Source organism: Rana temporaria, chromosome 13, assembly GCF_905171775.1.
Source record: "Rana temporaria chromosome 13, aRanTem1.1, whole genome shotgun sequence".
Classification (NCBI taxonomy): domain Eukaryota; kingdom Metazoa; phylum Chordata; class Amphibia; order Anura; family Ranidae; genus Rana; species Rana temporaria.
The window spans coordinates 77,269,245-77,495,529 of NC_053501.1; the positions used below are offsets into that span (position 1 = coordinate 77,269,245).

A 226,285-nucleotide genomic window follows, 5' to 3' on the forward strand; every position below is an offset into this window, starting at 1 on the left:
GCAGATAGCACATGTTGACATTTGGCATGGGATCAGAATATAAATACCCATTTTGTCACACAAACTGTGTGCATCTTCAAATTTTGGCTTGTTCAGGGGTGACATCACCCCATGTCATGTGTTTCTAAGGTTGAACTTTGTAAGTTCATTGTTTTAAGATATTTGCTTGTTTAAACCATGCCTGGTTAGGCAAACCAAAAAAAAAAAAAAAGGTTCTATTTTTATAAATAAAAAAAAAAATCTTCAAACGCACAAGTTGTGGACAGAATAAAAAAAAAATTCTACTCAATGTGTGGCTTCTACTTTCTATGCTGAATACCAGTTTGTACATTTAAAAGTGCGTGTTTATTTGTGGTTATTTACAAACAGAGAAATCCATTTGGCACTACAAAGTGCACTATAGGAGAACCAGGGAGACAGATAAAAGAAACACAAGCAATAATGACAAAAAAAAAAAAATGGTTTTTAAAAGAGCACATTTTTGGTTTATTTTTTTTTCGGAATGAATTACATTTTGTCTGGCATAGCGATGGCCCCCCTACCCGTGAAGTACTCCACGTAATTAACTCGTACTTCACGGGCACTTTGGGGGGCCAAGCCAGTACGGCCAGTGTCCAGGACAGTGAATGTTTGTGAAAGTCCGGCCTCAGGCCCAACATTAGTTAAAATATGATGATGAATGTCTGCGCAGAAAGTTGTGCAGGATGCAGCAGAAGACAATGTTATTAAATTTGTATTCCGCCATGTGGATGGCTGTCAGGAACAGGCAGAACCGGCTGGCCATTATCCCAAAGGCATTCTCTACAACCCTCCGGGCTCTGGCCAGCAGGTAATAAAAAACCCTCCTCTCCAGGGTGAGGGTCCTCCGGGGAAATGGCTGCATCAGGTGTGATCCCAGTCCGAAAGCTTCATCCGCAACAAAAACAAACGGAAGTGCCTCTATGTTGTCCTCATCTGGTGGCAGTGCCAGGCCACCAGTCTGGAGACATTGGGCAATTTCCGTCTGTGTGAAGACTCCGCCATCTGACATCCGGCCATTCTTCCCCATGTACACATACATAAACTCGTACTGTGCCGACACCACCGCCATTAACACAATACTATTAAAACCTTTATAATTATAATAGTACGACCCCGAACGGGGTGGTGGCACTATGCGGACGCGTTTCCCATCAATTGCCCCTCCGCAGTTAGGAAAGTCCCACCGCTCAGCAAAATGGGATGCCACAGTCTGCCATTCCTGTGGTGTTGTGGAGTCAAAAAAAAAATTATTTCTTTTGCACATAAACATTGCAATCAGATTACAAAAATACATTCTTGTCCAACATCAGTATAACATTTATTTGAATGAGTATTTAAAGCCAAAACTATAAAAAGACCCACTTATCAGATTCCTCACCCCTCTGATGGTGATATAGGGGGACAGCTAATCCAACAGACTGAAAAAAGGGGTCTGTCATACGGAGAAAATTCCTGAAGTCATCAGGGTTATTCTTCTCATGGATTTCCCGCAGCAGAGGCATGTGAGAGAATTGGTCCCGCTGGAGCAACCAATTCTTGGCCCATGAACTCCTCCTCGCCCTGTTCACGGCCTGAGCTCGGGTTACAATATGAACTTCAGAAACAAGCCCATACGCAGCATGAACTCGAGAATGAGAACGTACTTCCAACATGGCTTAGAACCGGTCGGCTGGTCAGAACGAACTTTAAACAGAACGCACCGAGGAACAGCATGGCCTATAAAAAAACGACCTGAAAACCAGAAAACAAGCGGACAGGAACGCACTGCAAAACAGATACGAGCCCACAAGCACCAACTGAACACCAGAAAACGATCTGAAAAGCACGGAGACTGAAAAGCGCGAATCGGCTCTCACCAAACTTTTACTAACACGCGGTAACACTAAATCAGCAAAAGCAGCCCAAAGGGTGGCGCCGTTGGATTTCACCTTCCCCTTTATAGTGCCGTCGTACTTGGTGTACGTCACTGCGTTCTGACACGAACGGATTTTTGAATGATGGTGTGTAGGCAAGACTGATGAAAGTCGGCTTCATCGGATATCTGATGAAAAAAAACATCGGATTAGATTCCATCAGATATCCGATCGTGTGTACAGGGCATAACTGGTGTGGATGATTATTTATGACACCATTTAAATTATTGCAAACAACACTCAGATTTCAGGCATTCTGGGTTACAGCATACACTTTCATTTAGTAACATTACCATTGTAATAAAATACAAACAATAGTTATTTTTGACAACCCAACATAAGCATGAAAAATCTCCTTTCCTCCTGTGAATTCTGCCTGTCACCTCTTTCCACAACTTACTAGGGGTGATATTAGGGCTGCAACTAACAAATATTTTCAGTCGATTAGTTGGCCGATTATCGTTTCAATTAATAACTTTGCAATTTGCATTTTTTAAGGCCCCGTACACACACGACCGGATCTGTCCGCTGGGATTTATCCGCGGATCAGTTCCAGCAGACAAATCCGGTCATGTGTACGGCCTAGCGGACATTTTTCGGCAGACATTTGTCCAGCCGACCGTTTTCAAGCGGATAAAAATTTCTTAGCATGCTAAGAAATCTATCTGCTGGAAACCTGTCCGTCAGACTTATCCGGTCGTCTGTACAGACTCACCGGATAAGTCCGACCGATCCCCATCCCTCGCATGCGTCAAAGTGATTCGACGCATGCTTGGAAGTATTTACCTTCCAGGGTCGCGCACGTCGCCGCGTCACGGCGACGTCACCGCGTATGTTTTCCGCAGGGATTTTGATCTGATGGTGTGTACAGCCATCAGATCAAAATCCGGAGCAGAAATGTCCGATGGAAACGGTTTGGCGGACCGTTTTCATCGGATATCCGCTCGTGTGTACAGGGCCTAATTGTTTTTGCCCAATTTGTTGTTGGGTAGATCAAAAAACACAAATTGCCGCAAAAACGCATTATATGCTTTTCTGCAGCTTCTCCATTGAAGTATATTGAACCAAAAAAAACGAAATGGCACCGTTTTGCCCAAATATGCAGCAGCTGAAAAAAAGCATAGATGTGAATGTGTCCCATAGGAAACCATGTAAATGAACTGTAGTGTGTTTCTGCAAAAAGCAACAAAAAAGGTGTGACCTAAGTCCGAGATGTTTAGTAAAAAGCAAATAATTGCTACTGTAAGGGGTTCATTTTTTACTGTGGGACCATGAAAGTAATATTTACAGTAGCAATTTGCTCTTTTTGTTTTATTTTTTAACACCACTTACTGGCCGATTAATCGATTATGAAAATGGTAAGCGATTAATTTCATAATCGATTAGTTGTCAATCGATTAGTTGTTTCGGCCCTAGGTGATATGCATGCATAGATGGAAAAATGAAAAAAAAAAAAAAAAAATGACTGATTCCTACTGTATTAAATTGTATTTGTACAAGTTGTAAAGCGATGCGTGAACGTTTGGCTCTATATAAATCCTGTATAATAATAAAAAGAAAACATTTATAATTAATAATAATAATACAAATTATAATATTTTTTATTATTATTATTAATACATTGCAGCTTCTCCTCTGCAGTTTACTTTTTATTTCCAAGGACTAAATACCCCACGGTACCCTGCTGCCAGAAAACAGTCATTCCAATTCCTCCTCTCAGCATATCTGTCGTTCAGAAGGTAGGCTCTGTGAAATGTATAGCAAAGCAATGCCTACTCACTGCTCACAGTGAATGTGTCACAAAATTCAAGGAAATAAATGCGGCAACTTCACAAAGTAAGTTTACAAATTTCAAGATAGAGGACAATTGAGGAAGAGGAAGTATTCACGTTTGCAATAGGTAATAGTAGCAAACAGACTTACCTATGATCTCCTCCCAAAGTTACACAAGTGTAACCAGCTTCTACTACTCTACTAACTTCATCAGCCAACACCTGACATGCAAGGCCAACTGTACGTGGGTATTTAACAGTGTTGTTGTACAGTTTGTCATTAGGAACTTGGGCAAAGTGTAGATCTCCAACATCATATACATCACATCCTGAAAAACAAAATCATTTTCAGTTGTTAGTTCAATATTTTTGGGGCCTTCAGGAAATCTTATGCCACCTACTGTGGTGCCCTTACGGCCCGACGGTTCCCAACACATGCCAATCCCCCGTCTTCTCTAGTTATTTTATGTTACCTTCAACTTAATAGATAACATTCTCCATTACATCTCCCTAACCCTACCCATCAGCCTCCTGCCAGATTTTAAATTTATTAAAACACAATCTGACTGACTGTTGGTGTCAACTACAGTGATAAAAATAAGTATTTGAACACCCTGCTATTTTGCAAGTTCTCCCACTTGGAAATAATGGAGGGGTCTGAAATTGTTATCGTAGGTGCATGTCCACTGTGAGAGACATAATCAAAAAAAAAAAAAAAAAAATCCAGAAATCACAATGTATGATTTTTTAAAACTATTTATTTGTATGATACAGCTGCAAATAAGTATTTGAACACCTGAGAAAATCAATGTTAATATTTGGTACAGTAGCCTTTGTTTGCAATTACAGAGGTCAAACGTTTCTTGTAGTTTTTCACCAGGTTTGCACACACTGGAGGAGGGATTTTGGCCCACTCCTCCACACAGATCTTCTCTAGATCAGTCAGGTTTCTGGGCTGTCGCTGAGAAACACGGAGTTTGAGCTCCCTCCAAAGATTCTCTATTGGGTTTAGGTCTGGAGACTGGCTAGGCCACGCCAGAACCTTGATATGCTTATAACAGAGCCACTCCTTGGTTATCCTGGCTGTGTGCTTCGGGTCATTGTCATGTTGGAAGACCCAGCCTCGACCCATCTTCAAAGCTCTAACTGAGGGAAGGAGGTTGTTGCCCAAAATCTCGCAATACATGGCCCCCGGTCATCCTCTCCTTAATACAGTGCAATCGCCCTGTCCCATGTGCAGAAAAACACCCCCAAAGCATGCTACCACCCCCATGCTTCACAGTAGGGGTGGTGTTCTTGGGATGGTACTCATCATTCTTCTTCCTCCAAACACGGTTAGTGGAATTATGACCAAAAAGTTATATTTTGGTCTCATCTGACCACATGACTTTCTCCCATGACTCCTCTGGATCATCCAAATGGTCATTGGCAAACTTAAGACGGGCCTTGACATGTGCTGGTTTAAGCAGGGGAACCTTCCGTGCAATGCATGATTTCAAACCATGACGTCTTAGTGTATTACCAACAGTAACCTTGGAAACGGTGGTCCCAGCTCTTTTTAGGTCATTGACCAGCTCCTCCCGTGTAGTCCTGGGCTGATTTCTCACCTTTCTTAGGATCATTGAGACCCCACGAGGTGAGATTTTGCATGGAGCCCCAGTCCGAGGGAGATTGACAGTCATGTTTAGCTTCTTCCATTTTCTAATGATTGCTCCAACAGTGGACCTTTTTTCACCAAGCTGCTTGGCAATTTCCCCGTAGCCCTTTCCAGCCTTGTGGAGGTGTACAATTTTGTCTCTAGTGTCTTTGGACAGCTCTTTGGTCTTGGCCATGTTAGTAGTTCGATTCTTACTGATTGTATGGGGTGGACAGGTGTCTTTATGCAGCTAATGACCTCAAACAGGTGCATCTACTGTAATTTAGGATAATAAATGGAGTGGAGGTGGACATTTTAAAGGCAGACTAACAGGTCTTTGAGGGTCAGAATTCTAGCTGATAGACAGGTGTTCAAATACTTATTTGCAGCTGTATCATACAAATAAATAGTTAAAAAATCAAATTGTGATTTCTGGAAAAAAAAAAAATTCATTATGTCTCTCACAGTGGACATGCACCTACGATGACAATTTCAGACCCCTCCATGATTTCCAAGTGGGAGAACTTGCAAAATAGCAGGGTGTTCAAATACTTATTTTCCTCACTGTATATCCCGAAAGCACAAACTATATGTATTACTCCCACCCCTATAACTGTTTCCAGCATTGACCACATCCTAGCACAGCACACCTCCTTTTCCACCGCTTTCTGCAACCATTATACTCCCAGCTACCTGGTCTGATCATGAAGCAGTATCCCCAGTACAAAGTCATCTTGTGACGAAACCCGTAGGGAGGAGCGACGTGCTGACGTCACCCAGTTTGCACAGGTCCCAGGAAGGACAGCTGCTACATTCAAGCATGTTTTTATCATTTTTTTTAAACATTATGTTGAAGATTTTACACTATGGAAGCCTTATGTTTTTTAGGGTCATTATATGCTTGGGTTCTTCCTTGAGTGTCGAGTGCTCTACAACTTGATCCCCTGGAAGAACAGAGGCCTTGGCTGGGTATAAAAGCCACAAGCGGGATAAACCTTCTGTAATAAGAGGTCATAAAGAGCTGGTAAGCTGGCAATTTATAAGGTGGAGCTTTTTCTTTGGCGATCACACACTATTCTGGTGATCAGTAGTGCATTGTGAGATTACATAGTATTACATAGTTAGTCAGGTTGAAAAAAGACACAAGTCCATCCAGTCCAACCACAAAAAAATAAAATAAACAAACAAACAAAATAAAAAAACACAGTACAATCCCATACACCCAACTCCATACCCACAGATGATCCAGAGGAAGGCAAAAAAAAAAACAGCAGTGCATGACCAAATTTGCAACAGCAGGGAAAAAAATTACTTCCTGATCCCCCGAGAGGCAATCGGATTTACCCTGGATCAACTTTACTTACAAATCTTGGTACTCAGTTATATTCTGTATATTTAGGAAAGTATCCAGACTTTTCTTAAAGCAATCTACTGAGCTGGCCAGAACCACCTCTGTGCCACATTTTCACAGCTCTTACTGTGAAGAAACCTTTCCGTATTTGGAGATGAAATCTCTTTTCCTCTAGACGTAAAGAGTGCCCCCTTGTCCTCAGTGTTGACCGTAAAGTGAATAACTCAACACCAAGTTCACTATATAGACCCCTTATATATTTGTACATGTTGATCATATCCCCCCTTATTCTCCTCTATTCAAGAGTGAATACATTTAGTTCTTCTAATCTTTCCTCATAGCTGAGCTGAAATTAATTTCTTCATCACTGTTTGGACTCCTTTAGGTAGATTCACGTACGGCGGCTTAACTTTGTGCGGGCGTAACGTATGTTATTTACGTTACGCCGCTGCAATTTAGAGAGACAAGTGCAGTTTTCACAAAGCACTTGCTCCGTAAGTTGCGGCGGCGTAGCGCAAATTGGCCGGCGTAAGCCCGCCTAATTCAAATGTGGAAGAGGTGGGCGTGTTTTATGGAAATTATTCGTGACCTCACGTAAATGACGCTTTGAACGAATGGCGCATGCGCCGTCCGTGGACGTATCCCAGTGCGCATGCTCCAAATCACGTTGCAAATAGTCAATGCTTTCGACGTGAACGTAACCTACGTCCAGCCCTATTCTAAAACGACTTACGCAAACGACGTAAAACGTGAAAAATACGACTCTGTTCCGACGTCCATACTTAACATTGGCTGCGCCATTTTTTTGGTGGTTTATCTTTACGCCTGAAACCGCCTTACGTAAACGGCGCATCTTTACTGCGACGGGCGTGCGTACGTTCGTGAATAGGCGTATCTTGCTGATTTACATATTCTAGGCGTAAATCAGCGTACATGCCCCTAGCAGCCATCGTAAATATGCAGCCAAGATACGACGGCGTAGGAGACTTACGCCAGTCGTATCTTAGCAACATTTAAGTGTATCTCAGTTCGAGCATACGCTTAAATGTACGACGGCGCGGATTCGGAGTTACGACGGCGTATCTACTGATGCGCCGTCGTAACTGTACATGAATCCAGCTACTTGTTTGCAGCGTGTTTGCGGTTGTTATTGTCTTACTCTTTTTCACAACTTTAGTGCAACTTTATTGCATGAGTTCAGGCCGAACATTGGCTGTCGCCCATTCTTTGGGACACACGAATTACTGGAGCATTCGAACATTTGTTCGGCCTGCCCAACAACCACAATGCACTGCTCCACTGTACAGTGCGCATTGGAAGCCCTGATTGGCTGAAACAATGAAAGCTTTGTCCAATCAGGGCACATAGTACCGTCATAGCCATGTTTGGACACTGTCATGACGCTATCCAATCATGGCTCATTGCTCTTAGTCCCACCCCATGGTGGCCATTTGCAGTGTGATATTGGCATGGAGATAGATAGAACAGGGCTCGGTTCAGTGCTACTAGCGAGTTACTGTGCTATAGTGGGCTATTGTGATTGTAAAGTATCAGTTTAGTGTTAATCTAATGATAGTACAGTGTGACGGTTTTATTTTTACTTTAGTGTCGTTTTATTTGGACAGGACAGGTTTCCTGCTAAATATTTCAGTGCAGTTTGTTAGTGCACATTTAACACAGTATATTTCAGCGTATTGGCGCACGTTTACCGCAGTATATTAAATAACAAACTTAGAAAAAAAAAAATAATAGCTCAACCAGCCCTCAAAATTTCCACTCGCCTGCTATCATTTGGCGAGTGGATTTAAGCTGGGGGCGAGTGATAACAGTTCTGCATGACCAACAGTCCAATCTGTGCCTACACTTAGAGCCACGCTGCGATTGGCGGCCGAAGAGGAAAGGTGCGTGCCCAGGAAAAGTAGTCGGGTGAGCCGCACACATGCAGAGCAGTACACAGGTGCTCTCCTTACAATTCTCGTTAAGCCATGGGACCTGATAGTATGACCTCTCTGAGCCTGACTTCCCAACCTGACCAATGTAGCTGGAGAGCAAGGAGCAGGAAGGAACAAGTGAGCTGGAGGACTGCGATTATCACCACTCTGGGTGTCCCAGGTAGGCAGTGCAGCACAGCGCTCACCAAGAGTTGCCCTGGCAAGAGAGCGGCAGTATGCTGTGCGGTGTCAGTGTGCGCTGTGTTGTGGTGTCAATGGCTATGCTGGTGTGTGAATCTTGGTGCTGGATTGTACTCCCTCCCGCTGTGCTGCAGCTCCTCTCCTCACTGCCCAGCAATGGAAGGGGGAAGTGGGGACATGCAAGTGTGGAGCCGCACACAGGGGCTCCTGATTATGAGAGTGGGTAGAATAGGAGAGGGAGAGAGAGAGAGGAGGATGGATGGGGGTTGCAGAGGAGACAGCAAGAGAATGGGGGAAAAGACCTGGTTCTAGAGAGAAGGCAGAGGAGGAGGAGGGAGTCTTGTACATAAGAAGAGGGAGAGCAATATTTGCAGAAGTAAAAAAGTCCATGTCCCTCTGGTTTGCCCAGTGCCATGTCCCTCTGGTTTGACCCAGTGCCATGTCCCTCTGGTTTGACCCAGTGCCATGTCCCTCTGGTTTGACCCAGTGCCATGTCCCTCTGGTTTGACCCAGTGCCATGTCCCTCTGGTCTGCCTCAGTGCCCTGTCCCATTTTGTTAAAGTTGTTGTTGGTAATATTTAATTGTGTAACTTGATTCGGCATAAAACATTTGACAGTGTCATTCCAAGAGATAATCTACAAGGGCGTTTTTAGGGGCGCAACTGGTGGCGAGTAACACTTGAGGCCTGGCTAGAAGCTCAGGGCTTGAAATTTTGAGCCCTGAGCTCAACCATTCCTAAGGTAGTGCATAACTATGGAATGTCACTCACCATAAGAGCATGATTAGCAAAACAAATGTATTGATGTCAAAGATAAGAAAAGGATAATAAAGGAATGAGTAGTTCTCCCAATCTGCATTGGGAAACTGTGGACTAGTGGATGATTGTATGTTGAATTAGAAAATGACTGATGAAAGGAGGGGGACCTTGCTGGGTAACAGTGGTCAAGAGGAGGTATACAAGTGGGATGGTGTATGTGTTAGAATGTCCAATACGGTCATGTGTGGCTCGCTGGAACCATAAACAGGTGAACACAGTCTTCTTTAACATCCCTCTCACTGTACCAGAGTCCTTATTGAGACTCACTCTCAAATAAGACAGCCATATGAAGAGGTAGATATGTCGAAGTGGTAGATATGTCAAAAAGGTGATAGTCCTTTCCAAAAAAAAATAATAAATGAGAGGTATAGTCCAGAGATCCAAAGTCCCAGTGTGTGTTCCTCCCTTATCTTTGAAAACAACAGCCTTGTAAAGTATATAATACCATAGATGGGTCAAAAGCATTTAGTCCAGGGATGGGCCGTGTTGGCCTCACCAGTTTTCAATTTGGAAACCACATTGACCGGTTGAAAATGCAGTCCCTTTACCACATTGAACATCCAGGCTTTAAATTGATGCAAAACATGTATCTGTGTGCGTCATTTCCGCTTCAGATTGCGTGTCACACCCCTCCGCATACATCATGACGTCAAGGCTCCAATGTACTAGACAGTCTCTTCTCCCCACATCATGAAAGGGGAGGGGGGTTGAGCGCGTAAGGTGTGGAACAATACACTGCGGATACTTCCTTGATGAATTCATGAATAGCTGCGAAATTCCATTTTATGCAGGGACAGTTTTAAACATGGGAAACATGCGCTACTTTACAGGCATACTATAGACAGCCCCCAGGTATGAAGTTTAAAGGAATATTTCACTTTTATTGTTTCACTTTAAGAATTATTAAAATCACTGCTCCCAAAAAAACAGCCATTTTCAAAACTTTTTTTGCATTGATACATGTCCCCTGGGGCAAGACCCAGGTCCCCAAACACTATGACAATAACTTGCATATTAACCTTTAAAATGAGCACTTGAGTTTTCATGTTCGTGTCCCATAGACTTGAACAGTTTTCAAACATATTTTTTGCCTGTTCGCATGTTCTGTTACAACAATATATATTGGTGCACGTTCACTGCAGTATATTGCAGTGCGTTGGTGCATGTTTAACGCAGTATATTTCAGTGTGTCATTGCAGGTTTACCGTAGTATATTGCAGGGTATGAGTGCACGTTTAACGCACTATATTTCAGTGGATTGGTGCACATTTACCGCAGTATATTTCAGTGCACTGGTGCGTGTTTAATGCAATATATTTCAGTGCGCTATTGCATATTTACCGCAGTATATTGCAGTGTGTTACTGCATATTTAACAGAGTATATTTCAGTGCGTTATTGCAGGTTTATTGCAGCGTGTTGGTGCACATTTAAACCGCCCCCGGATGACCACGTGTGATCACGAGCATGACAGCCAGAATAGGGACGTGTGTGTAAATAAACAAATCCCTGCAAGCCCATCGCGATGGCGCGCACGTGAGGACACGCGCGCTCGTAGGTGGGAGGAGAGGACAGCAATGAGATTGCTTGGTTGCGAGGATGGACCGCGCCGATGAATGAGAGGAGGAGGAGGCACCTTTCACCCCAACACGTCACACGCCGAGTACCGCTGTGTATGGCTCTACAAGCACCATCATACGCTGCTAACCTGAGCCACGCTGCCTACACTAAGGGCGGATTAAACAGCCGGTGAGGAGCGGGGATAGACGAACGGAAGCAACGCAGGTATCAAAGTAAGGAGAGGGACATGCAGCGTGAGGACCGAGGCTGCCGACCACACAGATGGACACCCTAAACCACCAATAATAAGGTCAGATCTCAGCTACCTTTTACTCAAAGGGCAGGAAGGATGATGGAAGTGTAGAGGTAAGGCAGGGGAAATCCCCTTTTTGGAGAAGCAAAAGGAGGGTCTGGAAGAAAATATTAAGGCCAAGTTACTAAGGAAGATTGGAGAAGGTCTGCTATTAACTAATCACTGGTACATGCTAAGTAAATGTGTATGTGGTGTTCTTAAAGGTGGATGAAAATTGAGTACAAGAACTGTCTGATAAACTTTAAACTATCTTAATTGAGTATGACTGTGCAAGACAAAGTTTATAACATGAAACACTGTATTATATTGTAAGTGGAACAGAGGTGAGAGGTGAGAAGTTCTGGAGTGCGGTCTGGGGATAAAAAGGGGGTAAAAAGTGACCAATAATTAAATAATAATAAGTATTAAAAAACGGAACACCCCCCCCCCCCCGCCCCCCAACGTATAACACAGACAGTGCATTAAAAGCGGCCCTTTTTACTTGCATCTATATGATGTGCCTTCGGGGCTGAGTGTATAAAAGTGAAAAGTGTGTCTCCAGGAATATTGATATGGGTCAAGTGGAGCTATATTTGTAGGATATGATCTATGCAATTTAAAAACCCTGGACATTGGAATCAATAGTGGGAGCTAACAATGACAAATGATGATTGAATGATAACCAGCTGAGTGTGTTTCTCTCTTGTTCCGGAAGCTTGCTTAAAAAAAACGAAAAAGAAGGGGGACTATTTGTAATCAGTATTCACAGCTTATGGCTAAAATCTCACTTTAAGACTGGGGGGAGAAACGGACCCACCTACACCCACTACGAAACAATTTAAATAGTTCTAACTGACACATATTGTCATGGATCTGCCACTTAAGGGTTAACGGTGCAGACTGATTTCAGCAGGCTGCCCTATTTAAACACTTCAGCAGCACAGTGTCTTCGCTGCCTGATCTGCAGTTCTGACGTGGATACTATCTGAGACCTGTTTGCTATCTGAAACCTGATTTGAACACTGAACCCGGCTTGTTTGACCACTCTACCTGAAACCTGATTTGAACACCGAACCCGGCGTGTCTGACTCCTCTCATCTCTCCTATCCTGACCCGGCTCCGTTTGACCATCCGCCTGCTTGACTTCACTGCTGCCAGATCCACCTGCTTGTTTACCGACTATTCTTCAGCCATCTTTCTGCACGATCACCTGTTATGACCCGGCTTGTCTGACCCTGCTTTCCCGGTATACCTGAACTGTACTAAACTTGTGCCGCTGTAGTCGCAGCTTCTATGCGGGTCGCTGACCCTTCCTCCGCTGAGCGTTCAGCATCTTCTTGCCAGAGGAATTCGCCCACCTGCTTCTACACTTCACCACCCGGCACTCCTACCCCTCTGTGCTCCGAGCCCGCTGTCTCATATGCAGTGGCTCGCGAACCAGAGTCGTAAGAGAGGCTACCCTGCATCAGACTCTACAAGACCAGGTACGTGACACATATGCTCATGACATAGAATCCCCATTGCAGCATACTGGGTGAAAGACGGACCCCCCCGCTGCTCACTATTTTTCTTTCTTTATTGAGGAGTCCAATTACTTGGGGATCCCCCTTGCTCCCTTGTACTCCGAAAAGGGGTTACGGCTACGCTCATCCTGAGAGTATTCTTACTCCCTGGCCCTAAATAACCAGATAATCAGACTATTTGAAGGCCTGAATGTCTGAATACCTTCCCTGGATTAAAGGAGAAAGGAGTGGGGGATAAAGAGGAGAAAGAACTGTGAGGAGATCTGAAGTTCAAAAATGTTCTCTTTCTCTCTTTTTTTTTTTTTCCCCCACAAACCCCAGAAACAAATATCTAGAAGGGGAATTTCTTTCACCTCTCTTTTCCAGTCCTTGGTGCACATAAATATTTGGTATATTGGTATATCGGTATACTGATATGTGCGGCTCAAACTATCAGAACCTCTGAAAACCGAGATAATATTGGTAGGTTAGGAGCCAAGAGAGGGGTAGAAGGGGGGAAAACAAAATTAAAGGAGCAAATAGTAAATCCCTACAAAGTAAACATCCAGCCCAACCCAGTCCGGCACTTCATACCGGGTTTTTCCCTGACACTGGATTCTTTATTAATTCGCTGGGAATAAGAGGCCAAGCTGGGGAAGAGAATTAGAAGGAAGGAGACTAACATGAGCAGAATGACGAGTAGATCAACAAAAGGGGGACCCCCAACTACTCCAAGCAATACAACAGCAACAAGTTCAATAAGGCCATTCGTGACAAGAGGGGAAAGCCCGCGCGCCCCTGGGGTCCAGGGGGTAACAAAGCAACAACAAGTGAACAAAGTTAAAAAGGCTGAAAATAAGAAACCCCAGAGTGATATCTCCAGAGAAACATCTATAGAATCAAGAGAGGAAGGGCCTACAGGAAGTAGACTGGAAAGCAGCAGGATGGATGAACGAAGCGCAGACACTCAGTCCCCCTCAAAAGGAGAAATGGCAGAGATGCTGTTAAAGCGGATGTGCCACTAAAAATATATATTAAAAGCCAGCAGTTACAAATACTGCAGCTGCTGACTTTTAATATAAGGACACTTACCTGTCCTGGAGTCCAGCGCCGATCGCAGCAGATGACGAGCCGATCGCTCGTCACCCTGCTGCTCCCCCCTCCATCCACGGTGAGGGAACCAGGAAGTGAAGCGCTCCGGCTTCACTGCCCGGTTCCCTACGGCGGATGCGCGAGTCGCGCTGCGCCCGCCGATTGGCTCCCGCTGTGTGCTGGGAGCCGAGTGTTCCCAGCATACAACGGGGGATGGACGGGAAGCAAGGGAAAAACCCGTCTTTTGCCCGCATCGTAGGGCCGGAAGTGAGTGCAGATACCTGTCTGTAGACAGGTATCTGCACCCCCCTCCCCCCTGAAAGGTGTCAAATGTGACACCGGAGGGGGGAGGGTGCCGATCAGCGGGACTCCACTTTAGAGTGGAGATCCGCTTTAAGGCTGGAAAACGTGATAAAAAGTGAAATACTGAATTTACGGACCGATTTTGCCCACATGCTCTCTAGAATAGAAACAGCAGAGGAACAAATAGAGAAACAGGAACAGGAATCAAACACACTAAAAGCCCAGATAGATCAGATTCAATTACAACAGAGGCATATTCTCTACAAATTGGAGGACCAGGAAAATAGAAGCCGGAGACAAAACTTAAGGATAATATCTATACCAGAGAAGAGGGACGAGGACCTCAGGTCAATAGCGCAGAGGATATTTAATCCACTACTGGAAAGAACAATAGACAACCCAATTGGAATTGAAAGGGTTCATCGAGTAGGAAATTCGAAAAGAGCGACCCCCGAGCGAACAAGAGATGTCATAATAAGGTTCCGATTCTATGAAGATAAAGAAGCAATTTGGAAGAAGCTGAGGGGACAATCCCCGATAGTGTTTGAAGGGACGGAGCTGCAGATATTTACTGATGTGGCCCCAGAAACCCTGGCAAGGAGATGGTTGTTAAAACCGCTCTTAAAACAGATGATAGACCTGAACATTAAGTATAACTGGGGGTTCCCTGCTTGTCTAATTGGAACAAAAGAAGGGAGATCTGCGACACTAAGATTTCCCGAGGACTTAAAAGAATTTTGTAGGAAATTGGATATCCAGGTCCCTGACCTACCAGGTTGGGGGTAGGGGGGAGGCGGAGATGAGAGGGAGAGGAGGGGAGAATGGAAACTCCCCCCCCTCTTCCTGGCTTTCTCTAGTTGCACTTTTTTTTTCTGGGTTTCGTAGGATGCCCCCGGCTTTCCTCCTTTTTTTTTTTTCCCCCTTTGCTCTCTTTTGTCCTTTGCTTGGTCTTTCCTCTGACTTCTGGTTGGGGTCTTGTCCCCTCCCCCCCCCCTTTCCGGGTGGACAACCGGGAGGGGGGGAGGCAATCTCAGACCCCCACCCAGAGTGATTGAACCATCTTCCATGCCTTGGTTCAGGAGGCCTTTAATAGGCCAAATAGGGGGGGAGGGAGGGAAGGGGGAGGAGATGGGAAGGAGGGAGGGATGGGTTGGAGGGGGAGGGGACGGGAGGGCGGGAGGGGAGAGATGGGATGGAGGGAGGGAAGAAACCCTATCTCACCAAAACAATCAGAAGAGACCATAATTCGAAGAAAGGAAAACAAGGATGCCAGTGATTAAATGTCTGTCCTATAACGTAAAAGGCCTTAATAGTCCAACTAAGAGACATAAGATATTAAAGGAGTTGAAAAGGTATAGGACAGACATTGCCTTTTTACAAGAAACCCATCTTACATTGGGGTCAAACACAAAGATATACTCCCCCCACTTTCCCAGATGGTATTATGGAGATACCATTTCCAAAAGAGCTAGAGGGATAGCAATTGGAATAGCGAAGGGGACTCGGTTTGTTCTAACAGATAGAATGACAGACCCGGAAGGGAGATTCCTCTTTTTAAGGGGAAAACTGGAGGAGGAATACACTCTTGTAAATATATATGCCCCGAATACCTCCCCGATGAAATACCTGTTGGGAATACTAGGGAAATTAAAGGATTTTAGGAGGGGAAAGTTAATATTGGGAGGTGACCTAAACTTTTGCATGGACCCGAAAGTAGATAAAACTCACCAGACATCAGAAACCCAAGACATACAACTAAGAAAGGTTAAGGAAAGCTTATATAGAAATCAATTAGTGGATACATGGAGGATCTTTAACCCAAGCCAACAAGATTACACGTTTTATTCCCCGGTCCATGGGAGCTATTCTCGGATCGACCACATACTGGTAGACCATAGAATGCTGGAAATGGTGGTCGAGACAAGAATAGAAACCATGACGATTTCGGATCACACCCTCATTAGCATATCCATAAATATCTCAGGGAATCAAAAGCCCTATCAAAACTGGAGACTAACGAGGAGCTAATAATTAAAGAGAAAAGTTTCCTGAGGGTTAAAAAAGAATTAGAAGAGTATTTTAAAACAAATGAGATAGATGGAATCTCTAAAGCAACACTATGGGACGCCCATAAGGCGGTGATAAGAGGGGTCTTGATCTCTGAAGGAGCAAGGAGGAAGAAAGAAGAGTAGTAAAAGGGAAAAACTTATAGGGGAGATTTTTAATCTTGAACAAAAACATAAGAAAATGGGAAAGCAACAAGACTTATATCTAAACTTAGTAAACAAGCGAAATGAGCTTAAAGAACTCTTAGATCAGGATACAAAAAGGGAATTTAACTTAATAGCAAGGGAAAGATACAGGTGGGGAAATAAAACAAGCAAACACCTTGCTCGGATGGTACAAAAAAAGAAATCAAGGAATTACATAGACAAAATTAAAAACGGAAAAGGCAAGGTCTTACATACAACAAAAGATATTGCAGAAACATTCAGAATATACTATGAAAAACTATATTCGGTAGAACAAAAGAACTGGCAAAAAGGGGAGAAAGAAAACAAGATTACAACATTTTTAAAAGAAGCAGGAATATCAAAAATTGATCAAATGGAGGCAGAAGGGATGGATAGGCCTATCACAGAAAATTAAATTAAACTAGCATTAACAAGTTCAGATGCAGGAAAAAGCCCGGGCCCAGACGGCTTCACAGTGATGTATTACAAAAAATACAAGGAGATCCTTCTCCCAAAATTATGCCAGTATTTTAATGGCCTTGGAAGAGAGTATAAATTAAGTAAAGAAGCATCAGAGGCAACCATCACCGTTATTCCAAAGGAAGGTAAAGACATAGGAAGCTGCTCAGGGTACCGGCCGATATCTCTGCTGAACACAGATATAAAATTGTACGCAAAGGTATTGGCCGGAAGAGTTAGACAGGAAATGACAAAACTGGTACACCTGGACCAAACAGGCTTTGTTCAGGGTAGAGAGGGTAGAGACAATGGAGTAAAAACACTCTTGTTACTTCAGAGAATGAAGGCAGTAGGGTCCCCAGGTTTACTTCTGTCGATCGACGCAGAAAAAGCATTCGACAGAGTAGACTGGGGACTTATGCTGCTGACTCTGAGGGGCATGGGGTTTAGACAGAGAATGATAGACTGGATTGCAGCCCTTTATTTGTCTCCCAAGGCCAAAATAAAGATAAATGGCAGTCTATCTCAAACTTTCTCAATGAAAAACGGTACAAGGCAGGGGTGCCCTTTGTCGCCACTCCTGTTTGTGCTCTCTTTGGAGCCTCTGCTGGCCAGGATCCGTAACTGCAAAGAAATAAAAGGGGTTAAAATAGGAGAGGAGGAATACAAACTTTCTGCCTTTGCAGACGACGTCCTCTTCTATTTGGACAAACCCAAAACATCAATTCCAAACCTATTAAATCTATGTAGAGACTACGGGGAAATTTCGAACTTTAAAATAAACCTCACCAAAATGGAGATTATGAGTATAAATATAAGTAAATTGGAAGAGCAATTCTTGAAAGTGAAGTACCTTTTTGCCTGGGTTAAAGAACTCAAATATCTAGGGATACTGTTAGCAAATTCTACAAAAAAAATGTATAAGATCAATTTCATTCCCCTATTAAATGAAATTAAGACAGAAACAAAAAGAGTGGAAAATAGAGCAATATCATGGATAGGACGAATCAATTATTGCAAAATGGTTATCTTACCTAAAATATTATATAAATTTTAGATGATTCCCATAGCCCTCCCGAGAACACTATTTTCCAGGGCTGTGGAGTCGGTAGATAAATGTTCCGACTCCTCAGTTTTATGTACTTCCGACTCCGACTCCTCTGTATTAATATGCAAATGTATTTTATACATTCCTTGAGGGAAAGAAACGCAACCTACCACAGGACTACTGGCTGGGAAGCCAACAGTCTACTGTATTGCACAGTTTAAGCAAAAGACAAACACAATGAAAACATTCAAGTGGCTGGATAGTAGCAGCAGGCATAAACATCAGGAACAGGACCTTTACCAGTTCAAAAATACAAACCACATTATTTGGTTGTTTTAGAACAAAAACAAAGCTTATCTATAATGAACCAAAAACAAAATCTGTAAAACCTAGAAATGGTTTATATCAATCTTGAAATGTAGTTATAGGCTTAGCAAATGCAAATCAATTCAATGTAGAGTTCTAAGGAAGAGAATTGCCTCTGCCAGATCCTCTTTCATAGAGGCTCTTAAGTCAGACTTTATTATTTTTAGGGCTGAAAATAATCTTTCGACACTGACTTGGGTGGGTGGCATTGCAGTAACTATTCTGGCCACATCACTAACGATCTCTGGATAAACAAGGATGGCTTCTTCAACAGTAAGTTTTGATGAGCGATCATACTTTTCAACTTCTTTTAGTGCTTTATAAAACTCCTGTTGGAATTTTTTTATTTGGACACTTACTGGTTCTCTAACATGCGTTCCCTGTAAAAGCAGAACACAACACTATGGAAAGTAGAAGTATTGCAGCTCCTAATTGTGCGTTGTGTGCCATATAGTGAAGCACATGAAAAGCATGCTTCTTCACGGTCACTTAACGTGTTCGTTTTGCGGTTACGTGTGGCACTGCATGCATTGGTCTTTATTCTTACAGTAGAGAAGTCATTAATTATAACTTTTTGTGAATTGGGACATTTAAACTTGCCTTTTTTTTTTTAATTCCAATCTAAATTTAGTCGGAGTCGGAGTCGGTGCATTGTTTGCCGACTCCGACTCCAGGTACCCAAAATTTCCCCCGACTCCGACTCCTCGACTCCGACTGCACAGCCCTGCTATTTTCCGCACTAAAAAAATTAATTATGAATTATATATGGAGAAATAAGAAACATAGGATATCACTCCAGACCCTAAAACAACCAAAAAAAAAGGGGGGCTTAGCGGTACCGGATGTTAAAGGATACCATGACGCAGTGGTAATGACAAGGGTGGTGGAGTGGGCCAGAGCCAACAAAGAAAAAAGGTGGGTTAGTCTAGAAAATGAGTTAGCACAGACGAGGTTGGACAAGATAATATGGAACCCTCCCCAATTTAGAACACTAGATAAAAACGCACATGAAATAACAAAAAATGCACTTAAAATATGGGATAATGTCTATAAAAAAAAAATTGAGAAGGAATATAATTCACCTTTCATAGCACTAAAAAAATAATGATTATTTTGCACCAGGTAAAACACAAGTCGGGGGGAATTGGATCAAACAGGACACTGCACAATTAAGGGATATAATGAAGGAGGGCCACATAATAACACTACAGGAGTTAAAAGTTAAAAAGAATTTAATGGAAATTAATGAATGGAGGTACCAGCAGCTTAAACATTTTATCCAGGATCTACCAGGCCCACTGAGAGCGGGAGACCAGTTAACAGATTTAGAAAAAAATATGGTTCACGGAAAGATCTAAAGGAACTACTTCAAAGCTATATAGGATTCTATTGAAGATGGATGAGCAGAACATACCTCCATTCATTAAAAAATGGGAAAGGGAACTGGGAACACAACGGGATAGGGGCACAATAGATAAAATGTTGGCTCTGACACACTCCTCTGCGGTAGACAGCCGTACGGCGGAGATGTGCTTTAAATGCATATCCGGATGGTACATGACCCCGGATAAGCTAAAAAAATTCAAAGAAGAACAGACAGGAGAGTGCTGGAGGGGATGTAGATCACCAGGAAATATGGCACACCTTTGGTGGGGATGCACCAAGGTTAAGAGGTATTGGGAAAAAAATTTGGCCTGTGTGGAAGAGATCACGGGGAAAATGATCAAGATGGACCCATGGGTCATACTATTCCATGGGGGGGGAGGAAGGTACAAAAAGCTACAGGAAAACGCTTGTACCGCATCTACTCAACGCCGCTAAGAGACTTATTCCAAGGAGGTGGCAAGAAGTGGAGTGCCCCTTAATTTGGGAGTGGATAGATGCGGTTGAAGAAACTTACAAAATGGAAGAATTGAAAGAGGGCATAGAGGGTAATAACATCTTACAAATCACGAAATGGGATAAATGAAGGACTTTCAAGAAATCGTGGAGTTACGCAGAAAAATTAAGGGTAGATACTTAAAAGATACACTAGAAGAAAATTAGAGAGAACTAGAGATATAGGAGATTGTTTAAGGTGAGATAGGGGGGATGGGGGGGGGGGGAGGATAAGGGGGGGATAAAATGAAATTGTAATCCTTTTGTGCCTCTGAAGCATGAGGAGTGACATTTAATAAATAACTATAATATATATTCATATATAAAAAAAAATAAAAAAAAATAATAATAAACAAATCCCTGTTCTGTGTGGAGAGGAGAGGGTAGGGTGTGTTTCTACTAGCTAGGAACAACGATTTGTCATATCCTCTAGTCAGTCCCATCCCCCTACAGTTAGAACACACACACTGGAACACAGTTAACCCCTTGATTGCCCCCTAGTGTTAACCCCTTCGCGAACAGTGACATTTACACAGTAATCAGTGCATTTTTATAGCACTGATCGCTGTATAAATGTCAATGGTCCAAAAATGTGTCAAAAGTGTCCGATCTGTCCGCCATAATGTCGCAGTCACGAAAAAAAAACAAAAAACACCATTACTACTTAAAAATATAATAATAAATAAATTGCCCACCGAGTGTTGGGAATCAGAACCGCCCACCAATTCGGCGATATTGTGGGGCTCCTTACAGCTGAGGGGGTGAGTAATAAAAAAAAACAAAAAAAACAATACATGCAGGAGGCATGTATATCATTATAGATATTAAATATGCTAATATCTTGTAAATGATGGTAGTGGGTTTACATCCACTTTAAGGATCGTATCTGTCTGAACTGCAAGACTGGAAGCGACTACCTACTATATGCTGTTCATGATCCCCTGTCATAAGGGATCATGGCGATTTGGTAAGGAGCCAATCTATAGTTTGGTGGAGGATACATCACTTTTCTTTGGACACGTTTTCAACTGATTTTGGAATTTGGCAGAGCACGGGCGTTTGGCATTTCATGTGTTAAACATTTATGGACTTTATTAATACAATATTTGTTTTATTTATATGTCTATATATATTTTTATTTTTGAGTTAACACCATCATACACCACATAGTTTATGATTTATATCAATATATATCACATAGCTGTATGTTTTGGGATTCAAATATTTGTTTCACACGGTTTAGAGGTAGCGCGATTTATATTTTTTCAGTTTGTTTTTTGTATCCATTGTTTACATGGTAATCTCAGCTCTCGGATTGAATAGACTGATTTCATTGCAGTTTTTCTTTTTTTCTTTCTTTCTTGTTTGTCTAGTATTTAGCGCAGTTTCTTTCCAATTTTCCAAATACCATCTCTAAGCTGACACTCAAATCTATTTCTCTGCCACTCAACTAGCCCCTTCATTCTCCTCACGTACCACTAATTTACTATCAGATATATCAGTTTGGATGTCACACCACTTCCTCAAACTCAATCTATCCAAAACCGAACTTATTTTTCCTCCCCCACGTGCCTCTTCCCCTGATCTCTGTCAAAATTGATGGCACAACCATAGGCCCATCACCACATGCCAAGGTCCAAGGAGTAGTCCTGGACTCTGAACTGTCCTTCAAGCCCCACGTCCCAATCACTGTCCAAATCTTGCCACCTCAACCTCCACAACATCTCCAAAATACACCCCTTTCTAACCAATGACACAACTAAGCTCTTAATTCACTCCCTGGTCATTTCTCACCTCGATTACTGCAACTCCCTCCTCATTGGCTTACACCTGCATACTCTAGCCCCCCCTTCAGTCCATCATGAATGCTACTGCCAGACTCATCCACCTTACCAATCGCTCTGTCTCTGCTGCCCCTCTTTGTCAATCCCTCCCATGGCTTCCGCTCGCCCAACAAATTAAATTCAAAGTACTAACTACTACCTACAAAGCCATCCACAACTCTGCCCCCAGCTACATCACTGACCTAGTCTCTAAATGCCAACCTAATCGTTCTCTTCCTTCTTCTCAAGACCTCCTGCTCTCTAGCTCTCTCTCATCACCTCCTCCCATGCTCATCTCTAGGACTTTTCCAGAGCCTCTCCAAGCCTATGGAACTCCTTATCCCAATCTGTCCGTCCATCTCCTCTATTAGCTTTTAGAGGATCCCTGAAAACCCTCCTCTTCAGAGAAGTCTATCTTACCCACACCTAACAACTGTATTTTAATTTTGTCCATCTGATCACCCCCCACATCTACTACCCTTTGTTCCACTAATAATAAGATTGACCTATTCTTGCCTCTGAAACTTTGGCATTCTCCCACCTTAATATGGTAAACAAGGGGCGTCAAAATGCTGCAAGATATTGTCTCGGGGGGGATCCCTGTTGTCCTTTCAGGATTTGTCGAGGCGCTATGGCCTGCCGCCCTGGATGCTATTCCGCTACTTTCAGCTGCGGCATGCCTTCAGGGCACAATTCCCCACCCCGCCTGTGCTTCAGGCGGACGTTGTGGAGGACCTGCTGGCTCAGAGCTCTTTAACAAAGACCCTATCCTCCTTGTACCTGACACTTCTTGCTAAAGACTCCCCTAAGATGGATTCCCTGTGGAGGAAGTGGGTGGGGATGTCCCATCCCTGGACAGGGAGACATGGGATGATTGCTTTGAGGATAGTTATAAATTGGTGATCTCTTCTAGAGATAAGTTGATACAAACTAAGGGCCAAATCCACAAAAAGCGGCGCAAATTTCGTTCTTCAAAACGTATGTCATTTAAGTTACGGCGTCCTAATTTGGTATCGTAAGTGCCGTATCCACAGCGCATTTGCGCCCAAATTTGCGCCAGCGTAACTTAAATTCCGAGGCGTAAGGCGGGGTTATTGCAAGTGGGAAGGAAGTGGGCGTGCTTCATTGTAATGAGCCGTGACCCCATGCAAATGAGGCGCCAGCCGTACTGCGCATGCGCGCACGAATCTGGACCTCACTGGGCATGTGCGGAACTTGGCTCAGCGCAATCAGTGAGATAGGTAAAAGGCCAAGCATACTTAGTTTGAGGATCGCCCTGTGTATAACAAGCCCCAGTCAAACACACTTCCCTTGCAAAAGTATATCCCAGTGTTTCCCTTCCTAGAGCAAGTTGCTTCTGCTCTGAACGTTTGTTGGTAAGTTGTTTTTGTGAGAAAAGTTTGTGAGGAGTTGGAGAGTATAGTTGGTGTTTGTTTTTGAGAAGTGTATATTTGTTTTTTGTTTGTGATTGTATTTTCTGATTGTTTTTTTGTGATTGTATTTTTGTATTTGTTTTTGCGTGTTTGTTTTTGAATTTATAGTAGCTGTCTGCTTGTGTGTTTAGATTTTTGTTTGTTTTTTCAGTGAGTATTTTTGTTTGTTTGTTTGTTGTGTGTGTATTGTTGATTGTTTGGTGTGTGTGTATTGTTGATTGCTTTTTGGGTGAGTTTCTTGTTGCTGGGTGGTGTCTGTGATGGCCCCCAAGCGCAGGAAGCTGAATTTTACCCTGGGAGAGAAGCAAATTCTTGCTCGGGGCATCGTCCGATATGGGCGTTATCTGCATGGCCCTGAGAGCCAGAACACCCCCCCGGCCAGGAGGAAGGAGATACTTAAAAAGATCACGAATCAGATCAATGCGGCGGGGGGGGGGGAGATTGTTTTGTGTCCTCCACAGATGGCCAGGAGGTTACAGGCCCATCAGCCCAGGAGGTTGCAGGCCCATCAGCCCAGGCTGCTGCACCACCCCCAAGACAGGCTGATGATGAGTCCCAAGAAGGGCAGGATTCCCCAGGGGAGGGGAGTGGCCAAACCTCCCCTCATGAGGAGGTTGAGGGGGAGGAGGTTGAGGGGTAGGAGGAAGAAGATCTGCAGCTTGGCAGGGAAATCCTGTTGGCCTCTGATATGATGACCTTTGAGGCTTCCCCTGAGGCTACCCCAGAGGCTGGCAGCAGTCAGGCCACCATCAGGGGTAGCCCTTCCCACTCCTCCCCCAACAGGCCGCAACCCACAAGGGTCACTCTCTCCCCTCCTCCAGGGCCACAAACCTCAGGGGCAGGCAGGATGGCGACCCAGGACACCAGGGGGGTGGCCGAGCGTCTGCCGGTCAGTCTGCTGAGGGACAATGCCCGGCAGACCCGCACTCTGGCTCAAATGAAACAAAAAATGACCCAGATGGAGCACAGCCTGGATGTAATGAAGGAGGCACTCGGTGATGTGGCCACCAACTCAGTGGCGGTCATCACATGCTTGAATGACCTGCAGACCGCCACAACAGGCGTGGCCCAGGAGGTGAGTGCCCTGACCCAGGCTGTGCAGGACAATACCAGGTTTGGCCAGGCCAATGCGGCTGCCCTCACAATGTGTCTCACAAGGATAGCAGTGGCCTTGGAGGGCAGGCCAGCAGGAGGACAGTCACCAGGGGAGGCTCCTCCTTCCCCTGCTCACCCACCCCCCCATGAAGATACTCCCTCCCCTGCTCACACCCCCCCCCCCAATGAAGATCCTCTGGGTTGGCCGTGCCCGTGCCCTTGCCTGTGGCCAGCCCAGGCGTAGCACTCGCCGCTGCAACTAACTTAGCAGGGATACTTTTGTTTTTTTTGTTTTTATGATTTTATTTTTTATTTTTATTATTTATTTTGGTATACTGCATTTATGATTTGATTTATGTGGGTAAATGATGTGTGAATGTGGGGGGGGGGGTGGCATTCCTGATAAAATAAGGGTGTCACCCTCAGTTTTGGTGGAGAAGGGATCCCCAGGACCAGGGAGAAGTGATCCCAGGTTCCTGAATGGTGTATGAATGCACAGTGACATAATTGGAGCCGTGGCATGGCGTTACTGCTCCCAAGTACCAAAGGGGGGGGGTACTTGGATCTAATCCAATTCGATGTGCATGTGATATGTCTGTGCTAGGGACCACAGTGGTGTGCATTTATGCATTCTCATTGTGACATTATTAATGTGCGTTTACTGTGAAAAAATGCCTTCTGCGAGGCGTCTCCTGGCTGCTGTGCCCTCAGCAGACCGGGTATAGTTGGTTAGGGGGGGGATTGCCTGGGTGGGGGGTCAGGTCACCACGTATGTCAATCTGCAGGCCCCTTCTCACTGCAAAGTTGTGCAGAATACAACATGCACCGATGATCTGGCACACAAAGTCTGGGGAATACAACAGTGTACCCCCAGACTTATCCAGGCATCTGAAGCGGGACTTCAGGAGCCCAAATGTGCGTTCCACCACTGCACGGGTACGTATGTGAGCCTCATTATAACGTTGCTTTCCTGGGGTTTGGGGGTTCCGGAATGGGGTCATCATATGGGGTCCCAGTGCATATGCAGAGTCACCTGTAAGGGAAAAGACAGAAGGATGTTAGTCATGCATGTGCCCCTTGTGATGTCTGCATCATAGGGTATGACATACCTGACACCCATGTAACTCACCAACCAGCTGTCTCCATACACGTTCAACTGCAAATCTCTGGAGATGTTGGTCTGCTGGAATATATAGCTGTCATGGCAGGATCCAGGGAATTTTGCACAGACGTGCCAGATGAGGGATTGTGCATCCACTATTACCTGGACATTTATGGAATGCCAGTGCTTCCTATTACGGAACATGTGCTCTGTCTCATTGGGGGGCTGTAGTGCCACATGGGTACAATCAATGGCCCTGATGGTCCGTGGGAATCGGGCAATGTGGTAAAAGTCCGTCATGGTTTTCAATCGCTGGACCTCCTGGGTGGGTTTTTGGAATTAATTGCCCATGCGTCTCAGTATTGCAGGGACTACTTGGTGCACACACCTGCTCATGGAGGATTGTGCCATCCCAGCCAGACCTCCACTTGTGCGTTGGAAAGAGCCAGTGGCAAGGAAATGGAGTGTTGCCATTACTTTGATCAGAGGCGGCAGGGCATGGGATCGTTGTGTTGGGGTGGTGAGATCATCCTGCAGGATTCTGGTTAATTCCAGGATGGCTTCACGGTTGAAACGAAAGTTGCCATAGACCTCAAAAGCAGTCATGCCAAAGAGATCTCGGCGTGGGCGGTATACCCTCTCCTGTGCCCTCCTCCTCCTCTGTGCCCTCCTCCTTCTTTGCACCTCTAAAGTACTGAGTGCAGTTAGGATCATGGATGGCCCTGGCATGTTGGCAGACAGATTGTAGTCCAGCAAATATGTGTGCTCAGCTCTTCCTCAATGCTGTTGCTTCAGCAGACCTTTACACGGCAGGTGTAAAATTAGGGCTGCTTTTATAAAGTATAACTTCCCTCCGGGAAACTAACAGGTGCGCACAGGGCGTAATCTACGGCGCACACACTTAATTTTGTGGATCGCCCTATCTCCCTCATTTGCATCTTTGCCTATCAAAAACAACGGCGTTTCTAGCGTAATTTGCGCACAGAAAAGCGCCGGCGTAATTATTTTAGGTAGGACGGAAAAACAAGATTTTAAGGCGTATCTCGTTTTGAGGATCAGGTGCAAAGATACGCGCCGTGTAAATTTAGAAATCTCGAGTTAAGTCGGCGCATCTGCTTTGTAGATTTGGCCCTAAGTTCTTGCACAGGGTATACTTTACATCTCAGAGACTGCATGGGTTTTATCCACAACGCTCCCCGAACTGCCCAAGATGTTGTACCTCCGAGGGTACCTATATTCATATGTTCTGGTCCTGACCCAAACTGACAGACTTTTGGTCTGCGGTTTTTGAGACTGTTAATGTCCGCCTCCATCTTAGTCTTCCGGTCTCCCCGGAGCTGGATCTGCTGGGGGTGCAGGATGATGAGCAGAGACCTAGGTTCACCAAGCTGCTGATGTCGCTACCGTTTTTCTACGTCAAGAAGGCAATTTTGGTTAAATGGACGTCTAGGGCTCCCCCCCACTCTGGGAATGTGGATGGATGCGGTTAATGCTGCCCTCCCATAAAATGACGTATTTGAGCAGGGGCTGTCCTTTGAAGTTTGAACGAGTGTGGGGACCATGGACCATGGACTGATCCTCTATGATAGGCTTGGCACCGTATTCAACGCTGGTGGTGGGTTCCCCGGCCTCTTCCTGCTCCCTCCCTCTTCCTCTCCCCTCCCCCCTCTGCTCCTTCTCTCCCCCTTCCCCCTCCTTCTCTTCCCCCTCCCCACTCCCCCTTCCCCTCCCCCCTCTCTATCTGCAGTAAGTCCTGAAGATGTGTGGTTTCCATCCGGTCTGATATTTAATCTCTGTGGGTCTTAATATGATTTGTGATGTTTTTCCTATGTGCTTCATCCGTCCTGCCATGCATGCACTGTACTTTGATACCTTGTATATGTCTTTTTATTTTAAATCAATAAAGACCAACCTTGTTGTTAATATGGTAAACAACATGACCACATTTTTACTAAAATGTAACGCAAAGAGACTGCGGCTAATACGCTCCTAGAGGCCTCCAGTCACCAACCCCGTTCCCTCATTCAGGGAATACCCGTGGGTCAGTTTCTACGGATTAGGAGAAACTGCTCACAGGAGAACGATTACTGCATCGAGGCTACAGAAATGTATAGTAGGTTCAAGGAAAGGGGGTACTCACATAAAAGCATCAGGAGAGCCAAAAAGAGCCAGAAAAACTGATAGACGAGAACTTATCAGTACTACTAAACAAACTAAGCAGGTTAGGGGTATACTTAACCATCACTGGCACATACTTTCCAAGTCGCTGATTTTGGGTGAAATTGTAGGAGAAAGACCTATACTAACAGGACATAGATCACCTAACTCTGGAGATAGCCTGACACATTCTGAATATCAGAGATCATATAAAAAAAATTTGTTAACTGACCTCCCTCCTTTGAAAGGAATGCATCCCTATGGGAAATGTACAATGCGTAAATACATGGATAAAATTAATGTGTTTATGAGCACTGATGGTCAAAAAACCTTAAAAATTCAGAATTTTATCAACTGTTCAACCACACGTGTTATTTACATGCTAACTTGCTGATGTGGAAAAATGAATGTGGGTAAAACAAAAACAGCTGAAAATAAGAATAAGGCCCCGTTTTAACGGAGTTCATTATGTATTTTTCAGTTTGTCTGTGCTTCTTGAAAATTGTTTGTCTAAATAAGTAATTGGCTGTATAAAACCACTCTTTATAATTAACATGATTTATTAAGAAACAATGTCAATATAAATCTGTATGTATATGTGATTACCCCAAGTCGGTGTGTTTTGGTTTGTCAGAAGAAAGTGGGTGTGTGATTGATGAGATCGGGATAGATCAATAAAGTATAATTAAATTTGCAATATAAGGAGACTATTTGAACTATATGAATCTCAAATGAAACGCGTCAGGACACCACCACACTGTGTTTAGTGATGACACAGCTATTCTAACATTAACTCTCCTCTCGGTGACACTCTCAGATGTTTAGCGGGATGTGGTAGATGGACAAAATGAAAGTAACTCTCTGAGTGGAGGCTGCAGAGGGAGATGCCAGTTATCAGATACCGAACGCCAACATTGCTCACAGAACAGGTGTTTATACGCTCCATTCTTTTCTACACAAACAAGATTTCGAGGACAGTTCAATTGCCTGCAATCTGGAGAGCAGCGAACAAGATAAGTTTTGCTTGTTTTATTTTGATATCTGATTGAGACTTTAACTCTCATTGTCTGTCTCCCTTCCTCCACTTACGTTGTTTTGCAAGTGGACGGTGATACACAGTGTAACGGTCAGGGGTTAACGCCGTTTACGATAGTCGATTCCACCAACCCACGACAGCTTATCGACACTCCACAATCCAACAGACGGACATGACCCATAGGATTCCCCAGAAACGAGACACACAGCTCTGTCTCTGGTTCAAACGGTATAGATACTTTAATGGTAAACTCAAGCTCTTTATATACAGTCCGCAACCAAATATGAAAAATGACTCAACTCCACCCACAACATTATACAATTCTTCCTAACGAGCCTCCAATACACATCTTGGGTAGAATTTCTGTCGCCAGGTCTACCACAATCCACATGAGCTATTTAGCTACAGCTGACAAGTCAGACATCATGACTCCAACACCGGCTCCGGCTCTTTAGAAGCCAGACTAAGGTTAGTTTACATGACAGTAGCATACTTAATTACCACCTTAACAGTCTGTGTTCCCACATGAATGAATAACTCTATTGATCGGTTGGGTTTAGAATCAACAACCTGTAATATTTCAAGATATCCTGCAATACATTGTGAATTATCGTTACTGTCCCATCTCATGTAAACCGAGATATCATTTCTCAGTCACCCTATGCCCCTAGTAGACATAGGATGACCCTAGACACATGAGTCATTGGTGAAGCTGAAACAGGAGTACCCCACACCCTTTAAGAGCCTCTGGGTCCTACGGGCCATTCCGTTACATACGGAAATCGGATTCACTACCTTACCTGTGATTTACATGCTGGCTGTTTATCCGATTTATAATCATAGCATCACTGTGGATTCCTATTCCTACCTTCCCCACTTGAATTTTCTATCATTAGGACTGTGCAATGTCCATAAACCTGGGATTATCCAGGTGATTGAAATTTACATCCGAGATAGTCCAGAAGTTAAGTATACTGGGCCAGATTCACAAAGGAGATACGACGGAGTATCTCAGATACTCCGTCGTATCTATGCGACTGATTTATAGAATCAGTTACGCATAGTTAACCCTAAGATCCGACAGGTGTAATTGTTTTACACTGTCGGATCTTAGGATGCAGTACCCCGGCCGCCGCTGGGGGGAGTTCGCGTCGTAAACCAGCGGCGGGTATGTAAACCAGCGTCGGGTATGCAAATTAGGAGTTACCGCGATCCACGACGGTTTTTCGCGTTCACTACGTCGCTGCTAGTCTAGTTTCCCGTCGCAAAGTTAGTCGTCGTTTTGGGTACCCCAACTTTACACAGCACACTTATGTGCTGTATAAAGTATGGCCGTCGTTCCCGCGTCGAAATTTAAAAATTCACGTCGTTTGCGTAAGACATCCGGGAATACGGAAGTACGCTACGCACGTCGCCGTTCGAAAAAATGACGTCAGTTCGCGCAAAGCACGGCGGGAATTTCGAAACGGAGCATGTGAAGTAGGTCCGGCGCGGGAGCGCGCCCAATTTAAATGCCACACGCCACTTTAAATTACGCGGGCTTACGCCGGAGGCCGCCAGCGTAGGTTTTCATTGCAAGTGCTTTGTGAATCAGGCACTTGCGATGAAAACTTGCAGCGGTGTAATGCCGCTAGTCTACGTGAATCTGGCCCATTGTCTGTGTAGTTTCCGATCACAGCTGCAACTTATTATATCATGCCAGTGGACTGCCTATACTGGGTTACTCGGCAATCAGCCTATTCAGTGTTGCTATAATAATTTTCATCTAGTTGAATATCTTAGCCGGCCTAATTAATCCATTATATCAGACAGTATGAGAGTTGAATTGTCAGATTTTAACTCTTTAAAGTGGTGGAGGATACAATTTATGTTTTATGTGGATTATTCTTTAAAATAAAATGTACTATTTTTTGATATATACCATGTTCCTTATTGAAGAATCTATTTGGATGCTATTCCTTTTTGTTTATATGCAGTTATTGATTCAAAGGAACACACCTCCATTTATTATGTGTTGGTATCTTGTAACCAGGTAAAGACACGGGGCCAGATTCACAAAAGGGATACAACGGCGTTTCTCCTGATACGCCGTCGTATCCCTGTTTCTATCTATGCGACTGATTCATAGAATCAGTTACGCATAGATATCCCTAAGATCCGACAGGTGTAATAGTTTTACACTGTCGGATCTTAAGATGCAATACCGCGGCCGCCGTTGGGGGGAGTTTGCGTCGTAAACCAGCGTCGGGTATGCAAATTAGGAGTTACGGCGATCCACAAAGCTTTTTCCCGTCGTTACGTCGTCGCGAGTGTTAGATTTCCATCGCAAAGATAGGGCACCTTTAACATGGTGTAAAATTACTCCGCCATATTAAAGTATGCCTGTCTTTCCCGCGTCGCTTTTGAAATTTTTTTAAATCTTTTATTTTTCCCGGCGTAAATCTTTTTTCACGTCGCGATTCACAAAACGTCGGCGCGTCGTAATTTCGCGCAAAGCACGTCGGGAAATTTGCGACGGGAGCATGCGCAGTACGTCCGGCGCGGGAACGTGCCTAATTTAAATGATACCCGCCCCATTTGAATTGGACCGCCTTGCGCCGGACCTGTTTACGATACACTGCCGCAAATTTCCAGGTAAGTGCTTTGTGGATCGGGCACTAAATCGGAAAAATTGCGGCGGTGTAACGTAAACCGGTTACGTAAACTTGCGCCCGCTGTACGTGAATCTGGCCCTTGGTTCCTAAAAAAAAAAAAAAAAAAAAAAAAGACCCTCCTCCCGAAACCTTACTTATTTTGGGTGAGGCTCTAGTGACAGTTTTCTTCTTTTTTGCTTCAAGTGTAGACTTTAAGCTTCTCACGTAGTCCCCTGTAAAGATCCTGTAGCTCATGTGGTGACTGCTGAACAGTCCAATGGCTCCCAGGGTGACTCAGCTAAACCTAGCTGAAGGGGTGTGAGGCTTCCTCCACTGTTCTCTCTCACTCTTAGCACTCTTCATCTCTGGCCCTTCTGCCTTCATGCTGCCCCCCCAGCACAAAGGTCCCCTCCCAGCCCACAGGACCCTGGCTCTCGCATGGCCAAGCATTCTCATCTCTTCCTTTCCACCCTCTAAAGTTCTAAAACTCTCCAGAAGCTTCTAGAAGACAGAGGGGGGTGACAGGAGACTCAGTCCTTAGAGCAGTGTTTCTCAACTCCAGTCCTCGGGGCGCACCAACAGGTCATGTTTTCAGGATTTCCCTCAGATCAAACTGCTATGGTAATTACTAAGGCAGTGAAACTGATAAAATCACCTGTGCACAATAATGGAAAGCCTGAAAACAAGACCTGTTGGTGCGCCCCGAGGACTGGAGTTGAGAAACACTGCCTTAGAGCACTGCCAACCTAACAACAAATTAACCCTGGGTCCCCTGGCTAAAGCAGGAGCCCAACTAAATGTACCTACTGTACACAAGGGGTGCTACACATGAATGGGACTGCTTGTACGTGGATGCATGGAACACTTGTGCATACTGTGTGGGCAAAGAGGGGTATGTATAGTTACACCCCTGTGAATGAGGTCAAAGTAACTAACTAAAAACTAACCTGGACAGGAATGAGGTTTAAACTGCCAGTTTTCAAGTGGTTAAACAAAGAAACAAAGAAAATCTCACATATTCATAGTTTCAAGGTCTTACCTATGCCGGAGAGTCTTTCAATAAGTTTGGCATTTCTGATTGCAGCTGGTCCATGCTCTACACCTCGCCATTTCTGCAATACATTAAAGCACATATAAACCAGCAACAGTAGATGCGCGTAAAGATTTTCAAATATAATACACTAGTACCAGATTAAAAAAAAAAATGTATGTATGTATGTATGTATGTATATCAGTTTTAAAATAAATAATACCATACGCTATTGAGCATAAACTATATATATATTTTATATTCATTAGGTATTCCCGCGCTACTTAACAGATTGACCCTTTAACTGCCGCAAAGCACTGAAGGGTTAATCCATAACCACAAATAGGAATAAATATACAATGGGTAGTGCTGCACTGTTAGCTAATTTGAAATATATATATAAATCAGTTTTAAAATAAATAATACTACGCTTATGAGCATAGACTATAATCCATAAGTGGTAAATAACTAGATACAAAAGTGACTATGTGCTACATAATTCATCATGGTGAAGGAAAACATACAATAAAGTGCCAAGTGCAAATCACATACATAAATTAAATGAATAGTCTTGTTGGGGTGATGGACCTAAGTGTTGAATCCCCTCCACAGTGCGATATATACAATGGGCTAGATTCACATAGATTAGCGGATCTTTAGATCCTCGTAATCTATGTGATTTACGATCCGCCGGCGCACATTTGCGAGGCTAGTGCAGTATTCACAAAGCACTTACCTCCAAACTTGATAAACTCGATATTTCCCAGTGCGCATGCTCCAAATGACGTCGATAGGACGTCATTGTTTTCGGCGAGAAAAGTAAATTCCGGCCATCCGTATTCCCGACCGACTTGCGCAAGCGACGTAAAAATTTGAAACTCGGCGCGGGAACGACGGCCATACTTAACATTAGCTACCCCTCATATAGCAGGGGTAACTATCCGCCGGAAAAAGCCGAACGCAAACGACGTAAAAAAAAAAAAAAGCGACGGGTGGGCGTTCGTTTCTGAATCGGCGGAAATCGGAATTTGCATATTCCTCGCGTAAAAAACCGAAGCGACACCTAGCGGCCGGCGGGATATTGCAGCCTAATGCCCCGTACACACCATCACTTTATGTGATGAAAAAAAATGACGTTTTTAAAAACGTCACTTTAATTGACCGTGTGTGGGGAAAAACGTCGTTTTATGTCTTGTAAAAAACGACCAATAAAAATTGAAGCATGCTTCAATTTTATGTGTCGTTTTTCAAAAGTGCACTTTTTACTTCACAGAAATTGACCGTGTGTAGCAAAAAACGTCGTTTTCTAAGACGTTTTTTCATCCACGCATGCCCAGAAGCTAGCTTCAATGGTAAAACGTGGTGGAACGTAACCTCACTTTGCAAGAACATTGTGAGAAAAACGATGGTGTGTAGGCAACTTCGTCTTTGAAAATTGAAGTTTCAAAAACGTCATTTTTTACTTCACAGAAAGTGTCGTTTTTTTTCATCACATAAAGTGATGGTGTGTATGCGGCATAAGATCCAACGGTGTAAGTCACTTACACCAGTCGGATCTAAGGGAGATCTATGTGTAACTGATTCTTATGAATCAGTCGCATAGATCCGACCGTCGCATCTCAGAGATACGACGGCATATCAGGAGATACGCCGTCGTATCTCTTTGTGAATCTGGCCCAGTGACTTTTCCTTCTTTTTGTGCTAAAAAAAAAATAAAAAAAACGCAGTGTGCAAGGTGACTTTTCTTCTGTGCAAAGAAATTATATTTCTTTTGTATCTAGTTATTTACCACTTATGGATTATATTTTATACTCCATAGCGTAGTATTATTTATTTAAAAATAATGGGCCAGATTCAGAGAGAACTTACGCCAACGTATCTGTTGATACGCAGCGCCGTCGTATCTATGCGCCTAATTCACAGTACAAGATACGCCTGAATTTTGGCTGCCTACAACCAAAGTAAGTCTCCTACGCCATCGTATCTTGGGTGCATATTTATGCTGGCCGCTAGGGGCGCTTCCATTGATTTACGCGTCAAATATGTAAAGGAGCAAGATATGCCAATTCACGAACGTACTTACGCCCGTCGCAGTAATCTACGCCATTTACGCAAGGCGTACGTCCAGCGTAAGTTTACCCCTCATAAAGCAGGGGTAAGTCATGTTAAGGTATGGACGTCGGAACAGCCGTCGTATTTTACGTCGTTTACGCAAGTCGTACGTGAATGGGGCTGGGCGTAAGTTACATTCACGTCGTACGCATTGAGCCGTCGTATCTTAGGGAGTATATGCGACTTGATTCTGAGCATGCGCGCGCATGCGCTGTTCGATCGACCATTCATTTACATGGGGTCACCGTTAATTTCAATACATCACGCCCACTACCTGCCTACTTTGAATTAGGCAGGCTTACGCCGGCCCATTTACGTTACGCCGGCGCAACTATGGGAGCGAGTGCTTTCTGAATACTCAACTTGCCTCTCAATGTTACGTCGGCGTAGCGCATATGAGATGCGCTACGCCGGCACAAAGATACGCCAATGTACCTGAATCTGGATAGAATATATATATATATATATATATATATATATATATATATATATATATATATATATATATATATATATATATATATATATATATATATATATATACACACATATACATATATTATATACATATATATATACACACACACACACACACATACACACACAATATATAACAGCGCAGCACTACCTATTGTATATTTAGTACCAGATTACAGTTTCAAATGTAGTGCATATGTTTTAAGGGTGCAATTACGCCAGCCGAAAGAGTCAACTGGCAACAACCTGGACACCGCCGCCCATTCTGGGCCAAAGCATCACCCCTAGCTCCAAAGTCAAAAAAGTCTAGGAGTCATTTTTGACACCTTCATGACAATGGACGCACAAATAGGGTCAGTAGTCAGCGGATCGCACCATTTGTTGCGCCTACTACGCAGACTTATTCCATTTATCCCCAAAGAAGACGTAGCAGTCGTGGTGGGAACAATCGTGAATTCCAGACTGGACTATGCAAATGCCCTTTACCTCGGGCTCCCAAAGTACCAAATCGCTCGTCTGCAAGTCGTACAGAATACGGCCGCCAGACTGGTGACCGGGAAAAGGACATGGGAATCAATCTCACCTTCGCTGGTTGCCAGTAAAAGACAGAATTGTATTTAAAGCACTCTGCCTGACACATAAGTGCATCCATGAGAAGGCGCCGCAATATCTTTGCGACAAGATAGAACCTCACAATTCTAATCGCGTTCTGCGATCCACTGACCAAAATCTGGTCAAGGTGCCAAAAACCAAATACAAGTCCAAAGGAGAAAGAAGGTTTGCTTTTCAAGGTCCGAGACTATGGAACGCTTTACCAACCAGCGTTCGGTTGGAGGAAAACCACCTGACTTTCAGAAGACAGATTAAAACTCTGCTCTTTTGATGTCATGAGACACAAAACATCAAGCGCCCAGAGGCGATTCAGTTCGCATATAAGTTTTTCATTCATTTTTTCATTCATTCATTCATTCAATTAGGTTTGTTACAGAGCAACATAGGCTGGTTTCACTAGACACAGCAACAGTTAAACAACATTTAAGATAATCACAATGGTTTGCCAAGAATACATGTCAAACCATACAGCACATGGAACAGCCTTGAAAGACCAATCGAAAAGGTACTTTCGAACTTGGACACCGTGGTTCCTTTTTAAACACCCATGTCTCCACCCCAGGGCCGATCCTGGGCGAGTGCGCGGGGTGCACCGCACCCGGACGCCACAGGGGGGTGCTGAAGTGTCAGAGTGCTCCCCTCCCTCCTTCTCTCCTGGTGTGCAGTGGTGTTGGCGTCGCTGTGGGGAGGGGGGGTGCAGTCCGCCAGTGAACACAAGCAGCCACGCTGTGACAAGGGAGAGGCAAGCTGCAGGATGTCAGCGTTTTTCCCCCGCTCGCCCCCCCTCCTCCCGTCAGCAGTGGAGTCGAGAGTGTGTCTCATCTTGTTCGCCACCCAGCTTGGTGCCCAGTTTGCTTCCCTCCTCATTGGCCACACTGGAAGGCCAATAAGTAGAGGCTAGGGGAGCACCAGAGAGCCACGCTGTACCCGCACCACCAGAGAGCCATGCTGCTGCCCAGCGCCCCCAGAGAAAGAGCATCGCTGCTGCCCAGCACCACCAGAGAAAGAGCCACGCTGCTGCCCAGCACCACCAGAGAAAGAGCCACGCTGCTGCCCAGCACCACCAGAGAAAGAGCCACGCTGCGGCCCAGCACCACCAGAGAGGGAGCCACGCTGCTGCCCAGCACCACCAGAGAGGGAGCCACGCTGCTGCCCAGCACCAGAGAGAAAGAGAGAGAGAGAGAGAAAGACTGAGCCACTGCCAGAGTACAGACACGCTACACTACTGAACAAAGTCACCCTGGGTAACCCAGAGTGAGTGAACGTCCAGCTGGAGGAATCACTACTGCAGTTTCGCTGGGTCTGGTTAGAGGGCCTGTTGGCCATTATCCATTACTGCCCCTAGGAACTGGGCAATTAGAAAGTTCCTAGCCTGCCATCCTCTAGGCCTTAAAGACTGCCACAACACGCACCAATGAGCTTCAATGCTGGGCTGCTGGCCCAAAAATAGGATGGGGGGGGGGGGTGACACCAACCTTACTGACACCACACACCGCACAAGCTTTGGCCTGAAATGCCTGACGGCGCCTCCTCTGAGATAGACAGAACACTGATCCAATGCAGTGAAATTGAATCCGTGTGACGTGCATCAGGGAAGCTGCAAGCTAGTCTAAGAGGACTTTGTTACAGTGGCCACCTGGGAGATTCAAACCCAAGCCCCGTGACAGCAAGAAATCATCGCCACTCTGCGATTTAGGGGCACTGACAAGCTGCACTTGGTGGGCACCGATAAGGCTGCACTTGGTGTATTGATCTCTTCTACCGTGTCTGCAATCTGACCAGCCCCTGCACCGTGTCTGCAGTCTCTGACCAGTCCCTGCACTATGTCTGCAGTCTCTGACCAGCCCCTGCACTACTATGTCTGCATTATGTCTGGGGGCTCCAACACACTATCTAACAGAAGACCTTTCTGTGTCCATTAGAGAGACCCCCCTCCAGGTCCCATTAGTGTACCATCTTCCTGTAATTTGTTTATTGTTAAGAGATCATGGGAGGATCCCAAGGTAACGGAGACACCTTAGGGGAGCATCTGTTTGAGGCGTTGCCATAGAAAAATGTGTAAAGGGGAGTTAGTAAGATGACCACACCCATGTGGGGGCACCAGAAATATTTCTGCACCCAGGCGTCTGTGACCCTAGAATCGCCCATGCTCTACCCTATATAGGAGACTCATTCTCTGCCCCCTTTTCCCTTTACCATAACCAACACCCGGTTTCTCAATCAAGGTTCTGCTAGAGGTCGCCATGGGTTTCTTTCCCCCCCCCCCCCCCCCCCGATCGGAGATACCACACTACTTCCCTGGATTTGAGGCTTACACACTGTGGGCCCACACCACGGCACCACGTAGATCGTCTCGGCCGGGAGTACAAATGGCACCCCCCGGCATCACTGGCTGGATCTGACTCCCTGACAGGCTTCCCTGACCATCTGACATCTCCTCTACCAGCTGATGCGGGACCGCCAGCACCTCTGCCTACTACGATGGGAGATCCGGATCTCAGAGCTCTCCTTCAGGCCCTGCCGATGTGATCAGATTTGGAGGTGCTGGTCTTCCACCTGGAGGAGGCACACCGCAGAGACCTTCATTCAGTCAGAGCGGACGTGCAGCTGCTCTGACTGGGTCCCCACGGGCGAAACATCCCCATCATTCCTCGAGCGCCGTGTGTCGCAATTGGAGCAGACACAGGCCTCACAGGTCACCACGCTGCAGCTCCATATAGAGGAGCTTGAGGACTGAAGCCGCTGCAACAATCTAAGGTTGTTCTGCATCCCGGAAGCCACAGGCCAGGAGTCACTACAATCTACGGTCCAGGAGATATGTTGGCGTCTGGCTACCTCGCTTACCCACCAGGACATAGAATTTGACAGGGTGCACAATGAATAAATTAAAAAACATTTAAAATGTAGCCCAACCCCCTCACAGTTAGAATAACTCCCTAGGAAACACTTAACCCCTTCCTCGCCCACTAGTGATTAACCCCTTCCCTGCCAGTGTCATTTGCACAGTAATCAGTGCATTTTTATAGCACTGATCGCTGCATAAATGACAATGGTCCCAAAATAGTGTCCGATGTGTCCACCGCAATATCGCAGTCACGATAAAAAAATCGCAGATCTCCGCCATTACTAGTAAAAAATAATAATAATAATAATAATAATAATAATAATGCCATAAAACTAGCCCCCATTTTGTAGACGCTATAACTTTTGCATAAACCAATCAATATGCGTTACTGTGATTTTTTTTACCAAAAATATGAAGAATACATATTGGCCTAAACTGAGGAAAATCATTATATTATATATATAAAAAAATTATTTTATTTTTTTTGGGGGGATATTATAGCAAAAAAAGTAAAAAAAAAAAAAAACACATAGGTTATCAAATACCACCAAAAGAAAGCTCTATTTGTGAAAAAAATAAAATAAAGGGCGGCAATTTTGTTTGGGTGCAATGTCGCGCGACCTCGCAATTGTCAGTTAAAGTGACGCAGTGCTGAATTGCAAAAAATGGCCCGGTCATTGGGCAGCCAATTCTTCCGGGGCTGAAGTGGTTAAGGTAAAATGAATGCCTAGATCATAAAAAATGTTCGACAGAGTTTGAGAGGAAAAGATAAAGATCAAGACGTGCTTTATGGAATTGTGATTTTGTAGTGGGACTAGGATTCTATTGAAAGAGCGCATGGGAAGAATAACATTTTGTCTCCAGTTTTTGCTGCAGCAGATGTTTTTCTTTTTTTAAGAAAAGAGGATTGTTGAATACATGCTCCACGGAGCACAAGTTTATGAGCCTCCCATAGTGTTAAAGGAGAAATATCAGGAGTCGAGTTATAGGCCAAAAAAGTATTTTAAAGCTTTTTCCAAATCTTGCGGAAATGAGATGGGTGGGATAGAATGGAGTTATTAATCTGCCATGTGGATCCTATCTATGGTAATTAATATGTGATCAATTCGAGAGAATGAGTTTTGAAGATAAGAATAGAAGGTGAATTAACGTTTTGTAGGATTCGTTTCACGCCAAGTGTCTAATAGAGAATGTTGCTGGAGTAATTGCTGGAATGCATGTTTCCGGGGAATTTAGGCCATCCAAATTGGGAATTTGTCTAGAAATGGAGAAAGGACTTGATTCGAATCTCCACAAATTAATAAAGTACCCATTTTATGGGTTTCAATCACCTGTAATAAATGGGAAAGGAAAGATATTGGAGTTTTGTTTGGAGCACAATAGGATACTACTGTGATTGGCGAGTCATATAGCAGGGTTTGACAAATTTGCTTGGAATCTAGGAGCCAGCTAAAAAAGTTAGGAGCCAGAAAATGCACTCCGTCGTGACGAGCTTGCGCGCAGAAGCGATCACATACGTGAGCAGCGCCCACATATGTAAACAGTGTTCATACCACACATGTGAGGAATCGCCGCGATTGGTAGAGCGAGAGCAATAATTCTAGCCCTAGACCTCCTCTGTAACTCAAAACATGCAACCTGTAGAATTTTTTAAACGTCGCCTATGAAGATTTTAAAGGGTAAAAGTTTGTCAGCATTCCACGAGCGGACGCAATTTTGAAGCGTGACATGTTGGGTATGAATTTACTTGGCGTAACATTTTCTTTCATAATATTAAAAAAAATGGGGATAACTTTACTGTTGTCTTATTTTTTAATTAAAAAAAGTGTAATTTTTTTCCCAAAAAAGTGCGTTTGTAAGACCGCTGCGCAAATACGGCGTGACAGAAAGTATTGCAACGATCGCCATTTTATTCTCTAGGGTGTTAGGATAAAAAATATATATAATGTTTGGGGGTTCTAATTAGAGGGAAGAAGATGGCAGTGAAAATAGTGAAAAATTACATTAGAATTGCTGTTTAACTTGTAATGCTTAACTTGTAATACCAACGGCCACCGCCAGATGGCACCAGCTCAAAAGAACAATATAGAAAAGATTGTAGAAGGAAGAACAGGAATAAGAGTTATATGAACAGTAAATAGTAAGTCAATTATGTAAGTAACAAATAAAAATACGGTGTACTGGGTGTGTAGGAAATACAGACCCAGAAGCCAAAAATCCATCCAAGGAAGTCCTCCTAGAAAACAAATAGGAGGAATACCTGAGGACAGAGTAAAGGGGAGAGCATTGACAAGCTTCCAGGACCACAACAGCCAAAATTCTAAACATCTAAAAAATGAAAAATGTGCCAACACCCACGGTTGTCAGGAAGAGGCCCTTGTCCCCATCAACATGGGGACAAGGTGCTTTGGGGTGGGGGGCACAGAGCCCCTCCCTCACCCCAAAGCACCCACCACCCATGTTGAGGGCATGTGGCCTGGTATGGTTCCAGGAGGGGAGGTTTGCAATGGCCTGTGCGGTCAGTTCCAGTGCATTCCAGTTCCAGAAAAAAAAGTAGAACATGCTGCATTTTTTCTGCACTAAACTGTACTGGAACATAATACGCATCAAAAATGCCCGGAACGCATGTGCTCTGGTGCATTTTTGATGCATTGTTTATTCTTTACCTTAAATAAGGACATGTGTCGTTAATTAAGGTAAAGAAAAAAGGAGGAGGAAAAATGCACCGGAATGCATCAAAAAGGTGCCAGAGCACATAAAACATGCATTCAGAAACGCATCCAGACTGTGTTTCTATGATGTGAACTGGCCCTAAAAAGGCTGGGTTCCCACTATTGCAAATTGAATGCGTTTTTCTCCTCCAATTCGCATAGCAGGAGATTGTGATGGGCTCTCTATGGAGACAGTTCACACATCACTGGAGCGGCTCCGGTGCAAATTGCACAGCAGTTCTGTGCGTCTTGGTTTCAGGTCCGAATTCGGCCAACAATTCAGGCTGAAATCAGACCTGAACCGGTGAATGTGAACCCAGCCTAAGGCCGGATTCACACTTGTGCGGTGCGAATTTCAGCACTCTTATCTCTGCAGAGAAATAAGAGAACTGTTCAGCAGATCAGCTCCGTTTTAGCTGCGAATTTGGAGACCTGGGAGAGGGGAGGGGGAGGGGGGAAGTGTATTGAGGTGAATGAGAGAAATCCTGAAGAGAAATGAACACATCTGTGAATTAAATGCGTGCCCATAGAAGATAATAGGCCTGAATTCGCACCCGAGCCGCACCACAATGCCTAGAAAACGCACACGTTTTTTCGGCAATGCGCAGTGCGAATGCATCGCACATATGTGAACCAGCCTCATTGAAATCAATGTATTTTATAATGTTATGCAAATTGAATGCGGTTAAAGCCGCAACCAATTCATATAGGTGTGAACCCGGCCTAAAGGTTATCAAGTAATCCAACCTGATTTTCTAGAATATATAATTTTTTTTGTAGTCAGAGTCTTCACTTGGAAATGCAATAATCCTAACTACTAGCTGTGAACAAGGCTTGCTGCCGAAACGCGTCTGCTTGTCCTTTTTAACTTGATATGATAAAATAAAGATAACAGATGTTATACCCAGAAGTGCCGTCTCTTCCTTTGGATTTTCTCAAGTTTGCTATTTTGGATGTTTGAAGGACATCCTCAGCCTCAGAACACCTGGATTTTGGGAATGCCGAGGGCTTTCACATTGGAGTGTGAGGAGCGGCTATTTCAGACACTATTTTTAGCGTTATATCGCTTGCAAAGCGCATCAGTGTGAAAGAGGTCTAAGAGAGGGCATACCCTGAATAAATATATATAAAATGTGTGTGAGATGTGAATGAAATAATTACGTGTGGGGGGAAACGAGAGAGTGGGAACCAGGAATACGAGCCGACAAGGGACCTGACAGAGGAGGAAGGAGTATACCTCTTCAGACGACTCCTACAAATCCAGTGGTGACCCGTCCATAGAGGGTGCACAGGTATCGCCTCCCATATCCATGCGTCCGGCACCCTGATCTACATACAGGATGCCGGACCCATGGACTCCAATGGGGGGTGTTTTTTGAAGACTGGGATTATAGGCTTCAAAAAAAAAAAAAAAAAACTGCGCTCCGAGCCCACCCAATTGTGTGACGATATGTTCAACACTAAATCTCCTCTCCGCCAATCGGGCCTGAGACCTTTTTGACCATTGGCCAAATCGTCAGGCGAGGAGAGGACACGCACAGCGGAAGCAGTGGAGAAAAGGACAATGGAACCTCTGCGCCCAGCCCACTGCCAGCCACCCACTGCGCTGAGAACACCAAAGCCAATGCTGCCAGCCACCCGCCGCGCTACCTAGACGGGGTAAGGGCCAGGCCGACCGGCAGACGAGGGGGCAGTGTTGTGCCGCCGGCCACCTGGGGGAGGGGGGGGGTTGGTTGTTTGCAGCCACACAAAGAAAAACTCAACAGCTCAATAGAATAGAGATATATATACACATACACACACACACACACACACACACACACACACACACACAACAACCTTTATACTTTGTAGCAAAAATATAGTCATGTGCATTAGTTTTCGTCCGAATGCATTTTCATCCGAATTTGGGGTATTTTCGTTATAATTTTAACAAACGATAACGAACGCGCAGAATCCAAAAACCAAAAGATCCGACATAAACAAATGCTTTAGTTTCGTTTTCGTTGCGACAACGAATATAGATAGGAGATTCGACATGATGCTGACAATAGCAATCTGTGTCTATCGAACCTGCGGTCGAATGTGCCCAACCTTAAATTGGAGTTCCACCCAAAAATTTAACTTCCGCTTTTTGGATCCCTCCTCCCCTCCGGTGTCACATTTGGCACCTTTCAGGGGGGAGGGGGGTGCAAATACCTGTCTAAGACTAAGACAGGTATTTGCACCCACTTCTGGGAATACTCTTGTGCGGAAGCCCCACCCCTACCCGCACAGCCCGCTGTCTTCTGTGAAACACACATGCCGCGCTACTCGTGCATGTGCAGTAGGGAACCGGGTAGCGAAGCCGCAACGCTTCACTTCCCGATTCCCTTACCGGCGATGGCGGCGGGTGCAGCCGAGGGACAAGCGATTGCTCGTCCCTCGGCTGCCAACATTGCAGGCACGCTGGACAGGTAAGTGTCCATATTTAAAAAATCAGCAGCTGCAGTATTTTCAGCTGCTGGCTTTTAAAAAAAAAAATTGCCAGAACCTCCGCTTTAACTCTATTAGTCCAAGACCATTCTACATAGAGAGAAAAGATTCGACATTATAGAGACAGTAGCAAAAAAGGTCGAATGTGTCTAACCTAACTTTATTAGTCCAAGATTATTCAACATAGAGAGAAAAGATTCCACGTGAAGATTCGACGAAGCAGTCGCCACGAGCAGACATTTATGATCAAATGCTCGGCCCATAGGCTATAGAAGAATTCTAATGTTGGTGGACTAGTAATAATAATAATAATAATTAATAAATATAATTGTTACTATTCATACAACATTAGAACATTCGACCGGAAATGTACGATTGCGGCGTCGTACAGTTTAGCTGCTCCTTCGAATTTTCTGAGAACATTCGACAGACACCATAAGGCTCCAATGACAGATTCAATCTTAAGGGCCCTTTCACACGGAGCGGATCCGTATTGATCCGCCACGTGTGTCTGTCTGCTCAGCGGGGATCATCCGTAAATCCCTGCTGAGCTGTCTGCGGACAGGGCGGTCCCCGCACACTGTGCAGAGACCGCCCTGTCTTTCCTCCGCTCTCCCCTATGGAGGATCGGATGAATACGGACCGTGTGTCTGTATTCATCCGATCCGTTCCGCCAGAGGGAAGAAAAATAGGGGTTTCTTCCGTCTGAAAAAGTGGATCTTTGCGGAGGTGGATATTTGCGGACGTTAGCGGATGCTCAATCCGCTAACGTCTGCAATTCCATAGGGATACATTACAAGTCCGTAAACGGACTTGTAAAAAACGGTCCGTTCGTCCGCCCGTGTGAAAGGGCCCTTAAGCAGAGGTTCACCCTAAAAATTATCTATATACCATTAGATCCAGCAAACTGCTGACATCTACAGTATGCTGGTATTTTATTTTTTTTTCGCTGTACTTACCGTCTTATAGTTCTTTTCACCCGGCTCCGAGTTCTCACTCCCGCAGGGAATAGGCATTCCTATGAAGAGGCGTAGATGATTGACGTGCGGGTAAGGCGCGTCACGCGTTCGGAAAATAGACGAACTAGGACCCGGCGCTATACGTCTATTTTCAGAACGCATGACGCGCCTTACCCGCACGTCAATCATCTATTATCTTTATAGGAACGCCTACGCCCCGGGGCAGTGAGAACCCGGAAGCCGGGTGAAAAGAACTATAAGAAGGTACGTAAAAAAATAAAAAAAAACACACCAGCATACTGTAGATGTCAGCAGTATGCTGGATGTAACGGTATATAATTGTTTTAGGGTGAACCTCCGCTTTAAAGTGGAGTTCCACCCTCAAAAAAAAATTTGGACCAAAAATCTTAATAGAAATTTGAAAAAGAAAAAGGTTTTTAATTACCAGAAATAGCAGTCTATGCGGAAGTCTGTAATCTGCCTCTTCATAGTCCGCGGCAGGTCTTCTTCCTCCGTCCTACTCGTGGTGTCTTCTGGTGAATGGGGCGCGCTGCCTTCTGGGAACTGTGTGTATCCCAGAGAGCAACTGCCCATCCATAAAGCGCCGCACGGCTGGCGCATGCGCAGTAAGAAAACAGGCAGTGAAGCCACACAGCTTCGTTGTCCGGCTTCCCTTACGGAGGATGGTGGCACCGGGAGCTGCCAGGATTAAGGGATCGGCTTCGGGGGGGCTGACATCGCGGGCGCCTAGGACAGGTAAGTTTTCTTATTAAAAGTCAGCAGCTACAGTGTTTGTAGCTGCTGACTTTAAAATATATATATATATATATATATATATATATAAAAATTTGCAGGTGGAATCCCTCTTTAATTATTTCGGATTTTCGGACGAATGTATTTTGTAACAAAACAAAATACCGTATTTAATCGGAGTATACCACGCACTTTTTTGCCCTAAAAATCAGGGCAAAATCGTGGGTGCGGTCACGTCCTGTGCATCCTTTACGCGAGAGCCTGCCCGACTATACCCGAGTGGGCGCGTTATAGCAAGATAAATACGGTAAATAAAAACAAATCAATTAACTAAATAAATGTATTTTTTGGACAAAAACAAAATATTTCAGTGTGCACGTCTAAAATATAATGGTGACTGTAATACTATACTAGTTCTAGAAACTTTACATTAGGTTTTTATTTATGAATTTATGTATTTCCACATTATTACTGACAATATATTTCTTACTTAAAGCGGGAGTTCACCCAGAATTTTTTTTTTAACATTAGATTGATGCTCATTTTGTGAAGGGGAATCGGGTGTTTTTTTTAAAATCGATGCAGTACTTACCGTTTTAGCGATAGATCTTCTCCGCCGCTTCCGGGTATGGTCTTCGGGACTGGGCATTCCTATTTGATTGACAGGCTTCCGACGGTCGCATACATCGCGTCACGAGTAGCCGAAAGAAGCCGAACGTCGGTGCGGCTCTATACGGCGCCTGCACACCGACGTTCGGCTACTTTCGGAAAACCGTGACGCGATGTATGCGACCGTCGGAAGCCTGTCAATCAAATAGGAACGCCCAGTCCTGCAGCCCATACCCGGAAGCGGCGGAGAAGATCGCTCTCTAAAACAGTAAGTACTGCTTCGATTGTAAAAAAAAAACACCCAATTCCCCTTGACACAACGAGCCTAAATCTAATGTTAAAAAAAAAAGGTTTTCGGGTGAACCTCCACTTTAATTTCAAGCGATTCAAAGGCAATGCTCAGCATTTCATATATAATGCCTTTACACTAAATGTAATATAGTCATATACTGCTATGCAATGTACAATGCAAAGCTTATTTAAAAATCCGTGTAATTGAAGCATTTGTTTGCACTTGCCTACCTGGCCCTTGTAGAACGGAGCCCCAATAACAGCCACAGAGCGAGTGCATTTCTTCCGCAGAGAAATCCGACCAACATTCTTTTTTACCAACAACGTAAAACAAGACCTAAAAGACATTTCTATGCGGCAGATTAGTACTGCCAGTGGCCGGCGATGGTGCGGTGCTGCTGGATCTCTTTGTTATCTGCTTAACCTTGTTTGATCTGTTCCCAGCAGCATCCCGTATCCAGCTAAATGACATGCTAGACCCGCCCACAACAACAACGTCAGGACAGAAGCTCCCAGATTACCAATCAGGAGAGCCCGATCCGGAGGTGTGTCAGGCACTGCCCGCTCACTCCCTCGAAGCATACTTTTGGCATAACATTAGATGCTGAGGGTTCGATATGCTGTTTGTAGGGATATTTTTAGAATATTTTTCTAAAAATTGCAGCATGATTTTGTTTATTTCTTCTACTGACAGCTCATCATTGACATTGTGTAACCCTGGTGGCCAGGCTATTTCTTGTTGTTTTCTGGTGACACAATTCAAAGTCTTGACGTTTGCACATTTTAAAATGTTCTTCTAAATCGTCTAAAACTGTATATTGTTTAACCGCTTCAATACCAGGCATTTTCACCCCCTTCCTGCCCAGACCAATTTGTATTTTCAGCGCTGTTGCACTTTGAATGACAATTGCGCGGTCCTGCGACACTGTACCCAAATGAAATTATTTTTCCCCACAAATAGAGCTTTCGTTTGGTGGTATTCGATCACCTCTGCGTTTTTTATTTTTTGCGCTATAAACAAAAGAAGAGCAACAATATTTTCTACTTTTTGATTTAACTCTGTGGGCCAGATTCACATAGAAATACGTTACGCTGCGGCGGCGTAACGTATCCCATTTACGTTACACCGCCGCAAGTTTACAGCGTAAGTGCTTGATTCACAAAGCACTTACCTGTAAACTTGCAGCGGCGTAGCGTAAATCCGCCCGGCGCAAGCCCGCCTAATTCAAATGGGGCGGGGACCATTTAAATTAGGCGCGTTCCCGCGCCGAACGTACTGCGCATGCTCCGTCCCTAAAATTTACTGACGTGCATTGCGCTAAATGACGTCGCAAGGACGTCATTGGTTTCGACCTTAACGTAAATGGCGTCCAGCGCCATTCACGGACGACTTACACAAACAACGTGAAATTAAAAAATTCGACGCGGGAACGACGGCCATACTTAACATTGGTTAGGCCACCTAGAGGGCATGCTTAGTTTTACGCGACGTATCTCTACGGAAACAATGTAAATTTAGAGTGACGGGCAAAGCGGACGTTCGTGAATCAGCATAACTAGTCATTTGCATATTCTACGCCGACCGCAATGGAATCGCCACCTAGCGGCCGGCCTAGAATTGCAGCCTAAGATCCGACGGTGTAAGTCACTTACACCTGTCGAGTCTTAGGGCTATCTATGCGTAACTGATTCTATGAATCAGGCGCATAGGTACGACAATCGTATATCAGAGATACAACGGCGTATCAGGAGATACGCCGTCGTATCTCTTTTGTGAATCTGGCCCAGTGTTTACAAGTTTTTGCTAGAAAATTACTTAGAACCCCCAAACATTATATATATCTTTTCGAACACCCTAGAGAATAAAATGCAACACTTTGTCATTGCAACACTTTTTGCCACACCGTATTTGCGCAGCGGTCTTACAAGTGCACTTTTTTGGGGGGAAAAATCACTTTTTTGAATTAAAAAATAAGACAACAGTAAAGTTACCCCCCTTTTTTTATTATTGTGAAAGATAATGTTACGCAGAGTAATACAATTCTATAGGTTGCATCTTTTGAGTTACAGAGGCGGGCTAGAATTATTTCTCTCGCTCTAACGATCGCGGCGATACCTCACTTGTGCGGTTTGAACATCGTTTTCATATGCGGGCGCTACGTATGTGTTCGCTTCTGTGCGCGAGCTCGGTGGGACGGGGCGCTTTAAAAAAAATTGATTTATTTTACTTGATTTTATTTATTTTTACACTGTTTTAAAAAAAAAAGAAAACGGTCACTTTTATTTCCATTAGAAGGAATGTAAACATGTAATAGAAAAAAGCATATTTAGACTAAAATGCAATAAAAAATGCAAAATGCAATAAAAATAAAAAAATTGTCATTTGAAAAAATTTCAACAAAAAAAATCTGCCTTTAAGACGCATTTGACGTTTTGATGTTGCTTCTGCCCTGCTATGCTATGGAGACGGGTGGGAGCCATTTTGCCCTCACTCGTATCCATGGCAAGCAGTGAGAAGGACTCGATCGCCTCCACCGCTACCGACGGCTCTGGTAATAGGCGGAGAGCGGCGGGAGCAGCGGGATGAGGGGCCCCTCTCCCACCGTTGATAACGGTGATCTCGCAGCGAATCCGCCGCAAAGACCACCATTATCGTTTACAGGACCGGCCACGGTAAAGATGGATATCTCGGTTGTGGCAGCAGCTGCTGCCCGTTACCGAGATATTCATCTTTAAAGTGCCGACATATATGTATGTACGTGAGCCGGTCCTTAAAGTGGAGTTCCACCCATTTTTTTATGTTTGTCTGTGCTGCATGCCCTAATCTCATAGTGTTCAGAATGGACAATTTTTATTTATTTTGTTGCTTGTAAATACCTTTATTTTGTAGTCCTTCATTACTTCCTCCTCCTTATTAGCCTAGGCTATTAAGTCACAAGGCTATTCGCAAGGGTTTCTGGGATAGGCATCATGTATCCCAGTAGTCCTTGCAAATAGCCTATTTGCATAGAGAAGGGGCGGCAACTTCCTCTGACACTCCCGTTGCTATGGAAACCTGACTGAAACCTATTACATCGCTTGTGCAGCACTGAGCATGTGCGAGATCTGCAAGGCTGAAATCCAGGAAGTCATACAGTCTGGCTTCATGATGCCCACACTTAAGATGGCCACGGTCTATTTCTAGATTATAAACTACTGTAACTAAATGCTCTAACAACCTAACAAAACGGACCTTAGTTTACAGACTAACTTTACTAGACTACGTTAAGCTTGTGTATTACAGGGGTATTTATATTTAAAAAGTGAAATTGTGGGTGGAACTCCCCTTTAAGTCGTTAATAAATATCACAGTTAAAAAAAAAAATGTCCTCAGTTTAGGTCGATACGTATTCTTCTACATATTTTTGGTAAAAAAAAAAACAATAAGCGTTTATTGATTGGTTTGCGCAAAAGTTATAGCGTCTACAAAATAAGGGATAGATTTATGGCATTTTAATTTATTTTAATTTTTTTACTAGTAATAGCGGCGATCTGCAATTTTTATTGTGACATTGCGACGGACATATCGGACACTTTTGACACGTTATTGGGACCATTCACATTTATACAGCGATTAGTGTTATAAAACTGCACTGATTACTGTGTAAATGTGACTGGCGGGGAAGGGGTTAACACTCGATGGTGATCAAGGGGTTAATATGTTCCCTAGTGAGTGATTCTAACTGACGGGGGAGGGGACTCACAAGGGGAGTAGACCGGTGTGTGTTCCTCTGTACTTTCTTTCCTTTATTTTCACCAGGTGATCCAACCAGCATGTTTGCTCTTTTTCAACAGAACAAGCTATCCCTCAGATGTATCAGTTAGAGGGTTGAGAGAAACCATTTATCACTGTAAGGGGTGCTAATGATGATCAAATGTGAAAACAGTAAAATCTCCTGTGCTTAGTTGTGGTGCTGCTGAGGACATATGACACTTTTTTGCTTGCCCAACTGGTAGGTGCCAAAGGTCCTGCTGCCCTCACAGGATTGTGGGTGTCTTTGCGGGCACTGGAAACAACAAAAGAAAGGGTGCAGCAACCTAGTGCATTACCAACATAATAAAACAGTGCAGAAAATCTGTGCTAGGTAAGTAAAACTCAAAAAGCAGCTTGCTAAAAAAAAAATGTGATACCAATTCTTGTAAAATATGTGTGTCAAAGCAGCGCTATAGCTCAGGGGTCTCCAAACTTTCTAAACAAAGGGCCAGTTTACTGTCCTCCAGACTTTAGGAGGGCCGGACTGTGGCCATCGGAAGTACAAAATGTCAGAGCATCAGTGGTAGTGAACAATCCACCATTATTGGGAGGAACTGTGTCCCATCTTCGGTGTCATTAGGCCCCATTGTCAAAGTCATTGGGAGGAACTGTGCCCTATCATTGATATCATTTATTGAAAATTGTGCCCCACTGTTGGTGTCATTGGGTGAAATTGTGCCCTTCATTGATGTCCTTGAAAAAAATAGTGCCCCGAGGGCCATTTGAAAGCAAGCAAAGGGCCGCATCTGGCCCCCGGGCCATAGTTTGGAGACCACTGCTATAGATCAAACAAATAATGTGCAAATAATTGCAATATGAAACAGCAAATAAAGTGCAATATGGAACAGAAAACTATAAGTGCACTATAAGAAAGCAAATATTTAAACATGCATGTTCCAATAAAAAACAGTAGATAAAATGCTAGAGATTGCAATATGGAACAGCATTCAGTAAATTGCAGATATATATCCAACACTTAACTGTGCATAAAAATAACAACAAATGTGCAAACAAACACTGTGCGTATATAAATGTCCTTGTGTCATAATATAAAGACAATTGTGAGAACAAAGACCATTAGCATGTGTTGTGAAGTTTTAGGATGGGGGGCTCCAGACCCCGCCCTTCCTTAATGACCCCTCCTACATGAAAAATGGGTGTGGTTTCAGTGAAATAGTGGGACGTGACTTAAAGGGTGTGGCTCTAAGGGGTGTGGATAGCATCTAAGATGAACAAGGGGTGGAGGGAGAGAGATGAAGGGACAGCAGGCCCAGATCCTACACAACAATAGAAATATGTGTATTCCAGAAAGATTAACAATCAGCAGATGAAGATACTCCAAACACCTGTTAGCGCTTCAACCATCATGGCACCATGGTTGGTATGGTGTCAGGATTAGTGTTGCTCACGAATATTCGCATTGCGAATATTCGACTCGAATATAGCATATTCGAGAAATCGCGCTATATTTTGAATTTCGCGGTGAATATTCGCAATTCCGAATATTCACATTTTTTCAATTTGATTTTTAAAACAGATCACATCCTATCGACGTCTAAAAGCATTGCTGGTATGATTAGAGACCCTGGGCCGAGTAGCTAAGCTGAGGCGATCCTTTTATGTTGCCAAATTGAAAAAAAAAAAAATTGCGATTTTTCGCTATTGCGAATGCGAAAATGATTGCGAATTTTCGATAACTGTGGTAGGAGAACTCTGATTGTCTCTGATGCAAAAGGGGGGGGGCTTTGTGTATGTGTATGTTATGAATATTTGTATGTTTGATATTAGTTTTTTTTGTAAGAAGGAAAAAATTGCGCATACCTTAAAAAAGGGGAGAATACAGCAGCAACTCAAAAATGTTATACAACATAAATTAATACAAGACAGAAAATGGAGTCGCTCTACAAGAATAAAAAATATGTCTAGTGACAAGACATGTGGGCAAATTATAAAATAAGCAAGCGCAAATAACTTGTGAAATACACAGTGAAACAAATATATAAAGAAATATAGTCCCAATAATAGAAAAATAATCTTTCATAAAAATGTCTTTGATATGTGAAGTGAAAAAAAGTCCAAAGCATGCAGCATGAACGTGTTCAATCTTCAAGGTGTTTGATTGACAAATGGCTGTGACAGATGGATAGAGTAAAGAATCACCACCAATGCAAAACACTTTTTATTTTGTATTGTAAAATATCAAGAATATTCTGAGCCAATCAGAGTGCTCCTTCCGCATTTGCCGAATATTCGCAATTATTTTGTATTGTAAAATATCAAGAATATTCTGAGCCAATCAGAGTGCTCCTTCCGCATTTTCCGAATATTCGCAATTATTTTGTATTGTAAAATATCAAGAATATTCTGAGCCAATCAGAGTGCTCCTTCCGCATTTGCCGAATATTCGCAATTATTTTGTATTGTAAAATATCAAGAATATTCTGAGCCAATCAGAGTGCTCCTTCCGCATTTGCCGAATATTCGCAATTATTTTGTATTGTAAAATATCACGAATATTCTGAGCCAATCAGAGTGCTCCTACAGCATTTGTCGAAATTGCGCAATAAATATCGCATTCGCATGTTGCGATATTTCGATAAAATATCACGAATATTCTGAGCCAATCAGAGCGCTCCTCCAGCATTTCTCGAAATTGCGCAATAAATATCGCATTCGCATGTTGCGATATTTCGATAAAATATCACAAATATTCTGAGCCAATCAGAGTGCTCCTACCGCAGTTATCAAAAAATCGCAATTATTTTCGCATTCGCAATAGCGAAAAATCGCAATCATTTAATTTCGATAAAATATCACGAATATTCGAATTTAGCGAATATATCTCGAATATTCGAATATATATTCGAGATATATCGCGAAATCGAATATGGCATATTCTGCTCAACACTAGTCAGGATGATTGAAGCGCATTATTTCTATTATTACATTGTAATATAAAATGAAAAAATTCATCTCATCATACGGCAGAATCAGTGCCCCCAGCGGAGTCCGTCCTTACATCAGGTGCCCCCAGCAGAGTCTGTCCTTACATTGGGTGCTCCCAGAGGAGTCCCTCCTTAAATCAGTGTCCCCATCAGCAGAGTCCACCTTACATCAGTGTCCCCATCAGCGGAGTCCCTCCTTACATCAGTGTCCCCATCAGCAGCATAGTCCTTTTCACATGTGTCCCCTATGTTACATTCCTCTTGTTACATCTCCTTCGTGCCTCATCTGTCTCTGTCCCCTTCAGCCGCAGCTAGTTCCTGGCTTTCTCCGTGTGTTCAGTGGAGAGGGGCCTCCCCTCTCCACTGAACACAAGGGGATTAGTCCTCACGGCGGCCATCTTTTTGTAGCCCATCTGAAGATCTTTCACACTGAGAGAGCAAAGGGACAGATTCAGGTAGAAGTGCGGCGGCGTAACGTATCGTAGATACGTTACACCGCCGCAAGTTTTCATCGCAAGTGCCTGATTCACAAAGCACTTGCGATGAAAACTACGCCGGCGGCCTCCGGCGTAAGCCCGCGTAATTTAAATGGGCGTGTGCCATTTAAATTAGGCACGCTCCCGCGCCGGACCTACTGCGCATGCTCCTTTTCGAAATTCCCACCGTGCTTTGCGCGCAGAGACGTCATTTTTTCGAACGGCGACGCGCGTAGCGTAATTCCGTATTCCTGGACGGCTTACGCAAACTACGTGAATTTTTAAATTTCAACGCGGGAACGACGGCCATACTTTATACAGCAATACGATTGCTGTGTAAAGTTAAGGCACCAAAAACGACGACTAACTTTGCGACGGGAAACTAGACTAGGGGCGACGTAGCGAACGCGAAAATCCGTCGTGGATCGCCGTAACTCCTAATTTGCATACCTGGTTTACGACGCGAACGCCCCCCAGCGGCGGCCGCGGTACTGCATCCTAAGATCCGACAGTGTAAAACAATTACACCTGTCGGATCTTAGGGATATCTATGCGTAACTGATTCTATGAATCAGTCGCATAGATACTCTGAGAGATACGACGGAGTATCTAAGATACTCCGTCGTATCTCCTTTGTGAATCTGGCCCAAAGTACCTGGCCATAGTGATACAGTACGGGGCGCAGGGTGGAAGCTGTGTGGCACGATGGACTGCCTCACAAAGCAGCTCCAAACCCCACAAATTAAGAGCCTTGTCTGCAATCTCGTGATTGCATAGACGTGGCGCTTCCCATAAAGCACTGTGTCCGGCTCCTGAACACAGTGCACTTAAAGACCTTTTTTTTCTTATTTTTCATTTTTTTAAAGGGCCATGTAAAAAAAAATGTATTTATTTTGTGACTGCCTGGGGAGGGGCGGCGCCTGGGCGCTCCCTATTAACGGGTTGCTACTGACCACCGGCTAGGAATAATCATCACGCCTCTTACCAGAAAAGATGGGCCAAAGGTTATAATAGCCAAAATCGCATACGATTTTAACACAGCATGGGTGGTCAGCAAGGAAAATGATGGTCATCACTTCACAGTCAATCCCAATGGAATGCCAGGAAAGAAAAACAAATCTCCATCCTGAAATCCATAATAAATTTCAAAGTTTATTGAAAGCTTACAGGGTTTCACTGACAAGCTTCAGAGCAGGGAGGATCAGCAGGCTGATAGTATAGAGCAAGGAGCACTAGATGGTGCTTGATGGCTAATGCAGATGGACGCTGAGAGTAGTCAAACTCCTACATGCTATGTGTCATTGTTCTCACTATGGACGTCACAATTTCCTTTATATTATGACATAAGGACATTTATAGTTGCACCATTTTTGTTTGCACATTTTTTGTTATTTTTATGCACATTTTTTGTTATTTTTATGCATGGTTAAGTGTTTGATGTATTTCTTCAATTTATTAAGGCCCCTTTCACACTGGGGCGGTGGGGGTGTCGACGGCAAAGCGCCGCTATTTTTAGCGACACTTTACTGTAATTTTCGCTGTGCTATTCGGCCGCTAGCGGGGCGCTTTTAACCCCCACTAGCGGCCGAAAAAGGGTTAAAACCACCCGCAAAGCATCGCTGCAGCGGCGCTTTTCCGGTGGTTTGACCGTGCTGCCCATTCATTTCAATGGGCAAGTGCAGTGGAGGAGCGGTGTACACACCACTCCTTCACCGCTCCAAAGATGCTGCTTGCAGGACATTTTTTAACATCCTGCCAGTGCACTGCACCAGTGTGAAAGCCCTCGGGCTAAAAATAGCAGGGCTAAAAATAGTGACGCTTTACCGCCGATGCCCCCACCACCCCAGTGTGAAAGGGGTCTTAATAACCTGCAGAAATACAAGCCCTCTGGCTTTCACACTGGAGTGAAAGGAGCCGCTCTTTCAGGGCGCTTTGCTGGCGATATTTTTAGTGTTATAGCGCCTGCAAAGTGCCTCATTTTGCACTCTCTGGCATTTTATCTTCTGTTTCTTATTGGAACGTGCATGTTTAAATATATGCTGTCTCATATTGCACTAATAGTTTGCTGTTCCATATTGCACTTTTTGCACTTTATTTGCTGTCTATATTGCAATTAACAACATACTGTATTTATTGGCGTATAACACTCACTTTTTTACCCTGAAAATAGAGGGTAAACTTTGCCTGCGTGTTATACGCAGGGGGCTGTGGAACGTTTTTTTTTTTTCCTGAAACGTCCTTCTTAAAGTTAGGGTGCGTGTTATACGCCGATAAATACGGTAATGTTATTTTGAAACATGAAAGTTATTCCTTTTATGTTTCAACCTGAAGAGGGTTCGATTCTCAAAATGTGTAAGCCTTTGGACGCTACGAGGGCTTCTCACACACTGGGTAAGTGCTGTGGACCTGGAGGCATTCCTTTACTTGCCTGTGCTTGTCATGCATTTGTACAAAGAACGCCTTTAATGATTCAAAATAAAATTATGTTGGCAATGCACTAGGATGGGGCGCCCTTTCTTTTGTTAATTTTATTGCTAACAATGATCACCTTTTATTTATTTATGTAAAACCTTTATCCCAAAGCTGTTGCTGTAACAGGGTCGTGGGTGGTGGGTAAGCTGGGTTGGACCTATGATATTATGGACTTGAGTGGGGTAGGGTTGGACGGGTGAGAGTGGTGGCAACCTGTTAGAATGGAGAGGTGGAAAGGGAATCGACTCTGAGCACTGTTGGAGTGTAGTGAGTTTGGATGGCTAGGAGGAGTGCGAAGTGATAGAGCCTGTGAGTAAGCATGGGCTTGTATTGAAGGGGGTGGCTGTGGAGTCTGCGGGGGAAGAGAAATAACAGACTGTAATGGACAGCGGGTGTTAACTACTTGCCGACCAGCCACCATCATTACACTGCGGCAGGTCGGCTCGTTCCCACGAAACACTGTAGCTGTATGGCGGCCCTTTAAACAGCTGTAGCAGGTGCACATGATGGGAGCTGACCCACAATCGTCCCACAAAGAGGCAGAATAGGTCAAAGTAAACAAACAGGTCTCCATTCTGTCAGAGGAGTAGAGAGTGATCGTTTGTCCCTAGTGATTAGGAACAGCGATCTCTCTCCTCCTCTAGTCAGTACACTGCCCCTACAGTTAGAAACACCTCTCAGGGAACACATTTAACCCCTTGATCGCCACTAGTGTTAGCCCCTTCCCTGCCAGTGACATTTATACAATAATCAGTGCATTTTTTATAGCACTGATCGCTGTATATATGTCAGTGGTCCCAAAAAAAGTGTCAAAAGTGTCCGACTCGAATTACGAACGTTATGGGCCGTTTGCGCCAAATTCGAGTGGCGCGTCATGGCCCATAATTCACTGCAGCATCGCAGTGCATTGCTGGCTGATGATTGGCCAAGCATGCACTATGACCCGCATGCTTTGGCCAATCAGACACGCAAAAAACAGAGAGCCAAATTTGGCCATTTATGTCTCAGCGGGTTTAGTACACGCCTCTGTGGCGGCCTTTTGTGTAGTGTGTTGGGGTGGTTAAAGACAGACAGAGAGAAAGAGATAGTCTCATTTATTTTGAGTTAGATAGAGCAGGCAGGCAGGTGAGTCAGTTACAGTTACAGTGTGTAGAGCAGTATTTCCCAACACTTTCCCAAATTTCCCAACTTGTGGGGACCCCTAACAATAAAGTTTTTTTCGTAGCGTGGGTTGTCGGCAAGACAAGTAATTTGGGCCCCTAACCCACAGACATTTAGTGCTCCCCGAGTCTCTTCCACTCCTACAGTATTAAAACCCATAATGGTATATTTTGGGATGTACCACTTTCGTTCTTTGTTCTCCTTTTATCACTCTCTATTCTAATTTCCTGTTTTTTTCCCCCATCCCTCTCTCTAGCCATCTTTCTTGTTCTTTCTCTTAATCTTTCTCTCCCTTTTTCTTTGTTCCTCCCCCCTCTTTTCCTCTCCCTTCCATGTATGCTCTATTTTTATTTCTTACTCCTCGGTGGGGAGATGGGATGAGTGGCAGTGCTGGCGGAAGGCTGGGAGAGTGGTGTGGGCTTCAGGAACAGCCCAGGACTCAGGGACCCCTGGCAAATCATCATTTGACCCCCAGGTTGAGAACCACTGGTGTAGAGGATATATATGCATCCCAGGTGTTGTATATATATTTATACACTGTATTGAGTTTAGCTAGATCCGTTCCTGTATGCTCTTCCTAATATACTGACAGGCAGGCAGGTGATTGTGCTAGCTGCAGTATTTTCACTTGGTGTACTGTGTCCTTTGCACAATGTGCACCTAAAGCTACGTGAATACAATTGCTGGTGTTTTCATATTAATACCACAGGCAGTGATCAGCAAGTATTTTCACTTGGTGTAGTGTCTCATCTGCACAGTGTGCACCTAAAGCTACGTGAATACAATTGCTGGTGTTCTCATATTAATAACACAGGCATTGATCAGCAAGTGGAAGGGACTCGGGGAATAACTTGGAATAACGCAGAGAGACTGCAGCGCCCTGCACATGCAGAGCTCTGCGTTGTGATGCAGTCAGTGTGCTGCCCTTAACCTGGCCCTGTGTGCACCTAAAGCTATGTGAATACAATTGCTGGTGTTCTCATATTAATACCACAGGCAGTGATCAGCAAGTATTTTCACTTGGTGTAGTGTCTCATCTGCACAGTGTGCACTCCTAAAGCTATGTGAATACAATTGCTGGTGTTCTCATATTAATACCACAGGCAGTGATCAGCAAGTATTTTCACTTGGTGTAGTGTCTCATCTGCACAGTGTGCACCTAAAGCTACGTGAATACAATTGCTGGTGTTCTCATATTAATATCACAGGCAGTGATCAGCAAGTATTGTCAGTATTTGTGCAGGTAAATCTCCCTGCAGGCCATTAGTATGTCTGGAAGGACAACAAGGAGAGACAGAGAGTCACAAGCCGATAAAAGAGGGCAATCAGGCTCTGCGTCTAGAGGCAACAGTGCTGGTCGTGGACACGGTGCATCCTCATCAGCACGTGGCCGTGGGACACGCTCATCCTTTTTTTCGACAGCTGGCCATGTTGAGCCGCAACATGCCGAAGACATGGTGCAGAGTGGATAACCAAGCCATCCTCATCCTCCTCATCCTCTCTCACCAGGCTCAGGGTACTTTGTCTGGCAAAGCAGCTGCCAATGCAGCCTCTTCCCTCTGCTCATTGGCATCAGTCACTCCTTCCCTAGCCCCACCATGTCCTCCTGAGGAGTCCCCCAAACTGTTTGACCATAGTGTTGGGTACATGCTGCAGGAGGATGCACAGCGTTTTAAAGGCTCCGATGATGATACCCAGCTAGAGGAAGGCAGTAAGGTGAGCCCAGAGAGAGGGGGTGCCCAAGAAGGACAGCAATCTGGCAGTCATGTTCCCCCAGCTGCAGAATACTGCCAGGTTTGCTACAGTGATGAGGAGGGAGGGGATGATGAGGTCACTGACTCCACATGGTGCCTGATAGAAGAGAGGAGGAGGAGGCACATCTCCAACAAGGCAGGTTGCGCTCCAGGGGCCAGGTTAAGGGCAGCACACTGACTGCATCACAACGCAGAGCTGCGCATGTGCAGGGCGCTGCTGTCTCTCCGCGTTATTCCAAAAGTTTTTGGTATGGGCCTTTTTTGAGACGAGTGCATCAAATCGCACCGCTACTATTTGCAACATGTCGCAAGCGTATCTCGCGTGGCCAAAACATCACCCGCTTGGGCACCACATGCTTGACCAGACATATGTCGACCTGCCATGCAGTTCGTTGGCAAGCGTACCTCAAAGACCCACACCAAAGAACAAAGCGGACCTCCCGCTTGCCCCTCATCAGCTGGGATCTCCAACCCCACTATACCCTCAGTCCTCCCTGAAGCCTGCACTGATAGGACCGAAGGTGTAGAATTAGGTGTGTCACAGCCTAGTACATGCGGGCAATCTACTATCGGTACACCAATGGCAGATTGTACCAGGCAAATTTCCCTGCCCCAGCTGCTGCAGCGCCGAAAGAAGTTCTCTCCCAGCCATCGACATGCCCAGCGGTCGAATGCTAGCTTAGCTAAATTGCTAGCACTTCAACTGCTGCCTTTTCAGTTGGTAGATTCTGCCCCTCTTCCGTGAGTTTGTGGAATGTGCGGTACCTCAGTGGCAAGTTCCCAAACGCCACTTTTTCTCACGGAAGGCGATTCTGGCTCTCTACCGCCATGTGGAAGGCAATGTCCATGCCTCGCTGGACAGGGCGGTGAGTGGGAAGGTGCATATTACCACTGACTCATGGTCCAGCAGGCATGGACAGGGATGTTACCTATCTTTCACGGCGCATTGGGTGACTCGGCTGGCAGCTGGGAAGGACGCAGGACAAGGTACAGTAGTGTTGGAGGTTGTTCCGCCACCACGCCTCCAAAATGCTACTACTGGTTGTGACACACCTCTCTCCTCCACCCCCTCCTCTTCTTCTTCCTCTGTGGCCTCTTCCTGTGCTGATGTGTCCTCGGAACCAGCGGTGCTCCATAGGCGTTCAAGGGGCTACGCAGGTACGCAGGCAAAGAGATGCCATGCAGTGCTTGAGCTGGTATGCTTGGGAGACAGGAGCCACACTGGGGCAGAGGTTTTGTCAGCTCTGCAGGGGCAGGTTTAGAGGTGGTTGGCGCCACGCCAGCTTAAGCCAGGAATGGTGGTTTGCGACAATGGCACCAACCTCCTCTCCGCCCTGCGACAGGGACAACTGACCCTTGTGCCCTGTTTTGCTCATGTCCTTAACTTGGTGGTGCAGCGGTTCTTGGGCAGGTACCCAGGCTTACAGGATGTCCTGAAGCAGGCCAGGAAAGTCTTTGTGCATTTCCGACGGTCATATAATGCCAGTGCTCGACTGTCAGACCTCCAAAGGGAATACAACCTGCCCAAGAACCGCCTAATCTGTGACATGCCCACCAGGTGGAACTCTACGTTGGCCATGCTGCAGCGGCTGCACACGAAGCAGAGGGCCATCAATGAGTATCTGTGCCATAATGGCAGCAGAACTGGGTCAGGGGAGCTTGTTTTTTTCCCCGCGCCAGTGGGCCATGATCAGGGATGCATGCGCTGTCCTGTCACCATTTGAGGAGGCCACGAGGATGGTGAGCAGTGACAGTGCATGCATCAGTGACACTCTCCCTCTTATTCACATGTTGGAGCACACGCTGCGTGAAATAATGGACAGGGCCCTTGAGGCAGAACAGAGGGAGGAAGAGGAGGACTTCTTTACTTCTCAAGGCCCCTTTTATCCAGACAGTGTTCCTGCTTGCCTGCCTATCACACAGGAAGAGGACGAGGAGGTGGAGAATTGTGTCAGCATGGAGGTGGAGCCTAACACTCAGCATCAGCAGCAGTCTTCAAGGGATCAATTACCGTCCCAAGGAACCCATGGACTTGTACGTGGCTGGGATGAGGTGGCTGCGGATCATGTCGTCCTCAGTGACCCAGAGGACTCTGCACCGAATGCCTCAGCAAACCTACGTTGTATGGCCTCCCTGATCCTGCAAAACCTGCGGAAGGATCCTTGTATTCGTGCTATCAAGGAGAGGGATCATTACTGGCTGGCAACTCTCCTTGATCCACGTTACAAGAATAAGGTTGCGGACCTTATCTTGCCGGTGCAGAGGGAGCAGAAAATGAAACATCTTCGGGAGGCCTTGCAGAAAGGTCTGTGCAATGCGTTCCCAGAGACTGGGGGGTTACAAAATCCTGGTCCTGGACAACATGTTGCTGAGGCTTCGGTCAGTCACAGAAGGAGCGGTGGAGAAGGTGGCCGTCTGACTGATGCGTTCAGACAATTTTGCTGTCCCAAGGTATGACCGGTTCCAGCAACCATCGCCAACGTCTGTTTTACATGGTGCGGGAATACCTAGGGGCAAGATCAGACTTGGACACATTTCCCACCGAAAATCCTCTGGCTTACTGGGTCTTGAGGATGGATCACTGGCCAGAGCTTGCACAGTATGCAATTGAGCTACTGGCTTGTCCTGCATCCAGCGTTCTTTCAGAACGCACATTCAGTGATGCTGGAGGCTTTGTAACGGATCACAGGGTGCGCCTCTCCACCGGCTCGGTTGATCTACTGACCTTCATAAAAATGAATCAGGCTTGGATCACCACCAGCTACCAAGCACCTGATGCTGATGTAACTGAATAATTTTTTTTTAAATCTCAGATCCCTTCAAGACTGCCTATGCTGATGTTGAGTAGCTATACTATTATGCTGAGTGACTATCCTTTACCTCCGAAAATGATCATGCTGATAGCTTGTAAGAACATTTTTGGTTCTGGGCACCGCCATCAGTGGCTAAGGCCCAATTTTTCTGCCCTTGTTTAACAGGGGCGTGTAATTAAAATTTTTGATGCAATACTTTGCAGCGGGCTCATTCCTGCGCTCCAACTAGAGTATCTGTGAGGGGTTGCAGTGTTGTGGCACCAGCACCAGTGCCTAAGGCCCAATTTTTCTTCCCCTGTTTAACAGGGGCGTGTAATTACAATTTTTGATGCAATACCTTGCAGAGGGCTCATTCCTGCACTCCAACTAGAGTATCTGTGAGGGGTTGCAGTGTTGTGGCACCAGCACCACCACCAACAAGGGCCCAATTTTTCTGCCCCTGTTTAACAGGGGCATGTAATTACAATTCTTGATCTAATATTTCACAGCAGGGCCCATTCCTGTGCCCACCAAGAGGAACTGTGAGGGCTTACAGAGTTGTGGCACCAGCACCACCACCACAGGCCCAATTTTTCTGCCCCTGTTCAACAGGGGCATGTAATTACAATTCTTGATCTAATATTTCACAGCAGGGCCCATTCCTGTACCCACCAAGAGTAACTGTGAGGGCTTACAGGGTTGTGGCAACAGCGCCAGCACCAAAGGCCCAATTTTTCTACCACTGTTCAACAATGGCATGTAATTACAATTCTTGATATAGTGGTTCACACAGCAGGGCGTTCCAGCGCTCACCAAGACTAACTGTGAGAGCCTACAGAGTTGTGGCACCAGCACCACCATCACCACCAACAAAGGCCCAATTTTTCTGCCCCTGTTCAACAGGGGCATGTAATTACAATTCTTGATCTAATATTTCACAGCAGGGCCCATTCCTGTGCCCACCAAGAGTAACTGTGAGGGCTTACAGAGTTGTGGCACCAGCGCCAGCACCAAAGGCCCAATTTTTCTACCATTGTTCAACAATGGCATGTAATTACAATTATTGATATACTGTAATAGTTCACACAGCGGGGCGTTCCAGCGCTCCCACCAAGACTAACTGTGAGGGCTTACAGTGTTGTGGCAACACCTAGGGCCCAAATTTATGCAGAGTATATACGACAGGCCCCTACTTTCAAACATCCAACTTACAAACGACTCCTTCTTGCAAAAAGAAGGAGGCAACAGGAAGTGAGAGGAAATCTACCCCATGAAAGGTAAATTCTCTTCTGTAAGAGGTGTCTCCTGTCCACTGATGCTTTATCACCAATCCGTGTTTCACTAAAAAACCCAAATTTTCAAAACATCATTTGTCATTGGGACAGAAAGTGAATTGCAATTTTCTGAACAGATGCACACAGACAGCAAAACAAATGTTTACAGGGGTGATAACCCTTCTCTATGTTTTCAGAAAAGCTTAAAAATTGATTTTTATGGCTGGAGCTACACTTTAAAAAAGTACCAGTTCGAAATTACAAACAGATTCTACTTAACAACAAACCTACAGTGCCTGTCTTGTTTGCACCGCCTGTATAATGCTGTCTAAAGTATATAGGGCCAAAGGGGCTTGTAATGACCTGGGTAGTGGGGGGAAACCCATGCTATTTTTCTCAATGATTTTCATCCATATTGCAGGGACCAAACATTACAATGAAGCCGCAAGCAGTTTTAAATTACTTTTTTCTTATAGTAATCTCATTTTGTGCAGGGACAGTTCTAAACACGTGCCACTTCACAGGCATACTATAGACATCCAGCAAGTACGATATTTAAAGGAATTTTACTTTTTTTTTTTCACTTTAAGCATTATTAAAATCACTGCTCCCGAAAAAACGACTGTTTTTAAAACTTTTTTTCCATTGATAGATGTTCCCCGGGGGAAACCCCGAGGTTCTCAAACCCGTTTTCCGAAAATAACTTGCATATTAGGCTTTAAAATGAGCACTTTTGAATTTGAACGTTCAAGTTCCATTGACGTCAATGGGGTTCTAAATGTTCACGCGAACGTTCGAAGGTTCTGGTGCGAACCGAACTGGGGGTGTTCGGCTTATCCCTATTCATAAAGTGCCGAACCCTCCCTCCCTCCGGGCGGACGTCATATGACGTCTTTTTTTACTGGCATTGTTCACAGAGCAGGGACGTGGATCTGTGTGAGTAAACACGAAGATCCACGTCCTGTCAGGGGAGACGAGAACTGATTGTATGGTCCTTGTGTATAGGAACAACAATCGGACACCTCCTCTCATCAGTCCCCTCCCCCTACAGTTAGAATCACCCCCTAGGACACACAATTAACCCCTTGATCGACCCCTAGTGTTAACCAATTCCCTGCCAGTCACATTTATACAGTAATTGGTGCATTTTTATACCACTGATCGCTGCATAAATGTGAATGGTCCCAAAATAGTGTCAAAAGTGTCCACCGCAATGTCACAGTCATGATAAAAATTGCAGATCATCGCCATTAGTAGTAAAAAAAAAATTATAATAAAAATGCCATAAATCTATCCTCTATTTTGTAGATGATATAACTTTTGCACAAACCAATCAATATAGGCTTATTGCGATTTTTTTTTTACCAAAAATATGTAGAAGAATACATATCAGCCTAAACTGAGGAAAACAATATATTTTTTTTTTTTTCAAAATGGATTTTTATTATAGCAAAAAGTAAACAATATTGTGTTTTTTTTTTCAAAATGTTCACATTTTTTTTGTTTATAGTGCAAAAAATAAAAAACACAGAGGTGGTCAATTACCACCAAAAGAAAGCTCCATTTGTGGGGAAAAACTATCAAAATGTATTTGGGTACAACGTCGCATGACTGCACAACTGTCATTCAAAGTGTGACAGCGCTGAAAGCTGAAAATTGGCCTGGGTAGGAAGGGGATGAAAATGCCATATATTGAAGTGGTTAAATATATGTGCAAAAAACGGCTCTTGCAAAAGGATTAAAGCAAGAGAAACCTGGCAAATAGTATTTTTTTAAGAAACTCAGCAATGTAAAATTCCATATTTATCTTAATAAAAAAAAAACATTAAAATCACACATAAACAAATAATTAAAAAAACACGTTTTTTCAAGTGTTTGCCTGGGAGGGAAACTCGAGTTTCTGTGAATTTGGAATAGCTGTAAGGCAATAAATACAGCACACAGAAAACCTTACTTCACCAAATCTTATGCCTAAAGTGACATAATACACTGCTAGTGAATGCTAAGAGGGATCTCCAATGTTTATAAAACGAAATCCTGGTTAAGACAGCAATATATTTGATGCACACCTTTTAGAAAATAAGAACACATTTGTAGTTGAGGAAGGAAAATGTACTATTACTTATCATGTAAACACAATCAACAGTCGCTTTTTCCAGAAACAAAGATGGCTGCTAGGGACCTGAACACGAGACTTTACTATAGTTACAACGGCTATTTCCGGTGTGCGTTTGACATTTCAGCTCGTCGCCTAGAAACGGTGGTCAGCAGCTGCCTTTCAAACTGCAGAAGTGAAGGGAAATGAAGAGGGACTGTAATATCAAACATGCTTTATGCGCCTTGTGTCGGGTTTTGTCTTTTTGCGGGTGTGTGTCGGATCCGGAGACTTTTAGAAAAGCAAAGTTTAACCGCCCAGAAGCAGTAAGTGCTCAAGTTTGTGATATGGTTGTATTTGGTGATTCTTTGCCAACAGTGGTCTGTGGTATTAGTTTTATCATTTTATGTTTACTGTCCTGGACATCAGTAATGCAACTATAAGAGCCTGGAATCCATCTCCAGTGCCTATTTTGTTAACCTCTTAACCCTTTCATGACTAAGCCTATTTAAGACATTTGGTGTTTTCTAGCAAAAAATATGTAAATTATGTAATATATACATAATAATAAATTTTTATATATATATATTAAAAAAATGATGATTGTTGCAATATTTTATTTTATTTCACACGGTATTTGTGCAGCAGTGTTTTAAATGCAACTTTTATGGGGAAAAATGTACTTTCATGAATAAAAAAAAAAAAAAAAAAAGTAAAGTTAGCCCAGTTTTTTTGTATAATATGATAGATACCAAAAATATCAAGCTTTAAAAATTGCACGCACTCGTGAAATGGTGACAAACTACAGTACTTAAAAATCCCCATAGTGCTAGAATTATTGCTCTCACTCTGACGATCGCGGCGATACCTCACATGTGTGATTTGAACACAGTTTACATACGCAGGCGTGATTTCCGTCTGCGTTTTTCTTTGTTGAGTGAGCTCACGGGGGCGATTTACATTTTTCATTCTTATTTATTTTTATAATATTATATTGTGTGTGTTGTGTGTGTTTTTTTTTTTTTTTTTTTTTTATCACTTTTTATTGCTGTCACAAGGAATGTAAACATCCCTTGTGACAGGTACTCTTTATGGGGGGGATCAGGGATCTAAAAGACCCCAAATCCCTCCTTTGCACTTCAAAGTATTCAGTTCGCCGAAAACGGCAATTCTGAATACTGTATAGTTTTTTTTAAAACCAGTGCCATTGGCAGCCAAGTAATCCGTGTTTACATTGAGGAGACTGCATCATAGCTGTTTACGTCTTCGTTCCAGTCTGGGGCTGGGCGCTGGAGGCGGCGGATCGTAGATCGGGGTCTCTCGTTGGGACGGGAGGGCCGGTCAGAGCCGCGGGAGGGGGGGGGGGAGGGAATGTCCCCTTCCGCTCCTCCGGTGTAACAACTGATCGGCTTCTAGCCACATGCAGCTGCGGGTATCATCCCGGTATAACCCACGAAAGCCGAGGACGCATGTATGGGTTAAAATAACTTGGAACCCAAAAACATTATATATTTTCTAAAAAGCAGCCCCGGAGAATGAAATGGTGGTGGTTGCAACTTTTTTATGTCACAAAGTATTTGCACAGTTAACTATCAAACGCATATGTTCATAAAAAATAAATTACTTTTAGGGCAGATACGCACACAATATGATACCCACATTTTTGGTCAAATTTAAAAGACAAGGTTGTGTTGAGTAAATAGATACTAAACATGTCAAGTCTTAATATTGTGTGTGCCTGTCATACCGTGAAAAACGATGGTACCCAAAAATATCCATACCTTTTTTAAAAAGCTTAACTGCTTGCCGACTGTCTCACGTAGATATACGTTGGCAGAATGACACGGGCAGGCAAAGCAACGTGCGGTCCCGCAATCGGGTCACTGAACGGGGGGATGCCTTTGTATACAAGGCATCTCCCTGTTCTGCTTGGTGACATGTCACTGATTGTCTGCTTCCTCTCATCTGAAGCAGCGATCAGTGATGTGTCACAGTAAGCCACGCCCCCTAACAGAATCACACCCTAGAACACACTTAACCACTTCCTGCCCCCCCTAGTGGTTAACCCCTTCACTGCCAGTCACATTTATACAGTAATCAGTGCATTTTTATAGCACTGTTCGCTGTATATATGTGAATGGTTCCAAAATAACATCAAAAGTGTCCGATGTGTCCTCCATAATGTCGCAGTCACCAAAAAAATTGCAGATCGCCGCCATAATAAGTAAAAATAAATAATAATAATAATAAAAATGCCATGACACTACCCTCTATTTTGTGGACGCTATAACTTTTGCACAAACCAATCAATATACACTTATTGCGATATTATTTTTTTCCCCAAAAATATGTAGAAGAATAAACTAAACTGAGAACATTTTTTATTATAGCAAAAAGTACAAAATATTGCATCCAAAAAAAGTCCTGCAAGCAACTTCTTTTAGACTCTTCAGGAGCGGTGTAAAGCGCCCCTGCCTATTTAAATCAATGGGCAGCGCCTGCAAAGCGGGGCTTTGTGGGCTCTAGCAGTGGTTAAAAGGGTTAAAAGGTCCCCACTGAAAAGTGCGGCTAAAACTACAGTAAAGCGTTGCTAAAACTAGCAGCGTTTTACCACCGACGCCCCTGCGCTTTCAGTGTGAAAGGGACTCTTAGGGCCAGTTCACACCACATGCAGTCCAGTGCGTTTTTTTTTTTTTTTTTTTTTCCAGAATCAAAAATGGCATAGTTCACACCAATGCTTGCAGTTCCAGTTCTATAAAAAAAAGTAGAACATGCTGCATTTTACCTGCGCTGTACTGGAACACTGTAAAAGTCATCAAAAACGCACCTAAATGCACCAAAAACACACTGGAACACACTTGTCCTTATCTAAGGTTAATAAAAAAGAGGTATGAAAAAAACCACTGGACTGCATTAAAAACGTGCATGCAATAAAAGCACCTGGAACGCATCCGGATTGCTTTTCTATGGTGTGAACTGTCCCTTTTTTTTTTTTTTTTTTTTTTGAGCTTTGGCGTCTATTATCAGAATTTTTTTTTTTTTGTAGCAGTAACCCTGCTAAACGCACCTAAATGCCACTAATATAATTTTTTGAGCTTTTTTTTTTTTCCCTTTACTGCAAAAAAACACTACCTAAATGCTCTTAAACGCTATTACAAAAGGCTATTATCAGCATTTTTTTTTTATCCAGCTTTTTTAACTTAAAAAAAAAAAAAAAAAAAAGCTAGAGCGCATGGAGCCTTATGCCGTGTACACATAGCTGTTTTTTGTGATGAAAAAAACAACATTTTTAAAAATGTCATTTAAAATGAACGTGTGTGGGGATAACGTGGTTTTATGTCTTCTGAAAAAAAAAATTCGAACATGCTTCAATTTTTTTTATGTCGTTTTTTTTTTTGTCATAAAAAATGATCGTGTGTGTGTGGGCTAAAACGACGTTTAAAACAAAGTTTTTAAACCCGCGCATGCTCAGAAGCTTATGACGCGAGCTTGAATGGAACAGAGTGCCGCCGTACGTGCTGAACGTAACCGCGGTTTGCTAGAGCATTTTGAAAAAAACGATGGCGTGTAGGCAACGTCGTTTTTTAAAATGAAGTTTGAAAAACGTCGTCTTTTTTTTTTTTTCATGAGAAAAAACAACGTTTTTTTACAAGACAAAAAACGACCGTGTGTACGTGGCATTAAAGTGATACTAAAACAAACACTGTTTAATTTACATTGTCCCTTCTATTTCAGTATATGGATGATGGCACTACATTTTTTAAATTATTTTAATAAAAAGTACCTTTTTCCTAATCAATATACAGCTGTCACACAATCCAGATCTTTTCCAAGGTTGTCTGCAGGGAAACCCAAGCATAAGTGTCCTCTGCTGCTGGTCACGTGTTCAAAAAATAAAATAAAAATGATCTTAGTTATGGACTGTTCTCCTTTTTGGAAGTTTTCCCCTGGGGCATAACCCGGGCAGATGTCCTCCAAAAAAATAAATAAAAAATTCTTAAACTGCCACTCCACTCAGCAGTATAGTTGGTGTTCTGTGGCACTTCAAATGGAGTAATTCTTAGGGGTGTAGTCTGTGGCTGTAATAGCTGGATGGTAATGTATCCATAAGTTGGGTGGTTGGAAAAGAAAGGGATATTAAGGCTGCATTCACACCTGAATGCAGTGTATTGTCCCGCCATTTGCCGCGACAAAACGCGTCGTTTTTAGCCTACAATACGCCGGAGGGGTGATTGAAACATTGGCGGCTATGCCGAACGCCGAAAGCCGCCTGGAAAAAAAGGGTCCGTGACTTGTTTTGAGCTTCAGGCGTAAGGCGTTTCTGCGTTTGGCGTGGAGATGTGAACCACACAGGTATTGCAGGCTGCAATAGCGTCGGGCGTAAAAACGCCTAGGTGTGAATGGAGCCTAAGGGGTTAAAAAGGAAGGCCATCCTTCAGAGTGTGTCCAGAACTGCAAGACCTGTAAGGAAAAATCAGGGAGGTCATCGCCTCCCCCTCCCTGTTTTTTCGCCACTCCACTCATGTTGCCACCACCCCTTTCCATGTGGCCGGACCCCACATTAATTGGGAAGCTCCAAGCCTTGTTGGCTGAATTGAACATGGAGCCTAGAGAGAGTTCGCTGGTGACAGAGGCAGCTTCTTTGCCTCCAGACAGTACACCCGTAATCCTAGCGGCAATTGTTGCAGCGCACAGTTCAGGTCCTCGTTGCCGAATCGAATAATGCTGAAAACAGACTAAGGCGCAATAATATCAGAGTACTGAGTCTGCCTGAGGGGAAGGAGCGAGACCGTCCGGCAGAAGAGTTCTTAAAAACCTCTTGGGCCTCACAGGCGTTTCTTTTACCTAATGTGGTGGAAAGAGCCCACAGGCCGGCAATAATACACAACCTTTCCTGGTCTGCTTCCTTAATTTTCATTATGGGGACAGAATTCTTTCTGAGGCCCGCCAGCGCCCCACACTCAAATACGGTAATGCCTCTGCTCTTTTTTTCCCTGACTTTTTGGCTGAATTGTAGAGAGGAGAAAACCTTCAATGATGTCCGTAAATGGCTCAGAGACAAAAACATTAAATACATCATTATGCTTTACCCCAGCCTCCTTCCAGTCCAGCATGGAGGCACGGTGGGTTTCTTTGACACCTCGGCAGATGCTGACGATTGGCTGACCAGTTGTTCTTTTGAAATTTTCCACACCCTGGCTTGCTTTATCCTACTAACTATATTACAACTACCGGAGCGACCTTATAATTTTTCAGCGCGTGACGCGTACTTATCCCCCAAAGTTTATTTTTTAAAGTGACCAACTGCCGTGGTCGAATTGCTATTTTCCACCTACCTGGAATAATTTCAAAAAGGTTTAATTTTAAGTTTGGATTTAGGGCAGTGATGGCAAACCTTGGCACTCCGGATGTTTTGGAACTACATTTCCCATGATGCTCCACTACACTGCATGAGCATCATGGGAAATTTAGTTCCAAAACATCTGGGCTGCCATGGTTCACCATCACTGGTTTAGGGTATAAAACTGACTGGACTTGTTGTTGGGGTTATTTCAGATCGCTGCTGGTTACAGTGTGGTAAACCAAGTGAACTCCACCTGTGGTCAGCAGGGTGCTTGTAGCTCTTTAAGCCCTGGTTCACACTGGAGCGTTTTGACATGTCAAATCGGCGCCAGTTGCCATCAATGGCACCGTCCTAATCGGTTCGACACCGCATCTGCACTGATTTCAAAAACGAGTTTCTGTGCTACTGTTTGTGATTTACACAGAAACCTGCACAGATGTCTCTGAAATCGGGGCCGAAATCGGGACTGACATGCGGGAGTAAAATCGTGCGGGTTCAGCTGGACTTGCACGGCTTCATTCCCACAGCTCAGTGTGAACCTGGGCTAAGTGTAGTTTTGTTTTGCAATTTGCTATGTTGGATATATGGCTAGATAAGTATGGTCTAGTGTTCATTGCCTCCTCTGATATTCTGCTCTACGCCCCCCCCCCCCCCCCCCATTCTAGCCAGCCGTGATGGATCTGAGACTTGTATCTTGGAAAGTCGGGGGTTTAAATAAGATAAAGAAGGCGTTTAATGTTTAAATCTCTGAGTCGCCACAAGACGCATATATTGTTTTTACAGGTTTTTTACAGCATGTTATGGGCAACAAGATCCTTGCTTTAAAGTGGAGGTTCACCCAAAAACTCAATTTTTAACATTAGATTGAGGCTCATTTTGGGCAGCAGAATCGGGTGTTTTTTTAAAAAACTAAGCAGTACTTACCGTTTTAGAGAGTGATGTTCTCCGCCGCTTCCGGGTATGGGCTGCGGGACTGGGCGTTCCTATTTGATTGACAGGCTTCCAACGGTCGCATACAGCGCGTCACGATTTTCCGAAAGTAGCCGAACGTCGGTGCGCAGGCGCCGTATAGAGCTGCACCGACGTTCGGCTTCTTTCGGCTACTCGTGACGCGATGTATGCGACCGTCGAAAGCCTGTCAATCAAATAGGAACGCCCAGTCCCGAAGACCATACCCGGAAGCGGCGGAGAAGATCTATCTCTAAAACGGTAAGTACTGCTTTGTTTTAAAAAAAAAAACACCCGATTCCCCTTCACAAAATGAGCCTCAATCTAATGTTAAAACATTTTTTTCGGGTGAACTCCCGCTTTAAGCAGACCCTGGATACAGCAGTCCTTTCATGCAACATATTCCTGTTACCCAAGGGGTGTGGCTATTTTACTGAGTAAATCTCTTCTTTATAAGGTTCTATAGGTTTTGTACACCCTCTATTAAAATTAGCCACACTTTAATTCTCTGGACTCTATATAGCCGGAGACTTCAATGCCATACTGGATCCATCTCTGGATGCTTCCAATCCCAACAGAGTTTAAACCCTTGATTTATCTCAATGGCCACACACCTAATTATACGGAAATTTGGAGATGGAAGCATTAACAAGGGCTTTTTCCTTCTATTCCTAAATCGGGATCCAGGATTGACCTGGTCTTTGGCAATACTGGCGCTCTGACGGCAGCGCGGGAGATCTCGCATTTGCTGCATGCTTTCTTGTTGATTGGCTTGTGTTCAGAATCACACAGATGCGTACAAATGGTAACGCAAGTGTGCTGCGCTTTGTGTTGGCGTGCATTCAGAAAAGCACAGATGCAATCGAATAATAAAGCATGCGTGTTGCCACATGATTTTGTGTGTGTGTGTTCAGATGTAAATGAATGGTAACAAGTGCATTGCTGTGTGTTCCCCCAAAAAGCAAGGCATGCGTTTTCATGTGGATTGCCATGCATTCGGAAATGCACAAATGCAAACCCAACCGCGATGCGCATTTTCTGTGCTGGTTGCTGTGCATTTGTAAATGTGCAAATGCGAACAAATGGTAACACAAGCATGTTGCGCTTTATCAAAATGCATGGAAAATTGTGTGTTTTCTTGTGGACTACTGTGCGTTTGGAAACACGCAGTTGCGAATGGTGATGCAAGAGTGTTGTGCATTTTTCCAAACGCATGGCAAAGCATGCTTCTTTTTTTTTTTTTGTGAGGGTTGCCAAGCATTTAGAAATGCACAGATGCAAACGAATGGTAATGCAAGCGTGTCGCGCATTTTTGAAATGCACGGCATGCGTTTGGAGATTGCCGTGCATTTGGAAACGCGAAGATGCGAGTGAGTGGTAATGCAAGCGTGATTCGCTTTTTCGAAATGCACAGCAAAGCACGTTTTTTATTTTCTACGTGCTGCACGTTCAGAAGCGCATTAATGAGAATGCAGCCTTAATGGTAACACAAACGTGACACACATCGCTGCACATTTTTGAAATGCACGGCTGCCATTTTTTTGCACTGCAGTTTGCCGTGTGTTCAGAAAAACACACAGATGCAAATGAATGGTAATGCAAGTTGTGCTTTTTCGAACCATTCGCCAAAGTATGTGTCTTCTTGCGAGCTGCAGTGCGTTAGAAAATGTGCAGATGTGAACTAATGGTAACGCAAGTGTGTTTCTCGTTGCAATGCAATTTGTGCAGGTTACCGCACGTTTAAAACGTGCAGATGCAAACTAATGTTAACGCACGTGCGCTGCCACGTGTTTTCAATGTGCGTGTATTCTGTGCTGGTTGCACAGAAATAAAAATACAGTCTAAATGGTAATGTAAGCGCGACACACATTGCTGTGCATTTTTAAAACACACGGCAATGCGTGCACTTTTTACTGCGGGTTGCCGTGCATTTTTGAAATGACAGTTATAAAGTAACACAAACGTGACGCACATTGCCATGTGTTTTCGAAACGCATGTCAAAGTGTGCATTTTCTGTGTGGGTTGCCATGCATTCAGAATAACGCAGATGCGAACCCAGCCCAAATGGCACTGAGTAACATGCGTTTGGGCATTGCCATGCGTTTCCTGTGCGGGTTGCGTGAGCAAGCATTCATAGAACAGAACTCGGCACTGGGAGAAGAGGAGGGTCGCAACTTTTCTGTGCAAAACCATTCCAAAGATCAAGTAGTTATAACATGTTCTTTCTAAAAGCAATTTTTTTATTTATTTATTCACTTCCACTTCCTGCTTATACCCTATTTACTGCAGAGAGGAATGAAGTGTGGGTACACCATACCATTCCATTCCATTCCTTCCCTTTCACCACCCACAAGGCCACAAAAACACCCACAGCAGTGGTGGCTGGTGGTCAAAATTATTGGGGGGGACGGCAAACAGACTGGCCCCCCTCACTCAGGGATCCCCCCCCCTTCGATCAGCGATTTTCTTGCACCAAAGCCACCCCCCACATGATCAGTGACCTTGCCTTCTACTGCGGTAGAGGTGTGGGGAGGAGGACGAGGTGGCGGTGCACTGCTGAATCCAGAGTAGGCTGCTGACGGGCCGAAGCTTCTCCTTCTGCCTGGCCGAGCAGGGGGCGGGTCCTGAGACCCCTTCTAAGACTCCCAGCCAATAGGGTCTCAGGCGCTGCTTCCTGATTGGCCAGGAGGAGAAGCAAGAAGATATTGGCGCATGTTAATTTGCTAATGTCACACAAGTGGGTGGGCTTTGAGCCCACCCCCCTTTTTTTTAAGCCAATTCCAGCCTCTGGCTCTAATCGCAGGCTTTTATAAAAAAAAACACACACATTGAAATCCATGCGTTAGGGGCCGGTTGCAGGGATTGAAGGGGGCGCTCCTAATGGACGGGCTGCTGCTGGCCCACAGTAACCCTTAGACCCACCCACATCAGCTGGTACACCCACATAACCCACCCTGAAACTACAGAGGTTCAGAGGATCAAGGGAGATGTAGTATCAGGACTGGCAAAGAAAGAAAGAAAACGGGTAGTCAGAACTTAGAAATTTAGGTCAGGAGGGCGGGTGACATCGCAGACACAGAAACCTGGTGTATACAGCTAAAGGAGGCAAGTTTCACACCAATGGACAGTGTAGCTTTGATTCATTCACATACACAATGTAACTTATTTTTGGGGAGGATGCTGACGCGGCTCTTTAACCATGTGATCGTGTATGGCGAGGAGAGCCGATCAGCGGCATCTTCTTGCAGGGGAGAACAGGGCACTGATCATCAGGCTTCATTTGTACTCCCGACTGTAGGAAGTCTAAAGTCTTGCTTATGCTATATTTACAAAGGATGCCAACCCTTGTTTCCACAACAGGAAACATAGGCCTTCCAAACTCTATAGTAGATCGTGCTGGAAGCTAGCTACATTGCTATAATTGGAGAGCCTGAATGTCCCTTTAGAACGAGGGTCTCAACAGCCAACCGTCAAATTCAGCATTTGTAAAGTGGGTACTGGCCCTCGTGACAGCAGATCTTGGCGTAAAGATAGAGGCCAAGGATCTGCCACTGCCATCTACATACCAGGATCTCCTGGGCCATGCCGGGGAAACTAGGATCACCAATTTCTGTTCCCCTCTGATCCTGTGTAACAGGCCCGGAGCAACTGAACTGGAGAGAACGCATAAATCAGAGAAGGCTGATCCCAAGGCATCTGTCCCGCAAGTGAGCGGGTCCCTTGTTCTGGACACAAATTTATCCAATTTCATGTTGAACCTGGACGCAAAAAGATTTATGGTCCGGTGTACCCCATCTCTGGCAATGGCCAGAAAGACATCTGGATGTAGGGACCACTCCCCTTGGAGCAATGGCTGGCGGCTTAAGAAGTCTGCCTGACAGTTTTCTACCCCTGGGATAAATACCGCAAATGGGCAAGGAACATGCTCTTCTGCCCAAACCAGAAAATGGCTTGCCTCTTTCAGGGCTGCCCGACTCTTGGTGCCACCCTGGTGATCGATATAGGCCACTGCCGTGGCATTGTCGGACTGGATCCTGACAGGGTATCTTCGCAGTCTGCCTGTCCAGGCCCTTAGGGCCAGGCGCACTGCCTGAATTTCTAAAATGTTGATGGGCAAGGTCTTCTCGGATTCTGACCATTCCCCCATGAACAACATTCTCTAGTATGGCTCACCAGCCTAAAAGGCTGGCATTGGTCGTCGCTATCTTCCAAGTGATTGGAACTAAGGTTTTCCCCTTCTGCATATTTTCGTTTAGCAACCACCACTTAAGACTTTGGCATACGCTTGGAGTCAATCGTGTTGGACAATCCAAATCCTGGCTTCTTCTTCTCCAGGCAGACAAGATACTGTTGTGCAACAGTCTTGAATGGAACTGAGCATAGGGAACTGCTTCGAATGGAGCTACCATCTCCCCTAACAATCTAATACAGAGACATACGGGAGACTCTTCCCTTGTCCTGATCGTGTGAACCAGATCTCTTGTTGTGCAGACTTTTGCCTGGGGTAAAACATATCTTCTTGAGGGCTGTCTACTACCAGACCCAAGTACTACAGTCTTTTACTGGCTGCAAGGGGGATTTTTCTAGGTTGATAGTTCAACCCAGATGCTCCAGATACCTGACCGTGCAGGCTATACTCCGATCCAGTCCTTTTATGGACTGATCGATCAGTAATAGGGCGTCTAGTTATGGCCTTACCGCTATATACCCTGGGCTCTTAGTCCTGCTAACAGCGGAGCCAGGACCTTTTGTAAACACTCGTGCAGTGGCCAACCCGAAGGGCAAGGCCACAAACTGAAAGTGTCGCTGCTCTTCCGTGAATCGCAGAATCTTCTGGTGACCAGGGAAAATTGGAACACGGAGATATGCATCCTTGATGTCTATTGACGCTAAGAACTCTTCTCCCCGAAGGGAGGACACCACTGACCGAATTGATTCCATGTAAAAAGAGCGGATGTTTAGAAATTGGTTCAGGCCCTGAACTGAGCTGTTTTGTCAGTAGGCCTTTTATGGTCATTCCCAATCAAGATGAGGATAACAACGGGTGGCTGGGGTTCTCACTAGATAGGAAAATGACACAGGGAAGCTGGTCTTTAGTTATAGTTTATCTGGTTGAAAGAAGACACAAGTCCATCCAGTTCAACCCAAAGCACACCTCGATTAATACACTGTCCTATGCCCATAATTTATCCAGAGGAAGAAGGAAAAACTTCAGCCTGGGATGGATGTTCTCTACTATAACTGAAAAGGTGTGGGGAGAAGCCTCCATTTTAAAGATTTGATGAAGAGTTTCCTGTCTGGTTGGAGGAACTACGATCTCCCAGGCGCTGTCCTGAAAAACTACTGGAAATCTAGTTACCAGTAAGCCTTAAATAACAATTTTACAAGCAGTAAAGCATACAACGTAGGTATAGGAAGGCATAGAAGGAAGTGTTTTTAAGACGGAGGTCCGGCCAAAAAATAAATAAAAAAAATTAACAGCCAGCAGCTACACATACTGCAGCCGCTGGCTTATAATAGCGGAACACTTGCTTGTCCTGGAGTCCAGCGATGTCGGCAACGCAGCTGATGTTTCATCAGCTGTTGGGTGCTGCCGCTGCCATTGCGGGTAAGGGAACCCAGCGGTGTAGCCTTACGGCTTCACGCTGGAAACCCTACTGCGCATGCGCGAGGCCCTGCTTCTCTCTCCTACTGGCCCGGTGACGGGGATGGAGGGGGGAGCCCCCACGAGGATGTCATGGGCCACGGCGCGAATCCCGGAAATGGGGACAGGATACCTGTCAAAGATATCCTGTCCCACCCCCCCCCCCCTTCCACCCAAAAGGTACCAATTGTGGCACCGGAGGGGGAGAGAAGACAAATGAGCGGAAGTTCCACTTTTGGATGGAACTCTGCTTTTAAGCAGACTTGTATTTTTTTTTTTTTCACAAGAAAAAGCAGACTTCTATTTATTTAGCCGAGACTTCCACTTTTTAATGCTTTTGATCAGCAAGTTTAAATTCATGTATGTAATCACTTTGAGCTAAATATTTTTCCATATCTTAACTTTTCACTTCTGTCTTATTTGGCAGGCTTCGGAGTTCTGGAAACTTTTGCACTGCTTATTAATACAAACCTACTCAAGAAGGGACCATTCATCAGTTTCAAGGAACGGAAAAGAAACTAAAGGTGTCTTTTTATTTTCATTATTCAACATATATTGTTAATTAATTTTGTGCAATGTTACTGTCAAGAACTATTGCAAAGTGTTTTGCTTTCTTATGTTTTGTTTGCTATAGAATAAGCATTTGAGATTTCCACATTACGTAGTATTAAAAACTCATTGAAAATTCAACTCCCTTTCCTCACCATGTCTTAGCCATAGTTAACTGGGTGGAAAGAAGGTACAGTATATGTAAGAAAATGTATTGTACATCACATACAGAGGTTTGGGAAGGTAGCAAAGAAAGTAGCCATTTAAAAATTAGAACCAGTCTATAGATGCAGTAAAAAAAAAGTGTAGGTCTTCTCCCCTTTTTTATTTTTTATTATATACACACAGGGTATGTAGAAGAAGAGAGATGGAATGGTTTTTAAGAATAGTTGGCGTTCAACTTGTTTGGGGTCCACCTGTGGTAAATTCAGTTGATTGGATATGATTTGAAAAGACACACACCTGTCTATATAAGGTCTCAAAGTTAACCGTGCATGTCAGAGCACAAACCAAGCCATGACGTATCTGCTCCAAAGCGCTCTAAACCTTAGACTGGGGCGAAGAAAAGAACCTAAGCACACAGCCAAGATAACAAAGAAGTGGCTTCGGGAAAACTCTGTGAATGTCTGAGTGACACAGCCAGGTCCCAGACTTGAACCTGATTGAACATCTCTGGAGAGAAATGGCTGTGCACTGACCCTCCAACCTGATAGAGCTTGAGAGGTCCTGCAAAGAAGAATGGGAGAAACTGCCCAAAAAATAGGTGCGCCAAAGTTGAAGCATCATACGCAAAAAGACTCCAGGTTGCTTCAACAAAGCATTGAGCAAAGGCTGTGAATAGTTTGTGTGTGTGTTTTTTCTTTAAATACATTTGCAAAGATTTAAAATAAACTTATTTTCATGTTTCCATTATGGGGTATTGTTTGTAGAATTTTGAAGAAAATAATGAATTTAATCCATTTTGGAATAAGGTTGTAACTTCACAAAATGTGGGAAAAGTGAAGCGCTGTGAATACTTTCTGGATTGTGTGTGTGTGTTGTGTGTGTTTTTTTTTTTCTCCTCTCTCCCCTTCCTGGATTATTTTTGTAGAATAAGGATATCGTTTAGATTGGCTTTAAGTATCTTAATGGCCTTTCGGTTTCTTTTTGCTTGTCTTTCTCAACACACTGAATTTATCCTACCTCAAGAGAAGAATGTTGCACACACCACCACCAGAACAGGAAGGACTTTCTGCCAAAGTAATACCTGACACTGTGCATGCCAATGATCCAAATCAAAACCCTTGCGATTCTGCAATGCTCCATACACCAACTCAACATAAGACATGGACAGAAAATAAATATTCAGAACCCTCCCCACCTCCTTATAGACTTCTACATTGAAAGGGCACTGATGCAAGAAGTGATCTGTGGTTTCCATTATACCCTGACACTCTGCTCTTGGACAACCACGGTTGTCCAAAGAGCAGTACTTCATGTTTCCCCTCATGTAGAGCCTACCGTGAAAAGTGAGCCAGTCCTGGTCCCTAAACTTCAAGGGAATTCGTTCAGAAATTTTATTAAATGCAAGCCCTCCCTCATGTAAAGCAAGGTGAATTTGCGCTTCTCCTTAATAATATCAAATATAAAAATAAATGAATTAGTGATGGCAGGTAACCTATTGATAAGTGATACTAAAGGGTTAAGTCCAAATTAGGACACTTCAGGACTCTAATTGGATTCAGTGTGTGGAAAAAGAGAGTTTGGGCTCTTTCACACATCGGCTCAGTTTTTTAGATCAGTTTTTTTTTCATCAGTTGATCCGTTTTTCCATCAGTTTTTCCATCCGTTTTTTTTTTTTGGGGGGGGGCTTTTTACATATTTTGATGAAAAACGGATGTTAGCGGATCGGAATGTAAACGGGTCATCCGCTAACGTCCGTTTCGTTTTTTTGACGGAAGAAAAATAGGGTCTTCTTCCGTCCAAAAAAACGGAGCTTAACGCAGACGGATGCTAACGGACGTTAGCGGATGCTCATCCGCTAACGGACGTTAACCCATAGGGAAGCATTGCGGTCCGTTAACGGACGTCCAAAAAATGGACGAACGGAACGGACGTGTGAAAGAGCCCTTTGAGATGAAAAAAACTTTCAATATGGTGCTGCAAAAATAAGGTTTGCTGGAATATTCAGCAAGCAAAAGTATATTGGTAAAGTGATAGTGCGCAACCCACAAACTTATAAGTAAAAAAAAAAAAAAATATATATATATATATATATATATATATATATATATATATATATATATATATATATATATATATGGAAAAAATAACATATGATAAAATAAACCAGAATAGAATCTGTAATGCAAATTCCTGTGTGAAAAGTTAATTCAAAGCACATGAACTGGTAATGAGTGCAAAGAATCAGTCATAGTCCATAAACCGACATTCCTAGTTTCTGACACCATTGATCCACTTGCTTGAATATAGAAATATTGATACATCCATGCAGTGCAGATAACACAGTGAATAATGTAGATAAATGAGCCTCTTACCAGAGAGACGATTTCATGGGCATATCATCCCAGACCTGGGAGCTGTAGTTCCTGCAGGTAGAAAGGATCTGGCGTTTCTGAGCTTCTCAGGTGCAACAGCGCTTGTAATCCACTCCTCAGCAGTAGAACAGTCAGCATACACAGCTCTCCCGGATATTTTAAAAATCAAGTAGCAACAAAGTAGAAAAAAGAAGAGGACTTCATAGTGTAATACTTTCCAGCAGAAAAACACTTCTTTAATAAAAGAGTTTCTGAATACAAACAATATTGATACTTATGCAGTAGCAATTTGAACAGAAACAAATAAAACAAAAAGAAGCGGTATAATAAATCCAGATAGCCTCGGTAGCAACCAGCAGGCTAAAAAATATATATTGGCAACGTCTTTGAAAAATATACTCCAACCTACGCGGCGTTTCGCCCTTCTAACAGGCTTCCACTGGGAAAGGAGGCAGTCTGCAGTCTGCCTCCTTTCCCAGTGGAAGCCTGTTAGAAGGGCGAAACGCCGCGTAGGTTGGAGTATATTTTTCAAAGACGTTGCCAATATATATTTTTTAGCCTGCTGGTTGCTACCGAGGCTATCTGGATTTATTATACCGCTTCTTTTTGTTTTATTTGTTTCTGTTCAAATTGCTACTGCATAAGTATCAATATTGTTTGTATTCAGAAACTCTTTTATTAAAGAAGTGTTTTTCTGCTGGAAAGTATTACACTATGAAGTCCTCTTCTTTTTTCTACTTTGTTGCTACTTGATTTTTAAAATATCCGGGAGAGCTGTGTATGCTGACTGTTCTACTGCTGAGGAGTGGATTACAAGCGCTGTTGCACCTGAGAAGCTCAGAAACGCCAGATCATTTCTACCTGCAGGAACTACAGCTCCCAGGTCTGGGATGATATGCCCATGAAATCGTCTCTCTGGTAAGAGGCTCATTTATCTACATTATTCACTGTGTTATCTGCACTGCATGGATGTATCAATATTTCTATATTCAAGCAAGTGGATCAATGGTGTCAGAAACTAGGAATGTCGGTTTATGGACTATGACTGATTCTTTGCACTCATTACCAGTTCATGTGCTTTGGACTACCAGTTTTTATGTGCTTTGAATTAACTTTTCACACAGGAATTTGCATTACAGATTCTATTCTGGTTTATTTTATCATATGTTATTTTTTCCATATATATATATATATATATATATATATATATATATATATATATATATATTTTTTTTTTACTTATAAGTTTGTGGGTTGCGCACTATCACTTTACCAATAAGCCCTCCCTCATACTATGACCTGGGCAATCTCTTGAGGCCAGTGTCCCATGAACGACCGTACCCACAATCCTCACACCCAGTAATCTCCTAGGGAGGGATCTGATATCTTCTGCTGTCACATTTCATCGCCTGAACATTTTCAGGCACAGGGGCAACATAAGCTGGGAGCCTACAGTGCTTGACCCTCAGGCTTTTCACTGGCCTGCCATTCTCCCAACCGTTCAGAAAAGGCCTAGACCAAATCTTGAAAATACCTACCCATGCAGGCGAACTCTCTGCTAGCATATTACCAAAAATATGTTTTAAAAGCCTCAGAAGAAAACTGGGTGGACCATCCCTAGGCCACCCTTCCACCTGCATAGGTAAGTTACATTCCGCTTCACAAGGTTCAGCCTGTTTCCCCGTAACTAAAAGAAACAACTATAAATCCGGGTATAGCGAGGTATGGAGGTCAAGATGCAAACAAAACTATATAAGACATGCAGAAAGGAGGGTATCGGGTAGGTCTTGATCAAGTGAACCCTTTCCCTCAAGGAGAGCTGCCATCCCTTCCAGCACTTCACCTTGACGTCGGCATCATTAAGCCCGGCTTCCCAATTTGACTTGCTGTAATCGCTGGGGCCGAATTCAATGCCTAACACTTTCTCTCTGCTGAGGCCTCTGGAAGATGTCTGGAAGATCAAAGCTCCCGCCTCCCTCCCTCATCCAGAAGACTTTAGTTCTATCATGATTGACCTTAGAGCCTGATGCCTCAGAATACTGCTCTACCACCAAGACCACATTCCTGTGCCTCCCCCTGGCCCAGAGATAATGACAGAATCGTCATCAGCATAGGCAACAACCCTCAAGGGTGTAGGGTGTGTATGAATCCATGCAAAGGAGAAAAATACCAGCAGGGGAAAAAATATATAAGATAATATGGTAAATCAAAAGAACTGCTGCCTCTATAGATTACTACCACCTAGGTGGAGTAAATGAATGAAGGAGAAAAATAAGTAGGTGTGGTGCTGTTTAATGGATTATAATTGACTCTCAATGTGGTGGTGATGTAATGTGGGTGTGAATATAACACCAGTAAATGTGCAAAATTATGACAAATAAATTATAAGTAAACATGTGCATGTAAATAAGCAATAAAATGAATACAAATTTAAAAAGTTAAAATCCTATTGAGCATTCAAATAAGTCCTAATTAGATATTCAAAAAAGTGCTTGTGGTGGTGAAAAGTGATCTCTAATGTAAATGATTTCTGGATGAAATAAATTCAATAAATAGAGCATTCAAAACCGTTCAAGAAAGTGCTTGTGCTGGTGAAAAGTAATCACTGTCCGTTTTCCCTCTTTACAAAGTGATCACAGCAAGTGTGGCTTATCCGTGCTCCTAATGTGCACACACACTCACCGGAATTTTCCTCCCCGCTTGGGGTATGTAGCATTCACAGTATATTCTACTGTGTAGCAGCCTATGAGGTATCCTGTGCTGGAGGTCTTGGTGGTACTCCAATTGATTACCATGTAAAGGAGAGATGGACCCCAAAAGTGTAATACTGATGGACTATTAAATAAAAACATGTGGAAACATACTCACATTTTGCAAAACTTGAAAAATGTGCCTGCTTCACCTTCCTATGTTCCTATGTAGTGCTTTGTGACCCCCCCCCCCATGTTTATTGCGGCGGCCATTTTGGATGAAATATTAAAGACCAAATAGCAGTATATGAGGACGCGGCGGCCATTTTTGGTAAGGTTCTTTAGACCAAAGTCTTCAATAGCTTGTGTTGGTGGCCGCAACGCCATATTTGATGGGATAATGAAGACCGGAGACTGTGGTTTATTGCCGCAGTTTTATGTTCTCAAGGTCATATTTGCATAATTCAAACAAATGAAAGGACAGTTTCTGCCCCTCATATACCACAAAATATGCTGGCATAAATACCTCATAATAGAATAATACACACACACACACACTTAAAAATACAGAAATACACAAGATATAAAAAAAAACGTTTGCAGCATACAACAAATTAGACACTACCTAAAGATGGTGCCATCGTTATGAATATGTGTATGTAAGCATTTTGTGTGCTAATCTAAAGTGTCTTAGGATTTTGGAGAATAAGAGAATTGCAATTGTAGATTAAAAAATGGAATTGTTTTTAAATTATTACCGTATTTGCCGGTGTATAAGGCGACCGGGCGTATAAGACGACCCCCTAATTTTACATTTTTTTTAAGATTTTTTTTGCCTGTACTCACCGTATATGACGACCCCCCTTCCGATGCTTCCGACGCTTCATATTTTTTCCCTCTGGAGTCATATTCTTCTTCCTTCTTGCTGGAGCCAATCATGGCGAGCGATGTATTCTATTAATGAATACAAAGCCTGCTTGAAATGGCAGAGGCTGTAACATCATCAGCCCATGCCTCTCTGACTCTCAAAGCCAATCCGTGCAGGCTACTATATGTAGCCTGCTCGGATTTGCAGAGGTTGTTACTCCAATCTGAGCAAGCTGTGTATTCATTTGAATACATCGCTCACCGGGATTGGCTAAGCGGTATATACTGTATGTAGCCAAAGCTGACCCGGCGTATAAGACGACCCCTGCTTTTTGGCCAGTTTTTTTAAGTGTAAAAGGTAGTCTTATACGCCAGCAAATACAGTAAATAATTTAGAAAATTATAAAAAAATTGAGAATACAGGATAATTTATTTATATATATATATATACACATACACATACACATACACATACACATACACATACACATACACACACCGATACACACCGATACATATGTATAGTAAGGAATGGGAATTGGTGATCTCTGAGTAAATGATTGGAAGAATCTAAAAAGATAATACATCCCAAATGGGGATAATCAGTCCTGTGGGCTGGAGAGTATCTAATTGGAAGATCTATTTGGTTTCATTCTGGGAAATTGTTATTCTCTTATTGTCCCCTCTACAGTGGCCTTTGATTTTTGTCTATGGTGTAGAAAATCATACATGTAGGGTCTCTAGTGTGATGGTCTCTAAAATGCCTTGAAACGCTGTGTTTGTTTAACTTGTTTTTAATATTGTTTGTGTTCTCTAATTCTCAAATGTACAGTGCCTTGTGAAAGTATTCGGCTCCCTTGAACTTTGCGACCTTTTGCCACATTTCAGGCTTCAAACATAAAGATAAAAAAATATATATTTTTTTTTTGAAGAATCAATAACAAGTGGGACACAATCATGAAGTGGAACGAAATTTATTGGATGTTTTAAACTTTTTTAACAAATAAAAAAACTGAAAAATTGGGCGTGCAAAATTATTCAGCCCCCTTAAGTTAATACTTTTGTAGCGCCACCTTTTGCTGCGATTACAGCTGTAAGTCGCTTGGGGTATGTCTCTCAGTTTTGCACGTTGAGTGACTGAAATTTTTGCCCATTCCTCCTTGCAAAACAGCTCGAACTCAGTGAGGTTGGATGGAGAGCGTTTGGGAACAGCAGTTTTCAGTTCTTTCCACAGATTCTCGATTGGATTCAGGTCTGGACTTTGACTTGCCATTCTAACACCTGGATATGTTTATTTGTGAACCATTCCATTGTAGATTTTGCTTTATGTTTTGGATCATTGTCTTGTTGGAAGACAAATCTCTGTCCCAGTCTCAGGTCTTTTGCAGACTCCATCAGGTTTTCTTCCAGAATGGTCCTGTATTTGGCTCTATCCATCTTCCAATCAATTTTAACCATCTTCCCTGTCCCTGCTGAAGAAAAGCAGGCCCAAACCATGATGCTGCCACCACCATGTTTGACAGTGGGGATGGTGTGTTCAGGGTGAAGAGCTGTGTTGCTTTTACGCCAAACATAACGTTTTTCATTGTTGCCAAAAAGTTCAATTTTGGTTTCATCTGACCAGAGCACCTTCTTCCACATGTTTGGTGTGTCTCCCAGGTGGCTTGTGGCAAACTTTAAACGACACTTTTTATGGATATCTTTAAGAAATGGCTTACTTCTTGCCACTCTTCCATAAAGGCCAGATTTGAGCAGTATACGACTGATTGTTGTCCTATGGACAGAGTCTCCCACCTCAGCTGTAGATCTCTGCAGTTCATCCAGAGTGATCATGGGCCTCTTGGCTGCATCTCTGATCAGTCTTCTCCTTGTATGAGCTGAAAGTTTAGAGGGACGTCTGCGTGCCTCTTTGCCCTACGCTGAGGAAGTCCCGCCCCTCGTAGATTTGCAGTGGTCTGATACTCCTTCCATTTCAATATTATCGCTTGCACAGTGCTCCTTGGGATGTTTAAAGCTTGAGAAATCTTTTTGTATCCAAATCCGGCTTTAAACTTCTCCACAACAGTATCTTGGACCTGCCTGGTGTGTTCCTTGTTCTTCATGATGCTCTCTGCGCTTTAAACGAACATCTGAGACTATCACAGTGCAGGTGCATTTATACAGAGACTTGATTACACACCGGTGGATTCTATTTATCATTAGTCATTTAGGTCAACATTGGATCATTCAGAGATCCTCACTGAACTTCTGGAGAGAGTTTGCTGAATAATTTTGCACGCCCAATTTTTCAGTTTTTTTATTTGTTAAAGTTTGAAATATCCAATAAATTTTGTTCCACTTCATGATTGTGTCCCACTTGTTGTTGGTTCTTCAAAAAAAAAATACAGTTTTATATCTTTATGTTTGAAGCTTGAAATGTGGCAAAAAAGGTCGCAAAGTTCAAGGGGGCCGAATACTTTCGCAAGGCACTGTAAGTCTCTCGTGGTTCTGCCCCCATATTGTTTGTAACATGGGCACTCTAACACATACGTTACGTGAGTGCTATGGTATGTTATCCGTTCTGATGTAATTCTCTCGTGGTTCTGCCCACAGCGAAAACACTGGTTATTTATTATGTCCCCAAAAGCCAAACAAACCCGCCAGGGAGACCAATAATAAGCGGGATAGACTCACTCTTTACGCAATTTAGGATCATATATCGATGGATATTTACAACCATTGGTAAAAGAGGGGAAGTCTTATTTGAAAGACAGCAGGCAGTTGATTGATGAATTAAGGATCTTTGAGATAGAAGAAAACGACATTCTAGTTTACAATAGATGTCAATTCATTGTACACTAATATAGTACAAGAGGACGGAAGAAGAAGCGTAGAATAGGCATTACACAAACAAACCAATATGACTGAGGTACAAACGGATAGTTTAATATTTGCCATGAGCCATAACTATTTCTGGCATAAAGGGGAATATTTCACTCGGACAAAGGGGGTAGCTATGGGGGCCAAGTATGCCCCCAGCGTAGACAATTTATTTCTAAATGATTGGGAAGAGGAACAAATATATGATGTACAGAGGCAAAATCTCAAGATGTACCGGAGATGCATAGATGATATCATGATTATCTGGAAAGGAACAGAATGTGAACTACAAGCCTTCTTCAATTAAATCAATCAAAATATCTATGGCATCACTTTTTCTGGCACCTGGAGTAAACAAACCATAGATTATTTGTATCTACAACTCTATAAGAATAGTGGATATATTAACACCAGAACATTTTTTTTTAAATCGACGGACAGAAACTGATATATTCCGACCAACAGTTGCCACCACCGGCAATGGATTGGCAACATACCGAAAGGCCAACTATTGAGGCTATATATAGAAATTGCAGTAAAATAGAAGATTATGAAGTCCAAGCAGATACCATTTATAGAGCGGTTTGTAGAAAAAGGGTATAAGAAAAGATAACTAGTGATGCTAAAAGATAAAGTGAAACAGATAGAAGTCTGATGATAGAAGGCTAACCAGATAATAATAGGAAAAATAAACATACTGATATGGCTTTCCTCACGGGATTCAACATGCAACACAAAGCCCTAGGATCGGTCATAAAAAAACATTGGCCAATTCTACATTCCTGAAAACCATCATACCTCCAAGACCCAGCTTTATCTACAGGAAAGCGTCAAACCTCATATATATAGATATAAAATATAGCAGAGTGACCGTTAAATCTTTTTAAAAATCTTTTTAAATTAAGCACCTTAAGACCGGGAGTTCTATTATGAGGTATTTTAGGGCAGCATATTTTGTGGTATATGCGGGGCAGAAACTGTTTCATTTGTTTTAAATTATGCAAATATGACATTGAGAACATAAAACTGCGGCAATAGACCACGGTCTCCAGTCTTCACAATGCCATCAAATATGGCGTTGCGGACACAAGCTATTGAAGACTTCGGTCTGAAGAACCTTACCAAAAATGGCTGCTGCGTCTGTGGTCTATTTGGTCTTTAATATTCCATCCAAAATGGCCGCCGTAATACAGGGGTCACAAAGCACTATATAAGGAGGTGAAGCCGGCACATACGTACGCGCCAGATGATGTCAGTGACGAAACGCGTAGGGCGGAGTCATCGTGCGCCCTTGCATCACTTCCGGGCAGCGGCATTAGTGTCGACAATACATGCTTTTGCAAAATGTGAGTACGTTTCCACATGTTTTTATTTAATAAATAGTCTATCAGTATTACACTATTGGGGGTCCAACTCTCCTTTTACATGGTAATCAATTGGAGTACCCCCAAGACATCCAGAACGGGATACCTCATAGGCCGCATTTACTGTAAATACTACATACCCCAAGCGGGGAGGAAAATTCCGGTGAGTGTGTGTGCACATTAGGAGCATGGATAATATATAGTGAAACAGTGCGGCGCAAACATTTAAGTTTTACAGAACAGAAAAAAGTCCATAAGTGAAAGTGTAGAGGAGAAATCCATGTAAATTTTAATTCAGTGGTGCGGGTTCAAAACAGGTGACCAAAAATAAATCCTCCACCAAGAAGTAAAGATGGCCTCTCGCCTCAAAAATTCGACCTTCAAGAGGTCACAAAGCATGATAATCAATCTCAGGTTCTAATGGGAACGATCAGAGGGTCGCTTGACAACTCCAAGATGACAATGGAACGCCTATAGGTAGCAGCAATGTGATGTATATGGATTAAAGGAAGAGAGATCTAATGCTCTCAATAGCAACAAAACGGCATTTATTTAAAACAATAGCAGTACACTCACATGTAACAGCACTCTCAGCCGAGTGCGGGCTCAGTCGGATAATACTGTCGGATGTATGCAGCGGCGATCGCGGGTGACGTCACACCTAGCTCCTCCCCCTCATCAGCCGAGTGCGGGCTCACAGTCGGATAATACTGTCAGATGTGTGCAGCATGCAGCATACAGCGGCAATCGCGGGTGACGTCACACGTAACTCCTCACCCTCGTACGTTACGTCCCGTGGGCGGGACTTCCTCAGCGTAGGGCAAAGAGGCACGCAGACGTCCCGCTGCTTGAAAGATATATAGCAGGGATGGTGTCATGACAACCGCCCATCCAATCAGGCCATCCGACACACGCAGCCCATAATGGCTCACATCTCATATCGGAGCTGCACTCAACAATGGCAGCGAACAGGCACTGATACAAAAAAACGCTAATATAAAATATTTAATATTTAAAAAAGTCAAATAGGTCAAAGGACAATGCCACCAGTCTGGCCACTGACTAGATGGAGATAAACCGACCTAAATTTAACGAATTAAATAAAAACCGAAGGAGTGATGTATGTGAGTGGCAGGGTAAGGGAGAAACCCCTGTCACTATCTAAACCATCATAAACACCATAGGTAGTTTACCCCTATTAAAATATTCGCAAAGAATATAAGCTTAAAATTAAATACACGTGTGTGTGTATATAAAAAATATATATGTAAAATGACGTCATCCACGATTGCCCTGAACAAATTATCCTCATTAAATAAACCATAAAATTTAACAGGCACAAAATAATTAAAAAATTAACAAAAAATGTAAACATAAAATTTACCTTTTTGAATTTTTGATTTGAATTGTTTTATTTCTAATAGGTAATTTTATGTTTTAAAATTTTTGTTTTTTTAAATTATTTTGTGCCTGTTAAATTTTATGTTTCACATTTTATATTCTGTTTTTGGGAAGTTTACTTGAATTTATCCTGAGTGCTGGCTAGCAAAATTTTTTTTTTTTTTTTTTTTTCCAGCGCTGAATACTTTCTTTTTATTTAGGAGCATGGATAAGCCACACTTGCTGTGATCACTTTGTGAAGAGGGAAAACGAACAGTGATTACTTTTCACCAGCACAAGCACTTTCTTGAACTGTTTTGAATGCTCTATTTATTGAATTTATTTAATCCAGAGATCATTTACATTAGAGATCACTTTTCACAAGCACTTTTTTGAATATCTAATACTTTTTTGGAATATCTAATTAGTATTTTTTCTGGACTTATTTGAATGCTCAATAAGGAGTTTTTATCTTTTTAAAATGTTGTATTCATTTATTGCTTATTTTCTTATTTACATGCACATGTTTACTTATAATTTATTTGTCATAATTTTGCACATTTACTGGTGTTATATTCACACCCACATTACATCACCACCACATTGAGGGACAATTATAATCCATTAAACAGCGCCACACCTACTTATTCTCCTTGAACCCTCAAGGGTGGCTCACTGGCATCTCGCACAATGTTGCCTTCTAAAGAAAGGGGTCGATCGTGAACACATAGGGGCTCAATGGACACCCCTGAACCAGCCCCAAAGGTGTGCCCAACCCAACTGTTAGCAAGCATGCAGCTAACAGCCGCTACAAATTTTATGCCATCCAATGAACCCCCTCCTAGGCCATACTTGTCAAGAAGAAGCCAGAGGTACTCATGATTGACTCGCTCAAAGGTCTTTGCCTGATCCAATGGGGGTTATTGACGAAAGGTAAATCCACTGTGCACTACAAGTGCAATCGCTGTTAATCTGAGGGGAAGCTCTGCTTTTATTATCCAATCATGTGCAAGCTAAAATGCTGTGTTTTTTTTTTTTCCTTGCATGTCCCCCCTCGGATCCACAGTGACTGCACTTCCAAGTGCAATTTCAAGTGCACTTTTAGTTTGCACTTGCAGTGCAAAGTGGTTTTGCCTTTCGTAAATAACCCCCAATGCCAGCAAATACTTTCCTCAGCCCTGCAGTGCTCCAGAGCCTTCCGGACAGGTAACACCGCTGAGAAAGTGCTTTTGCCCTGGACCGAACAGTGCTGCTGACAAAAAACTTGTCTGCCACTAACCACCGTCACAAAAAGTATCTTTGCCAAAATGTTCCTATTGACATTGGGCGCCAATTTTCAATCATTAAGGGATCTTTGCCTTTTGACAACAAAATCACAGCAGATTGTCTATATACAAAGAAAAAGAGCTGCTGTTCCAGGTGTATGCTGATAACCTGAGGTGGAATATAGAGTGCCAGCCCCGGCCTGCCTCCGTGGGAAACTTGTAAGAAACTTAAAAGAAATGGAATTCCGATAGATTTTTGTTGTTCAAAGTGATAACTCCAAAGACACCAACATGAGGTCACGGAGACGCGTTTCACACAAACATCTTGTGCTTAATCATTACCCATTAAGCACAAGATGTTTGTGTGAAACGTTGTGTGATGTTTGTGTGAAATGTGACCTTGTGTTGATATCTTTGGTGTTAGCCTTTTATTGTTCAAAGTGATATTGGAATTCCTGGATGTGCAGCCATTTCTTTTCTCACACAACAGATTGGGCCGGATTCAGAAAGAATTTACGTTGGCGTAAATTCTAAGCTCCGCCGGTGTATCTTCTTTCTGTATTCAGAAGATAGAAAGTCTCTTACGCCGTCGTATCTTAGTTGCATATTTACGCTGGCCGCTAGGTGGCGCTTCCGTCGATTTACGCAAGGAATATGCAAATTAGGTAGATACGCCGATTCAGAAACGTACGTCCACCCGGTGCATTTTTTTACGTCGTTTGCATAAGGCTTTTTCCGGCGTAACGTTACCCCTCATAAAGCAGGGGTAAGTCATGTTAAGTATGGACGTCGGAAATGACCGAACAGCGTCGTATTTTATGTCGTTTACGTAAGTCGTTCGAATAGGGCTGTACGTAAGTTACGTTCACGTCGAAAGCATTGACAGTTTGCGGCCTAATTTGGAGCATGCGCACTTGGAAACGTTCACGGACAGCGCATGCGCCATTCGTAAAAAACGTCAAATACGTGGGGTCACAATTAATTAACATAAAACACGCCCACATCATCCACATTTGAATTAGGCGGGCTTACGCCGGACAACATACGATACGCCACTGTAACTTAGGGCGCAAGTTCTTTATGAATACGGAAATTGCGCGCTAAGTTACGGCGGCGTAACGTATCTGAGATACGTTACGCCCGCACAAAGTTACGGCGGGCTATCTGAATCTAGCCCATTGTCTGTTGGTGGGAGGGAGCAAGCCCTCTTGCAGACAGTCATTAAATACCTCTGCAAGATCAGGTGCCAAGCTGGACTTAAAGGACTTATAAAATCTGGCTGTCAAACCATCTGGCCCAGGCATTAATAGTTTTGACTACGTCTTCCAATATTATCACCCATCAAACTTGCCAGTGGAACATTATTTCCCAGACCTGGTGTAGAGTCCAGAAAACTCGATTCCTTTGCCCAATCGAGGAACTTCTCCAAAAGATCTGCATAAAATGCCCTTGAGACCTCGAGGATCCCTGACCTGGATTTCATCAAGGGAACTGTACTATCCCTTAGTCCAACAACCGTTTTAACTGCTGCGTTCTGCATGCAGTTCTGGTAAGGGTCAGGTGAGCGATACATCTCATAATCCCTTTCCAGAATCAAAGGAGCGTGGCGGTCATACTGATACTTTCTAAGGAGAAGCTTTGCCTCAGAGTTTGCCCCCGAATCTCCACCACTCGAGACAAGACAGTCAAGTTTTCTCTGCAGGCGTTGATATGCAATGTTTTTATGAAGCTGTTTTCTTTTTTTCTATTGTCCGGGCTGCCACTCAGTTCCTGTATGCCGCCAGGGTCTCCCCACTCCTAAGGCCGTTTCCCAAATGTTGAAAAGATATGGAGTCAGTATCTGGCCCTTTTTCCCCAAACATGCCAGAGGTGGCAGCTGGTTCCCATGGACACTTTGTCGGCAGTCCTGGAATCATTTGTTGCCAGGGTAGAAGCGGCATGCGTGCGTAAGTGGGGGTAAAAAGCACCCCTCCCCGGCCATCTCCTGGGGAATGCTCTGACTCAGACGCGGGCCTGGCTGCGGCACAGGACCCCGGTTCTGGGTTGTCGGAGGATGTGGACCAGGACCTTCCTTGTGAGGAAGACCCCCGAGCCCAGTGCAGGGTCCATCCACTAAGCGCTCTCTCCCCTTTGGCTCGCACAAGTCAGACCGCTCTGTGAAGGTTTTTCCTTATTTATCCTTTGACAAGTTCATAGATAAGGAATGGAAAAAAACGCAGAAGTCCTTTGCAGTCCGTTACCCCGGTTGCTCGGTTGAATAAGGTAACCACTCTCCCTGTGGAAGGAACCCCTGCTTTCAGGGACCATACATACTGATGGGAGGTCTGAGGCGGTGACCTGCTCCATGTTTGCCATGCTAGGGTCTGCATTGCGGCCTATTTTGGCTGCAACCTTGGTGTCTCAGACTCTCACGGAATGGGCAAAGGTTTTGCACCAGACTGTGGAGGAGCATCAGCTCCCTCTTGAGTATGTAAGGCTGGTCGACCAGTTGGTCCAGGGCCTTGTATATGTCTGTGATGCTGAGACTCAGCTGGGGGACAGAAACGTCCCTAGGTGCGTAAGCCAAACAAACCGGCATCCAAGTCTGCCACCGCATGAAGTTTTGCCCCCGCCCGACTCATGGGTAGGAGGATGGCTTCGCAGGTTCACGACTCGGTGGGCCTCCCTGCTCTCTGACCAGTGGGTCTGCGAGGTGGTCACTTTGGGGTACAAGATAGTTTCTTGTCTGCCGAACAGATTCTTTCCCTCAAATCTCCCTTTCCTTCTGGCTCGTCGGTCTGCCCTATTGGGGGCAGTGCAAGACTTGCTAAGTTGCGGGCTAATTTTACCTGTTCCGCAGGACGAGAGGTTTCAGGGATTTTATTCAAATCTGTTTGTGGTCCCGAAGATGGACGGGGTCCGTCCAATCTTGGACCTTAAAGCCCTAAATGCCTGTAAGAGTGCGAAAATTCCGCATGGAGTCCATTAGTTCGGTGGTGGCTGTGCTTCATCCGGGGGACTTTGTGGCATCCTTGGACATCAAGGACGCATACTTGCATGTCCCAATTTGCGCAGGACACCACAGGTTTCTGCGCTTTGCAATCGGAGAAGACCACTATCAGTTTGTGGCTCTTCCCTTTTGGCCTAGCATCGGCACCAAGAGTTTTCACCAAGGTGCTCGCCCCAATTCTAGCTTTGCTGAGACAGCGAGGCATTGCCATCATGGGCTACTTAGACGATCTTCTTCTGAGAGCAGCTTCTGGCTCAGAATTGGAGGTGGATGTGTCTATAGCCAGCCAGACCCTCCGGGAATTCGGTTGGGTGTTAAACATCCAGAAGTCGGTCCTAATACCGACTCAGCGTTTGGAATACCTGGGGTTGATTCTGGACTCCACAGAGGCGAGAGTTTTTCTCCCCTTGGAAAAATTGCAGAGTCTTCAGTGAAGCTGTTGGCATCCCACAAATGGTCTTCTGTCTGTTTTTTGCATGCGAGTCCTGAGCATCATGGTAGACTTTTTCGAGGCGGTAACGTATGCCCAATTCCACACTCGAGTATTGCAGAAGGAGATCCTGTCCAAATGGAACACATATCCATTGTCTCTGGATCGCCAGATTCAGGTGGGCCTCCTAGTCAGTCTCTCTGAATTGGTGGCTGAAATCCCCGGCTCTTCGGTCCGTGAAGTCGTTCCTTCCCTTCCAGTGGACGGTGATTACAACGGACGACAGCCTCACGGGTTGGGGGGGCGTCTGGGGGTTCCAGTCGGCCCAGGGTCGCTGGACTCTAGAAGAATCCTGTCTGCCGATTAATGTCCTGGAATTTCGGGCGATCAGGCTGTGCCTTTCCTCGTAGTAGATGAGGTTGCAGGGTCACCCCAAACAGGATCCAGTCAGACAATGCCATGGCGGTGGCTTATGTCAACCATCAGGGGGGAACACGGAGCTCGGTGGTAGTGTCAGAGGTCGCTCTCATTTTCATTGGTCACTGGAAGTTCAACATGGCACCTCATGGCAAAGGACTCTGAGGATCTGAAAAAAAGAATTGTTGCTCTACATAAAAAATGGCCTAGGCTATAAGAAGATTGCCAAGACTCGGAAACTTATCTGCAGCACAGTGGCCAGGACACAGGTTTAACAAGACAGGTTCCACTCAGAACAGGCCTTGCCATGGGGGACCAAAGTAGTTGAGTGCACTTGCTCAGCATTATATCCAGAGGTTGTCTTTGAGAAATAGACGTATGAGTGCTGCCAGCATTGCTGCAGAGGTTGAAGGGGTGGGGTCAGCCTGTCAGTGCTCAGACCATATGCCGCACGCTGCATCAAATTGGTCTGCATGGCTGTCATCCCAGAGGGAAGCCTCTTCTAAAGATGATGCACAAGAGAGCCCACCAACAGTTTGCTGAAGACAAGCAGACTAAGGACATGGATTGCTGGAACCATGTCCTGTGGTCTAATGAGACCCAGACAAACTTATTTGGTTCAGATGGTGTCAAGTGTGTGTGGGGGCAACCAGGTGAGGAGTAAAAAGACAAGTGTGTCTTGCCTACAGTCAAGCATGGTGGTGGGAGTGTCATGGTCTGGGGCTGCATGAGTGCTGCCATTACTGGGGAGCTACAGTTCATTGAGGGAACCATGAATGCCAACATGTACTGTGACATACTGAAGCAGAGCATGATGCCCTCCCTTCGGAGACTGGGCCGTAGGGCAGTATTCCAACATAACAACCCCAAACACACCTCCAAGATGACCACTGCCTTGCTAAAGAAGCTAAGGGGAAAGTTGATGGACTGGCCAAGCATGTCTCCAGACCTAAACCCTATTGAGCATCTGTGGGGCATCCTTAAACAGAAGGTGGAGGAGTGCAAGGTCTCTAACATCCACCAACTCTTTGATGTTATAATGGAGTAGTGGAAGAGGACTCCAGTGGCAACCTGTGAAGCTCTGGTGAACTCCATGCCCAAGAGGGTTGAGGCAGTGCTGGAAAATAATGTTGGCCACACCAAATATTGACACTTTGTGGACATTTTCACTTGGGGGTGAGTTATTTTATGGGGAAAGCTATTTTATACTGTTATACAAGTTGTACACTCATTACCTTACATTGTAGCAACGTGTAATTTCTTCAGTGGTACATGAAAAGATATAATAAAATATTTACAAAAATGTGAGGGGTGTACTCACTTTTGTGAGCTTGTGTGTATTTGTATTTATATTATACCCTTTTTTTTTTTTTTTCCTAACATAAGTGGAGTTACTTCCTAACAGCCCACGTGGCATCTGGTCCCTTCTGCTGACCTGAAGCCAAAACTACTCGCGTAACCTGGACGCCTTCCACAGGGCAATTTATATATACGCAGAGCAATCCGGATCCCAGAGGCAGAAAAGCAGCGCTAGATCTGTGCTGGACACACTTAACAGCCACCCGCTTTTAGCTTAGCATCCAGCCAATGCAAACGCTCGCCAATGGCTGAGCCCACTCTCCAGACATCAATATCTTTTGCATATGTGTGCCGTTACACCACCTCGCTGATATCTGGAGACTCTGTAACCACTCGATCCATCCTGGAAGACTTCTGGATACCACAGGAGGCTACAGACATCCGCACAGCTGTCCCGCATGAGCCCCAGCCGCCAATAGTTCCAAAAGGTAGGAAAACGTTTTATACAAAATGGTCCTAATGAGTGAGGAGGACAAAAAGGAATGCAGCCTCTGGGACAGTCTGAAATTTATGGGAGTGTGGTCCTATGGGGTAGGAGCGAGGGCGGGGCTACTCAAACATATTCTGCCATTGAGTCTGTCAGAAAAATAGGATACAGATGATGCCCGCAAAATGTCACGGTTTTTCACTCTTGCTATGGACGTAAATGCAATGAATGATGTGCTGGCTTCACCACCTGTCACCAGTATACAGGTGGATAAGAAAGAAGCCTGGATTTTGCTGTCTGTGACCCATTAAGGAGATTCACCCTCTCAATTTGTCCTGTTTACCATTATTAAAAGTAAAAGAAAATCAAAAATTTTGGGTTCACCCCAGAAAAGTAATAGCGGGAAAATCTACAGATGGAGACACAAGAGACCCTGGGGGTTTTCAAGGAATTACCTTTATTTTGCAGGGATTTCCTCTCACTTCCTGCTTGGACAGGAAGTGAAGGAAAATATCTGCAATGGGACACTAATGACGGGGAAAAAAAAAAATCTGACGGGTTAAAACCCTCCATTGCTTTATCCAAAATGTTGCCTATAGTTCTACTCTATAGAACTTAAAGTTCTATACTGGATGCTGCAGCTTTAAAGGTTTGAAACAGTGCTTTAACATGCCAACAACATTTGTATCTTTTTTTGTTTCAGGGAACGAAATTAGATATGTTAAAAGTTTACTGCAGATTCAAGGCTATGGCCGACCCGCTTTTTATGAACTCGCAGATGATGGCACAGAAGGCAGCAGGGAAATATTACTAGCATTCTCATGGCTCTTATACACTGGAAAAATACTTGAAATAATTTTGGAGAAGAACAGAGTTGAATTTGGCAATCGCATTACATTTTGCATGGTATGTATTCACACTTCTAAACAAACAAGTAAAATGATTATATAATGTTAAAATTTTCTTACTGTCAGGCCCTGGTTCTGAATCCAGGACCGCTACTCTGTCTGTTGATGTCTGTCTTTTCTTGCTGAGCTACCTGGGATCAGTGTCCTAGCACTCTGATCTATAGGACAATTCTGCCTTGTTTCTGCTGTGGAAAACGAGTAAGGAGACCTCCGCCTGTGCCACATCCAAATTCACTAGTATATGCACAATTTGCAGGAACCAGTCCTGCTGATAATGGACTTTGCTTGCACCCACATAAGACAGAATTACATTTTATTAAAAAAAATTCAATCGTTAACACATAAAAAAACAAACAAAAAAAAACGCGTTAGTAATTCATTAAAACCAAAGATATTTATTCTACATACAGGAGATGTTTGTTTTTTGGTTAAAATTAAATAAATAATTATATAGTGTAATATACCATGGGCACTTGCAAACAATATGGCGGAGAGTCGTATATGCCACTGAACATCTGGGGGGTGGACACAGGGTAGAGGGACCAACAGAATCGCCCAACAGATCTTGACAGGCAGAGATGAGTATATTATTAGATGGAAATCTATAATACAGTGTGTGTGTTATATAATGTTAGATATATAGGGCCATATTCTTGTAGAGTTGAGGCGGGGGTAGCGTAAGCCATTTACACTACGCCGCCCCAACTTACAGGAGCAAGTGCTGTATTCCCCAAACACTTGCTCCGTAGTTTGGGGCGGCGTAGTGTAATTGGCCCGGCGTATCCCCACGTAATTCGAAGGTGGCGGCTTGTATTTAAATTAAGCGCTCCCCCGTTTCGATTGAACTGCGGATGCGCCGGGCTAAACATAGCCCAGTGCGCATGCTCCTGTTCTCGGGGGAAAACGTCAATGACGCCGACGTGTGCGTCATTGACGTAAAGTCGTATTCAAGAACGACTTAGGGAAACGACGTACCAGACGGGAAAAGACGACACGGACCCGACGCCATACTTAACATGGCCTACGTGGGACTGGCGTAAGGTTACCCCTCATATAGCAGGGGTAATCTTACGCTTGCGCAAACGACGTAAGCGACGGTTACGCTACGCAAATTTGTTCGGGAATCGGTGTATCGGGCTCATTTGCATAAACAAATGAGACCTGAATGTAAACGCCACCTAGCGGCCGGCTGGGTAATTACATTTAAGATCCGACAGTATAAGTGACTTACACATGTCGGATCTTCAGCGTATCTATGCAAAAATGATTCTAGGAATCACTCGCATAGATACGCGGGTCAAAAAAGAGATACGACGGAGTATCCTGAGATACTCTGTCGTAACTATACTCAGAATATGGCCCATTGACTCTATAAGGGGCTAGGAAATTACCCCTGCAACCAGTATATACTGTATTTTGTAGTATAAAGCCAGGCAATTCCCCTCTCCACAAAAAAGCATCCAAGTTGACAGTAAGATATGCTGTAGCATTTCAAGAGGCCTTCCCATGTTCTCTAAAGATAAAGGGGAGATGCAGTATAAAAGGAAAGGAATAAAAAAAATTATGTCCCTTTTTGTATAAATGTATGTGCCCAAAAGGATATCTGAGGCCAATACCTTACCCCTGTGTCATCTGCCTGCCAGGTATAGCGTAAAATCTGCCACAAAAGGACAGAGGACAGTTAGACGACCATTTTTATGCTCCTGTGATGCCGCCCAGCAGGACGCCGGGCTAAGACCTCATCTGCCATATTAGAGTCTAATTTGTACACATTTGACCGTTAACATTTGCATACTATAGACACAATATTTAGCAATAGCCAGTGCATATAAAATGCATTTTTGTTCAATACCAAATATTATACATTGTATTTTGTGTGTTCACGCATATATTTGTGATACAAGTTAGGTATTTTTAACACTGGCTATGGGGAGGATCTATGTTGATGTTCCAAAGTTAGCAAAAATATATAGGCAGACCAAAGAACCTACCATCGAAGCATTATGGGTTTATACCGTACATACAACCATGTGTAAACAGATCTTTAATGGGAGGAATCTTGGTACAAAATGATTGACTGTGGCTGTAAGGGGGGGGGGGGATAGGATTTTTACGTCGTACTTACCTGTAAAATCCTTTTCTTTGAGTACATCATGAGACAGAGTCAGGCTAATCATTACCTGCTGGGTTATACTCCATCAGGTGAATGACACTGGTAGATCAAAAATCTTTAGACAGGAAGTGCCCCACATGTCTGGTAAAAAAAATGTCAGTAAGCGTATATTTATTGGTTTGTGCAAAAGTTATAGGCCCAGATTCTCAAAGGACTTACGACGGCGTATCGCCATGTACGCCGTTGTAAGTCCGAATGAGAGCCGTTGTATCCTATGCGGCTGATTCATAGAATCGGTTACGCATAAATTCGGCTAAGATACGAGCGGCATAAGTCTCTTACGCCGTCGTATCTTAGTTGCATATTTACGCTGGCCGCTAGGTGGCGCTTCCGTAGATTTCCGTGTTGAATATGTAAATTAGCTAGATACGCCGATTCACGAACGTACGTGTGCCCGGCGTATCAAGATACGTTGTTTACGCAAGACATACGCCGGCATAAAGTTACCCCTAATAAAGCAGGGGTAAGTCATGTAGTCGGAAACGTACGAACAGCGTCGTATTTTTCGTCGTTTGCGTAAGTCGTCCGTGAATGGGGCTGGACGTAAGTTACGTTCACATCGACTAGGCATTGAGCGGTCATGATTAGTTTACATAAAACACGCCCCCCTGTTCCTCATTTGATTTAGGCGCGCTTACGCCGGCACATTTACGATACGCCGCCGTAACTTTAGACGCAAGTGCTTTGTGAATACAGCACTTGCCTCTCTAAGTTGCGGCGGCATAGCGTAAATACGATACGCTACGCCCTCTTACATTTACGCCGCCCTACGTGAATCTGGGCCATAGCGTCTACAAACTAGGGTAAATTTTCTGGAATTTACACAGATTTCAGTTTGACTGCCTATGTCATTTCTTGAGGTGCTAAAATGGCAGGGCGGTACAAACCGCCCCCAAATGACCCCATTTTGGAAGGTAGACACCCCAAGGAAATTGAGTGGCATGTTGAGCCCATTGAATATCTTTTTTTATTTTTTTTGTCAAGTGATTGAAAAATTTTAAGAAAAATGATAAAAAAATTTACACAAAGTTGTCACTAAATGACATATATTGCTCACACGTGACATGGAGATATATGGACTTGCACCCCAAAATACATTCTGCCGCTTCTCCTGAGTATGGGGGGGATACCTCATGTATGAGACTTTTTGGGAGTGTATAGGACCTGAAAAACGAGCACTGCCTTCAGGATTTCTAAGGGTGTACATTTTTGATTTCACTCCTCACTATCTATCACAGTTTCGAAGGCCATAAAATGGCATGATGGCACAAAACCCTCCCAAATGACCCCATTTTGGAAAGTAGACACCCCAAACTATTTGCTGAGAGGCATGTTGAGTCCATGGAATATTTTATTTTGCCACAAGTTGCGGGAAACTTGCAATTTTAATTTTTTTTTGTACAAAGTTGTCACTAAATGATATATATTGCTCAAACATGCCATTGGCATATGTGAAATTACACCCCAAAATACATTCTGCTGCTTCTCCTGAGTATGGGGATACCACATGTGAGACTTTTTGGAAGCCTAGCCGTGAACAAGACTCCGAAAACCAATCACTGCCTTCAGGTTTTCACAAGCCATCCCCCCCCCCCCCCTACCAAATGACCCCATTTTGGAAAGTAGACACCCCGAGCTATTTAATTTTAGTCACAAAGTTTTGAAAATTAAAAAAAAAAATGATTTTCTTTCTTCATTTTCAAAAACAAATGAGAGCTGCAAAATACTCACCATGCCTCTTGGCAAATACCTTGGGGTGTCTTCTTTACAAAATGGGGTAATTTTGGGGGGGTTTGTGCTATCTGGACATTTTAGAGCCTCCATAACTGTGATGGGTAGTGAGGAGTAAAATCTAAATTTCTCTTTCGTTCATGGACGGACACAGCATCTTATTCTTGACATTGGTGTATTAGCCTTCTATCAGGAGAGGGCTAGGCAGAAAAGCATGTTAAGTGTTAAACATACATCAAAACTGTACAGGTCCTACAGATTAAAATGGTGGGTGTTGCAACTTTTTTTTCCACACGGTATTTGCGCAGAGTTTTTTTTTTTTTTTTTTTAAAACACACTATATTGCCCACTTGTTTGATGAAATAAAAAATAACTTGTGCTGAGTACATGGATATCAAACACATGCTTTAACCTATATGCAGGTAAAGGACCAGCCCCTTTTTGCGATTCGGCACTGCATTGCTTTAACTGACAATTGTGCCGTTGTGCGATGTGGCTCCCAAACAAAATTGGTGTCCTTTTTTTCCCACAAATAGAGCTTTCTTTTGGTGGTATTTGATCACCTCTGCGGTTTTTATTTTTTGCGCTATAAACAAAAATAGAGCGACAATTTTGAAAAAAATGCAATATTTTTTTACTTTTTGCTATAATAAATATCCCCCAAAAATATATAAAAATACTTTTTTCCTCAGTTTAGGGCGATGCGTATTTTTCTTCCTATCTTTGGTAAAAAAAAATCTCAATAAGCGTTTATTGATTGCTTTGCGCAAAATTTATAGTGTTTACAAAATGGGGGGATAGTTTTATTGCATTAATATTTTTTTTTTTTACTACAAATGGCGGCGATCAGCGTTTCTTTCGTGACTTTGACATTATGGTGGACACATCGGACAATTTTGACACATTTTTGGGACCATTGTCATTTTCACAGCAAAAAGTGCTATAAAAATGCATTGTTTACTGCGAAAATGACAATTGCAGTTTGAGAGTTAACCACTAGGGGGTGCTGAAGGGGTTAAGTGTGACCTCATATGTGTTTCTAACTGTAGGGGGCGGGGCTGGACGTGTGACGTCATTGATCGCCTTTCCCTATATCGGGCAACAGACGATCAATGACAGCGCCACTGTGAAGAACGGGGAAGGTGTGTTTACACACACACCTCTTCCCGTTCTTTTTTTTTTTTTTATAATTCTTTATTTTGTATCCTTTTTCTTTTTCCTTCCACAAACAAAAAGTATTAAATACAACTCTTACAGTATCTTCATTATTATAACCTTCATTGAAATCCTCACCTAAACATCTCATAAACTCTGTGTTACATCCTTCTATTCCATTTCTAATCTCCCCTATGCTGACCCAGGTCCACTCTCCTTCACGACCCCGAGATCTTCATCTACCATCCTCAGAGAGGAGCCCTGAGCCCGAGGATATATTGGTCACCCATCCTACGCCCCCCCTCCCCACCCCGGCAGCAAAAAAAATAAAATTGCTTCGGATCAGTCCTGGTCTCTCCCCCTCCCCCCCCCTATGGACTCCGCTCCCTATATTCTATGTATGGAGTCCAGGTCCTCCAGTAAATCTCCTCTCGTTCCTGCATTCCCATTGTAAGGTTTTCCATCATCTGTATCTCGTTTATTCTGCTAAGTCATTGCATTTTTGTTGGGAAAGCTGTACTCTTCCATAGGATTGGTATACACGCCTTTGTGGCTGTTATCAGGTGGCGTAGTAGGGATTGTTTATAGTTTTCCAATGATATGGGAATGTCAAGTAACAAGAATGCCGCGGGTCTGTCTTCAAGATTTACCCCGGTAATTTCCAGGGTTGTCTCCGAGACCATCTTCCAAAATTCTCTTATCACCTGACAGTCCCAAAATATGTGTACCATAGTGCCCTCTTCTTTCCGACATCTCCAGCAGGCTTTAGACGTGTTGGGGAAAAACCGGTTCAGTATTGTTGGTGTACTATACCACCTTGTCAATACTTTATATCCCCCCTCCTGATACCTAGATGCGATTGAGGCTTTATGTGTAAATGAAAAGATCTTATTTTTCTGCGTCTCTGAGAACTTAATACCCAGATCCCTTTCCCACGCCTGTATGAAAACAAGCTCTTGTGGCGCATTTGATTCGATCAGTAAGTTATACATATATGATAACATGTGTCTCACTGGTTCTTTTTTTAGGCAAATTTCCTCAAATTTAGACGGGGTCCCTATCTCTACCTCTTGATTTTTCAGAGATCCTAGAAACGTTCTCAACTGATTACGTCTCCATAAATCAATATCTTCTCCATATACCAGTTCTAGATCCTCGTTCTGCATTACATGATTCTCTCTCATGAAGTGTATCAGTCTACTGGCTCCCTTCCGTCTTAGACTGTTAAAATGTCGGTCTCTTAAACCTGGCTCAAAGCTCGGATTTCCCAGAATAGGTGTCATAGGGCCGATACATTTCACCAAGTTCGTTTTCTTAGATACCCGTCTGATAACTCTAAGTGTCGCTTTTATCATTGGATGTTTTTTTTTTTTGCGCTCTGGGGTATCTTATTCTCCCCTAACCACGCCAATCCTTCTATGGGGATATTGCTTACTTCTTGTTCCAGATTGACCCATGGTTTGTCTGCCTGATGTGTGCACCAGTCCACTACTCGTGCTAGATGGGAAGCCTCATAGTACCCCATTGGGTCTGGGAGCCCGACTCCTCCTTTTTCTTTGGGTAGGATCAGTATATTTCTCCGGACTCTGGCCGGTTTTCCAGCCCATATGAACTTCATAAACCTAGATCTCATGTCTCTCAGAAATCCCATCGGCAATGTTATGGGAAGAGTCTGAAATAGATACAGTAATCTTGGCATCGTATTCATTTTTACTATATTTATTCGGCCAAACCATGAGAAGATTTCTTTATTCCACTTTAGTAAGTCTGACTTTATTTGTTTAATTAAAGGTAGGAAATTTAGTTCAAAGACCCTGCCCAGCTTCCTTGGTATCTTCGTCCCCAAATATCCTACATGGGAATCTGTCCATCTGAAAGAGAAGCTACCAGCTAGTTGTTGCCGCAACCCACTGTCCACCTCAACTCCCATTGCTTCCGATTTGTTATAATTTACTTTAAAATTAGAGATTTTTCCATATCTTTTTATTTCTGCTAATAAGCATGGAAGCGATGTTATTGGGGACGTTAATGTGAACAGTAGGTCGTCGGCATATGCTGCCACCTTATAGTTATCTTGCCCCACCTGGATACCCCGTATGTCACTGTTTGCTCTTATAATTCTTAAAAAAGGTTCCAAAGAAAGGATAAATATAATTTGGGATAGAGGGCATCCCTGCCGGGTTCCATTATGGATAGGGAAGGGGTCTGATTTTTTTTCTCATTTATCCTCACTCTTGCCGATGGGCAGGAGTATAAGCTTGTGATCCAGTTCAGAAGACCCTTCCCCAAGCCAATATGTAGTAACATAGCTTTTAGATATCCCCATTCCACCCTGTCAAATGCCTTTTCCGCATCAGCGGATATCAGAACTACAGGCTGATGGCGTTGTTGAGCTAAGTAAATTGTGCTTATTATCCTTTGAGTGTTCTCTCTGCCTTCTCTGCCTGGGGTGAAACCCACTTGGTCTGGGTGTATCAGTGCGGGGATACACGTCAGCAGTCTATCGGCCAATATCTTCGCCAGAATCTTTAAGTCGACATTTAGCAAGGATATTGGCCGATAGCTTGGGCACTGGGCAGGGTCTTTCCCTTCCTTAGGGATCACTACAATCTCAGCCATCAAAGTCTCCGCTGGCATTCTCTGTCCATCGCGGATCGAGTTGAAGGCCGCGACAAACCTAGGGGTTAATTTTTCCGCAAAGATTTTGTAGTAACGCAGTGTATATCCATCGGGCCCCGGCGCCTTTCCCGCTTTTAATGCTCCAAGAGCTCTCCGGAATTCTTCTACTGTAATCGGGCCATCTATCTTCTCTGCGTTTTCTGTAGATATCTTTGGCATTTCTGAGGACACTAGGTATTCCTTAATCCTTTCTTCTCTTTCTGAGGTATTTGCTCTTACGCCCTGCTTCTCCAGATTATATAATTTTAAATAATAGTCTCTAAATGCTTCTGCTATTTGTTGCGTAGAGCTAACCATCACATCTCCCTGCGTTTTGATTTTTTCGATCTGATTACGGGCTCTCGTGTCTGAGTGCGTTCACCAGTAATCTGCTGGGTTTATTCCCATATTCATAATAAGTTCTTTTACACCGGCTCAATTTGGCTTTTGCTTTATCCGTTAACATAAGATTCAATTTTTCCCGCTGACCCGCCAGCTTCTCCTCTGTCTGGCGCATCTGTAATTTCTTATGCGCTGTTTCCAGCAATTGGATTTCCCCCAGCAGACTATCAAGATTAGCACTCAGAGTACGTTTTCTATGTGCTCCCATTGATATAAGCACCCCTCTCAGGTAGCATTTGTGTGCTTCCCATATGCTCATTGGCAGCGTTTCGTCCGATTCGTTGGTGGAGAAGAAGTTATCTAGTTCCCGGGCTATCTGCTTCTCATATTCCGGGTCTTTTAAAAGTGTCTCGTTTATTCTCCAATTCCATTCTCGTGGCCCCCTCTCACCCCATTCTATGCTACAGTTGGTTGGCGCATGATCGGATATTGTGAACGACCCTATTGCTGCATCTCGTAGTCGTGAAAGAATGTTCTGGTCTAGAAAAACGTAGTCTATCCTTGTGTATGTCTTATGTTTTGCAGAAAAAAACTGTAATCCTTATCATGTACATGCATCGTCCTCCAGCTATCTATTAACTGTGTTTCTTTCAATAAACCCCTTGCTTTACATAGTTTTGTATTAGAGATATGAGATACTCCCTTTGATACGTCTATTGCTGGTTCTAATGCTATGTTTAAATCGCCCCCCATTATTAAGAACCCCTCTTTATTTTGTTGTACCACTTCCAAATATTTTTCCAATGCAGCTGTGGGGTCCTCATTGGGTAAATATAGATTCACCAGAGTAACCTTTTGGTTCCCTAGTTCCCCTTTTACTATTAACATCCGGCCTGCCTCATCCGTAATTACATTGGATTCTTTCTATAACATTTGTTTTGAGAGCATAATTGCCACCCCGTTCGCCTTAGATGTTTGCGAGGCACCATGGTATACAGTCGGAAATCTTTGATTGCCCAGTCTTGGTGTTTTATCTTTTCTAAAATGAGTCTCTTGTAAAAAGATTACCTGGGCTTTAATTCTGCCAAGTTCTGCCATTAGTTTGGTATGTTTTTCTGGGCTATTTAAGCCCTTGACATTATATGATGTAAACTTAATTATATCCATTTTTATCACCTTTATGATCTAATAGGGGGTTACCCTTTGACCTTACAAGGGTATTCAGTAATGTCGAGGAGGGAATGGAGATACCAGGGGGAAAGAGAGAGACAGCCGCCCCAGTCTAGGCGACGAAGGGAAAAAAAAAAAAGTCAACCCCTCTTCCCCGTTCCTCGAGAACTGGTCTCTCGTCCCAGTATCCGAGTAGTTTCCTTTCCTTTCCTCTGCCTCACACCCTCACCCAGTGGGCCCCCAGCACTCTGGAGGCAACCCACTGTTGGGCGTGGAAGGGATGGAAAGAAGGCCACAAAAAAAAAAAAAGCTCCTGTGACCTATCGCGGGACTCCGGCGGCGATTGGGTCGCGGGTCCCACGGTCATGGAGCTTCAGACCGGGTCGTGGGCGTGTTAACAAAGGGGACCCCCAGATCCTGACCCCCCCCCTGTGTGAAATGGTAATGGGGTACACTGTCATTCACTGGGCTGTGTCCAGCGGTGAGAGGAGGTCGGGGATGCTGCGCTCCGGATGAATGGATCTTCTCATCGCTGGAGCGGAGATCACCCGTCGCTGGATCTTCTCATCGCTGGAGATCACCCGCAGCCATCGCAGGATCAGGACAACGTTGAAGCAGGAAGCCGGGAACGAGTGGATTATCACCGCTGGAGTTTTTTTATTTTTTTTTTTATTAATAAAGGACTTTATTCTACGGTGTGTGTGTGTGTTTTTTTTTTTTTACAAGACTTTACACTTCCTTCGTGAAATGGTAGGGGTACAATGTACCCCATTACCATTTCACACAGGGGGGGGTCAGGATCTGGGGGTCCCCTTTGTTAAAGGGGTCTTCCAGATTCTGATAAGCCTCCCGCCCGCATACCCCCACAACCACCGGGCAAGGGTTGTGGGGAGGAGACCCTTGTCCCCATCAACATGGGGACATCCTCCCCATGTTGAGGGCATGTGGCCTGGTGCGGTTCAGGAGAGGGGGGTGGCCCGCACTCTGTCCCCCCCTCTTTTCTGCGGCCGGCCAGGTCAACGTGCTCGGATAACGGGTCTGGTTATGGATATTTAGGGGGAACCGCATGTTATTTTTGTTTTAAATTGACGGGGGTGTTCCCCTTAATATCCATACCAGACCTAAAGGGTCTGGTTATTGAATTTGCGGGGACCTCCGCATTTTTTTTCCCGAACTCCGATCCCGGACCTGAACTTTTTCCAATTATTCGGGTTCGGGTCCGGGAAAAATCCAAAGTCCGTACCGAACCCGAACTTTACAGTTCGGGTTCGCTCAACCCTACTCAGGGAATGTAAATATCCCCTATGATAGCAATAGGTAGTGACAGGTACTCCTTCTTTTTTTGAAAATCTCTCCTCTGCCCTCAAAGCATCTGACCACACCAAGATCTGTGATAAAATGCTTTCCCAATTTTCCAATGGCGCTGTTTCTATCCGGGAAGTCATGAAATGCTCGTAGCTTCTGGTTTCTTATGCCATAGAGATGATTGGAGCCGTTCTGGTCTCTGATCAGCTCTATGGTCAGCTGGCAGAACCACTGGCTGTATTCTCGGGTTCCCTGTTGGGACAGGAGAGCCAGAGAAAACCATGGAAGATGGCGGGGAACGTTCCCTCCCCCGACCGCTGGCTGAAAATAATGAAGCCAAGAATATACCTAAAAACCTACAGGCATCATTCTGGTATAACCACTCAAAGTTCAGCAACATACATTGCTGGTCCTTGTTGGACATATATTGTAATCCTTTTTTTTTTTTTTTTCATGCAGCCTGTGGGCTAAATGAAAAAAAGAGATTGATTGGTGGGCATGCCCAACATTAGAATATCACCCTTCATCCACCCACTTCTAATGATGGGCATACATGCACCATTTTTTTTTGATGGTGGTGATTTTCTTATCGTGAGAGAAAACGTTGTTGCTTTCAAGATAAATAAATCAGTGCTGCAGCTGAATTGCATACCTACCTGAAAACAAACAATGTAGGGCTGTGCAAATTAACTTTTAATTAATCGATTAATCTTTAATTTTTTTGATCGATCAAAATCTTTTTGATCGATTAAAATTCTTTTGATTGGTACTCGCCTCTCCGCCGGCTTCTGGGCCTTCAGAGTGTTCCGTCGGAGATCCAGTATCGTCACGGACACTGGCGGGGCTTGCCGTGTCCATCTGAAGGGCTCCTTTGCTGTGCCTTCATATCTGCATGCCGGCGGGACCTTGCTATCTGCCACACGCAAGGGCTGTTACACTTCCCTCTATCACTTCCCTATATCAACCTGGGATTCTACAACCCAACCATCCACTGGCAGTTGTGATAGTTCCCTTCACGGGACATCTACATGCCGACAGACTGATGTTAACCTCTCCTCATCTGGATTCAGCAGTGGTATCGTTGTACACATTTTTATACAAGTATCATACTTGGCTACATGTTTTTATGACTGCTTTTAGTACCGTTTGGTATTACTCGCACCATTTTTACAGTTTATGTAGCTACATCGATTTTATCTCCAGTGCAATATTTATTTTGTTACCTACTTGAAGACTATAAAAGTTTTAATACTATTCCCGAGCGCTGCCTTTGTGTGTTTTTTGTATCCTGCTATCCATTTTGCAGTGGTTGGTAGCTGCACTGGGAATCGGCCTGCAAGGAGATCAGCTAAAAGTAGTTGGATCTGTATGTGCGTTATAATTAATCGATTAAAAAAAAAAAACGATTAATCGAACAGAAATTTTTTGATCAGTAACAGCCCTAAAACAATGGTAACAATAAAACATTGACTCAATAAAACAACAATCTGTGCCAAAAAATATATATGCCGAAGCATGGGGGCAAATTTCCCCTCCACCCCTGCCCCCGTGCTTCGATCTTCCTTCTTCCTTTTTCCTTTTTTCTTTTCGTAATGGGTTTCCAATCTCTGGCGAGGGTCAACTGGGGATTAGCAGCAATGAATTGACCAGCATACAAAATGCTTTGGTCCACAGTAGATCTATAGAGATCTTCCATTTAAAAACAGCAATTAAAAATCAAGTGATGTAAAATCAACTGTTTCCACCTGAATTCCGGGTTGGCCAGTGAATGGGGGAAGTACGGGAGCTGCAAAAGTGGTGGGCTCCCAATTTGAATTGGCAAATACAGCAGGAAGGCCACTATGGTCTCGACAGGCCTGTCTTTGCTTTCTTGGTGGCAGTGGGACACTAGTTGTGCTAGCCACCTCACCAGCTTGAACTGCACTTATGTGACTCGCCACATCACCATGTGATACTGCAGTGCTGGTTTGACTACGACTAGGATGTAATAGGCCGCTGGTGCTTGCCAGTTCACCCGAAGGATGAACATCACTAGTACTGTCTCTCTGCTCCATACGAAAGCCCTACTGTTCTTGCACCTCAACACCAGCAGAAGAGCGGGGTCAGGTAAGCCTGACCTTAGCTCTGACGACGGAGTTGTGGTCCCTGCTATCTGTCAGTGTGCCGCTGCATGTCTACCGTATCGCATTCTGAGCCTGAATGTGACAGATGGGTGACTTCCTCTTCACTATCTGCCATGCTCCAGAAATGTGTAGGCGTCTTCACTACTGTACCTTTTGATTGGACATTTTGGCCTCTAAATTTCCTGGTACAATAGTGAGACTCACAGGAAAAAGAGCACCTGACTGTCAGCGATTGATTTAAACGCTACCAAAAAACTGTTGGCATTCGCAGGGATCAGGCCTGACTCTGGGAACGCTGCAGTTATGTGTTTATTGTTTAAGTGTTAAGTGACAATGATCAATTGATACTACACTTGGGTGGACTGGGCAGAGGGGCTAAACGCAGGTGCTAGCAGGTATCTGGGCTGATCCTGCTATTACTGTGTTTTTGGGAACCCTAAACTATTGGGGACGCTAGTATAGATCTTATCAGATATTGATCCGTTCAGACACTACACTACTAAGGGAGGTGTATGGTGAGTGCGTGGGTGTTGGCGCTACTGGCACTAATCTGACGCTGAATGGGCGATGTAGACCCTGACTGACGCTAAAACCTAACTGATATCACCCGCTGGGTGATCAGGGGGTTATACCTTTTATTTAGGTAACATACGGAGGGTACCCTGACGCTATAAAAAATAACTAACCAGCGTCACCCGTAACACTAATACGGTGATTACTGGTGATGGGGTGATCAAGGGGTTAAACCTTTATTAGGGGTGGGTTACCCTAAAGCTACCTGGGCCTACCACTAACTGCCCTAACACTGATTAGTGTCACAAATGACACCAGTACAGTGATCAGGGAAAAATCGGACAACTGCACTGAGTGTCACAGTGACAGGTGGTGAAGGGGTTAACTGGGGGGCGATCGGGGGGGTGACAAGTGTACTGGGGTCAGTGTAGTGTTGGTGCATTTACTCTGAGATGTCTTCTCTCCTCTCCCTGGAATGAAATGGATTCCACAAGGAGAGATGACATCACTTCCCCAGTCTGTGTTTAAACTTAGGCAGGGGAGGATTTCATTTGCCAGAACCGATCAGCAGGTCCAGGCCATAAATCATTAGCCTTGACCTGAAGATTGATCGGTTCTGTGTCGAATCCGATGGTCGCGAGTGCGGTGGGGGCGCGTGCTGTACAGGTACATGATTTTGCGCAGCCAAGCTCTTGTGCCGCAGTATATCTACGTGACACGGTCAGCAAGTGGTTAAAGTAAGAAGCAATTACCCAAATTTTGGCTTGTCCCCAGTAAAGTAATAGAGGGGAAATCTTCCAATGGTTACACTAGTTCTGGTGACCTGAGGATATACATAGTTACATAGTTAGTCAGGTTGAAAAAAGACACAAGTCCATCCAGTTCAACCACAAAAAATAAAAAAACAAAAATAAAAAACACAGTAAAATCCTATACACCCAACTCCATTCCCACAGTTGATCCAGAGGAAGGCAAAAAACCCCAGCAGAGCATGATCCAATTTGCTACAGCAGGGGAAAAAATTCCTTCCTGATCCCCCGAGAGGCAATCGGATTTACCCTGGATCAACTTTACCTACAAATCTTAATACTCAAGTTATATTCTGTACATTTAGGAAAGAATCCAGGCCTTTCTTAAAGCAATCTACTGAGCTGGCCAGAACCACCTCTGGAGGGAGTCTGTTCCACATTTTCACAGCTCTTACTGTGAAGAAACCTTTCCGTATTTGGAGGTGAAATCTCTTTTCCTCTAGACGTAAAGAGTGCCCCCTTGTCCTCAGTGTTGACCGTAAAGTGAATAACTCAACACCAAGTTCACTGTATGGACCTCTTATATATTTGTACATGTTGATCATATCCCCCCTTATTCTTCTCTTCTCAAGAGTGAATAAATTCAGTTCCTCTAATCTTTCCTCATAGCTGAGCTCCTCCATGCCTCTTATCAGTTTGGTTGCCCTTCTCTGCACTTTCTCCAGTTCTCCGATGTCCTTTTTGAGAACTGGTGCCCAAAACTGAACTGCATATTCCAGATGAGGTCTTACTAATGATTTGTACAGGGGCAAAATTATATCTCTGTCTCTGGAGTCCATACCTCTCTTAATACAAGAAAGGACTTTGCTCGCTTTGGAAACCGCAGCTTGGCATTGCATGCCATTATTGAGCTTATGATCAACTAAAACCCCCAGATCCTTCTCCACTACAGATCCCCCCAGTTGTACTCCCCCTAGTATGTATGATGCATGCATATTCTTAGTCCCTAAGTGCATAACTTTACATTTATCTACATTAAACCTCATCTGCCACTTAGTCGCCCAATTAGACAGAGCATTGAGGTCGGCTTGTAAATTGGAGACATCCTGCAAGGACGTTATTCCACTGCATAGCTTGGTGTCATCTGCAAAGACAGAAATGTTACTTTTGATCTCAGACCCAATATCATTTATAAATATATTGAAAAGTAAGGGTCCCAGCACTGAACCTTGGGGTACACCACTGATAACATTGGACCATTCAGAGTAAGAATCATTAACCACGACTCTCTGAATTCTGTCTTTCAGCCAATTTTCTATCCATTTACAAACTGATATATCCAATCCTGTAGACCTTACCTTACACATGAGCCGTGTGTGCGGAACTGTATCGAACGCTTTTGCAAAATCCAAATATATCACGTCCACAGCCACGCCTCTGTCCAGGGTTTTACTTACCTCTTCATAAAAGGAAATCAGGTTTGTCTGACAACTTCTGTCTTTCATGAATCCATGTTGTCTGCTGCTTAAATAGTTTTTTTCCTGCAAGAACTCATCTATGTGGTCTTTTATTAAACGTTCCAGTATCTTCCCAACTATAGAAGTTAGACTAACAGGTCTATAGTTACTTGGTAAAGACTTTGTTCCCTTTTTAAATATGGGCACCACATTGGCCCTGCGCCAATCCAGTGGTACTATTCCTGTCTTTAATGAGTCCCTAAATATTAGATACAGTGGCTTTGAAATGACAGAGCTCAACTCACCTAGGATCCGTGGATGGATGCCATCAGGTCCAGGTGCTTTATCCACCTTTATTCTGTCTAAATATTTCTGGACCATATCACTTTTGAGCCATTGTGGATTTGAGGCTGTGTCACTCCCACCCCCATTTTGGACATGAGCTCCCCCATGCTCCATTGTATACACAGAGCTGAAGAAAACATTTAATACATTTGCCTTCTCTTTGTCCCCAGTCACCCACTCTAGATTATTTTGTAAGGGGCCTACATGCTCAGACTTCACCTTTTTACTATTAATATATTTAAAGAATTTTTTGGGGTTTGTCCTACTATCTTTTGCAATCTGTCGTTCGTATTGAATTTTTGCTTCCTTGATTTCCTTTTTGCATATCCTGTTATATTCTTTGTAACATTTAAACAACACTAGTGTTCCTTCATTTTTATATTTTTTAAAAGCTGCTTTCTTTTTGTTTATAGCTTTTTTAACTTTGACCGTGAGCCACATAGGTTTTATTTTTAGCCTTTTAAACTTATTGCCCATGGGAACATACTTTGCAGTGAGGTTCCACACAGTCTTTTTGAAGAATTCCCATTTCTGTTCTGTGTTCAGCTGTGCCAATAGTCCCTCCCAGTCCAAGTCCTGGAGAGCAGCCCTCATCCTTGGAAAATTTGCTCTCTTAAAATTTAGTATTTTAATATTTCCTGTATGTATTTCTTGCTTATAGTTAATATTAAATGAAATCATGTTATGATCACTGCTACCCAGGTGTTCCTTTATCTGAACATTAGTAATAAGCTCTGCATGGTTTGAGATTATCAGGTCCAACAGGGCATCATTCCTAGTTGGGGCCTCAATAAACTGCACCATAAAATTGTCCTGCAATAGGTTTTTAAATTTTTGTCCTTTAACTGTCCCAGAAGTGCCATTAATCCAGTCAATTTCTGGGTAGTTAAAATCCCCCATTATTATCACCGTCCCAGACCTTGCAGCCCTTTCCATCTGTGCAAGGAGCTGAGTCTCCACCTCCTCATTAACATTGGGTGGTTTATAACAAACTCCAATGATTAATTTTGAACTACGCACATCTGTATGCAGTTCCACCCATAATGCTTCAGCCTCATCACACTCTCCATCAACCAGGTTCTCTTTCACGCTTGCTTTGAGGTCACTTCTCACATAGAGACAGACCCCTCCACCTTTCCTTTTTACCCTGTCTTTCCGAAAGAGAGCATAGCCAGGAATATTAATAGCCCAGTCATGTGAGGATTGAAGCCAAGTTTCAGCAATACCGATTACATCATAGCTCTCCTCATGCACCAGAGCTTCCAGCTCACCTGTTTTGCTTGGCAGACTTCTGGCATTGGTGAACAAACACTTAAATGTATTGTTACATTTTTTTTCTCTGGTGTTTTTCATATAATTTATAGTAGTACAAATGGCACTATTATTTCCAATGGCTGTTTGCAACATGGGAACTTTCTTGTCACCTGCCATAACCCTTCCCCCATCTATCCCCATTCCACTCTCCATTAATGTCTGACCACTAACTGACCTGTCTGCTCGATGTAATTCTAATTCACCCTCCCCCCTCAATCCTAGTTTAAATACTCCTCCAGCATTCCCATAAACCTCTCCCCCAGCACAGCAGACCCCCTTCCATTCAAGTGCAAACCGTCTTTAGCATATAGGTTGCACCCCAATGAAAAGTCAGCCCAGTGCTCTAGAAACCCAAATCCCTCCTTCCTACACCAGGTCTTTAGCCATGCATTCAGCTCTCTAATCTCCCCCTGCCTTTCCTGTGTTGCGCATGGCACAGGCAATATTTCAGAGAATATCACCTTGGAGGTCCTTCCCTTCATCTTGCAGCCTAGTTCTTTAAATTGATTCTTAAGGAGCCTCCACCTTCCATGTATACTGTCATTGGTTCCAACGTGGACCAAGACAGCTGGGTCATGCCCAGCCCCTCCCAGTAATTTATCCACCCGGTCCACCACATGCCGAACCCTGGCACCAGGGAGACAGCAAACCATTCGGTTGAAGCTCCAAGGATCTCCAAGGAATTCACTTGATTTACAGGGATTTCCTCTCATTTCTAAATCTAACCGGTTATAACCCTTTCTAACACTATGCAAGATGGGGGGGAAAAAAGTTTTGCGTAGAGTTCCACTTTAATTCACTTTTTATTGTTTGCTCTAAGTGGCACATCATGTTGGCCATATCCTGTTTGGTGGATTGCAAACAACATTCACTAAACTCTAACGCCTGTTGCATTTCTGGCAAGGAGTTAAATGCTTTTGGGAGTCTCTTATATGGAGGTTGTGTTTGTGGTGGTGGTTGTGGTCTCTGAAATTGAGTAGCTCCCCTTCTCTTACTTGAGCTGCTCTCATCCTTTGATCATCATGAGGTGACTCTATCGTCTCGACACCCCCCACTGCTCGCTTCATATTTTCTGGCACCCAATACAATCTTACTTGGTTTAAGTTTGCACTTTCTGCTTGATTAGCTCTTGCTCCTCCTTTCACCATCACTCTGTGGAGGCTGTTAATATCTGTTAATGTTTGCTTGCCTCTTCTTGAACTATTTAAGACTCTTAAAATTGCAAGCTTAAACTTAAGCAGGTACGATAAGATAAGTTTGTCTTGTAATAGGTTTATAAGTGCCCGCCCTTTCACTGTTCAGCAGTGACATTACTTCAGTTAATTTCAGGATAGCTAGAATCTCCCATTATTACCACTGGTCCATTCCTTGCAGACCTTTCTATCTGTGCAAAAAGGTTAGCCTTTACCTCCTAATTAAACATAAAAACAACAATCAGCGCACAAATAATACATTTAAACTAAAAATATTGCAAGCTGAACACAAAAAAAGGTAATCACGACCTCAAATGTAGCAAATGAAAAAAATATGTAAGTGCAGCGCAATAAAAGTCCATATAAAAGTAACTGAAGATGACACCCAGTGATACAGCGAAAACTCTTCAAACGAAAGTGATGTAACCTCCACCAACAAGAGAAATGCTTCCTTACCAGATGGGATGGACCATTTGCACGAACAACTGGTCCAAACAGCTTGGTCTCACCATAGGAGAGAAGATGCGGATGGATCCAGCAGAATAGTAGGTAATCCGATCAGATATAAAAGAAACAACAGAAAACACGATCTCAGTGTAGACTGTTTGTTTTTTATTCCAAGGGTAAAAAAGTTCACTATACAGCAAAAATCCTGGACTGGACAATAGGCACAGGGAAATCCACTGGAGGACTACCGTCTGGTATAGCGAATGAGATTAAAATCATAAAAAAGCATGGCATGTAGCCGTGGTGTACAGCTGCAAACAGCAATGGAAAGGACGCGGGTGACGTCACAAAGCTCCTCCCCCAAACTGGTAAGGAAGCATTTCTCTTGTTGGTGGCGGTTACATCACTTTCGTTTGAAGAGTTTTCGCTGTATCACTGGGTGTCTAACTCCTAATTAACACTGGGTTATGTAGGGGCTGCAAAATCCTGTGTCCTGTACTGTACTCCACAAAACCGTAGTAAAAAATCCTCAAAAGCTCTGTTGAATCAGGACCATAGGGTTATAGCGCCACCTACAGGAGTAGGGCATAGGGGTGCAACGGATCAAAAAACTCAAGGATCGGATCGATCCTCGGATCAGGAGTCACGGATCGGATCATTTTCGGATCAGAAAAAAAAAAAAAAAAAAAGGGTCCGCTTTCATTGGTCAAAAAAAAAAATATATATATATATATATATATATATATATATATATATATATATATATATATATATATATATATATATACATACACACACACACACACACACACACACACACACACACACACACACACACACACACACACACACACATATATATATATATATATATATATATATATATATATATATATATATATACATTTTTCTGTAAAAACATCAAGATAGTACTTTTAACAAGTCCTGAATTGTGCTCTTTCCCCCCCCCCCTCCTCTCACACCAGTGCTTCACTGCTAACATTCCCTCTCCAAGTCTGCTTGCCAGAGCCCAGTGCACAGCGTGACACGCCTCCCCGGGGAGGCGTGTCACGCTGGGCTCTGGCAAGCAGACTGGGTGGAGCAAGATGGCCGCCGCTCCGGAGCTAGGCCGAAGCTGGGGACTTGCCTAGGCTCCGGAGCGCTCCGCGGATCGCGGGGTGTGCCGATCCGAACGGATCGGTGACGATCCGTTGCACCCCTAGTAGGACACTAGGCAGAAAAAGAACACCACACTGCCTATGGGCAGTTCTAGCTGGCATAAAAAAAAAAAAAACTCTTTGCCATAAGCAAGCCAGTCTTTTCTGCCTAGTGTAAGTAGTGACCTAGTTCCCTGCTGCAACCTTTGCTTCCATAGCCTTTTTCCTGTGGAGACCTTCAATCAACAGCCAGGCTGGATAATCTAGATCCAGTGGTCACCCCAGTCTGGCCAATGAGCGTGCGCAGACCACTAGCTCAGTGCTCGATCGGACATGACAAAGCCCCATCCTGGGCCGAGGTGGCCAGTGAGTTAAATGTCTTGCAGGGACACATATATGACCAGGTGCTGATGACCGTATCACAGTGTACCCTTGGTCAACAGCTCCCCCAACTTCGGTGGAAAGACTGATCTGTCTCCGGAGCCTTGCCCTTGGGCACCGCTGGTTTACATGTGCACCCCTTCCTGACCAAGGTGTGGATTGGTGATGCCCTATCCTGGCTCCTGAGTTGTCTGTGAGTGATCCTCACAGGGGACACGTGTGACCAAGTGATCCCTTTGCATGGTCAATGTCCCCATGGGCAGACAGCACCCCTATTCTGAGAGTTATTTTGTCAGGGGCGGGTACTCTTCTGCATGGACAGTAAGTAGGTTTTTCAGGGTGCCTGGAGTGGCGTGTGGATACTTCCATATCTCCCTTTACTCCCCTGGGTTTGTGAGTGTGTACTGGGTGGGGTCTTGTGTACCGGCGTGTGGTGGTGGCCCCTATGATGCAGGCGGCTCCCAGCTCTGAGCAGAGGAGACCCACAGTCATGGGCAGCGGGAGGGGGTGGCTAGGGGGGGCTGAACCCCCGAATGTGACCCCGAAATGCCCAGAGTCTCAGGAAGGCACCGTACAATTATTACCTGCCAAGCAGAGACCAATCTGATCCGCCGAGTGTGACCGAGTGACATAGCAGGTCCCGCCTTCTGGAGCCTGCCACGATCAGGCGAGTCGGAGATCTGCCAGTGAATGCACAGATGATTGTAGAGGAGGGGATGAGGATGACCAGAGGAGCCCGCTGCGCTGAGGTGTGTTGATGACCTGTGCTGGTGCTGGGGGCGGATGGTGGCAGAGTGAAGAGCTCCGGATCTCGGTGTGTCAGACTGTCCGATCATGGGCACCGGAGTGTGCAGCAGGAGGCAGAAGAGTCTTCTCCATACCACCTTGTGCCTGCTGGCCGTGCAGGCGATGAAATCCAAGCAGTCTCCTCTCCTACTCTGGCTGCCTGCCTGCTGTGACACTTGATGGGCACGCTGCACACTGCACACTATGGCTGAGGCTGAACTGAACTGCAGGACACCTGGACACATGAAGTCTGTCTCCTGGTCAGGTAGGTGAGGTCAGTCTATGTATGTCAGGTAGGTAGGTGAGGGCAGTGTATGTATGTATGTCAGGTAGGTCAGTGTATGAGAAATTAGGGGGCGTGGGGGCAAGGGAACAGTTGTTGAGGCTAAACCCAAAGCTACCCACACAATTGAATTACATGAAGGGACTATCTCTGTACTGTTAAAACAATATATAAACAAAATTGTGTAAAAAGATTTATTAACCACTTAAGGACCGCCTCCTGCACATATACGTCGGTTCTTTATATATTATATATAATTGTTATGCCTACATCTAGATATCCACTACCAAACCCCCATGCCCGCCGCGGGTAGTGGACGGTAGTCCTCCAGTGGATTTCCCTGTGCCTATTGTCCAGTCCAGGATTTTTGCTGTATAGTGAACTTTTTTACCCTTGGAATAAAAAACAAACAGTCTACACTGAGATCGTGTTTTCTGTTGTTTCTTTTATATCTGATCGGATTACCTACTATTCTGCTGGATCCATCCGCATCTTCTCTCCTATGGTGAGACCAAGCTGTTTGGACCAGTTGTTAGTGCAAATGGTCCATCCCATCTGGTAAGGAAGCATTTCTCTTGTTGGTGGAGCACCCCAGCTCCGTGCTTTATCAATTTACTCATAGGGCAAGTTATTATTTCCTTTTACACTACATACTTTATTGCTGAATTATACTACATATGTTTATTCTATTATATATTTTACAGATTGGTTTTCCTGATGAAGCGGTGAATTTCCGCGAAACTAGTCGACTTGACCAATCGTTGATATGTACAACTACCTGTTTTGTCAATTTTATTAAATCTTTTTATATAATTTTGTTTATATTGTTTTATCAGTACCGAGATAGTCCCTTCATTTAATTCAATTGTGTGGGTAGCTTTGGGTTTAGCCTCAGCAACTGTTCCCTTGCCCCCATGCCCCCTAATTTCTCATCTAACTGGGATGATGGTACGTTATTACTATTTATTATTTATCTTTACATGAGGCTATACTCTCATTTTTGTTCGTAGGTCAGGTAGATGAGGTTAGTGTATGTGTGTCGGGTAGGTGAGACTAGTGGTCAAAATATTTGGGCACTGGTAAGTAGACATGTGCAAGTTTAGTTTCTAATTCGTTTTTTAACGAAAATTCGGAAATTCGTTAATTCCGAATCTTCGTATTAACAAAATTTTTATTTCCGAATTTTCGTATTTCCGAAATGTTCGTATTTCCGAATTTTTCAATTTCCGAATTTTCGGAAATTCGGATTTCGGCCTTATCTTGTAAATCTCTGCCATTTGGCTTTACGCAAGGGTTTTGTATTTTCACCCATATATGGACGTTGTCCAGCCTCCCTTGTGTTTACGGCTGGGCATCTGTGCATTCCTTTAACACTTCACAGAGTCTATGTGTTGCATCTTTGGATGTTTGTTTTGGCTGCAAGGTTTTGCAGGCTCCTGTTTTAAGGGATTTTTTTTATTTTGCCCCTTTTTAAGGGGTTGTATGGGTGGTTGGCATGTTTGCCTTATTGCTCCATATGTTTTTGGGTTTACCCACCCTTCGTTAAGGCACTGTTTTGGGACATCCCTATGGTCCTGATTCAGAAGAGCTGTGTCAATGAACGCAGGAGAACTTTTTTTTTTTTTTTTTTTTGGAGTTTATACTTCGGACACTGCTTTGTGACTAAGACTGACTGGCTTACCTATAGCAGAGGGGGGTTTTATACCAGCTAGGACTGCCAATAGATGGTGCTGTTCTCCTTCTGCCTAGTGTCCCTACTCCTGTAGGTGGTGGTACAATCCTATGGTCCTGATTCAGAAGAGCATTTGAGGATTTTTTTTTTACTTCAGTTTTGTGGAGTACTGTGCAGTACAGGACACAATCCTAAAATTACGGCTGCATTCACACCTGAATGTTTTGTCGCCTGAAGCATGAAGCTCCAACGCTAGAGGGGAAAAATACATTATTCTCAATGGAGATGATTCACATCTCCACTCCAAAACGCCTGCCGCCGAACGCCTGAAGCTCAAACAAGTTCTGGACCCTTTTTTGTCACTCAAATTGAGCGTATTTGAGCATTTTTCTGTTTTTAACATTGGTGGCCTTAGACCTGTCCAAAATCGCAGCAAATCGCGGTAAAAACCGCCGCAAATATCGCGGCAAAACACGGTAAAAAAAAAAACGCTACGCTCAGGTGTGAATGCAGCCTAACTGAAGTAATGGCACTGCTAAACAGTGAAAGGGCGGCCGCTTATAAACCTATCGCACAATAAATTTATCTTATCGTTTTTAGATATGAATATTCTGCTGGATTTGAGGTAATGCGGAGCCTTGTTTGTATAAAAGAACACCTAGGTAGCAGTGACTGATGCCGCGTACACACGATCATTTTTTGGGTTGTAAAAAACTACGTTTTTTTAAAAATGTCATTTAGAATGATCGTGTGTGTGTGGGCTTCAGAGCATTTTTCGGGTTGTGAAAAACAATTTTTTTTTCCGAACATGCTCTATTTTTTAACGACGTTTTAACCACTTCCCGACCTCCTCATGTACATATACGTCAGCAGAATGGCACGGACAGGCACAAGCACGTACCTGTACGTCCTCTGCTTGACGTGGGTGGGGGGTCCGATCGGGACCCCCCCCCGGTACATGCGGAGGTCGGGTCCGCTCGGGGAGCGATCCGGGACGACGGCGTGGCTATTTGTTTATAGCCGCTCCGTCGCGATCGCTCCCCGGAGCTGAAGAACGGGGAGAGCCGTGTGTAAACACGGCTTCCCCGTGCTTCACTATGGCGGCGCATCGATCGAGTGATCCCTTTTATAGGGGAGACTCGATCGATGATGTCAGTCCTACAGCCACGCCCCCCTACACTAGTAAACACATACACAGTGAACACTAAATGTTACAGCGCCCCCTGTGTTTAACTCCCAAACTGCAACTGTCATTTTCACAATAAACAATGCAATTTAAAGCGGATCTCCACTCTAAAGTGGAGTCCCGCTGATCGGAACCCTCCCCCCCTCCGGTGTCACATTTGACACCTTTCAGGGGGGAGGGGGGTGCAGATACCTGTCTACAGACAGGTATCTGCACCCACTTCCGGCCCTACGATACGGGCAAAGGACGGGTTTTTTCCTTCCTTCCCGTCCGTCCCCCGTTGTATGCTGGGAACACTCGGCTCCCAGCACACAGCGGGAGCCAATCGGCGGGCGCAGCGCGACTCGCGCATGCGCCGTAGGGAACCGGGCAGTGAAGCCGGAGCGCTTCACTTCCTGGTTCCCTCACCGAGGATGGAGGGGGGAGCAGCAGGGTGACGAGCGATCGGCTCGTCATCTGCTGCGATCGGCGCTGGACTCCAGGACAGGTAAGTGTCCTTATATTAAAAGTCAGCAGCTGCAGTATTTGTAGCTGCTGGCTTTTAATATATTTTTCCCGTGGCACATCCGCTTTAAATGCATTTTTTGCTGTGAAAATGACAATGGTCCCAAAAATGTGTCAAAATTGTCCGAAGTGTCCGCCATAATGTCGCAGTCACGAAAAAAATCGCTGATCGCCGCCATTAGTAGTAAAAAAAATTAAAAAAATAAAAATGCAAAAAAACTATCCCCTATTTTGTAAACGCTATAAATTTTGCACAAACCAACCGATGAACGATTATTGCGATTTTTTTTTTTTTTTTACCAAAAATAGGTAGAAGAATACGTATCGGCCTAAACTGAGGGAAAAAATAAATGTTATATATGTTTTTGAGGGATATTTATTACAGCAAAAAGTAAAAAATATTGCATTTTTTTCAAAATTGTCGCTCTATTTTTGTTTATAGCGCAAAAAATAAAAACCGCATAGGTGATCAAATACCACCAAAAGAAAGCTCTATTTGTGGGGAAAAAAGGACGCCAATTTTGTTTGGGAGCCACGTCGCACGACCGCGCAATTGTCTGTTAAAGCGACGCAGTCCCGAACTGTAAAAACCCCTTGGGTCTTTAGGCTGCATATTGGTCCGGGGCTTAAGTGGTTAAACAATGTCGTTTTTCGGGTTGTAAAAAATTATCGTGTGTGGGCTTTAACGACGTGAAAAACTCGCGCATGCTGAGAAGCAAGTTATGAGACGGAAGCGCTCATTCTGGTAAAACTAGCATTCGTAATGGAGTAAGCACATTCATCACGCTGTAACAGACTGAAAAGCGCGAATCGTCTTTAACTAACACTAAATCGGCTAAAGCAGCCCAAAGGGTGGCACCATCAAAATGGAATCTCCCCTTTATAGTGCCGTCGTACGTGTTGTACTTCACTGCGCTTTGCTGAAGCATTTTTTTTTTTCACAATCGTGTATGTGGGCAACGTCGTTTTAATGATAAAGTTGAAAAAAAAAACGTTTTTTTTTTTTAGAGCCTGAAAAACTTTGTTTTTTACAACCCGAAAAATGATCGTGTGTACGCGGTATTACATTTGATTTTATGTAAGTAACAAGCACATATTGGGAAGAATAAAACTGTTTTAAGAGCAAATTTCCAAGAAAACACAGAACAGAAGTGGCAATGTTTCAAAATTACTGTATGCAAACACTGCACAATCTATTCCCAGCGGTAGGTAAAAGGTTTAAATGGCAAAAGTAAAACTTATTTGGCTCATGCCCAAAGTTAAAAGCCAGGAAAAAATTGCAAAAGGCATTTAAAAATATATAAATAATAAGTAACATCTGGGGAGAGACCTGCTTAAGTTTAACCACTTCAATACAGGGCACTTATACACCCTTCCTGCCCAGACCAATTTTCTGCTCTTAGCGCTCTCGCACTTTGAATGCCAATTACTCAGTCATGCAACACTATGCCTAAACAAATATTTATATATATATAGAATTTTTTTTTATAAAATAGAACTTTCTTTTGGTGGTATTTAATCACCACTGAGTTTTTTTGTTTTAAGTGAAAAAAGAGCGAATTAAAAAAAAAATAACACTTTTAGTTTATATGATACAAATTTGCAAACAAGTAATTTGTGTTTATAAATTTGAGCCAAAATGTATACTGCTACATCTCTGGTAAAAAATAACCCAAATTAGTGTGTATTTGGCCTGTGTGAAAGTTATAGAATCTACAAGCTATGGTGCAAATCATTGAAAATTAATCACACCTGATGTACTGACGGCCTATCATTTCTTGAGGCCCTGAAATGTCAGGAAAGTACAAATACCCCCAAATGACCCCTTTTTGAAAAGTAGACCGCCCAATGTATTTAGTAAGAGGCTTGGTGAGTTTTTGAAGTTGTCTTTTCTTTTCTTTTTTTCACAATTCTTGGGAAAATTTTTGTTTTTTTAATTGTCACAACAAGAAGTTATTTCTCACACAGCCTATGCATACTTCCAATTGCACCCCAAAATACATTCTGCTACTCCTCCTGAATATGGCGATGGCACATGGGTGAGACTTTTACACAGCCTGGCCACATAGAAAGGTCCAATATGCAGGGAGCACAAAATAAAATAAAATATTATAATTTGACAATTCTGGTTTTCCCAAATTCCTCCAATAAAAGTAAAAAATAGCTGGGAAATTCAGATTGATGCGTTTTGAGCTTTATCCCCTTAGTCATTTCTATAGAAACCAATAGGTTTAATGTGTTCATGGCACGTAAAGAGTGAGTGCTAGAAGGTTATTTTCTCAAGATTTTCATTTGTATGTGAACAGGATTACAAATTGTAAGGCTCTGCGTAAACGATTTGACATAATTATATGGCTAAATTCTATTTTTACTACTACTGTTTGTTTCTCGATTGGCTTACTGTATTGTACAGCTCATTTTTCTTCAAATAAATTATTACCGTACCTTCAGATTTGACTGGGTATTTAGACTTGAAAATTGTTAATAAAAAGAGGAGAGAAATCAAGTTTAAATGACAACGTGGTCCTTCTAAAATCTACAAAAATAATTGTATTGAAACCTAATAAAAAGAATAAAACCTTTTGAAAGAAAAAACGTTACCTCCCATTTACCAGTGATTTCTAGTAAGGTTTCACGTATACGTCTTGGAATGTGGCATTGTGAGTGATTCCTTCTTCTTTTTTCCATAACATCAGGTTACTCCCGCATTTTTAGGTGCTTTCAGCACACCAAATTATAAAAGCATTAACCACTTGCCAACCACCGCATTTACATATACATCGGCAGAATGGCACGGCTGTGCAAAGCAACATACCTGTACGTTGCTTTAAATTAACCACAGTGCGAGTGCATGCACGCCGCCGCGTGCTCGATTAGCGTGCCTGCGGGTCCCGCGGACTCTGTCCGCCGGGTGTCCGCAATCGTCTCACGGAGCGGCAGAACAGGGAGATGCCTAGCAAGGCATTTCCCTGTTCTGCCTAGTGACAGTACAGTGATCTACTGCTCCCTGTGATTGGGAGCAGTGATCGCTGTCATGTTACTGGTAGCCTAGCCCCCCCCCCACAGTTAGACCCCTTTCACACTAAAGCGCTTTTACAGCGTTTTAGCGTTAAAAATAGCGCTCTTAAAACGCTCAAAAAACGCTCTCCATGCATCTCAATGGACCCTTTCACACTGAGTCCTGCAAGCAGCATCTTTGAAGCAGCTTTTGAGCGCTGAAAAAAACGCTCCAAAAACGCCCCTCTCCATTGAAATGAATTGAAAAGCTCTGTAAAAACGCCTTACCCTTTCACACTGAGGCACTGCAAAAATGCCCTAAAACGTTAGGGTCTTAGCGGTGCTTTACCAGCACATTGGGATTGCAGATGAGGCTTCACTGGAATAACGCTGTAATAACGATCGAAAAACGCTGTAATAACGCTTGAAAAACGCCCCAGTGTGAAAGGGGCCTTAGAATCACTCCTTAGGACACACTTAACCCCTTCATCGCCCCCTCGTGTTTAACCCTTTCCCTGCCAGTGTGATTTACACAGTAATCTGTGCATTTTTATAGCACTGATCGCTGTATAAATGACAATGGTCCCAAAATAGTGTCAAGAGTTTGCCATAATGTGGCAGTCATGATAAAAATCGCAGATCGCGGCCATTGCTAATAAAAAAAAATATATATAAAAAAATTTTTTTTTTACCAAAACATGTAGAATACATATCGGCCTAAACTGAGAAAGAAATTTTTTTTTTTTTAGATATATTTTTGGGGAATATTTATTAAAGCAAAAAGTAAAAAATATTGCATTTCGCTATTTTTTTTTTTTTTTTTTTTTATAGTGCAAAAATAAAAACTGCAGAGGTGATCAAATACCATCAATAGAAAGCCTTATTTGTGGGGAAAAAAAATCCGTCAATTTTGTTTGGGTGCAACGTCGCAGGACCGCGCAATTGTCAGTTAAAGCGACGCAGTGCCGAATCGCAAAAAAAGGCCCCGTCATTGGGCAGCCAATTCTTCCGGTGCTGAAGTGGTTAAGCATAGGCTTCCTCTCCAAATGACTTCCAAACTTGTATGTGTCAGCAGCTTGTACAAACAAGCATGTATCCAAGCTCCTCCGCCATCCTGGCCCCTCCCCTACATGTAATGACCAGGGCTAATCACGTGTCTTCCTAAGGGGGATCTTATTAAATGGTGGAGATTACTAGAATATATACTGTGCTGGCGGCCATTGAAGTGTACTCACGATATGCGCCATTTTGTTGTAGGTATATTCAAATGATAACCGCAACCGCAAGTTTTTCTATGAAAACCTGTATCCTTCTACCTAAACTACCTAAACCTTTAACGCAGCAACGGGCCCTATCCCCTTCTATGTCCACAGCCAACATTGTTCTAATATTAAAACCCGGAAAAGACCCTGTAGATCCAGGCTCATATAGACCCATATCCCTGCTACAGCGTGATAATAAACTCCTAGCTAAAATCCTGGCAATTAGAATGAACGGGGTCATTACATCCATTGTACACCCAGACCAGGCTGGATTCATGCCAAACAAATCCACAGCGGTGAACCTAAGGAGACTCCATTTGACTATGAAATCCCTGGCAGATAACATAGGACAAAGGGCCCTGCTCTCACTGGATGCTATGAAGGCCTTCGATAGCATTGAGTGGGAGTATCTATGGGGGGTTCGCCTGAGGTTCGGATTCAGAGAAACATACATTTCCAGGGTACGCTTACTTTTATTGCTGTCTGCAGGCAGCTATCCGGGCATTGGGCAGATTATCCCATGCTTTTGCCCTAGGTAGGGGCACGAGACAAGGGTGTCCGCTGTCACCCTTGCTCCTTCACATTAGCCATTGAACCCCTGGCAATCAAAATCGCCAGCTTCCGTTATGGAGACCGACAAGAAAAAGTTGATGCGGATGATACTATGATTCTGCTTGGAGACGTTAAAGGTTCCCGTAATGAAACCATGTCCACCATAACGGAATTTGGTACATACTCAGGGCTTAAGATTAACTGGACAAAGCCCTACCTAATGCTCATTGGTGAGGGGGGTAAGCCTCCCAAAGCTAGCTTCATACCCCAGGCCACCTCCTTCAGATATTTGGGGGTCCAGGTGATGCCTTATGCCTGAGATTAAGGGAGACTGAACATCTCACCGCTGCTACAAAAATTCCAGGATCGGATTAAAATGTGAAATTCACTCTGCCTGTCGGTAGGGTAAACTTTATCAAGATGATCCTCATGCCCCAGTTACGCTATGTGCTCCACAACTCACCAGTGGTGGTCCCCCTGAAGACATTTAGAATGGTGAACTCCCTATTCCACTTACTAATATGGAAGAACCGCCCCCTCAGGATTAAACTTTAACATTTACAGCATCCTAAGGATGAGAGGGGACTTACCCTGGCTATATTTTCTAGCTGTACAGCTACAACAGCTTTATAGGAGTGATGAGTAAGGATATGGAAAGAAGGAGCGCTAACTGCAGCTCTTCAGAGACAGTGATTCCACAGACAGTGAAAGACGAATTTGTACCAGTGGCCCTTGAAGATCTAGTGGCTAGAGATTATATATGTCAGGTATAGCTTATGGGGTTTACCAAAGGCTATATTCTAGCCTTTGGTAAACCCCATAAGCTATACCTGACATATATATAATCTTATTCAAAAAGTCTGGAACAAAATCTGATATCTACAGAGAGTGACAGGCTACACAGATTTTAGCCCGATCTGGTCCAATGGGACATATCCTGAAATTCCTAAGTTGCTACATGGGGCCTTTTGGGAGAGATATGGGGTGATATATATTAGACATATTTTTCATAACAGAATAAAAAATGCTCTAGCAAAGCGCGGTGAGGTGACGTACAATACGTACACCGGCACTATAAAGGGGAAGTTCCATTCGCCTTTGGGCTGCTTTAGCTGATTCCGTGTTGGTAAAAGACGATTTGCTTACTCCATTATGAATGGTAGTTTTACCAAAATGAGCGCTCCCGTCTCATAACTTGCTTCTGAGCATGCGCAGGTTTTTAACGTCGTTTTAGCCCACACACGATAATTTTTTACAGCCTGAAAAACGATATAGTTTAAAACGACGTTAAAAAATGCAGCATGTTCGAAAAAATTTTTTGCCGTTTTTCAGAACCTGAAAAATGATGTGAAGCCCACACACTATCATTTTAAATGACATTTTTTAAAAACTGTTATTTTCATGCTGAAAAATGATCGTGTGTACGCGGCATAAGACTCGGATGGGAAGGATAGTCTTTTATTGAGCCACACCCAAGAATTGGTTATATTCAATTTGCAATGCGACTTTGTATACTATGCTCTGTAACTGATTACATATTAAAGGGGTTGTAAAGGTTTGTTTTTTATTTTCTAAATAGGTTCCTTTAAACTAGTGCATTGTTGGTTCACTTACCTTTCCCTTCGATTTCCCTTCTAAATGTTTTTTTTCTTTGTCTGAATTTCTCACTCCCTGTTTCTCCTCAGTAAGCTTGACCCCATCATCTGAGCCGTTCTGGCTGGGGGTTAGTCAACCAGAACAGCTACTGAGGAGGAACAGGAAGTGAGAAAATTCAGACAAAAAAACAAAGAAAAAAAAACATTTAGATGGGAATTCAAAGGAAAAGGTTAGTGAACCAACAATGCACTAGCCTAAAGGAGCCTATTTAGAAAATAAAAAACGAACCTTTACAACCCCTTTAAGCCTCGGTCCGTATGTCTATGTTGACTTTAATAAACTTTTCTTTGGATAAAAAAAAAAAAAAAAATACCTCCACTATATACATTTTTTTTTTTTTTTGGATGATCTGTATACCCGGTTACATTTATAAACTTTACAGGTTCTTCAGTGCTGAGAGTTTAGGAAGGAGGAGATGTCCACTGCAGCCTGTATACATGCCCACATTTGTGATGTCATCATCATGTGCCTTGGCTATTCCTGCGAACAAACTGTTCTCTGCAGCATAAAAGACACAACTGGGCATGTGCAGGTTGGCTACGCTGCCTGTGTTAGCTGGTTTTCTCCAGATGAACAATGCAGGAGGGGGAGGATCTGTGCATACAGGATAAAACTGACTTTTTACACAATGCAGAGGATTAACCCCTTAAATTTCCACAGTGAGTACAACAACCATGCTATGCTGCATATACAGACTGATTTTACTGTTGTGGGTTTAGTAACACTTAAAGTTTACGTAAGAGATTGCAGACATGATGGAAGAGATGGTTGGAGAATTCAGACTGCATTTTTCTTGAGCTTGCACTAAAGTTTTCAATAATGGCCAGAAATAAATTCATATTAAAATTTATATTCATTAAAAAGTAGAATATAAAACAATTGTATATAAATAATTTCGGTTTTGGCTAAGTGCATCCTGCATTTTCAGTTTCTGTACCAAAATTTCCATTTGGTTTGCCTCTAATAAATACCTTTTCCTATAAGCAGTATATAGCAGTCTTGTGACTTCTATCCAGGGTCGGACTGACCATTGGGACTCTCGGGCACTGCCCTAGGGCCCCATGCCACTAGGGGGCCCCATCAGGGTTGCCAGGCTCAAAAAAAACAAGGGACAGTATGTAAAAATTTTTTTTTTTTTTTTTACATCTGTCCCTGATATGTCCGAAACCGACATGCTTTTGATGTGAAAATCCTGAGATTTTAGCTGCCCTTTCTCCTGGCATGGTGGCCATCTGTAAGCCCGGGGCCCCATAATCTTCTATTGCCCGGGGGCCCCATGAGTTGTCAGTCCACCCCAGCTTCTATCGGTGCCTGGTTAAAGCTTGTAGGCCATGTTTTTTCATACTGCACTGGCTGTCCTATCAGGATGCAGGACCCCTGACCCTCTGCCTGGACAGTGCTAAATTGGCCCTGTGCTGATCACATGCACTCTCAAGAAAAAGAAAAACTTTAGCAATACACACCAAACTGAGCATGTGCAGCCTGACTCCAGTAACTCTGTCTTATCCAAGCATGTTTTGGGGACAATGCAAGAAGGGGGTGATCTGTGGTACAGGATCAAACAGCCTTTTTTACACAATGCGGAGAATTAACACCTTAAGTACCACAGTGAGTAGAACAAGCATGCTTTACTGCATATACAGACTGATTTAATTTCAGTTCAATGGCCCATAATCTCATGCCACGTACACAGGACCGTTTTTCGGGTTCTATCGTGTGTGGGCTTCAGAGCATTTTTCGGGTTCTGAAAAACGGGCAATTTTTTTTCCGAACATGCTCTATTTTTTAACATTGTCGTTTTTCGGGTTGTAAATAATGGTCGTGTGTGGGCTTTAACGACGTGAAAAACCTGCGCATGCTCAGAAGCAAGTTATGAGACAGGAGCACTCATTCTAGTAAAACTAGCGTTCGTAATGGAGATAGCACATTCATCACGCTGTAACAGACAGAAAAGCGCGAATCGTCTTTTTTACTAACACAAAATCAGCTAAAGCAGCCCAAAGGGTGGCGTCATCCGAATGAAACTTCCCCTTTACAGTGCCGTCGAACGTGTTGTACAACACCGCGCTTTGCTAGAGCATTTTTTTTTTCACGATCGTGTGTAGACAAGGCCGTTTTAATGATCGGGTTAAAAAAAACTTTGTTTTTTCTAGAGCCTGAACTTCGTTTTTTTCAACCCGAAAAATGATTGTGTCAAATTTCAAATTGCAGTTACCTGATATGATCGGATGGCCTGGTGGTTGGTGTTTATGCACTTTTGGAAGTGCATAGAATGTCACAATTGTGGGACAATTGTTAAAAATAAATTCATGGGGTGTGGCTTAGCAATGGCCGAGTGAGAACATGCAATAGAGGAGCTCCCGGCCTGACCCGGCTTACAGCGGCCGCCACTACACCTTCCCCGCATGTGGACACGGTATGACCACCCCTAGCAGACACAGGACACGATCGGCATCCCGGGGGACCCGTTCTCTGAGCTCGCAGTCCAGCATACATACTTATTTCAGGAGCCCATTGAGATTCCCGCCGGGCGATATAGTGGCCGCACCACGTGGATCCCGCATGGAGCCGAGCTCTGCCAAGGCCCATATGACTACGCCGACAGCCTCACAGGAGTCGGATCCCCTTACAGGGATGCCGGCAACCTTCCAGATGGAGATTGCTGACCCTGCCCTGAGCCAGAGCCGGCTGGACGCAGACCTCCACAGTATGCTCCAGGCCCTCCCCCACAAGGTCTGATATAGAGGCCCTAATCCTGTGGATTGAGGAGGCTCACAGCGGGGACATTCAGGAGGTGCGGACGGAGCTACACTCTGTCGCGGACCGTGTTGCGTCTGGGGAGATGGTGGTTACCTCGCTGATGTCCCGGCTGCAGGCCCTCGAGCGGGCCTGCGAATGCTATTTAATGGAGACCCGGGAGATGCAGCTGCACCTAGAGGAAATGGAGGACCGTAGCCGCCGCAACAACCTGCGGCTGCGTGGCATTCCTGAGGCCACGGGTCCTGAAGACCTTGAGATCTTTCATCGGCTGCTAGAGACCCCGCCACCCTCGCTGGAAATAGACTGGGTCCACCGCACACTAGGCCCCAAATCTACAGACCCCGCCAGGCCGCGTGATGTCCTGTGCCGTCTGCACTGCTACGCACAGAGGCGATTCTGCGGAGGGCTTGGGACCTAGGAGACTTGGACTTTGATGGGGCAAGCATTCAGGTCCTCTCAGACCTGGCCCAGGCCACACTCCAGTGACCGGCGATGCTGAAACCGGTACTGGAGCTGGCGAGGAGATGCGGCTGCACTTACCACTGGGGATACCCAGTAGCGGTCCTTTTCCATATGGAGCAGGCCTCCTTTACTATGCGTTCACCAGCAGACCTACCTGAGCTTTTTTCCATCCTGGGAGTGGAGCCAATCCCGGTTCCGAACTGCCTGCGGCGGATCCCTAAACCAACGGGCCATCCGGGCCCTGCCGTCGGTCGTCACAACCAGCCTGCCCGCTCTCGGAGGTCCCGAGGCTGTATGTAGGCTCCATCTACCGTGGAGGCACGTGAGTGTTGAACATTTACCAGCTGCCCTGCTTGACTTGCCTTGTTCCCTGAATGGGGATGTCCCTGGCCTCCTGTTGTCCCCCCCCCCCCCCCCCGGGATCCGGGCTGAATTTGGTGTCGTCGTCCCCCCCCTGCTTCTTGTGAATGCTCCTCATTGTGAGTCTCCCACTTTTTTCCCGCCCCGAGGCCCTGCGGACCTGGAAGACTGAGACCCGCGGAGCCGGAGGGGGGGCCGGGGGTTGTGGTGTTCCTCCCCCCCCCCCCACCGGTCGCCCGAATCTGCTTAGATGGGCAGGAACATGGCCTCTGACATTGTTTACCCCTGCAGACAACACTGACGCTAAAATACTTGACCCCATATGGCAGAAGCATGAACACCCCCTCCCCTGTGCCATCACCGCTTGAGGCTGCAACGCCTGGATGATTTGTCCTGCTCCCCTGTTCCCTTTCTTCTTCTTCGGGCGCACCTGTGGTCCCACGTTGCCAGACTCCCCGGCAGTGACTTCCCCTCCCCCAGCTGCCTGGGGACATCAGGAGATGCACAACAGTTTTGATTCGAGTGGTGTGAGTACTATGGGCTGATGTGGGATCCATTGGACTGTGGGGAAGGTGTTCCAACAACCTGTATTTTATCTGGGGGGCCCTAGGCCTATGGGAAATGTAACGCAGTCCCCACACTGCTGGAGCACGGGACTGGACGCTGTTTTGGGGGGTTGGATGCGTGTGGGGGGTCGGGGGCTGATTGCTGTGGCCTGTCTGGGGCGCTCCCCCCCTGGGGGGTGCCCTCTCCCGCCCCCTCGGGGAGCAGGGTTGACGTCGGACGGGGGGACTTGGGTGGGAGGTCTGTGAGTTTCTTTTGACCCGGGCGGGTCGGGGGTTGGGGTACCACGGGGATGTTACCTTGTTTGGTGGTCGGCCTGGATACTGGGTTTAATATGTTTATTTGTATTGCTGTTGAAGTTTGTTGATATTATAGGTAATCTGAATGTCCTGTATACCTAATTGTTCTTACTTTCCACACATTTTCTGGCCATGGTAACCCTTTTCAGGGTCCATGGCCTCTATCCATGCGGTGACCGGTGGAGTCGGGAAGGGTTTGGGAGCACCCCATGAGCCCTTGCTGAACACACTCCCACTTAGGACGACGCTCGTTACCCAGGTGACACTGGGGAGCGTTCTTGCAACTATTTTGCGTACTTTAGTTTAGTTGCGTACTTACACCCCCTGCGGGACCGGTCACCCGTAGGGGACTACTTCTCTTCTCCAGTCTTTCACAATCTATTCCTTTTTCCTAACTCTTGCTCTCCCCCCACCCCTTCCCTCCCCTGTTTGTCGCCCGCCTCTTCTCTGACACCCTCTATGACAATGGATGAGAGTACGGTAGTCACCCTGAATGTAAAGGGGCTTAACATCCCTGAGAAGCGGCGGATGCTGCTTAATGACATGAGACGCCTGAACGCTGATATTGTTCTCCTGCAGGAGACCCATTTTAGAGAAAATACTTTTCCAATCCTAAAAAATAGATTCTCCCCGACGGTGTACCATTCCGCATACTCGGAGGCCAAATCTAGAGGAGTCTCTATTTTGATTTCAACAAAACTCCCGTGGACCCTGTAAGCGGTCCGGACGGATCCGATGGGCAGGTTCCTTTTCCTCCGAGGCCTGATTGGCGGCACGAAGGTTACTATTGCCAGCCTTTACGCTCCGAACAGTTAACAAGACACTTTCGTCAAGAAACACCTAGCCGCCCTTCTGAAATTTTCTGAGGGTCAGCTTATTGTAGGGGGAGACTTCAACATCCCCCTGCTCCTTGAGGAGGACACCTCTACGGGGCGCTCCTCGATTACTCGGGGCGCGCGTAGGGCCATACACCTAGCTCTACACGCATCACAGCTTATTGACACCTGGTGTCTTTTTCACCCCGGTGAGCGAGACTACACTTTCTTCTGCCGCCCTCACCATGTGTATTCGTGCATTGACTACATTTTTATTCCCCACAACCAACTCAGGCTGTCAAGGAAGTCTCACTGGGTTCCATCACGTGGTCGGACCATGCCCCGGTCTCAATGAAGTATGCCCTGACCGACTTCTACAGAGGTCAAAGGAAGCCGTGGAGGCTCAATGAGAGTCTCCTGCAAGATCCCGAGATACTGGCTGACGTGACTAGAGAAATAACCAATTATTTTCATACTAACAATGCCACAGACAGCAGGGCGAGCCTGGTATGGGACACCCATAAAGCGGTAATTCGGGGTACCCTCATAAAGCACGGTGCGAGACTTAAACGACTGAGGACGGCACAATTGACCTCCCTGCTTGACAAACTTCAAGCCCTGGAAATTGGACACAAACAAACCCCGACGGGTCCACTGAAGGCGGAGCTAGACACAATACGCACGCAGGTCACTGATCTACTCACTTTTAAAGCCAAGTCGGCACTACAAATAACCCACAAAAAAGTATATGAGTCAGGCAACAAATGTGGTAGGCTTTTAGCACAATCCCTATGTGACCAGAAATTGGCGTCCTACATACCGCTTGTGCGCTTCCCGACGGGCCAGAGAATAACTATGCCTCAGCACATATCACAGGAATTTAAGACTTTATGACAACCTATCCACGACAGCTCCATCCTCAGACCATATGTTAGACTACATAACCTCCTGCCCACCGTACCTGCCGAGACACGCGCTCTGTTAGAAGACCCCATCACGTTGGCCGAGCTACAGCTCACGGTGAGCAACACCAAATTGTGGAAGGCACCTGGACCAGACGGCCTCATGCTTCAATATTACAAGACAATGCTTCCATCTCTGGGTGATCACCTGGTAAAGATGCTTAACGGCCTTACCGAGGGGGGTACACTACACGCCTCCACATTACAAGCACAGATTTCCGTTATTCCTAAAGGGGGCAAGGACCCGTCGTGTTGCAGGAGTTACCGTCCTATTTCCCTCCTTAATACAGATCTTAAATTGTTCACCAAAATTATCGCCACCAGACTACAATCCCACCTCCCACGCCTTATTCACCTAGACCAAGTGGGCTTTGTCCCAACAAGAGAAGCGAGAGACAACACCACTAAGGTCCTGAACTTGCTCTACTCCACCACCTGTACTAAGACACCTAGTATTTTCCTGAGCACCGACGCCGAGAAGGCGTTCTATCGGGTCGGCTGGGCCTTCATGCTTGCTACGCTAAGACATGTAGGGCTAGGCTGTAAAATGATGAAATGGATCTCAGCGACCTATGTGTCGCCAACAGCCAGAGTTCGGGTTAATGGGGTGTCTTCCAACCCTTTCCCGATCACTAATGGAACGCGACAGGGCTGCCCGCTGTCACCCCTCCTCTTTGCCCTCTCGTTGGAACCATTTCTTTGTCACATACGACTCAACCCTGACATATCAGGAGTGACAATGAACCGTACCCAACATAAGGTGTCGGCCTATGCCGACAACCTTATGTTCTCCCTCACCAACCCCACTATTTCCCTTCCAACCCTCCTAGGGGAATTCGAACAATATGGAGTACTCTCCAATTTAAAAATTAATTACGCCAAATCGGAAGCCATGGGCGTGGGGATACCGCACACACAACTCGCACAACTGCGAGCCAGATTTAAACTAAAGTGGACGACTACCGCCCTGAAATACCTAGGCACACACATCCCCAAAACAATCTCACGGGTATACGATCTTAACTTCCCACCCCTTGAACAAATGGCATACAGGACTACACTCCTGGGTGGGCCGCTGCAACATCGTGAAGATGACAATCCTCCCGAAATTTCTCTATCTCATGCAAGCACTGCCTATCCACGTTCCCTGCATCATACTTTAAACAGGTGCAGTCCACACTTACTGAATTCATTTGGGCTAAAAAGAACCCACGACTCTCGGCTAAACTCCTAGTCTTACCCAAATGCCAGGGGGGCCTGGCATTGCCGGATATCCGCGCTTACCACCAAGCAATTTACCTAGGCAGGCTTGTAGATTGGTGCTGTAATCGGGAGAACAAGCTCTGGGCGCAGATGGAGCAGTACTAGAGCGAGATTCCCCTCAACAGAGCGCCCTGGTGCTCCTCGAGTGTGTCGGCGGAATCCAAACGCCACCCATTGATTGGCAACACGATACAGGTCTGCGCCAGACTCATTTTGCAGTCACTTGTATCCTCAACCAACTCACCTTTGTATCCCATACTGGGGAACTCCCGGTTCACGCTGGGCATACGGTATGTGGCCTTTCGGAGGCTGAGCGATGCGGGCCTCTACCAGGCCCCCCACTTAATTTGGGGGCGATGGAACACTATTGCGCTTTCTGATCCCGCAGGCCTGTTTCGTTTGGACTTCTTGAGATCGCATCAACTAGGTCACTTTCTTTGTTCTCTGACACCTCCGCCCGCTAACGCCCAACCAACACTAGAGGAACTCTGCAACACCTCAGGTACCACGTCACATACGCTTTCCCTGGCCTACAGTCTCTTAAACACACCACGCATCAATTTTGTACCTCCGGGTATACTCAAATGGGAGGAGGAATTACACTGTCATTTCGATACGGCCAAACGACAGCGCATCCTGAGGTTTACGCATAAGTCCTCCATTTGCGCCAAGACCCAGGAAACTAGTTACAAACTTCTGTCAAGATGGTACAGAACCCCAGTACTGCTCCACAAGTTCTTCCCGGCGAAGTCTGACCTTTGTTGGCGCTGCCGGGCCGACAAGGGAACGCTGCTGCACATTTTTTGGTCCTGCCTCAGCCTGAGTCGCTTCTGGCGAGTGATTCGTGAGGTGGCCCAGAAATTCAGACCGCGATATTCCGGCCGACCCCGCGTTCTTTCTCCTGCATGCATCTAACATTCCAGAGAAAGTATACAAAAAATCCGTGATTAGGCCTCTTTTGGATGCATCCAAGGCCTGCATTCCACTTCAATGGAAGACTACACTTGCGCCGACCATTCCCCAGTGGATCACAAAGGTGGAAGAGATAAAACGCATGGAGGACCTTATCCTCACAGTGCACAACAGACAGGAAACATTCGCCAATACCTGGCAACTGTGGAATATCTTCATATACTCAGCTGAGGGCCAGGCACTGAGAGAGCCCACGGCTGATGTGTGAACGTATACTTCTCAGCAGGTTCCCTCCACCCCAGATCATCCCCATAACGGAGAGTAGAACCACAAAGTAGGGGAACTCCCCCCTTCGGGGAGTCTACGCATAGGGGGATTTATCCCTCTGCCCCCCCCCCCCCCTCCTCTATCCTTGACCACTCTTTCTTTCTTTCTTTCTTTCTTTCTTCTATCTTTAGTTCCCGGTGTCTTTTGATATAAAGGGAAAATGAAGGGACCAGTTGCGCGGGCCAGACGTCTTGCTATAAATCGAAGCGGGACGGGGTCCCCTTTGAGGCAGCATCTTTCAGGCACACTCCGGTGACACACGCGCCACTCGGTGCTAGCGGTATCCGGCAGGTGCCTGACAGGAGGTTTGTAATGTTTTGTGTATGTTATGTACAGTTGTGTAACTAATTTTTTGTATGCACTGTATGTACCATTATACATTGTCGGCCTGCGCGGCCTTGTCCCTGTTTACAAAAAATAAATAAAAAATAAATTCATATTCCTCCTTGGAGAGTAACTTTCTATCTAATCCTCTCTTTAGTATGCCTCTCGGTTCATCCAGGTATTCAAGAGTCGGATCTTTAGATAATATCTTATAATTATCTTCTTTACTTAGGATGTCATAGTGCATTTTTAGATAGAAAGATCTCTCCATCAGGGCGATGTTCCCCCCTTTGTCCACTGGTTTTGACCAGTGACTTATTATGCAACTATAAAGCCTTCCACTCTGCAAAAGAGGTTGAATTGGTTATGCCTCCCACCTCTCCTTTCCCAGAGGGTCTTTAAATCATTTTCAACCAATATGGCTGCCTGTGAGAAAGGCAGAGTATAATTTATTTATTTTTAACTTCTGTGGGGAGAGGGGTCCCATAAGTTCTGTATTGCCTCCCTCACATTCGTTTTGCAAAGATTTCAACAACCTTAATGCTTTTATATGCTTTGATGTAAGATTTTCAACTTCCTATGTGGATTTATCTTTGTATTCCTTCTTGAGAGACAGTTTCCTAGTGAATAGGTTGATGTCCTTAACCCATTCAAATAAATTCCCAAGTGGGTACAAAGGACAGGCCCCTTTTGAGGACTGTTATATGTACATCTAAGTGGTATTGTAGAGAGATTGTATTCCTGTAAATATTTATCAGTGGGTGGGGGATCTGTTCGTGTTTGTCCCAACCCCTCCTTTTTCCCATTTGTCTCGACTCCTAAAATGTTGAGTATTGTGTCCTAAAAAATTATCCTACCTATTTTTAGGGGTGGTTTTGTTCTTCCCCTCTTTCCCCAACCACCTGATACACAGAAAAGGTTGCTTTCAAATCCTGCAAGGCTACTTAAAAAAAAACTGATCTTAGTAAATATTCTATGAATGGCGCAGGACCCACTGATAATTGAGTACTTTGATGCAGTGGTGGGCTTAAAGGGGTTGTAAAGGTAAACAAATCTTTTCCCTAAATAGCTTTCTTTACCTTAGTGCAGTCCTCCTTCACTTACCTCATCCTTTGATTTTGCTTTTAAAATGTCCTTATTTCAAGGTAAAGAAAGCTATTTAGGGATTTTTTTTTATTTTTTTACCTTTTACGACTCCTTTTAAGCACGGTATGTCCATATAGTGTGACTAAATCCCCATATTTACTTATTAACTGGTTGCCGACCAGCCGCCGTCGTTTTACGGCGGCAGGTCGGCCCCCCTGCACGAGAGCCTGTAGCTATACGTCGGCTCTTGCACAGGCCACTAGGGGCGTGTGCACGCCGGAGGCCCCGACTCCTGTGCTCGATCGCGATCGCCGCCGGGCACATGCGATCGCTCATTACAGAGCGAGGACCGGGAGCTGTGTGTGTAAACACACAGCTCCCAGTCCTGTCAGGGAGAGAAATGCTGATCTTCTGTTCATTCAATGTATGAACAGAAGATCAGTCATTTCCCCATGTCACTCCACCCCCCCTACAGTTAGAACACACCCAGGGAACATGCTTAACCCCTTCCCCGCCCCCTACTGTTAACCCCTTCACTGCCAGTGGCATTTTTATAGTAATCCAATGCATTTTTATAGCACTGATCGCTATAAAAATGCCAATGGTCCCAAAAATGTGTCCGACGTGTCCGCCATAATGTCGCAGTACCGGAAAAAATCGCTGATCGTCGCCATTACTAGTAAAAAATAATATATTAATAAAAATGCCATGAAAATACCCTCTATTTTGTAAACTTTTGCCCAAACCAATCTATAAACGCTTATTGCGTTATTTTTCTTTAAAAAAAAAAAAAAAAAATGTAGAATACGTATCGGCCTAAACTGAGCAAAAAAATGCGTTTTTATATATTTTTGGGTGATATTTATTATAACAAAAAGTAAAAAATATTATTTTTTTCAAAATTGGTGCTTTATTTTTGTTTATAGCGCAAAAAAATTAAAACCGCAGAGGTGATCAAATACCACCAAAAGAAAGCTCTATTTGTGGGGAAAAAAGACGCCAATTTTGTTTGGGAGCCACGTCGCACGACCGCGCAATTGTCCGTTAAAGCGACGCAGTGCCGAATCGCAAAAAGTGCTCTGGTCTTTGACCAGCAATATGGTCTGGGGGTTAAGTGGTTAAGATCAGGTGTTTTTAAGTAGCCTTGCAAGATTTGAAAGTAAGATTATTATTATTATTATTATTATTATTATTATTATTATTATTTTTTTTTTTTGTGTATGGGTGCGCTATTCTCTGTGGTTCAATATGTATGCTAATCTTTATAGCAGCACCAACCATAGAAATGTATGTTTAGGGTGTGCCCCCCGACCTCTAAACTGGGCTTTCTAAAATCTTTTTTTCTACTCCTCATGGTCACTCTGTCTGTTACTACCCCCCTCAGTCTCTCTGTCTCACTCATGTGCTGTATTTAAGTCCAAATTTGCAAAGTCTTGGAAGTTTCTTACAAACTATTTGTATTTTTCATTTACCGGTATATATTCTTTGTTCCACCTGTTTCTGTAATTTCTCCTCAAGTTTTTTAAGTCGGGATGATCCTTAAAATGAAGAATGTTGGTTTGCTCTATTTTAACCTATTTAGTTCTTCAAACTGAGATCTCCCAGAATCCAAAAGATATTGCATGGTTTTCAGAGTATTCTCCGTTTGTAATTTGTCGCAACCTGCCATGAAATCAGGAATCTCTGTGTGAGAGTGTGGTCCAATCATGATCCTAAGAACCACGTACTGTAAGATGTTTTTTAATATACATCTCCCAGGCTTGCCACTTCCCACAAACATCCTGTATGTTTCTTGTAAGCTTGCAGTGTACGTCTGAATGCCTCATGTATATTCATGTCTTTTGGCACCAATGGTGCCTCATTAGAGAATACTTGGCTGGCTTCCAAAGAGAGTGATTCAAACTGTCTCTCTAGGAAGCCTGCCACAGCAAATTTAGTCAGACCCAGACTCGGGCCACCCACTAATAATGCCAAAAAATTATAATTATTCACACTAATGCCTTAATATATCAATATAAAAAAACCTTAGCTGGCAATCGTAATGTGTAACAGAACGGGGGTGCGTTCCCTAAAGCACTTAAGCCAATAATGGTATAAGCCATGCACATAAATGTGTCTATCAACCCACTTTAAAATGTTACTAAACTCACAACCGTAAAATCTCTCTGTATATGCAGAATAACATGCTTGTTATACTCCCTGTGGAACGTAAGGGGTTAATCCTCTGAATTGTGTAAAAAGGCTCTCTGATCCTGTATGGACAGATCCTCCCCCTCCTGCAGGGTCTCCCTTAATGGCAAGGCCAGATAAGACACAGTGAGGGTAGTTCCCACATGCTAAGTTTGGTCTCTAATGCTGGAGAGAATATTTCCTGTTTTGAGCTGAGCTTTTCAGGTCACATAATATTGACATCACACATGTGCGTGTGTATACAGATCCTAAATGACAGCCCAGTCCCTCCCACCTCCTCCATGCCCAGTAATGAGCTATTTTCATATTACTGAGTTTAGTAACACTTAAGTGAGGTACAGAGTTTTTTTTTTGGAAGATGGGAGAATATGCAGTGGTCACTTAGGCCCCGTACACACGACTGGATCTGTGCGCTGAAACTGGTCCGACGGACCGCCATCCCTCGCATGCGTCGTGCTGATTCGACGCATGCGTGGAAGCTTTGAACTTCCAGGGCCGCCCACGTCGCCGCGTCATCGTCGTGGCGACGGCGCGGCCACGTCCCCGCGTATTGTTTACGTGCGGATTTCTGTCTGATGGTGTGTACAACCACCAGACAGAAATCTCCGGGCGGACATGTCCGGCGGACCGTTTTCAGCGGACTGTCCGTCCGTGTGTACGAGGCCTTAGACATATAAACTGATGCCAATACCTTTTTCTGATCAGAGGTAGTAAACCGTCTGTACTTTGTAAAATATTAGCATAAACCATTGAAGACAGTGGGGTAGATTCAGAGAGCAATTACGCCGGCGTATCCGTAGTTGCGCCGGCGTATGTACTTTCTGTATTCAGAAAGCTAGATACGCCGACTTTAGCCTAAGATACGACTGGCATAAGTCTCTTACGCCGTCGTATCTTTTGGTGCATTCTGACGCTGGCCGCTAGGTGGCGCTCCCGTAGTTGTCAGCGTAGAGTATGCAAATTACATACGCCGATTCACGAACGTACGTGCGCCCGGCGGTAGTTTTTTACGTCGTTTGCGCAAGTCGGTTTCGTCGGAACGTTGCTCCTGCTATTAGGAGGCGCAGCCAATGTTAAGTATGGCCGTCGTTCCCGCGTCGCGATTTGAAAATTTAACGTTGTTTGCGTAAGTCGTCCGTGAATGGCGCTGGACGCCATTTACGTTCACGTCGAAACCAATGACGTCATTTACCGCAATGCACGTCGGGAAATTTTAGGGACGGCGCATGCGCAGTACGTTCGGCGCGGGAAAGCGCCTAATTTAAATGATCCACGCCCCCTATGGGATCATTTGAATTACGCAACGCTTACGCCGGCCCCTTTTACGCTACGCCGCCGCAACTTTACAGGCAAGTGCTTTGTGAATCAAGCACTGCCCGTAAAACTTACGGCGGCGTAACATAAATGTCATACGTTACGCCGCCGCAGTTTTGCGCGCCCCTACCTGAATCCACCCCGGTGACTATAGGTCTATACCTTTTTGTTATACATGGAATACAAACTCCTATAAACTATTGGCATAAACCAACGCCGTCTAAGTTTATGCTCAGATCTCTGCCTCAAAAGTACTGTAAACTAGCTACAGATTCTAAAACCTTGCAATCATACCTGTGCTATATATGATACATAAACATGGACCATTCAAGACAATAACTGCAGGTAAATGCTCAAAGGTACTGAAAAACTGTCTCCAGATATCAAAGTAAAGAGGTCATACTAACCATCCTTTCTGTGTATATGCTCAAAGATCTGCCTCAAAAATGCTATAAACTAGCTACTAGATGTCTAGAGCATAGAAATTGCACTATCCATACTGTCAATACCAGGCTGGCTTAATTTACTTGTGTTTTAATGCGGTCACACTGCCTGTGCTAATGTTGCTCATACTCACTGTTTTGAGGTCACACTGCCTGTATATTGTACTTGCTGACCACTGCTCAATCTCTAAATGTTAAACCATGGGACTCCCTCCATACAAAAGAGCCATGCATAATCCCCAAAATAGAACTATTGCTGCTCCCAAAATAACTAAAATCGCCTACATGTTTGGCCTAAAAACAGGCTTTGTCAGGGTAATGGTGTAAAAAATTAGTGTATGAAAAAGTTGAAAAGAAAATAGGGAAATATAAATAATTCCCACATGGCAAAATCTTGAAATGGCCACGTCTCACTTCTCTTTTTCTATTTATAAGATTTTGCAAAATGAATGTGAGGGAGGTAATGCGAAAGTCACGGGACCCTTCTCCTCATATAAGTTAAAAAGCAATTATACTCCACCTTTCCCACAGGGGAGCCATATTTTAATTTTTGTTAAATTGGTTGAAAAGGATTTACAGACGCCCTGGGAAAGGTGGGAGGCAAAAACAATTCAACCTCTTTTGCAGAGTGAATGGCTTTACAAGAGTTGCATAATAAGTCATTGGTGATCAAACCAGCAGGCAAAGGTTCGAGCGTCGTCCTGATGGAGAGATATTTTTATCTAAAATGTGCTATGACATCCTAAGCAATGAAGATAATTATGAGATCTTTACAATGTGATCAATATAGTGCAACGCTACTGGGGAGCAATATACAACTCCTACTCTTAGTTCTATGTTATTAGTGAAATCGTTTAAATCAAAAATAAAATAACAAAGTCCCTCAATGTGTATTAGTCCAGTGCTGTGTTCTTTTATCCCCAATCCTTTTTGCTATATTAACAGTGCACTCCAACACCAGGTGAAAAACCCGCTCATCTTACAGATGAATGTTATAGGCTTTTCATTCTAACTCCTGTGTTTGCCCCTGGGCTGGTCTCTTTCCTTCCCTCCTGGGATTAGACACTCCTATAACCTACTTTCTTAGACAAACCACATGCAGCAGAAAGGCAACTACATAGTGCTCTCCATTTCCATAATTTACCAGACAATCAGCGGTATCGTCTGAAAGTAGACAAAGTAGGAGATAGTTTGACAGATTGGGGTAGAGCACTTCAGAGGATGGGAGAGGCTCGGAAGAAGTCCTGGAGGAGAGTATGGGATGATGTGCAAGGCAGCCAAAGAGCAGGAGGAGGTCTTGGGAGGAGCGAAGAGGACAATTTTGGTTGGTATTTTGAGACCAGGTGAGAGATGTAGCTGGGTGCCAGGTTGTGGATGGCATGGTAAGTTACTGTTAGTATCTTGAATTTCATTTGTTGGTTGAGTGGCAGAGAGCCTAGCAGCAGCATCCGTGATGGACTGAATGGGGGATAACCTATTTAGAGGTAAGCCAATGAGGAGGGGGTTGCAGTAGTCGACACAAGAGATGACCAGGGAATGTAATAGAAGATTTGTGGTGACGTTGGTTAGGGAAGGGCATATTTTGGAGATGTTAAGGCGGCACGCTTTGGACAGCAATTGGAGCTGTTTCAGTGGGGCTGAAAGGATAGTTCAGAGTCCATGATTACACCTAGGATCTTGACATGAGGTGACGGGTTGATAGTTTAGCTGTGGATTTTGATAGAGAAATCCAGGGAAGTGGCATGTGGGGGAGAAAATATCATGCGCTCGGTTTTGATTTTGAGGAACTAATGCTTATAAAGTTAGCTGGAATTTGGCATCAATTTGTTGAAGTGTATGAAGTTGTTGCTAGTATTTAAATCTGTTAGTATATTTAATACTCCCCCCCCCCTCCCAAACTGAGAATGCTGCTGTCCAAATGTGCCCCCTGTGCTGTTTGTCCAGAGTGGGGATGTTCTAATACAGTAGCTGTTACTGGCCAGATCACCAGGTGGAAAAAGGGGGGGGGGGGCACCTAAAAAATAAACAAATTCAGACACCACATAATGATGTGGTGAGCTGCAATATATTACATTTTTGGTTTTGGGTTTAATATTGCTTTAAGCAGAGCAGAGTTCTGTCCATTACAGTTACAACTCTAGCCCATGGCCTTACTATTCTGTAAAGACACCATAAAGAATGTGATCTGTCACATCTCCAGAATGTCTTTGCTTGCACAGATTGTATGGCTTAACGCTTGGGTGACTGATCCAGTGCTGTTAAGGTCCATTTTGAGTCTGTCCATTGTGTGTCTGTCCATTGTGTAACAACTTCTACATAGGGAAAAGGACTACAGCGCTACTAACAAATAATCTCAAAGAAACCTCACAAAAAATAACTAAATAATACAGCAGCAATCAAAAACGGTGAACTAAACCAAATGATAAATTAATACATACTGATGTGCTCGTATTAACTCATGTGCAATGTGAATCGTACAGCTACAATCAAGCAAAACAAACCTGGTGAAGAAACTCTTAATATATGTGAGTAGATCATGAAAAAGTCCTGGTGATTGAATCAGCCAGTCTACAGTGATCCTTCCCTAATTGCCAAGCTCTCACTTCAATGTGATCAGGTTACAACAACCTCCAGCAGCGATCAGATGTTTCCAGTTTCATTTAGTCACATGCAAAAGATTTCTTGTCTGGCCCAGCTATTTGTCTACTCTAGTTTAGCTTTTCCAAAACCTATACACCTGCGGCTAAGAACTCTTATGTCAGGGAATCTCTCCTTCTAGCAAAGGCAGCGTAATGGGTTATACTCTCCTGTCAACACATCCTTGTAAGCCTTTTCTTGCTGATAAGATTTGAACCCCTAAAACAACTGGGAGATATGAGACTTCTGGCCGTAGGCTTCTTTAACCTGATTTATGCCATCTGGTACCTGACAAGCTGCTGTTCTCCTTCAAGACTGTGCCTACACTCTTCTGGAATTGTTTTCCTGACCTTTTTTTGGTCTAGATGTCGTCTTTCAAGTTTCTTCCAAACGGTTGGTCCAGGTGACTGCGTCTGCTGTTGCTTGCTCCAGCAGTAATGCCGCGTACACACGGTCAATTTTTGTGAAGAAAAAAACGGCATTTTTAAAAACGTCATTTAAAATGACCGTGTGTGGGGAAACCGTTGTTTTATGTCTTCTGAAAAACGACAAATAAAATTAGAACATGCTTCAATTTTTTATGTCGTTTTTCAAAACGTCGGCTTTTGTGTCATAAAAAATGATCGTGTGGGGGCTAAAACGATGTTTTTAAACCCGTGCATGCTCAGAAGCAAGTTATAATGCGAGCTTGAATGGAACAGAGTGCCACCGTACATGCTGAACCTAACCGCGCTTTGCTAGAGCATTTTGAAAAAACAATGGTGTGTAGGCAACGTCGTTTTTTTTAGTTTGAAAAACGTCGTGGTTTTTTCATGAGAAGAAACAACGTTTTTTTACAAGACAAAAAGCGACCGTGTGTACGCAGCATAAGATGTTTCTACTGGTAACAGTTTGCATCTATTGGCCCTTCTGGTTCTCCCCATCAAGTTTTGCTTGTGGATGTCCTATGGGCTATGAATTGATTCCCTATGTCCTGTACTGTACGATAAACGTATGAACGAACACAGGTTCTTTTCCTCTCCTCTCTGTTGTCTTTTTACTGCTTGCTAATAAAAGTGGAGCCTCACTAAGCTAACAAGGGTATAAAGTAACATTAGGAGATGGACTTGGCAGTTTTTTAGCCAGTGCTCAATCATCTGAAGGTAGTGGCATATAACTCGTAGTCTATGAATAGATTCCTGTGTCCTTGTATTGTACTGCAAGATACAGAATTTACCAGTATGTCAAAGTTGTTCTTGCAGAAAACGCAATTCACAAAAAAATAAAGAAGGAATCCAGCCATCACATCTAAGAAACTAGCAAGCAAAATGTAATTAGGTTTTTGTTTTTAGGTTTAGGTATTATTCGACTTGACTGATTGCCTTTTAGCTTCAAATGTTAGTCAGAGACAGCTGGGCAATGAAATGCCCCATCTTTGTCTCAGTAAGCAGTAAGAAATGTATCTGAAATATACAACCTTTTAGTAAATATTAGAGTACATAGTGTTAATGGTGAACGCTCTAAATATACATCACAGTACAGCTGTCTGCTTGCCTCCTACACTTTCTTTTTCCTGCTGTGTTTTTTAGGTGAATAGCTGTATTTGCTTTCAGTCTAAAGCAGTGTTAAATCCAAAACCAAAAATGTAATATATTGCGATTTACATGTGGTGGTTGCATTTTATTTTTTAGGCTTGTTTCATTCTATTTTCACCTGGTGATCTGGACAGTAACACACTTCCTGTATTGGAGTGCCTCACTTTTGATGAGTGAGCACAGGGAGCACCTTTTGGACAAGATTCTTGTCAGTTTGGGTGTGTGTGTGTGTGTGTGTGTTTGTGTGTTTTTATAATGTGCTAGCAGATTTAAATACACTATCAAATCAAAGCCAAACTCCAGCACTGCAGTTACACAAGCACTTACAGCAACAGTTTGTTTTTCTTTTCAAATAAAGGTAGTTTTACATAAATGGTAAAATAATTAAAGCTGATCATTGTAACCATCCCTTACAGAGGTAAATGTTTTGTCTCAACCCTGTAACTGTTTTATTTGCACACCACATGAATCTCTCCAGCGGCCTGCCTCAGTGAAGTGGAAAGATTGCCCATATCTGCTGCAGAGTCTGGACGATGTCACCCATATTTTTAACAAAAAGTCACACTAATCTCAGCATTAAAAAATTTAACTAAATATAAAAATACAATTCTCAATGTGACATAATACACTCTGTGAATAGCAAGTGATGAGAAGAAAAGAGAAACGGTTAATAAAATTGTGCAGAATTGATCCTCGTCATAAATATGAAGAAATCCAAAACAAAACTGATTGGACAGGTATTCCACCACCAAAAATCATGCAGAGCCTTCTGTGGCACCCCACACTCTGTGATCAAAGACGCTTACCAGATGATGAGGACCACCTATTTCTAGAATGGTCAGACAGGCATGCAGAACCTCTGTAGGGTATGAATAGGGAAGCCTCTGGAATGATCTGGTGGTAGGGTGAGTCCTCGGGTGTGATCAAACTCACAGTGGGACATCCAAACCAGCAAGAACCAGAAGGTAGACCATACAAATAGAAAGCTCCAATAGTGTAATACTGTATGTAACATTTATTGAACAAAAAAGCCATAAGGCTACTTGCAATAGATAAAAAGCAGTAAAGCCTGGATAAAATCGTTTGCCAGCAAACCATCACTATAGCCATCACTATAAATACTAATGTTAAATCAGGCGTCGTTTTCACAGGGCGGCCATTTTAGGCAAAGTTGGCAACCAAATGTCAACTAAATAAACCAGACCTTAATGTCGTGGCTATACTTGTCACTTACAAGAAGTGACAAACTATGCCTCTGTTCACTCTATAAACAGAGTATCCATAATGAATACCCAGATGAAAGGTGTAATAAAAAGCATTAAAAAGGAAAAATGGCACCTATAGGCTTACTACGTTTTTGTCAGTGTTTTCCTTCTGGGTCATACATATGGAGGAGAGACGTTCTGACGAGTAAGAATATGGAGACACAGACAGAGTGACAGCATTCCTGGATCTCTTGGGCTGGCTTGTTTGATTACATGCGTTGTTGATCTCGCTAGAGGTCCTATCGTTTTGGTAAGCAGTTAGGACATAAGTGGTGGAGGCTACTCTCATCAGTCTAAGGCTAGGTTCACATCACGATTTTAACATCCGATAAACGGACCGTTAAATCGGATAGAATCGTATCTGACAAAATCGTATGAAAATCGGACAGTCATCCGATTTAGTACGATTTAGATTGACCACAATAGAAAAAAAAAACGGACATAATTTTAACACAAAATCGGACACGATTTCAATACAATTTCAAATCCGGACCAAAAAACGTGGTCAAACACGTTTTTTTATACGATTTTAAATCGTATCAAATCGGATGCACTTGGGGACCTAAATTAATGAATAGCAGTGAATGGATACGTTTTGCCATACAGATTTGGACGATTTAAAACCTAAAATCGTGAGTAAAAGTAGGATGACAAAATCGTGGTGTGAATGCACCCTTACTGATTCACAAGATTGTTTCTGGACCTCTTATCACCCATTCGGAGAGTCTTCTGCCATCTCTGTCATATCCCCTTTTTTTTGAACTTTTGGGATACATCTATCCATATGGACTTTTTTATTATTTCACTTGTGTACCAGATATTAATTTTGCACTGGTGTTCTTTGTGCACTATATACAGCATACTGTTTATTCTATGTTGTTTTAAGTTCACATTATCTTATATGCAGTGCAGCTTTTCCTTTTTTATTTACTACGTTTTTGGCTGTCTGTCCTTTAAACTGAAGCTGATACTGGGACCTGATCATGTGACCGGATAAGATGTGACTCAGAATAGGTAGGTATACACTGTTATTCTTTACAACGTAGTTAGAATAGGCTTAGAAATGGGGGTGGGAGCAGGTTGAGGTTTAGTTAGTATTTGAATGGAATTCTACCTTTTTAAAAGTGACTTTTTTTGTTCCGTAAACTTACAGAAATACTTTTTATGGCTAGTTGTACTCAAATTGAAAAGTCCTTCCGTCTTGTGTAGAAAATATAATTATTTAATAATAAAAAAAATAGCAAAAGATTACAGAAAGATTATTATAGTATAGTATTATAGTATAGTATTATTATAGTACAGAATGTAAAAAGTAAAGTTATACTTTTTATAGTACTGTACATACAGTGCTGTGAAAAAGTATTTGTCCTCTTCCTGATTTTTTTTTATTTTTTATATACACTTGCATATTTGTCACACTTAAATGATTCAGATCATCAAACATATTGTATTATTACACAAAGATAACATGAGTAAATACAAAATGCAGTATGTAAATTATGATTTCATTTATTAAGGGAAAAAAGCTGTCCAAACCAGCCTGGCCCTGAGTAAATTATGATTAACCATATTGTTTTGGAAGCTGAGCTAAATTTCACTTGCTGTGCCCAGGTCTGATTACTGCCAGACCTGTTAAATCAAGAAATCACTTATAGATAGAAGCTGTCTGACAAAGTGAAGATCTCAAAAAGCAACGCATCATGGCATGAGCTAATGACATTTAGGAACAGATGAGAAACAAATTAATTGACATGTATCAATCTGGAAAGGGTTACAAAGCCATTTCTAAGGCTTTGGGAGTCCAAAAAACGATGATGAGAGCCATTCTCCGCAAATGAAGAACAGTGGTGAATCTTCCCAGGAGTATCAGGCCTACCAAAATTACTCCAAGAACACGATGACTCATCCAGAAGGTCATAAAACATCTAAAGGACTGCAGGCCTCCGTTAAGGTCAGTGTTTATGATTCAACAATACGAAAGAGACTGGGCAAAAATGGCATCCATCGGAGAGTTCCAAGGCAAAAGCCACTGCTGACCAAAGAGAACATAAAGGCTCGTCTCACATTTGCCAAAAAACATCTTGATTATCCTCAAGACTTTTGGACAAATATTCTGTGGACTGATTTTTGTGAGACAAAAGTTGGACTTGGAAGGTGTGCACCCCATAACAGTAACCAATAGTCTGGGGCTGCTTTGCAGCTTCAGAATCTGGACGACTTGCCATAATTGATGGAACCGTGAATTCTGCGCTCTACCATCAGTTTGTATGCTCAAGCGCACTTGGGTTATGCAGCAAGACAATGATCTGAAACACGCCAACAAGTCCACCAAAAATTGTATGGTTTTGGAGTGGTCTAGTCAAAGTTTGGACATAAATTCAATTGAGATGCTGTGGCATTACCTTTAACAGGCCATTCTTGCTCGAAAACCCTCCAATGTTGCTGAATTAAAACAATTCTGAATAGTGGTCCAAAATTCCTCCACAGCGATGTGAAAGACTCATTACCAGGTATCGCAAACGCTTGATTGCAGTTGTTGCAGCTAAGGGTGACACAATCACTTATTAGGTTTAGGGGGCAATTTCTTTTATACATAGCGCCAGGCAGGTTTGTACAGCTTTTTCCCTTTAAAAACAGTGTTTTTTTATTTACTCGGTTATCTTCGGTTATCTATAGTTTGAGCTGAATAATTTTAAGTGAGACAAATGTGCAAAAGAATAAAAAATATTAAATAATATTTAAAATTAATAAATAATACTTGTTCACAGCACTATATGCCCCTCCTTCTCAAATAAGGGGGCTGGCTTAAGTTGTATCTGAATGTAGTTGTGCCATGCTGACACTGTATGTATGAAAAGTCTCCCCCCCCCCCCCCCCCAATCAAATGGCCAAGAAACTGACCCAGTCCTAACGTGTAATTACTTTAGAATTTCTGGCTTGAAGGTCAAGCGTTTCTGGATCCGGGTCCATTCTTTCTTTTAGTCTTTCACTATGCTTAATATTACTAAAGATGCTCAGATAGTGTTGTTAAATGAACCGATTTATTTTATCTTTTTGGCGGTCAAAATCGCAATAACCACTGCGTGGAAAAGCCAGCTGAAGCGCAAGCTGACCTGGATTATGCTCCACAAAAAATATAGTGAGTGTCTTAAGGGATAAACCATTACTATATGATAAAATATGGAACCCCTGGCTCTTTTTTACATGTTGTTTTTTTTTACATGTTACATACCCTTGAGCTAGTCCCTTACCTCTAGTAGCCTAACGGTTGCGAATATTACATGGGACTATAATGGTATCCCTTGACTTGATACTAATGTATGCTTTTATCGTTCTTCATAGCCTCCGTAATGTAAAAGTGCCTACTAAATTGTTTTACTCTTTTGTAAAACTAATAACGATTGATACAGAATTTCTGGCTTGTGGGAAGGGAATGCAACAAATATAGTTATATCTATACATATAGTATCCTAAACCTTCTCAATTATTAGGAGGACATAGAGGGAAATCTGTCAGAAAGACTGTTGTAGCTGAACAGTATGTTTACCGGGAGCTTGGGTTTGGCACATTGCCGAAAGGGTGGACAGGTGGCTGGGCTGGGAAGGACCCAGCTGTCATGGTTCATGTTGGCACCAATGACAAAGTTAGTGGAAGGTGGAGAGTCCTGAAAAATGATTTCCAGGACTTGGGGGTCAAACTGTGAATTTTACAGCCACACGTGTGTAACCGCTCTGGTGAACGGATTTTTTATTTTATTTTTTTATCCAGAAAGTTTATTGAAGAACAAGTAAAAGACATACATCAAAGCTACATAAACAATCTGATACAAATCCAAACAAAATGAACCATAATACTGCACATACATCACAAACCATTCCCGGCTCTGCCCACCTCCCGCCCCCTACTGTGATGGGCTACCAGTTCCCTCAAATGAGGCCCTATGTGAGATTTCAGTATTAGACCCCAGGCGTCACTCCACACAAATAGGAGTTTGGGGCTTCTCTACATCATCTCTCTCTCACATAAAGAAAGGCGTTGAGCTACTAAGCTTGGACGCATTTCAACATGTGACCAGAGCTTAGCGTTTAAAGTTATAATATGCACTTAAAAATTCCAATGCACAACTGTATGCAAGCGAATATCAGTATTACATAGCGTTGTACATTAGGCCACTAAGGGAGAAGGTATGAAATACGTCAACCCTTAGCATAGAAAGTTTAGGCGAACATGTTCCGCAAGTTAGGGCAAGGACCGTAAGCAAATAACACTTATGTCAAGCACGTAGTAAATGGCAGTTGTAGAGACAACTAATAGTTGCATATGAGAGGCAAATACAGCCCAGGTAGTTTGAGAGTACCCGTAGTAAATAGAAGTTGCAGAAACAACGAATTGTTGCATATGAGAGGCCAATATAGCTCAGGTAATTTGAGTGTAGATGTCCCTCGAAGATATTCCCTAGCAAATAGTCATAGGAACAACAGTCTATCCCAAGCAGCATGTCAATAGCCAAAAGCCATATTAAATAACTGCAACTGTTATGGTGGAAAGTATGCAGCAGATCTTTCTGTAGAACTACAAGTGACACAATTGCTACTTATCCGTTTGCAGGGCTTCATTGTTTAGCAGCAAGGGACTCCGTAGTGTAGGGCATCAGCAAGGAAGAACTCCCAGGTTGTCCGCAGCGATGGCAGGCTGGACGCAATGAAAGTCTTTGCTAGCTGGCCATAATGTTGCCTGTCTTGTAGCGTGGCCGGTACGGCTGACAATAATAGAACGGGGCTTCTATGAAGTCTGAATGCCTTTTATAGGCAGCTAACAGGTGGAAGGCAGGTGTGCCAAATCCAGCGCCGAGTCGTTCCAAGCTGAAACGCACGTGGCGCTGAGCGATGACGTCATGGCTTGGTCGCGGTAATGCATTCCAGCGTGGAACGCATTACAAGCAACAGGCGAGGAGCGCGTGAGAGATGTGGCTCTGGCTTGGGACGGGTCCAATGGCTGGATGGCCCTGAAGTGTGGGGGAGGGCCAATTGACCTGTCCCGGGCTTAGAGCACTAGACCAGTGCTGCTTTCACCCTTCTCTTTGCAGAGGTCATATGTTCGCAGTTTCAGTAATTTGATAGTTTGCCTTAGTCAGCGGAACAGCAAGGGTTTCCCTTGCAATATACGGTATTAATCTAGCCCTCCTTTTTGACTTGTATGTCAATTGTTACACTGCTTTTTATGCCCATTGAAATCGCATTTCTCTTTCATTCATGGACGGACACAGCCGCAATCTTGACAAAGTGGGTATTGGCCTTCATTCAGGAGTGACTAGGCAGAAACTTGTAGAAAGTGTTAAATACATCACACACAATACAGTACCGTAGTACGGTACCCTCTGGGTATAACCCCTCGCTCTGCATCTCGCAGCTCCGTTTTATTTCTGCCTAGCAAAGGAGAAAGACATGGCTCCCTTCGGGCCCATAGGCCTGGAGGTTTATTTCTAAATTGAATTCTATTTTTATTTTTTGTTGTTCCTGTGATCTGCGATCAACTGCCGACTGGGTGATAGGCTGGGTCCCAGATCCTTGTAGTCTCCCCAGTTTCGGCAATCAGCTACGCACTGGGTCGTCCATGACATGCCCGTCGCTCACCGGGTGGCTGGTGAGCTACACGCTCCAGGGCACGCATATGACCGGTCTAGATTTCCGAGTCACAGCGGGCAGGGCCGACAGTAATGGCATGAAAGATGGTCTGTCTGGGATGCTTCCAGCATAATCCACCTGGGGCCTCCATCTGGGCAGGAACTGCGCTGTACGTCTGCTTACGGGGTGCTAGTGAGCTGCCATTGAGAGTGTCAGTTATGCTTACCTGTGTGTTTCTCCCTCCATGCTGTCGGAGGCCACTTTGGCAGCACCCGACGCCTGTTTGGTTTCTATATGCTGCTCGGCGGCCATTTTCTTGTGGTCCGCGCCGTTTTTATGGCCTCTATCTGCCATTCAGCTGCAATTTTCTTGCGGTCCACTCGGCGGCCAATTTGCAGGGGGCTTTTGGCCTCTAGAGGTGCATTTAAACGGCGCAAGTCTGCAGACATACACTGCGGAGTGATAAGTGACACTGGCATCTGCAAGGAGAGTAGCTCAAGTAGGAAGCGGACGGCAGCTGTGCGGTATAATGCTAGGGTGGTGAGTCCTCGTCTCTGTGGCAGCTAGGAGGGTGGGTTGTTGTACCTTGCCTTGGAGTCCCTGTGTGTGTTAGGCGCGTGGATAAGCATGGCGTCAGAAGCAGACGCCCTTTCCCCTGAAACACCTGAGTTAGCAATTGATGCCCCTGCACCCGATGTATCGGTGGACGCTAGTTCGGCGATCCTGGAGGCTTTTGTTGCCAAGGTGGAAGCGGCACGTGGGAACACAGGAGGGTAAAAAGTGCCCTCTCCCCCCGCCATCTTCTGGGGACAACTCTGATGCGGAGTCGGGTCCAGCCATGGCTCGTGACCCTGGCTCTGATGTATCTGAGGGGGCGGACCAAGACCGGCTGGACAGTGAGGATGACTCCGGATCCGGGTCAGCAGGCGATAGGGCTCTGGTAAGTGACCTTATCACTGCAGTGTGAGATACTCTAAAAATAGAGTGGTCTGCAGAAGCAACAGAAGCGCCGGTCCCTTTTGGGTTCCGTAAGGCGACCCGCACTGCTAAGGTGTTTCCTTGTGTGTCTTATTTAGACAAACTTTTATACAAGGAGTGGCACAAACCACAGAAGGTTTTTTCAGTCCCTAAGAGTTTGGCAGTGCGTTACCTTCTTGAGGAGAATTTCCTGAAAAAATTGACCTCTCCTCTGATAGTGGACACTCCTGTGTCCAGATTAAACTAGGAAACCACGATTACGGTGGAAGGGGCTCCTGCTTTCAATGACCCTGCGGACAAGAAGGCTGAAGCGGTCACCCACAACCTATACACGGTGGTGGGCTCGGCTGTGCGTCCAAAGATAGTTGGGGCCCTGGTGTTTCAGACACTCACTGAATGGGCAAAGATGCTGCACAATGGGTTAAAAGCACATCGAGCTCCCTCAGACAAGGTAGCTTTGGCTGAACAGTTGGTACAGGGCCTAAAATCTGTCTGCGAGTCAGCCTTGGACACTATTCCTCTGCTGTCCAAGCCTCAAGCTATGCGGTGGTGTTATGCTGTCTCCTCTGGCTAAAGTGTTGGTCTGCTGACCAATCTTCCAAGAAGGCCCTGATGGATTTGCCCTTTAAGGGCGACAGATTTTTTGGAGCATCTCTGGATGACTTTAGTAAAGATGCCACAGGGGGTAAGAGTATGCTGCTCCCACAATCCAAATAGGGTAAGAAGCCACGCATGGGCCCTCCTTTACCACGCACAAGCGTTTTTTTCTGTCCGCCCAGCGCGGCAGGTAAACTATTCCAGGCCAATAAAGCGCCTGCTGAGGGACAGAAGCGTCCCTGATTTCGCAAGCCCAACAAGCCTGCGAACAAATCTACATCTGCATGAAGGTCTGCCCCCACCCATCTCTCGGGTGAGGGGAACTTTTCGCGAATTTGTGACCCGGTGGACATCTCAGATCTCCGACCGGTTGGTTTGCAAAGTAGTTTCAGGGCAATAAGGATGTGGAACACTCTTCCACAATTGGTGGTGGCTGTGGGGAGTATTCGATTGGCATCCTAAGGAACATGACATATGGGAAATGGTTATAGACACTGACACACGTGCACCTACACAGGTTGAACTGGATGGACTATTGTCTTTATTCAACCTTACCTACTATGATTTGTGTGTGTGTGTGTGTGTGTGTGTGTGTGTGTGTGTGTGTGTGTGTGTGTTTTTTATATATAGTACTTGACCCTGATCAAAAGTTTACATACCCCAGTTCTTAATACTGTGCATTGCCCACTTTTAACATCAATGACAGCTTGAAGTCCAGATGGTAAACCTCCCCATTCCTCTTGGCAAAAAGCCTCCAGTTCTTGTAAATTCTTGATCTGTCTTGCATGCTACACGTTTGAGATCTCCCCAGAGTAACTTAATGATATTGAGGTCCAGAACCTTCACTTTATTCTGCTTTAACCAATGACAGGTCGACTTGGCCTTCTGTTTTGGATCATTATGTTGAAATGTCCAAGTACGTCCCATGTGCAGCTTCCTGACTGATGAATGCAAATGTTCCTCCCGTATTTTTTGATAACACACTGCATTCATCTTGCCAACAATTTTGACCAAATTTCCTGCGCCTTTGTAGCTCACACTTCCCCAAAACATCAGCGATACACCTCCGTACCTTTCATCATAGGCCTTGTTGACTCCTCTCCAAATGAAGCGTTTATGGTTGTGGCCAAAAAGCTACATTTTGGCCTCATCACTCCAAATGACTGTGGCAGAAAGTTTGAGGCTTGTCTCTGTGCTAGAAGTAAAATGAATGACAGCATGTCACATGGGCTGAACTCTCTGTACGATCCCGATCCTGATAGCTGGCGGGTTGGGGCGCTGGTGGAGGCTCATCTGCTATGGTGGTTTTCAGGGCTCTGAGGGTCATGTCTTCATCAGCTGTGATGTCAGTGGGGTGGTTGGGAAGGGTCGTTAGGCTCGCGTTCGGAGCATGTGTGCTCCTTCAGGCAGTGAGTCTCGGAGCCCTGGAGACCAACAGAGCGAAAGAGTCTCCACCAGAGCCCTAACCCGCCAGCTACTAGGATCGGGATCGTACAGAGAGGCCAGCATCATTCATTTTACTTCTTGTGGTTTGCCATTTTTAATTGCATTAAATGATGAACTTTACTATTAAACTCTATACTGACTTTTATTTTAATCCTTTTGTTTTATGGTTTACTTATTTTTATGTCCATTTTTCTTGTGTATGAATTATTCATTCTTGGGCTCCATGTACACTGCTGCAGCTAAACGGGCATTCAGAGGCAGTTGGACACTTTCAATGTTATCTTATGTGTACATGTACACAGGTTCGTTTACTATCGTTTTTTAGGCAGTTGCGTTTTTTTATAGGCCTTTTTTTAAGGCAAAAAATTGAGTTCAGACACCAAAGTTTTTAACTTTGCAAAAGCCAAACGCGGGTAAACGTGGTAAGGAAAGAAAGAAAGACCGCTCGGGTGTAGAAACCTTCAAGGTGATTGTTTCTCCCAGAACCATGGGTGCAGGCAATGCATATGAGATTGCAAAACAAACAAACAGATTCTTCTGGACAGCTGCAATCCAAATAGAAATTGCCTTTATTGTAAAATCCAAAAAATAGAAAAACAGCACTACATGTCACAGCTCACCGGCAGAGCTGACGGGTTTCACACTGTGTTTAATCATTAGCTATGATTAAACGCTAAACACAGCGTGAAACGCGTCAGCCCTGCCGGTGTGCTGTGATATGTAGTGCTGTTTTTCTATTTTTTGGATTTTACAATAAAGGCAATTTTTATTCGGAGTGCGGCTGTCCAGAAGAATCTGTTATTTTGGGTAAACGCGGCAACCCGTGTTTAGCCGCGTTTCGTTTATAGACGTTTTTCGTCATTTCATTTTTATTTATTTTTTAAAATGCTTCTAGATTTAAACGCGGCTAAACGGACGTTTTTGGACATTTTTGGTTTCTAGCTGTAAAGTTAAATCGTTCAGGAGAAGTTGAACAACGTCCTGTGTACATAAAGCCTTATAGTCATTATTTTGAACATTTTTAAACTTGGGGTTCCTTTTTTGCCGGTTGCCATTGGCCACCAAATTTTAATAAATGAGTTATTTTAATAATCCGTATCCCAAGCTTTCTATCTGTCCACTGCATTTTCCTGTCGCTTCCCAAACGCCACTGCACAACCCTTTTATCTGTAGAAGATTTTTTTTTTCTTTTTTTTCAGTGTTCTAAAAACATGGACTTTAAAGAGGAGGTAAAAGCTCTTATAAAATACACAAGCCAAGACCTAGATGTTCGATACCTTCAGTGGATAAATGGAAGACTTCGACTTGGCTGGCGAAACTTGCACAACGTTCACCTAGAAAAATGCAGTATGTTATATAAGGTATATATAATATTCTTTTACAAGATTGAATTTACATGCATTACTTAATATAACTTATTTTTATTTAAAGAATAACTTTAGGAAATGCATTAATTGGTAAACTTCTAAGGCAGTTGCGAGCACACTTAAGGCCATTAAGAGGTCGAACATTAAATAAAAGCTGAAATCTAGGTCACCGCTAGACACACAGGTGGAATACATATAAGGAAGATTTTCTAGAAGTAATCTGAATGTTGTACTTCCATCACATTGAAAATTTAAAAAAATATTATGCAAGGTCTGCATTATGATATGCAAGGCTCCTGCTTCTGTAAAAATTGCCTGCTTCTAGTATGTCCAAAATGTACCCGTTAAGTAAAATTTTCATACAGTGGAACCTCGGATTTTGAGCATAATACATTCCAGGAGAAGGCTCGTAATCCAAAGTATCAAAGCGAGTTTCCCCATTGAAGTCAATGGAAACAAAAAAAATGAATTCCACATTGACTTCAATGGCATGCAATACCGCATGCGGCCAGAGGCGGGGGGGGAATTGGAGAGCCTCGGAAACAGCCGAAAGGCCAGAGGACAGTTCGGCTGACCTTGAAAAGACTCCCTTCCCGAGGTTTGCCGAGGTCAGCCAAGCTGTCCTCGGTCCTTTTTCGTGCATTTCCGACCGGCGATGATCAGTGCCATTCGGCTCCGGTGCCCCCCCACCTCAGTCCAAACGCAGTACTGCACACCGCTTTGGCCTGAATCCTGCTAGTTTTGCAAGACAACACTCTCAAACTGAGTTAGGATTTTAGGAAATACAGTGCTCCTTCATCAGTTTAGGCCAATATGTCTTCTGCTTCATATTTATGGTGGCAATCAGCGACCTTATAGCAGGACTCCGATATTGCGGCAGACAAATTGGACACCTTCGAAACCATTCAAAACCTTTTTGGGAACCAGTTACACTAATTCAATGATCAGTGCTAAAAATATGCACTGTCACTGTGCTAATGACATTGGCAGGGAAGGGGTTAACAGGGGAGATCAAAGGGTGAACTGTGTGCCTAAAATGTCATTCAGTGTAGTGGGGAGGTGCTCTTACTAGTGGAAAGCATGGATCACAGAAAAACATACATATCTTCTGTACTGAGCAGAAGGCTGAGCATTGATGGCGGCATATTTCCTTTGCTGGACTATAGATCGGCAGTAGATGCACATTGTAAGTACCTCTGCCTTTTGTGCTTAGGACTATGTCTTTTCGAAAGAAAGGTGAGAAGCATACGAAGGGGAGGAGCACAAGGGCGCCGTGGTCAGGGTCTGAGGATCATAGTCATGTTTCCACAGTTTCATCCTCCCCTGAAGGACCAGAAACAACTGGCCAGTCTGAATCATTTAGGCTCTCAGGCATAGTAGCCACTTCCAATATTTCAGCCTCTGTATACGTCACCAAGGACGATTTGGCTTCAGCGTTCGCTGGTTTGGAAGGAAAAATAGCTGATATGTTTGCGTCTTCCTCCCAGTCTGGGAAAAAATGCAATAGGTCTCCTTCACCTGATCTTCCAGTGTTGGAACAGGAATGGGCTGATGAGGTTGAGATACCATTGGGTGACCGGGAAAAAGGACAGGCGAATGACTCCCCCCTCTGTGGATTCAGTTTCAGAAGAGCCCTTCTCAGCTTCGCATTTTCAGACATTGCTTGTGCAATCCATTACGGAATTGGTCTATTCTGGATACAAGTTTCCCCCCAGCACAGGTAGCTGAGCCCCCCTTTTACTCTTTGGGTTCTTTAAGGCCTCCACAGGGTCCACATGCATTTCCTGTACACCCATTGCTGGAGCGGCTGCTGACTGGGATCACCAAGATAAGTATTTTCTTCCTCCTAGAAGAATTTCTCTTCTCTATCCTATGGAGGAAAATTTCACTAAGAAGTGGAGTTTGCCAGCAGTAGATGCTGCTATATCTTCTGTGAATATGAGTCTAACTTGTCCAGTAGACAATGTCCAGGTTTTTAATGATCCAGCTTATAAGAAGCTGGAATCTTTGCTCAAAGCCTCCATTTGCTGTAGCAGGTGCAGCAGCACAGCCTGCAGTAGCAGCGATGGGCATTTGTCAGTCCCTAAAAGACCAGCTTAAGCAGGTTATTAAGTGTCCCTGCTCGATGGGAAGCAGCCTGTGAGTTAGCTGAACTACCTAGGGCCTTATGTTTTGCGGTTGACGCTCTTAAAGATTCTATTCATCAGGTGTCACGCCTGGCTCTCCTATTGGTGCATATGCGCAGAATTCTCTGGTTGAAGCATTGGTCAGCTGAGTTGCCATGGAAAAATAGGATTTTTGTACTCACCATAAAATCCATTTCTCTGAGTTCATGGACGGACACAGCAGCCTTTGACCTTAGGGTATTATGCACCTTCCTTCTAGGAGAGATTAGGCAGAAAACAGCACTTTAAGTGTTAAAAACACTTTCCTCAGCACAGCTCCTCACAGGGGGCGTGGTCCTCCGGGTATAACCCACACTCTGCCTCAGCAGCTCCAGTTCGTAACAAGCAGTACAAACAAAAAGGAGGGGTTGGTGCTGTGTCCGTCCATGAACTCAGAGAAATTGATTTTACGGTGAGTAGAAAAATCCTATTTTCTCTTCCGTTCATGGACGGACACAGCAGCCTTTGACCTTAGGGACGTCCCCAAGCAGTGTCAAAAAAATTAGAGGGGTGGGAAAACAACACAGCAAACCAAGCTACACCCCAAACAAAAACCGGAGTTTCTCAACGGAGGAACTCCAACCTTAAACTGCTGCCTGTAACACCTTGCCCAAGAAGCACCGATCGCCCTGGTCGAATGCGCCGTAACTTGAAAGGGAGGCGCCCGCCCCTTCAGGGCATAGGCCTGAAGCACAACCTGTCTGATCCACCTAGAAATGGTGGCCGACGAGACCGGCAGACCTTTTTTACGACCATTCACCGACATGAACAGTGAGTCCGACTTCCGGAATGGAGCCGTAGCGGATAAGTACACACGTAGGGCCCGAACCACATCCAGGGAATATAAAGTGGCCTCCTTCGGGTTTTTCGGCCGAGGACACAAGGATGGTAACACAATGTCCTCATTAATGTGAAAAGTCGAAACGACCTTTGGGAGAAAAGATGGCTGCGGCCGCAGCACCACCTTATCCTCATGAATGCAGGACAAGGCCGCCTGTTCAGACACCCATCTGACTGAGGTAATAGCTACCAGAAAAACCACCTTCTGTGACAGAGTCCACAAAGGGATCTTCAGAATGTCCTCAAAGGGAGCCTTTTGAAGCACCGAGAGGACTAAATTCAGGTCCCATGGGGGCAGTGGAGGACGCACAGGACGGGCCACATGCCGGACCCCCTGCACAAACGTACGCACCAAGGAGTGCGCCGCCAAGTGTCACTGAAAGTAAACAGCTAGAGCCAAAATCTGACTCTTAACCGTACTCAATGTGAGAGCCTGATCCACTCCACGCTGTAAGAACGGCAGAATCCGGGACATCACATATGTACGGGGGTGCCACTTCATCTCCTCACACATAGAGATGTAGGCCTTCCACGTACGATGGTAAATCTTTCGTGAAATAGACTTCCGTGCACGCAGCATGGTAGAGACCACCAAGCCTGACAGGCCCCGGTCCTTCAGTACCTGGCTCTCAACAGCCACGCCGTTAAAGCCAGCGACTGTAAAGCAGGGTGGAAAATCGGACCCTGCGACAGAAGATCTTCTCTCAGGGGTAGACACCAGGTCCGCGTACCAGCAGCGGCGCGGCCGATCTGGGGCGATCAGGATTGTTGGAATCCCTTCGGCTTCCACTCTGCGCAGCAGGCGAGGAAGAAGTTTCAGAGGAGGGAAGGCGTAGATTAGGCGATGGTGACCCCAAGGTGCCACCAACGTGTCTGACGCGTCCGTCCACGGGTCCTTAGACCTGGCCAGCCTCTTCCACCGGCAACGTGGTGGCTTTGCTCAATTTGGACACGGGAGGGTCCACTGACAGAGGAGAGACACACTTTTTCAAAAAGTTCTCAAAGGGATAACAGGTCGCAAAGTATTTTGGAACAGCAAAAACTTTCTGCGGTGTATCCCATTCCTTGTATAACAATTTGTCCAAATATAGAATACAAGGAAACACCTTGGCAGTGCGGGTTGGCTTGCGGAACCCAAAAGGGACCGGCACATCCGATGCCTCCGCCAAATCCTCAAGTTTCTGAGTATCCTGCACCGCAGTGATAAGGGCTCCAACAAATTCCTTATCATTCACTGACCCTGAAGCAGAGTCATCCTCACTGTCCGCGTGGCTTAAGCCTGCATCATCTGACATGACAGAACCAGAGCCAGACACAATAGCAGGGCCTGACTCTGTGTCAGAGACATCCCTAGAAGCAGGCTCAGGGAGGGGGCGCTTTTTACCCCCCTTCTGGCCACTAGTCGCCTCAATCCTGGCGAGAAACGCCTCAAGGACTGCCGTCATAGCCTCCACAGAGGCGGCACGGGCATTAAGGGTTAACTCAGGCATTGCTGGGGCAGAAGCTCCTGGTTCAGGCTCCATGTTGTCCCCACCGCTATGCCTCCCAGGCACTGCAAGGCAGAAAAAAAAACACCGGTCACCTCCCGGCTGCAAAACAGAAGGCAGGGGGTCCCCAGGGAACTCGCCACCCCACCCGGTTGCAGCGTGAGCTGAAGCACTGAGAAGTGCTGAGAAGTGTTGGCTGCGCCGTGCTGTCCCTCAGGGAGAGATTTGCGGTATTTCAGGCACTAGAGGCCAAGACTTTTCCAAGATGGCCGCCGTCTGAGGTAAAAAAACACCATGCGGCTACAAGAAAATGTCCGCCGAACAATGAAAACCGCGTCCACGGCAAAATGGCGGCCATACGCAGTTTAAAAAGACAGTGACACAGTAAAAAACACCGCCAGCACACACAGCAAGGGGCCTACTTACCCGTCCTGCGACCACCGGCTGGAGGCATTTCTGACAGAACCAACGTCCGCTAAACGGCATGGCTGTCTGCCAGACACACTGTGACAAGGCCATAGAGACCGGTCATATGTGCGCCCTGGAACATTTAGTTCCCCGGCCACCCCTGGAGAAAACGGGGCATGTCGTGGATGACCCAGAGCTGAGCTGAGGGCCGGCACACGCTCGATGGCCGAACATGGGGGGACTACAAGAGTCAAGACCCAGCCTGTCACCCAGTCGGCAGTTGATAGTAGAATCTCAGGATTCAAAAATGCAGGAACAAAACAAAAAAGCGAAAAAATCGCAAAAAAACTCCAAAGTACAGGGACTCCAGAAGGCCATGTCTCTCCTGACGTTAAGACAGAAAAAAACTGGAGCTGCTGAGGCAGAGTGTGGGTTATACCAGGTGGACCACGCCCCCTGGGAGAAGCTGTGCTGAGGAAAGTGTTTTTAACACTTAAAGTGCTGTTTTCTGCCTAATCTCTCCTAGAAGGAAGGTGCATAATACCCTAAGGTCAAAGGCTGCTGTGTCCGTCCATGAACGGAAGAGAAAAGCTATTGGCGGGATTTCCCTTTCATCGGGAACGGTTGTTCGAGGATGATTTGGATAAATCTATCCAGAAAATTTTGAGTTGTAAGAGTGCCCTTTTACCAGTGAAAAGTAGTACACGTCCTTCGTTTTAAGTGTTGTTCTTCCCCAGTACCAGCCACAACGCCTCCATCGGCAGGTGAAAGAGGTAAGCCTCAAGGCCATGCACAAGGCCAGAAGAAGCCATGGTGCAAAAGTCTGCAAAGCAGAGTCCCAAAGCCTCCTTATGAAGGGAAGGCTTCTGCAGTTTTCAGGGGCTTGGCAGGAAAAGATCCGAGACAGATGGGTCACCTCCTCATTATCTCTAGGGTACAAACTAGAGTTTCGAGAGTTTCCACCTTTTCGTTGTCGAAGGTCGAACATTCCCAAAGACCCAGTGAAAAGAAGGTGTTTGTTCCAGGCACTAGACCAACTGACGTCTCCAGGGTGAAATCATAGAGATTCCCCCAGAAGAGCAGGACATGGGGTTTTACTCCAATCTCTATACGGTGCCAAAATCGAATGGAGGTGTCAGACCCATTCTAGATCTCAAAGATCAAAATCAGTTCCTAACTGTCCGCTCTTTTCACATGGAGTCAATCCGGTCAGTCATATCCATCCTGTGGGGAGGAGAATTTCTGGCATCAATAGACATCAAAGATGTATATCTGCATGTGACAATTTTTCCCGCTCACCAGAAGATTCTGCATTTTGCAGTAGAACAGCGCCACTTTCAGTTTGTGGCCTTGCCCTTTGGCTTAGCCACCGTGCCCCTTGTGTTTACAAAAGTTCTAAACCCAGTACTAGCAAGACTAAGGGGCCAGGGTATATCGGTAATGGCATACCTAGGCGGCCTGCTGCTGATGGATCAGTCGGTTGCACGGCTAGACCAGAGTGTGTCCAACACAGTCAAGTACTTGGATCACCTAGGTTGGATTCTCAACCTAGAGAAGTCAGCCTTACGGCAAGTAAGAAGACTGGAGTACTTGGGTCTTGTTATAGATACAGCCCAAGAAAAAAGTATTTTTGCCTCAGACAAAGGTCAGGGCTATAAGAGAGCTGGTCCATGTGGTCAAGGCAAAGAAGGCTCCTTCTATTCGCCCTTGCATGAGGTTTCTAGGGAAGATGTTGGCTTCATTCAAAGTAGTTCCCTATGCCCAGTTTCATTCAAGACTGTTGCAAAATCGTATTCTGTTTGCTTGAAATAAGAAAATCCAAGCCTTGGATTACCAAATGTATCTGGCCCCAAGGGTGCGCCAGAGTCTCAGTTGGTTGATAACCAGAAATTTGCAGAAGGGGGAAATCCTTCATGCCAGTAACCTGAAAGATTGTAACAACGGATGCCACCCTTTAGGGCTGGGGAGCGGTCCTGGAGGAGACCACTGTCCAATGGAAATGGTCAGAGTCCGAAAAAGCCTTGCCCATCGATATCCTAGAGATTCAGGTGGCACGTCTGTCTCTAATCACCTGAATTCTCAGGTTACAAGGTTGTCCTGTCAGGATGCAATCCGACAATGCAACAGGAGTGGCTTACATCAACCACCAAGGGGGCACCAGAAGTCACGCAGCCCAGAGGGAAGTGAACCATTTTCTTGCCTGGGCAGAAAAGCATGTACCTTGCCTATCTGCAGTCTTCATTCCAGGGGTGGAGAATTGGTAGGTGGATTTCTTGAGCCGCCAACAATTGTTCCTGGGAGAATGGTCTCTCCATCCTGACATTTTCAGCCATTTGCTTAAAATGGGGCACCTCGGACATAGATCTATTGGTGTCCAGGTTCAACAAAAAGTTGGACAATTTTGTGTCAAGGACAAGGGATCCACTTGCATGCGGGACAGATGCGTTAGTAACCCCTTGGGATCAGTTTTTTCACTGGTTTATGCGTTTCCCCCCCCCTAGTTCAGTTGCTGCCGCGGCTTCTACGCAGGTTCAGGGAGGAACGGAAGCCGGTAATACTAGTAGCATGGCCCAGAAGATGGTCATCATAAGGTTTGCAGTAGGGAATCCGTGGACTCTTCCGTCCCATCCAGACTTGTTTTCGCAAGGATTAGTGTTCCATCCTGCCTTACAGTCGCTAAATTTAACAGTGTGGCTATTGAAGCCCACATGCTAAAGAATCGTGGGCTTTCAGGCTCCGTAGTAACTTCTCTGATTAATGCAAGGAAGCCGACTTTAAGGAGCATTTATTATAGGGTCTGGAGGTCCTATGTTTTCTGGTCTGAAACCAAAGGATGCCATCCCTCGGAAGTATGTCCTAGGAATAATTCTTGTCTTCCTACAGTTGGGGGTAGAAATGAAGCTAGCCTTGAGTACAATCAAGGGTCAGATCTCGGCCTTGTCAGTTTTCTTTCAAAGGCTGCTTGCTTTGCATTCTTTGATCTGGGCCTTTATACAAGGGGTAACTCGTATAATTCCACCGTTGGGTCACCCTTGTGCCCATGGGATTTGAATTTAGTTTCATCGGCATTACAAAGATAGACCTTTGAGCCGATGCATCATATTCCCTTGAATCCTTTTGACAAGGAAGTTTTTTTTTTTTGCAGTAATCTCGGCAAGGAGGCAGCTTTCTCTTGTAAAGAGCATAGGATAAGGTGGTGTTGCGTCCTCAACCAACCTTTCTGCCTAAGGTAGTGTCCAGTTTTCACTTGGACCAAGATGTCTTCCTGCCTTCCTTTTTTTCCAGATACTCGTTCTGCAGAGGAAAAATTGTTACATTCTCTGAATGTATTGAGAGCTGTCAGGCTCTATCTGAAGGTGACAGCTCAGATACGACAAACTGATTCTTTGTTTGTGCTGCCAGAAGGGCCCAGGAAAGGGTGGCATTGTCAAAATCGACTATTTCAAAGTGGATTTGGCAAGTTATAATTCAGGCTTATGGTTTGAAAAGAAGGGCTCCACCTTTTCAAGTTAGAGCGCACTCTACCAGTGGGTGCTTCATGGGCAGTGTATCGCCAAGCCTCTATGACTCAGATTTGCAAGGCCGCAACTTGGTCGTCAGTCCATACATTCACTAAATGTTATCACTTGGATGCTGCTTATGGGCGCAGTGTACTGTAAGCAGCAGTATAGGTCCTCCTGTCTGCTAGCGGCCTGCTTTTATTTGTGTCTCCCTCCCCTCAGTGGCATTGCTTTGGAACATCCCACATAGTAATTGCTATGGCTGCTCTGTGTCCCGTGAAGTACTCCAAGAAAAGGATTTTACAGGTAAGCTGTTATAAAAATCCTATTTTATTTATTTATTTTTACTTTCCTCCACCTAAAAGTTTCCAGTTCATTGTTCAATTGAATTGTACAGTTTATAGGTCACATTAAAAGTGGAAAATGTTGTGTCACTTACGCCTGACCCCTGAACTTTGTCATTTATTCCAGAACCTTTACGTCCCTTACTAAAGCGCAATAAAAATCGCACCATACATTAGCTGCTCCGCGGCACACCTTTTCTTGGCTGCAGGGGCCCAACTTATGATCTTGCACATAGGCCCACTGTTTTCAGAAAATGCTCTTGACCTGAGTTCATCATTGCTCATCCATTCCAGATGCATTTTGTGCATATTATAGATGAGAAGAGAATTCGGTGGTGAGACAGAAGAGCAGGGGGTACAGCGGTGGGGCAGATGTAAAAAGAGGTGCATTGTGGGACAGATGAGCAGGGGGTTACACTGGTAAGGCAGAAGAGCAGAGGGGTGCAGAGGTGGGTCATATGTGTAGGGAGGTACAGTGGTGCCTGTAAACCAGCATGGAATGCAAGCTTGTCTGCTGTGACAATGCGCTCTGTCAGTCACCAAAAAACGACAAAAAGAAGATATAAATATACCCATTGTGTAAAGTATGGGGGTGGGGAGTGGGCAGAGCCATTTGGAAGTCTGGAGACATTAGTTAACCCCTCAATGCCCATACACATGACTAAATGTAATTAAAAGCCACATACTCTATTATACTGTAAGTTTTAAAATGAGCGGTCATTAAAGAGATTATACCTAAAAATACACTTTTTGCTATAATATCCCCCCAAAAAATGTCTTCATCAGTTTAGGCCAATATGTATTCTACATACTTTTTGGTAAAAAAAAAAAAAAAAGATTACAATAAGCGTATATTGATTGGCTTGCGCAAAAGTTATAGCTTCTACAAAATAGGGGTTAGATTAATGGCATTTTTATTATTTAATTTTTACTAGTAATGGTGGCAATCTGCTATTTATTTGTGTGTGTATGTATATATATATATATATTTATTTTTTTTATTTATTTTTTTTGGGGCTATCTGGGCATTTCATGGCAGAAGGCAGTGAGGAGTGAAATCAAAAATTGGCACCCTTAGAAAGCCTGAAGGCGGTGCTTGGCTTTCCGGGTCCTGTACGCGGTTAGACTCCCAAAAAGTCTCACATGTGGTATCCCCGTACTCAGGAAAAGCAACAGAATGTTTTTTTGGGGTGTAATTTCACATATGCCCATGGAAAAAAAATTCAGAAACGTGTGGCAAAATATAAAATATTGCATGGACTCAACATGCCTCTCGGCAAATAGCTTGAAGTGTCTTCTTTCCAAAATGGGATCATTTGGGGGGGTTTTGTGCTATCTTGACATTTCAGGGCCTTCGAAACTGATGGGTAGTGAGGAAGTGAAATCACAATTTTACGCCCTTAGAAAGCCTTAAGGTGGTGATTGGTTTTCGGGGTCCTGTACACGCCTAGGCTTCCAAAAAGTCTCACATGCAAAAAAAAAAAATTTGTAATTTTCCCACTACTTGTGGCAAAATATAACATGTTCCATGGACGCAACATACCTCTCAGCAAATAGCTTGGGGTGTCTACTTTCCAAAGTGGGGTCATTTGTGGGGGGAGGGGGGGATAGTTTCTAAGCCCTTTCTGACACTTTGTTTACAAGGGAAAACATTTTTTTTTGCAAGAAAATGACTTTAAACCCCCAAACATTATATAATTTTTTTTTAACGAAAAGACCCTACAGATTAAAATAGTGGGTGTTTTTCATACCCATTTTATTTATTTTTTAAAACACACTTTTTTATTTTTTTATTTTAATGCACTAAAACACACTATATTGCCCAAATGTTTGATGAAATAAAAAAGATGATCTTGGGCCGAGTACATTGATATCAAACACGACATGCTTTAAAATTGCGCACAATCGCGCAGCGGCGACAAACTACATTTTTAAAAGCCTTTACAGGTTACCACTTTAGATTTACAGATGAGGTCTACTGCTAAAAATACTGCCCTCGACCTGACCTCCGTGGTGTTGCCTCACATGCATGGTGCAATTGCTGTTTACATATGATGCCAGACCGACGCTTGCGTTTACCTTTGCGCGTGAGCACGGGGGGGACGGGTGCTTTTTTAAAAAAAATTTTTTTTATTTTTAACCACTTGCAAAACAGTGGGCAAAACGTCCCCTTTAAATAGCCGTGTGGTGGGCGCGTGCCTGCCACACTCTCCGTGCCTGCGGTCCCTGCGAACTCGATCTTTGCCCGCGGCCTGCGATCGTGTCACGGAGAGGCAGAACTAGGAGATCCCTATATAAACAAGGCATTTCCCTGTCCTGCCTAGTGACGGGACAGTGATCTACTGCTCCCTGTCATCGGGAGCAGGGATCACTGTTGTGTCACTTGTAGCTCACCCTCCCCCACAGTTAGAATCACTCCCTAGGACACACTTAACCCCTAACCCCTTCCCCCTAGTGGTTAACAACTTCCCTGCCAGTGTCAATTACACAGTAATCGGTGCATTTTTATAGCACTGATCGCTGTAAAAAAGACAGTGGTCCCAAAATAGCGTCAAGTGTCCGATGTGTCCGCCATAATGTCGCAGTCATGATAAAAATCGCAGCTCGCCGCCATTACTAGTAAAAAAAAAATATATAATAAAAATGCCATAAAACTATCCCCTATTTTATAGACGCTATAACTTTTGCGCAAACCAATCAATATACGCTTATTGGGATTTTTTTATGCCAAAAATATGTAGAAGAATACGTATCGGCCTAAACAGAGGAAAAGAAATAGCGTTTTTATATTTTTTGGGGATATTTATTATAGCAAAAAGTTAAAAATATTGCTACAGAGGTGATCAAATACCACCAAAAGAAAGCTTCATTTGTGGGGGGGAAAAAGGTGTAAATTTTGTTTCGGTGCAACGTCGCACGACGCAATTGTCAGTTAACCACTTAAGCCCTGGATCATTATGCAGCTAAAGGACCAGGCCCCTTTTTGCGATTCAGCACTGCATCGCTTTAACTGACAATTTAATTTTTTTGATAAAGTTTATTTAAATGGACCAAGCAAGATACGGTTGATGCTTATTAACAAGTAAACCTTGACAATCAAGGTGTATGTATACAACAACAGTTGCGAAAATGTGTGCAAATGGACAACACCCAGGATAGAAGTGCACCAAGTGTAAGTAAGAGAAGAGGGGAGTGTAACAACACAAAAAGCAGTGTATTATACAACATAAAATTATTTGGGACTAACGCCAGTGGGCTTCTTCTGTATCTACCTCCAGCAACTGTCCCCCTCCTACAAATCTTCTTTTACTGATTAATCAAGGTTCCTCCTTGATATCCAGACTAGGACTATCCAAATCGGATCTACCTGAGCAAATTTCAAAAGGTTTTCAAGGGTTTTAAAAAAAATAAAACCCCCCCTTATTGGGACCTTCTTTTGTTCTTGGACACGCACAGTTGCACCTCTAAATTTTTGAGGGGATTTTATCCTGAGCCCATAAACCACACCTATACCATCAAGGGATTACTCTGTTCGTGTTACAAACAATTAAGAATTCATACACTGTACACTCCTGTGGCCCCTGATGATGGTCTTCTGTTTCCTCAAGACCAGAAACGCGTCGGGCATCCTCCACCGTCCCTTGGAGAGTGTTTTTAATTTTATGTTGTATAATACACTGCTTTTTGTGTTGTTACTCTCCCCTATTCTCTTACTTACACTTGGTGCACTTCTATCCTGGGTGTTGTCCATTTGCATACATTTTCGTAACTTCTGTTGTATACATACACCTTGATTGTCAAGGTTTACTTGTTAACAAGCATCAACCGTATCTTGCTTGGTCCATTTAGATAAACATTTTTATCAATTTTGAGTTTGGCCTTAAAAGTCCTTTTTTGGGGGTATCTCTCCTTCTTTCTTATTGATCTAAACCAGCCTTTGAGTAACTTCCTAATATATTTTCCCTTTTCAATCTCGGAACCCTTTTATTTATTTGTTTATTTATTTATTTATTTATTTATTTATTTATTTATTCAACTACAAAAGTGACTAGAGTTTTTTTTTTTTTTTTTTTTTTTTTTTTTTTAACGTGTGATAATGCATTTTCAGATTCATTTATATACTCAAGGGTGCCAGATTGACTGCTTAGCTCACCATTTGCCTGCCTTGGAAACTGAGCTTGTCCATCATCCTGAAATTTACAATAAGGTAAGTGTAAAAAAAAAAAGCAAATAAAACACAAAACATGAAAATGTAGTTATAAATCAGTACTATGAGAAAACATCATGAAACTGTTTCTATATATATATATATATATATATATATATATATATATATATATATAATATATATATATATCTCTATCCGGAGAAACAACTTCAGACATGCCAAGAGTCTCCCACGAGGTGCGGGAGTCTTCTGCATTTCTGTGGCGGCTCCCGGAAGCGGCCACTTCTCCTTGTCTCCCTCCCACGGCTGTCAGCTTAAAATCTATACAGGGAGATCGGTGTTCACAGCTGTTCCCCGCCGCACTGATCATTCCCAGCTGTTCTGTGTGTTCCTCCCCCCGGCCCCCTTCGTGTCCTCCTCCGCGCCCCCCCCCATGTTCTCCTCCCCCCGTATTCTCCTCGATCCCGCCTATCCGCCTCCTCCGTTTTTGCAGGTTGGGATGTCTGCAACTTGTTTAAAGCTGAACTCCAGCTTTTGATCTACTTTACATAGTTGGTTTGGGCCAGCTTGGCCCAAACAAACTCTGTCCCTCACTAACATGTGAGGCCGCTGGATGTGCCGTAAAAACTGTATGTAGCTGAGGCTACATGCAGCATATCGCACTGTGTTCCAGGTTGGAGCCAAGACTTTCTATCTTGTACACAGAACACAGTAGAGTCTATATGATCGGCGCTGAGCTATTCAGAGAAAGCCATGTATACTAGCAATGAATACTTCTTATTGGCGGAGAGGCGGGCTGATGTCACAATCTCTGACTCAAAGGAAGCTGTGTATTCATTGCTAGAATACATCACTTTCTCTGAATGACTGAGCTCTCTGAGACTCCTGTGGTCTGGGTATGAGACCGGAAGTCTCCGCTGGATTTCAGTGTAGCACCCTCTACCATAGGTAGGTGCCAGAGGTGTAGTGTCTGTAGGTTCTGTCAGTGCAGGTAAATGTAAACAGGCTTATGCTGCAAGCTAGGCCTGTTTGTTTTTGATCTGGGGGAAGGGAGTGGTTAGTGTAGCAGTGGGTGTGACTGACATGTGCTTCAGCTCTTGGGCGACTCCCCTGCCTTTAGTGAGAATGTTCTGCAAGAGGGGCAGGGCTGAGAGTTGTAGTGGCATGGAGTACATGTGAGGAGCCCTGATCAATCCCCAACTAGGATTGGCAGGGGACAGGCCTCCTACATATTCTTAGTCAGCCTGCTGGAGGGGAGTTGTCGTCGGCTGGGTAAACTGAAGGATGGAGTGCTAGACTGCGTGCAGGAGAAACACCCTCATCTGGGGGGTATGAATCCGGCAGAGGAGCTTGGGAGGGAGCCTCTCCTTATACGGTCCTGGAACAGAAGCTGGAGGAGCAGTTGGTGCGCACGGTTCGGGTAAATCCTTCCTTCAGGAAGGACTCAGGACAGGAGTCAGTGAGTGGAGTGTAGAGCTGGAAGAGACATGCCGGAGGAGAGACTGTGGGGGTTTTGTGACAAATTGTTGCAGCCTGAGAGAGCAGGATTTGCAGGTTGTGCTTGCTGGGAACAGTAGTCCACGGTCGGATATCATTTACAACTGAATGTTCAGGGCCATCAAGAAGGGGTACTGCAGGCCCCTGGCCTATTAAGAATCATCAACTGAAACAATTCCTAGGACTTATTCAGAGTGAGGCCTAGTTAGCTCAAGATGGTGAAACAGGATGTCTAATGCTGTGACAGGAAAATGTTGGGCAGGAGGAGAAGTGTCCTGGAGATACCGTATTTATCTTCGTATAGCGCGCCCCGGCGTATAGCGCGCACCCCCAACCTGGAAGGGAAATTTCCTGAAAAAAAGAAAATACTTACAGTTTGAATGCCCCTCGTCATGTCTTGCCCGGCGTCCATCGGCGGCCTTGTCTGGTCCGGCGTCCATCTACGGCCCTGGTGGTGTCCTCCCCGCTTCTCCTGCGCTGTTTCTGAGTCAATCCCTGCTTCCCGCGCTGTTTGAACGCCGCCGCCGACATATACCGAGCTCAGTACACTCGGACACGCGCGGCCACGCTCGGCTCCTCTCGCATAAAGGCTAGGAGGCGGCACAGGGCGTGACCGTGAGGGGAGCCGAGCCTGGCCGAGTGTACTGCAATCGGTATATGTGGGCGGCGGCGTTCAAACACAGCGCAGGGATCGGCGTATATCGCGCACCCACGATTTCCCCCCTTTTTTTTAAGGGGATAAAAGTGCTGGGTCTACGCCGATAAATACGGTAAGTCTGCAGGGAGAGTGCAGAGGCAGGAGAAGTTCTGAGGTAAAAAGTCTGTCAAGATTAGAGTCCACCATTTTTTGTTCTATTTAAGATAATGCAAAGATAATGAGTACACCATTTGTCAATGTAAAGCTGGATCCACTCTAACATTGCAAATATCAATTTGTTCTATGGGCATCCCATACGCCTTCCCCCAACCAAGTTCAATCCCCCAAATAAAACAACAAAACAAACCAAAAGACTTTTCATTGTCTACAAGTGTGTGGTATGGATGTCTGGCAGCAGGGTGAATATGCATGGATGTTAGTAACTCGTAGAAACGCACTGCTACAGCAACTTTAAAGTACCATTACAACATTAAGATTTTTGCATTACCCAAGCTAGTAATGTTTTCTTTAAAGCTGAACTCCAGGTTGAAGCTACTAATTTCACCCAGTTCTCTTCCTACCAGAGCTCAGTCCGTAACACTTTTCTTTAAATTGCAACTCTTCAAACTTATTTTTTTAATACCGCTGCACCCCAAATCTTTCATTCTTAATTCTGTATGAGAAAAGACAATGAGAATATGGCCGCTATGGATGGTGCCATTCATAGAATTGCTCAGGCAATGTGTTATGCAATTTGATTTAAAATTATAACCTTAATACATTTTTTTTATCTGTAGTTATTGCAGTGTTTGGAATCTGAGGACTCTTATCTAGAAGCTTACATGGAATGGAGACATCTAGAAACGGTGTACTGGCAATGGATGGTAATGATTTTGCTAATTGATTGATTGGAATACTTTAAAATGTGATTTATCAATGTGCTTAGTGCTGTCTTTAATACACAGAACCCAACAGAGTGCTATAAAAACAAATGTAAATAAAATAAATAATAATAAAGTTGAGGAGACGTCCCAGGCACATGACCTGCCCTTCCTTCAATCATAAAGTTTTCTATGTTGTGTTAAACAGGTAGAACTCAATTACATTCTGCAGGCTCCACATTGCAGGATGTGTGCGCCATGAATTGACCGCAAAATGAAGACCATAATGGGGACTAACATATCAGTTAATTCTCTAGGATAGTTCACTTGAGAGATTGCCCTTTTAACCTGCAGGATACACAAGACCTAACCAAGTACAAAGGCCATCTGCATGCTCCTCTTTGCTCAGTTCTGTTTCCCCATGTAGATTTTCGGGATTTGGCAGAGACTTCCCTCCTATAACCATGTAAGTGGGACTTGTGGGTTGGAAGTTGTCGTTTTCAGTATGACTGCAGCTCTACTAGGGTCATGGCTGAAGTAGTATTTATTATTATGAGGCGTGAAGGAGTGTTTTTTTGAATCCACACTGATCTTTGTCAGTTATTCAACCAATTGTTCTATATCAAATTTTTATCAGTGGGTTTTCACGATCTGCTGCTTACTTTTTTCTCATGTGAGTTTCCTTATTGAATTCTGGTTAACTCCCACCTAGGTGTGCCTGGTGCATAGCCTAATTTGGATCTCCAGCTAGTCTTCTGTGTCTCTACCTTAACCACTTACCCCCCGGACCATATTGCTGCCCAAAGACCAGAGTACTTTTTGCGATTCGGGACAGCGTCGCTTTAACAGACAATTGCGCGGTCGTGCGACGTGGCTCCCAAACAAAATTGGCGTCCTTTTTTTCCCACAAATAGAGCTTTCTTTTGGTGGTATTTGATCACCTCTGCGTTTTTTATTTTTTGCGCTATAAACAAAAATAGAACGACAATTTTGAAAAAAATGAATATTTTTTACTTTTTGCTGTAATAAATATCCCCCAAAAATATATAAAAAAACATTTTTTTTCCTCAGTTTAGGCCGATACGTATTCTTCTACATATTTTTCGTAAAAAAAAATCGCAATAAGCGTTTATTGATTGGTTTGCGCAAAAGTTATAGCGTTTACAAAATAGGGGGTATTTTTATGGCATTTTTATTAATATTTTTTTTTACTAGTAATGGCGGCGATCAGCGATTTTTTTTTTCCGGTATTGCGACATTATGGCGGACACTTCGGACATTTTTGACACATTTTTGGGACCATTGGCATTTTTATAGCGATCAGTGCTATAAAAATGCATTAGATTACTATAAAAATGCCACTGGCAGTGAAGGGGTTAACACTAGGGGGCGGGGAAGGGGTTAAGTATGCCTGGGTGTGTTCTTACTGTGGGGGGGGGTGGCCTCACTAGGGGAAACACTGATCTTCTGTTCATACATTGTATGAACAGAAAATCAGCATTTCCCCTGCTGACAGGAACGAGAGCTGTGTGTTTACACACGCAGCTCCCGTTCCCCGCTCTGTACCGAGCGATCGCGTGTGCCCGGCGGCGATCGCGCCCGCCGGGCACACGCACGGGAGTCGGGGGCGAGCGGGGGGCGCGCGCGCGCCTCCGGCGGTGCGCGCGCGCCCCTAGTGGCGGCTAATAGGCAGGACGTCATATTACGTGCTCTCGCCTAGGAGAGCCACCTTGTGGACGTATTTCGACGGTGCGGCGACGGCAAGTGGTTAAAGGCTTTATTAGCATTTTGAGAAAGAAAGGAAAAAAATATAACTGATTTTTCTTAATTTTTTTTTCACCTGGTGGCATCATACAGGCAGTGCCGATCCTGACCTCCCTGGGCCCCTAAGCAAAATGACATGTCACATTAAAGAAAGTTGAGAAGCGGGGTGAGGGGGCGAAAATTACCTCACCAGGTGGGGCCTTTAGTAATTTGGGGGGCCCTAAGCGGCTTGCATAGTGAGCCTATAGGGAGAATCGGCCCTGCATACAGCTATAAATATACAGATTACATTTCAGCTGATTCCTGCCGATTCGGCTAAAATTCAAGCCACAGGTGACCCTGTCAGTACCTGGCTCAACAAAAGTCAGAATAAAAATTGACTGAGCTAGGTGGAAAAATCTTGGCTGAACAGTGAATGCATTCATCAGATATAGCCTCTGTTCTGGGTATTCAGGCAGCTGCTACATAGGTAAATATTTACATAATTGGTAAGGTTAAATATAGACACAATACAGATCAGGGCAATGGGAATAGTTGGGTTTTTACCCTACTACTGTATTTGGGTATGTGTGGCAGACATGGAGGTCTGTGTTGCGCACCTGGGCCAGACACTGGCTAAATCTGGCCCTGGGGTGACGTGTATTAATGTAGGGCAGGGGTGTCCAACCTGCAGCTCATGGGCTGCATGCACCTGAAGATGGCTATTAACCGATTAGCTTTTAAAGGATCCCTGAAAACCCTTCTCTTCAGAGAAGCCTACCCTACCCATACCTAACAACTGTATTTTCATTTGAGTCCATCTAATCATCCCCCACAGATAACTACCCTTTGTTCCACTTGACCCTCCCTTTTAGATTATAAACTCTAACAAACCGGGCCCTCTAATCCCTCCTGTATTGATTTGTATTGTGACTGTACTGTCTTCCTAATGTAAAGCGCTGCGCAAACTGTTGTCGCTATATAAATCCTGTATAATATATATATATATATATATATATATATATATATATATATATAATATATATATATAAATTAGTGGTGCGCCAAAATGTAAATTTCAGAACCGAAACCGAAATAAAAAAAATGTCAGACCGAAACCGAAAATTACGTTTTTTTTAAAATAATTGTATGTTAAAACATACTCTCACTGTGCCCTCCATTGCCGCCTCACTGTGCCCCTAATTGCCGCCTCTTGTTTCTTTTTTTATTATTATTACTTTATCACTTTTTTTTTTGTAGCTTGTTTTACTTTTTTATTTTTGTATAATTTTCTTATTTTTAATATTATTTTTCTTATTCTTTACTTTTTAATTACTTGTTTTAATAATTTAGCAATTGTGATAGCAATTGGAGGTGACAGGTTCTCTTTTTTTTTTTAACCCTGTCACCTCCAAAAACATGTTGTATGAGTGTGGTGAGGAGACAATGAGCACAGCCTGCTGCCCATTCACTCAGTGCAGAGAGCATACATCTCCTGTAACAGCAGTCAGAGGATCATCCATCAGGTCTGTCCTGGTGCCACCACCATCCTTCTAGCAGTGCACAGGGATGGCACTAGGACTGGGCACAGTGCTGCTGTGTATGGGCTGTCTCTCTCTCTCTCTCTCTCTCTCTCTCTCTCTCTCAGCCTTAGTACGGATGTGTGTGCGGAGAGCGGAGTGCAGAGAGCCCCATGCAGGAGCTGGAGCAGCCCGCAGCCTGAGCCAACATTACTTAAAGTGGGAGTTCACCCATAAAACAATTTTTCCCCTTAGATGGATGCTCGTTTTGTCTAGGGGAATCGGCTAGTTGTTTTAAAATATGAGCTGTACTTACCGTTTTCGAGATGCATCTTCTCCGTCGCTTCCGAGTATGGGTCTTTGGGAGCGGGCGTTCCTTCTTGATTGACAGTCTTCCGAGAGGCTTCCGATGGTCGCATCCATCGCGTCACTAGTAGCCGAAAGAAGCCGAACGTCGGTGCGGCTCTATACTGCGCCTGCGCACCGACGTTCGGCTTCTTTCGGAAAATCGTGACGCGATGGATGCAACCGTCGGAAGCCTCTCGGAAGACTGTCAATCAAAATAGGAACACCCAGTCCCGCAGCCCATACCCGGAAGCGGCGGAGAAGATGCATCTCGTAAACGGTAAGTACAGCTCATATTTTAAAACAACTAGCCGATTCCCCTAGACAAAACGAGCATCCATCTAAGGGGAAAAAGTGTTATGTACGGGTGAACCCCCGCTTTAATACAGTGTGGCCCCCGGCTCGGGGGGGATGGGGACAGAGGGGTGTGATCAGGGGAGCCGGTGCCGAGCCGGGGATGATCTCCAGATAGGCAGATGGACGGCTCCTGGATGCCGGGCTGTGCTCTATTCCTCTCCTCCTCTACACGCTGGCCTGCAGTCCAGGAATTCCAGCAACAGAGACCTGCCAGTTAGAAAAGAAAAGAAACTCACAGCCGCCCGTAGGATGAAACTGTCTCCGCTCTGCTACACAGCCCCGCCTCCTCCTAACCCCACACTGTGATAGACAGAAAACATCTCCGCATTAGAACGGCATTCTGTTTAACACAGCGTGGTTAGGAGCAGGCGGAGCTGTGTGCGAGCAAAGCGAAGACAGTTTCAGTGTGTTTTACCGCTCTGCAGCCACTAGTCATATCGGCAATTTTAAAGCTGTTTCGGCATGTGCCCAAAACAGCTGTTTTCGGCCAATATGTATCGGCACCGATATATCGGTGCACCCCTAATAAATAAATATATATTATATATATAATATTTATTTATATATATTGTGATAGTACAGTTCCCTGTCCTGGTAATGGTCGCCCAGGATTCTCAAATAGGCAGGTTGAGGGGCTCCTGGGTTATTTAATGTGGAGGAATCTGTTTGATCAGTTTCCTCCAAAGTTTGTAAAATCCACTTGGGGACCTGGAGCCCCGGAGATTCCATAGTGATATGGGTGGGATGGAATCTCCAATCCTAGGAACCGGTTTTGGAAACAGCCAGGAGTCTGGCTGGCTGATTGAGCAGATGGGTTCTGGGCTTATAGCAGAGTCAGGAATGGGGTTCTGGGCTCCACCCTCCCAAGGAGTCCAGGCATGCAAGGGAGAAGCATGCATCTCTGCATGGTGTATATACAGAGGGCCCGAAGCTGTGGGCTGAACAGCACAGAAGCTGAGAAGGTACAGTGATTGTACAGGAACTTTGGTACATGACCAAGAGGGCTGAAGCATAAAGCCTAAGCGGCTGTATTTCTGAAGAGAGCCAGGTGGCTAGGCATTTTCGGTTGATTTTTACTTTATTGCTGTAGCAACTTGAAACCCCCTGCGTGGGAAATTATGGATGGACGTTTTTTCTTTCTTTTAACAAAAGTGGGTCAACAAGCCCTTAAAAAGCACAACTGGCGTGGACTCTGCTCACTGGTATGCGCTACACACACGCTAAATAACCCCCAACATTACAATATATATATATATAATAAAAATGTCATAAATCTTTCCCATAGTTTGTAGACACTATAACTTTTGTGCAAACCAATAGATATACGCTTATTGTGTGTTTTTTTTTTTTTTTTTTTGTACTAAAAATATGTAGAAAAATATATATTGGCCTAAACTGATGAAGAAAAAAAATTGGGGGTGTTTATTATAGCAAATGTAAAACATATTGTTTTTTTTTTCAAAATTGTCGGTCTTGTTTTGTTTATAGCGCAAAAAATAAAAACTGTGGAGGTGATCAAATACCACCAAAAGAAAGCTCTATTTGTGGGAAATAAAGGACGCAAATTTAATTTGGGTACAGCATTGCATGACCGCGCAATTGTTAAAGCGACGCAAGTGCCAAATTGTAAAAAATGCTTTGGTCATAAAGGGGGTAACGTTTTCCAGGGCTGAAGTGGTTGATGTGGCCAAACACAAAATTATAAAATAAATGTTGATTTTTTTTTTTTTGGGTGTCTTTTTACTGGACTTTTATAAGTTTTCCCAAATAAAAATGTCCCACTCTTCACAATCATGCCTTATTCATGTCATCAGTGTTTGGCAGCGCCTATATTTGTGAGCAACTATTTTCAAAGATGAAGAACACGAAATGCAAAATTAGAACAAAAATATCTGATGAGCACCTTGAGAATTGCTACTCCATCCATCAAACCAGAAAAACAAGCAAAATCTCATTCATTTTAATGGCACTTGTTCACATCTGAGCGTTTTGTCACCTGAAGCAAAACGCCTGAAAAACGCCTTCAGCTCAAAAAAGAACACTGGCTTCTTTGGGGCAGATTACAGGCGTTTTTCAGCTTTTTACTTTGGTGACCTGTACAAAAACGCACTTTGAAACGCTCAGGTGTGAATGCAGCCTGAAAGGGGTCCTCTGCTCAATGAGCAGGTAGTTAGTAGGGTTGATGTGGTGGGGTGAGTCAGCCCTGGGTTTGAGCACTGCTGTATAATGGTATTAGCCAAATGATCAGACCAGTGGTGATATGCAATTTTTACTTTACTAAACAATGGAGGTCAATATAACATTGCATAGGGGATATCATTTGAGTTGGAGGGTGCAGTATAGAACATTAATAATAACTGTAAAGAAAACAGGAACCGAGAAAATGAGAACAATTCTACAAATGGCCACTAGATGGCAGTAGAATTCCTGAGTTCAGTTCAGCTTCTGAAAAAGAAGAGAGAATAGTTCTCACTAGGGATGAGCCAAACAACCCAGCTCCTGGCAATACAGAGAAAAGTCACTCATTAAAAAAAAAATGTGTGGGGTTCCCACCAAAAATCCACACCAGACCCTTTATCCGAGCACGCAACCTGGCAGGCCGCAGGAAAAGAGGGGGGGACGAGAGAGCGCCCCCCTTGAACCGAACCAGGCCACATGCCCTCAACATTTGGAGGATGCTTTGGACCCCTCAAAGCACCATGTCCCTATGTTGATGGGGGACAAGGGCCTCATCCCCACAACGCTTGCCCGGTGGTTGTGAGGGTCTGCAGGTGGGGGGGCTTATCGGAATCTGGAAGACCCTCAGATCCCGCCCCCCCCCATGTAAATTGGTAATGGGGTACATTGTACCCCTACCATTTCACAAAGAAAGTGTAACAATTGTAAAAAAAAAACACAGACACCGTTGGGAAAGTCCTTTTATTAAAAAAAAAAAAGATTCCAGCGGTGGTAATCCACTCTCGGTCTCCGCTCCAACGCTGTCGGTATCCTGCGATGGGTGATCTCCTCTCTGGGGTCCAGAGATGAGAAGATCTCCTCTTCATCCAGGTCCAGGATCCAGCGATGAGATGTCCATCCAGCGCATCGCATCACCTGTCTCCACCGGAGACAGCCTGGGAAAGACGCGGCTTCAGCCAGTGACCTCTTAGGTGAGGGCGGGGCCACCCATCACGTGACCCTGTCCCCCTCTGATGCAAGGGAAAACCCAGGCTTTCCCAGTGACGTGACGGGTGACCCCGCCCCCCCCCTCTGATGTAACGGCAAACCTGACCCCCGGAGAGGAGATCGCCCATCGCAATATACCGACAGCGTTAGAGCGAAGACCGAGAGTGAATTACCACTGCTGGAATTTATTTTATTTTTTAACAAAGGACTTTCCCAACGGTGTCTTTTTTATTTAAAGGGTTCTTCCAGATTCCGATAAGCCCCCCGCCCGCAGACCCCCACAACCACCGGGCAAGGGTTGTGGGGATGAGGCCCTTGTCCCCATCAACATTTTTTTTTTTATTTGACGCGGGGGCCTGATAATTGAATCTGTGGGGACCGCCACGCATTTTTTTTATTTTTTTATAGGAATGACTTTTCTTTGAATTGCCGGGAGCCGACAATTCACGAGTGGCCACGAGTGGTTTTAAATGACTTTTTTTTCCCTTCAGAAAACACTTTGTGCAGGGACAGTCCTAAGCACAGGAAACAAGCGCTACTTTACAGGCATACTATACACCCCCCCAGGTACGAAATTTAAAGGAATATTTCACTTTTATTGTTTCACTTTAAGCATTATTAAAATCGCTGCTCCCGAAAAAACATCCCATTTTAAAACTTTTTTTTGCATTGATACATGTCCCCTGGGGCAGGACCCAGGTCCCCAATCACTTTTTATGACAATAACTTGTAAATAAGCCTTTAAAATTGGCACTTTAGATTTCTCCCATAGACTTTTACAGGGTGTTTCGCGGCTTTTCAAATTTGTCGCGAACACCCCAAATTGTTTGCCGAACAGGCAGTGTTCGAGTCGAACATGAGTTCGACTCGAACTCGAAGCTCATCCCGAGTTTCCACATGTCTACCTTTATGAAGGAAGGTACTGGAAAGCTAATGGCTGGGTGCATCGACGGCTGGCACATGCTTCACACTGGCACTGCTGCTGTTGTCTTCAGTCAGGAGCTTCTAGTGGCTGAAGATAGGGCCACCCCACTGCATGGACAGCTTCTCCACACGGACTGTCGCAAAGTCCTCTTCAGTGACTAGGGCTTGGATAGATGCTGTGTGCTCTTGTGCTCACTGCTGGTGGCCTGCACACCAGACTTAATGGGGGAGAACCCAGCACCTGGTGACAGCTCACTTGTCCAATCACTGCTGTCCCATCAGGCAAAATCTCTCTGAGCACAGGAAGCTGGAAGGAGACGGAATGTATATCCTTTGGTAGTGTCCGAGAGCTCAGGGGATGCTGGGAACCCAGAGGATTGTGGGAGTTTGAATTACAGGGACTTGCACCTGACTGTGGATAATGAGGCACTCCGCTACAGCACCCTAACATATTTGCCAAGTTGGGTGAAGAAAGGGGGGTGGCAAGCTCAGAGGTGGCAGCTCCAGATGTCACTGCTACCCCTAACAGCCGGGAGAGCAGTAGTGGTGGTGAGGGTTGTGCAGGTAGGCCTAGACAGTTAGTGTTATTAGGGGATTCTATAAACAGAAGAACTGATAGAATAATTTGTCGCCAGGATCACCTCAACCGAATGGTATGCTGTCTCCCAGGGTTCGGCATGTGGTGGATCGGGTTGATAAGTTACTGGGAGGGCCCAGCTGTCTTGGTCCATGTTGCAACCAATGACAATATATGGAAGGTGGAGGCTCCTCAAAAATCTATTTAAAGAACTAGGCTGCAAGTTGAAGGAAAGGACCTCCAGGGTGATAGTCTCTGAAATTTTGCCTGTGCCATGCGCAACACTGGAAATACAGGGAGAGATTAGAGTGCTAAATGCGTGGCTAAAGACCTGGTATAAAAGAAGGATTTGGGTTTCTAAAGCACTGGGCTGACTTGTCATTGGGGTACAACCTATATGCTAAAGATGGTTTGCACCTAAATGGAAGGGGGTCTCCTGTGCCGAGGGAGAGGTTTATGGTAAGGCTGAAGGAGTATTTAAATTAAGATTGGGGGGGGGGGGTGAATTATGATTTAATTGGTATTATTGAATATTGGCTTCATTCTTCTCATGACTGGACTATGCTCTCTTTTGGAAAGGCAGGGTAAATGGAGTGGTGGTGGTGTTTGTCTCTACAGAGCTTTAAAGTATTCATACCCATTGAAATTTTCCACATTTTTTCATGTTACAACCAACAAATGTAAATGTATTTTATTGGGATTTTATGTTATATGCCCATTCTTCTTGCAAAATAGTTCAAGACCTGTCAGATTGAATGGAGAGCGTCTGTGAATGGCAATTTTCAAGTCTTGCCACAGATTCTCAATTGGATTTGGGTCTGGACTTTGACTAGACCGTTCTAACACATGAATATGCTTTGATCTAAACCATTCCATTGAAACTCTGTATGTTTAGGGTCGTTGTTCTATTGGAAGGTGAACCTCTGCCCCAGGTTTTCTTCCAAGATTGCTTTGTATTTGGCTCCATCCATCTTCACATTAACTCTGACCAACTTCCCTGTCCCTGTTGAAGAAAAACATCCCCAAAACATGATGCTGCCACCACCATTTCTTTATCGTACATCACGGGACACAGAGCTTCATAGTAATTACTATGTGGGTTATAGGCCACCTTCAGGTGATGGACACTGGCACACCCAAAACAGGAAGTCCCCCTCTATATAACCCCTACCATACAGGGAGTACCTGAGTTTTTCCCCAGTGTCTAAGGTGTTGGTCACGGTTAAAGAAGTGGATCAGGTGCTTCATGACGTTTACAACTGTTTTCACTGTATATTTAAAAAAGCAAATTGATCGTATACTGTACACAAATTAGGAACATCACATTTGTTAGTAGCTTCATAGTATTTAGCATTATTCAAAGTAGGTTGTTTGTAAATGCTGTAACAGGCAGTTTTTTATACATCCCTACAGGAAACGGTCTTTCAGTCTGCTTCGGAAGATGAGTGCGTTACCTTGGCTCAAAATGAGATCAACTTGTACACATTTTCTCAAAGCAAGTTTAAGCCTCAGAGAAATCTAATTTATATAAAGACGTTGCATAAATCGTTCTCTGATGTGCATGATCAGTTCCATCAACTAGTTAAACGCCAGAATCTTACATGGCATGAACAGGTATGTCTTTGATGGCTGATGCAGTGTAAGTTTTTAATAATACAAACGTGAACCGGATCTGGCTATAAAATGTTTCTAATGTAACAATGGTGCGAGCAGCTTGTGGCCAGAAGGACACGTGTGTTATACTAACCTTCTAGAGCAGTGGTGGTCAACTTGAAAATTTATAGAGGGCGCCAAGTGCAGGCCACACAATAGCACATTTTCGCACCTCAAAGCCCGAAAATGTCTGTCAGGGATCTTGTAGAGAAAATGCTAACTTCCGTGCAGCAGGTACTCATTCTTATGCGCATGTGCAGGATCATGAGAATAGAAGCCTATGCTTGCGCGCACACATCCACAGATTATGGTGCACAGCGGCCTTTTTAAACCAAGAGTCTGTCTGGCCTCCGTGCTGAATTGTCTTCAGCTCTGGTTCCTGGTTCTTGAAAGTCTGCTTACCTTGTTCCTGACATGGCTATGCCTAACAAGCTCTCTTGGATCACCTGTCTGCTGCTTACTTGTGTTACTGACCTCGGCTTGGATTTTAGAGAGAAGGGATCTCATGTGGGGGGGGCGTGACCGGATGTAGGAGAGTATGGTGGAGTGAGTGAGCGTGTGATCCTCTCTGCTCTCTCTCCCCGTTCCTCTGCCCTTGCTTTTGCCTGGATGCACTTGCGCTTCCTGATGGTTACAATACCCGAGTGACATCTCCCCCCCCCCTCTCCACGGTATCACTAGAAGGCTTACTCTGGGTCTGGCGCCCGGCTGCACCTGTTGCTGTGTCCTGCCGTGTGCCGAGTGCTGGCTGGCGCCGAGCATTGCAGCTTCTTTGTTTTTTTGTTTCTCTCCCCCTCTGTTCCAGTGTGCTGCGCCCCCCTCTTTTCATCCGGAGGGGGTGCGGCGGCGGGGCCCGGATTGCGGTGCCGGAGAGAAGTCGGGCGTTTGGTTGGGAGCGGAGGAAGCAAGCCCCATAGTCTACGGAGCTACCTGAAAATCTCGCGAGACCTCGGGTGGCCGCGAGATTTCGGGTTGCGAGGCGCTCCCCGTGTACTATCGAAGTGCAGCGCTCGTGATAGAGCGAGAGACAGTGAGGGGGCTGCAGGTTAACTGCTCCACTGGCTGCTATCCCCCAATAAGAACTGCTACCCCCCAATAAGAACTGCTACTCCCAATAAGAATTGCTGCAGGGGAAGGGGGGAAAAAAAAAAAAGAAGAAAAAAGAAAGAAAACGTGAATTTGCAAAAACGCTCTTAAAGAGAAGTATTAACTTTAAATAAGCAGCTCATGTGGCATTTGCCTTGCCAAGAAATCTTCAATTGCTCTTGGGTAAAGCCGCATAAAGTTAATAGACCCCGACTTTAACAGACTCACCACTCTCACTTTTTGTTTACATACCCTATACCCAACGCACCACTGTGACTGCAAATGTAAGTGCTTTTGGGCAGCTTCCCTCTCCTCTAAAAACGTATAAAAGGGGCTTTGAGCCTCATCCATTGGCTCTGGAGCCCGGGATCTGTTGTCCAGTAACATACAGTGGTTTTGTCTGCTAAACTCCCCGATATAAGTGCTAGACAACAGGGGCTGCAGATGGACCCCTGACCCATAGCGGTGCCCATCGGGGGTCCTGTCATCTGTGGCCATACTGCATCATATTTTATTGTAATACGGCCTCACCTCACTCACCTGCAATACTTGTGGATCGTTCGTTACTTGCTGTCATTTGCTACCTACGAAGGCTTATTATGCCCAACGCTCCCAAATCGCAGGAAGGAATGTCGTCTACAAGATCAGCTAAAAACACCCAGGCATCTGCTGCAAAGTTGGAGCGATCCGTACAACCTTCATCAAACTCACCAGCTAAAGGTCAGCTACCCACAGTCACAGCTCAACTTAAGTCGCAGATGGGGCCGCCACTTGACAGAAGGAGCCATGGCCAAACAGCTGCAAAACCTACTAGCACTACCAGTACAACAAGCTTCAAAAACGTGAGTACTAAAGGGTCGGGGGGTGAGGCATCCGGGACTGTAAATATACCGATAATTACTGTATCATCAGGTGAAACAGACCCCCCCATAGTTGACCCGACAACAGAAGGGGAACCCACTTTAAGAGAAGTACTTTGTGCGGTTAACTCATGCAAGGACTATATGGTCAACTTTGACACCCAGTTAAAGTGCTTAAAGGAAGAATTGTTATCCATGAGTCAGGAGCTACATAGGACTGTTGTAAGAACAAATGCTCTGGAGGAGAGGCTAAGCGCAGTTGAAGACATACTGTTTCCACTGCAGGGGGAACTCAAAGGGCTACAGGAGCGAACGGACCTCCAAGCGGCCAAGTTAGACGCAATGGAAAACAGACTTCAGAGAAATAATGTGAGAGTGGTAGGTCTCCCAGAGCAATGTGAAGGCACAAATCCCATCACATTTATGGAGAAATGGTGTAGGGAAATTTTTGGCTCCGATAGTTTTTCACCCTTTTTTTCCATAGAAAGGGCCCATAGGGTCCCCTTTAAAATACTCCAGCAAGGGAAGTATCCAAGGCCTATGCTACTAAAACTGCTTAATTACACTGATAAGATGGCCATGCTGCAAAAAGCTAGAGAGATGGGGGACATCACATATAATGGAGCAAGAGTTTCAATATACCCCGATTTTTCACCAGATCTACAGAAGCGGAGAGCTGAGTTTACACCAATCAAAAAGTCCCTTCAGAAATACAGAATTTCATATGCTCTCTTGTACCCGGCTCGTCTTAGAGTAGTAGCGCTGGGCAGGACTATATTTTTTAATGACCCAATGGAAGTCTCCGAATAAATCAGCTCTATAGCACCCCAGAGATAGGGGGGGCCTAGGCCTAAAGAGGAAGCTGAAAATAAGTAAAGCCTACAGAATCAAGGAAGGAGAGGGGAGAGAAGGAGAAGATAGAAACCCCTTTTATTTTTTATTTTTTATTTTTTTTCTCTCTACGTTTTTTTTTTTTTGGATTGGGCCACTATTCCTGCCATTACAGACTGCCCAGATAGGAGGGAGGAAAAAGGAGACGAAAATCAGCCCGGCAAAATCAAAGCTTAAAGGTTAAACATGGTTTCCTCAAGGGGAAGGAGAGGAAAAGACAAACGCACGATAATGGAGGACAGACTTGCTTTGCTTTTTTTTTTTTTTCTTTCTTTTTTTTGCCACGGACGGTTCATTAAAATATGAGCGGGCTGTATTTGAGATCTTTACTGCCCCCCCCCCAAAAAGGGCATTTTTTTTTCTCTTCTTTTTCTCTTTTCCTTCCCCTTTTTATAAAAATAGGCTGAGGCTGCTAATATACCCTCCCCCTCTGGGTTGTTTTTTTCCCCCCTCCCCCAGGGAGGGGAGGAGAGGAAAGGGGAAGGAAGATTTTTTTTTTTTTCCCTTACAGATATTTAATGACACTTGGTGACACCCATGTTAAAGTATTGTAATTATATACATACACTCGCACACGTTTTACTAGGTTGACACAGTGTATAGAGATTTACGAGGCTCGGTAGTAGGGCCCTAACGACAATATTATTAGTAAGTGTTTAATTAAAAAAAAAAGGGATGGGGTAACTATTTTTGACACTAAGCACAGCAAGCAAATTGGCATACCCCATGGTACTATTACCCTTACACTCACGAAGTGGGGGAAATTAAGTACTTTCAAGGGGCGGGGGAGGGGGGTTCATTTCTTCTCCCCCCTTTTTTTTTTTTTGTGGTTTTTTTTTTTTTTTCTTCCCACTTTTGAGATATCTAAGGACACGTGGTCACCCCCATGCTAAAGAACTGTACTTACACATATACTCACATATGTTTTACTAAGATGACACAGGGTACAGAGAGTTTTGATGCTCAGTATCAGGGGCCTAATGTCAACATTGTATTAAGAGATTAACCTAAAAAGGGGTGTGTTAACTAATTTTGACACTATGCACATTAAGCACACTTGTATACCCCACGGTATTAGCACCCCTACTCTTATGGAGGTGGGGAATTGGAGCACTATTAAGGGGTGAGGGAGGGGGTTCCCCCCCTTTTTTTTCCCCTAGTGTTTCCCCTTTGCCTGTGATTGAGGGAATATTTGCCTTATTAATAGAAACATTCACACTAATAACCAAGGGGGTATTTTCTGTAATACGCAAGCAACAATTCGGCACCATCTGACAAGCTTTACAAATGTTGACACGGTGAACTAATGGTTGCTACTTAAGCTACTGTATGCATAATTATGATATAATGTGTTTACTTCTCTTCGGGTTGTGCAACAGGGAACTTAGTATAGGGGGGTGCTACTACATCGTTAAGGAGGGGAGGGGCTCGGTCACTTTTTCTTCCTTTCCAGGCCTACTAGTTGTTTTGAGTATATTGCTGGGGAGAGGGAGACACGCGGTTGCGAGGGTGTAGGATGGGTGTGAGGAAGCGTAGAGAGGTCACTGGACAAGTCCCTAAGGGGTGCCCAGTAGGAAGGGGGTAGGTGGGGAGGGAGGGTATGGGAGGAGTTAAAGGGAGGGGTCAGGGAGCATACATTACTCAAATTTAGAGCTGCGTTGTTACCGGGGGTGGAAACGGGAGGGGTGAGTGTGGAGAGGTCATTGGGCAGTCAGGCTCACAGAGAGAAGAGCGGGATGGCCACATTCCTACGCTGCTGGACTAAGGATGAGAACCCTATTATTATGCTAATTTGTCTAGATGCAGGATAGGTTACTGGCCATCACTTACTGGAATGAACGAGGAATGGGGGATCCAATCAAGAGATCATCAGTTATGTCACTCCTGGAAGACAGTATGCCGGGTCTGATATGTTTGCAGGAGACACATTTGATCAAAGACTCAGTTTCATTACTGAATAGTCGCAAATTCCAATCCCAGTTTCATTCGGTGCATTCATCCTACTCAAGGGGGGTGAGCATAATGGTGGAGAGGAGTGTGACATTTTCATGCACTGAGTCTCCGATAGATGACCAAGGTCGCTACATATTTCTTTACTGCCTAATTGAGAACAGCCCATATGTTTTGGCCAATATGTATATCCCCCCTTCATTTAAGCTAGATGTGTTACACAAGCTCCTCGAGTTTATACTTGATAAAACAGCTGTCCCAGTGATAGCGGTAGGGGATTACAATGAGGTCTTGGATAGAAGCCTGGATAGATTTCCGCCTGGAAAAAAAACTGGTGAGGGGCGCCTAGCCCGATTCCTGGAGGAAATAGGGTTGAGGGATATATGGAGAACTTATTTTCCACAAGACCGCCAATACTCATGCTACTCCAGCTCCCACCATACACTTTCCAGAATAGATTTGGCTGTGGGTAGTGAGGATGCAATACCCCTGGTAAAGAAAATATACTATGGCCCCAGAGGGGTTTCGGACCATTCCCCTCTGGTACTAATAATAAAGACTGGAGCTAAAGTCTCCCGCAACGAATGGAAATTTAACCCAGTTTGGCTGGAGTTGATTGGAGAGCTAGGAACATTGGAGGCTAAATTAAAAGAGTTTGTATACATCAATACAGGATCCGCACCGACGGGAATGGTCTGGGACGCCCTGAAAGATTTTATGCGAGGCCTGCTAATTCAGCAGATTGCCAGGGTAAAAAGAGTAGGGATAGAGCAGGAGGGTAAGTTGGCCCGCGAGACCTCTCAAGCAGAAATGAGGTTTATCGAACAGCCCTCTCCAGCCACACGGGAAGCATGGTTGTCAAAACAGCTAGAGTATAGAACAGCCACTCTGAGAAGCGCCGAGAATAAGCAAACTTTACAAAGGCAATGCCAGTTTGGCGAGGGTGAGAAGGTAGGGTGGATCTTATCGCTCCTGAGTAGAACTAACTCCCCCCCGACAAACATTATAGCAATAAGGACAATAGCGGGAGAAATCTCTATGGACAGTCAAGTGATCCTACAAACGTTTTGTGAATACTATAAAGAATTGTATAAATCTAAAGGGGGGGGATGGGAGAGAAGCTATGGAAACTTTTTTCCAGAAAATAGTAGTCCCCACTCTGACTGATGAGGATAGACAGACCTTAGAAGCACCAATCACTTTAAGCGAAATCCAACAAGCAGTAACCGAGATGCCAAACCAGAAATCCCCGGGCCCGGATGGGCTACCTATCGAGGTATACAAGAAATTTGGCGAGATTCTGCTTCCAGAGTTGTTGAAGGCGCTGGAGGGGGCCGAAAGGGGAGGCACTCTCCCCCGGTCAATGCTGGAAGCAACAATCATAGTAATTTACAAGGAGGGGAAAGAAAAGCTGATGCCTTCATCCTATCGCCCAATCTCTCTGCTAACTACCGATGTCAAGATATTGGCTAAAATCCTAGCAACACGCCTAAATAGATTTATCAGTAGCCTCATCCACCCAGACCAATCAGGGTTTATACCAGGCAGAGCAACATCTACCAATATATAAGAAGAACATTTTTAAATATACAAACACCAACAGATAATGAAAGACCTACAGCAGTGCTATCTCTTGATGCCGCTAAGGCATTTGATAGCCTCGAATGGAGATGCTTATGGGAAGTATTAGAGCAATTTGGCATTGGACCTCGCTTTATCGGATGGGTCAAATTACTATACAGCGAGCCATGAGCCAAAATCAGTCAATAATGAGACGTCGGAAGTTTTCTAGCTAGAGCGAGGGACGAGGCAGGGGTGTCCTCTATCCCCCCTTCTGTTCGCCCTCGCAATGGAACCACTCGCAATAATGGCCAGGGCGAGGTCGGACATAATGGGGTTTAGAAGGCACCAAGGGGAAGAAAAGATTGCATTATTTGCAGATGATATTTTGTTTTTCCTAGGGGATGTTGAAACCACTCTAGACAAAGTGATGCAATTGGTAGTCAACTTTGGGCACTTCTCAGGCTTGACAATCAACTGGGAAAAATCTGCCCTCCTACCACTGGATCCAGCCGATCTCCAGCTTTTGCCAGGCACCTCTCAGCTAAGTGTGGTTACAAAATTCAAATATCTAGGGATCTGGATAACGAAAGATGTCACTCAATACGCAAATTTAAATCTCGCCCCATTGCTAGCAAAGTGGAAAAATAAATGTGATCTCTGGAAAAGACTTCCCCTGTTCGTAGCAGGACGCTGCAACTTAATTAAAATGTTGTGGCAGCCACAATTATTATACGTGCTCCACAACACACCCTTATGGTTAGGTTACACATGGTTCAAGAATATAGAATCACTATTTAGAGAACTTATATGGAAGGGAGGCCAAGCTAGGATAAGTCTACAAACACTTCAACTACCAGTAAAAAAAAGGGGGTATGGCGGTTCCTCACCCAAAGCTATATTTTGTTGCGTCACAACTGCAACATTTGGCAGGGTGCGTAACCGCTGAGAGAGTCAACTCCATTAGCCGCTTGATGCTAACACGCAACCCCCACAAATTGCTGGTGGAAGCCCTAGAGGCAGATTTTTTCCCCCAGAAATATCCAACAATAAAACTAGCTATTAAAGTATGGCACATAACTAAGACCTTACTGGGATATATTGGCCTAACGGAATTCTCGCCCCTATGGAAGAATAACAACCTACAGGAAGTAACAAGCATAGAAGAATCGAGCGAGTGGAAGAGACAAGGTATAACCCGACTAAAGCAACTGTTTGAGGGTAATACCCTAAAAACATTCCTAGACCTAACAAGGGAATTTAATATCTCAAACAAAACATTTTACAAATACTTACAGGTTCGCCACGCGATACATACACAATTTAGCTCCAATACAATCACATGGACTCAGATTCCTGTCCTTCTCAAAGTAATTAAGGCAAGAACCGCCAAGGGCATAATATCAGTAGTATACAACAGTTTGAGTGCTAGCGTGATAAGTAGAGCGGGCCCGGCCAAGAGTAAAGCAGCGTGGGAACGAGACCTGGGAACAATATCCCCCGAACAGTGGGATAGGATCCTTCAACAAGGCCCATTGGTGTCAATTGCTCCAGCGCAAAGACTGTCCCACCTGTATTTACTACACAGGGTATACCATACCCCGCACAAAATGTTTAAATTGGGGTAGAGACAAAATAACGAATGCCGCGGGGGCGTGGCCTAGACATGGCTGAGTGAGGACGTGTTTCTGCAGGGCTCCCGGCTCAAGACCCCCCTAAAACAGCAGAAAACCGACATAATTCGGTATGAACTCGCAAAAAAAATACAAGACGAGAGCATCCACTAAAGGGACACCCGCAGGCAAGAAAACGGGAGAGATTCAGCGGTACTTCCACCACAAGCAGCAGGAGGCCTCCCCAGGAGCCTGGGCTACAGCACCAAGGAACACACCGCGTGGCGGGGCACAGCTGCCTCACCTCCCGGATACAGAGTCCCATCCGCCCGGGATCCCGGCGCCATCTGTGGATACCTCCTTTGTGCAGGAAGACGTTATTATGGCCCTCCAACTACCTCAGGAGGTGAGCCTCCCCGAGCAGGACATTAGGGCGCTGCTGCAGGCCCTCCCCACCCGTTCCGACATTGCGGCCCTCCCCACACGCACGGACATCGAATCCCTGATCCTGAGGCTAGAGGAGACTCACCGCAGGGACATACAGGAAGTGCGAGGCGAAATATCCACCATAGCAGAGCGGGTGTCTTCGGGAGAGTCGGCGGTGACATCGCTGGAGGGCCGCGTGCTGGCGCTGGAGCAGTCCCGGGATCAGCATCGTGAGGCGGCTGTGGCACTCCAGCTCCACCTGGAGGACATCGAGGACCGGAGCCGCCGCAATAATCTGCGGCTCCGCGGCATCCCAGAGGACGCGGGGACAGAGGACCTGGAGGAGATGGTGAAGGGCATATTCTGCACGATACTGGAAGACCCGGAGGCGGACATCCTGCTGGACAGGACACACAGGGCCCTAGGCCCGAGATCAGAAGACCCGAACAGGCCGCGGGACGTGATTTGCCGCCTCCACAGATACACGCAAAAGGAGGACATCCTGCGCCGTGCATGGGACTTTGGAGACGTGGAGGTGGCGGGCTCCAGGGTCAGGATCCTTCCGGACCTATCCAGGGCCACTTTGAAGAGGAGGGCCCTTCTACGTCCCCTACTGGAGCTGGCTAAACTCAAGGGCTTTACCTACAGATGGGGCTACCCCTTTGCGGTGACATTCCGCGGGGACGCGGGCGCTTTTACCTTGCAGTCCACCGCCGACCTCCCAGCGTTGTTCCGGTTTATGGAGACGGAGCAGATCCAGGTGCCCGACTGGCTGCAGCTTCTTCCGAGGGTCGTGGGAAGATCAGGACCGTCTGCACACCGTGGCCCGGCCCCTCCTCGCCATCAGAGGGGCAGAAGACGTCGCCAGAGGGAAGTGTCGGGGGGAGCACGTGAGTAGGCCATGGGCCGCTTGGTCCCTGGAGTCGCCTTCCCCCCCTCTCCCCCCCCCCCGCTGCTGAGTATACACCCGGATGGCACGGCTCGGGTCCTCTCCCTGTTTTTTTTTATATAATTTTTTTTTGTGTGTGTGTTTTCTGGGGACGGATGCTGTGGCCTGCCGTGACTGATTGATTGATGCCTCCCCCCTTTCTTATGGGGATACCGGCTGCCACATGGGAGTATCGTGCCTGTTAGGCCCAATCCACACGCGCTGTTGGGGACCCTTGGATGCCTGTTTGGATCCCCGGCCTCTCTTTACACTTGTCCCCCCCTGGGCCGCCGCGGCGGACTCTGGATCCAGAGGAACCATCCCTGACTCTGGGGACCTGAGAGATGGCGATTACAGGCCCCCAGGCTGCCGTTATTTTACCCCCCCTCCAGGCACCATGTTACCACCACTGAGAATCTCCTGCTACCCCTCGGTTTAACTTGGGGGGGGCGGAGATGGAGTTGTATGGAGCCAGACTGAGCCGCACGTGACGATGGGTGGGATATGACCCGACTGTTTCACGGGAATCCTGAGACATGTACTGGGAGCGGGCGCCCGACATGAGGGGGATACGCAGGGGACGCGTCCGGGGAACTACACCGCCTACACTGATGTATATCATGAATATACTATGTTTGCACTTTTAGGCCTGCTTGTTTTCTAGTTTATGACCAGGTTTTATGTTTTTGCATTTTGTCTGCTCCAGTTTAATGAGATGTATGCTGTTTGCTACAATACCATGTTTGCTTTCAGATTGTTCTGCCGTTTTGTGATGATTTCTATTAATATATGCCGGGGGCGAAGGAGCCGGGGCCCTGCTCGCTGGTTCTGTCTCGCCACCACCCCACATAGGACCGCGCTCGGTACCCAGGGTTCTCCTGGAGAGCGTTCTAGCAGATTAGGCTTCTTTAGGTTCCCCTCAGCTGCCCGCTCTGGTGGTAGCTTCCTAACTTCATACTCACCTCTCGAGTGGGACATTTTCCGTCCCGCTCTCAGCTATCCTCTGACTTCTCCCCCCCCCTCCCCCCCTCTTACATACCCCACGGAGGATTCTCCCCCCTCCTTCTCATCCACGACCATGGACGAATTACAGGTGATGTCTCTTAACGCCAAGGGGCTAAACACACCTGAAAAACGTCGGGTGCTCCTACATGACATGCGCCGTATGAGAGCAGACATCGTACTCCTACAGGAGACCCACTTTAGAGACGGCTCCCTCCCAGTGCTTAGAAACCGCTTCTACCCCCAGGCCTACCATTCTACGTACACAGAGGCCAAGTCTAGAGGGGTGTCGATCCTTATATCGGCTAGAGTCCCGTGGACGTGTATTGATGTACGTACGGACCCGCAGGGTCGTTTCCTATTTTTAAAGGGCAAGATAGGCGAGCTGAAAATAACCATTGGGAATCTCTATGCCCCAAATGAACGCCAAGACGTGTTTATTAAACGCCAAGTAGAGAAGCTCACGAAGTACAGAGAGGGACAGATGATTGTGGGTGGGGATTTCAATATACCATTGACACCGTCGGAAGATACCTCCTCGGGCACGTCGTCCGTCCCTCGAGACGCGCGCAAGCGGATCGCAGCGGCCCTCCACTCAGCACAATTGGTTGACGCGTGGCGCCTATTTCACCCGGGGGAAAGGGATTACACCTTCCACTCGAAACCACATCAAACGTACTCTCGCATTGACTATTTCCTTATCCCCCATGAACATCTGCATGCGATCAGAGAGGTTACCATAGGGTCAATAACGTGGTCGGACCACGCACCGATAGGCCTGAGATACGTTATCTCAGACATCCACGGCACACAGAGACCGCCATGGAGATTAAATGAGAGTCTCCTCAAGGACCCAGAGGTTTTGGCGGATGTGGTGAAAGAGATTGGCCACTATTTTGATTCCAACGGTATACCGGGGAGTGACGCGGGGGTGGTGTGGGAGGCCCACAAGGCGGTGATTAGGGGCGTTTTAATTAGACACGGGGCCCGTCTGAAACGGCAGCGGACGGCACAGCTGAACCAGTTACTACGAGACCTGCAGGGCCTAGAGTCTAGCCACAAACAGTCACCCACCAGACAACTGGGAGCCGAACTGGACAGCGTTCACACAAAAATTACAGATCTCTTGTCCTATAAGGCCAAAGCGGCGCTTCAGATTTGTAGACGGAAAATCTATGAATCCGGGGACAAATGCGGGAAACTCCTGGCCCAAACTTTACGCTCACAGAGACTTTTATCCTACATCCCATACATTGCGACCACCAACGGACAGAAGGCGACCCTGCCCCGACACATCACAGAGGAATTTAGAGTCTTCTACAATTCCCTCTACAATTTACACACGACTCCTCACTCCCGGACAACGACTGTAGAGTATATAGCTAATTCCCACATGCCGACGCTACCAACGGAAGTTAGAGAGTTGCTGGAAGGCCCCATTACTCTATTAGAGTTGCAGATGGCACTTAAAACTACCAAACCGGGTAAAGCCCCAGGACCAGATGGCCTCACGGTCATGTACTACAAGACTCTACTCCCCTCCCTAGGCCAACATATGGTAAAATTGTACAACAACCTTAGTGAGGGAGCAACGTTACACAGGGACACCCTAAAAGCGCATATTTCAGTTATACACAAAGACGGTAAGGACCCGACACAATGTGGGAGCTACCGCCCGATCTCCCTTCTAAATACGGACCTCAAACTCTTCACTAAGCTCATCGCCAGTAGACTTCAGGGACACTTGACACGCCTCATCCACTTGGACCAGGTGGGCTTTGTGCCCACTAGAGAGGCTAGAGACAATACGATCAAGGTCTTGAACCTCCTGCACATAGCGAACACCACCAAGTCACCAAGCATATTCCTGGGGACGGACGCAGAGAAGGCGTTCGACAGGGTCAGCTGGGAATTCATGTTCGCAACGCTTGATCATATAGGGTTGGGGGCTAAAATGATGAACTGGATAACAGCGATGTACTCATCACCGACGGCCAGGGTCAGGGCGAACGGCGTCCTCTCTGACACCTTTCCAATAACGAACGGCACGAGACAGGGGTGCCCATTGTCGCCCCTGCTGTTCGCACTGTCCCTGGAACCCTTTTTATGCCACGTTAGACAGAATCCCGGAATTACGGGCATGGAAGTAAAGGGCGTGCAATACAAGGTCTCGGCTTACGCGGACGATCTGATGTTTTCCCTGTCGGACCCGGCCGTCTCCCTGCCCAACCTAATGAAGGAGTTTGAGATATACGGGAAGATTTCCAATTTAAAAATTAATCTCAATAAGTCGGAGGCAATGGGAGTGGGGATTCCCCAACCCTTGCTCGCAGACCTTAGAACACGATTCCATCTTAAATGGTCAGAGACGGCGTTGAAATACCTAGGTACCCTCATCCCGACGTCCATTTCACGCCTTTTCAAGCTTAATTTTCCTCCCCTCCTTAGGACTGTGCAGTCGCTCCTCGACCAATGGACCGGTGGGCTACATTCCTGGTTCGGGCGATGTAGCATCCTTAAGATGACGATCCTACCCAAGTTCCTGTATCTATTACAGGCCATCCCGATTCACATCCCGGTGAGCTACTTTAGGCAAATACAAACTGCCTTCACAAAGTTCCTTTGGGCGGGGAAAAAACCCCGCATTCATAAGAAGATACTTATAATGCCGAAAAGGTCCGGGGGGATGGCGATGCCCGATGTCCAAACCTATTACCACGCGGTACACCTCAGCAGGCTCCTTGACTGGTGCCGACACACAGAAACTAAACTATGGCCACAACTGGAACAAGCCCAGACCATGGTGCCCCTTTTCAGGGCCCCATGGTGTCAGACGGCCCTGCCCCCTAGCCTCAGAACACACCCACTGATTGGTAACACAATCAAGACTTGCGCGCGCTTGATGAAAGCCTTTTCTCTCTCGCCCCGTAGCTCGACGCTGAGACCCATCATAGGGGACCCCGGGTTCGAACCGGGCCTGACAGACAGGCCCTTTTTGGCTTTGAGGGAGGCGGGCATATATCAGGCCTCGCACTTTGGAGGCGGGGGGAGGTGGCGAACGGTGGCGGAGCTGTCGGATCCGGGTGGCTTATTCCGCCTGGACTTTATGAGAGCATCGCAGATTGGGCACTTCCTCATGAGCTTGTCTCCCCCTGGAGACGCAGACGCGACCTTAACAGAGTTTGAGGGGCTCTGCACAGAGACGGGCGTGCTGCCACACACGCTCTCTTTAACTTACAACATGCTTATCACGCCGCCTGGGGGCTACCGACCCCCTTTCCTCCATAGGTGGGAGGAAGACCTGAACTGCAGCTTCACAGACACACAAAAACAGAACATACTTGAGTTCGCACACAAGTCCTCCCTCTGCACCAAATCTCAGGAAACAAACTATAAGCTCCTCACGAGATGGTACAGAACGCCAGATCTATTGCACAAGTTCTATCCGGCAACGTCAGACCTGTGCTGGCGTTGTCAAGAGGAGAGGGGTACCCTCTTACATGTCTTCTGGTCCTGCCCCCGACTCCGGAGCTTCTGGGGGGAGGTGCACAGGATCACACAACAGTTCACAGACCGCCCAGTCCCGTACAGCCCGGCCTACTTCCTTCTGCACGCAACTGACATACCAGCACGCATTTATAAGGCCTCGGTGGTACGGCATTTGCTGAATGCGGCAAAGGCCTGCATTCCCATATTGTGGAAGACGCCACACCCGCCTACAGTTGCCACATGGCTTAAAAGAGTGGACGAGGTGGGCAGATTAGAGGACTTGGTCCTGACCAGCCAGGACAGACAGGAAAAATACAAAATGACTTGGCAACTCTGGAACCACTTTAAGTATTCCGATGAAGGCTTACAGTTGAGAGGAGAGGCTGAGCCAGTTGCACCCCCGCCTCCCTCCTAGCCAACCGCTGACTGCCCCTCTATGGGCTCTCTGGTGGAGAAGAGGAGATTACCCTAGCTAAGAACGTGAGGACAGTACCCCTTCCCTCTCTGGTGGGAGACCGGTCCCGGGTCTGTGAGCCCTCCCTCCCTTCCTCTCCCTCCCTGTGCTTGCCCCCCCCCCCCCCTTTTTTTTTTTTTTTTTTTTTCTTCTTTTTCTTCTTCTTTCTTTCCCTCTCTGTGTCTGGGCGATCTCGCCCACTCTCTTCTACTCTACTTATCTCTTCTAACCTGCCTTTCTTTCCTTTTTTAACACCTTTTAGACGAAAAAGGAAAAAGAAGCGGCTGGCCCCGGCGGATTGCGGTATAATTCCTTAATATACGGGGGTTCCCGTCATTGCTGCTGCACCATTCCTACAGGAGAACCCTTCCTGAGTATAGGTTGTGTTGCAATGCTATGGATATGTATGTTGTGAAATGATATGTATTTGCTGCGGTCCATCCGGGCCAGTTTCTTTGATATAAATAAAAATTTAAAAAAAAATAAAAATAACGAATGCCCGAGATGTAAAGACAAAGGGGATCTAATACACATGGTATGGACGTGCCCTAAACTTTATAGCTTTTGGGTGGAAATAGTAGAGAGGATAAATAAAGCATTTGACACATCCTTTGACCCAGTGGCTAGATTTTGCCTCTTGGGGTGTATAGAGGACACAATAGTTCCTCCAGGCAGTGGGGAAGCTATACTGAGATGCCTCTTCCAGGCACGTAAGACGATAGCCCAAAAATGGCAGGCGCAGACTCCGCCGTCAATAGAAAACTGGCTAGCGACCATGAAACTAACAATTTCAAACGAAAGAGTCTACTTTACTAGACGGGAATCTTGGGAAGTTTGAAAGACTATGGGGGCCGTGGCAGAGGGTGTTTGGGAACCTGGGCTAGGGGAACCGAAAGAAGGGCCTCCAGAATTCCGTGCCCCCCCCCCCCCCGGCAGCGATGGCTGGCACCCATTGCTGCCGGGGCGGGACAGCTGGGAGTTCCGATAGGGCTCAGCACCCCAGGGAACTTGAACTTCCACATCAACACAAGAGAAAGGCGATAGGCGCAGTGGCCTCTGCCCTCCCTTTTCTAATTTTCTTGCACAGCGGCTCAACTAAAGGGGTTATATGCTTCCTTAGATAGGGGTAGGGAGGGGAGTTGGGGGGGGGGGAACCTAGATTCATGGCGGGGAAGTTAAGCAGGCATCAGGTACCTCCGGCCAAACAAACTAAGACTAAGATCAGAATTGGCCGAAGTTTGATGTTTCTCTTTGCTTTTGCTGTGTATTTACTACTGTATGTTGTAATACTGTTACCTGTTTAACCACCTGCCTGTTGTACCAAGTCATTTTAAAATCAAATAAAAAACAATTAAACAAAAAAAAAAGAGAGAAGGGATCTGATAGAGAAAACGAATGCAGTTGTGCCACATCCCAATGGATATAGAATCAAGAAATGGGGGAACACCTGGGGGCGGGAATTTAAAGGCACTACCAACAGAATAGAGCGGATGTATGAAGGTATAACAAAGTTGGTTTTATTAACAAGTAATAAATAGAACACATACAAAATAGGATACAATAAAAATGTAATTGAAAAATATATTAATGTTCTGAACCGACGCGTTTCAAAAAAACCTTTTCCTTCATCAGCTGTCTGCTTGTACAAGCAGACAATTACACACTGACAGGAAGAATCAATGAGCTACCTAGAGCGCTCAACAGCACCCTGGTAGTTTATTGAGAACTACAAGCTGACAGGCACAAAGGCTGTAAGTACAGTACTAGTAGTTCATTCATTCACAGAACTCTGGGAAAGGGTGACGCGGCCTGCTGTCATAGGGAGAGGATGGTCGGAAAGTGGCTGCAGGATCAGAACATGTTACATGCTCCACCCTCAAAAAACTGGTGGAGCATATAACATGTTCCCAAGGGCGAACTTATCTTTTTAAGTCCCACCACATTCTGACACCAAGTTCAACCCTGTTTTTCAGCTGTTAAATTGTCACTGACAATCAGAAATTTAGCAGTGATTGAGGATGGGGAATCACATCAGGAAAGGATGGAGCTTAGCTTGTGTAAAAGTTAAAACCCTTCATGCAGCCTTGGACCTATGAAGCAAGAGACTCCATAAGGACACAAGAATCAATGTAAATATTAACATAGGTACTTGCAGGCACCACAAAATACCCAGGCTTTGACTTGTATTCAGTGCTTTTTGGACCAGTCTCGCTTTATTTACAGTAGGGGATACTTCTGACTGGCTGGACTTCTAGCTCTGCATAAAGTGCAAAGGCAGCAAGCCACTCGCACAAACTGGAAAGGACACACAGGTGTTCTCTATACATGCAGTCCCAAGTTTGGCATATTTCAAGAATTTTTTATTTTTTTTTGTAGACTGCAAATGGAAAAATGACTTATTAAATTATGAAATAACTTGTTAAAGAGGAGTGGGACTTCCGCTTTAAGCACTCCTCGCCGCCTTACATGCCACATTTGGCATTTTTTTTTGGGGGGGGGGAGTGGGTGCTTTGTTTTGCGTGGGATTTCCTGTTCCACTTCCTCCTTCCGCCTACGGTCTGCCTAGGCGACTCCTCCCTCTCTGCAATCTTCTGTGACACGTGACAGGTCCCCGAAGATTGCCTGTCCACTGGGAGTGCGCAGCGCGACTTGCGCATGCGCAGTGCATGCCCAGCCGTGAAGCCGAAAGCTGTCTCGGTCAAGTGCCCACAGTGGTTATGATGGCACCTGCGGAGAGAAAGGGGAGAGGAGCGACGGGGAGCCACATAGCTGGACCATGGAACAGGTAAGTGTCTGTTAAAAGTCAGCAACTAAACTTTTTGTAGCTGCTGACTTTTAATAAACAAATCGCCGTAGATGTTCGGCGGGTCCCTTTTACTGCTACAGCAGGCGCGCACGGGGCAGGGGAGCCAATGCACGTGCCTGGCAGCCGCAATGTACGCCGGTCACCTGCGATCACTCCACAGAGGGCAAGAACTGGGATCTATCATGGTAACAAATAGATCCCCATTCTGACGGGAGTTCAGAATAATCACCTCTTCCTAGTGATTAGGAACAACAATCTCTCTGTACTCCCAGTCAGTCCCCCCCCCCCCACCCAGTTGGAAACACCTTCCAGGGAACACATTTGATTGCCCCTAGTGTTAACCCCTTCCTGCCAGTGACATTTATACAGTAGTCAGTGCATTTTTATAGCACTTATCGCTGTATACATGTTAATGGTCCCGCTAAAAATCACTGATCACCGCAATTACTAGTAAATAATAAAAATGCCATAAATCTATTCCCTATATTGTAGACGCTATAACTTTTGCGCAAACCAATCAATATATGCTTATTGCGTTTTTTTTTTAACCAAAAATAAAAGCCGCAGAGGTAATCAAATACCACCAAAAGAAAGCTTTTTGTCTGCAAGCCCAGATCCTTGTGCAAGCGTGTTAGCAATCACCTCTGGCAACAGTGAGGAAGTACCTGTTGTGCCTGCAGGGGGTGCTAAGGAGTCAGAAATGGCTGCTGCAATTTCATCCCATGGCCACCAGGGCGAGTTGGCCAGTGAAAGTGCGATAAAGGATAGACAACGTACTCAAATGAACATGGCAACCCCTGTTATAGTGATCGGTGAGACTGTTGCTGGTAAATGCATGAAAAAGATTGACTATGTGAATGTGCACACTGAAGTTGAAGTAACCCCAAATAGGAGATCCACTGTCTGTGTGGAAAAGGACTTGCCTTGCTACAGTGTCCTGCCCAGTGGGGAGGCAAGTGGTAAAGTTGAATATGACAATGTGATTGGTAAAACTGATAATATTGTGTTTGCTAAAGTTGATGGTCCAGTTGCTAATGGGCTAGTGCAGCTCACTAGAGATAAAAACGTTGCTCTAAATGCAGTTAAAGATGTGCTATCTCCCCTAGCAACTGTGATGAAGGCCACAGAGATGTCCCTAGAAACCCCCAGGGAGCTCTGCTTTTTGGAGCCGGAGGTTGCCCGGGGAAACTATGGTGTCGTTCTGGTGAATAGGAGACCCCAACGTATATTCTAGGAGGCATTATGAGTCTTTTGAATTTTTTTTTTTTTTTCTCCACTAGTTTTTGGAAAAAAAATAGTTTTTCTAACATCTACATTCATACTTAAAAAAACTACCAAGAAGACTGCTGATTCACCTGTGTAATTTTTGTCAGCCGGTCCGGTGGAGGAGAAGCCTGGGGAGCCCATGGGGATTAACTCTGTGTCATGTCCATTGTAATAAAGTTTGTTAAACTAGTTATTTATCACATGTATGTTGCCATGTTGGCATCAGGAAAATGGAAAATTGCATCAAATACTATCCTGTAATTTTCCTTTCCTGATGCCAATCCATGGCTGCATACAAACACTCCCTTTTTTGATCTTATTTTTTTTTTTATGGAGAATAGGGAAGGTTGCTCTAAGTCAGACTTTTATAGATTTTAACAGGTCCTGTGGGTGGATATAGGGGTGGAGCTATATCACATGTATGCTGCCATGGGTTGGAGTCTGGAAATTAAAATGATGGAATTTGATACAAATTATGTGTTAAAACAAAAATGGAAAATTGTATGTCTAAAGTTTTATGTTTAATGTTTATAGCGAGTACGATTGGGGATTTTACTTAAATATGTAATGCTACCTGTTTTTTGGGTATGCCGGTTGTCGCCATTTCAAACCATTTTTTTTCATACTATGATTTACAGATAAAAGAACTGAAAAGATATGTCAAGGAAAAAGAAACTAATTTATCAATCAAGCAAATAAAACAGGAAGTAAGAAAGAAAACTGAACACCTTAAACAGCATGAACAAGTCAGCAATGCACATGGTTTATTAAGAGTTGTCTTTAAAGAAAGCAAGTTTAAAGAGGCAATACATAAAGACTTTAATTTGAACAATATTCATGCCACTGACTTGATTACAATCCTCCAAGCAACTGCTACTAGATTTGAGATCGAATTTCAAAATCTACAGGAGAAAAGCAGAAAAAAGTTGGATGTAATGACTGAAAACCTTGAAGGGATTGTTTGCATCCCTTCTGCAACGTGCTAATTTCAATTGACAAAGTACTGTACAAAAACCTCCAGTTGGATTTATAATGGCAGTCCAAGATTCAGTTTGTTTATTCACCAATATATTTGCTTTTTTATTAAAACTATTTTTTGTGAATTATATTATTTCTGTTTTTACCACCTTCAAGGAACACTAAAGGTTTGTTTTTTATTAGATCAATTGATTGCTGTAAGCTAGAGCATTTAAATATCACTTACCTTGTTTTTCCTTTTGACCTCCAAAATACAGTAATCCAGGTTTGAAAATGCCATTTCCTGTCACTCCTCTTCTTGCTTTCCACCAGCATCTGAGCTGTTTTGCATGGTGGAAAGCAGAATGTGCTCACCCCCTCCCTATGACTACAGCCCTGCGTGAAGATGCTCTCTTATCCCTCACAGGCATGGAGGCTAAGCCTAATGGGAACTGTAGTTCCCAGCAGGCCGTGATGTAGCAAGAATGAATGCGCACTGCAAACCAGGAAGTCAGTCAGAATAATGATTCAGGAGTGACGGAGGTGAATAAAACAGCTCGATTTCAACAGGTATCAAACTAGTTTATAATGCAAAACATTATTTTATACTTTATCAGCTACTGTCAGACTTTAATTTTAAGAGGAAAATATTTTTGTCTTTACAACCCCTTTAACCACTTCAGAACAAGGCACCCCACCCCCTTAAATTTTCAGCTTTCTTCGCTGTTGCATTTTAAATGACAATTACGTGGTCATGCAACACTGTACCCAAACTAAATAGTTAGCATTTTGTTTCCACAAATAAAGCCTTCTTTTGTTGGTATTTGATCACCACTGGGGTTTTTAAAACAAACAAATGTAAAAAAAATACAGATTTTTTTTCTGTTTTAAAATAGTCAATAAGTATGTTTTTTCTCCTTCACTGATGGGCACTGATAAGGTGGCACTGATGAGGCACTAATATGCAGCACTGATGGGTGACACTGGGCACTAAAAGGCCGAACTGATGGGCAATTATAGGTGACACTGGGCACTTCGAGGTGGCACTGATGAGAAGGCACTGGTAAGCATTACTGATGGGCACCTCTATTGAGCACTGATTTGCACCTCTAATGGGCACTGATTGGCAACTCTGGTCCTGGGTGGGCATCCCAGGTGGGCATCGTGGGGGGGGCTTCACTGATGATCAGCGCAGACCCCCCTGGTCAGGAAAGGAGCCGATCGGCTCTCCTCCACTTGCGTCTGTCATTCTAATTTGAGGAAAACCCGATAAATGTCTCTTCCTGTTTACACTGTGATCAGCTGATTGGAGTCAGCTGATCACATGGTAAAGAGCCTCAGACTGACACACCACACCAACAATCGCCACAGGCACACAATCGCGGCATATCCTGCTGGGCGTCAAATGATGTCCAGTCAGGATAGCTTAACCACTTTGCACACATCATTCTGCTATATGGTGGGCGGAAAATGGTTACAATATGGCAAATGGAATGTGTTGTGTTTTGATTGGGTTTGCATCTAATCACTTTTAGGGATTGTCGGTCACTGCTGGACGTGCAGATATGTTAAACACCAGGTTCATCTGCAAGTACCTAAATACAGCCAGTTAAAGTGGAACTAAAGGCAAAATGGTTAAGTTTTGGATAGAGGGGAGAGGGATTAGAACACCTTTCAGTTTTTATTGCTTTCCGTGTTCCTGTTAGAGAGTTTCATACTCTATTTGTTTTGTTTTGGGATGTTCCCAGATAAAAGAGGGGAAATCTTTCAAAGTGAATACTAGTTCTGGTGACCTGGGGGGCCCCAAGAGATTCCCACAATTTTCAGGGATTTCCTCTCACTTTGTTTTGGCTGTGGGACTGGAAGTAATGGTACATCTCTCCAATGGGACAAAAATGCCAAAATGTAAACTTAAATTTTATTAGCTTAATTAAACTTAAGCTAACCAAAAAGTCTCTCTGAATTTCTCTGAAGTAGCCCATTGAAAATTATCCCCTATAGCAGTGGTTCTCAACCTCAGACCTCAAGTACCCCCAACGGGGCATGTTTTGGGAACTTCCCTTACATAAAATAGCTCTTATCAATACCATGTCATTTATATTGATTTAAAGGGTGGGGGTACTTGTGGACTGAGGTTGAGAACCCCTGCCCTATAGAAACCACAGCTTCCTCAAATCGGAGGGAACTGTTGGCAGTCCAGAGGGCTCTGGAAGGCTTTCACTTGGAGATGAAAGGTCAACAACTTCAGATTTGGTTGGACAACAGTACGGTTTCTAACCTCAACAAGCAAGGGTGCATGAGAAGTCGGGCACTTCAGACAATACCTAAAACATTCTGCCATGGGCAGAGGTAAACCTTGCCTCAATTTCTGCCATTTACTTAAAGGCTACTCTAGAATTTTTTAGTAGACTATGTCGGCAGTCAGCTAGTGAGGCAGGACGACTGGTCACTCTAGCCAGAAGTGTTTTCAGCTATCACTTTTCTCAGAACCTGATATATCAGGCAATGGGGATAGATATCGCGGCAAATCCTTGGGCTTTCCGATTCTGCTATGCTTTTCCCAGTCAAGTTTATTCCAGAAGTCCTCCGGAAATTTCAGTCGGAAAAGACCAACCTGATTCTAGTGGCCCCCCTCTGGCCCTGGTTCTTACTACAATCCCTAGCCTCCGGCCCTCAAGTTTTTCTTCCAGAGAGGGAGGATTTAATATTGCTGGGTCCGGTGTTGCACCCCCAGGTGTTGTCTCTAAACCAGGCAGCTTAGCATCTGATGAGCAGTTGCTAAAGTCTCCGGGTTTCTAGGACAAAGTTGTTCAGATCTTGGACAACTGCCATAAGCCAGTTACGAGGGCAATCTATTCAAACATCTAAAAAAAAGTTTAACTCTTGGATGTTTTAGCATTAATGTAATTTCCCGTGACATTCCATCAGTCTTGGATTTCTTTCAGGATAGTGCTGATCAGGGCCCAGAAAAGTTCATATTGCTGTGCTTGGTGTTTTCCTCCAGGTTTCTCTGTTTTAAAGACCCTGTGGTAGCTAGGATGATGCCGGAAGTGATCAGATCCTGTCCATGGGATTTGTCTCCGGTCCTTCAGACACTAGTTTTACGTTTTGAGCCCCTGGAAGGTTCATCAATCAAGCTTCTTATGGTGAAGACCGTTTTTCTTGTTGTTTACATGTTGTTTTTAGCGAAATGTAAGCTTTTGATAAGGGAACCATTTATTGAAGATAGTGGTGTGCTAAAGACAGACCCAGGGTTTCTACCAAAGGTAACCTTCTCTTTTCACAGGTCCCAGGACATAGTGTTGCCTACTTTCTGTAATTTCAGTTTTTCTATCTTCATTAGACATTATTGTCTCCTTTCCAGTCATGAACAGACGTTTAGATGCAAGGTCCTCCAGGCAGTGGTCTCTCCCTAGGCTTGTAATTTCTTGTTGTCCTGGAAGACGACTCAAGAAATCCAGAGTTAGACTTGCTAAGTAACTCCATTTCTGGGAATCTTACAGCACAGATGTATTTCCCACCCATATAGGCATTGGTTATGTATCTGAGTTTTTATATTTTGTAGTGCTGTCCTACAGTCCTTTTAGAACTGTTTTACAACAGGTTGGCTAATCTCACAAAAGTGAGATGAACCACATTGTTGAAAACTCAGGAAGTGGCAACTTTACATCTCTGAAGGTTCCACCGCTAGAACCCCAGTCTTTTTTTACACCCCCTCTCAAGGAGGTTGTATATGTGGATTGGGCACACTCTGACAAAGTGTCTGCTCCACCAGATTTGCTCAGCTATACCCTATGGAGGGGGAATGCACTTAAAAGATACGTGTGTGACTCAGAGAGCGGCTGCTCCTTCTACTTCGACTCATACTTCCACGAGGAAACGTTTTCACCACTTTCAGATTAGGTCCCCTAAAGCCAATCCTCAGAGCCAATTCTCTTAGAGACCGTCTCGGTATTCACCCCGGAGGCGAGCATGGGAGGAAGTGACAAGTGAAATAGAGAGCAGGAGGTCTTGGGTGCATCGAAGAGAACACTTTATTTTTAGACTAGGTTAGTGATGTAGTTGGGGGCCAAGTTGTGAATGGCTTGGTAAGGTATTAGTATTTTTTATTAAATGTGTTGGGTAAGTGGCAGCCATTGCAGGGATTGCCAGAGATGCTAAGCAGTTTGTAAGGTGGATGAGTCTGGCAGCAGCATGCATGATGGACTGAATAGGGGATGGCCTATTTAAAGTTCAGGACTACACCTAGCACCCTGGCATGCAGGGATGGATTGTTGGTTGTGCAATTGCTCTTGATAGAGCAGTTAGGGGAAAGGGGCATGTGGGGGATGAAATATGAGCTTGATTTTGGACAGGTTGCGTTTAAGAAAAGGGTGTGACATGCAGACTGATATGTCGGTTAGTAAATTAGTGATATTGAAAGCCATGGGAGGCTATCAGCTGACCATGGGAGGAGGTGTAGATCGAGAATAGGAGGGGTCCAAGAACAGAACCTTGGGGGTCCATTGTTTTTTGCTGTTAGTAAGTCATTTGTGAGTTTTAGGAGAGCAGTTTCTGTGGAGTGTTGCTGTTTATACTTGAATCTTTTTACGTATCTGAAGTCAAACAGGGATGTTCATCCTATGTTGGATGTCAAGTATCTCCACATATTTCTGCAGGTCAGAGTGAGAGGATTTAGCTAATCTTCCCTCCATAGCCCCCTGAAAACCTTCCCTCCCCCCCCCCCGGCGTTTAGCGACCATGGTTAATCTGCAATATTCTGCAGAATCCATTTGGGATCTGAGGCGATCTGCCGCAATACTACCAGCCATCACCAAAAAAGCCCTAAAAATTGAACAACTTTTGAGAATCGATCGACGATCGACTGTCAAAAATTTCAGCCATTTGCCCCAGCCTAAGCACATATCATGTGCTTTGATCAACACAAGATCGGCAGTAAAACACCGATTAGAAATCTATGATTTCATTCTACAAAACGATTTAGACTGCCTCTTTATTACAGAGAGCTGGCTCACAGCTGACTGTAACACCATTCTAGGCGAACTGGTGCCAGAAAACTATCGCATTATAACCGAAAACAGAGTGGGGCAAAGAGGAGGAGGTCTGGTAGTGATCCACAAGACTAACCTCGCGATCACTAAACCAAGCCTTCAAAACCCCCTTCCATTCATGGAAACCCTCACTCTGCAACTAGAAACAAATCCCCAGGAGACCGTCCGTATTCTACTCTGCTATAGATCACCTGGTCCAAAATCGCAGCTTACATCATCATTGACGGAGTTTATCTCCACTTACACCCTTAACAGCAAACACCTGTTGCTGCTTGGGGACTTCAATCTCTGGGCCAATTCTTCACAGGATCCCGTGGCCGACGCCTGTATCGATCACCTGGAAGGATTAGGGCTACAGCAATCAGTATGTGGGCCCACACATACTTCAGGTCACACGCTCGATCTTATTTTCAGACAAGATCTGGAAATAAACATTTTGGAAAATGAACCGTTGCCATGGACAGATCACCATGCAATTAAATTCATAATTTCCAAAATCCCCCCCTTAACAAAAACATCAAAACCAGTGACAACACACTGGACTAGATGTCAGAAGAAGCTCCATTCGGAACTCTTCAAAACCACATTAAGAGAAAAAATAAAATCGATTCACCCTCATCAAACGGCCTCAGAAACACTGGATGCCATAAACACAGCACTATCACAGTCAGCCGACTTGATAGCTCCGAAACGTAAAACCTGCATCCAGAAAAACACCTCTAGCTGGTTTAATAACCAGCTGTCGCTATTGAAAGCAAGAGCGCAGAAGGGCGGACGCTGCCTGGAAAATAAACTCTTCAGAAGAAAACCTCACCATCTACAAGGCAACAACAAGAAAATAACCAAAAATAAATTTTCAAAGCCAAGAAAAATTATTTTTCCAAGGCTATCAACAGCGCCCTAAACCGCCCCCGCGAACTCTTCAAGATGGTCACTCAGACCATGAATCCCGTCTGTCTTGAAGCCCCCAATTCAGACACCCAAGAGTTCTGCAATGAATTGTCGGATTACTTCATTAATAAAATTGAGGGAATCCGTGAAAGCATTCAGCAAAACAACACCCCCCTAAACCCCCCCCCCCCCGCAATTATTCACCCAACACCCACAGAAATTCACCACAATCAGGAAAGTTCACTCTAGAACCCATCTCCATCGATGCCACAAAAAATATCATTGGTACTTTGCGAAATAGCACAGCGCCAAATGATATCATTCCCACCAAACTGCTGAAGGAATGCGCCGACATCCTGGCACCTCCTATCACGCAGCTTATAAACCAGTCTTTCAAGGAGGGCATAGTGCCCCCCCCCAGTTGAAAGAGGGCATAATCCAACCCATCTTGAAGAAACCCACCTTAGACCCCAAGGACCCACTTCATCGCCGTCCCATAACAGGCCTAAACGTTCTCTCCAAGGTCATGGAGAAAGTAGTGGTACAACAGCTGCAACAGCATCTAGATACCCACAGCCTACTTGATCCATTTTAATCTGGCTTCCGTCCCAGACACGGTACGGAAACAGCATTACTCAAAATATGGGACGACGCTCTCGAGGCCGCAGACGAAGGAGAATCTTGTCTCCTGGTTCTGTTGGACCTAAGCGCTGCCTTCGACACTGTAGACCACAAACTATTACTGACTCGGCTAGCTGACGTAGCCAAAGTCGCAGAAGGTGATTTATCTTGGTTCTCCTCTTTTTTGGAAAACCGGTCACAAACGGTGAAATTGGGACCCTTCACTTCTGAGAAACGCACGGTATCGTACGGAGTCCCTCACGGATCGCCTCTATCGCCGGTGCTGTTTAACATCTATCTTCCAAAAACTGCTTTATCACTCATATGCAGACGACACGCAACTGTATTTCCGCATTTGCAACAAAAAGGATCACCACCTCAATCTAGAGACATGCCTCTCTTTGATAGAAGACTGGATGACAAAGAGTTATCTTAAACTCAACGGAGCGAAAACAGAACTTCTCCTGTTTCATGCCAAGCGTATGAATCAACCTGCAACAACTTGGTCCCCCCCGCCCATTCTGGGCAAAATCATCACCCCTAGCGCCAAAGTCAAAAGTCTCGGAGTCATCTTTGACTCCTACATGACATTGGACGCACAAATAGGGTCAGTAGTCAGCGGATCTCACCATCTGCTGCGCCTACTACGCAAACGTACTCCTTTTATTCCCAAAGAAGACATATCGGCCGTGGTGGGAGCGATTGTAAACTCCAGATTGGATTATGCAAACGCCCTTTACCTCGGACTTCCAAAATACCAAATCGCTCGTCTGCAAGTCGTTCAAAATACGGCCGCCAGACTAGTGACTGGGAAAAAACCTTGGGAATCAATCTCACCTTCACTGAGATCCCTTCATTGGTTGCCAGTAAAGGACAGAATTGTTTTTAAAGCACTCTGTCTAACGCATAGATGTATCCATGGGAATGCTCTCCATTATCTATGCGAAAAAATAAAAGCTCACAACTCCAATCGCGTTCTGCGATCCACCAACCAAAATCTGCTCCAGATACCGAAAGCCAATTACAAGTCCAAAGGAGAAAGAAGATTCGCGGTCCAGGGTCCCAGACTATGGAACGCTTTACCAACCAACATTCGGTTGGAGGAAAACCACTTAGCATTCAGGAGAAAGCTCAAGACGCATCTCTTTTGATATCAAAAGAGACAGGAACAACAAGCACCCAGAGGCGATTTAGTTTGCATGTGCCGCGCTATATAAGTTTTCATTCATTCATTCATTCAGAGTCTGTGTGTGCAGGGTACAGGGTGTAATCTTGCTTCATCCAGGGGATTTCCTGGCATCAGTGAATATAAGAGATGCTTACCTGCACCTCCTGATCTTTTCTCCTCGTCAAAAGTTCCTATAGTTTGCAGTGATAAGCTGTAATTTTCAATTTGTGGTCCTGCTGTTTGGACTGGCCACCGCTTCCTGAATGTTCCCAAAGGCCCTGGCCCCAGTTATGTGCATCCTAAGGACCAGATGTCTGGACAATCTGTTTCTCAGGGAACAATTCATTCATTGCCAGGGGAGCAATGTATCTCTCAGGTTACGCATTCTGGAGACATTTGGCTGGTTAATCGATCTCCAGAAATTGGTATTGGTTCCAGCTCGGTGATTAGAATATCCCGCCTACTCCTGGACACAGACCAGGCAAAGGTGATTCTCCCTCCAGAGAAGTGCTTTCTATTGATAAATAGGGTGTCTCCTCTCAGGAATCCTGAGGTATCCCTCAATTTGTCTCTGCATGAAAGTTTTGGGGAAGCTGATGGCCTTGGTTCCCTTTTGCTCGGTTCCATTCCAGACCTCTGCAGTTCTGAGGGCATGTGATGGACAGTTGTACTTTCCTGCTGCCTTTGTTTTCTGGACTAGTGAATGTCTCTCCAGAGGTTAGGGCCAGGGAAGTTGTTTCTTCCCTTTTCTGGAAAGGTGCTGATGACAAACACAGCTTTACAGAATGGGAGGGAAAAGCTGGATCACCTTTCAGTGCAAGGGACTTGGTCTCCATTAAGAATGATCCCTCCCTATTAATGTTTTGGTTATTTGGGGGGTATTTGTACTTTCCTGGCATGTTGGGGTCTCAAGAAATTTGTACTTCAGGTGTGATCAATTTTCAGAGATTGGCACCATAGCTTGTGGACTCTATAACTTTCACAAAGACCAAATAATATACACCGATTTTGATTATTTTTACCAAAGATGTGTAGCAGTATACATTTTGGGCAAAATTTATGAAGAAAAATTACTAATTTGCTAAATTTTACAGAAACTAAGAAAAATATTTTTTTTTTACAGAATTTTCTGTCTTTTTTCTTTTATAACGCAAAAAAATAAAAACACAGTGGTGATTAAATACCACCAAAAGAAAGCTCCTATATGTGGGGGGGGGGGGGAAGGACAAACATTTCATATGGGTACAGGATTGCATGACTGAGTAATTGTCATTCAAAATGTGAGAGCACCGAAAGCTGAAAATTGGTCTGGTTAGGAAGGGGGTTTAAGTGCCCAGTGGTCAAATGGTTAAGTTGTTTGACTGTGCTATTTTATAGTCTACATTTTGGGTTTGATTAACACTATTGAAGGCCTTAGTTTGCCATTCTTGACTATTGAGTTACCAGATCACTGTGGAAAATCACCCAGTAAACAAACTTTCTGTTTACTACATTTGTGTCTGTTTTACTGTGTTTGCAAGTACACTGTTTGCTAGGTGTGCCAGAGGGGCTGGGCCTGTTCCTTGGGGTTAAGAGGCAGAGTAATGGACTGAACAAATTTAAGCAGCTCCTTCGGGGGAATTGCTACAAAAAGATTAAAGGCCAAAATGTTTTCTACTACATTTCTTTGGTAAAAATAACCCAAATCAGTGTATGTTGGTTAGTGTGTGTAAAAGTTATAGAGTCTAGAAACTGACATATACATGATATATACTGTATATTTGAAAATTGAGCAAGCCTGATTTATTGTCTGCCGATCTCATGTCTTGAGGCCTGAAAATGCCAGGACAGTAAAAATAACCCCAAATGACCTGTTTAGGAAAAGTAGATAGTCCAAGCTATTTAGTACGAGGCATAGTGAGTTTTTTTAAGTTGTTTTTTGTCACAATTTTTTTTTTTTTTCAAAATTCTTTATTCACAACAGAAGGCGCGTCCACACAGACCACAACAACAATGTTAACATGACGACATCCACAGGTACATATACATAACCTAGGCAGGCACTTGTGTCTTTGGAAACGAACATATTTACACAACAGAGTTCCCACTGGGCCCAATTCCTCAGGTGGTGTGGGTCTTAGGCGGTCCGTGCAATACACATGCTGTTCATCCCCCGCGTCACATCCACACTGGTATCGCCATCCGATCACTGTACACCTACAGGATGTAATGTATTAACTAGGATCCGCGCACCCGCCTCTCTTTTTCCAATATCCAAAAGAGTTAGAGGGAAAAAAGAGAAGCAAAAGCATCTTAGGAATCTCCCGGGAGAGCAGAGAGGGGGAATCCCCAAATAAATGGTCTTCCAGGGAAAAGATAGAAAGTAAAGAAGAGAGCATGGGGGGGGGGGGAGGATGTGCAGCTCGCGAGCAGGGGTCACCGTATTTTTTTAAATCGGTCTCCCAGCCTATCAGGACAGCGGGTCAGATCGCTCGTTTTCAGAGGGTGGATTCCAGTCTGAGGTTCTAAGTTAGTCCCCTAAGGGCATGTCCTTCCTCTGAGTAAGTGTAGATGTTCCATAGTTGCCAAGTCTGTGTGTATAACTCATATCTGTCTTGGTTTGTGAGAATCAGGTCTTCCATCCTGTTAATATCATCTACTTTCCGTAGCCACATGGCAACGGTTGGTGGGTTCGGGGATTTCCAGCAAAGTGGGATACACGCTTTGGCTGCGTCCAGAAGGTGTCGAGTAACTGATTTCTTGTAAATGCGTGTGGGGATATCATTGGCATGTAACAAAGTACGCCGGATCGTCTGGGATCTGGCGGCTTGTACATTTCTGTGATATCCGCTTAACCTCTCCACCCAAAAGGGTGTCAGCCGCGGACATGACCAAAAGATGTGAAGCAAGGTGCCTGTCTCCAATTGACAACGCCAGCAAAGATCTGATGCTGTCTGGAAGCGTGTACTGAGAAGGGCCGGAGTCCGGTACCATCGCGTCATGATTTTGTAGTTTGTCTCTTGAACCTTAGTGCATATAGAGGATTTGTGTACAAACGTCAGTATTTTTCTTACTAGGGAATGTGCAGCGTAGATCGCATTTCCATTTAGCAATGCATGGGATTTTGTGTCCCTCTGTCGGCGTGACCAGGATGGTATGTACAATAGAGCGTGCGGCAGCACACCCGAGTCTGAGCACAGCTCCTTCAATGTGGTAAGAGCGTGACTTTCCGTCACGGGGGGGGGCATGGTGTGTAGGAAGTGATTAAGTTGGTTGGCTCTCAAAAAGTCTAATTGGTAGCGACCCCTCGGGTCCATCAGTTCCTTCATTGTTTTCCAACGCCCCGCTAAAGTTAGATGCCTGGAATGTCCCAGCGTCCCGCAGGGCTCGAAATTTTGCGTCGTGTATACCTGGCTTGAATTGTGGGTTGCCCAGCACCGGGCGTAAGAGTAAGTTTCCCGACGACAAGCCAGCCTGTGACATCAACCTAGCGCAGATCTTTATCGTGTTCCCTATCAACGGGTGAGACCGCGTAGACTTGTGTAGTGTCGTGAGGCACCACGACGATCTCGACAGTAGGGTTCCGCTCTGCGCTTGTTCCAGACGTGGCCACAGTTTAGTGTCCCCATGCCTACACCAATCTATGAGGCGGTTCAGGTGTGCTGCATGATAATATGTACGAATCTTCGGCATAGCCAATCCAACATAGTGTTTGGGCAGAGATAATGTAGACCTGTGTATCCTAGGGTGTCTCCCAGCCCACAGGAAGGTCCTAAACATGGCTTGGACCTGCTTAAAGTAGTCCGCCGGTATATGTATTGGGAGGGCCTGAAGAAGGTATAAAAATTTGGGTAATATGGGCATTTTGAGAATGTTGCATCTACTGAACCATGAATGGAGTCCGGAGGTCCACTGGTCTAGCAATTTTTGGACAGATTTAAGCAGTGGCGGGAAATTCAGTTTAAAAATTTGGGAGAAGGACGGTGGTATCTGCGTGCCCAAATAAGTCAGGGCAGTGTCAGTCCAATGTAGATTTAAGCTACTTCGAAGGCGTGTTAGGCGCGGACTCGAGATCCCCACCCCCATTGCCATCGATTTGCCCAGATTGATTTTCAAATTTTCCCATAGTCATCAAATTCACGCATTAGGTTAGGTAGGGACACTACAGGGTTCGTCAATGAGAATAGCATATCATCTGCAGAGACCTTATATTCTCCGTCACCTATCTGAATTCCCGAAATATACGAGTTCAGCCGAACGCGTCTCAGGAAAGGCTCTAGGGAAAGAGCGAATAGGAGGGGCGACAGGGGGCAGCCCTGTTGTGTCCCATTCGCAATCGCCTCCAACAACACCCCGTTCGCCCTAACTTTCGCTGCCGGGTTTGTGTAAACTGCGGTTATCCAGTTAAGCATCTTGTGACCCAGCCCTATATGTCGCAATGTAGCGAACATGAACTGCCAACTGACACGATCGAACGCCTTTACGGCGTTCATGCCCACAATAACGCATGGGGTCTTTGTAGTATTCGCGGCGTGCAATAAGTTCAAGACTGTGGCGGTATTGTCCCGAGCTTCCCTGGTCGGGACAAACCCCACTTGGTCCAGGTGTATGAGGGTGGGCAGATGTTGTTGCATTCTAGTCGCAAGAATTTTGGTGAAGATTTTGAGGTCAACATTCAGCAATGAAATAGGGCGGTAACTACCGCATTGGCTCGGGTCTTTCCCGTCTTTAGGGATGACTGCTATCTGTGCCTGTAGAGTAGATATATGTAACTTCGCCCCCGTGCTGAGATTGTTAAACAGGGATACCAAGTGGGGGCCTAAGGAAGGGAGCAGTGTCTTATAGTAGGTGACGGTCAGGCCATCTGGACCCGTGTCAGCCCAGCTGGGGAGGGGTTGTCGGGTGGAAGTGCTGGAGTTAGAGAGTGTGGAGGCTGTCGGGGCCCAAAGGGAGTTCCCCATTCTGGAGAGGGGATGACCTTGGGCTGGGGCTCAAGTGCATACAGGAGAAGAGAAAAGATCCTGGAGGAGAGGCACATGAGAGAGCAAGGAAAGAACAGTGGGAGAGAACACTGCTAAGAGAGGGAGTTCAACTGGTTGCAACCAAGAGAGCTGGTGAGTGAAGCACAGTTGGAAGGACTGGGGAGGCACGCCTGAGAGAACTGGGAGTTTGCAGTTTTGAGATGGGTACAGAAGAGTACCAGAAGAGTGGACTGCAGGAAGGGCAGTGGAGAGATGTCAATGCAGCCGGGCTGGCTGGCAGGGCCTGAAGAGACCTATCTGGGATTGGTAGCTGAATGGAGGACAGTTAGCACGTGAACTTTTTCTACACCATGGGGGCCCAAGGCCTCTGCCCGCAAAAGGCTGGCTAAGTTAGTGTTAGACCTAACCATGAAGTGCTAGCTAGTCTGGAGGAATAATAGTCTGCTGGAGGAGTAACGTTATGCAGCAAGTGAAGTGCTGGAGGAGTGACGGAAAAAGAGGTCTTGAGCAAGTGTTTGTGCTGCAGAGAAGACTGGAGTGTACAGTATATACTGGAGTGTATATAGAAGTCCCAATCAAGTGGTGCTAAATTCATTTTGGACATCTTATAACTATCCTTTACCCATCCAAGTTTAATCTCCTTGAATAAAAACAAATAAAAAAAACAAAGCTTATCCTTGTCTCTGAGTGACTGAGAGATGGATGTCTGTTTGGTCAGGCTGTCAGGTGAACCACAGTAATAAGAAAACCCTACAGGGGCATGGCTACATATGCATCTAATTTCCTGACTACCTATCATATTTCTTGAGTCCCTAAAGTGCCGGGAGGGGGAAAAACTTCAAGGTACAATGCCTTGAAAAGGTATTCATACCCCTTGACATTTTCCACATTTTGTCATGTTACAACCAAAATTGTAAATGTATTTTATTGGGATTTTATGTGATAGACCTACACAAAGTGGCACATAATTGTGAAGTGGAAGGAAAATGATAAATGTTTTTTCAAATTGTTTACAAATAAATATCTGAAAAGTGGGGGGGGCATTTGTATTTGGCCCCCTTTACTCCAATACTCCTTACTAAAATCTAGTGGAACCAATTGCCTTCAGACGTCACCTACATAGTTAATAGAGTCCACCTGTGTCTAATTTATTCTCAGTATAAATACAGCTGTTCTCTGAAGCCCTCAGAGATTTGTTAGAGGACATAATTGAACAAACAGCATCATGAAGGCCAAGGAACACACCAGACAGGCCAGGGATAAGTTGTGGAGAAGTTTAAAGCAGGTTTAGGTTATAAAAAAATATCCCAAGCTTTGAACATCTCACGGAGCACTGTTCAATCCATCATTGGAAAATAGAAAGAGTATGGCATAACTGCAAACCTTCCAAGACATTAAGCAGCCAAGAGCCCAATGGTAACTCTGCAGGAGTTGCAGAGATCCACAGCTCAGGTGGAAGAATCTGTCCACAGGACAACTATTAGTCGTGCACGCCATAAATCTGGTATTTATGGAAGAGTGGCAAGAAGAAAGCCTTTGTTGAAGTCCCGTTTGCAGTTTTCAAGAAGCCATGTGGGGGGACACAGCAAACATGTGGATGAAGATGCTCTGGTCAGATGAGACCAAAGTTGAACTTTTTGGCCTAAAAGCAAAACGCTATGTGTGGCAGAAAACTAAGGCCCCGTACACACGTCCGAGAAACTCGACGGGCAAAACACACAGTTTTGCTCGTCGAGTTCCTTGTGAAGCCGCCGAGGATCTCGGTGAGCCAAGTTTCCTCATTGACTAACGAGGAAATAGAGAACATGTTCTCTATTTGGCCCGACGAGATCCTTGTCGGTTTCCTCGGCCAAAAGTGTACACACGACCGGGTTTCTCAGCGGAATACAGCTCCGATCGAGTTTCTGGCTGAATTCTGCCGAGAAACTCGGTCTTGTGTACGGGGCCTCACAGTGCACATCACCCTGCCGTGAAACATGGTGAAGATGGTCAGAGTTGATGGGAAGATGGATGGAGCCAAATACAGGGAAATCTTATGCCGCATACACACCATCACTTTATGTGATGAAAAAAAACGACACTTTCTGTGAAGTAAAAAATGACGTTTTTGAAACTTCAATTTTCAAAGACGAAGTTGCCTACACACCATCGTTTTCTTGCAAAGTGATCTTGCAAAGCGAGGTTACGTTCCACCACGTTTTACCATTGAAGCTTGCTTCATAAGTAGCTTCTGGGCATGCGTGGATGAAAAAACGTCTTAGAAAACGACGTTTTTTGCTACACACGGTCAATTTCTGTGAAGTAAAAAGTGCACTTTTGAAAAACGACACATAAAATTGAAGCATGCTTCAATTTTTTTTGGTCGTTTTTTACAAGACATAAAACGACGTTTTCCCCCACACACAGTCAATTAAAGTGACGTTTTTAAAAACGTCATTTTTTTTCATCACATAAAGTGATGGTGTGTACGGGGCATTAGAAGAAGGCCTGTTAGAGCCTGAAAAAGACTCGAGACTGGGGCAAAGGTTCACATTCCAGCAGGACAAGGACCCTAAACACACAGTCAGAGCTACAATGGAATGGTTTAGATCAAAGCATATTCATGTGTTAGAATTGCCCAGTCAAAGTCCAGATCTAAATCCAATTGACAATCTGTGGCAAGACTTGAAAATTGCCGTTTACAGACGCTCCCCATCCAATCTGACAGAGCTTGAGCTATTTTGCAAAGAAGAATGGGCAAAAATGTCACTCTCTAGATGTGCAAAGCTGGAAGAGACATACCCAAAAAGACTTGCAGCTGCAATTGCAGCAAAAGGTGGTTCTACAAAGTATTGACTCAAGGGGCTGAATACAAATGCACGCCACACTTTTCACATATTTATTTATTTGGAAAAAAAAAAATTAAAACCATTTATCATTTTTCTTCCACTTCACAATTATGTGTCACTTTGTGTTGGTCAATCACATAAAATCCCAATAAAATACATTTACGTTTTTGGTTGTAACATGACAAAATGTGGGAAATTTCAAGGGGTATGAATACTTTTTCAAGACACTATGTTCTGAAAGGCATAATGAGTCTTTTGAAAATTGTCTTTTACAACTGTAGCAGCCTGCTACTTTCTGGCCGGCGCTGCTTTTAATTTAGAGGGTAGTCTGAGAGTTAGTTGACTCAGACTGTATGTTTTTTAATACATTTGGGCCTCTGTTCCAGCCATGGCTGTACTGTAAGTAACCACTATTGTTGTCTGGGGCGTCGTTATCACTCCAGGCCAAGGGTGGCAGCAGTCAGGTCAAGGTGTTTTGGGTGTTCCCCCTTCAGCAGCCAATCGGAGGGAGCTGTGCATGCTGGGGAGGAGTACTTACAGTACAGACCAAAAGTTTGGACACACCTTCTCATTCAAAGAGTTTTCTTTATTTTCATGACTATGAAAATTGTAGATTCACACTGAAGGCATCAAAACTATGAATTAACACATGTGGAATTATACATAACAAAAAAGTGTGAAACCACTGAAAATATATTTCATATTCTAGGTTCTTCAAAGTAGCCACCTTTCGCTTTGATTACTGCTTTGCCCACTCTTGGTATTCTCTTGATGAGCTTCAAGAGGTAGCACCTCATCACTTCCCTTCTTGGTCAAATAGCCCTTACACAGCCTGGAGGTGTGTTTGGGGTCATTGTCCTGTTGAAAAATAAATGATGGTCCAACTAAACGCAAACCGGATGGAATAGCATGCCGCTGCAAGATACTGTGGTAGCCACAAACTAATATGCGCCTTAAAACAGGCTTCACCCCGCCGACGTAACTTGCCTAAGCCGGCGTAGGGTGGGCGCACATTTAGGCTGGACGCATGGTGGCGCTCCCATTGATCAGCCATTCAAATATGCAAATGAAGGAAATACGGCGATTCATGAACCTGCGTGCGCCCGACGCAGGCTACGCGAGGTGTGCGTAAGTTGTATGTCCGGCGTAAAGTTATTCCCCATAAAGGAGGTGCAACCCAGCAGCAGACATGCAAAGGTCTGCACCAGGGAACACAAGCCGGCGTATTTTATGTTGGACGTGTGTCTGGCTGGGCGTAGGTTACGTTCACGCCGTACGCAGTGATCCGCCGTAGTTTAGGCAGTTGTTCCGATGTGGTTGTGAGCAGGCGCAGGGGGATGCGCCCACGTCACCGCGCATGCGCAGTTCGTGATACGTATCTGTCTGGCGCTTGGCCCATCATTTGCATGGGGTCACGCCTCATTTGCATGGGGTCACGCCCACTTCCACCTACGCCCGCGTACGCCTTTGAATCCCACGCCACGCTGGCGCAGCGTTGGGAGCATTGGCTTGCTGAATGCATTGCTTGCCTCTCTGCGCTGTGTTGGCATAGCGTACATTGGTTACTCTACGGCGGCGTAATGTGCGCCTTGCTCTTTGTGAATTTGGGCCATCCTCTCCAGATGTACATGCTTAAGAGGGAAAATGTACGTATAATCGTTCTTGGCTTTTAACCCTGTGCATGGGATTCGCAGTGCACTTTGTATTATTTCACCTCCTAATAAATGGTTTTAACTGAACGTATTGCATTATGGAAAGTTTTTTGTTTCATTTTTGCTACTGAGTGCTACGTATCCTGAGGCATTGTTTTGTGAATTTGGTCTCACCTGCCCTTTGGAGGCCTGCTACAGTTAACATACTCTCAGATATCTGGGACAGATTTGGTTGACCTTACCACTGTGTAGATTAGTGTAGATTGGAGGTAAGAGGCAGCAAAGAATGGTGGTGAATACACAGAGGTGGAGCACTCCTGCATGATAAACCATTGGTTTTACACATGAGATTTGGAATATGGGCATGTTTTGTCATGTAGAGCATCTGCAATATTAACGCAGGACATTCTTATTATTGATGTGGGCTTTTGATTTGTTTTGCACATTGTATATAGTTCATAGCACATTTATATCACACATATGTATATATGTGTGTGTGTATATATATATATATATATATGTCTTAGTAGTATGATTCAGAATTAATGATTTGTGCGTTTATTTGAGGATAACGATCATATGCACATGAAGTATTTCAGGGTTTTTTGACATTATGGGGCAGATCCTCAAAGAAATTACGCCGGCGTATCTCTTGATACGCCGCGTAATTTCAAATTTTGCGCGTCGTATCTTTGTTTAGGTATCCACAAAACAAGATACGACGGCATCTGTGTTAGATCCGACAGGCATACGTCTTCGTACGCCGTCGGGTCTTCTATGCAATTTTTCGGCTTCCGCTAGGTGGCGTTCCTGTCGTAATCCGCGTTGAGTATGCAAATTAGCTATTTCCGATATTTTACGATCCACGAACGAAATTACTGGCCGTCACATTTTTTTACGTCGTTTCCGTTCGGCTTTTTCCAGTGTATAGTTAAAGCTGCTATATGGTGGCCTACTCAATGTTAAGTATGGCCGTCGTTCCCGCATCTAATTTTGAAAATTTTACGTTGTTTGCGTAAGTCGTCCGTGAATGGGGCTGGCCGCCATTTACGTTCACGTTGAAAATAATGACGTCCTTGCGACATCATTTGGAGCAATGCACCCTGGGAGTTTTTACGGACGGCGCATGCACAGTTCGTTGAGGATTCAAACCAAAGCCAAGTAAGTTACAGCGGCGTAGCGTATCTTACATCTGCGCCGCAGCGTATGTATGTGGATCTGCCCCTATATGTTTGATACCCATACAGTAAAACCTTGGATTGCAAGCATAATTTTTTTCCGGGAGCGTGCTTGTAATCCAAAGCATTTGTGTATCAATGCAAAATTTCCCATAAGGAATAATGGAAACTCAAATGATTTGTTCCACAACCATTTACTCATAATTCCGCGTACACACGATCGGAATTTCCGATGGAAAAAGTCAGATGAGTTTTTTCATCGGAAATTCAGATGCAATCCATCAGAGTTTAGATATAGAACATGTTTTATTTTTTTCCGATGGTATTCCGTCTGCATTATGATGTAACTAGCTGAATACCCGGCGTTGCCCGGTCTTCCTATCTTAACCTTTTGGGGAGGAAAATCATAGTAATATAAATATACCCATCTTTTATATAAGGGTGTAGGTAAGGGTTAATTTAACTGTCATATATTTTTATTTGGCATATAAGTAATATGTGTACCAGGTATTATTGAAATATCTCCAGGCGTACAGAAGTTATGTGGGAACATACATTTCCCATTGATTTGCATGGGACTTTAAACAAAAACCCTGACCCTCACAAATGGGGGTAGTTAAGGGATAAATTAACTATCCTATAGTTTAAGTGGACATATAAGTAACATGTGACCAAGTGTTATCGAAATATCTACAGCCGTTTGGAAGTTATGAAGTAACATGTATTTCCCATAGAGTTGAATGGGACTTTAAAGAAAAACCCTGACCATGGCAAATGGGGGTGGGTAAGGGTTAAACCACCTATCCTATGTTTGTTGCTGACATATAAGTAACATGTGTGCCAAGTTTCATGTTAATATCTTTAGCCGTTTGGACGTGATGCTGGAACATACATACATACATACATACATACATACATACACACACAGACACGTTGAGTTTTATATATATAGATTTGGCTGGGCAAAAGCCTGATCGTGTGTACGTGGCATTAGTCCTTCAGTTTATAGTCCATATAAAAAGATTATAGCAATGTGATAAGTTGTGTAACCATAAAATCTTCATCCACAAATGGAAAACCTCCACAAGGGGATTAGAAGCAAAATCCAGCAGGAGCTACAGAGTATAAAAGAGAAGAGAGGCGCCTCTAAGTGTAGCAATATGGTTACATTTAATAAAGGTACAACATTTAGCAACTCACATGGCTGATAATTAAAAGAGGCACATCTAAGTATGCAGACATCTGGGGTAAAGATGTCCACATAGAACATCGCCGGCTCTCACCTCTGTCAGTCTGCAGTCATGACCGAAAAGACTACCCTGCAGTAGAGCGATCTGAAAGCGAGGCTTGAACCACTCGTGGAAGGGACGACATCAATGGCAGGGCGGAGGACGGTCTATGTGGACAGCTTTACCCCGGATGTCTGCATACTTAGATGTGTTTTAATCATCAACCATGTGAGTTTCTAAATGTTGTACCTTCATTAAATGTAGCCATATTGCTACACTTAGAGGCGCCTCTCTTCTCTTTTGCACTCAGTTGTGACATGACGCTACTCTTATATCAAGACATCGCTTGTATATAAGTCAAAATTTATAAAAAAAAAATGCTTGTCTTGCTCTCAAACCAAGGTTTTACTCTATTGTGTACACAATGATTTTTTTTTTTATTGGTGCTGCGCTTTACTTTTTGTTTTTATTAAAACGTCTTTTATTTCCCGCTTCCAAATGCAGAAAATATATTTTTTTTTGCGCAAATTCAATGAATAAAATAATTCTAACACACATCATTAGGCATTCTTAGAACAACACCCCAAAACACACTGTACTACTGCTCCCGAGTATGGCAATAACACATGCTTTTTCTCAGCCTAGCCACATAGAGGGGACCAAAATCTAAGGAGCCCCTTCAGGCATTCGAGAGGAATAAATTATGTGTCTAATTTCCTGACTACCTATAACATTTTTGGAGGCCCTGGAGCACACTAGAAACACCCACAAACTGACACATTTTGGAGAGCAAACATCCCAAGGTATTTTTTAAGAGGCATGGTAAACCTTTTGAAGACCTCCTTGTTTTTGCCACACATATTTTGCTAAATGCAGAAAGAAAATGAAAATATGTTTTTAATACAAAGTTGCCAGTTTCACACACAGCATAGACAAACTTGTACTTACACCCGAAAACACATTCTACTACTCTTCCCGAGTATGGCAATAATTTTTCACTGTTTGGACTGATTATGTACTGGACATTGTATCTTGTGTATCACACAAAGCCACCAATTGTGTCAAAACCAATGTACTGTAGGTCGCCTCTGTACAAGTGGTCAGGGAATATAGCTTAGTGTAGCGTCACCTATAGCAGTCCCGATTCCTATAAGCCAAGCAAGCCAAGCCTACAAATATGTGACTGCCCTCAGGAATGCCATGCTCACTGGCCAGGAAGTACAGGAAGCTAAAGAAAGAAAGAACAAAAGAGTTCCTCTGGTTCCAGGAGTGCAGTTGTTCGCAGGGGATAGCTGGGACTGGGTCCCACAGGAACATAGTCAGTTGGACATGCAGATGGGTCAGTACAGGCAGCAGACAAAGCAAACAGGCAAAACAAAAGTCCAGGCAGCAGGCAGAAATTTGGTCAGTAAACAGGCCAGGGTTAGTACAGGAGGCAAGCAGAGGCTCCCCACTGTCAGAACACAATGGCACAATGGGAGTAATTCCCCCATCCACATCAAATGTGGGGATGTGGGAATCAGATAATTTTTTTGTTCAACCCGCTGGTTGAATGAAAAAGAAAATGGTTATTGCATAACCATTCTAACAAGAGCAGAGGTATCAATAACAACCTGACAGGTATTCTAATCTATCTCCACTCTATCCAAAACTAAAAAAAAAAATTGCACTGGGGGTGTGAAAACGGCTGCTTCATTCACTCCAGTCTGAAAGCCTGAGTGGTGCGCTGGCAGGGCATCAGAAAAAGTCCTGCCAGCAGCTTCTTTGGAGCGCATTAGAAGCGGTGAACTCACCGCTCCTAATGCACTCCTGTCCTTTGAAATCAATGGGCAGCGCCGCCGTGGCACTGGCAAAACACCGCTGTAGCAGTGCTTTTCGGGTGTTTTTAACCCTTTTTTCGGTCGCTAGTGGGGGTTAAAAGTGCCCCGCTAGTGGCCGAAAAGTGCCGCAAATCCGACGGTAAAGCGCCGCTAAAAATAGCAGCGTTTTACTGCTGACGCCGGGTGCGGCTCGGTGTAAAAGGGCTCTACTTCCTGACTGTAAGACGCTGCCTACCTCTGGGTTGAGGGTGTGCATGTGCGCCTCCTGCCCGCACCCGCTGTGATTGTATACAACGGAAACCTGTCAGCATGATTTACACCTGGGACCTGCTGATCAGCTGTGTACAATCACAGCCCAGAGCTCTGTGTTGATAAGAGCTCTGTGTTGACAAAGCTCTGTACAGAGGGAGCGATCTGTAAGTTTCTCATTCCTGCAATGCAGATTGAGAAACTGAGAAATATCTAGGGCAAAAGCAGTACACGTTACACATTGTTGGGCACACATTTAACCCATTAGTCACCCTAGATGTTAACCCCTTCACTGTGTTAATGTCCCTGGTGTCCCCAGTGGCAGTTATTCGGTTCCCCCCAGCATCAGTTAGTGCCGCATATTCGCAGTACCATTATTAGTCACTTATCCCTGCCATTTAATAGTTTTGTAGGCGCTAGAACTTTCACGCAAACCAATCAATTTACACGTATTGTTTATTTTTTTGGCCAAAATTTTATTAACACTTTTATTGGATATGTTTTAGAGCTGGTTCACACAGGAGCGACTTGTGAGGCGACTTAGCCGCCTGACAAGTTGCACCCCGTTCTGTACTATGGAACCATTGTAATAGGAGCAACTCAATTCGCTCAGACTTAGAAAAAGGTTCCTGTACTACTTTGGTACGACATCAGGGTGACTTGCATTGTCTTCAATACAGAAGTCATTTTGCAAGTCACCTCTGAAGTCATGTGCAGATCGCCTTGCCGAGTCGCTTGGCAAGTCATGCTGCCCCTGTGTAAACCGGCTCTTATAGCAAAAAGTAAATAAAAAAAAAATTCTAAATGTTTTGTCTTTTTTTGTTTATATTGCAAAAAATAAAAAACGTAGTGGTGATCAAATACCGCCAAAAGAAATCTCTATTTGTGTGAAAACAATTATATAAATTAAATTTGGGTACAGTGTTGCATGACAGCACTATTACAAGTTAATGCAGCGCCAAACATCAAAAAATGGCCTGGTCATGAAGGGGGTAAAATCTTCAGGAGCTCAAGTGGTTAAGGTTTGCCGCGGGATGTGTACAACTCTGGGTGTCTCCGTGTTCTACTTTTTTTTTTAAAGTAAATATTTATTGACAAAAATAAATCTCATTGTACGTGTAGATAACATAAAGAATACTTGCTCTCTATTTTCTCGTCGAGATTCTTGTCGGCCTGTTTCCCGACGAGA

The 226,285-nt window shown here is 44.5% G+C and overlaps 2 protein-coding genes across 4 annotated transcripts in view; one reads left to right on the forward strand and one right to left on the reverse strand.

Moving 5' to 3' along the window:
• Positions 1-46,989, reverse strand: part of ARG2 (arginase 2) — a 202,217-nt gene extending 155,228 nt beyond the window's left edge. The window contains exons 1-3 of the mRNA XM_040332838.1: positions 46,761-46,989; positions 32,695-32,767; positions 3,858-4,035 (exon numbers count right to left, since the gene is read on the reverse strand). Of these exons, the coding sequence (XP_040188772.1) occupies positions 3,858-4,035; positions 32,695-32,767; positions 46,761-46,877 (368 nt within the window). The 5' untranslated portion in view covers positions 46,878-46,989. The remainder of the gene's footprint in view (positions 1-3,857; positions 4,036-32,694; positions 32,768-46,760) is intronic.
• An 18,421-nt stretch (positions 46,990-65,410) lies between these two features.
• Positions 65,411-203,597, forward strand: TEDC1 (tubulin epsilon and delta complex 1). 3 transcript variants are annotated; one of them, XM_040333196.1, is made up of 8 exons: positions 65,412-65,617; positions 77,656-77,752; positions 97,065-97,267; positions 157,782-157,943; positions 170,802-170,900; positions 173,793-173,879; positions 183,921-184,121; positions 203,130-203,597. In XM_040333196.1, exons 1-8 carry the CDS (start codon positions 65,498-65,500, stop codon positions 203,475-203,477), a joined length of 1,317 nt encoding a protein of 438 aa, XP_040189130.1. In that variant the 5' UTR covers positions 65,412-65,497; the 3' UTR covers positions 203,478-203,597. The 3 variants fall into 3 exon arrangements, with proteins under 3 accessions (XP_040189133.1, XP_040189131.1, XP_040189130.1); XM_040333199.1 differs by lacking the exon at positions 183,921-184,121 and having other exon boundaries at positions 65,411-65,617; XM_040333197.1 differs by lacking the exon at positions 170,802-170,900 and having other exon boundaries at positions 65,411-65,617.
• Positions 203,598-226,285: the final 22,688 nt, after the last annotated feature.

Coding starts and splice junctions, on each gene's coding strand:
- TEDC1 (XM_040333196.1), top strand. CDS start 65,498: ATGAAGAGGGACTGTAATATCAAACATGCTTTATGCGCCTTGTGTCGG. Junction 77,753..97,064: donor GAACGGAAAAGAAACTAAAG/GTGTCTTTTTAT, acceptor TTTTTGTTTCAG/GGAACGAAATTAGATATGTT. Junction 170,901..173,792: donor ATCCTGAAATTTACAATAAG/GTAAGTGTAAAA, acceptor TTTTATCTGTAG/TTATTGCAGTGTTTGGAATC.